This window comes from Cynocephalus volans, chromosome 14 (genome assembly GCF_027409185.1).
Source record: "Cynocephalus volans isolate mCynVol1 chromosome 14, mCynVol1.pri, whole genome shotgun sequence".
In the NCBI taxonomy this organism is placed as follows: domain Eukaryota; kingdom Metazoa; phylum Chordata; class Mammalia; order Dermoptera; family Cynocephalidae; genus Cynocephalus; species Cynocephalus volans.
Window position 1 is genome coordinate 82,667,738 of NC_084473.1, and position 266,094 is coordinate 82,933,831.

A 266,094-nucleotide genomic window follows, 5' to 3' on the forward strand; every position below is an offset into this window, starting at 1 on the left:
CTCTGTCCTCCAAATCTCTGAAAAAGTATCTTGTGGCTCACCTTAAGCAGAAACACACAGGGAAAGGAATTCTAGGAAATATAGTTCAGCCCAGCCAAGTGGGCACATTACAAAGCTACTTTGAATTTGCAGTTGCATGTCTTAAAGTTGGTAGGTAGGTAGGTACATAAGTGTTTATTATGCTATTCTCTATATTTTTTTGTATGCCTGACATGTTTGATAATAGTTAAAAATGAATTGTTAACATGTTGGATACACCTGTCTCTAATCTCCATAGCTCATACACAGTTAGGATCATAATAGATATGGCAATTGAGACTCAAGGTCACCTAGCCAGCAAGGACAGCACTGGGACCCAGGACAGCCTTCCATGATCTTTCCTCTAGACCAGGATACCTTCAACAAACATGATTTATAGGTGATGCTATGAGAGGTGGCTGCTATGGTGTACTTTTTTTTTTTTTTTTACTTAATGTTCTTATTTATTATCTGTCTCTTGTCACTGAAATGTAGGCTCCACATGTAGTGGATTGAATTATGTCCCCCCCAAAACTCACTGAAGCTTCAATTGTGTCTCCCAAGTTTCATGTATTAGAAACTTAGCCCCCACTGCGACTGTTAAGAGGGTGGGAAATCCTATTATGGTAATTGAAAGGTGGAGCCATGAAGATGTGATTGGATTGTAGGACCATGCCATAGTGAATGGATTAAAAATGGTGGTCAGGGGCGTGGTTCTGAGGGCTTTAAAAGAAGAGGAGAGTCTGTCTCTCTCTCTCTCTCTCTTTCTCTGCCTTCACCATCTTTGCATTGTGAGACCCCTGGGTCACTGTTGCTACCACCAGATGGACTTTGGACTTCCCAGCCTCAGAAACTAAGCAATAAATTTCTTTTTCTTTAAAAAATGAAATAAATCACCCAGTTTCAGGTATTTTGTTATAAGCAAAGTAAATGGACTAATACAGTCCCTGTGAGACGTTTATCATTCCTGGGGTAGAAAGGAAAACAACACCATGTGGATGTAAAGGTGTGCAAAGGGTCAGCTGTCCCATCCAAGGCTCTCTGACCACTGGGGACCCCTGGAGGCCAAGGGATATTCACCAACAGCCAACTACAGGCATAGCAAGCCCCTGGTGCTGGTTCTCTGCAAAGGGAACCCTTTTGCCCCCACCCATAGCCCAGATACCTAAACCACATCACAGCTCAGAAAAGCCTCTCAAAAGAGCTTTATTTTTCTTCATAATGTTGCACCTTTTAGTATACTACATACAGTCAATCCTCACTATTTGCAGATTCTGTATTTGCAAATTTGCCTACTTGCTAAAATTTATTTGTAACCCCAAAATCAACACATGCAGAACTTTTCTGGTCATTTGCAGGCAGTAGGATCTCCCGGTCCCTTTGCTTTTTCTCTTGTCCTGACTGAAAAACACAGAGTGTCTTGACTGCTCTGGGCCCTGGCCAGCTGAATGTTTCCCTGCAGGCTTGAACCTGAGCCAGGGCCTTGAGCATTCCAGGCACTGATAACTGTATCTAGGTCATTGCCCAAAACACTGAAAGAAGCTAGCCCCAGCCCTGAGCCAAATTCCTTAAACTCTCATATAAACTCCACACCCTGGCCCCCTTGCTATGGACATACATAGGTAGAACATCCCTTTCTCTTCTTGTCTGCCCCAGAATACACTGCAGCACTCTGTAAATTCCTCTAGTAAATGCTTTAGACTGATCACGTTGGCATTTAGTGCTTCTTTCTATGGAATCCCAACTAGCCCCATCTCAGGAAGGTTTGGGACACTCTTTCATGGGAACTCCCCGGCCACCACTTTTGGGGCAATTCCAGCTGCTGGGTCAGCAGAATGCAACACAAACACAAGCAGAGTGGCAAGAAATCTGAGTTGCCTCAAGCACACGTTAGCAGCTGAAGTTGAACAAGGTAATGTTCTTGTTTCAGTTCTCATACTGTAATCCAGTGTCCTTTCTGTGTTCTATTTCATGCCTTCTTTTTTTTTTTTTGCTGGGTTTTTGAGCTTTATGTTGGTGATTCTGCTGTTTAAAATGACCCCAAAGCCTCGTGTTGAAGTGCTGCCTAAAGTTCCCAAGTGTGAGAAGACTGTGATGTGCCTCACGGAGAAAATATGTGCACTAGAAAAGCTTCCTTCAGGCATGAGTTACAGTGCTGTTGGCTATGAGTTCAATGTTATGAATCAACGATATATATTAAACAAGGTGTCTTTAAGCAGAAACACACACTAAACAAGGTCATGTGTTGATTGGTTGATGAAAATACCTAACACAGTATTTCCCTGGAGCAGTGGTTCTGTATTCACTAATTTAGGGTTTGTAGATAATTCATAGAACATAACTACCAGGAATAAGGAAAATAGACTTTGTTCAGTTATTTGATTTACTGTCTGTTTCCCCCACTAACATGTAAGCCCACAAGAACAGAGATTTTTACCTTTTTTTCCATTTTGTTCGCTGCTATGTCCCTGGTACCTAGGGCAGTGCCTCCACAGAGCAGGCATGCGATACTTATTTGTGGAATGAGTGAGTAGAAGGGGAAGAGTGGGGCTTGGATTCACGGCACGTGCCCTCCTGCAGGTGGCTTTTAATATTGCTTCCCCCATTGCTGGCTTTCTCCCCATGACACACAGCACAACAGCATCCACCTGGTGCCTATCCTGGCTGTGCTCAGGGTCAGGAAGACCCTTCCATCATCTCCTTGGCCTCTTAGACATCTTCCAAGACCCTGTCTGCAGCAAACCTAATCAACTCCCTACTTTGCTTCTCCTGGAGTTTTGTTCACCTACAGGTGGTGGCAAAATGGCTTGTATTTGATCACACATCTTTCAATCCCAGTAGACTAGGAAGTCCTAGTAAGCCTGGCCCTGGCTTCTTCACCTGTGGTTTCTGGCTCCTTGGCTCACAGCCCTATGGCAAACATACGGCAGGTGTTCCACATAAGCTTGTTGAATGAATAAGTCAATGAGTGAATGAAAAGCACGAGACAAGCTCCCAGAACATGCTCACTTTACTAGCCCTGGATTCCTCTACCCAAATCAACCTCATTAGCTCTGTCTCTCTGTTTCTCGGATATGACGTCTGACTGGAAGTGGTAGCCACACAGGGCAAAAGACAGGATGGCCTCAGCAGCCCCGGAATGGCATCCCCCCAAGTTGGCAGCCCCACCAGAAAGAGAACTTCTATTCCGCCAGGTATACATATCACCCCCTGAGAAGAGGCTGATCGGTCTTCTCTCTCCATCCCCAGCTTCGGCCCCAACCTCTCTTTAGCTTCCTGACATAGTTCAAGTGTATCTGCAGTCTCACTGGTGACCATTTAAGGGGTTCATTTATTATTCCACAAAGCAGGGCTGGACAAATCTGAGCAGAGCTCCCTGCTCACCTCTCCTTCCCCAAGAAGGATCCCGGGATCAGGCCCAGAATCTTCTGGGAGGGCCTGGAGAGGGCTGATTTGATTTCACGGGTCATGTCTCAGTGAGAAATGCGAAGGAAGCCCATGCTTCCCTGCAACGTCTCTGTTCCAGTAGACCTTGCTGACAGGCCCTGAAAAACAAGTAGCTCTCCCTCCAAAAGTGAGAACGGAGCGGATTGTACAAGCTCAGGAAACATAAAATTTAGATTATTCCAGGAAGAAGAGTCTATCTCAGTAATAATAATAAACTGTAGCTTTTGGGACCTCAGTTTCCTTAGCCACAAAATGGTGATCTCCCACAGGGATGTTTACAAGATAAAACAAAATAAAGTGAGGAAACATATATGAAGCAGGTAACACCAGGGTGTGCAAAAAAGAAGCACTCTCTAAATTTTTGCTACTTTCCTGACACAACGACAACAAAACAGAAGATTGTTTTGTTAAAATAATAGTACCTGATATTGAATAAAAAGAATAAAAATATCCAGAATATATACATATAATATATAAAGAAATATATTTATATATAACATGTAAAGAAATAATCACTATGTATATACTTAAATAGATAATATATAAGCAATATACTTATGTAATATAAATATTACATATATAAATATCCAGTGTGTGTGTGTGTGTGTATATATATATATTTACATGTATATATATATATACTGGATATTTAATATACTTTTTACTCAATAACCAGGTACTATTATTTTTTAACAAAGCACTCTTTTGTTTTTGTATTTTAATTGATTTAGTTTAAAATAGTTACTTCGATTAAAATAGTTACTTCAAATGCAAGATCAACATTAATACTTTGAGCCGGCTGAGTGTGTGAAACTTGAAATTCTGGCTTCTACGGTTAGCTTAGTTTTTAGTTTGGTAGACTGGAGAGATTTTTTACAGTTATTTTAATTCAGAATTAATTAAAGCCTTTTCTTTTTCTCCACATGGAGAAGTGGGTTCTGTGGACGCTGGGTGAATTACTACCATGAACTCTAATTAATCCGTCCAGAGCCCGTTGCTGTGCTGAGCTCTGGCTGACTGTGGCATGGGAGGGCCGTGCTTGCGGGACACTGGGATTCAGAGGTGGGACGCTTTAAGCACAGAGCCAAGGCCACAAGAAAAGGACTAGAAAAGGCTGCTTTGTCTGTTCTTACTGTTGAGCTCATTAGAGTGGATTACCATCAGGACAACCAACCCCCAACTGACAAACTCCGTGGAGCTGCAGAGTCCTTTAGAAGTCTGTTGTGGAAGTGGGAATGCATTTCCCTATGGAAACTGTGCGGCCGGTCCCAGCCAGCACTGACGTCTGATTAACCCACAAAGCAGCCATGTGTTCCAGTCTGGGCTCTGGATTCCAGGAGCAGGGAGCCTGTGGTGTGGGAGGGAAACAGTCCTGGCGTATTCCTTCTGTTTTCCAGAGTACCAGGAGCTACCCCGGACCTGAGGGTGTTAACTGGGGCCCACGGACACTTTAACCCCAGAAAGTTTGGGTAAATGTTGGTTTATGTATGCATACGTGCACTCTTCTGGGGAGTTGGATACAGAGCTTTCATGTGACTCTCAAAAATGTCATTGACTGCCCCACTCCCCCCAAAAGGCTCAGAATACTGTCCTAGTCTATGCTCTGGGATTGTCAGGTGTGCATCTGGTTCCCTCCCACCTTCTGCTCTGCTTCTCCCTCCCCCTCCTGGCCACCTTCCTCTTGGCAGCACACCCTGCCCCTCACTGGCCCTTATTCAGAGGTGAGGATGGGCAGAGGTCAGACCTGCCTGGCCACCTGGGAATGTCCCTGGGGCTGCTCTTGCTTTTTAATATTTGGCACCATTTCCAAAAACAGGGATCTCTTTCTTCAGCTAGGTGTGGTCACATCATGATGTTTAAATGCAAATTCTCCAGCCCCTCATAGTCCAAACGTCCAGAAGTAGCATATCCCAGGGGTGGCTGACATACTTACCAGGCCCAGTAGACACAGTGCCTAAGTCCCATGATATTTTAAGGGCCCACAAAAATGTTTTAATTTCTTTTAAAATGAGAAGGAAAAAAAACAAACATAATCTAGCCTGGATTGTGTTCTTGTACCCATGCCATGGTAAAATATAATGTTTAATATATTTTGTGGACAAAGGGGCCTACAAAAAGTAGACGTGGCCAAGGCCCATGGAAGTCAAAAGAGCCCTGAGAGATAGGGCCCGAAATCTGTACTCTGACCAGCCCTGCACCATCAATGCACCATGGTTTTGCCACCCTAGTTCATGTGGCAGTGGGGGTGGGGATGGAGGAACTGAGGGGGACTGGAACCAAGGGGGTAAGGTATTAGGGGACATCTAGGAAGACAGATACAACCATACTGTGGATCATTTCAGAATCTGGCACAGTTTACTCTACAACATTCCAGGACGGAGGTAAGGAGCACCTCCGACAAGGGGAGGAGAGAAGCCTCACATTCAGGGAGCAGCAGTGGGGGTGGCAGAGTTGGGCCTGGTTATCTGGATGCCAGCCACCCTCTTGTCTCCACCGCAAGCCTTCCCCTGTGACCCATCCCCAAAGTTTAGCTCCTGGTCTCTCTACCCCTGGAGGGGTGAGTTCAGCAACAGCCTCTGCTACAACATGACCAGAGTCTTCCTCCTGGTTAGTCAGGAGTCAGCTCTGCCCCAGCCCTGCCCCAGCCTGCTTAGTGGAGAACTGTGCAGTTTGTGGGACTGCTCACATGCCACATCTACTCATGCTGTTTCTTTTTCCTGGATGGGCTGCTGTCTCTTCTGGAAAGCCTCTCTCTTGGAGCCCAGACAGGAGTAGTGCTCTTGTACATCCTCAGAGCTCCCACACTGCTCCTGCATTGGCCAATCCCCACCCATGATCATGCATTTATGATATTGATGAGTTCCTTGGGGTAGGGTCAAAATGTATTCCAAACAGGCCCATTGTATCCCCAGTGCCTGCACCTGGTAGGTGCTCAATTTGTTGAATGAAGAACTATGTGCTAAGGGTGAAGTAACTGGTTTGTTTTGTTTTGTTTTTTATGCCCTCAAATTAGGACAGCAATCTGACAAACATAAACATGTTGCTTTGGATAATGGGTGGAATAATTGAAATGGGGGTTGTCTCAGAAAACACAGGAGGCAGAGCGGCCTTCTTTATGAAACTCAGACATTCAGGCAGCATCTGGAAAACCCAGTATTTAAAAATCTTCTAAGCCAAGATGTCCTTCTTTACATTTTATCTAAATGCTGCATGCTATGGTCTAAATGTGTATTTCCCCCCAAAATTCATATGTTGAAATTCTCATCCTCAAGGTGATATAATTAGGAGATGTGGGTGTTTGCAGGGTGATTAGGTCATTAGGGCTCTGCCCTCAAAGTTGGGATTAGTGCCCTTATAAAAGGGGCCTGAAAGAGGCCCCTCACCCCTTCCACATTCTGGCTGCACATGAAGATGCAGCCAGAAGGAGCCATCTATGAACCAGGAAACAAGCTCTCAATTAACATTGAATCTGCCTTGATCTTGGACTTCCAGCTTCCGGAACTGTGAGAAATAAATTTCTGTTGTTTATAAGCTATTCAGTTTATGGTATAGATGCTCCTCAACTTACAATTTTAAACCAAAAATGCATTAAAAACTCAAACATCATAGTTTAGCCTGCCTGAAACATGCTCAGAACGTTTAAATTAGCCTACAGTTGGGCAAAATCATCTAAGATAATATTTTATAATTTTATAATAAGATGTTGCATATCTCATGTAATTTATTGAATATCGTACATTATGTCAACGTTGTGATGGTTTCACACCCTCTTAAAATCAAAAAATTTTAAGTTGAACCATTGTAAGTCGGGGACAATTTGCATTTGGCAGTAGCAGCCTAAATGGACTAAGACACTGCATTTAAATGAATTTAAACAGGTTTCCTCTATCTCTAGCTTTGGTGAACTTAAAAAATATGCCTAAACCTTATCCATCATTTTCTCAAATATTATTGGGAGGCCTTCCTGTCAGATTTGTACAGAAATATCTGAAGCCAGGGTCAAATTCGTCACACTGTGGACCTGAACCCCTTCCCCCACCCTTAAATATTAACTGACTAGCTTTTCTGCTTCTGTAATTAGCTTGCACAAGGTTTTACAAGCCCCTGCAGGTGGGACTTTCTGGTAAGGGCAGATAAAGGACTTCCCAAACCGCCCAAAGTTCACCCAGTTCCAGGAAGGGCCTAACCACACAAGGGGTGAGCTGTTGGGCAATTCCCCAGTTCCTTGTCTGTATACCACCCCACTGAAAGCCACCAATGAATTTAAAAGTCACCTCAGGTGACCAATAAGCTGTATACAACTCATCCTGTTGCCAAAGTCTGCCTACCAAACTGTATAAAAAGTGCTCGTGTTAAGAGCTCGGGGCCGCTTCTGTCCTGAAGACAGAGCGACCCCAGCATGCTGGAATAAAAAAACCTCTTGCTTGATTGCAGCAATCTCTGTCTCCCGGTCTTTGCGAGATGAGCCTTCCCAACAAGTAAGATTCGCGCTTTCGGGCCAGTCTTACAACACTATACAGTAATCCCCCCTTATCCGTGGGAGATAGATTCCAAGACCCCCAATGGATCCCTGAAACTGTGGTTAGTTACAAAGCATATGTATACTATGCACAATTTCTTTTGCCTTCTTCACAATTACATGGATAGAAGATTTGTTCATACTGAAGATCTTAGCAACCTCAGCATTTGATTTTTTTTCTTTTCTTATTACCCGAAGAACATTCACCTTTTCACTTAAAAGGAAGCACTTTATGACTTCTCTTTGGCATATCTGAATTGCCAGCATCACTACTCTTGTGCTTTGGGCCATTATGAGGTAATATAAGGGTTACCTGAACACAGGCACTGAGCTACTGTGACAGTTGATTTGATAATCGACAGAGCTACCAAGTGACTACCGGGAGGAGAACGTACACAGTGTGAATACGCTGGACAAAGGATGATTCACGTCCCTGGCAGGACAGAGGGGGACGAGCATTGTGCACAATTTAAAACTTATGAGTTTGTTTCTGGAATTTTCAATTTAATATTTTCAGATCACTGTTGACTGCAGGCAACTCAAACTGCTGTACTGGTTTTTTTTTTTCCCTACTCCATCCCTAATACCACCCCCCTACCCCCTTAGTGAATGATAGAATTAGGTCAATTCAAACATCATGTTCTAGCCTAACAAAGATGCCCCATCCGTGTTTCTTTGAATCTAGTCCTGTCTCAGCCTTGTACACTGTGTATCTCTCCCTCTCCCCGTGAGAGACCAGGGTCACACCCTGGGAACAGCAGCAACCCTGCTGGTGAGATGGGAGGACAGGGAGGTTAAATAGTGTCCTCCTCAAAATTCATGGCCACCCAGAACCTCAGAATGAGACTTTATTTGGAAACAGGGTCTTTGCAGATGTAATTAGTTCAGGCGAGGTCATACTGGGTTAGGCTGGGCCCTAAATTCAATGTCTGGTGTCCTTATGAGAATAGGAGAGGACACAGAGAGACATGCACAAGGAGGAAGACCATGTGATGACAGAGACAGAGACGGGGGCAGTGCAGCTACGAGCCAAGGATTGCTGACAGTCACCTGAAGCTGGGAGGGGGCATGGAACAGGTTGTCTCTCTGAGTCTCCAGAAGGAACCAACCATTGATTTCGGGCTTCTGGCCTCAGAGCTGAGAGGGAATAAACTTCTGTGGTTGTAAGCCACCCAGTTTGCGGTAATTTGTCATGGCAGCCCTGGCAAACTGAGATGGGAAGGCCGCCTTCAGAATCTCCCATGGAGCTGCCTGTGTTTCTCCATGTCCTCTGTGGTCAGGGTTCTTCTCACATCACCTGCAGGGCCAGGGCAGGGGGTGGATCTCAGTTGTATGAGCAAGTTGTATGGGGACATGGGTTTGTGACAGCCAGCCACAGGGCAGCCCTTGGAAAGTAGCCCTTTGCAAAGTCCAGGCATGGGCCCATGGCCAGGATGCTCACCACAACTCAGTCCCCAATCTCTGCAGCAGAGATGATGACATAGCCTGAGTGTGCAGGAAGCAAGGCTGGGTGCTTGGGGAGACACCCAGGAGGCAAAAGGCATTTGAAGGTTATGACCCAGTTCTTATTGATAATGTAATGATACAAACTACCACCTATTGAGCACTTAGCACGTGAGCCACTGTGCTAAGCACTTTACAAGCACTGTCTCATTTTACCCTCCCCCCAGGCCTTTGGATGTAAATAACATGCCCAAGGTCAGGGAGCTAGTAAATAACAAAGCAGGGCATGCAGATAAGATGTGCACATAAAAATAAAGAAAGGAAGAAACAACAGAGCTGAAGATAGCATGTGCATAGGATGTGATTTAGCAGTAGTAGCAGCAGTAGTAGCAGTGGTAGAAAAATCTGTAAAATAGAGACAAAAGTAGTTCCAACCCCATAGAGGTTTTGAAGCCTAAATGAGCTAATGTTTCAAAGGACTTTTCCTCAGGTGTCTACCAGCATAGAGTAAGTTCTCAATAAATACGAGCTATTCTCATTATTACTAAAATGGGTGGGGCAGAGAGCCAGAGCCTTCCAAGTGGAAAGCTTGTCTAAAGAAAAAGTAGATATTCATAACCAGGTATATTTTATTCTAAAGACAGTTAACATTGAACATGAAAGTGAACGGATATGAGTGGCTAAATAAACAAAAGGCATTGGGAAAGTGCTCTGTGGTCTCCTGAGCTGGAGGGTCCTTAGACTTGCTGGGGGGGCGGGTGAGAGGCAGGTGACACTGGGCCTCAGGGCCTTTCTCACCTTCTGCATCCTGAGCCAAACTGCATTGAGCTGTTTTACCCCCAGGACTTCATCATGGGATTATACTGAAGAGAGAACTATGATTCCTAACTTTGTGCCCTGTAGCCCTGTGACACTGGGCACATCTGTTCACTTCTCTGAGCCTCGGTGTCCTCTTTGTGAAATGGGGATAATACAGCATCTGTTTCCAACTGTGGTCAGGAGCATTATATTATTGAATGTGTGCCAAGAGCATAGAAGAGTGCTGACACCTGGTACTAGCCAAAGGATTCGGCTGTCCCCTTATAGAGGAAGAAACTGCTGGCCAGAAACAGGAATTGACTCCTCAAGGTTGCTAGGCTGGCTTGTAGCAAAGACAAACCAAACCAAGCTTTGACCTGTTGGGTACTAATAGACCTGCAACATAACCAGCGCCACTTAAGACAAGCCCAAGTACAAAACGGCACCGTCCACCTCCTCCCCTCCCCTCCCCGCTTCCCTTTAGGAGAAGCCTCCTGACTTAAACAGAAACCCCTTTTGCTTCCACAAAGATGCAGTTCTCCACCCCGATCCATATTAGCATAATGACCCTCCTTGATGGTATCAGCCAGCCCTCGGTGCTCTGTATAAGCTCTACCACCCCCACACCTGGTGCTGTTCCCTTTTCACTTTGAGCACAGCCCAGCAGATTTTCTTCCTTTAATAAAGCTTGAACGGTACCTGGCATCTTGGCTCACTTTCTTTCAGGTACTCTCCCATAATCCTGACCTACACTTTGTCTATGCCAGACACTGTGCTAAGGGCCTCACAAACATAACTCATTGACAATTCTAGGAGGAAAGTGTTATTATCCCCCCATTTTACAGATAAGGAAACTGAGGTCTGGAAAAGTTAAGTAATTTGCCCAAGGGCTCAGAGCTGGTTAGTGACAGAGCCAGGATGCAAACATAGGCAGCCTGGCACCAAACTATTACACTTTATCTCAATTAAGTGACATATTCATTTGTAGTCCAGTCTCGAGAGAGCTAGTAAGAGACAAAAGAGGGAGGTGGCTTGCTGGGCTGTGTGGGGGACAGGCAGGCTTGGGGCCCTGACCTTTGTTACTGGCTCTAGGGGAAGTCCAGGGAGCAGCCTACTGGGGACAGTGTCCTCCAAGACCCAGTCTCCTGGTCAAGCCCCTCTCCTTGCTGGGTCTCCTTTGCCTTTCCCTGGTGCCCTTCACCTTGATCTTCCTCAGTGCTCTGGCTTCCAAGCAATGCTAGTGTGAAGAGCAGCATAGGTTCAAACCCCAGCTCTGTTACCTGCTGTCCTTGGCAGGTTATTTAACATTCCTGCACCTCATTACCCGTCTGTAAAGCAGGGATGATTTTCTTTTATTTCCTTTGCTTTACTCTGAAGAGTATATCAAACAGTGTGGGTAAAGCAAGTGGCACACAGTACTCACTAAATTCAGTTGCTTCCTCACCCCACCCCCAGCCTACTCTGTCCCCTCCTCATCTACCCTCACCATCCCTCTAATTGCAGAACCCTGTACTGTGGCTCTTTCCTGCAAACATCCCTCCATCGGATGAGAAAATACTCAATTCAAATAGAAGTCAGTTGACCCAAACTTGATAATAGTAATTAACAGGACAGTATTATGCACCAGGCTGGTGGAGAGTGCTTTAAGTGCATTTTCTTGTTAAATCTGCACATGAATCCTGCTGTTTCCCAAGGTTTCAGAGACAGTAACTTGCCTGAGTCACACTGGGATATAGTGTCAAAGCAGGATTTGGACCCAGCCACCTAGCCCAAGCAGACAGCCCCTCCCAGTGCCTGCTCTCTGTTGTCCATTCCACTGAGAAGCCAGCCTGGGCTACATGATTTCTCCCCTGTGAGCCATGTTGCCAAGAGAAGAAGGCCCTGTTCTGCAGCCCAGAGAAGGGGACTCCTTGGGGCTGTGGCCCGGGGTGGGTGCGCCCTCTGGGGGAACTGGTGGGGAAGGCCTGAAAAAAGCAACTGCGGTGGGTAGGGAGGATGAGGGGACTTGGAAGACCCCTCTGCCTTCAGCAGGTGCTCAGCTCTTCAGGAAGGACTGCAGCTCAGTGAAGTCCCTAAGTTTTTTTTTGTTTGTTTGTTTGTTTTGTCATTTTTTCATGACCGGCACTCAGCCAGTGAGTGCACCGGTCATTCCTATATAGGATCCGAACCCGCGGCGCGGGAGCGTCGCCGCGCTCCCAGCGCAGCACTCTACCAAGTGCGCCACGGGCTCGGCCCAAAGTCCCTAAGTTAAACACAAGTTCAAACCCAGATGGATTGAACAGTTATTCCCTGTGAGGATCCAGAATGAATTGGGAACAGGTGGATGAGAATTTCAAAACAAGGGAGCTGCCCACAGGAATTGGCATTGCGGGGGACAGTCCCTGGTGCTGCTCAGCTGACATGCAGGCATCATGTTCAGTCGTGGGCTCATCAGAGGCAGCCAAGTGAGATGGAAACTGTTCGTGTCCAACTCACTGTCAAACTTGAGGGAAATGGGACAATTGGGGCCACTGATGGTCAAAAGGATTCCTGCTTTGGGTACAAAATTGAAATCAAGGAAAAACTCTGGAGTTTCTATGATTGGAATGTCTGTCAAGAATCTAAGATTCTATGACAGATTCTGCTCTAGGGCAAAGTGCACCAGGGGAGTCTGCTCACACCTGGGGTTAATCCGAGGATTACAGAAGTGCATTTGGAGGGAATATTGAGACAGACAGGGGTGGTCTAGCCTAGCAGGTCTCCAAGTGCGGTCCCTGGCCAGCAGCTTCAGCATCACCCAGGGACTTGGTAAAAATGCAAATTTGGGGTCCCCACCCCAGACCTACTGAATTAGAAACTGTACGGTGGGACCCAGGACTCTGTGTTTTAACAAGTCCTCCCAGGGACTCTGATGCAAGCTAAAGTTTGAGAACCACTTGTCTAGAGTTCATCTTAATCTGGTTGTTATTTTCTTTCATATATCTATCACATAGTATTGATTTTGTCACTGTTAATATACCAATATAGCATTCATTAATTAGGCATTTATTGTAAATCAACACAAAAATGGAAAAGACATGTTATCTTCTCAGTAGGAATTCACAAAATGATGGGAAACTCAGTTTTAACCCAGATGGCTGTGATCTGCACAAGGGATAAACAGAGTAAGGCTGCAAAAGAAGAGATTCATTTCCACTGATAAACTGGCAGAAAGAATCACTGAAACGGTGATGTGTGACTTGGATCTTGAAGGATGTGTGCGATGTCCAGCAAGCAGAGGAGGAATTTATTATTACTTAATAACGGTTCTACTATCCTTAAACTGAGGGTTTTCTTTTACACTCAACAGAGCAGAATAGTTGTTATCCTTGACCAGTCAGGTGGCCTCATTTGGTGGTGGCTCTCGATGATAACAGGAAAGGGAAAATAAATGATCCTCGTTAGTTCACAACGTCGCTAGTCATCCAAGGTCATGGCTGGGGACTGTTAACCCAGATGTCACTGGGTTTTCAGTAGAGAAGCAACATGCAAAAAGAATTTCTTGGTGACAGCAGGATTGTGTTGCTGCGTGTGGAGGTTTAAGCTCTTGAAATGGGGAGAGTGGGCTGGAGAGACAAAGACAAAGAGGAGGAGAGAAGAAATGCAGGAGGACTTGACTGAGTTTGGTGGTTCCGAGTGGAGGCTGTCGGGAAAGAGAAAGAAGCAATAGTTCACTGGTACCTATGCTTTGCCTTCTAAATTAAATGTCAGGTGTTGCAACCTGAAAACTTAATAGGAAATTTAAATCAGACTTCTGGTTATTTAAAACTGCAACAGAGCATATCTGGGGCTGGGTGAGAGCTGAGATCCAGGCTGGTTTGAGGAGTCAGGCTACACTCAGCCACTAGCAAGATCTTCTCTGCGCTCAGGGCAGGCAAGCCCCTGGATCGGTCAGGGTTCAAGCAGAAGAGAGAAACCTCACGGTAATTTGAGCAGGGAAAGTTTAATGTGAAGACCTAACTGTAATAGTGGATTGGAGTAACAAGGGATTGGCTAGCAAGAAGCAAAGAAAACTCTAAAGCATACAGGAATGACAGATAAGAGGAGCAGCTGCTATCGTTAAGCGATCGTGACCCATAGCATGGCAGAGTTGCTGAGGTACTGTACCAGAACTTGCTGGAAATCAACCCTCTAGGGTGCTGGGGAAAGCTGCTCATGAGGAAGTGTCACTGGACACACTCCACTATAAAACTGCCTCAGGGGGGTGCCAGGGTTGCTGCAGAGAAGCCTGGGACTGGAGAAGCTGTGCTGCGGCAAGAACCTGTTGAACAAGAAAGTACGCTGGAACCAAGAAGCAAAACTCTCACCTCCTGCAATGTCTCTCCAGTACCTTCTGTTGGGAAAATAGAATAGTTTGGTCAGAGCCCTCACCTCAGATACAGTTGGGTGTGGTTCAGCACATCATTTGTAAGCAAATTGTGTGTGTGTGTGTGTGTGTGTGTGTGTGTGTGTGTGTGTGTGGAGTTAGTGCAAATGTGCGCCAATGTATCTTTTTAGTTTTGTTGCTATTCTTGTGTTCTTCAGAGAGTAGTTTAGTGAAGTAGGCAGGTGGGCGTCCGCCAGCAGATGCTGCTTCGTGTGGCCATGCTTTCTAACCTATGGCTTCCAAGGACCTGTTTGCCAGTTACCTAGCTCATAGACCTGTGTGTAAAGTGTCTGGTGATGCAGCCTGGCATCTGTGGGGTCTGGTGACCCAGCCTGGCATGTGAAGGGTTTGTGACCCAGTCTGTGAATGGGCTTGAGGGGTCTGGGAGCTCCAGACCCAGCCCTAGCTTGACAATTGGCCCAGCTGGTACAGGATTACTGGCAGGTAAAAGAACTCCACAATTGGCATCATGAACAGGATTAAGAGCGCGACAATTGGCGATGTCGGCAGGATTCCGACAAGAGCCCCAGCTCCACACCTTCTTTACAAAAACTTTAGTGCCACGGGGAAATAAAAAAATATTTAAGGGTCCCAGCCTTATTTTCACAAAGCAGGTAAAAAGGGTAAATTTGGAGCTGAAAAACAATGAATTGATAACTGGCATACCCCGTAACTATCTTAGAATGTTCAGGACACTGTAAAGGGTATCCTTTGATTTGCATGAGACCCACATTACCTGTAGAAAACACCTTCAAACCTATTTGTAATTGGATACTACACAGGTCGAGGCTTGCCTGATGGATACCTGGCCATGTGTGCATCAAAGACTTTCCATACATTTATGCTGTTTGCTCTAGGATTACCTATGGTAAGCAGATGCAAACAGTTGTTCATTGCGGTGTCATTTATAAGAGAGGGAAAAAAGTGCTTAAAAGTCATAATAGGAGCATGGTTAAATAAATTACGGTGTATTTACAAAATGGAATATTATGTGGTCATTAAAAAGATATTTTAAAATAATTTTGAATGGGATGGGAATATACTCATGATGTAAAAAGGGAAAAAGGACAAAAATAATACAAAAAGGAAAAAAGGACAAAAATATGATGCATTCCCAATTATGTTAAAATAAAAACAGTGTGTGTGTGTGTGTGTGTATGTAATAAAACAGAAGGAAATCATAAAGGTGTTTATCTTTGGATGGTGATTAATTTTTTTTCCTCTTCATGCCTGTCTATATTTTCCATGTTTCTTAGACTGAGCATGTTTTACCTTTATAATTAAAAGAAAATGCAGGAATATGTGCATCTCCAGCATTCAGTAGCAGAAGGGAAGCCGACTTCACAATACCTTCTGGAAGCTTACATTCAAGATCTGATCTCCAGGAGCACAGACCTTTAGCTGCCTATTTACAGCTCTACTGCAGTGCAGGTGGATGTGGGGGTCTTTTCTGCCCAGCTCATCTCCTCTTCCTATATCTCTTGAATCTTTCCTTCCTTTGTGCAAGAGGAGAGAGAGAGAGAACAAAAACATGCAGAGGTGTGATAATAAGGTCTTCATAAAACGGTTCCTGACAGCAGACAGCAGGGCGTTCCACAGGTTATTTACAGACAGCAGAACCTCCCTCCCTCCTCCTTGGAACCTCCCTTCTGCTCTGCTAGGTATTTACCAATTCATTTGTATATGATGTTCCCTTTGAAACAATCTCTGGGATAAGATAAGATTCCTTGTCCTCAGATTTACAGTTGCTATATAGCATTCCAGAATCCTGTGTTGTTGTTGTTTCTTTTAAACAGAAGTCAGTTATGGTAAAGAAATGTGTGCTACATAAAAATAAAATCTAATATTCATATCAAATAATAAAGTACATTAATGTATAATTTTAATAGCTTCCTATGTGATTAAAAATAGCTGAATTTTCATAAGACATTTTTAATAAGTCACTGTGTGACCAACTCCTTCCTTTCAAGAGTGTGATGGAAGGCCAGAAATTTATTTATTATTAGTTTTTATTTTTTGGCAGTCAGCCAGTAAGGGGGTCCGAACCCTTGATCTTGGTGTTATCAGCAAGATCTAACCAAGTGAGCTAACTGGCCAGCCCAAGGCCGGCAATTTAATGACAGTTAATCACTGTGGAAATAATGGAAGAGGAAGAATAGTGGGGAAGCTGTGGAAATATGGTTAGTAGTTTAAAATACCTCCTACTACACACACATGTACACACGCACACAAAATAACATGAAAATTCTCTCTGGCCCACTGGAGCAGAAGACAGCTGGAGAGGAAGCAAAAGTTTAAATTAATTTAAATTTAAATACCTGCACTTAGCTATGGCTACCTTTTGGACAGCACAAACAGAGGCGTAGTAAGTTTGAAGATCTGAGAACAGAGCAGCTCTGTTCCCTCTTTCTCTCCAAAACTCTGGTATCTTGCAGGAGTGTTTCACAGTCTCTGCAGTGGGAGCCATAGAGTAAACAGTGGCTGAATGGGATGCCAGGGACACCGAGGTTCTGGGACAGCCTCACTTATCTTCCTATTGCTGTGAAGTGGCATGGGGAAACAGTCACATTTTCCTGAACCTCCCCACTCCCAGAAAGGTACAGAAGTTAGATAAAAGGAGAGAAACGATAACCTCCAGGGTCCTTTGGTCATGATGAGGGGATGCTGCAGTAGAAAGTAGTGTGAGCTCTGTGACTGTAGCCATGTGAGTACACAGACCAAAAACTGGGTGGATACTGTGGCTCTCCTTTTGTGTCCCCTCTCCAGGGTGGACACATGCAACCCCCAGCTGATGGGAGTACTGGTGGCTGGCCAGTATTCACTGGGAATTGCCCTGGCTGTGGAGAGCTGCCCCATGGGTGGGAGCAGCTCAGAGCCAGTGACTGGCTGAGGTAGGGACACAGAAGCCAGTCTAAGTTGCTTCAATTTGGGACAATTCTAAAGGGTGTTTCCAGCTCCAGAACCCCCCTGGGATCTGCTGAGACCTCAGTTGTCACCACATAACAGGCTGTCTCTCTCTGCCCAGTCCTGCCCTCCACATTCCCTTACAGGTGTGTCTCTTGCCAGCACTTTCCAATGAACCCTCTGTATGCACTTCTCCATCTCAGAACAGGAGCTCACTGTGAAATAGTCAGGGCCAGGAGTGGTCCTAGGAATCCAGTTCTAAAAAGGGATTTGGGAAATGGACCATTTGCTGGCTAGCTGGCAATAAGGACCCTATAAGTGGTGATTGAGCATATGCATGAGAAGAGAGCCTTAGAATGTTCTGGACAGATAACATTCTACTGATCAGCATTGATGTAGCATCTTGGCTTGCAATTTGGGAAGTCAGTGGAGGATTCTGAGTAGAGGAGTGATTTGGCCTCACTAATTTATAGGGAATATAGGGAAAAGAGAAACATATTAAAGACATTACAGTGATGCAATAAGCAAAAATTCAGGCTGGGGAAAATCCTGCAAGATAAACAATGTGGTTTGATGGTTTATATTAACATATCTTCAAAAGGGGAAGGCACTATAACCGAGGTTAGATGACATAAGTGTGTATATGCATGGAGCAGCTTAGGAAATTTACACAGGAAACTGACTACTATACGTGCTGGGGACCTGAGACAGGTAGCTGTGAGGCGCAGTGGGGTGGAAGATTACTTTTTAAAGTATGGTCTTTTTTATACGTTGCATTTTGGTACCATGTAACTCAACTGCCTTTTCAATAAATAAATAAATTTTTTTGTAAGATAAGCAATAGACTGGGAGTAAATAATTACAACACACAAAATTATCATTAGTATTCCCACTATACAAATATTGTCTATGAGTCAGTAAGAAAAGGATAAACAGCTAGATAGAAAATAGAAAAACAAATATCCACCTATTTATTTTTTTGGGCAGCCAGCCAGTACAGGGATCAAACCCTGGACCTTCGTGTTATCAGCACCATGTTCTAACCAGCTGAGCTAAACAGCCAGCCCCACCTATCCAATTTTTCAAAATATTTTAATAAATCCCAAGCATGTGCCAGGCACTGTTCTACATGCTGGGGATAGGATGGTGAAGTAAATAAACAAACCCCCTGAATATCAGAGGCTAGAATTCAGTGATGGGGCGAGGGGCACACATACAGGCAATTCACAGAAGCAGAGACTTGAATAGTTGTAAAAAAAAAAAAAAAAAAAAAAGGAAGACCCCTAACCTCACAGACAAATAAATACAGAATAAAACAAGAAGATACCTTTTTTACCTATCGATTGTCGAACATTTAGTAGTCCGAGAGCATCCAGGGACTGTGGGTGGGAAAATGGGCACTCCTTTACAATGCTGAATGGTGTGTAAACCAGTACAAGAGCAGAGTGTAATTCACCTCTGTGTGTCAAAACTGAAATTGTACGTACCCTTAGATTCAGCAATTACACTTTTAGGAAACTTTAGAAATAATACCAAAAGTCCAGAAAGGCATATCAAGAAGTAGTGTTTATTACAGCATTTTTTGAAATGGTGAAAATTTGAAAACAATCTAGATGCCCATCAATAGATAAATGGTTAAATAGACAAATGATTAAATGAATAAGTGACACATTTATATATACGGTACTATTTTGATGTAAAAAGAATGAGGTAAGCACATAGTTCCGACCTGGAAAAAAAAAGTTGCCAAACAGGATATATAAATATTCCCAATTTTGGTTTTGAAAAAATTCTATCTGTATGTATGTTTTTAATTTTTTATTTTGGAATAATTATAGAGTCACAGAATTTTTTAAAAAAATAGTACAAAGAGGGCCTATGTACCCTTCACCCAGCTTTCCCCAATGGTAAAATCTGACATATTTATAACAGAATATCAAAATCAGGAAATTGACCATAGTGCAATACTGTGCTGTGGAGTTTATTCGGATTTCATCAGTTTTTATATGCATTCATTTGATTGTGTGTATATACAGTTCTATGCAATTTTATCACATGTATAAATTCATGAAACTACCACAACCATTGTGATATGGAACTGTTCCATCAACACAAGAAGCTCCCTCATGCTACCCCTTCTCAAATGCCTGGTAACACTAATCTTTTCTCCATGGCTGTCGTTTTGTCATTTCAACAATGTTATGTAAATGGAATAATACAGCAGGTAGCCTTTGAGATTGGCTTTTTTCACTCATCATATTACCCTTGAGGTCCAAATTGTTGTGTGCATCAATAGTTTGTTCCTTTTTATTGCTGAGTAGCATTTCATTATATGGATGTACCATTATATGTGTGTTTTTAAAACAATGGGCCTAGGGCCGAGCCCGTGGTGCACTCGGGAGAGCACGGCGCTGGGAGCGCAGCGACGCTCCCACCGTGGGTTCGGATCCTATATAGGAATGGCCGGTGCACTCACTGGCTGAGTGCCGGTCACGAAAGTGACAAAAAAAAAAAAAAAAAAAAAAAAAAGTGCCTTTACAAGCAGTGGTAAAATTAGGAAATAATACACTACAAAATAAACTGTACATGGGGTTAACTCTGGGGGCTGGAGTTGGAGCAGTCAGGAAGAGGGATTTGTGACATCTTTTTGTCAAAAATCCAAAATTTCAAAAGTCAGCAGCTTAAGGGTAATTTTTCTTATCTTTATTTTTTTGTTTGTTTCCTGTTTTTTTATTTTAAAGAGTTAAAACACACTAAAATAAAGAAAATTAACAGCCAAAAAAAATTGAATGAGTGGCAGTTTTCATAAAATGTTGTTATATACTTATAATGTCCTTTTTATGCTGACCTCTACCTAAAGGAAAGTCAACAAAGTATACTTTGTTGCATAGCAGTTCCTACAGCTCTGGGCTCCTCCAGCCACTAGGAAACCCTGATGTATTAGTCTGTTTCTGTTGCTTATAACAAAATGCTTGGAATTGTGTAATTTACAACAAAAACAAAATTTATTGCTTTCAGTTTTTGAAGCTGGGAAGTCCAAAGTCCAGGGAACATATCTGCTGAGGGTCTTGGTGGTGGTGACAGAGACCTAGGGGTCTCACTTGGCAGAAAATGGCTGAGCAGAGAGAGACTAACCTCTCATGTGCTCTTCTTTTAAAGCCCTCAGAACCACGCCCCTGACCACCATTATTAATCCATTCATTACTGCATGGTCCTCAGAATCTAATCACCTCTTCAAGGCCCCACCTTTCAATCACCATAATAGGATTTCCCACCCTCAACAGTTACGGTGGGAATTAAGCTTCTAATATATGAACTTTGGGATCACCATGTACTGCCACCATCGCCACCTTCTACTTCATGGGAGATGTTGTTGGTGTGAATAGATCCTGAGCCCCAATAACGGATTCCCCAGCCGGCCAACCCATGCTTGAGCCTTAATTCTGGGGCTGTGATGGACATTTGGAAATTCTTTGGAGTTATACTAAGTGGAAAAAAATTTGTAAGTGAAACAGTAAAGAAGAACGAGGGAAAAAGTCGGCTGAAGAAACTTTAAAAGCAAAGAAAGGAATAAAGGAAATCTATGTCGGTTTTCCAAATATAATTTTGTGGAGGCCTCTGGTCAAGATGGTGGAATATATGTTCTCCAGCATCACTCTCCCACAAATCAACCAATTTACAACTATAAAAAAGCAATGGGGCCGCTAGAGCTCAGGGGAAGAGGAGGAGAGACCTACAGAGTGCACGAAGGTGGGAGAAGCCATGATGAGAGAAAGAAAAAACTGCTCTGTTTCAAATCCTGGCCTCTTCAAGGCTGGAGCTGCTGAGCGCATGGAGCAGGAGCTGGCAAAAGCCACAGCTGTGCCCTTAAGATGGAGTTACCTGGAGGCAGCAGGGAAGAAGAGGACCTTGGTGGCCCCCAGGCCAGCAAGACCACTAATAGGGTTCCATGGACCCACAGAGGAGCAAGGAGCCACAGCAACTGAAAAAATGGAGCCACTCAGAGGCTGGTGAGTCATCACAAGGGGCTGGCTCATGGCTCGTCCCATGGGAAGTGTTTGCAGCACTGGTGGTGGGGGAGATGGGCCCACCAGGAGAACACTGGGGCACACAGGGATAGCTGATCTGCCTCCCAATCAGTGCAGGACCACTCAGAGGAGACTGGTCAGGAATATAGAATTGCATGGGGTGCAGTTTGATGAAAAGACTCAGGCCCAGACCAGAGTTTCTATACAACCCAGGTGTACCAGATCTCACGAGACCCAGAAGTACCTATAAAGTCAACCATTAAAACCTGAGCTGCACAAAAAAACCTTCCTTAGGGAATCAGTAGCAAAGCAGCAATTTAGCTCAACCACAGAGCTCAAGTACTGGTTCCCACAAGAAGTTCCCCCATTTAAGAAGTAAGCAAAGGACAACAAATTAGTTCCAGTGTAGAGTTAGTTTAAGTGGTGGAAACAGCAAATAATCCAACACAGAACTGAAAGAAAAAACCACACCCCTCTGCTATCTGCACCCAGCCCAGCAATGACCAAGCTACCGCTGGAAGCCCACCAGTCTCCCCTGTAGGAATGAGGGGGGTGCCACAGGCCTCAACCCCGCCCCTCCTCCTTCCTCCTTCTTCCATCCCATTTCCTTCCCCTTTTCCCTCTCTCCCTCCCTCCCAACTGCTCAGCAACAACATCCTAGAATATAAAAAATATTAATAAAATAAAAAAGCAATTAAAAAACAACATATGAACTTTGAGGGCCACAATTCTATCAATCCTCAGCATTGATCACACCCTGATGTTATTTGTCCCTGAAAACACTCAGTGAAATGGGAAAAGCTGGCATTATTTTTCCCATGCACCAAATGAGGGAACCACAGCCTGGAGAGCCGTGACTAACTGGGATGTCTAATGCCTAGTCTAATGCTTTCTTCACTACATCAGGGAGGCAGAGTCAGGCTAAGTGGCCCCCAATGCAGTTGCCTTCCGCTCCTGGGCGTACAACTCAGCCACATTTCCCAGGCTGCTTGCCCCTGGGGTGGGGCCTTGTGACTGTTTCTGGACAGTGGACTGTAGACAGAGATGGTGTTGCCACCTCTAGGCCTGCAGGCCTACAATACCACCTATGGCAATCTCAATTCTCTCTTCTCCACCCTTAGTGACTTGGGTGGGTCTGTGTTGAAGAGGATAGCACTGCCAGATACATATTTATTTTTATAGTTCCATTTATAGCAATTGATATTTATGTAGGTACAATGCAAAAGTAAGGCATAGCAAGAAAAAACTAGCAAATCATTGGAAGGCATGTATGGGAAAAATCATAGAGGCAGTGCTTGCACAAGGGGTAGAAACACCACATTATAACCACCCACTTTTCTGTTTCAAACACAAGCGTAATCACTGGAGGTGAGTGTAAGAGTAAAGAGATAAAGGAGGGGGTGAATCTGGGGAGACATCATGGGAGAGCTGTCCCTGGAGCATCCTGTGGCAGCTGTAAAGGTATGTTGGGTGGGATGGGGCGAGCAGTTCAGGCTGGTCCCATTGACCCAGAACTCAACAACCACATAGTCAATGTGTGTGCCACCAGCCCCCAACATTTGAGTAAAGTCTCCTTGAGGACAGAGTACCTCTCCATGTCTGTGTCCCTATGCCTGCTGGCCTATGGCCGCGCACTCAGGAGGCCTTAAGAATGCCAGGTGCAGCCGCTCAGATGGAGGGACAGGTGAAGTCCAAGGCTTCGGTGTACTCTGAGCGCTGATGGGGCCACCCTCCCTTGGCTGCCCAGGGTGAGCCACCTGCTGGAGCCCAGGTTCAAATAGTTATGGCCTATAGAAAACTTTGGGAGGCTCTGGAGCCACCCCTTTCTCCACAGCCCCTTGGCTCCTGCTGCTCTGGTGTGCATGGGAGGGGTGGGAACAGGGACTTTTACAGAGTGGGTCAAGAGAAAAAGGTGGCAGCTGTCCTGGTGGGAGCCACTCATCTCTGCCCTCTGTGCCTGAGGTGCTCTGGCAGCTGCAGAGCAAGGAAATGAGAGAAGAGGCAGGTCGGGTTTGCTCCCCAGTCTCTCATGGCAGGGCTGGCTAGAAAGACGTAGACAGTTGTCCGGTGCAGGTAAGCGGAGCTTTGAGAGACACTCTGGGAAGCCGCTAGGGCAGCTTCTCCTAGCTCTGAATAAAGCCTTAATTCTTCACCCACGACTCCCAGGACCTTTTCCTATTACCTGGCTCATGGACCTGCATGTGGAGGGTTTGTGACCCAGTCTGGACAGTGGGATCGAGGGGTCTGTGAGCCCTAGCCCTCGCTTTACAATACCTTTGGGAGGAAGAACAGAGGTCCTAACTGGGGGCCAGGGGACACATACACAGAGGCGCATCGATGGGCAGCAGCCCGTGAAGTGAGTGAGGGCCCTCAGAGCTGAAGCGAGCCGGGTGTAGAGGGAGAGGAGCGGGAGCTGGAGGAATTCAGCGGCACCCTCACCCATCCTGAGTCTCGTGTCCTTTCCCAGTTTTCCCAGGTGGCCAAGCTGAGTGGTCCCTCCCCTCTGGACTTTCCTTGAAGCAGAGCACCAAGACAGTTTTAAGCGGGGAGGCCTGTCTGCTGTCGTGGTGCAGGCCACACTCTCACCTTTAAGAATCAGGCCCGGCCCTGCACTCACACGCAATGGAACGGGAAGGGAAGGTGGTCTGCAGGCCCGTCAGCTGCAGTCACTCGCACTCTGCTGCAGGTCCCATGAGATGGGAACCAGGTCTCAGGAAATGAGTGAGCATGAAGAGGGAGGCTGGACCCCCAGCAGGGCATTGCCCCCCTCAGCCAAGATTCCTGGGGCCCATATGTGACCTCAGAGCCAAAAGGCTGGACAATGAGGAAGACAGTAGCAACTGTGATGAAATGCAGAGTAGGGACCTTCCTCTGACTCTCAGGGCTGTATAGCAGTGTCCCGAAGAGCTGTGACACCCCAGCAGGAGAGAGGCCCAGCAGGGTCCGAGAGGGATTACGTCGGAAGGTTGAGGTCTGGGAGTCAAAATAAAGGTGATTCAACAAAAATACATTTAGCAGACTGAAATTCTTACCCATTATATCTATTTTATTTCCTATCTTACCCCTCTTAAAAGCAGATTATTATTTCTATAAGCTATAACATAATGAGGGTACTTCAAAAAGTTCATGGAAAAATAGAATTCAAAGATAATGTGAAGCTTTCCATGAACTTTTTGAAGACTCCCTCATATATATAATACATTCTATTTCTTAGAGAAGTTTTAGGCTCACAGCAAAATTGAGCAGAAAGTACAGAGATATCCCACATACCTCCTGCTTCCCCTGCTATCCTCAGTGGTAACATTTGTTACAGTCGATGAACCTACACCCAAATTCTATAGTTTACATTGACATTGTACATTCTATGGGTTTGAACAAATGTATAATGACATGTGTCCATCATTGTAGTATCATACAGAAGTTTTGCTGCCATAAAAATCCTCTATGCTCTGCCTATTCATCTCTCCTTCCCCCAACCCTGGCAACTGTTGATTTTCTTACTCTCTTCCTAGCTTTGTCTTTTCCAGAATTCCTATAGATTGAATCAGACACCCTTTTCAGCCCAGCTTCTTTCACTCATCAATATGCATTTAAATTTCCTCTGTGTTTTTTCATGGCTTGACAGCTCGTTTCTTTTTAGCTCTGAATAGTATTCCATTGTCTGGATGTACCACAGTTTATTTATCTGTTCACCTACTGAAGGACATTTTGGTTGCTTCCAAGTTCTGGCAATTATGAATAAGAGTGCCATAAACATTGCGTGCAGGTTTTTCTGTGCACATAAGTTTTCAGTTCATTTGGATAAGGACCAACTAGTGCCATTGCTGGATCACATGGTAAAAGTATGTTTAGCTTTATGAAAAACTGACAAACTGCCTCTGAAGTGGCTGTACCATTTTGCATTCTCACCAGCGGTGAACAAGAGTTCCTGTTGCTTCACAGCCTCGCCAGCATTTTGTGTTGTCAGCGTTCTGGATTTTGGTCATTCTAGTAGGTGTGCAGTAGTACCTCATTGTTTTAGTTTGCAATTCCCTCATGACATATGATGTTGAACATCTTTTCAGGTGCTTACTTGCCATCTGTATATCTTCTTTGATGAGGTGTCTATTCAGGTCTTTTCTCATTTTTTAATCAGGTTATTCATGTTCTTATTGTTGGGTTTTAAGAGTTTAAGAAATTTTCTTCCGGATCCTTCAGAGTCTTTGCTTTCCTTCTAATTCTTCCTATGCTGTTCCTTTTCCCTATGTATCATTTTGTTGTAAATCCAATGTTGGTTTTCTCTTTACTCCTCATCAAACAAGGCAAGATGGGGTCACACAGAGCATTTTGGGGTAGGTGGCTCTTGGTCCTATTCTCCACAGGGCTTGGTTTCTCTTCTCAGATCTACAGCTTGGAGCAGGTTGATTTCTTAGCTCCCTGCCCAATTCTCTCTTTCCCAAGGAAACTTTGCACTGCTGATATGGTAGCTTCCTTGTACTCCTTCTCTGTATTTCTCTAGTTCTCTGAATGAATGGAATATTCCTTGTGTGAACTACTGTGGGGTCCTTTGGGTTTTCTCCCATGGACAATTCCTTACTCCCAGAACTAACCCTCCAAGATGTGCTATACACACACTGAGTTCCTCCCACCCCCACTGCCCAGCATACACACACACAATGCTCACGCATTGCCATGTTTCCTAGAAATGGTAGCCTCTACCTCCAGAGATATGGACTGTGAGGACGGAGGGTAAGAAGGAGAAGGGAAGTGCTCACAGAAACAGAGTATGCACAAAGGTGCATGAAAAATATCCAAGGGATTCAGAGGAGCAGATTAAATGCTGGGTTTTGTTTATCCTATGCTTTGGGTATCTGAGCCAGAGGACAGAACCTGGATAGAAGAATCAAGCTTTCTTTCTTACATCCAGTGGGTAAAGCTGGTGTAAATGCCAGGAGCTGTAGCCTGGGGTTTTTTCCCTCAAAATGGCTGTTTCAGCCTCATAATCAAATGATCTGTGTACTGATTGCCTGTTGGTCTTAGTTTTCAGTGCTGCTGCAAGATCTGGTTATTTTTTTGAACTTCACGGGCATTTTTGTGAGAATTGGGGGGGCAGTGTTTTGAGGGGTACTACTGCTGCTGCTACTCGATAAGTCCCCAGTTTGATAGTTCAGTAAGAAACATTTACCAAGAAATTACACTGTGCCAATCACTGGGTTAGGTGGTGCAGGCTACATGATCACTATACAGGGGTGGGAGCATGGTCTGGGGCTGACGTGGCCATAGGACTCAGTTAGCACTTCAGCAAACCTCCTGGTTCTCTACCCCTCTCTCTTTGCCTTCACACACTTCCTCTTATGACCTCAGTCTTCCTCTGTCCCTGACACCATCTTCCTTTTCGTGCTCCTCATCATTGCAGCTCCTTGAGTCCTGGAGAAGCAAACCAACCATAATGCCACCAACGCTGCTCTCCACGCATAAACAGGGTGGTCACCTCCCTCCCCACCGAGGAGCCCTGAAGCTGGGGTTGTCTAGTACTTGAGCTATGCACCTTTCTGGAATCCAGAAAACACGAGGCGTGTTCCAAGAAATGGATTGTTGTGGTCTCTGTTTGCCTCAGGAACAATCAAAGTCCACAAGGAGGCTGTGTGGTACCAAGAGCCTGGACCCAGACTGGGTTCTGAACTCCAGATCTAGGACCAGGTGTGTGACCTAGAACCTCACTTTCCCAGCACCCCCTTCATCTGTCAAATGGTGATAATAATACCTACCTGACAGGTTTAATGGGAAACAAATGAGAAGAAATATATTACAACACAAAGCACAGTCCCTGGAACAAAATGAGAACTGAAAAATACCAGTTTTTCTTCGCCATCTTGTACATAATGCTGGATATATTCCCTGAAGAACTTGATTTTGGGCAATTTGACCTTTGAATATTTTCTATGTTTCCAGAAAATAGTACAGTTGTCCCTCAGGATCCCTGGGGGATTGGTTCCAGGACATTCCACCTTCCCCCCACAGATACCAAAACCTGCAGATGTTCAAGTCCCTGATGTAAAACGGTGTAGTATTTTCATATAACCTATGCATATCCTCCTGTATACTTTAAATCATTTCTAGATTACCTAAAATACCTAATACAATGCCTACAGATCACTTCATTTGCATGAATTCAAAGAAGTGTTCCATCACAGAAAATTCAAGTTTTGCTTTTTGAAACATTGTGGCATTTTTTTTTTCCCTGAGTATTTTCGATGTATGGTTGGTTGAATCTATGAATGAGGAACCCACAGATATGAAGGGCTGACTTTATTTTGTTTAGTGAGTGTGTGTGTGCGCTCTCCAAGTCTGCTAAAGGGAAAATGCCAAAGTAGCTTGTTTGTGTTTGTGCATATGTGATGTGAGTATGCCCATGTGCATTTGCACACCTATCTTGGAGATTCCAAAGAAAAGAATCCGTTAAATTTGACTCACATAACTATCTAATATGTTAGTTTTTAACCCATCAGTAGATTTTCATTAAGCCCTCAGTCTGTGCTTGTTCTAGATGTCACATAGAACAAGTCAATATGAGATATGGCTCTGTCTACAAGGATTTACTAGTTAAGACTCTTCAAACAAGTTTAGGCACACAGGGGAAATGTATTGGTTCACATGGAAAGTTTGTGGAAAGGATAGGAATAGACCTAACTTCAGGTTCAGCTGGATGCAGGGCTCTCTTCCTGTGCATGAGTCTCTGTTCCTTGTTAACTTTGTTTTCTTAGACTTGCTCCTCCATAAGGTAGGGAACGTGGCCGTGGGCAGTCCCAGCTTTACATCCTTACAGTGTGCAACTGGAGAAGAAATAGGACTCTCTTTTCCAAATTCTAATGAGAAATACCCCACAGAAAAGCTCTGATTGGCAAGGCTTAGGTCATGTGTCCATGGCCCAATCACCATGTCCTTGGGAATTAATGCCCCACTGGTGCCACCTACTCTCTCTGGTGGGTGCAGCGTAACAGGAATGGCAGACTTATGTGGTTGGAGGGTGGGGACAGTTTCCCAGAAGAAGGAGGTCGTTAATATGAGCAGATGATGCAAATAATTATCCACCACATGGAAGCATACTAAATTTTGCTGTGGAGAAAATATGTAAGTCAGTGAAATAATTAGTGAGCAAGTTGGTATTTTTAACAATTTATTTTGATGGTGTCAGTAACATCTTGTCTTTTTACACAGTTAGCAAAAGCTCTTTGCCTTTTGATAGTATAAACAAACAAACCACTGAACTCAAATTTCAGAAAAAATTATCTTGATCCAGTTATTTTCTGTGGTTTCACAGCTCAGTACACGTCCATGAGATGAACATTTGTCCTATTTATTTTATAGTAACCATCATTAAGGGACCTATTAAGCCATGGTTTAGGGTAAACAGAATTTAAATCATCTTTCCTGTCTACTCCACAATACACAAGGGGCTTCCTTCTTTTGTGACCACAAATGTCCATAATCGCTGGTATTAATATCCACTGACACTAACCCCACAATGTGGATCTACTAGATATAAACTGACATAATAGGCATGGAATTCATTAGTGATGCTTTCAGAGAATGGAATTAGGATCCAAGGATCTGTCCCAACTTTTGTGATATCTTGGGATACGACCAGAAATGATCCAAGGCCAAGCAGGAGGTGGGTGGAACGCTTGGACATGGATATAGACTCGATTTACTGAGGTGGAGGTGGAATGGAGAGAGAGGGCTAATGAGTAAAAAATTGTGGAGGAAAGATCAATAGGCCTCAGCAGGTGCTTGGGAAAGGGGGACAAAGTAGAGTAAGGAGCCTGAGATGACACTGAAGTAGGGTGGAGGAGCTATTCACAGAACTAGGAGCTGGGAGGTAAAGCAGGTAGGAGGAGATTTGTTATGGGAATTGGCAAATGTGATTATGGAGTCCAAGAAGTCCCAACATCTGTCATCTACAAGTGAGAGAACCAGGAAAGCCAGTGGTGTAATTCATCCTGAGCCTGACGGTCCAAGAACCAGGGGGAGACAATGGTGTAACTCTCAGTCTGAGTTCAAAGGCCTGAGAACCAAGAGTTCTGACATCCAAGGACAGGAGAAGATGGATGTCCCAGCTCAAGAGAGAGAGAGAAAATTCGCCTTCATCCACCTTTTTGTTCTGCCCTCAATGGATTGAACAATGCCACACATTGGTGAGGGCAGATCTTTCCTACCCTGCCTACTGATTCAAATGTTAATCTCTTCCAGAAACTCCCTCACAGATACACCCAGAAATAATGTTTTACCAGATATCTGGGCATCCTCTAGCCTAGTCAAGTTGACACATAAATTAACCATGCCAAGGGCGTACATTGTGCTAGGGTCAGGGATGGGCTAAGGGCTTCAGGGGGTGGGTATGCATACATGCCAGGCACTTCTGGCCCTCCAGTGGCCCAAGGGCAGCCCACTTCCCCCACCCAAGGAGGGCTAGGGTTGCCATTAGTAAAGATTCTGGGCCAGTTGTTTTGCAGAATGTCCCTCAATGCACTTATTATATTGTTTCCTCATGATCACAGTCAGGTTAAACATTTTGGGGAGAAATGCTTCACAGACAATGTGTCACTCTCAGTGCAGCACATGAGGGGTCACATCATGGAATGTGCCCCCTTATTAGCGTTGTAAAGTCATGTGGGTGGATGGGCATCTTTTTGAGAAACACATTATACAACTTGCTTTGAGACTGACATGAGGCCCCCTGGAATCTAGGCCCTGGAGAGACTTTGCTGACAACTAAGTGGCTGACAGGCCTTTTTTGAGATCCCCCGACTTAGCACAGCATTTCCCTTCCAGGAGGTTAAGGGAAGGGTTGATATGAGACTCCTTTTTTGGTGGTGGGAATAGGAGGTAATGACAGTTAGCTATGGTTTTCTGCTAAAAAAGATGTTAAAGCCAGACAGGGGCAGCCCACAGGGGCAGGAGGAACTGGGAATGGTTTGGCTCCTCTTTCTTTGCTCCTAAGTTTGCAGCTCTTCTGGAGCAGAGTTTTCTGGCCTACAGGAAAAATGAGGTTTAGAATCACTGTTCAAGAAAACTATGTTGTGAGCTGGGGCCAGGCTCATGATGAGGGACTCATGATGAGTGCTGTGCTGTGCTGCAAGTGCCAAGGCTGGCACCCCAGTCCCTCTGGCCACAGGAGAACACGCCACCCCATGGGAGTCAGGGTGTGTGCTCAGAAGGCAGTGAGCAAGACAGAGAAGAGAACAGCATCCGGGGGAAGCCTCCATCCTTCCTGACTGAGCAAGCAGGACACCTTGACTTGCCAGCAACATGAGACAGGAACAGCAGATCCTCCATCCTCATGTGTTGGGCCCCATTTCCATCCCCATAATGCCTGGCAAAATGCTAATGGAAAGTCCTGAGGCTTTCTGTGCCATGCTTCACCCAGGAGCAATAATAATGAACTACAGTGTGTATAGCCCAGTGCAGTTTCCAAAGCACTTTCCTGGGTTTTCTAATTTAATGCCCATGTCAACACTGTGATATTAAGATTATTATTACACTTTTATGGATGAGGAAACTGAGGCTCTGATAGGTGAAGTGACATGGCCATCTCCAAAGCTAAAAATTGACAGAGCTGAAATGCACAGTCCAAGTCTCTTGCTGTGTGAGGGTTTGAGTGAGATCTGGGGGTTTGTGTGGGAGGCTGAGTTCCGAGAGCAATTTTTAATTTCCTGCTTTCATTTTGATGATAATCTAAAAAGAAAACTTTAATCATTTCTAAAGGCAAATCTTCCTATTTTCAGTGAAAAATATTTGAAGTATTCATAGAATAAGACGTTCTATGCCAGTTTTTCTCACGTAAATGGATCCACAAAAAAGTCTCAGAGGTTTTGTGAGTTTTTTTTCTGTTTAAAACAGTTATAAATATTGTTCAAGACTGAGAAACACTGGATTAGACACTCTTGAAGGGATGCTCCAGCTCTATCATCTATTTTGTAGATTTACTGTGAAGCAGGAGCTGAGTGATTGATTAGATTCACTCAACATCCATTCATGTATTCTCTTGTTTAATTAACCAATATTTATTGAAAGCCTAGTACGATTCAAGGCTAAAGATGCCAGAGAACATTAGATCCTATCCCTGGCTTTGTGAGACAATGGTCCAGTGAGTGAGCAAGATGTGAGGAAAAAATTAGATTACAAAAATAAAATGGTGCAGTGCCCTGTGCATAGCAATGGAAGTGTTTACAGGGGATTGCTGATGCACAGGAGGGTGAGGAATTGGTTATGCCTCAAGAAGGAGTCATTGATGGCTGAAAGGCACAGGTATTATTATTGGAGGAATCAATGGATGAGTAATGTCAGGGCCAGGACTAGAATGAGGGGAGTGAGGTACCTGGGGGACAAAATTTGAAGGGTTCTCACTCTGGTGTCGAGCCTGCACTTGCATGACCCTGAAAGTAGGTGCCTTAATCACTCATCTTCGACCTGGCCCTGGGGAACGTAGGGGTACTTCGTCATTACCTTCCCAGATGCCCTTTATGTGGGGAGGCCATCCATCCCCCAGCTGCTGTGGAGGTAGCTGCTGACAGCTTGCAGCTGACTCTTCCTCCCTCCAGAGAATTGCTCTCAGCCAAATGGGAGCTGTCTCACTTGGGATACTATGTCCCCTGTTCACTCCCCATCCAAGGCAGCCCACTTGGGAATACGAAAAGACAGGTCCTGAGAGAGGGATTTCTGGCATTTAAATCCTCTGAAAATGGTCCCAAGGACGTACAGCAGATGAAGAAATGCTTAAGAAAAACCTACCAAAAATTCATGTGAACAGCAAGAGTCTGTCATAGCTGAGACCAGACATGTTCACTTTCCCATCTCAGCAAGGTGGAAACTATGCCTCAGGCTGATTCAGCCAAGAATTAGAGGGCGCCACCAACCCCAGCTCCTAGGTTGAGGATTATCTCCCCAAGAAGGGCAGGACATCAGCATTGAACCCAGCAACCTGTCCCAGGTAAGTGTGGCTGACTGGCGGGGACTCCTGTCTTCCACCTAGCTTCCACTCATGGGGTGGAGGCTCCACCTGGGGTGTGGTACCACTGAGAATACTGTGATGCCGACTGCCCTTGCCCCAGCTTGTAAGGCAGTGATTTCATGCCAGGAGAAGCAAACCAAGAATATCTGAGGCTACTGGCCACCTCTACCAAATGCTCAGTTCCTAAATGGGATGTCACTCCTAAATGGGATGCACCCTACATGGGATGCGCCCAGAAGAACGCATTGTCTCCACCCTCAGCTACAGAGGCATGGCTCAGATATTTTTTCCTGGGAGGAAAACCAGACCATAAAATAGGTATCGCCTAATCTCTTCTCATTGAACTGACTTTATTTGCAATGGAATGTGGAGAAGTTCGAGCCTAAGGGCACTCTCAAAAACAGTGAAGGTTGTGGTGAAAGATAGTTGGAAGGGGATTGGTGGACTCACTGAACATATAGGCTAAACTGGAGGCCATCTGGCTTTCCTGAAGAGACTGGGGAGGAAGACAGCTGGGAGGAACTTGCCTGGAATCAAAAAAAAATTTAAAATCTGACCTTGGGAACTATCTCTTTATTTTTGTATTTATTTTTTTATGGGTATTTTTTTTTTAATAATTTTTTTAATTTTTAATTTTTAAATTTATTATTAGCATATTCATTCTTACAAATCATGATATTTCTTTATGCCCTTTGCCTGGCCTATCACTTCCTTCCCCCCATCTCTAGTATCCTTAGGTTTGTTCCCTCCTTCTGAAAGGTCAATGTATTGTTGTGGTCTTCTCTTTCTTTCCTTCATTCCTTCCTTCTTCCCTACTTCCCTCCCTGCTTCCCTCCCTCCATCCCTTCCTAGCAGCCAGTTATGAGTGAGAACATGTGGTATTCCTGTTTTTTTGTCTGGCTTATTTCACTTAACGTAATTTTCTCCAGACTCATCCATGTTGCTGCAAAGGCAGAATTTCATTCTTTTTTATGGCCGAGTAGTATTCCATTGTGTATACATATCACATTTTCTTTACCCAGTTGTCCATCAATGGACATATTTTGGCTATTGTGAATAGAGCTGCAATGAACATGGGAGTGCAGGTAACCCTTCAACATGATGATTTCCATTCCTTTGGATATATACTCAGTAGTGGGATTGCTGGATCATATGGTAGCTCTATCTGTAGTTGTTTGAGAAACCTCTACACTGTTTTCCATAATGGCTGTGCTAGTTTATAGTCCCACCAACAGTGTAGAAGAGTTCCCCTTTCCCTGCAACCTTGCTGGCACTTGTTATTCTTGGTCTTTATAATAATGGCCAGTCTAACTGTGGTGAGATGATATCTCAATGTAGTTTTGATTTGCATTTCTCTGATGACTAGTGATGGTGAGCACTTTTTCATGTACCTGTTGGCCATCTGTATGTCTTCCTTTGAAAAGTGTCTATTCATCTCCTTTGCCCATTTTTTAATTGGATTATTTGTTGTTTTACTGTACAGTTGTTTGAATTCTTTGTATATTCTGGATATTAATCCCTTATCAGATGTATAGTTTGCAAATATTTTCTCCCATTCCATAGGTTGTCTTTCCACTCTGGTAATTGTTTCCTTTACTGTGCGGAAGCTTTTTAGTTTCGTTTAATCTCTCTATTTATTTTTTATTTTGTTGCTTGTGCTTTTGGGGTCTTATTCTTAAAGTCTTTGCCCAGTCCTATAACCTGGAGTTTTTCCCCTATATTTTCCTTTAGTAATTTTATGGTTTTGGGTCTTATATTCAGGTCTTTCATCCATTTTGAGTTGATTTTGGTATATGGTGAGATGTAAAGGTCCAGTTTCATTCTTCTGCATACTGATGTTCAGCACCATTTATTGAAGTGGCAGTCTTTTCTCCAATGTATGTTATTGCTGCCTTTGTCAAAGATCAGTTAGCTGTAAGTATGTGGGTTGATTCCCAGGTTTTCTATTCTGTTCCATTGATCTGAGTGTCTGTTTTTATTCCAGTACCATGATGTTTTAGTTATAATAGCTTTGTAATATACTTTGAACTGGGGTAGTGTTATGCCTCTGGCTTTATTATTATTATTATTTTTTGCTTAGGATTGCTTTGGCTAATTGGGGTGCTTTGTTGTACCATATGAATGTCTGGATTGCTTTTCTGTTTTTCCAGATTGGAGAGGATGAAGTCAAACTGTCTTTGCTTGCTGACAACATGATCTTATATAGAGAGAAACCTATAGACCCTTCCAAAAAACTCTTACAGCTGATTAACAATTTCAGTAATGTTGCAGGATACAAAATCAACACCCAAAAATCAGTAGCATTTTTATACTCCAATAACAAACTAGCAGAAAATGAAATCAAGAAAGCAAGCCCATTTACAATAATCACCCCCCCCCCCAAAAAAAAAGACCCAAACACCTAGGTATCAATTTAACCAAGGAGGTGAAAGATCTCTACAATGAGAACTACAAAACACTACCGAAAGAAATTAAAGAGGACACAAAAAGGTAGAAAGACATACCACGCTCTTGAATGGGATGAATTGACATCATGAAAATGTCCATTTTACCCCAAAGCAATCTACAGATTCAATGTAATCCCCATCAAAATAACAATGACATTTTTCACAGGAACTTCTCTTTAAAGGAGCTGAATTTTATTGGTTCAGCTTGCTGAGCAAGTTATGTCCCAGGATATATCAACTGACAGTCAGTGGAGCTTAGCTGGGTGTGGTGGGAAAGAGACAGTCAAAGGGAGCCTTGTCAAAACCACTGTCATCCGAGAGTGACTGGGTGTACCTGAGGCTGCACCTCCTAAGGAGCAACATCAACATGATATGGGCATAAATGAAACTTGAAAACTTTATGCTAAATGAAAGAAGCCAGTCGCAAAAGACTGCATATTGTATGATTCCATTTATGTGAAATATTCACAATACGGAAATGTACAGAGACAGAAAGTAGTCTAGTGGTTGCTTAGGACTTGTGGGTAAGGAACGGAGCATAGGGAGATGATAACTAAGGGTACAGCATTTCTAAAATTGATGGTGGTGATGGTTACACATGTCTGTGAATATATTGAAATGAGTGAATTGTACGGTATGTGAATCATATCTCAAAAAAAAAAATTTTTTTTAAAGTCAGCTCTGCCTTAACGTAGGACCAGAGCTGTGGTATGATTCATACTTTAGAGGTCCCGTGTGGTCAGGCTGCTCAGGCTGAGACCACATCCTTGCTCAGCTCTTTCCTCCTATGTTATCTAGCTTCTCTAACTTCCTCCCTTCTAGGAGCACATCCTCAGTAAATTACAGGCACCTGAATCCCTGTTTCAGGCTCTGCTTCCAGATAACTTGATGTGAGATGATTGGAATCAAAATCAATTCTAGGAATCAGACACTTAAGGATGGAAATTGCTAAGACATTCACTTCAGGTGAATCAGAATGGGATATACAGATGGAATGCACTGGCTCATATATCTTTGGCATTAGAAAGTACAGGGGTGTATCAGGTATCTATTGCTGTGTAACAAATCACCACTGAATCTAATGACTTAAAATGGCAATTTATTATTTTTGACAATTCTGTCATGATGATTGTCATGGCATGGGTTGATTGGGTGGTTCTTCTACTTCATATGGTTTAGGCTGGTATAGACTCATGGGTGGGCTGGGGGCTGGGCTCAGCTGGAGTTGTCAGCTGGGGTCTCTCAGTTCTTTTCCACGTGGTCTTTCCAGGTGTCTAGCTTGGGCTTCCTCAGAGCATGGGTGACTCAAGGCATCATTCCATTGAAAACAAAAGTTACAATGCCTCCTATAATCTTAGTTGGAAGCCACACAGTGTCACGTCCACTGCATTTAAAGCACTCAAAGCAAGTCCCAGGGCCAGAGAAGTGTTTTCCCATCTGAGTACGTATTTTATAGACTCCAGCTCTTCCTGGGCTCTAAAGTGTCCAGTCATACTGACATCAGCATGATTGGCAGATTGAGACATCAGGACCCAATCCCTGTCCTCTATGGTCTAATCTCTGAATGAAATGTGGATTCCCAGATCACTCCCTCTGATCCAGGCCCCCCAAAGGGGGACCCCATTTGGTGTAGCCCTTGTCACTTACACGAGGTAAGCATGGCTCTACCTGCCCTTAAATAGTCCTTCCCTGACTTCAGTCTACATAGAGGTCAGCAAACTTTTCCTATTAAAGACAAGATAGCAAGTATTTCAGGCTTTGTGAGCCATATTACCTCTGTCACAGCTACCCAACTCTGCTGTTGTAGCAGCCATAGACAGTACATAAATGAATGAGCATGGCTGTGTCCCAATTAAACTTTACTTATGGGCACTGAAATTTGAATTTCATATAATTTTTATGTGTCAAAAAATATTAATCTTCCCTTGACTTTTCTCAGCCATTTAAAAACATACAATCCGTTCTTAGTTCATGGACCATGTGTGTACCATGTATGTACCAGGAACTGGCCTAGCAATTCATGTTTTGTTCTTACAACAACCCATTTAGATTGGTACTATTATTATTCCCATTTTACAAATAAGGAAACTAAGGCATCGAGATATTGAGTAACTAACTTCCTTGTCTCAAGGGAGGCATATAATGGAGTAAAAATGGAACCATCCCATAAATCTGTTGTGAAGTCTAATGGGAATAGAAATTCATGGGCATAAACACAGAGCCTTGAAGACTTTTAAAATGAGAGAAGAGTCATTCCAAAACCCAAACGAGCTCTGGGGGAAAGTGTGAGAAGAGGAAGGTAAGAGGGCCAGGGAGACAGCAGACTTGTGGATTTTGCAGGAAGGGGTACCCAGCTTTTCACTATCTTTTTGACAACCTCAAAAGATGCTGTGTCTTTAGCAGGCATGGAGCAGTAGAGTAGCAGAGCCCAGCTCTGGTGACTGATGTCTGGATAGGCACACCCCACACCCATCTTCTGGACCAGCAGAGGGTCCCTAAACCATGACCCAACCTAACGGATGGGGACCCTGGCCAGGACTCAAGTTAGATTCTTCTGCCAGGTCGGAGACAAAACGTAAAGTGAGTTATAGGAAATAAACAAGCTTACGTTTCTTATATACCTGCATTTATGGACTGGAATTCATACCTACTCCCTTGCTGAAGATATTTTTTTAGGAGCATGAGGCAAAGAATGTGAACATCAGCACAAAAATAATCCCTGGCGCACTCCCACCACTTGCCTACATAGTTCTGGTCCTGCCTCTTTGGCTTCATTCTCACACGCTGCTTTCCAAGCCCAGTGACAGCATCCGTTAAACTGCATGCCACTCAGCTGGTGCCCAGTGAGCTAGGGGGTTACTATAAGTATTTTCTGACCCTAGAGACAGATCACAGCAAATGAACCTATAAAAGTTGGTTATAATTCATGTCTTGAGTTCTATTAACGAGTGTTGATTGCTAGAATCATAACATTTTGAAGAAACTTTCAGCCATTTTTAAATGGAAAAAGTAAAATGTTCATGTAATAGATGCATATAGGTTTTTAAAAGAAACTACCAGCAGAAAGGAGCAAGCAAAAGCAAGTAGTTCTTCCTCTCCTCCCTGGATCTATAGCCTCCCTCTCAGAGACAATACTTGTTATTGGTTTCTTGGACTTCATTATGGAAATGGTCCATACATAGACACATGTTTATAATATCTGTTTTTTATTTGTTCTTTTAATACAAACGGGATTAAGTGACACATTGTTTACACTGGTTTTTTCGTTTAATAATATTCCAGACATTCATTCCTGGCCGCCTCCTTTCTTTTTCCCTGCTGCATAGTATCCCAATAGAGTTATGTCATAATTTATTTAACCAGTCCCTTAGTCTTGTAGTGAGTAACTGTATTTAAGTCACTAAGCATGCGCACCTGCCTGAGTAGATCTGTAGGATAAAGTCTTTGAAATGGAATTGCAGAGTCAAGAGTAAGAGCTTACTAAATTTTGACAAATGTTGCCAAATTGCCCTTCCTAGAGTTCTAAGCCTCGGTTTTCCCATCTGTAAAGTAGGTTTCCATAAAAGTACCTACTTCAAAGGAATGTGTCAAGGATTCAGCTCAATAATGTATGTTCCAGTAAGGCAAGAAGAGACCATCTTCAGAGAGATGCAAAAAGGAGACTGGATCTTAAGTGAGGCAGTCTTTAGAGCAATTAATGGTTGGAAAAACCTTAGGCTAATTGACCAGGCTCAGAGTTTACCATGGAAACTTAAAGCCTCGGTCATTGGGTCATCCACATGAACACTGAAATCACCTGGGATGATAGCAGAAAAACTGCCAGGCAGGAGCCAAATTCTTCACTGAATATGGATGAGTGACAATAAGAAGGAGGGAAGGTGAGACAAGCTGGTGGAACAAGAAGGTGAGACAAGAGGAGGAAGTGTTTTTATATAAACGTTCAGGAGTCTGGATTAGAAAGAGCACTGGCCCTTCCTCTGGGTGTTGGGTGTGTGAACCATCAGGAGCAAACTCCCCACACTCAAGGTGCTTCGGTGGAAGAGGGCTGGAGTTAAGGCCAAGAGATGAAAGAGGTTGAGGCTACAGGAATACTGGCTTAGCAGAGAACAGCAGTCCCAGAGAATGCAACTCATTGATCTCAAAAGAGTTTTGAGGGCCTGACCTAGGTTTGGGAAGGCTGGGAATGGAGAGAGGATGTGGCCAGAAAGACGCTCATTTCTGGAAGGGCGATTTATAAGTATTTCTCTTACTGTTCTTTTCTGAGTCTGAGTAGTGCTGAAGAGCATGTGAAATCTATTAAGAGAAACCAGACAGACAGCTGTAGCCATAGGTGAAAAGAAATCTCCCCAGTTTATGGTGAGAGTTTTTGCTGAAGCTTTCAACCTCCCAACAACTTCCTGATAAAAATTAGTTAAACAGTAAAGAGCCAAAGTTAAGAATAGGAAGAAATAGATAAAACTATTAAGGTGAAAAGTTATTTTCTAAGGGGAAAAAGGAATAAAATGAAAAGGGGAAGAAAAAAATCATGGTTCAAATGCATCAAATGAATTCAAAACAGAAAAACCAGAAGCTTAAAACATTCAGGTGGTAAAATTAATGGCACTGTTTAAGTATCAAATTATTTTTAAAAGGAATTTAAAATCATCTAAACTATGAAAATAAATTCCAACAAAAAGTACAAAAATGACCTTTAAGAATGAATAAATTATTTACTCAAAACCAATATAACATGTTCAGATAGCAAAAGAGACTAAAAGCCTAAGAATAGAAATTATAAAATAAATAAAATTAAAAAGCGAAATAATTTAAAATGTAAAAAATTAAAAAATAAAAACAGACTGAAATAAGTAAAACCAGAAGATCAAAAATACCGAAGATAAAATAGTGACTGCTAAAGTATAGTAGGGTGAAAAAAAGAAAAAGATTTTTAAAAAAACAGCAAAAAAAATTAAAAATCAAACAAAATGTTAGGAAAATAAAATATTTTTCAAAATGCATACAAAATGAAAGTTTAAGACAACATTAAAAACAAAAGAAATATGGAAAGATTAAAAGGATAAAATTGGAAAATGGAAAGTCTTGAAAATGAACAAATAAGACAATGTAGCTTAAAATAATCTGAAGCAACATAAATCAGAATAAAAAACATACTGAGATAATATGAAAGTACAATGATAAAAATATTTCCAACTAAATCCTTAATGACACATGTGAGAAATAGTCAAGGGTGAATGTGTAAGAAGGAGTTTAGGGCCGAAGCCTCCCCAGAGGGAGGTGAAAGGAGGTCCCAGATGGGGGCAGAAAGGCAGAGAAAGGGAGGAGCCCAGCCCCCGGGGTAGCCCCTTGAAGGCTGCTCCAGGGGAAGAACAGCACTGCAATAATAAGCAGCTGGCAGCCCAAATCTGTCAAACCAACTGAGCCTGCAGGAGGCCCCTCTTGCCCCCTTGTGTGTGCCCAGTGGCAGCTGCAGCAGTCAATAATCATCTAGGAAGGGACAGGCACCTGTTTACACCAAGAGCCATGAACAGCACAGGACCATAAATGCATGCACCAGCTTTGAAGACAGACTAATTCTTCCTAGCTACACGCTCTTAAGCAAGTTTCCTAACCTTTCTAAGCCTCGAGTTTCTCATCAGAAAAGTAGGAATATTTATACCTACCTTATAAGAGTATTTTGAAAATTCCACAAGATAAAGGTTACAAATTATGCTACAAGCAATCAACAAATGATAGCCTTTATTATTAAACCGCTAGGAGGAAAAAGTCCATTTTCATTACAGCTATACAGAAAAAACCAAAATGAAACATTTTTAAAGTGTTAGGATTTTCTTGAGGGAGAAACAGAAAAGCTTCAACTGGTCTTTTTTTTGGCTAAAAACAACACAAATTTATTATCTTACAGTTCAGGAGCTCAGAAGTCCTAAAACTACAATGTCAGCAGAGCTGTGTTTCTTCTGGAGGCTCTGGAAGAGAATTCATTTTCTTACCTTTACCAGCTTCTAGAAGCCACCTGCATCCTTGGCTCGTGGCCCCTTCCTCCTCCATCTTCAAAGCCAGCCGTATAACATCTTCCATTTTGTCTCTCTCTTTCATTTCTGTCATCACATCTCCTTCTAAATCTATCCCTCTTGCCTTGCTCTTATAAGGAAACTTGTAATTTACATCAGGCCCATCTGGATAATTTCCCCATTTCAAAAATCCTTAATTTAATCACATCTGCAAAGTTGCTTTTGCCACGTAAGGTGACATATTCACGGGCTCTGGGGATTAGGACATGGACGTCTTTAGGGGCCATTATTCTGTCTACCACATCCCCTGTAAGGATTAGCCCAGCATCCATCCTGCTGTGCTTACTTTTAAGCCCTAACTCTTACTGGGGAAAATTATTCACATCTGCCTTAGAGGACCTCCTAGTGCATCAGACCTCTGCAGTAGAGGATGCTTCCCTAGACCCTTAAACTATGCAAGAGGGGCCCAGCACTCAGACAGACCTTTCTCAAAAAGTGCCAGGGGATGGAGGATGGGAGGCTCAATGGTTTCTGGTGAAAGCCAAGGGGACAGAGTGCCTTGGGCATGTTACGCATACCCTGCTCTCCAGGAAATCAGAAGAAAGCAAAACAAGAAAACCTGTTGGAAGAAGAAACTCAACCAGCTCCTACATTTTCTTAACCCCACTTAAATAGCCTCTGTGTGTGTGTGTGTGTGTGTGTGTGTGTGTGTGTGTGTGTGTGGTAAAATTCACATAACATAAAATTCACCATCTGAATAATTTTAAAGTGAGTAATTCACTGGCATTAGTGCATTCATAATGTTGTGCAACCATCACCACTGTCTAGTTCCAGAACATTTTCATTTCTCCAAAATTAAGTCTTGTAGCCATTAAGCAGTTATTCCCTATTCCCTAGTCACTCCTTGCAACCTACAGCAACCATTAATCTGCTTTTCATCTCTATGGAATGTCAAATTCTGGATATTTCATATAAATAGAATCATATAAAATGTGGCTTTTGTATCTGGCTTCTTTCACTTAGCATAATATTTTCAAGGTCCATCCATGTTGTAGCATTTATCATTGTTCCTTTCCATGGACTAATAACATTCCATTGTATGGATATACCACATTTTGTTCGTCCATTCATCAGTTGATGAACATTTGAGCTGTTTCCACCTTTTGGCTACAGTGAATAGTGCTGCTATGAACATTTGTGTACAAGTTTGTGTTTGAGTACCTATTTTCAATTCTTTTGAGTACTGTATATAATTAGAAGTGGAATTGCTGGGCCATATGGTAAACCTATGTTTAACAGGCCATCTTTTAAAAATATAACATAAATAAAACTTAAGTAAATTCAGCAAAAACCACTATCATATTCTAATATTAAGAAAGAGCTCTCAAACCAGAAGAAAAGGAAAGAGAAAAAAATATAGAAGAATAAACATGCATTAGATGGGATGCAGATTCTATTGCTATAAAAGAACCCAAAATAAGAAAAGAAGAGTTTATTTTTCGATTATTTACGAGTCATGGGGCAAGGACCCAAATTCCTTCTGTCTTCAACATTCAGCTTCTAAAATGGTTCTTCCAATTCCTACCATCACATCCACACTTAGGGTGATCAGTGCATCAGTTTTGCCCGAGACTTTCCCAATTCAGGGCAGAAAGTCTTGCATCAGGAACCAGTACAAACTGGGACAGTGGGTCACCCTATAACACTTCAGCCACAGCAGGAGGAAAAGAGGAAGTGGAGTCACACCTTCCCTTTAAAGGGAAGACCTGGAGGTGTACTGTTCCACTCAGATCCTGTTAGCCAATGTTTAGTCACATGGGCACATCTAGTTATAACGAAGGCTTGAAAATGTAATCTGGGGCTGGACAGCTATGGCCCAGCTAAATCGTGGGGATTCATTATTAAAAAAAAAAAGAAGGGGAGAATGACTATGTAGAGACAACTAACTGTTTCTGCCAATACACATGATGAAGAAAGATACCAGGACATGATGGAAATAGCGAGGGATGTATGAGAAAAAACAGTGATATGTCATAGGGTTTGTCACAACTTGGTCTGTAAGTTTGATTGTGAAGAGGTTGTTCCCTCTTGGATATTTTGATTCACTAATCGGTGGTAGTACCATATCAGACAGACAGTTAAATTTCTTAATTAATTAATTTCTCTTTCTCTCTCCCTTCCTCCCTCCCTCCCTTCCTTCCTTCTTTTCAATAAGAAACATCATTTATCAGTCAGGATCCTGGAGGCAATTGCACACTCAAGTAAAATAACTGAGAGTGGGATGAAGGGACTATATACAGGGTGAAAGAAACTACAGCGATGTGCAGTGCTCCAAGGCTAGCAGCAACGTGGAGCCACTGCCACCCCTTGCCTGAGAGGCAGGAGGAAGGATGGCTTACTGGAGCCTGGAAGGAGCAGTGCTGGTTGTAGGAGAGCACCAGACACCCAGCAGGAGCCGTGGCCTCCACGTAGTTAACCCAAGGCAGGCAGGGTAAGAAAAAGCTTGGGGGGAAAACACCCCAACATCTCTCTCCTCCAATCTCCTATCCAATAGGAGCGTCAGCTCCCTGGAGCACAGAGAAAGGGGAAGGGCAAATCTGGATCGGCAGATAAAAAATAGCCAGCAAATCAGCTTTTCATTAAAATGGCTCAACAGTACAGTTAATAAGCATGACTCAAATGACTTAATAAACATTAAGTGCAGGTAGTTACCTGTCTTTTTAAATTAGCCTTAGTATTATTGATTGTGATTTCTTTGAATTCTGGTCTCATATGGATTTGCAATTCCTGTTGGAATTCACCTTGAATCTTATTTTGAAACCTGATCCAGGATTTCTGCTTACCCACTAGACTCACATTATAGGTTTCTGTCTCTGTTTTCAGTAGAGTATTTTACTATGTTGTGAAAAGTATTTTGTTTACCCTTGCAATTTTCCCCTTGACATGGCTTATTAACTTAATTAGGAATACACTCCCTCTTCCAATAAAAACAAACAAATAAAACAACACAAACTGTCTTTTTGAGCATACATTTAGTATTCATCTGGGACTTTCGGTGCGATGTTTTAAAATACGTTTCAAGCTCCCAGCAGGTTATTGATCTTAAAAATTCTATCTTTCATTATAAAGAAGGCATATAAATCAGTAAGACAAGTGCTAACTCCCTAACTGATCAATGAACAAAGGATATGAATAAACAATTTTGAGGAAAATGGTAAGAAATATTCAGCCTCACCAGTAATCAAAGAAAAGATGATTTAAAACAACCAGATACAAATTTGTTTGCTAGCAAATTAGCAAAACAGAATTTGTAGATCTTATCTAGTACTATCAAGGGTGCCGGCAAAGAATGTGAGTTGTCCAGTTTTTTGGAAAGCATTTTGACAATATGTATCAAGACTCTTTAAAATGTTAATCCTATTTCCACAATTGAACATTCACCATGTGCTAGACCCTTTTTCTGCAGGGTTTTTGGCCAGGTTTTCTGCAGTTAACAAGACACACACATTTCTTCTCTCTTTGGTATGTGAAGAAGGTTGGAGATGCATAACAAACAGGTAGATAAATCAAGAGAATAATTTCAGGTAGTGGTAAGTTCCAGAAATAAAATAAATGTGGGGAGGGGGCAGAGAGGAGTGAAGGGTGGAGAGAGGAGGCAGTGCTGAGAGGGCTGCTTTAGACTGGCTTGTCAGGGAAGACGCCTTTGAAAAGATGAATTCTGAGTTGAGACCTGCATGAATAAGAGAAGCCAGCCTTGGGAAGACCTGGGAGAGAGAGTTCCAGACCTAACTGCCAGCCTAGTGGGTCCAGGAAGGGTCAAGGGCCTGTGTGGATGGAATAAGGAGGTGGGAGAGGAGACCGGAGAAGTGGCAGGACCAGTGCAAGAGAATGTGCATGACATGTGCCATGGTAAGGATCTGGGTCTTGTTCTGAAAACAGTGGGAAGTCATTGGAGGCATCTAAATGGGGGAGTGAGGCAAATTAGGAAGATCACTCTGCAAATCTGTACCTGCTAACTTTTAAGTATATCCATGATGTCGTGTTACAGGCCCAACACTGTACAGGAGTTTATAGCACCCTGATGGAGTAGAGGTTTGAAAAATAAGTGAGGTTGAGTTATTGAAAAAGTAATCTACCTTGTACACCTAAGTTGCTGTGTGCTGCAACTCTTGTGTTTGTATAAAGAGGCAGTGTAACATATTGCTAAGGGTGCAATCACTGCAGTCAGACTGCTCAAGTTTGAGCCCCAGAATTCCACCAACCCCACTTATTAGTGATGTGTTTTTAGGTGAAGTATCAGTCGAGTTAGGCTAGATTATGCTGCTGTAACAAATGATCCCCAAACCTCAATAGCTTACAGCAGCAAAGATGATTTCTCCCTTATGGTTTATATTTATTGAAGAGTACACTGTCTCTGTTCCCTGTTGTTTTATGGAATATTGTCGTCATTGTGGCAGAGGGAAAGGAAATGTGGAGAATCATGTGCTAGCTCTAAAAGATTCTGCCTCAAAGCAGTGGACTTCGTTTTGACCAACATATTATGGTACTCCTGAGTTCAACAGTTTGGGAATACAAAATTCTCCCATAGGAAGAGGTACTGTGAGGTCTGTGTGTGTGTGTGTATGTGTGAGGTGGGGCTTTAATGGAGGAAAGAGAAATGGAAAATTCAGGAAGAATAAAAGAGTTAAATTACTATTTCAAAATATTACACCACACACAAGAACAGAAAGCACATGCTTCTTGAAGGTCGTGCTAAGAGGATACAGAATGTGGATAAAGTATTTTGCGGTGATGTTAAAGATACCATAATTGGCACCATCAAGCTCAAATGCTCACAGAAATAGACTTGGTGGTGAACCACAGTAGTGAGCACAACCACTTAGGAAATGCCACTCACACGGAGCATCTGCAATGAAGGCCGCTGTGTGAAAGCAAGGTGGCATGTTGGCATGGGCTGTGTGGTGACTCTCCTCTGTCTCACACCTCACATCCAATCCATCAGCAAAGCCTCCAAAACACATCTGTAACCTAACTGCTACTAACATCTCCCACCTGGACCAGTAGCCTCCTAACTGAACCCCCAACTTCTGCTTTTGCCCCAAGGAGGAGCCTGGTCAAACATATGTCAGATCATGTCTCTCTTTGTCTGATAACCTTCCAGTGGTTTTCCCTGTTCACTCAGACTAAAATCCTAAGTGCTTATAGTGCCTGCAAGGACCGACACTTGCTTGTCATCTGTCTGGCTGCACTCTCCTTTACTCACTGTCCTGAAACCACTCTGGCCTCCATGGGACATGCCAGGTACACTCCTGCCTTAGGGCACTGGCTGGTCCCTCTGCTGGGAATGCTCTTTCCCCAGTTACAACATGGCTTGTTATTCTACATCCTCAGGTCTTTGCCCAGATGTCACTTTCTCACTTAGGACCCTGCTCCTGGCTTTATTTTTCTTCATAGCACTTATTATCTTCTGACATTCTGTACAATATACGAATTTATTTTTTTCCCCATCACCCTGCCAGCAAGTAAGCTCCAGGAGGGCAATAATATTTTATATATTAATTACTATATCCCCAGTGCCTAGAACAGGGCCTGGCACATAGTAGGTGCTCAGGAAATCTTCATTAAATGTTGAATGAATCCTCCACTGTAGCTGAGAAACACAGAAGTAAGCTGTAAGGGTCCTTGGACCAACTCACATCTGCACTAAACCAGCCTTCTTATCAGTCTCCTATCTCATGGATAGTAACACCATCTACCCCATGGCTCAAGCCAGAAAATAGGGAATCATCCTGGATTCCTCTTATATTTTAGTCCCTCTCTAAGCATTACCATGTCCTGATGATTGTTCCTCACTGTTTTCCAAACCCTTCGATCTCCCTTCACCCCACTGCCACTAGTCTGGATTAAGCCACCATCACATTCCCTCCCAATTAAGAAAACAATCTCGGGCCGAGCCCGTGGCGCACTTGGTAGAGTGCTGCGCTGGCAGCACGGCGACGCTCCCGCCGCGGGTTCAGATCCTATATAGGACTGACGGGTGCACTCACTGGCTGAGTGCCGGTCACGAAAAAACGACAAAAAAAAAAAAAAAAAAGAAAACAATCTCCAGAATCATCTCCCTGCTACTGCTCCCACCTCTCCCAATTTAAAATTCCGAGTGTAGTTGATCAAAGAGATCTAGAGATCTTTCAAAATGCAGATCTTCTTAAAGTTGCTTAAACCCCTTCAACCGTTGCCCCTCACTGTTTTAGTCAGTTTTGTGTTGCTATAACAGAACACCCGAGACTGGGTAATTTAAAAAGAACAGAGGTTTATTTGGCTTACGATTCAGGGACAGCTGCACCTGGCATGGGCCTCAGGCTGCTTCTATTCATGGTGGAAGGCGACAGGCCAGTGGGTACAAGCAGATCACATGGTGAGAGGAAGCAAGAGAGAGGGGAGGTGCCAGGGTCTTTTAAACAACTGGCTCTTGTGGGAACTCATAGAGGAAGATCTCACTCAGGCCCCCCTCCCCCTGGGAGAGCATTCATCCATTCATGAGAATCTGCCCCCATGACTCAAATAGCTCCCAGAACCGCCATATTGGGGATCAGATTTCCACATGAGTTTTGGTGGGGACAACACGTCCAAACTCTATCACTCACATTCAGCTTTATGTTCAAATTCCTTAACATGACTTAAAAACCTCTTTCCAGCTGGGCGCCCTAACTCTTTAGCCTGTTTTCTTTAGGTCTTTGCACATGATCTTCCTTCAGTGCAAAACTCTATTTCCCCTCTTTGCCTGGTAACAGATTTGGTGTCACTTCTTCCACAATGCTGGCATCCCGACAGAACCTTGTACTTCCCTGTCATGGCACCCACCCCCCTCTCTCTTGACTATCTCCCCACCTCACATACTCACCCCACTCTGTGAGTCCTGAGAGAGATAATGAAGGCCTGGTGCTCAGCCCAGTCTGCGAAAGGTTGCACTGGAGCTGTGTCCAAAAGGTGAGGAGGAATTAGGCAGGCTTCAGAGAAGGGACAGATATTCTGGTTCCTGGAACAGCATAAGCAAAACCATGAAATTAAGAAACAGCACTCCCCCACACAACCAGGCACAACAAGAGCACCTTGGGGCCCACCTGGGGTCCTGAGGTATGGATCTGGGGACCAGAACCCCCCCACAACTAGGCACACTGCCAGCACCAAGGAGCAGGCCAAAAACATCACCTCCATGTGGGTGGCCCACCACAGCCACCACAATAACCACGGCTGCTGCGAAAGTGGCTAGACTCCACAACCACAACGCAGATGGTCTGCCAGCTACTGGAGTGCATTGACACAAGGAGAGTCAGCAGCAGAAACCAAAGTAAAGAAGAGGATGTCTCTCTCCATAAAGCCCATTCCAGACTAACAGAAGCAGCATCTGCTCTACAATAATATTGGGGGACCTGAACACACCTCCCAGCATTGGACAGATCATCTAGGTAACAAATCAACAGAGTAACCATTATTCTTTCAGAAGGAGAGAAGAAATCTAGGGTAATTAGAGGGGGGAAGGGGAGGGAGAGGGGGACCGGGAGAGATTGGACAAGGGGCGTAAAGAATAAGTATGATTTGTAACAATATATATGCTAGTAATATTGATTTGATCAACATATGTCAACATTGGACCCCCAAAATATGTATAATCAATTATGATTCAATAAAAATTTTTTAAAAAAGAAAGAAACAGCAGAGTGGGGGTGGGAAACTACAGGTATGTTCACCTTAATCAAGATGAATAGGTACAGAGGAGAAGCAAGTGGATGGAGAAGCTCAAAAGCCATAGCAAGGATCTGTGGCTTGTTCTTTCCAGCCACTGAAAAGTTTTTGCTATGCTTGGACTGCACATCAGGCGGACCACTCTGGTGGGGTTGTATGAAGGGTAGTTTTGAGGATGACACATAGCAGGTAAGGGAATTGGTGAGGGGACTGCATTTCTATAGAGCCACATCATGTATAGCAACTATGTCCTCAAATTTGCCTTATCTTTGGTTCTAACAGCCAACACAAATGTTAAGTCAAATAATTAAGCCAATATTATACTTACGTTTTTAGAGGTGAGAAGATGTTTATAATAATTTTTCTATTAGAAAAAAAGGTGGTCTCTGAAATATTTTATTTCTCATGATACTTCCCCAACATTTCAGAGCTAGGTTTGACTTCCCTATAGCTTTCATTAAACCAGGAACTGGAACAATGAAATTCATGTTCCCCCCAATATGGAATAGATAAAACGAATTTTAATTTAGCAGAGATTTTTGGTAAGAAATGAGGGGAATGCCTTTCTTACTTTAGGCTAATAAGATGGAGTTCCAAAAGACTATCAGACTCTAAAAAAATAATGGTGAAAAGTTCTCATCCCATCCCTATTTTCTTTTTTTTTTTCGTGACCGGCGCTCAGCCAGGGAGTGCACCGGTCATCCGTATATAGGATCCGAACCCGCGGCGGCGGGAGCGTCGCCGCGCTGCTAGCGCAGCACGCTACCGAGTGCGCCACGGGCTCAGCCCAATCCCTATTTTCTTAACCCCTTGATATCACCAGTTCAACTGTGAGCCCTTGGATAGTTTAAAATGTGTGACTCTTTGTGCCTTATATACATGTTTTGTATTCCACAAAGCAAACCATTTCTTCCTTGACATATTAGGATAATTTTCTGTATTCTTAAAAGGAAAGTGCTATGATACTGATTTTTTTTTTTTTTTTTTTTTTTTGGCGGCTGGCTGATAAAGATACTTTGCTTTTTAAAATTAATTTTATAAATACTGTGATGGAATATGTAGGCACAACATACATAACTTAACAACCTCTCTTCTTTCATAATATTATCTATATCTATATTTATATCTATTTACCTACCTATCTAATGTACATTGCTTTTCTTGTCCTCATGAATAACCCTGTGTGGCATGTATTACTGAAACAACTTTAAGCCCCGCTGAGATTACATAACATGCCCAATCATCCAGTAAGTGAAGGAGCCAGGGCACAGACCAAAGCTTATGAGTCAAAGCCGTGTTTTTCCACAGTACAATTGCGTCTCCTGTATGTGTTATTCCACCAGTGCAATTAAAAACCTTCAGCAATATTGTTAACAGCACCACAAGAAAGACCCCTCCCCCACAGGAAAGATCTTAGAGGCTAAAGGGACTCTGTGGGAGATGGATCTGACAACAAAAGTAGAGTCCTGAGGGGGCAGGACCCAGAGCACAGTTGATTGTGGGTATTTTGTGATACAGATGGGAAAGCTTTGCAGAGTCTTTGAAACACCTCCCAGATCCTACTAGTACAGCCTATGCCTAAGGCAGAGCCATTAAGATGGATTTATGTTTATTTCACAGGTCATCTATTATCACTTAATTGCCTGTTTTAACATTATTTATTTTAGATCTGTAAGCTCTTAGATACTTAACCTGATAGTACTTTGACTCAGGAGCCCTGGTCTGTGCCCTGGCTCCATCATTTACTGGATGATTGGGCATGTTATCTAATCCTAGTGGAGCTTAGTTGATTAGAAGGTAGAATGCGATAAATAAAATGATATTTAAAAATTCTTCATACCAGCCAGCCACAAAAAAAAAAAAAGAAAGAAAGAAAGAAAATGTTCCTCTTAGTTTTCTTAGTACCTTTTCGGTTTTATTTTTTTCCTGCTTTAATCTCTGATCTGATATAAGGTTTGCGGGAGGGATTCAACTTTACCTTTTTTTCAGATGACTATCTGGTTTTTGCTGTGGGATCATTTGTCTTACCATTTGTAGCCACCCAGTGTCATTTGAATCTTATTTCTATATTTGGGATTACTCTCAAATTATGTGTCCTGCCACCTCAAAGTAAGATCCAAAATCAATTTCCCAGCTTCTCTTGTAGTTAGGAAGAAGGCACATGACCTAAGTAAGCTTCATCAATCAGACATGCATGTGTGAGATCTTGATTTAGAAAGAACATCACGAGAAGGCAGTTATCACCTGACTGTAGTTCCTAAAGAGGGTGATGAAGCACAGCAGAGAGACATGGAGAAGTCAGCAGCAGAAACAGCACATCCATGGTGTGAAGTGTGATGCCAGCACCAGAAGTGGTGGAATCATTCCTTTGAATGGTAGGATGGGCTAATCCAGTTTCTTTTTTTTTTTTTTTTTTTTTAAAAGATGACCGGTAAGGGGATCTTAACCCTTCCCTTGACTTGGTGTTGTGAGCACCACGCTCAGCCAGTGAGCGAACCGGCCATCCGTATATGGGATCCGAACCCGGGGCCTTGGTGTTATCAGCACCGCACTCTCCCGAGTGAGCCACGGGCCGGCCCGAGTTTCCAAAAGCTTCACCTCAAAGCCTAACTCCCTGGCCCTTCTGGAAATTTTGTAATCTATTAATATTGTTTAATAATCCTTTTCTGTTAAAGCTATCTCAATTTTATTCTATAATTGCAAATTAGAACCTGACTATTATATGTGCTGACACCATTTATTGAATAATTCATCTTTTACTATACTGATCTGAATTGCGCTTTTGGTCAACTTCTGCTTCTAAAAAGATTTACTCTCCTGCCTGAAATAAAAACAAAACAAAACAAAACAAAAAAGCAGACAAAATATGCAGAACAATAGGTTTCAGACAGATAGTGATCCCTAGAATGGGGAAACAAATGAAGTGAGCCCTATGATTGCCCCACCTTATTTACTGAGAGAGTTTTCAGGGCACAGTGCAAGGAGCAGGAACCCAGGCAGTGCCTGAGGTCTCTCTGAGTTGAATACAGTTGAGAGATTGGGGAGTCCAAGGCAGCTAGAGTTCAGAGGCAGAGGAACAGAGTGGAAGAGCTGCACAAAGAGAAAGTTCTGGATATCTGTAAAAGGTCCACCTTGAGTCATCGGCTAAATATTGATCAGAGCATGCACATAAGTAAACTACCCAAAGCTAGGGAAATACTGTCTCAATGGAATGCAATCACCAGAGCTCACATAAGGGCCAGGAATAGTTGAGGGTTGGACCAGGCAGAGTGGAAAACAACATAATTTATGGGTCGTTGACTAAGAGTCCTTTGAAGGGCAAAATAAGCCTTAGACAAATTGCCTCAATAGCATGGTAAAATTAGCCTTATTGTAAGGCTTGCTTGTCCCACTTAAAGTTCAAAAGCAAGCCTCGAAGGATTAAACTGTTTTTAAGTAACTTAAAAATATAGCAAAGCTCAGTAATGTTTGTAGGAATACAAAAATATCCAGCACACAGCAGAGTAAAATTTGTAACGCCTGGCATTTGATCAAAAGTTACCAGACACAATAATACCCATAATAAGGAGAAAAAAGTTAATTGAAACAGACCCAGAAATGTCATAAATGAAAGAATTAGTAGACAAAGGCATTAAAAGTTATTATAAATATATCCCATATGATTAAGAAGGTAGAGGAAAGTATAAACAGGCAAGGAAAATACAAAAAGCCCAAACTGAATTTCTAGAGATGATAAAACCCAATGTCTAAAATGAAGAATGCCATGGAAAGAATTAGCAACATATTAGACATTGCAGAAGGAAAAAATTAGTAAACTTGAAGACATAGCAATAAAAATTATTGAAAATAAAACACAGGATAGAAAGAATGAAAACAATTTAATAGAGCTTCAGAGAGTGGTGGGACAACTTCATATGGTCTAATATATATTCAGTAAGATTATCAGAAGAAGATGGAGATGGAAACACAAAATATTTGAAGAAACCCAAATTTTCCAAGTTATTTGAAAATATAAACCTACTGATTCAAGAAGCTTATCAATTTCAAGCAGAAGGACACGAATACAACTATGTCAATGTGTATCCTAATCAAATTGACTAAACTCACCAGCATAGCCATACTACAAGAAATGTTAAAGGAAGTCCTACAGGCAGAAGGAAAATGATACCAGATGGAAATATGGATCTCCATAAAGGAATGAAAAACACCACAAATTGTAACTACATGGGTAAACATATAAGACTTTTTTTTTCTTATTGTCGTAATATCTTTAATAGATAATTGACTTTAAACAAAAATAATAAAAACATATTTTGGATTTTATGACATATGTAAAAGTAAAATGCAGGAAAATCAAAATGTCACAAAGTACTGGTAATGGCAGAGAAAGAAGTTCAAAACTCTGTCCCTCTTCTAAAGCAATCATTAAGTCGGCAAGCTGTCAAAATCAACTTTTACAGAACTCTGGAACACGGTAAAAACTTAACAGCAACCAAGGAATGCTAAACGAAGAAAGAAGCTGCTAAATTTCAGTGAGAACATTGTAGCATTTGAAATTGCCCACCTATAATATCCAACCCTCCAGATCAGCAGCAGCCACAAAAGCAAGTCTTAATAAATTTAAAAAGACTGAAATCATACAAAAAGAAGAAAGACTCAAGTTACTAAAATCAAAAATGAAAGTAGGGATATTACTGTGAAACTCACAGAAATAAAAAGATTATAATAGAAAAATAATGAAAAGATTATAATATAATAAAAATTATAATAAAAGATTGTATTTTTATTATAATTTTATTATATTATTATATTTTATTATATTATATATTATTATATTATTTATTAAAAAGATTATAATATAAACAATTGTACACCAACTGTTGGGAAAATGGAATAGTTTGGTCAGGGCCCTCGCCTCCGGTCCAGTTGGGGGTGGGTGTGTGTGTGTGTGTGTGTGTGTGTGTGTGTGTGTGTGTGTGTGTGTGTGTGTGTGTGTGTGTGTGTGTGTGTGTGTGTGTGTGTGTGTGTGTGTGTGTGTGTGTGTGTGTGTGTGTGTGTGTGTGTGTGTGTGTGTGTGTGTGTGTGTGTAGTTAGTGCGCATGCATGCCAATGCATCTTTTTAGTTTTTGTTACTATTCTTGTGTTCTTTAGAGTGTGGGGGAGAGAGAGAGTAGAGGTAGTTTCTCGTGAAGCCGGCAGGCAGGCGTCTGCCTTGAGCGTCTGCCCAGTGCAGCCATGCTTTCCAACCTATGGCTTCAAGGACCTTTTGGCTGATTACCTAGCTCATAGACCTGCATGAAGGGGTCTGGTGACCCAGCCTGGCCTGTGTGGGGTCTGGGGACCCAACCTGGCATGTGAAGGGTTTGTGACCCAGTCTGTGAACGGGCTTGAGGGGTCTGTGGGCTCCAGACCCAGCCTTAGCTTTACAATCGGCCCAGTTGCTGTAGGATTACCGGCAGGTTAAAAGAACCCAACAACTGGCCTGGTCGCCAGCTTTACAATGGGCGTCACGAACAGGATTAAGAGCCAGACACCAACAAATTAGATAACTTAGATGAAATGGAAAAATTCCTGGAAACTCACAAACACTGAAATTGACTGAAGAGGAAATTAAACATCAGAACAGACTTATAATGAGTAAAGAGATTGAACTATACTCAAAAATCTCCCAGCAAAGAAAACCCCAGGACTAGAGGCTTCATCAGAGAATTCTACTCGATTCATTTGAGCATATTATCCCGCTTTATGCCTTTTTTCTTTCCAGGTATTCGTGCCTTATCTTTGAATGCCAAGCCTTTTAAATTTTTTCCTACCATGTGTGTGTGCCCACATTCTTCTGTGGTTATGTTTTAGTCATATAGGAGGTGCTCAGTTTATCTGGGTTCAGGTTTCAGGGAATGCCTCTAGATTTCCAGCCATTCCCTGAGGTCTCAGGTCCCTTCTCTAGGCTCTCCCCTACAGGAAAGTTACTGTTGCTAGTTAGACCTATTTTCAGCACCAACACAGAGAAAATGAGACCACAAGGGGCTAGTTTACGCAAATCCACTGGCTTGGAATGCTTGGAAGAGAAGGGTTATGTAACCCTAGTGGTTAAATGACCTTCCAGTAGAAGTGCTAGAGGGGACAGAATATTCTTCAACATGCCTGGTGCATGCAATAGGCTGACTAATGAACATGCTCCAGAACAGACCAACTGAGCATGTGCAAGACAAAATGTTACACAACTGGGAACCACCCCCTTAACTGAATATTCATGAGACAGAGAAACTACAAAAGCCAAATCCCAGCCAAAGGCAAGGTTGTTGTTGCTCTCTTTCCTGGAGACAACCCACACCTTTCTGGCTGAGGTATGTATACTTTACTTTGTATCAAACTTACTTTCAGCAAGCAGCTACTCATTCTCTTGAGCCAGCCTGCACTTTGTACTGAACTTTAAGTATGTTTTTCTTGATTTTGTGTTAGACTTGATGTGGGTCCTGCTCAGTCTCTGGAGCTATGCCACACCCTCTCTGTGGAACCTGTATTTCTTATCTGTTATGTTAAACTTGTTCTCACTCTCTACTGTGACTCTATCCTTGAATTCTTCCCTGTGGTGGAGTCAAGAACCTGGTAAGAGGACTGGGTAGGTTGAGGCTGATTATTGGGCCCCATGGACCCTACGTCCAACATCACTACTCACCTGCTAAGTCTTCCTGGTACATTTGCTGATCTCATAGATCTTATGTCTACTATACTGAAATGGATCCTGGACATAACAGACAGACAAAAAGGCAAGGAATCATATAATATGAGGAGGACTATATAGAGAAGGAGGTTGGTTCAGAATACACAGGGTTTGAGAAATCAGGAAGGAACATGCAAGCAATAGATTCAAACTGTCCAGGGTCAGCTCAATGTTTATTGAGCAACTACTACATACTAGTAACCATAGATTCAAAGAAAGATAAGGCAGAATTGAAAAAGTCAACACAGAATCTTAGAATGAGAAAGTAGGGAAGCCCAGTTCAGATGCAGGGATGGAGAAAGATTAGGGCCAAGGTTCAGTCAAAGGTGAGTTTGTCAGGGATCATGTTCATCCAGGGACTAAGAGTTTCAAATAGAGGATCAAAGTCAACCCAACTGTTATCAAAAGAGTAATCAAAGCAAACCATACAGAATTCTGCTTCTACTTCAAATGCAGAAAGCTTCAAGAGAATGTTGTTCTCACTGTAATGAGAATGACCTGAGATGAGAATGTATAGAATCATAGCTACTTTAAGCCCATTAGAGAGCCCTCAAAGAAACCTAATGTACGAAAATCCAAGAAGTAACAAGGACACAGGAAGTCTGAACAAACTGCCAACTCTTCCACAGGCCTTTCCACTGAGCTCACGAGAACGGTTAGGGTAGAAGATCTGAGAGGCTTGTTGAAGCAAGAGAATGGGAAAGCACTCTGGGTTTTACACTGAATATGAAGGAACAGTGGCCTGCCACTGGGAGAGAGACAGGTAAGCAGAGAGAGATACTCTCTAAAGAATCCCCACAAACTTCCAGGCCTTTCACTGAGTATCAGGCAGCAGCCATCTATATCTTGCAAAAGAGGCAGTAGAGCTCAGCAAGAACCCCTGAGGTGCAGTCACATGGGACTTGCTAACATCTGTGCATAGGTCAAAAGAAGGAAGACAATCATCTATGCACTCAGATCACAAGCACTGCTGAAAGTAAAGTTCTAATACCACTGGGCCAGGACTAGGAGTGAGGCAAATGAGGTGAATGAGGTACTTGCCTTGAGTACAAAAACAGGAGTGGGAAAATACTCAATAATCATGACAAGTGACATTTTAATGCAATATTTTAAAAACTCAAAATTTATACAAAAAGTCCATGCTGAGCAAAATTTTAAGACAGAAATAGTTTTACTGATGTTTCTTTCTGCCTCAGTCTTCAATATGGCTTGGAACAGCACTTACTGATTCTGTATCTTTTTATACCTCAGCAAATGCCTCATTTGCCTCACTTTAGTCTTGGCCTTGATCTGCTCTCAAATAATTCAAAATATGTGATAAACTGAATCCAACAAACACAAAGCCCAGTCTCATTCAATTACAGACTGGATTGTCCCAACCCCCCACATTAACAGCTTGACAGAAGAAGAGATATACCCTTTTCTAAGCACAAATATCATTTACCCCAAGCTTTTCTGTTATTTGGCACATATTTGTCAATAAAAATTTCGAGATGAATAAAAAAAGCAAGAAAATTAAATCCACTGTCTGTCAAGAGAGAAAACAGGCAGTAGGACCAGACACAGAGCTGACCCACATATTGGCATAATTAGACTCAATATTTTAAAATAACTATGATTAATATGTTAAAAAATCTAGTGGAAAGTGGACAACAATGCTAGCAGATGAGGAGTTTTCCTGGAGAGATGAAAACTATAACAAAGGGCCAAGTGGAAATGCTAGAAATGAAAAATAGATAAAAGAGATGAAGAATTCTTTTAAAGGCAGGTTAGACACAGGAATCAGTGAACTTGAATAAAAGTCATTAGAAATTACCCAAAGTGAAACACAAAGATGAAAAAGAGTTAAAAAATAAGAGAGAGAGAGAGGAGAGAGAGAGAGAGAAAGAAGGCATTTGAAATATGTAGAACAATATTGAATGTTTCATGTATGTGTGAATGGAGTCCCACAGGAAAAGAGAAATATAATGGGGCAGAAGACACTTGAAGAGATAATGGCTGAGAATTTTTCTAAAATTAATTAAAGACAGTAACCCACAGATCTAAGACACTTGGTAAACCTATACCAGGTCAAATACAAAGAAAACCACACCTAGGCACATTGGAGTCAAATTTCTAAATAACAAAGATAAAGAGAGTATCTTTTCTAAAAAAAATTTTGGCCATGAAACAAGTCTTAATATACTTAAAAAGACTAAGATCTTAGAAAATATGTTCTCTGATCACAATAACAGAAGGAAATTTAGAAAATTCACAAATATGTGGAAATTAAACAACACTCTCCTAAATAAACAATGTGTGAAAGGAAAAAAATCACAGGGAAATTAGAAATAAAAGTCAAAGTGCAACATATCAAATTTTATAGGATGCAGGGCTCATGCAGTGCTTAGAGGAAAATTTATACTTGTAAATACCTATATTAAAAATAAGAAAATTCTCAAATCAGTAATGTAAACTTCTACCTTAAGAAAATAGAAAAAGAAGAGCAAACTAAACCAAAAGCAAATAGAAGTAGGAAATAACAAAGATCACAACAGAAATATTGAAATAGGGAATTAAAAAATAGAGAAAATCAACAAAAACAAAAGCTGATTCTTTAAAAAGATCAACAAAATTTGCAAACCTTTAGCTAGATTGACCAAGAAAAAAAGAGAGAGGACCAAAATTACTAAAATCAGAAATAAAGCTGGGACATTATTACATTGTCATTATGGGTTTTGTGTGTGTGTGTGTGTGTGTGTGTGTTGGGAAGATTTAGTTTGTTTCTCTTTCTCATTTGCATTTTTGTTCTACTGGTGGGTTTTGTTCTCTCTTGTGTATTCATGGTAGTGATTTTTTTTTTTTCTTCAGATTCCAGATGCAGGACTTCCTTGAGGATTTCTTGGAGGGCTGGTTGTGTGCTGGTGACCTACTTCAGTTTTTGTCTGTCTGGAAAATACACTATTTCCCCCTAATTTTTGAAGGATAGCCTTACTGGGTATAGTACTCTTGGCTGGTAGTTTTTTTCTTTTAGTATTTTGAATATGTCATCCCATTTTCTTCTGGTCTGTAGGGTTTCTGTTGAGAAGTCTGCTGTTAGTCTGATAGAGGCGCCCTTATAGATGACTTGGTGCTCTTCTCTTGCTGTTTTTAAGATTTTCTCTTTGTCTTTGAGCTTTGCCAGTTTGAACTATAACATGTCTTGGAGAGGATCTTTGAGTTGAATGTTTTCAGGTTGAATCTGTTTGGGAATCTTTGAGCCTCCTGGATCTGAAGGTCCATGCCTCTCCCTACACCTTGGAAGTTTTCTGTTATTATTTCATTGAATAGGCTTTCCATGCCTTTTCCTTTATCCTCCCCTTTGGAACACATGATTCAAATGTTTATGTGTTTAAGGTTGTCTGCTAGCTCTCTTAGATTTTCTTCATTAAAAAAAATTTTTTTTTTCCTTTTTGTCTGCCTGGGTTATTTCAAAAAAACTATCTTCAAGACCAGAAATTCTTTCTTCTGCTTGTTTTAGTCTGCTCTTTAAGCAATGAGTAGTGTTTTTTATTTCATTGAGTTAATCTTTCAGTTCCAGGAGTTTTGCTACATTCTTTTTTAAAGTATTAATCTCTGTAAATTTCCTTTTTCATATCCTAGATTTTTTTCCTCGTTTCATTATGGTGTGCAGCTGAATCTTCTCATATCTCAGTGAGTTTCCTTCAGATTGTTACTTGGAATTCCTTTTCAGTCATTTGTAGGTTTTCCTTTCCAAGGGTCTGTATTTGAGAATGACTGTATTCTTTTGATGGTGTCATATTTTCTTGGGTTTTCATATTTCCAGTATCTCTACATTGATGTCTGGCCATCTGGTGGAGCAGTTGCTTCTTCTATTACTCTGGAGTGGGCTTTGAGGAGAGAGACAGCCTCTTCTTTTTATGGTCTCCACTGGTGATTATCCTTGTGTCAATGCAGTCAAGTGTCTGGCAGGCCACCTGCACAGTGGCTGTGGCTACTGCTGTGGCATCAAGCCACTTTTGCAGCAGCTGTGGCTATGGCGGTATCTGTGGTGGGCCACCTGAGCAGAAGTGGTGTTTTTGGCGTGCTCCTTGCCTGCTTCTGGGTGGGGATGCTGCCCTTGGTTTATGTTACTTATGAAAAATATTTTTCATACAATTTTGTATGTATTGTGTATATGCCCCATAGTCAAATTAATGACTTAGATGGATGTTCTAAAGCAAAGTGAATAATACAAAAATTAATAATATTCTTAGTTATAACCATAATGAGTACTGGCATTGCTGCTAAGTGACATTTTTTACTTTTCTCCTTATGTTCTCTATATTGTACTACCCAACCCCAATATTATTGAGATGCTTTTATAAAAAAATTTTTAAATCTTTTAAAAATTGTGTACATTTTTTTGTTGATAAAATCACACATGGAAACATGTAATGCAACTCAGTGGAATACATATCAAATTCTTAAGTTAGTATAACCAATAGGCAGAAATGCAGATATCAGATTATTCCCTTTATTGGTCTGTATGCCATTTAAATTATTGAATAAATTATTAATATGTTTTTAAAAGTTCATTAGGCTGAAGGGAAATTATATCAGATAGAAATCTGGTTTTGCAGGAAGAGATGCAGAAAGGGTAAAAATATTGGAAAATATAAAGGCAGAGCAGAGAAGGCAAACAAACCAAACACTTAAAATCCAAATATATTCATAGTAGCCAAAAACAGTCCAGGTATCAATAGAGCATGGACATACAAACTGTGACATATTTAGACAATTGAATACTACCCAACAACAAAAAGAAACAGACTTCTTACAGATGTAATCACATGGATGAATCTCAAAAACATGCTGAGTAAAGGAAGCTAGAAGCTACTATTTCATTTAAATTAAATTCAAAGAACAGGAAAAGCTTATTTGTGATGACAGAAATCAGAACAAAAGTTACTCTAAGATGGGGTATTGACTAGAAAAAAGTATGAAAGAACATTCAGGGGTGATGGAAATGTTCTGTATCAGGGTTTGGCAAATCTTTTCTGTAAGTGGCCAAAGAGTAAATATTTTAGGCTTTGGAGGTCATACAGTCTCTTTTGCAACTACTCAACTTAACTATTACAGCATGAAATCAGCTATAGATGAAACATAGTCAATGGGTGTGGCTGTGTTCTGATAAAATTTTCTTTAGAGACAGTCAATTTGAATTATATGTAATTTTCATGGGTCACAAAATATTATTGTTTTGGCTTTTTTTTGAAGCATTAATAAATGTAGAAGCAATTCTTCACAGACTGTAGAAAATTAGGCAGTGAGCCAGATTAGTTTGCTAACCCCTGTTCTATACCTTGATAGGAGCACGTGTTATATGGATGTATGCATTTGTAAAACTGATAAAACTGTTAAGAGCTGTGCATTTCTCTGGATGTAAATTACTCTTCAACAGAAAAAGGCTTTAAAAAACAGAACAAAACCCAGAAGCAGGGAACTTAGTGCTGATGTGTAGCTTTGTTGCTTCCTCACACAGGGCACCATTTTGTTGCTTCGCCCCCCATGGATTTGTCACCCCACTTCCCCTGGGTGATGGAGATGCAAAGGATTACTCAAAGCTCATCTCTTCTGAGCAGTGAGAGGTCCTGAAGTGGTTAACTTCCCTTGGGAACGCTCAAGCGAGAGGCTTCCCTTCCTCAGGAAATTAACCCCGAATTGGGGTCCTCTTCCTGCACTTATTTTCCAGACCAGGAAGTTACAGGAAGAGTCATAGGTGGGGTTATAGTTGAACAATATAGACTGGTAACTTTCAGTGAAACAAGTCAGATGACATTCCATTAGACAATTAAGTGATCTTACAGCAATCTCTCAGTATCTTTACATAACAATCAGTAACTAGTCTGTCCTTGAGCCAGCAACCTTGCCACAAATCTTTATCTTACACCAGAGACTTTATAGCCTAAGGAAAATTTACAGTCCTCCACAAGGTCAATATTTGAAACTGCAAGACTTTGGAAAACCAGACCCTGTGAAGTACATTTGCTTTAGAATCCTCTACACTGATGCTCTATGCTGGCTTCATTAATTGCCACAGGTGCATTGCATTAACAGAAATAGCATAGACATTTACTTTTTGATGCAAAACATTTATTCTTGTGCTATTTAAGGAAAACAGATTTAGGCAAAAAAAAAAAATCTAATTGTTTTGCAGTTGAGGAATCAATATCCAAGCAGATTTCAAATTTTCAGTTGCTTTCCTTCTTTTTTTCTTTTGGCAACTAGCTGATACAGGGATTGAACCCTGAACCTTGATGTTATCAGTTTTTAACTTTCTTAAAGGCTTTTGGAAACTTCTGATGCCCTTTGGAGTAAGAGTCAAGATGGTCAGTGGCAGGATTTTGACTGGAATGTATATGCTGGAGCTCAGATAACAACTTTTACTAATCAGTAGAAGTGATTTCTGGACATACCTAAAGGCTAAAATATATTTGTGGGCATGTCAATATCTTGCTGCCCAGTCTTCTATCTGTCTTGACCTCAGTGTGTCTTTTGACCTCATTGAGTGGTCCTCCAAGTTCAAAGTCTCTATCATTTCCAGGAGATATCTCCTGGTTCTCTTCCTTCTTCTAAGATATATCTTGGTCTCTTCAGTGCCTACCACTGGTCCCTGCTTGAATGCTTGCCTTGTGCTCCTCAGGCTCTGCTACTCCATGCCAAGCTTTCCCCCCTGTGAACAGTCTCTTTACTCTATTTGGGCTTTAACATACCACACTAGGCTTCCCCCATTCATGGATGGCCTCCTTACCCCATTTGGACTCCAGTTACCCCTTGCTTAGTTGACCTTCTGTGCATCTACCCTTCTAACCCCAATTGGGTTTTGACTCCCCATTCCATGCTAATACTCCTTACTCTTTTGAGCTCCAACATCCCATGCCAGGAAGCCTTTTCTTATGAAAACCTACCTTGCTTTGCTCCTCCTAGTGGTTTTAGGACTGGAATGTTCAGGAAGAGTAAGGGAAAGAGAAAAAGAAAGTAAAAGGGAAGGAACCTTAAAATATTTTACTGTATTTTTAAATATTTACCTTTTAGATCTACCTGGAACTTATTTTTGTGAATGTTGGTAGGAATTTGACCTTGCTATTTTTTTCTAATAGATAACCAATAGACTCTAAAGCATGTATTGAATAGCTTATTGTTTACAATCACTGGAAATATTGTTAATCATTAATTTTTCATATATACATGGGTCTCTTTCTTTATTCTCTTAACTATTTATATATTTCTACCTTGAGTTTTTCGTTCATTCATTGTTTAATTTGAGGAGAAATGACATTTTCATTTCATCAAGTCACATAAAGAGATGAAATTTTTCAAATCTCTTGTTAGACATGTCAGTAAAGTCTTACAGTTTTCTTCACACAGGTTTTGTTCATTTCATATTGTTTACTTTTAGATATTCTGTGGTTTTAATTATTATCAGTGATCTCTTTTTTCTACTATATGTTCTAAATGATGTTTGTTAAGGAGTAGGAATTCTTCTGATTTTTGTTTGTTGATCTTTTATTATACCACCTTCTTGACTCATATTAATTCTAATAATTAATGCTCTTGGCTTGTCTTCAGATTGTGTGGGTTTTAAAAAATTCCAATATTTATATCGTGTTTATTTTTCTTGTCTTATTACATTAGCAATTAACCTTTATTACAACTTAAATAGTAGTAATAACATTGGGCATCCTTATCTTGCTCCTGACTTTAGTGGAAATCCTTCTAAAATTTTACAATTACATATGATGTTTAAGTATTTTTGGTAGATATCCTTTGCCAGTTATGGAAGTTTTCTTCTATTCATAATTCATTAAGATTTTTTATAATGAATGAAAGCGAAGCTTTATCAAACATATTTTGTATATCTTACTGAGATAATCATATGTGTTTTTTCCTTTAATCTGTTAATGTAGTAGATTCATTAACAGGATTTTAAAATATACTTTAAATTTCAAAAGTAATTACATTCACCTTATAAAAATGATAGAATTACAGAGGGTGGGGAAATGGGGGCATGGGTGGTGAAAAGACACAAATTTTTAGTTAGACAGGAGAAATAAGCTCAAGAGATCTATTGCACATCATGGTGACTGTAGTTGATAATATATTGTATATTTGAAAGTTGCTAAGAGTAGATTTTAAATGTCACCACAAAAAAATAATAAGTACGTGAGGTAATGCATATTGATTGATTTAGCCATTCCACAATGTATACATATATTAAAACATCATGTTGTATACCATAAATGCATAAAACTTTTACTTGTCAATTAAAAATAAATAAATACAAAAAAGAATGACAAATATTACTAATTATCTTTGATTATTACCCCCAATTCTAGTGCATACCTCCTAATACCAGTATCCATTATTATATTTAATATAAATATTTATAGAACATATATAGTTTTGTTTTCATATGTGTATTTTTAAATAGTACCAAATGCAACTTTCTTTTTCATTCAAAATGTGTTTTGGTAATCTGTCCTTATTGGTACATCTAGATATTTTTCATTCCTTTTTAAATGCTCTGCAGATTTTCAATATACATATCACATTCCATTTATTCACTTTATTTATTCATCCCCTAATTGAAGTACATTTAGATTATTTCTAATTTTTTACAATACCTAATTATGCGGAAATGAACAGCATTGTAGATGTCTCTAGTTCATGTGTGTGTGGGTATTTTTCTAGGGTAGATATCCTATATTCTTAGGTTTCTAGTAAGTTTAAGAGTATTTTTTAAAATCATGAATGGGTATTGAATGTAAGTGCATGCTTTTAATATTAATAGTTTTCTAGGTAGTTTAGAAACACTTTTGACTATAGGTGTTTTACGTGAGTGCATACTCTTTTTAGCCTCTATTAAAATGAACATATATTTTTTCTCTTTTAACCTGTGGTGATGAATTATAGTAATTTTCTAATCTTGAAGTATCCTTATATTAATATGATAACCCTATTTAATCATGCTGATTATTTAAAGAAATATATTCCTGAATTTAATTTGCTGATATTTCATAAGAGTTTTCCATCTATGTTCACAAGTGTACTGGAACCATAGTTTTTCTTGTACTCTACTGGCTAAGGTTTGGTAATAGGGTTTTGCAAATTGGATACCTTTCCATCTTTTCTAAACTCAGGAACCATGAATACAGCACAGGAATTATATGTTCATTGAGGTTTGGTAGAACTTGTCCCTTAGCAATTGTTTTTCAAATTAATAGTTAATTACGTAATTGAATTTTCCATAGCCTTGCTTATTTTTTAAGTCTATCCAAGTTACTTATTTCTGGGATAGATGCATTTGTATCTTTTATTCAGATTAAAAATTGTCTGAATTTTCTCATACTTAGCTCACCTGGTTAGGGCATGGTGGTGATAACACCAAAGTCCAAGGTTGATCCCTGTACTGGCTAGCTGCCAAAAGCAAAACAAAACAAAACTCATAGTTCTAATAGTATTAGCTTAGGCTAATAATGATGTCAGATTATGATTATTATAGCTTAGGCTAATTTCACAGTCATAATAGTTCAGAAGTACATATTATTTTCAAGGACTTTATCCTTTATTAATTTAAATTCCTTTCTCTTTTGATGTTTTTACAGACAGCCCCCAATTTACAATGGTTTGACTTATGATTTTTTGACTTTATGATGGTGTGAGAGGTGATACACATTCACAGAAAGATGTAGCTCCCAGTCGACCACGCGATCACACACAAGGGTAAACACCTATACTCTACAGTGTACTGTGTTGCCAGATGATTTTGCCCAACTGTAAGTTAATATAAGTGTTCTGAGCACATTTAAGGGAGGCCAGGCTAAGCTATGATGTTTTATAGGTTACGTGTATTAAACACACTTTTTACTCACAATATTTTCAACCAACAATGATTTATTGGGATGTAACCCCATTGTAAGTTGAAAAGCGTCTGTACTTTCAAATATACTAATATTGCTATATTAATTTCCTTTGCTTACCATTTAATTAAATTTTTAGACCAATATTCTCAAGCTTCCTGTGTTGTATGAGTTTGCTTGTGGTCAATATTCAGCTGGATTTTGTTTTTAATCCAAACTATCTTTTTACATTTATGAGTAAAATTAACTCATTTATATTTATTGTAAAGATTGATGTTTAGACTTACTCTTCTTGTTTTATTATTGTTTTTTAATTACTATACTTTCTTCTACTCTTTTTGCTCTTCCTGTTCCTATTGCTGCTTTCTGTGGGTCTGGATAGGGTTTTTGTTTGTTTGTTTCATTTCCTCCCTTTCTAATGGTGTGCCAATTATAAATCCAGTTTAAATCTTCAGTGTTATTCTTAACTTCAAAAACTTAATTTAAGGCCACATATTCCAAACATGTATATTTAAAATCAATGCTTGGAGTTAATTTGCATCTATAATCCCTTAACTACCTTTCTGATTCCCAGTTTTTACACTTGCAAAATTGGGAGCATGAGTTTTTCACTTGTTATCTTAAGGATTAAATGTGATGCCATGTCAAAAGCCTTTATAAAAAGGTTTTCAATTCCATTTCTTCTTCATTCAACCAAGAAACTTCAGGTCCAAAGCCTTTTATCTCCTTTTATCTCCTCTGTCCTTCAAAGTCACCTTCTCTTTCATATCCCTTGCATCATTATGGCCTTCATCTACTCTTTCAATTTCTTTGTAAGTCTAAGAATTTGTTCTCATCACCCCTTTACATTAAAAAAAAAATCCCAGCCTACATTGTACTGAATGGCCTCGTTTGCTCTAGATTTAATGAACGTCACTTCCCAGTAATTCCATGCCTTTCTTCATTTATCCTTCAAAATGGCGGACTTTAGACTTCCAAGATCAGCACCACGTGCGCCTGCGCCTCCCGCGGCCATTTCACCCAGCAGCCCAAGCTCCAGCTTCTGCTCCGCAAGGCGCCTGCGCACGAGCCCCCAGAGCACTATCGCTCCTCCCTCTAGCTGAGTACGCTTGAAACCGCACGTTCCCTTCCCTTCCCTCCCCCGCTGACTCTGTGCCGCCCTCACCCTTTTCCTGTGAGATTCTTCCGCCAAGTGGAAGGCCCATCTTCGGTCGACAGCATACGCACTTGGAGAGCAATCTAGTAGGCATTTACAGACCTGGGGTTCGCCATTCAGTCTTATCTGTGCGCCACGGCAGTTTCCCTCCGGGCCCCAAAGTTGATAACCGATTTCGCGGGACTTTTTTGCATACTAGGAGGCAACAAACAGAAAGAATGGGCCTATGGCGGAGGGATCTCTCGCTCACTCTCCGTGTACTTTAACCTAATGGGGGTCGTCCGGGAGTCGGCAGGGGGAGGGGAAGGGGAGGAGACAGTCAAGGAATTGTTTTTTTCTCTCGCCCCGCCCTCGCCAGGCCGGCCAATGGAGATGGGCTGTTTCCCCCCGAGCCCCGCCCAACTCCTTTTCCTCAGCCAATGAGCAGCGGAAGCGGCTCCAAGGGGGCGGGCCCAGGAGGCTGTGCGTGTCTTGTGAGAGCTCTCGAACCAAGTCAGAGCTAGAGTCGGCGGGGCGGCTGGGGACGGCGGCTGCCGCCGGTGACTCAGGGAGGAGGGAGGCGGGGTAAGAGCGCTGCGGCCTCGACTGCGGGGAGAGGAGGAAGAAAGGTGAAGGCTCCAAACCCGCGGCCCCGCCGCTCTAGCGCCACGGCGCAGGCCCGGGCGAGGGGCTCCGGGGGGCCGGGGGCCGGGAAGCGGGGTGCCGGGGCGGGGCGGCGGGGCAAGTGCGGGCTCGCCCGCCCTCCCCCGCGGGGCCGCTCAGGCGGGGACCCGGCCGCCTAGGACAGGCCCTCTGCATTGGGGGCCTTTTCTTTTTCGGGCTGAGGGGCGAACACTTTAAAATCCGCTAGAGTCCCAGCGAATTCTCCCCTCACTCCCGCTGCGTTTCGGCTTGAGGTTTTGGAAAAGCGAAACTTGGGACAGCGAGGGTCACGCGGCGCTTGGGCCCGTATTTGCGTTGGGGGACGGAGTCGGGGGTCGGGGAGGGGTCGGGTGCGGGGTCCGCCTCGGGTCGCGCCCTCGGCGTAGGGTTAGGACCCCTCCACCCGCCCTAGCCCCCGCCATCCTATCCCGGTCCCCTGTCTCCGGCCGCCCCCACCGCATTTTGTTTTTGTGTTTTTGCAGGGAGGAGCCCTTCCTGCAGGCGTGGAAACCATGGTGCTCACGCTTGGAGAAAGTTGGCCGGTATTGGTGGGGAAGCGATTCCTCAGTCTGTCCGCAGCTGACGGCGGCGACGGTGGCCACGACAGCTGGGACGTGGAGCGCGTCGCCGAGTGGCCCTGGCTGTCCGGGACCATTCGAGCTGTCTCCCACACCGACGTTACCAAGAAGGATCTGAAGGTAAAACCAGCTCCTGGGCCTCGGCAGCCGGACGTTTCTCAGTTACCTTGGTAACGCGACAGTCGGCCCCCTCCCTCCCTTTTCTGAAAACGGAGGCCAGAAAGTTGGCCTCTGATCTGAAAATGCAGAAAACTAGACCTTGAAAAGTCTTTGAAATGGCTGTGTGGAGCCGAGATGTGTTTGGCCTGGAGTTCTTGGCCGCCTGCGTTTAATAATGGGCTTAGGATTGTTCAGACACGCTTGATTAATGCCGGCGCTGTGCCCCACGAGGACTCTGATTATTTCTCCAAAGGGAGGAGTATTGTTGATATTAGATTGGGCAAGTGGATGATGTTTGGGATCATTAAGAATTGAGGGTTAGTGCTTGGGAGTGCTTAGAGTGGGGGTTTTTTTGTTTTTATTTTTTTCCCCTAATTTCTCCCATCAATTAAAAAAAAAAAACTTTCAGACTTGTTAAACATGAAGTGTGAGTGTAGAGGGAGGAGCTTAGGTCTGTTTGGCATATTAGAGTGGGAATTTGTCCGTATATGGTGGGTCATGGCAAGAGTGGGTTCTTGGTTGTCTATGATGAGTCTGTGGGTGGTGTGGGATATGACCATGTATGGAGGTTTGGGGGTGGAGCTGCCCAATATATGCTGTATTGAAGGAATGGCTTCAGAAATGAAATACTGCACTTGGGTGTTTGGGCGGGTAGGGGGAAAGAGAAATGGGAACAAGTGCGGCCAGTGATTTTTTTTTTTTTAAATCAGAATGATATTTGGTACTCTTTTCTGTTGGATCTTTTCAAAGAGAGATGAATTCTGATTGTACTCCCTAATAGAAATATTGGTGCTAAAGGATTGTCGGGGAACACCCAGTGAGGAAGTCATTGTATCAACAAAGACTCCTTTGTGCAAAAATAACTGAAAAAAGATTCCTAACAAAGACTCCAAAGTGATGATAACTTGAAGGAAGCTTGTCAGAACAGAAGGTATTTCCACCCTGGGTAGTGGATGTGTTTCAGTGTCTTCACTTGGTCATCATTGCTTTTTCTTGAAAACTATGCCCAAATAGAGGAAGCAGGTTTTATCATTGGCAGTTGGATATGTGTTGATTTCTGAAACACTGTTCATTTGAACAGTTTCAGGGTGACAGTGCATGCCCAAACCGGCATTAGTTTTAAAAGCGTTGTGGGAAAGGGAAATGTAGTTATATATTTTAAAAGCTCTACTGTGTGCCTTGTCTTTATATTGAAAGGGGTGACTGACCAAAGAGCATTTAACGACATGCCAAACATCATGCCAAGTACTTTACAGCCCTTGCTCCTATTTAATCCTTATAGCAGTTGTTTGGGGGTACTAATATTGCCACCATTTTACAGATGAAAACACTGTTCTTCAGAGAGATAAAGTATCGTTCTTGCCCAGGGTTACATACCTAGGAATTGACATAGCCTGTATTCTAACCCAGGAAGTTTTGTACTCCAGAGGCTACTACCTTAAACACCTTGCCCAGTGATCAAGAGTTATGCCGTAAAAAGTCTCTTGTCATACGCTGTGAGGTTTGGTTTTTCCCCTCTGTTCCACTCATTCTACCAGATCAGGTTTTGATGTTCATAGAGATGATGTATTGTGGTGCAGGAGAGCCAACCTATTTGCTGTTTAGGCTAATAACCTTTCTACATAAAATGGGCTTTGTATAGTAGATACTGTGTTTGTTGTGTTTTATTTCACCTGCTAAGTAAATTTTTTTTTAGTGTACTTATTTTTATCTGTTATGAATGGAAACATTTTATTTAAACTTTGCAGTCTTTAGTTCTTTGGCAGATGAGGAGAGACTATCCCTTCCCTTCCCTGGTGGTGATTGAGGACCTGTTGGGTTAAGCAGACAATCTAAAAGGTCCTTTACATGTATTTTTTTTAATCTTCATCACCCCTTCCCCATTCCCCACTACTCCCATACTTTGAGGAGATGGTGGTATCTTCATTTTCTGAATGAAGAAATATTTTTAGGAAAAGGAGTCTTGTCCAGATTTGCATATTTAGCTACTAAGTGATGGAGGGAGGATTTGAATCCAGCTTTGACTGTGTGTCTTCTCCACTGCACTAAAATGCCTAATCTGGAGACACCTGGGATTTCAACTCAAGAACGGTTTTGGCTATGTTGGATTTTTGCCTTACCTGCAGATTTCACAGCTTAGCCCTCATGTAAGGCACAAATCTGTATTTCTTTTCTAATCATGATTTATCACTATATTCCTTAGTTGAGTATCAGGTGAAATAATTGGCTTAAAGTTAGGGGCACTGTTGTATTTAACAAAAACTAGGATCGTGAAACACTAGAACCAAATTGTGCTTGGTGAGATGCAGGCAGGAATCAAGTAACTAATACCATGCTTACACCTGGGCTTTGGGGCATTGAGCTTTCTTTGGCGGGGAGGGTACTGGGAGCTGAGGTGAATATGAATAAAACTTTAAGTAGTATGTAACTGTTCTCCTTGTATTAGTACAAATATAAGTCTGTCTAGGCTGGCTGGCTTAGTTGTGGATGATATTGAGGCCAAAGCTTGTTACTTTGTTTTACCTAGAGAGAGACTAACAAATTCACTTAGATGACAAAAAGACAATACTTTTAGTAGTTGATTACAAAGAAGTTAAGGTGAAGACATAACAATAGGTAATAATGATTAGGCTATTGTGTGGCAAGGACTTCATTTATTCCTCACAAATGTCATAGATGGTAAACTGCATTTTTTAGTGTCAGAAATTGAGGCTTAAAGAAGTTAAGTAACTTGCCCGAGTTTGTCTGCAAGCCTTAAACATTAGGCTTTAATATTCAGGTAGAGAGAGGTTAGAGCAGTTTATTATTTTGCTTAGCCTAGCACCTACACCACTGTTTGGTACGTAGTTTGTGCTCAAATATTTGAATGAATAAATGAAGAAATCATAAAATTACTATCTCTTATGGAGAAACAGTTTAGAAGTAATCTCTGATGGGGCAGTGGCATTCCCTTCATCTGGAATAACAACAGATCTTAATTAGATGTGATTATAAGGACCTTTGTAATTTTATTTTTGTCTGGCTCTTTCTACTTGAATGTGAAGCAAGTTGCTTTCTAACTGGCTTTGTTCACAGAATTATTCATGTTGGGAATGCCCTCCTTCCCTGACTTGTCTATCTAGGACTTTCTCTTCCTTTAAACCTACCTTTTCCTTGGGTGTTCTGCCACTTGTTAGTCCTTAGGTGTGTCTTTAGCAGATAAGTATGTAGTTCTCGTTATCTGTCTGTACTATTTCCTGCTAATGTCAGCAGTTGGCTGTCTTGACCAATGCTTAGACTTTTTTCTTTGCATACAATTGGAAATTGAATATTGGTGGATTTTGCTGCCAGTCAAGCCATGTAAAATGAGGAACTCCTAGCACAGTGTAATAAAAACTGTTTACCCCTTATAACTGAATGCTAGACTCTGGGGTTTTAGACGAGCATTTTATTTAGGTGTAAGAAGGCATAAATAGAAGCATAATGAATTCAGTTAACTAGTTGGAGTAGTGAAATAAATGGTATTCTGCATTGTAGTGCTGGGCACAGAGTAGATGTGTAATTAAAAACTTCTTGACTAAAAAGACCATGCCATTCTGTGTGTGTGCCATTCTACTTTTAAACTTGAAATATTTTCCTTGGCCTTTCCTATGGTTTTCATAATCATATACTCAGGTGAGGTGATGAGTATATGCTACGAATGGGAAGTTTTGAGATTAGCTTGATCAGATATAATATTAATTCATATATCATAAAAAGATTTTATGTTGAGAAAAAATTAGCTTGAAGTAATTTATTTGAAATATTCAACGTCTGGTCAAGATATTTGCTAGTCTATTAAGGGCATGTTTACAAAATGCCCTATTAAAAAAAAATAACAAATTTGGAAATTATAGGTAGTGAATCTTAATTAATTGACTTCTTTTTGGCCTTTTGGGTCAGACATAAGTAACATCTCTGTGGGCAGGAGCATGGGAGAAGAACACAATTTGGAATGGAAACTAGTTATATCTGTCAGCTTGCATGAGCTTGGTCAAGTTACTTTAGTTCCCCCTGAATTTGAATGCCTTTTTGTAGAAATATCTGCATAAGAGGCTTCTCTGAAGGGATGTTTTTAGAGAACCTCAGACCTCAAGACACAAATGAAAGATGTCATACATGGTTTTAATAGGAAACTTTTGAAAGAATGTTGAAGAACGCTCAGCTTGTTGGTTTCATTATATATATTTTCAAAGTCATCTTTTTTCAAACCAAAGTTCATGTGATTTTTTAAGCAACATAACCTAATATTTGAAAGTCATAAACTTAAATTGTTTCTAAATTGTTTAGAGTTATCTTAAACTTTAGATAGTGAGCTGATAAGAATTGTGATGTTGCTTAAGTTTTGGGAAACCACTTAAGATCTTAATCCTTCACTTTTTTTTTTTGCTGAGTAGATATTAATCATGTTGAAGATCCTCTCTCCCTAAATCCTAACTTAAGAAGCGATACCATTATAAATTAAGATTTGAATTATCATAGAGGTCTTAAGACTACCTAGTTGCCTTGACAGATACAATATAGACTTTTAAAATCTACCTAACAATCCAATGAGAGGTAGATGTTACTACTTTCATTTCGAAACTGGTAAAACAAGATTCATAGAGCTTAGACTTAAGCAAGGGTGCAGTTTAATTGGTTGCCTTTTTAATCTTATACGAGGGTACTTCGATAAGTGTGTGGAAAAATAGAATTAAAATATAATATGAATCATTCCATAAACTTTTTGAAGTACCCTTGTATATTTTATTTTATGCATGTAAAATCATTCTAAAAAGGCTTCAATATAATTGGCATTCAAATCCAGATTTCTCTGATTCTGAAATTTGTGTATGTTCATTCCTCTTATGCCACATTGCTGATAGATGGGAATATTCTGTCACTTAAAACTAAGATTTGAGGTTAATGTCAATATAGGGCAGAAAGACTAGACCATTTAGGGGAGATGTCAGAGGATCTGGATTCTGTGGCTAGCAAACAGAAAGGAAGATGGACAGTCTCTGCACACTCTGAAGGACCATTTGATTGGTTACAGTGACAGAATATTTATAACCAGAAAGTGTATATGGCACCTTGCCACATGGGTGTTCACATATTTATATTTATTCTGATTTGAAAAGTATTCAGTAATAACTGCAAGGTTAAAAGCCAAGAAGATATGTAGCTTCCTAGGTGAAGTTGCCTGGGAAATTTGGGATGCACATTTTGTTGTTGAGGGAGAAAGGGTAATGTGGGTCTTAAATTTCATTGATTTTAAAGAGATATTCTGTAGGCTAGAGAAGTTCAGGATTGGGGCTAGTGGTGTATCTGGCATAGCCATATGGAACTTACTGTTTTCTAAGTGGATGAGAAACAGAAGGTAGGCACCTAATTCTGAGAGAAATTTATTCTAACAAGTATTTTAGTACTGATTAGGGACTGTGTACCAGTGGTAGGGTAAGCAAAAGCAGATACAGACTTTGACTTATTAGAATTTATATGTCAGTCAGTTAAGCACAAATAAATAATGCAAAATGTATGTAAGTGCTAGGCAGGAAAAGTACAAAGCTTTGAGTAAAGTTAATAAGGGGACCTGTCTTTGCAGAGAGAGGTTCTTGGGTAAGGGAAGTCTTCTTTGAGGAAAGGATTTTTGAATTGGGTTCTGACAGATGTATTAGTTAACTGAAGATTGAAAAGGGATATTTGAGTGATGTCTATGTAATTATAAATAGATTGGATAGATGATAGATGTAATAACTAATTCTTTGGAAAACCAAATGAGGGGCCTCTTTAGTAAGAGGAGGAATTTTATTTTATTACTGTAATTATTTTGGAATTTTAAATCAAAGAAAAACAGTGATTTTTACACCAAGTATTGAGGGAGTTTATTGTAATCATTAAAATACAAAAAACATTAAAGAAGATCTAAAATAAGGGGTAATATTTTCATAGTTAGTTAAGGAAGTGGGGTGGAGGGTGGTGTGTGTGCTTTGGTACATTTATATGACCTTTAAGTTTTTGTAAACACTTCTTACTTCTGGGTCACTGCCAGAGACCCACTTTTGGACTGAATTTTATGTCTTAAAATATTTATAGATGTTGTAAAGTTTGCAGCCTTAGAGTTAAAAGTTATTTTGGAAACAGAAAACATCATAATTCCTTGTGATTATATTTCAAAAATAGTTTAATTTGCATATAAGAAGCTAGAGGTAGTTCTGAAAATCCCTAGGGTCATTTATTAATTACTTATTTCTATATTTAGTAAATGACAAAGTAGTCATAGACTCCACATTCTGAGGTAAATTTCCCAGCTTATTCATCTGAAAGGGATCTTGAGGATATGTGCCATATATTGGCCTTGTGCTAAATTCTACTGACACCAGAGAAATTCAATAGCGGGTGGTGGATTGTGGTGATGGGGGGTCATCTTAAGCCCAGGTACAATGTCAACAGAGAATTACAGTACAATGGGATAAGTACTTCTTTTGATTTCAAATTTGTGTCCTCCAATTCTGAAAGCTCAGGTGTCTAACATGTGCAAAAATCTTCTCAGTGGGGGTCTTTGGTTTTTGGGCTTCTTTCCAAGGGGTTACTTTGGGAGCTGAGACTGGCCTGAGGAGCCTGTGATTTTTGCATCCCAAAGTAATTTGGGAGCCAAGGCATGATCTGTGTCTGGTTATTTTTACTGTGATCTGTGAAGGGAAGTAAGGGAGCTGAAAGGAGAGATAGCACATCTAGATAAAAAATTTAAATAGAATAATAGGGTATATTTCAACTTGGGGATTTATAATGTTTACTTTTGTTAATCTGCTTTTTTCAATTGTGTTTGTCTAGGTGTGTGTGGAGTTTGATGGGGAATCTTGGAGGAAGAGAAGATGGATAGAAGTCTACAGCCTTCTGAGGAGAGCATTTTTGGTAGAGCATAACTTGGTTTTGGCTGAACGAAAGTCACCTGAAATTTCTGAACGAATTGTTCAGTGGCCTGCAATAGTGAGTAAAACTCAGGCTTATTGAGCTTACAAGGATAGGGCATTTCATCATTATGGGTGAAAGGAGGAAATATATATGTATACATAATGCCTATATTTGGCCCTCTGAGAAATAATAGTCCAGATGGGTCACAATGTGAAAGAGTCAGAAGAGCACCCAGGATCTCCTGCCAGCCCTGTTAGGAGCTCTGTGACTCTGGGCCAGTCCTTTGTCTTTCTTGGGCCTCATTTTCTTCATTTGAAAAATGGGAAGGTTAAGGAGTTAAGTGGATTTCTGCAGAGGCCTGTCTAGTAGGTAATAGGGAAAAAGACTAGAATTGAAAATGCACTACAAAAAAAGAAAGAAAAAAAAATGGGAATGGAGGTAATGGGAATTTCTGGGACAGAGGTCGGACATCAGCAGTGATATACAAACAAATAGATCCATTTGTTTGTCCCTTACAGTGTTCTAAGAAAATTTGAATCAGTTGCCTTCTATTAAAAATGTAGGTTACATCTAAAAACACCCAGATTTCCAGTGTCTCTTGAAAAAACTGCAGGATATGGCAACACTGGGGCCTTGTGGCAGTTCCTTATGGCATCAAGAGGCTAGTGCTGAATAGTTAGTAGCTGTTGCCTTGTCTCCTGTAAGGGTTTCCAGTCTTGGTCTCATGATCTTCAAGGTTCTCTCTGGCTCATAATTTTTTTTGACTGTAAAGATATTATAGTATATGATTGTGCCACATCCACATTGTAAGGCTGGTGTAGTTAGAGAAGTAGTGTGTTCACTGTGTCTTGGAGAGGATAATTCAGGCTGTATGGAACATGAGCTGGGGCTTGAAGGAGGAAGGGTCAGATTTGCATATTTGGAAAGGCCTGGAGGATGACTGAAGGATGACCAACTTTTGCAGGGCCTTATATGCAGTGCTAGCCAAGTTAAGATTTTGCTCGTTGAGTAAGAAGAGCTGCTAGAGATTTTTGAGTGATATAGGATTGTGGTTAAAGTTGTATTTTGCTCTTTGTATTTTTTTTTCCCACCTGTTAAGAATCTGCTGATAACGCCTTGTCTCACCCCGGAAATGTACATGCACACTTTTTTTGCTTAAATTTTAGGGAAACCGTGGATGTGTGGACCCAGATCTATATGTTAATGACTTCCAAACGTGTATCTGGTTTAAATTATAAGGTTGTAGTAAAAATTGTGTGCTCTTGTGATTTCATAAATAGTTTTTATGAATTACATTAAGTAAATAAACAATGACTTTATCATTTTCTGCATGTGCGTGGAAAATTTCCAGTTCTTATTTTTGAAATTATGCTGACAGCAGTTATGATACCAAAATGTTTTCTTTTGTTTTGTTTTAGATGTACAAACCTCTGTTGGACAAGGCTGGTTTGGGATCTATAACTTCTATTCGCTTTCTAGGGGATCAACAAAGAGTATTTCTTCCTAAGGACCTTTTGAAGCCTATACAGGTAAAACTCAGAAACAATATTAAACCATGAAATGGAAATACAAACTCCCTTAATATGAGAAGTAAAGTATTGATGTTGATTGCTCTAATTCATATACCTAACAGAAAAGAACCCATCCCATCAGCAATTAGTTGTTACACATTGGCCCTCAGTGTTAGCACTGTCCATTTGAGGTTGAAAGGATAAGGGTACTACAGTGTATATGAAAACTCCTAGGTGATACAAACATAATTTTTAAAAGATGGCTATTGTTTATGTGTGTATATATGTATACATACATACACACATATATATGCATACATACTTGTATATACGACCAATCCTTATTTTTTGTGGATTCTGTGTTTATGAATTCACCTGCTTGCTAAAATGTGTAAATCAATACTTGTGGTTCATGGTCGTTTGCAGACTTGGGCAGAACAGCAGACAATTTGAGTTACTTGAGGTCAAATTAGGTGATGTTGTTCTTCTGGTTTCAGCTCTCACCCAGTAAACAAGTGTCCTTTTTGCTGTCTATTTAGTGCTGCCTTTTTTAGTAATTTTACTGTTTAAAATGGCCCCCTAAAGTAGTGCTGAAGTGCTGTCTGGTGTTCATAAGTGCAAGAAGTCTGTGATGTATCTTAAGAAGTAAATGCATGTGTAAGATTAGCTTTGCTCAGTAATCAGTTATACTTCTGTAGGTTCAAGGCTGTGAGTTCAAGGTTAATGAATCAGCAATGTGTATTAAATAATGTCTTTCAACAGAAACACACATAAAACAAGGTTATGTATTCACTGGTTAATGAAAATGTGACTGTGTTATAACACCCAGGTCAAGGATTTGGGTCTCCATAGTGGCCACCTACCAAAAAAAAGGAAGGAAAGAAAATGTGACCAGAGGCTCACAGGAACCTACTCGTGTATTTCCCCTAGGAGCAATGGTTCAGTATTTGCTAATTCAGTATTTTGGGCAACTTTATAGAACATAACTACTGTGAATAATGAGAACTGACTCTGTGTGTGTGTATATATGAGGGTACTTCAAAAAAATAGGATTAAAAGATATGTAATCTTTCTATGAAATTTTGAAGTACCCTCGTATGTATGTATGTGTGCGTATATATAAATATTCTTTCCAGTTAGGTTGCAAAATTCCCACCTTTTTATTCACAACATTCAGGCTCCTGGGTCTTGGCTCATATGTGATTATTTTTTATGAAAATTTGGAAGGGAGAGGAAGAACACACAGATTAATTTGTCTCCACAGATCACTGCCCTAGGAGTAATGCTGGTTTTATATAATGTTCATCTTTTAAATGTCACTTATGAAGCTTAATCATCCCCTTTCCCATTTCTGTTTTGTGACTTCAGACCTAACTTGTTTCTGAGGGATGTAGCAGTATTAAACCTGTGTATTTGCTAAAAGGCAGTTTAGAGTCAATGGTCATTCGATTGCTGAGCCTATAGGAGGGTACTTCAAAAAGTTTGTTGTAAAATATAATTAAAAGATAATATGAATTGGGTTGGCTGGTTAGCTCAGCTGGTTATAGCATGGTGTTATAAATAATACCAGTGTCAAAGATTCAGATCCCTGCACTGGCCCGTTGCCAAGGAAAAAAAAAAGATGATATAACTTTTTCCATGAAAGTTTTGAAGTACCCTCATACTGGAAAGCTCAAAGCCCTGGCTTTCTCTGCTTCAGTCTCACTTTTACTTCCATATTCTGGAAGTGAGTGAAAACGAGGTTTATAATCTGAACCTTACTTTGTAATGTTTAAGTAAATAGAACAGATGAAAAATCTTTTCACTTATGCTAGTTTCAGATGCAAGTGACCTTCATATGTTAGTAGGCATCTTGATATTTTTCCTTTCTTAAAAGGAAGAATGACTTGCTCGTAAGGACCAAGGAACATACGAGGGATTGTGGATATTTTGCTTTACTGAGCCATAGAGTAGTTTTTACTTCCTGGTTTTCTGAATTTACATTTTTCATGTGTCCAAGCTTTTCACTTAAGGTAGAACTCTTAGTTTTGTTTCTTGAGATTGAAAAAGAAGTCTAGATCAGTAAGTGTTTAAATGTTTTCAGGGAGATGCATAGTGGGCTCACACAATATCAGTGTGAATATTGTTATTAATGTAATGTTAATATAGTCAGTTGAGGGGGACATTTACTAATGATAATAGAGGGGCTGGCCGGTCGGTTAAAGAGCAGCTTTATAACCCAAGGTCATGGGTTTAGATCCCCATACTGGCCAGTTGCCAAGAAAAACCCACAAAACTAATGATAATAGTGGTCAGCGTTTAGCTCTTCAGGGTATTATCTTGTAGCTATGGATGATCACATCGTGCTTCTATTGTATGCAGTTTCATGTTGAGACATGTGATTACCTCAGTAGGATGCTTGCTCTAAATAATGCACAGAATACCTGAAAATCATTTGGCATATGCAGAAATTGGAGTTGAAACTTAAGGTCTGCCTTTAGATTGAATTTGACTCAGTTATCTGTGGGTAAGGACAAAGACAAGATATCTGTCACTTTTGATGAGCCGTAAAACTCTGTGAGGCAGACTATAGAGTTATCTACCTTACTGAAGGGCCCTTCCTGGCTCTCTCCATTAATAATACTGTTTCATCTTGTAGTAGCACTCGGAGACTACCCTTACATTTTTAAAAATTGCAGTAGCAATAAATGCATGAGAGAAAAAGAAAAACCCACACATGACTCACTCTGATAATTAATGTTGAGCTCTTATGGAGACTCTGGTTTTGTCTAATGTTATTTGGCCAGATAAATGCATTTTTCCAAAATGGCTCCTCTGTCTAAGAGACTAGTTATCCTTCCCAGTGAGAGAGATGGATGAACCATTCTTGGCCAGTATGTATCCATTTGCAGTGGAAGAAAAGCATGAAGGCTTGATATTAGAAGGGCTTCTGTATTTAGCACTGTTTCTTTGCCCTGCTAGAATTTGGGTTTGGCAGATTATTATTATTGACAGTTTCTGTATACATTTATCATAACTGGGTGTGCATACAAAGCCAGAAGACTATGGAATAGTGCCAAGAATGGAGCGGCTACTAATTGAATGTTTCAGAATTGGCTTACTCTGAGGCCTTAGGCTATTCATTCAGATTTTCTGTTTGTCTCTTCCACCTCTCTTACCTTTTGTAAAGAAGAATGCATCTGGAATACTAGTTAGGTTAAATGAATCTGTGCAATGAGTTGTTAGTTAAAAACATCAATTTCATGAATTGGCAATGTATGTCATCTCTATGTATCTCATCTGGATGTCTTTTGCCCTCTAGGTTTGGATCTGTGATTTCCCCATTTCCAGTATTGGGGATACAGAGTGTTTTTTGCTTGGATTGACCAGCTTAGTTTGTTTGCCTATTATTTCCCCATAGCCAAAGTTATGTCATGTTTAAAATTATGTTTTGAGCCAGCATTTCTCATGCTCCTGGCTTGGGGTGAGACTTCAGTCTGCATTATTTGATGGTTTCTGACTTTTTGACCTGTCCAGTTCACTAGAGTTGCAGTGATTGGTGCAATCAACTAGCTAGTTGATGCTACTTTAACTCATCTAATTGAACCAATTGAAGTATCCAATAAAATTTAAACAACTGTTCTTATTTCTGACCTTAAAATGTAATGATACTTTGTGTTTTAGGATGTAAACCATCTTCGACTTTCTCTTATGGATAATCAGAACGTCAGCAAAGAATTTCAAGCTTTGATTGTGAAACATTTAGATGAAAGCCATCTTTTACAAGGTATGTGGGTTATTTATCTGTGGGTGGCAGTACATGAGTTGACCAATGATTAACTAGGATTAGAAGGTAACAAGCTAGGTTTAGCCCTTCTCACTCATTCTCACATTGAAAATTCTTATTTTTTTCTAAAAAAATTTTTAAGTAATTATGAAATTTAAAAATTAAAAAAAATTTTTTTCATTGTTGCTTTCCCTATGCAACTAGATGACAAATGGACTTAATATATTCTAAAGCCTCTGAAATTTAGAAAGTTCAGGATTATGTGAAACTGTAAAAGTAAAGTAGATATTAGAAAAGCTCAGCTGTATTTGACATGGAATTTGATATGTTTGGAATTTCGGTCTTATAAAGTTGATAAGGCATAAGTTTGGTAATCCTTACCTTCCCAGTTACTGTTATTAAGTTTTTTGGTCAGTTTCATAATCATAAGTTTTTTTTAATCTGACTTAGCAGTTCTCCTGGGGTTCCTGAATTTGGTTCCTCTAAAAATCCACCCAGGACAATGAGTTAGATCTTAATGAATTGTTTGCTGCTACTTGGTCTGATACAGCATAGTAAATATATTGCCAATCTAAGATAAATCCCATAGGAAATTGGAGCTTTAAAATAAAGTTTTAATTTTCTCCTAGCTTTGCTGAAATGTCTGTCATCTTATGTTTATAGCAATTTTTTACTGTTTACTTTTATCTACTGCAATTTTAAAAAATACTTAGGAAAAGATTGCCCTGGATGATGATGCTATTGGGAGATAATGCAAATTGTTCTAAGAACTTTTTTTTTTTTTAAGGTGACAAAAACTTAGTTGGTTCAGAAGTCAAAATTTATAGCTTGGACCCATCTACTCAGTGGTTTTCAGCAACCGTTGTAAATGGAAACCCAACATCAAAAACTCTTCAAGTCAACTGTGAGGAGGTAAAGAAAATGATAAGTGTGTGTAAGATAACTTGACAGGGCAAGATAACTATACAGAGGATTTCTGATCTTCTAGCAGCTAAACAGCTTTATTATTTTATAATACAATATTAAAGCCAAAATAAAAATAATCACAATTAAAAAGAATTATTTGGAAGAAGCCCTGATGTTATATTAATGGAGCTGATTTTCATTCAGCATGTTCCAGTGTTTTTAATTTCCCATTATCTTTGTTTATTTTTAAGATTCCAGCACTGAAAATTGTCGATCCATCACTGATTCATGTTGAAGTTGTACATGATAACTTTGTGACATGTGGTAAGATACATTGTTTGATTAAAATCTTCTTTATCTTCCTTCCCCTCTTTCTCTTCACATTACGAAAAACAGGAAAGCCAACTTACCTATTTTTAAATATTTTAGGCAATTCTACAAGAATTGGAGGTATAAAACGCAAGTCTTCTGAGAATAATGGAAGCCTGGTTGCCAAACAAGCAAAATCTTGCTCTGAGGTAACTTTGATTTATTTTTGCCACTCGGATAAAGCTATCCTTAATCCTGACATTGCATGGCTGATTTTCTTGGGAGTTATAGAGCTGTCTTGTGTGCTATTCTTGGCTAGTTCCAGATCTTGGCCATAATTTCTACACTCAAGCAGATGGAGATAATATAAGTTTCTGGTTCACTATTTTTTATGTAAAAAAAATTTATTTTTGCTATCTGTTGGAAATTCTCAATAGACTTGACAATTTCACAATATGGACGTGTTTTTGAAGGTAAATTGAGTTGTATGTGTCAAATTGGCAGAATGCTTGGCAGGAGAAGATGGGAGTAACCTTAGAATTCTGAGTAGATTGAGTATTGAAATGTAGGACCTTTGCCTCCTCGATAATAAGGAAGTTTGATTGGTCGATTATAATTGGGAAAACAAAACATACTTGTTTTTCAAAGGAGGTGGTGGGTTTGCCATTACTAACTTCTGCCCAGAAAAGCGTAGGCTTCTATGAATGCCACTCCGGGTTCAAGTACCAGATTTAATTCTGTTCTGAAATAGTTACAATTTGGACCAAGAAACTTAAGACTGTTTCGTTTTTAGGTAAGTTTAATCATTAGGACTGATTATAGTACAAATAACTTTCATGACTTAGGTATCCAGATGTACTTGTGTTACATGGATAGTTTCCTGTATTATTATAATGATCAAAAACACCTTTATGATGTTCTTGTCCAGGCTGGAGTTTAGAATTTTAAAATTGGCCAAGCTGATATTGTTAAGATTGTTGGCAGCATTTGAGAGGGAACCTTGAGGTCTGGGAGAGCAAGGCAAGGGAAAACATCATGGGGAGTGGGCCAGGATCAATGAATGAATCTAGGGTTCTGAATCAAAGGCATACAAGACTACGGCATTGACTAGAACCGAAGCATGCACTGTGGTAGGATGGTTGATTGGCTTTCTAAGTCTTCTGCTTATGTGCAGGCAACAGGAACTTTGATACATCACCAAAAGCTTTGTAAACCAAGGTATCTAAAACCTCTGTATTCTTTCCAAGGGTATAGGCTTAACCTCTTGGGTGGTGGCTCAGGTTGTTCAGCAGAGAATGAAGAGGTATATTAGTTATTACTGCCTTTCATTTTGCCTTAAAGTTTACAGGTTAGTTTCTAATATATCCACCCAAGAAACCAGAAATACTGATAACTCGGTATGTACTGGATACTTGGTCATGGACATTGAGAAGTATTTGGAGTCCGTGACCACAAAGGGCTCCCACAGGCTCCAAGGGAGTGCTCTAAGCAGGAGCTATACAGGTGCATCAGTAGCAGCCTGGGCAGAAGCTGTCAGAATGACAGAACATGTCTCATTTGCTGAAGGGCAAGCGTTTCATTGTGGCTGGACCATAGGAGGCATGGGAAGAGAGGGAGGGGCAGGGTCAGAGGTGGAAAGGAAGTTTGGGTTTTATCCTGTGGATTAGGGTGGGGAGTGTTGTGGTGTTAAGGGGTTTTAAGTTCAGGAGATTGACTTGAGCTTTATAGATGATGAATGAGGGAAGAAGGTGAAAAAGAAGGAAGGGACTGGTTAGGTTAGTGGGATTGTTCACCATAAACAGACCTGAAATGAGGCAGTAACCGAGGAGGTGGAGGGCTATTTAGGAGTAGCATTAATTGGATATGGTGGAAGACTAGGTGTTAGGACTGAGGAAGTAGGGGGATCTACTTAATGAAGTAAGTAAACAAATGAAATGTCTGCTTTGTAGAGCATGACAGTTCTAGCTTAGAAAACTCAAGTGACATGGTCATGCAGTCATTTAAGATATTGTATTAGTCTCTCAGTATAGAAAGGGGTTGAGCTGGGGAAGAAGGGAAGGAATAGTAAGGTACTGGAGAAGCAATGTAGTAAGGAGTGTAAAGAGGATGTCAAGCAAGTTATGATTATTGCATCTGAGAGTTAAGCTCTGAGAGGATATTGTCAAGTAACCCACAGTAGTAGAAGCTGAGAGAGAGGCAGGGTAAACAGTAATCTCTCAGGTTCTGACACTGGAGAAATAGTTAGTAATCTAGGATTGAGATAGTAAAGGCCAGTTTGGAGAAGTTGGTTGCGTGTTAGAGCTGCAAGATATTGTGTTGAAAAGGGGAACAGGGAATAGGAATGGTGTATGCTGTTGGACACTGGAGGAATCAACTTGGGATGCGGGCAGAACTGAGGTCAGTGGGGACCTCCTATGGGGGAAGGTGCCAATTCTTCAAAGTGTCAAGTTTATCAGTGATGGGAAAGGTGACTGAGCAAGTAAATTCATAAATTTCAAGGAGGTGCCTGTAAAATGTGATAACATATACATATATGAAGTGATCCTCTCTGTCTGACTTAAATACCCTTACAGTGCGGGGAACATGACTTTTTTTTTTTTATCTTTCTCAGCATGTTGATCACACCCTCTGTTGGTCAGTAAATTTGTGTGCTATTGAAATGATTGTTGGGCACAATAGAAACTATTAAAAAAAATAAGCCTGAACTTTTGCCTGGTGATAAGTTCCTTTACTTCTGCATCTAAAATGAGAAACTAAATTTGATATTTTAAAAATGTCTGTTTTCAAAGAAAAAAACAAAACTAAAAAGGTGTCTGTTTTCATCTCTTAAGCTTTACAGCAGTCATTTTCTCGTTTCTTATTTGAAAAGAAGTTGGAGGTGCTAGATTTTTTACTGGGTATTAAAAGTTTCAGGAAGTCTTTTTTTGATTATTAAAGTTATTCTCATTTAAAAAAAAATTTTTTTGGTTGTCTACGGCCATACCACCCTGAACGGGCCCAATCTTGTCTAAAAATTTTTGGTTAACCTAGAAAGTATGTTAAAGAAACATTGTAGTCATACTTCTCAGAGACAATGGAATACTCTCCTCCTGTCTCTCTTTTTTTCTGAATATCATGGAGACCTATTTTTTTTTTTTTTTGGTTTTGTTTTTTAAACTAAAAATCATATTCTTTTGCAGACTCTTTGATTCCCTTACAGTATATTGTGAGTATTTTTCCATATTTCTTTTTCATCCTGGGTGATTCTTATAATTAGGCAAATTTTGGAAACACTGGCCTGGCCTAGATTTCAAGAGGGCTGGAGAGGTAAAGGAAGCTGTGGGGAAAGGGGGTTCATTTAAATGTGTGAGTGAAAGGTGAGTACTGTAGTATACTTGGAATTATGCTCGTTGTGTCTGCACTTCCCAGAGCTGTGTGACAGGCACAGAGTTTACTTTTAGGGTGGTCTATGGAAGACAGGAGTTTGAGATTAGGTAGGCTAGACTCTTGACTGCCTGGATGAATACTTTTGGTTAAGATGAACCTGTTTGCCAGTGATATCTGGCTCCTTGAAGGTCTTCTCTGCCGAGCAGACTATTCCTCAGAGTTACAATGTTGCTTGGTTAATTGGGAGTCTGCTGAGAAGTGTGAGCCAGCAGTGTCCTTTTTAGAATACTATCATACACTCAATTATATTATCTCCGTCTGCTGGCAGGGAGGAACTATTGCCATGACTGGTATAGAAGACCTTCAGGGAAAACTCTTCAGGTAAGAAGAAACTTTGACCCTTTGTTGAGTCAGAGGCCAGTGCAGAGATGTGCACATGAAGATGGGTTTGGGAACCGGAGTCCTATCTCTGTTGAGTTAAACCTTAGGAAAGTTGTAGAGGGATATACTCAGTTTCTTAAAGGAAAAGCATCCTAAGTTATGCTCATTCTAACACATGGTGACAGAACAGAGACAAAATGTTTTTTAAATTACTTTTATTTATGGGGTCTACATATTTATGGGGTCTAGAGTTGACTATCAGTATTTGTGTACAGTATGTGATGATCAAGTCAATATTATTAGCATGTTCATCATTACAAATCGTAATTACTTTTTGTGTTCCTTATCTAATAACTCCCTACCCCTCCTCCCCCTTTCTTACCTAGAACAGAGAAAATCTTTACAATATTTTTCTGATTTATAAGACAGCTGATCTCTAAAATTGACTTTACTGTGTGCCAGGCACTATGGTAATGTACAGCCCTATAAAAGTGTGCTCGGAAGTGTCGGAGACTGAATTCAAACCAAGGTCTCACACCAAAATCCAATACTCTTAATCATGGTGATATTGTTGCTGCTCCTGTCCAAACCCTTTCCTTGGTGTGGTGAATCTCCATTGCGTAAACAACAGATTCCTCCTTCCTTCCTTACCTCTAGCTCTCCATTACCTCCTTCCAACAAATATTTATTGAATATTTAATTTGTGCTAGACACTGATCTACAGTGGTGAGCATTACTGCTTGTCTCTTCAGGTAACTCATGACTTATTTAAAGCTATTTTAAAATATTAAGTGCTAGCAGCATTCATTCATTCATTCATAGGTTCATTCCACCAGACTTATTTATTGAGCATCTGCTGTGTATTTGGCTTTATGAGGTATAACAGTGGATACAAGAGCAGGGCCTCTGCCCATGAGGAGTGTATGTTCCATTGTGAGGAGACTGACAATAAATAAGTAAAAGGTACTTTATTAGTGTGATAAATGCTGTGAAAGATGTAACATAGGAATATAATAGTCAGGGGTGGCTTATGGGACACTGCTTTGGAACGAGTGATCAAAGATTCTAAAGAGGTGACATTTGAGCAGACGAGGGTGAAGGGATGGAACCAGCCAGCCACTGAGAACTGTGTAGGCAGAGGGAATAGCAAGAACAAAGGCCCAGGCAAGAAGGGGCTTAGAATGTTTGAAGACCAGAAAGGAAGCCAATGTAATTGGAGTACTGGGGGCCACTGCGGAGAGTGGAATGAGATGAGTGGAGGGGGCTGGCAGTGTACTAGACTACATGGGACTCTTGTAGGCAGTGGGTGCCATGATCTTATTTGGTTTATATTTTATAAAGATTGCTCTGTGGTAGAATAAATTTCAGGTAGGCAGCAGCAGATCTGGCAAGAATGCAAGAAAGTCATGCCAGTTAGGAGACATTTAGTTTAGGGGGAAGACAGTGGTGGTGGTGGCATGGGAAGAAATGGATAGATTCACTAAATACTTTGGAAATAGAGACAGAATTTATTGGTTGATTGATTGGATATGGGAAATGAGAGAGATGGAGGGTTTTTCGACTTGATAGCTTGTTGGATATTGTATAGAGTAAAAAATTATGCATAGATTTGCAATCTAAATTTCCTAAATAAACATCAAGGGTTTGGATCCCCATACCAGCCAGCTGCCAAAAATAAGAAAATTTTCTTAAGTATGTTGCTCTTAGGAAACTAATTTAAGGAAAAGTGCCTCAACTCTAAACATACTCAAAATAAGGAAGGTGATAAATATAAGGAAAGATGCTTGGTAAAAGTGAGCCTTGAATAAGCATTTTGAAGTGATTTGGCAATTAAATTTGGGAGACTAACCTTTCAATAGGAGATTATGAGAGAATTGTAAAATATTACAGGACAAGGGACTTTAGGAATAAACTAATTTCCTCATTTAAAGGGTTAGGAAATTGAGGCCCAGAGAGGTAAAGTTGGCTCTCCGAAGGGTATCCTTAGAATAGCCAAAGCCCCTGCTCCAAAACAACAAATACATACTTTCTAGAAAACATAAGCAGATTACATATAAATACATTCAGATTTATAAGGTTTTAAAAACTTACTAAGGGAAGTTCCACCTCAAATTTTGGAAGCTAATTACTAGAAGCTAGAGAAACTTTGAAGATTCTTGAAGATTAGGTTTGGTGCTAAGGTAAATATAAAGGTGATTGTGATGAGAAAGAGATGACTGAGAAAGGTGTAGATGACTGAAAGTGTAAGCACATGTGAAGAGGCTGTAGAAGATGGGCGAATTGATTTTACTTGGTTTAGCCATAGACCGTTTAGGTGTCTTGAGTTGGGTTTCTCTTTTACTTCTTTTTCCATGGTGGGAAGTTTATTTTTGTGGATAGAATAAACTGGCAAGAAGTGGATCTGATATTTCTGTTTTTCTGAAGATAAAATTACATGCAAAGGGAAGAGAGATGCATGTCCCAACTTTGTCCCACAGGCCTGTCATGACTTGATATTTTTTGCAGCTTGGGATGACCTTTGTGACTTGATGAGCCACATAAGAGCAAGAACCATGTCCTCAACCTTTATTGCATTGCAAAGGCTTATCTTGGTACCCAGTAGGCCTCACTCCCTACAAGAGTCCTATGTGGTCTGGTCTCCTGCCAATCTACGCAGTAAGTGCGTGGTGGGCACTCAAGTCATATCAAAATGAATGCATGTGAAGCTGCCACCATTTGAGACTAATCACTTAAAAGCTCACAACCTAAGCATTGCATTATTAAAGTAACTGCCATATGTCTGTGTTTTCTGGCGTAATGAATCAGAAATCTGAAAAAGATCAGCTTGTGATCTTTTATAAAAAAACTTAAGTTTATAAAAAGCTGGAGTGATTTATTTACTGCCTTCAGATGAGTCCTTAATTTTGTGATTTATCACTTGTTTTACTGTCCTGTTCTTTTTATTTGGCAATGGTATTGTGCTTGTTTAGTGTTAAAACAAGCAAAAATCTTGAATTTTGCTAGAACTTTGTAATTTCTCAAGTAGGGACTTTCCTTTTAATATCTGTTGGTTTGGTATCTTTTAGGCCTCTCCCAGTATGTGTCCTGTACAGTCTGTTCCCACGACAGTTTTTAAGGAGATACTTCTTGGCTGTACTGCAGCAACTCCACCTAGTAAGGACCCAAGACAACAAAGTACTCCCCAAGCTGCCAACTCTCCACCTAACTTTGGAGCAAAAATTCCTCAAGGGTAAGTAGTGATTTGTTGAAGATATTTAGTCATCTTGATAAAAAAAAATTACTTTAGTCATGGTTCATTCTTTCTATCTTAGGTTGTCCACAGAGATTTTTCATTGGAATTTTCCAAAAGGAAAGATTGATGAGCTGTCTTCAGAGGTGGAAAGTGTAGAAAGCACCCAGAACAACATAGAAAACAGTATAGAAGTAAAGGGGGTGTGAGAAAAGATAAGCTTTCTTGACTTGATGATATAGTGAGAAGATCAATTGAAATACTACAGACATTTGTAGAGTTGGTGTCTGCTTTCAAGGAAAAAGGAACGAATTGCTTGTATATGGGAGACTGAGGTCAATGGGAGTGTGGAGAAGAGGGAAACATAGTCACAGTGCGGGATTCCCATAAGCCTAGCCATGAATTGACCCCAAGTATAGATGAGAAATGTGGTGGTAGAGAAGATTCTAAGAATAATAGAAATGAGGGAAGTAATAGCTGTAGGTGATATTGTTACTAATTTATAGGTGAAGAAATGAATAAAAAATGTGAAGTTAACCAGAGGTTTCAAGTGGGTACAAGGTTAATAGAGAAGGGGGTTTTAAGGGAAGGATCTCTGTTGGCAGGGAGTGGTGGCCTGTATAGGCAGTTGATAAAGACTTAAGGTATGGATGGTCAGAGAGACTGGTGTAGAAAAGTAGATTTGGGAAACTGCTGCAGAAAGGTGGGAGAGTGGCTGAGCACGGTGGTTCACTGGGAGAAAAGTGGGTAGCCTGGGATGGAGCGTGGAGGGTGGCCACATAGCAGTCAGAAGGCAGAGTAGTCTTCAGAATGGGGAGAGAGAATAGTAGGAAGTTCAGCGACACCCAAGCAAAGAGTTCTGAGAAATTCTTCTCCAGGATGAAATCCTTTGTTAGAGGATGGAAAAAAGAAGTATAATAGAAAAAAAGGACCTTGTGTTTTGCTGGGGAAAGAACTGGAAGATGAATTTCAGAGAAACAGAAGTTCTTCAGGGATATCCCTAGTGAGATGTGAAGGGAAAATCCTGAATTGTTCTGTGAACAATCAAGTAATCAGTCAGTTATTCTATTTGTTTTGGGTTCTGATCACTGTGAAATTATTCACTGTTAAGGGTAGTTACATATTCTTAGCAGAGTAGGGTTTTGTGCTGCTGGTGGTTTGTTAGCTTTTAATTTACATTTTATCTGAATATCTTTGAGGGGATTTCTAACATTTATAATATATATACATATTTAAAAATTTTTGTCTTGACATATTCACCTACTATGAGATAAAATTTCCAAGTCTTTTGGCAAGCAGCAAGAATTCTAGTTTTATCTTTCAAATTCAAACATTATCTTCATCATATAAGAAAGGAGAGTTTGGCAGAGGTTTCTCTGAAATTAAAAAAAAAAAAAACGCTCAGAATCGGCACTGCACAGAGTTAGTTTTAACACTTGAAAACTGTTGAGCTTCTTATCTGCTGAGTATATTTTTTGGTTCCATATATTTGTTTTGAGGGAAATCTGAGGGGTAAGGTTCATTGTGCTGTAAGTAGTAGAACAAACTGAAATAGTTAAAGAATTATAAGAACATGCAGATAGAATTCAGGGTTGTATTTTTCTGAACGTTTAAGGTATATTTGCAGAGCCATTGACTGATCGCTTTTTTTTTTTGGCAGCTGGCCAGTGCGGAGATCCAAACCCCTGACCTTGTTGTTATCAGCACCATGCTCTACCAGTTGAGCTAACTGGGCAGCCCTTGTTTGATTACTGTTAATTTCACAGAGACCTACCCTAAATTAAGCAGTTTTCTTTTCCCTTTCATACTGGTTGTTTTGGGGGGAACCACCCACTTGATTTTGGAAAGTAAGGGAGAAATAAAAGAGGCCTGGATTCTAGTTTTCCATATTATCTTTTTCAGATGTCATAAGCAGAGTTTACCAGAAGAACTTTCTTCCTGTCTAAATTCAAAGCCTGAAATACTGAAAACAAAACCAGATGTTGTCTGTAAAGCAGGGTTGCTCTCTTCAAAGTCCTCGCAGATTGGAACTGGAGACTTGAAAATTCTGAGTGAGCCAAAAGGTAGCTGTATCCAGCCTAAGACAAACACTGATCAGGAAAATAGATTGGAATCTGTTTCACAACCATTGACTGGCCCTCTTAAGGACTGCTTATCTACACAGGCTTCTTCTAAGGCAGAGTTGGAAATTGCCAATACTGGTGAACTGCAGAAGCACCTAGAACATGCACCTTCCACATCTGATGTCCTTTCAAATAAGCCAGAAGTGAAGGCAGGTGTCAGTAGTGATAGCTTTAATAGTTGTGCAGAAAAAAAGGTAGAACCTTCGACTTTAGGTTGCCAGTCACAGAATTTAAAGGAATCTTCAGTAAAAGTTGATACTGAAAGCTGTTGTACAAGAAGCAACAATAAAATCCAGAATGGTGAGTGTTTTTAAATATCTTTATTGGTTGAAGATAGAGACGGTAGATTTATTTGTGGGTGCATGAAAAGGTTCATGGAAAAATGGAATTAGAAGGTAATATGAATCTTTCCATGAACTTTTTGAAGATCCCTGGTATGTATATGTTTCTTACCCTATGAGAAAATATATGAAAATGACTTTGTAGAAAAAGTTTATGTAATGATCTTTTGTAGAAATGTTTAAAGACGAAAGTATAATCCCCAAATCTCCGAAATTATTACTGTTAATATTTTAGTGTACTTGGTTCCATGTATGTAAAAATACAGATAAGCTGTATTACAGAAATGGGTTCATGCCAATGATTTTACCCTGTGAATTAGTGTAGGTATCTATCAACATTTTTTTTTTTTTTTTTTTTTTTGTCGTTTTCGTGGCCGGCACTCAGCCAGTGAGTGCACCGGTCATTCCTATATAGGATCCGAACCCATGGTGGGAGGGTTGCTGCGCTCCCAGCGCCACACTCTACCGAGTGCGCCACGGGCTCGGCCCATCTATCAACATTTTAAAGCTGCAAGGATTCCATTACAGATGCTCAGAACCAGAAGTGTTTTGGATTTCAGATTTTTTTCAGTTTTTGGAATATTTGCATATATATAATGAGATATCTTCAAGATGGGACCCATGTCTAAACACAAAATTCATTTATGTTTCATATACACTTTATACACATACCCGAAAGTAGTAGTATACAGTATTTTTTAATAGTTTTGTTCATGAAACAAAGTTTGATGCACAAAAAAAGTTTGATGGTACATTGAACCATCAGAAAGCAAAGGTGTCACTAGAGAGCAGCCACCCACGTGGACAGTCTGTGGTTGTTTGGCATCACTGTCATTCCTGACTCTGAATTTATATGCTGCTGATAAGTAATCATTTTCTTATACTTATTTGCACATGAGTACTTAACAATAAAAGACACACCATTAATACAGTGAAAAAATAATGTGTCAGGTATGGAATTTTCTGTTTGTGGTGACATGTCTGTGCTCAAGTTTTGAATTTTGAAGGATTTTGGATTTTCAGATTAGGGATGCTTAACCTGTATATGCGTTTACTGTATAACTTTCAACTAGTTCCTGTTAAGTGGGTGTTTCCCAATTTTTGGTTGTATGAAAGTATTTTTGAAGCAAAATCTAAAGTGATCAGCTGATTATCTTCAGCCTATCACTGCCCTTTCTGTAACATCCAGGTTGGAGTGAAGGAGGTTATGCTTTATGCTCACACAGGTATCTCAGATCTGAAATTAAAAAGATAGAGAATTGCATCATCACCTTTGGAAAAGTGACTTGGTTAAAGATGTTAAGGACAGTGCTGAAACACCAGGCAGAGTCTCTTGGCTTATGCGGAGGGCCTGCTGCACCCACCATTTAAAACTAAATACTCTTACGGGAAAAATGGTACACTGCACTTCATACTACTTATGTTAAGTTTGAGGGTGCATTTCAATGATGGCAGTTATCAGAAGCTCTGTTATTAGAATTAGAAGAATGAAATGGCATCAGTATGTCAAAAGGTTCAGAGCTATTACAATTAAAAGGTACCTTTTGAAAATTGCAGCTATGTGGGAAAATTAGTATGGATTTTGTTAACTTAAAAAAAAAACTTTTTAAAGAAGCTTCTCATTTGGCTCAGTAAAAAATGAATATATCTACTCTAGCTCTTTACGTTAGGCCTCTGTGCAACTAGAGAGCAAAATGAGTGGATTTGACTTACAGGTCTTTTTAGTACAGAGTTGGAGGAATAGAAAGGGAACTTTCTTTGCCTGGTGGTACTTCTAACCCAGCTTCATCATTCTTGAGGCTTAAGTTAATATGGCTGTTAGTATGCATAAAATTAATTGCATATGATTATACTGTTGCTCAGGAGTTATGTAACTTGCAAAAGAAAGTGAATATTCATAACCATATCCCTTTTCTATTTCTTTGTTCTTTTTGAGTCAACAGCCCCCAAACTCAGCCAGTTTTTGAAGCAAGTTATTTTAATATTATGTGAAGAAACAGTAAAGATTCTAGTTTGGTAAGCACATGATAGGTACACAGTGAGTTTAGGAATCCAGCTTTGTCTGGATTATATGTTACCGTATATTGTGCAGTTATTCCCCATCTAACATGATTTTTAAAAGAAATGAAAAATGTAGTCATATCCTGGACTAGCACATCCTGCTATTGACTGACTTTTGGCTGAGGAGTGAGAGAGTGATCAGAAGCGTACTAGGATCTCTGAGCTGTGTCTAGCTTGTGGGTACAGAAAGATTTGATGGAAAGCTGTTCTGCTCCCCTTGCTCCACTTGGTGGCTAGAAAACAAAAGCAAACTGGATTGCAACAGCTGCCTTTTTTCTGTTTTAGATAGATGTGTGGCTCCCTAGAAGCAGGCATTGCCTCTTCTTCTGGCTCTGCTCTGAATTGAGAGAATCATTGATGGGATCAACTATTGCTGTCCTCACCAAAGAGTTAGATTTAAACAGTTCAATTTGCTTGTTTTTAGATATTTCCTCTTTTAAGCCAGGGCAGAACAGATAATATAATCTTTGGACTCTGTGCTAGTAGTCTGTGGAAACTTGGTCCAACTCAAAGGATGATGTCTTTCAATATCTGAGTAATTAAAATTCCATCCTTGATCTACTAATCTCTTTATTTTCTCTCCTTTCTTACTTCACCTTCTCTTTCACTATAACTGAATAAGAATGTTTAAGGGATCAAGGATTGACAGCATCGTTTAGCATTTTACAGTGTGCTCTAGTCCTGCTTTAAAAGAGAGGTAAGATTAGATCACCTCTAAGGTAATTGTTGAAGATGTTTATTTTATTTAAAACCTTCTTTGGTTTGGGATCCTTCTTCCAATTTTTTTTTTTTTTCTTCCAAGACTGGCCTCTCCCACCCATCTCTCAACTGGTTCCCCAGAAGTTGTTTTTTTGGTTTGTTTTTGTTTTTTGTTTGTTTGCCTAAGAACCTACTTCCCTCTTCTCATCTCCCTTGGACCCTGAGAAAAGGTCTTTTCTGTCTGTTTTCTAAGAAATATTCCTTAAGGTTCTTGACTTATAAATGGATTCCTTTCTGTGTTATTTAGGCTGACACAGTGATTGCTCTTGCCTGTTACATCCCTTCTTTTTCTCTCTTTTTCTTCAGAAACCATGTTAACATTTCCTTCCAAGTTCTCATGCCCATTACAAGTTAAAACTTAAAACCTGCATTTACATAGAAGCGTAATCCTGTTTTTAGCCAATGCTCATAATCCTGAGTAGAGCATATATATGAAGGAAGTTGAAGACATATCAAGAATCAAGTGACATCTCTTGGAGGCATTTAGAAGATAGTTCTTACTTCATAGACCAAGGGACTGTATAGGAAAGCTGTTTGGTTTTTAGTATATTTAGAAGAGGTAGCTTTTGCAGAGAATTTAGAAAATACATGTTTTTTGAATATGGAAGTGACAGAACCATGAAGTCGGCCTTCTGTTGAGATGAACGTGTCTCTCTGCATTGCTGATGTTATAATGAATTTGAGTTAAGTAACTGATTTGCACAAGTACTCCTAAAACATTTATTTTACCTAGGGTTGTGAATAGAATTATACACTAACTTGGAATTGTGAGTTTGGCTGTTTGATTTGGGGTTTTAAGTTGCCAGTTGGATTCACAAAATGAGAATTGTTTTATAAACTTTCCTAGTTGTTCAGATAGTTGTCTTCTGTTTAGCCATATTTAGAAATTACAGTTGAACCAGGAATGGAGAAGAGGAGTTCTCTCTTTGGGAAAATTGGCCTTTCGAGTAGAATTCAGTTAGATATTGATGTGATGTTCAAAAATTTGAGGTCCTTTTTCCTTAATCTTCTGTTTTCCTAGCCCCATCCCGGAAGTCGGTTTTGACAGACCCAGCTAAACTCAGGAAGCTGCAGCAGAGTGGTGAGGCCTTTGTACAGGATGATTCCTGTGTGAACATTGTCGCCCAACTGCCCAAGTGCCGGGAGTGTCGCTTGGACAGTCTCCGCAAGGACAAAGAGCAGCAGAAGGACTCGCCTGTGTTTTGTCGCTTCTTTCACTTCAGGAGGTAAGGCATTTTGGGAAAAGCTCAGATGATTTGGACCCTATAGCATATTTTTTTTCCCTCTTCTATCAATAGTAAATCTAGAACCCAAAATGTAGAGATTATATTTTTAATCTGTGGGTTTGGGAATCTACATATCATTGCATATCATTTCCTTTTTATTCTCCTTTTCATTTTTTTTTTTAAACCAAATAAGCTTAAAAATACAAACTTCTATTTCTAAAAGTAACCATCATAGAAAAATGCTGAAGGTTCTGAGAAACTACTACAAACAACTACTGTGAACTTTTCACTGCATTTTTAGTGTTTGTATAGTCATAAAATATATTTAGGCATACCTTGTTGGTATGCTGCATATACTGTTTGAATCTTACTTTCCCGAAACATAGTGAGAACCTCTTGATCCCGTTGACCTTTTTTCTGCAAATACTTTTGAATTTCTGTGTAAGAATTCATTCGAGTAGTGTTTGCTAATTTATTTAACCAATTCCCTTGTTGGTATTAAGATTATTTAGTATTTTTTGCCACTAGAAACAATGCAGAAATGATCATCTCCTTGTTCACATCTCTGATTATTTACTTTGGAAGGATTACTAGAAGTGGCATTACTGAGTCAGAAGGTATGTGTGTGTTTTAGGCTTTGATAACACATGTTCTGCCAAATTGCCCTCCAGGAAGGTTGCACCTGCATCCGTGCCCATTGGCAAGGTTTGAGCCTGCCTGTCTCTGTACCTTTGCCAGCAGGGAAGTGGCATATATTTTTTAAAATCTTAAATTCATTTTCTTTAAATTCTTCTATACTGAGTGAAGAAAAGGGCAGCCCTATTTTCTGTTTTGTTACCTTATAAATAGTGTTGTTTCGGGTATAGATGAACTTTAGATATCTGGATTTCTAAGAAAGCAAATTGTATATCTAGTTTCAGATTCAACTAGTTCTGGTCATAAACAGGAGTGTTAACTTTAATTTCATCCTGTTTTCTCCTACAGAAAACTGGGAAGGACTTTGTTGATTTAAGTAGCACTTTATAGTATGGAAATAAGAATTACAAGATGGAAATCAATTTTGTGTGTGTGTGTATACATATTTATACACTTTTTTTCCCCTGCTTTGCCTAGGTTACAGTTCAACAAACATGGTGTGTTGCGGGTGGAAGGCTTCTTAACACCAAACAAGTATGACAGTGAAGCAATTAGCTTGTGGTTACCTTTAACCAGAAACGTCATGGGGACTGATTTGGACACAGCAAAGTATATCCTGGCCAACATTGGAGACCACTTCTGTCAAATGGTGATTTCTGAAAAGGAAGCTATGTCAACTATTGAGCCACACAGTAAGAGCATCTCTTAGGGGGTAGGAGTTTTGAGTCCAACTTGATTTTTGTTCCTAAGTGACATCTAAGTCCCAGTTGCATGGGCTTCATTTTCACACAGAAGTTTAGATGACTTTGGTATAATGAAGTTGCATTTTTTCTTTTGTAACAGGTTTCATCAGTCAGCCACCTGTCCATGGGAAATTATTTTGGGAAAATTATCAAAGGAATGGAACTCGTTTTTTGTTAGGAAAGGTGAAGGTGAGGTGGTCGTAGAATTTGTATAGCCTCACCAGCAGTTCCTGATAAGACCTCAGATTGGTATATTTTAAGTCAAAGGGGTTTTTTTTGTTTTTTTCCCCCCATACACCAATACAAAGGGTCTTATCAAGAGCACATTTCAAAGAAAGTAAAAATGGACAGACTGTACCCTAGACCTACTGAATCAGAGTCAGCAGGTCTGCGTTCTTGGCATGAGAATGGGAACAAGCTCAAATGAAATGATTCTGTTAGTCTCAGGTTTGAAGGGAATACTTGAAAGTTCTGGCTTGGTGTGTGCCTATGTCCTTAATTCTTTGGGAGCACTCCTACACTGATCTGGCAGCTCAGTAAACCACAGGAACCATTTGGAGACACATTAGAGTCAGACCTCCTTTGTGACATCTCAAGGTAGGATGTCTGGGAGCACAGCACACCTCTTGTTATCTTTGAGCCTCAGTAGAAATGAGATATCCAGTCAGAAGTACCACGGGGCATTTGTCTTGTAAGTCTCATGTTTTCTTCCGTCATTTTATCTTTCCCAAATGGCTGCAAGTTAAAAGTGAAGCCTTTCCATTCCTCTGGTGTGTATCTTTTCAGGCTTTACATAACCAAATATGTTTGAATGCAAGCATTCATACCAGTCTTAATTAACAATTTTGGTTGTAGCTACCAAAACTAACTGAAGCTAGCATATGCACAAAAATAACTTAGTGGATAGGTATGGATGCTATTACATCTCAGAGTCCAGGGAACTAGGAACCTAGAGCATGCCCAGCAGCAAGAATCCAGAGTGGTGTGGGGCAGTGGGGATCCTGAGCTCCTGGGGCAACCAGAGTCATACTTGAAGGGAAGAGCAGCTTTAGAATTATTCCATTCTGCTGGGGTAGTAGAAACTCATATAAGTTAGGAATCTTATTAAACTTTTTTCCCTGTAATCTATTTAGGACAAGTGATACTAGTTTTTCATCTTCAGTAGAGATACACAATTTCCTTATTAAATACATTTAAGTGAAAGTAGGTTTAAAGAAAAATTCTCAAGTGTTCTAGTGGTGGTACATAAATGACTGCGGTGTAGAAACACTTCTTTGGAATATATTAGCAGCATCACTGTTTTAAGCAAGTGATGTTTTTTCTTTGCTAAAGTTGAGTCATCTGAAAATGTATTTTTTTCATACAGAAAAAGGCACATGGGTTGTCTTTTAAGAGTGTAATTAAGAAACTCTTTCCTCCTTGAAGATTTAAATGTGATTAACCTTTTGTCATTACCTTTTTGATTATCCTGTTCCTCTTTCTTTTCTCTGTGACAAGCTGGTCAGATTGGAGAGAGAAACTCACCATGAGTGTTACTGAAAGATGCCACCATACCCAGAGGGGTTCCTCTCTGATTCTGAGATTAGGAGACAGATCTCTACCACTGTACTTTTATTCTATTTAGTGACAAATTATCATTGAATAGGTGGTTAAGAGATCTAAGAATACTTCCTAATAAAAACAGTCTAATCCAGGTGACCAAGGTGAAGTTCATAAGATCTCATTTGTAAAGCCTAAAGATCTATGTATTGTGTCCTGGGCTAATACATCAGAATGAAATGGCAGAATTTCACTCAGAAATTGGATTAATGTGGTGCAAAATGAAGTTTGGTCCTTTGGGTTGTGTTCATTCTGAAGAGAGGAGGAATTAACTACAGATTGGATTAGGAAAAATATGTTCTCCAAAGAACAAGAATAGAATGCAGCAGTATTGTTTCAGGAAAGACTCACTAAAAGGAGTCTTCTAGATATTTGGCTTTTCTGTGACTCACAAAAATGTCCTCCCTTTGCTCATTCCTTGAAGCTTTTTGATACCTGATTTGGTCACCTGATTTGGTACTCGTCTATGCTGGGGGGAGAGGTCTGGCGGCCTGTCCAGTCCTGGAAGGTCCCTCCCTCCAGTTATCAGGTCTTGGCCACTAGAATGGAAAATGCTGCTTTCCTCCCCAAAAGAATGGAGTGCTCCCAAAGAATGGAAAGTCCTGGATTATGCTTCAGTCTGCTGCATGTTTAGTTAGTTTCAGTCAGTCCTGAGTGTCTGCATCACTCCTGCCACTGGCAAAATGAGTTTTTGACTCTACATGGTGAAGGAACTGACCTTGGACTATTGTGTCCCCCCTGAGTTAATGTGCTATTCTCTCCATGACCCCTAAGCACACTGGGTTTGTGTTTTGTTTTTTGAAGTTGGCTGGTATGGGCATCTGACCCTTGACCTTGGTATTGTAACACCGTGCTCTAACCAACTGAGCTAACTGGCAAGCCCTCTGGAGTTTTTAGTGGGCGGTCTGAGTGGATTCAGGGCATTTCTGAGTAACCTGATGCTCTGTACTGATTGTTGGGTTTGTGTATCTGAGTAAATTTTTTTTCCTTTGGAGAGAGCCTGACCCATGCTGCCTTTAGATCTCGAAGGGACTTATGACTTAAAAGGTTAAGAACTACTGCTGGGTGATTCCTGTGCATGAGCTCCAACATGTGTAACTACTGCTGCACAGCCTGAACAGGGTTCTGCTCAAATAGAGTTTACTCTCCTAGGGGGAGGTAAAACTGTGCCAGAATATGTACAGTGTGAAGTTATGAGTCGGAAGTACAAATATCAGTTAATGGACATGCTGAGGGAATTTGGGAGAGCTTCATGGGGGTGGGGCAGCATTTTGTATGAAGGCTGAACAGAGTCAACGGGAACCCTAGTCACAGGGAGGGATGATAACTCCCCCTGCCACTTCATGTTTGATTTCAGAAGCTTCTCTTCACCAAAGCTAAGTGACTTACTGACTTTTGCAGGACAGGTTGCTTGGAAGCGAGCTGTCAAAGGCGTTCGAGAAATGTGTGATGTGTGCGACACCACTATCTTCAACCTACACTGGGTGTGTCCTCGGTGTGGGTTTGGAGTGTGTGTAGATTGCTACCGGATGAAGAAGAAGAATTGCCAACAGGGTGAGAACTAACTCGATTCTCCTCCAGGCCCCTTGCACACTTAAATTAAACCTGTCTTGATTTGTGGTTGATGGATTTCTGAAGCTTTTGGTGCTGGAGTCCATGAAGAACAGTTGCTATCAATTCTTTGTAGGTGCTGCCTACAAGACTTTCTCCTGGATAAGATGTGTGAAGAGTCAGATACATGAACCAGAGAACTTAATGCCTACACAGATCATTCCTGGAAAAGGTATTTCATGTGATGCTGTGATTTTCTTTTCCTGTGTCTTGCTTAACTCATAAGAGCTGGTAGTTTGGTTTTATTTGGTGTAGTGTAATTTCTTGCTCATTTTATTTTAGTGTACTGTAAATTGTCCAGAGTGTATTAAGTAATGCCCCCAACACTTTTTGAGTAAGGTCTTGTGGGTAGTTTTGTAGAAGAAAAGAAAGTGGTGCACTTGGGGAAGGTCTGGAGGGATGGAAAGGAGGGAGTGGCAGCACGTGCTACTGAGAAAAGGAGTCCTGGGGAAGAAGTGTCAGCTTCTGCTCTGTCATGTGAAGGTGAAAGTACCTAAAACCCTTGTTCAGATGTTTGCCTCTGCCCTTTTTTTTTTTTTTAGCCCTCTATGATGTTGGAGACATTGTTCATTCTGTAAGAGCAAAATGGGGAATAAAGGCAAATTGTCCCTGTTCAAACAGGCAATTCAAACTCTTTTCAAAGCCAGCCTCAAAGGAAGACCTAAAACAGGTATTGCTGCTTATGCTAGATTCACCACCCTTGTGATTGTTGTCTGTTTTACAAATAAACCGAGGATTTCTATAGTGTAATTAAAATAACATGGGGACAGCTGTTAGTGGAAAGCGAATTCATGTGCTTCACGTAATAGTTCCATTCTCACTTTTCACATGACTTTTGTGGACTTCATCTGTGGCTTCTTTTTCTACATTTTTGTTTCTTGAAAAAGCAAAAATCTCTTCTAGAATAGGCTGTCTAATGAGTTGCTGTAGAATTTATATGGGTTTTTAAATACTTCTCATGTGTTTTGCAGAATTAAAATTAATCAGGTAGGCTTTAAAAATCCTTTAAATTACTAAATTTTTTTTTTTTTTTTGTCTTTTTTGTGACCGGCCGCACCATGCTCAGCCAGTGAGCGCACCGCGCCGGCCTTCCTACATAGGATCCGAACCTGCGGCGGGAGCGCTGCTGCGCTCCCAGGGCCGCACTTTCCCGAGTGCGCCACAGGGTCGGCCCTAAATTACTAAATACATTTACCTATAATGTATATGAAGAGTTGAAGGAAACAATGGTGAAATGAGTGTTTATGTACCTATCACTCAGTATAAAACATGTACGTTTCCTTGGTTCTTACATGCCTCTTCCTGGTGACATCGCCCATCCCTACCGTCACATCTACCCTCTGCATTCCCTTTCTTTCCCTCGCCCAAGTGATCATTATTCCACATTGTGATTCTTTTACATTTTAAGAAAGCTGTGGTGTCAAAGGCAGCATGGGGTGTGAATTTTGGGATCAGAACTGAATTTGAATTCTTTTTCTTCCGCTTTCTAGTTGTGTTAGTTTGGCTCAAATGAGCTGATTTATATGTACTTCAGCTTCCTCATTAGTAATATAAGAATAAAAAATACCGATGATTGGGCATCACAGAATTACATCACATATAAAGGGAGGGCCTGGATCATAACAGGAATTTGAATATTTTTTGTCCCTTTTCTCTTATGTATGTATCAGCTTACCAGCTAGCTGAGTTGTTAAGGCAGCTTTTTAAGTAGCAGAATAATAAGTGCTGTGCTCTCTCCAGTTTATATTTGAGTTCCTTAAAGAGCTCCTCATCACAGTTTAAAGCTAAATTGAAAGAGCATTTTCCCTTTCTTTGCATCCTGTTTCCTTCCAACATCACAACTTTACCTTTCCTGTTTGCCTCATTTATTCATTCGACAACCATTTTGTCATTTTTTCGTGACCGGCACTCAGCCAGTGAGTGCACTGGTCATTCTTATATAGGATCCGAACCCGCGGCGGGAGCGCCGCCGCGCTCCCAGCGCAGCACTCTACCGAGTGCGCCACGGGCTCGGCCCTCGACAACCATTTTGAATGAATAAACCCAGCTATTTTGGATTCTGGGGAGAGTTCACAGGGAAAACAGGCACAAACTAGTCATTTTAAAGCAACATGGCACATGGCATGATAGGGATATTATGTACAAGCGTGGGCTGGGTGGAGAAGGGGTAGTGGGGGAAATAGCTAGCTGTATTTAATTTGTTAACATGTCTTATGTTTTCACTAATAGTACGTAGAAGCCAAAAATTAAAATCTCTCCTACCTTGTTCTGCTCTGTTATTGCACGATTACTGCAGATGCGCTGATATCTGGGGTTATTTATTAGGTGGTTTGTTTTGGATATTTATCTCTTACTGGTGGGCTGTTAGGGGAGAAGGGAAGAAAAGGAAAATGTCATTCTTCAGCTTATGTAAAATTAAAATCCTCCTTTTATGCTTAATACAGACTTCCTTAGCTGGAGAAAAACCAACTCTTGGTGCGGTGCTCCAGCAGAACCCCTCAGTGTTGGAGCCAGCCGCTGTGGGTGGGGAAGCAGCATCCAAGCCAGCCGGCAGCATGAAGCCTGCCTCTCCAGCCAGCACATCTCCTTTAAACTGGCTGGCAGACCTAACCTGCGGGAATGTCAACAAGGAAAACAAGGGTGAGTGCTTCCTGCTTTCCTCTTTAGTTCCGAGTACTTTAGCCCATTCATGGAGGGTCTTGGCAGCCTCAGCTGCTGTGAGTTGTGGTTAGAAGTCGTGTGTAAGGGAAAGCGGTTGCCTGTTGTCATCCTGGAACCTGCCACATATAAAAGGGTTTTTGAAAAGCTGCACCAAAGAGGAAAACTTTTGCTGCTGATAGAATTCTAGTTGAGGTTGAGATTGTGTTTGGCAAGAATGAAGTGGGCTGAGACTTGTTTTAGTAAGTGATTTTTTTTACCTTTCTCTCCTTACTGTATATAGTTCCTGTTTTGTCTAAATTGGAATGTGCTGACTTCAGTTTTATTTTTGTTGTCTGTGCTGGGTCTCAGGATGCTTGATGTTAGTATAAAGAACACGGGCTTTGGAATCCGGTAGACTTAAATTAGAATTTAGGCAATTCCGCTTTCTGGCTATGTTATAAGAGAGAAAAGTTGCAGATCAATTTCTTTCATGGAAGGATCCCAAACAAAATTTTAGTAGTTAAATTTGACACCATAAATAAAGGTATTATATAGCATGACCAAGCAGGAATTTTCCCGAAATGTACATGTAGTTTAACATTCAAAACTTCAGAACTTTAGGAGAAAAATCATGTGACAAGATGCAGAAAAACATTTAGTAAAATTCAGTACATATTTGATTTTTAAAAAACCCTTAAGAATAGAAAGGAATGCCCTTAGTCAAGAGTTTTAACAGAATGACAACAAACATTATAAATGATTGAATTTTTTAAAAAAATTGGTTTAGTGTTTTTTAACACTTTTTCTTTGTGTTCAGTAATGAGAATAGGATATCTGTTATCACTATTTTATTAAGCATTGTACTAGAATCTTGGCCAGTGCAGTAAGACAAAAAAGAAAGAAAGGAAAGAAAAGATGTAAGGAAGAGATGTTTGTCAATATTTGGAGGCAATACATGTGAAAAATCCAAAAGAATCTTAAGTTTTTAAACATATCTGTCAAGATTCCTAGATACAAGGTCAGTTTACAAAGATCAATTTTATTTTGTGTATAAACAAAGAAATAGGAAAAGGAAGTTTAAAAAGTATAATTTATCATAGTATCACTTGGATATCAGACATTTATTGTTTTAACAACAGTTGGGGTTCCTAATAATATCTTTAGTATGTATCCCCTTAAGTTTTTTGGTTCCAATAAATGAAAACCAAGTTTTAAAGCAGTTCTATTAATAGAATACTAATAAGAGATTTGACTTTCAGAATGGCTTTTTATCTGGATGTTTTTGGTTTTATTTTAGATAAACAACCAACGATGCCAGTTTTAAAGAATGAAATCAAATGCCTTCCACCCCTCCCCCCTTTGAGCAAATCCAGCACAGTCCTCCACACCTTTAATAGCACAATTTTGACACCCGTAAGCAACAACAGTTCTGGTTTCCTCCGAAATCTTTTGAATTCCTCTACAGGAAAGGTATGTGCTTGTTTTATTATTTGTACTCCACCTTGTAAAGCTCAGTAGAGACAGAACACAAGGAGACTAGAGAAATTAAAATTAAAAGTAGAAAGGAGGATGTGAATCACATGCTTACCTTTGTGAGTACAGAAGGCTGAGTCATTGGCAGATGACTCGGATATAGCACTGGGCTGGGCCACTTACTCCTTTTATGGTTTTTCCTGTACCCATTTCTATAAATTGTGATGTAAGTGGGAATAGGGGACTTGTCTTTTTGCTTTGGAGATTCTGGCTTGGACTCTTCTGGATATGTAATGTATGGGTATACTCATCCTACCATTATAGGAGTAGGTTTTTTTTTTTTTTTTTTTATAGTAGAGAACGGCATATTTAATACTTGTGTTCTTTCTCAACTCCAGACAGAAAATGGACTCAAGAATACACCAAAAATCCTTGATGACATCTTTGCCTCTTTGGTGCAAAATAAGACTTCCTCTGATTTACCTAAGAGGCCTCAAGGACTGACGATCAAGCCCAGTATTCTGGGCTTTGACACTCCTCACTATTGGCTGTGTGATAATCGCTTGCTGTGCTTGCAAGATCCCAACAACAAGAGCAACTGGAATGTGTTTAGGGAGTGCTGGAAACAAGGGCAGGTAATATGGGGCCTCTGTTCCCCCAACCCAATTCAGATCCCTCTTCTCTGTTACTTTGGCAGACTTCTGACAACCCCACCCAAGCTTCCCACTCATGATAGATGGCAGTTCTGTTACCTATTTTTATACTTAATTGTTTAGAGTGAATATCATTAGGTTAGGGTATAGCTGTCTCATGTTTTTGTTTATTTATTTATTATTTTTTGGCAGCTGGCTGGTACGGGGATCCAAACCCTTGACCTTGGTGTTAAAACACCGCGCTTTAACCAACTGAGCTAACCAGCCAGCCTCAGTCTTATTTTTTATAGCGGGCATTGATGAGCTGTCTTTTCTAGTCAGATTTTGATTGCTTTCAGCCAGTCATCATTGGATTTTTTATGAGAGTGTCCAGGTTTAGTGATTCTTGTGTGCTAAACCTAAATAGGAGAAGTGGGAGTGTAGCTAAGAGGCTGATGGAGTTCAGGGGATTATAAAAAATATGGCAAAAAGTCATGCATCCCTCTTCTATGAATTAAATCTTCAGCTGAAGGCAGTTCTAAGTGGGCCAGAGCCATATGGTATGATCTTGGAATTTGGTGTGTGGTCTCCCAAGGCGCCTGCTTTAAAGGGCAGCCTTGTTGGCTCTTAAGTGCTGGGTGATAAGTTTAGGAGATACATGACTTTGTAGACCTACTCCCATGCTTTCTTGTTTGGGTTCTGTTTTCTAGATCTTTGGCTTCACTTTTTGGTCAATTGGGGTCCTCTCTAAAGGAACATGTTGCTCTTTGACAAGAATTTGGGGGAATTGCCAAATAGAAAAATGAGAGTATTTAAAAACTAAAAATGTTTTGTAGCCCTGTGTACTAATAGGATTTGTTCATTTTTATCATATGTACAGATGATGCAAAATGACAGGCCAAATACAGTCAACAGCAAGTTTTGATTGGATAATATAATATCATATGTAAATTGTTTTACATAAAAAAAAAAATTAAACATCTTGCCAATACTTTAAAGTCAGGCTATTTCACATAAAGATTAGGATTTAATGGCTTGTCTCAGACAACCAAAAGACTTGGCAACCTCAGGTCCATAGTCCCACCTGGCAACAACAGGCTAGAGGTCAGAAGTATCACCCTCTTTGGACTGGACTCTTCTGCCATTCCTTGTCTCCTTCACATCCCCTTCCTGGCCCTTGGCACAGGAATTAATATTCCCTGAGTAATGAGAAGGGTGATCCTTTTTCCTGGAAGCTTATTAACCTAGTTCAAGAGCAAGGGATGTGTAGTAGATGAATGGTGAAAGTCAGCTGTCACCTCACCGTCTGAGACTGAGGACCAGCTACACAGAAACAAACCAGCAGCTGTTCAAGACGGACTGCCCACAGATGCGGGGACAGAGCTGAGGGACTTGAGACTAAAGTGTTTCTTTTCTTCTAGCCAGTGATGGTGTCGGGAGTGCATCATAAATTGAATGCTGAACTTTGGAAACCTGAATCCTTTAGGAAAGAGTTTGGTGAACAGGAAGTTGACCTAGTTAATTGTAGGACCAATGAAATCATCACAGGAGCCACAGTAGGAGACTTCTGGGATGGATTTGAAGATGTTCCAAGTATGTATTAAAAATCTTTTAAGGGGGTTTAGGATGTGAAAGCAGGGGCATGGAATAGGAGTCTGAGGCTGGTCAGTGGCAGCAGCAGCATTCTTCAGGGTTTCGGAGTCTGTCTCCTCCTCTCATTTGTTGTTGCAAGGTTTGTGCTTTTGAACTGAGGCACCTGCAAGTGGTAATAGTTCTGACGATTATAAGAACATAGTTCTGAGTAAACCCTATGCGTGCCATCCAGAGGATGGGGGGGCGGCAGTGGTTGGTTCTACTTGTCCTTGGACAGAACATCAAACAGGCTCAGTCTTTGAGGAAAACAAGTCACTTCTATTTTGTAATGGCCTCAGAAAACTGGGTTTACTAAACATCTGTGGCCTTTGATTGTTAAAGCGCATTGCTCTTGGTTAGTTGAGGAGCTGCTCACCTCCTCTAGAACATTGTATAGAAGGGGGGCAGACTGGATCTGAGAGGCACAACTGTTGAAACACCATATGCATGTAATGGGCAGAAGCGAGTGGCTGAATCTCAAAGAACCAGTAGGACCCTACTATAAATTCATCTGTTGGTGATCTTTATTTTGCTGCATATTGCTGTCTCCTGGGCACAAATGGATTTCTTAGTGCTGTAGAAATAAAATGGTTGTCAATTAGCAGGATAGGGGTATTAAAGAAAATATTTGTATACTAAATATATCAGGTTATAAAAATTTTTCAGAGATAAAAGTATTTTGTGTTGTTGAGGCATAAAAATACTGATTTGTTGTCTATTTTGGTTTGTTTTTGAATTATGAATAGCAACAATTCATTTATTGTGGTTACCTTAAACAGATCGTTTGAAAAATGAAAAAGAGCCAATGGTATTGAAACTTAAGGACTGGCCACCAGGAGAAGATTTTAGAGATATGATGCCTTCCAGGTATGACTATGAAGGTCGGGAGAGATGATTCTGTCCTTGACCTGATAGGATGAGTTCTTTTTTGAGGTAATGAGAAAGCAGTTTTCAGGGAAATATGAATGTTCCATAGTTTTACTGGTACTATTTTTCATTTCTAGTCTATAGTCTTTGGAAATGTGTATTTTTTTAAAATCAGATGAAGTTTTTGACTTTGAGTTCTGGCTGACTGATCAAAGCTCCACACATCTTCCATGGTAGTGTTCTGCTGGAGAAGAGGCTGACTTAGACTTACTAGGCTGATTAAGAGGCAGCCGTGCAAGCAGATGTGTCAGGGTTCATGTTAGATAGTTACATCATTGAGTCCGATAAGATATCTGACTTGGTACATCCCTTTTCCTGATTTGAGCTGGAAACCTTGGAAAGGATCCTTACATCTAATGAATAATATCCAAGTGTCACTTCTGATCAGGAATTTATTGCTCAGCTCTTTTGTCTGAAATATTCCAAATCATTTTGAGACATTATATGGTAGAGGAGAGAAAGATGTATTTGTTCATAACTGCTATAATTCTGATTTTAAATGTTATTAGTGACAGCTGTCTCTGTCTTCACCATCACAGGTATATTTGCTTGTTCCTTTTGGTATAGAAGGAACAAAATAAATCACACAATAATGAATTAGAAAGGCAAGCTTATTTTACAAATTCCTAGTTCTCTTGTCCTAGGTTTGATGATCTGATGGCCAACATTCCACTACCCGAGTACACAAGGCGAGATGGCAAACTGAACTTGGCCTCTAGGCTGCCAAACTATTTTGTTCGGCCGGATCTGGGTCCCAAGATGTATAATGCTTATGGTAAGGGGGAAATGGCTAACTTTAAAAAATTATAACAAATAACACAAGTCAAAATGTTTGGAAAATTGATTTTTGGGAATGGAAAGCAATAATAGTCCTCATACTTAACATGGCAACAGCCTTCATTTTTGCATGTTTCCTTTCAATCCTTGGCCACGTGTATGTGTATTTCCTTTTCTTAATTGCAGCTGTAGGGCATATTTTTGTATTTTTGTCCTTTCTATACTTAATTTTGTTTTGTAAAATCTTTACATGTTGCTTAGTAGTCTTTAGTATGATCATTTTTAATGGTTCTATGGTATATCATTGAATGAATATAATTTTATTAATCATTTCAATGTTGATGGACATTATTAGTCTGCTAGCATTCCTCCTGTTTTAATATCTGCTATGCTTAAATGCAAAGTTCTGTGTTGATGGGTAGAAGTTAGTTACTTAAGTTAGCATTGAATTGGGTTTTTATTGTTTGGACATGACTCAGTAAACTGTCCAACAAAGAGGATAAAGATTGGTTTCTACATTTACCAGAGTCTTCTTTCATTATTATTACTATGACCTCTACTAGTTTTACTTTGGGTCTTTAATTAGGGCTGGATTAAAGTTGGTCAGTTTGAAGGAATTGTTTATCACTTTATTGTTAAATGAAGCTCCAGTTGCTTGAATCCTTCAGTGAATTTCATTACTCTTTTATACTATTTGGCCCCCATTTTTCCTGCCCTCTTGGCAATTACTTCTTTGATTTTATTCCTTCCTTTCATAATTACTTCCATGTCATCTTTCAACTTTGGTTTCTTACACCTAAGGGTGATAAACTTTCTCAAAAAGGAGAGTCTGTTGGTGTCTTTGCCATGTTCTTCTGTTGTGGTTGAGTCAGCCTACAGAACCACCAGGAGTGTAGTTGGGGAACATTCTGAGAGGGGAGTGTTTCTGTTTGGAAGCTTTGAATAGTTGTCCTGTCCATGATAGTTCTGTCAGGGTAGGTTGAGAAGTGGTGTGTGGGCGAGAGGACTTGGCAAGCAGAAGTCCTCTTGCCTATTCCTTTGCTTCTCGGGTCTCAGTGAGCTGTCCATATGCTGTGGGTCTGCAGCATGTTCCCTAGCCAGGTGCCCTTCCTTCGAGCCCTTCAGAGCCTGATCAGAGCAGCCAGATGGTCAGGATCTCGGGCACACTCTGTTTACAGTGGGGGGTTACAATAAACTTAGGTATATGAAAGCATTTTTCCACTAAAGTAAATGGTGTACTGTTGCATAGTGATTACATATGCTTTATAGAAATCATGAAGCTTTATAGGGTAGAAGTGGATATCTGAGAAATTTTCAAAACAAATTGCCTGCTTGGTTTAGATAGCTTGGCAGCAGGTCTTTGCCCTCTTCACTAATAGATAGATGGCAGTGTTACTGTAGAAAAGCTTCTCCTTGGACAAAATTGTTCCCATCCAGAAGTAAGCATTTTAGAGGTTGAAAATATTGAAAATGGGCTTTTCAAGATGGCGGCGGCTGGCGCGGAGTAGCTGAGGTGGAAAAGGTGGCCACTGGGCCTCAGGCAGCTGAGAATCTTGTGGACCTTCCTCTCGCCATCTCTTAAGGGAGGACTGCTGCTGCTGACCGGTCGTGGGGGGTGACCGCCACTTTGCCCCCGGCAGGAAAGGCTGCCTCATTTACAGACAACAGCTTTGAAGTGTGGAGCAGGAAAAGAACTGTTCCTTAGCTGCAAAAGCGAGTCTCGAAACAGGGAACACGGCGCCAGGGCTGCTGTGGATGCAGCCAGGATCCCAGAGGCTGGGGCCGTGCTGAAGGCGGCCAGCTGCCCTATTCAGGATTCGAGGTTTCAGGCCGGCATTAAAGAAGATTCCTGGGAGCACCCGAGCCGCGCCGCGACTGAACAGCCCGAGGCGGCAGCGGCCGAGAACTGGGAAAGGCGGCAAACCAGAGACAAAGAGCGAGCACCCGACCTGGCACAGCACTGTGAGTGATCCCTGGCACAGCTCTGTTCGGGGGGTGGATGCCCACGTGGCTCCCGCCTGCACCACCAGGCCACTCACCGCCTGGTGCTGCCTCCATTTTCCCAGGTGCGGGCAGCTCCGCCCTGCTCGGCCATCACTGAGCCCTCCCACTTGCTTGGCCTGGCGCGGGGGCCTCCGCTCCCACTCCCTCCGCGGTTCTCTGGCGGGGCTGGTGGAGGGGGTGTCCCGGGCCAGTGTCGGGACGGCAAGGAAGTACGGGCGGGCCGACTGTCACTCCACCATACCCTGGACTCCGGCCCCAGGTAAACTCCCTGTTACTGGGAGGCAGATACCATCTCTGCGGCCACCAGTTTGGAAAAAAGCCTAACGAATGTCTGGTTGGGAATAGTGTGGTAGGAGAGTTCCCAGGTCCGCTTGAACCTGCCGGAGACCAGGCTGCAGGTGGGCGCTAGACTCGGTTTATACTGGGGGGATACAAAGGTGAACAAGACCCGAGAAAGATCTACATAGTGCTACAAAGGCACCCAGAGAGACCAGTCGTCTGTGCCCAGCAGAAACCTGGTAGACTTCCTGGGCGAGGCGGTGCCGAGCGGGTCTTGAAGGCCCAGCTGATAGACAAGGGGTGCAGAAGACACACCCCAGCCCAGCACAGTGCGCACAGAGTGGGGAGACGTGCGGCCAGGGCGGGGGAGACTCGACAGAAACCACACACCCGGTGGGGTCGCCACTGCACGATATAACAGCCTGGGCCAGAGCACACGGAACAGGGAGAAGTCCTGCACAGGAAGTGAAAGCTCAACAGAGATCACACACCCTGTGGTACGTGATCCACCAGCCCAACAGAGTCCAAGCTGACCAGAAAGGTGGCTCCCCGGAGAAGCCCAAGACCCGAGACAACCACACACACAAGGCACTAGAGGCCAACTGAGCAGTCACGGAGGGAGCCATACGAAATTGGCAACCACAGCAACATCCTAGTTAGTCATTAGTCTCAAACCGGTGAACTGTGAAACCCCCGGCCACAATGAATAAACACCAAAAAAAAGATACCAGAAATACAAAAAATCAAGAAAGTACACCACCAAAAGTTAATAAATCTCAAACTCTAGATCCTATAGAACTAGAAGCCCTTGAAATGACTGACAAGGAATTTCGAGTGATAATTCTGAGGAAACTGAATGAGATACAAGAAAACTCAGCTAGATATCATGATGAAATGAGGAAAAGTATACAGGATCTGAAAGAGGAAATGTACAAGGAAATCAATGTCCTGAAAAAAGATGTAGCAGAACTTGCTGAACTGAAGAAGTTATTCAACGAAATAAAAAAAACAACGGAGAGTTTAACCAGCAGGCTTGTCGAAGTTGAAGAGAGAACCTCTGAACTTGAAGATGGGCTGTTTGAAATAACACAAGCAGACAAAAAGAAAGAAAAAAGAATCAAGGACATTGAAGAAAATCTGAGAGAGATATCAGACAACCATAAGCGATCAAATATCCGAGTCATGGGTATTCCAGAAGGGGAGGAAAATGGAGATTGCATTGAAAACATATTCAACAAAATAGTGGCAGAAAACTTCCCAGGTATAGGAAAAATCACAGATCTTCAGATCCAGGAAGCTCAACGATCTCCAAATGTATTCAACCCAAAAAGACCTTCTCCAAGACATGTCATAGTCAAATTGGCAAAACTCAGAGATAAAGAGAGAATCTTAAAAGCTGCAAGAGAGAAGCGTCAAATCACCTATAAGGGAGCCCCAATCAGGTTAACATCAGACCTTTCATCACAAATCCTAAAAGCTAGAAAGGAATGGGATGATATTTTCAAAATACTAAAAGACAAAGATTGCCAGCCAAGAATACTCTACCCTGCATGGCTATCCTTCCGAAATGAGGGGCAAATAGTATATTTCTCAGACAAACAAAAACTGCGGGAGTTCACTACCACAAGACCACCCTTACAAGAAATCCTCAAGGGAGTACTGGGTTTGGTTCGTGAAAAATAACTACCACTGCCATAAAAAGCCAAGAAAAATCTAAACCCGCTAGTATAATAAAAATGGCATTCATGAAGAGAAAACAAGCTAACAAAAACACTATCTACAACCTAAGGAACCAACAAACACAGAAAACAAACAGTAAATCAGAAAGCAAGGAACAAAAGACACCTAAGACAACCAAACAACCAATAAAATGCTAGGAATAAATCAACACCTTTCAATAACAACTCTTAATGTAAAAGGCTTAAATTCCCCAATTAAAAGACACAGACTGGCCGACTGGATCAAAAAGCAGGACCCAACTATATGCTGCCTACAAGAGACCCACCTCACCCATAAAGATTCACATAGACTAAGAGTGAAAGGATGGAAAAAGATTTACCAAGCAAACAGAAAAGAAAAACGAGCTGGAGTAGCTATTCTTATATCTGACAAAATAGACTTTAAACTAAAAACCATAAAAAGAGACAATGAGGGACACTACTTAATGATAAAAGGACTGATCCATCAAGAAGACATAACAATCATAAATATGTATGCACCCAATGTTGGAGCAGCCAGATTTATAAAACAAACTCTATTAGACCTAAAGAAGGAAATAGACACTAATACCATAATAGCAGGGGACCTGAAACACCCCACTGTCAATATTAGACAGATCATCTAGGCAAAGAATCAGTAGAGAAACACAAGATCTAAACAATACTCTAGACCAATTGGAATTGGCAGATATCTACAGAACATTCCACCCAACAACCTCAGAATATTCATTCTTCTCAACAGCACATGGATCATTCTCCAGGATAGATCACATATTAGGTCACAAATCAAGTCTCAATAAATTCAAAAAAATTGGAATTATCCCATGTATCTTCTCAGACCACAATGGATTAAAACTAGAAATTAATAACAAACGAAACTCTGGAAACTATACAAACACATGGAAATTAAACAGCATTCTACTTAATGACGTATGGGTCCAAGAAGAAATCAAGCAGGAAATCAAAAAATTTATTGAATCTAATGAAAACAATGATACATCATACCAAAACCTGTGGGATACTGCAAAAGCAGTATTGAGGGGAAAATTTATTGCATTAAACGCTCACTTCAGAAGAATAGAAAGATGGCAAGTGAACAACCTAACACTTCACCTTAAAGAACTAGAAAAACAAGAACAATCCAAACCTAAAGTTAGCAGACGGAAAGAAATCATTAAGATCAGAGCAGAAGTTAATGAAATTGAAAACCAAAAAACAATTCAAAAGATCAACGAATCAAAAAGTTGGTTTTTTGAAAAGATAAATAAAATTGACAAACCATTAGCATGGCTAACTAAAAAGAGAAGAGAGAAGACTCAAATAACAAAAATTAGAAATGAAAAAGGCGATATTACAACTGATTCATCTGAAATACAAGGAATCATTTGAGACTACTATAAACAACTATATGCCAACAAATTTGAAAATCTGGCGGAAATGGATAAATTTCTGGACACACACAAGCTCCCAAAACTGAACCGTGAAGACGTAGAAAATTTGAACAGACCAATAACAATAAAGGAGATTGAAGCTGTTATCAGAAGGCTCCCAACAAAGAAAAGCCCAGGACCAGATGGATTCACAGCAGAATTTTACCAAACATTCAAACAGGAATTGACACCGATTCTTTACAAACTATTCCAAAAGATTGAAACGGATGCAAATCTCCCAAACTCATTCTATGAAGCAAACATCATCCTGATACCAAAACCAGGTAAAGATATAACCAAAAAAGAAAACTACAGGCCGATATCCTTGATGCATATAGATGCAAAAATCCTCACTAAATTACTAGCAAACAGAATACAGCAACACATACGTAAAATTATTCATCACAATCAAGTGGGATTCATCCCAGGGATGCAAGGTTGGTTCAACATACGCAAATCAATAAATGTGATACACCATATTAATAAACTCAAACACAAGGACCATATGATCATCTCTATAGATGCTGAAAAAGCATTTGATAAAGTTCAGCACTCATTCATGACAAAGACCCTCTATAAGTTAGGTATAGAGGGAAAGTATCTCAACATAATTAAAGCCATATATGCCAAACCCACAGCCAATATCATCCTGAATGGGGAAAAGCTGAAAGCTTTTCCTTTAAGAACAGGAACTAGACAAGGATGCCCACTCTCACCACTCCTATTCAACATAGTGTTGGAAGTACTAGCCAGAGCAATCAGAGAAGAGAAGGAAATAAAGGGCATCCAGATTGGAAAAGATGAAGTCAAACTGTCCCTGTTTGCAGATGACATGATCCTATATATCGAACAGCCTAAAACCTCTACAAAAAAACTGCTGGAATTGATAAATGATTTCAGCACAGTAGCAGGATACAAAATCAACACACAAAAATCAGTAGCATTTCTTTTCTCTAATAGTGAACATGCAGAAAGAGAAATCAAGAAAGCCTGCCCATTTACAATAGCCACCAAAAAAATAAAATACTTAGGAATTGAGTTAACCAAGGAGGTGAAAAATCTCTATAATGAGAACTACAAACCACTGCTGAGAGAAATTAGAGAGGATACAAGAAGATGGAAAGATATCCCATGCTCTTGGATTGGAAGAATCAACATAGTGAAAATGTCCATACTACCCAAAGTGATATACAAATTCAATGCAATCCCCATCAAAATTCCAAAGACATTTTTCTCAGAAATGGAAAAAACTATCCAGACATTTATATGGAACAATAAAAGACCACGAATAGCCAAAGCAATGCTGAGCAAAAAAAATAAAGCTGGAGGCATAACACTACCTGACTTTAAGCTATACTACAAAGCTATAATAACCAAAACAGTATGGTACTGGCATAAAAACAGACACACTGACCAATGAAATAGAATAGAGAATCCAGAAATCAACCCACACACTTACTGTCAGCTGATCTTTGACAAAGGCACCAAGCCTATTCAGTGGCGAAGGGACTGCCTCTTCAGCAAATGGTGCTGGGATAACTGGATATCCATATGCAGGAGAATGAAACTAGATCCATACCTCTCACCGTATACTAAAATCAACTCAAAATGGATTAAGGATTTAAATATACACCCTGAAACAATTAAACTTCTTAAAGAAAACATAGGAGAAACACTTCAGGAAATAGGACTGGGCACAGACTTCATGAATACGACCCCAAAAGCATGGGCAACCAAAGGAAAAATAAACAAATGGGATTATATCAAACTAAAAAGCTTCTGCACAGCAAAAGAAACAATTAAAAGAGTTAAAAGACAACCAACAGAGTGGGAGAAAATATTTGCAAAATATATATCTGACAAAGGATTAATATCCAGAATATATAAGGAATTCAAACAACTGTACAAGAAGAAAACAAGCAACCCAATTAAAAAATGGGCAAAAGAGCTAAGTAGGCATTTCTCTAAGGAAGATATACAAATGGCTAACAGACATATGAAAAAATGCTCAACATCACTCAGCATCCGGGAAATGCAAATCAAAACCACATTGAGATACCATCTAACCCCAGTTAGGATGGCTAAAATCCAAAAGACTATGAACGATAAATGCTGGCGAGGCTGCGGAGAAAAAGGAACTCTCATACATTGTTGGTGGGACTGCAAAATGGTGCAGCCTCTATGGAAAATGGTATGGAGGTTCCTCAAACAATTGCAGATAGATCTACCATACGACCCAGCTATCCCACTGTTGGGAATATACCCAGAGGAATGGAAATCATCAAGTCGAAGGTATACCTGTTTCCCATGTTTATCGCAGCACTCTTTACAATAGCGAAGAGTTGGAACCAGCCCAAATGCCCATCATTGGATGAGTGGATACGGAAAATGTGGTACATGTACACAATGGAATACTACTCAGCTATAAAAACGAATGAAATACTGCCATTTGCAACAACATGGATGGACCTTGAGAGAATTATATTAAGTGAAACAAGTCAGGCACAGAAAGAGAAATACCACATGTTCTCACTTATTGGTGGGAGCTAAAAATTAATATATAAATTCACACACACACACACACACACACACACACACAAACGGGGGGGGGAAGAAGATATAACAACTACAATTATTTGAAGTTGATACGACAAGCAAACAGAAAGGACATTGTTGGAGGGGAGGGGGGGAGGGAGAAGGGAGGGAGGTTTTGGTGATGGGGAGCAATAATCAGCCACAATGTATATTGACAAAATAAAATTAAAAAAAAGAAAAAGAAAAAAAAAAAAAAGAAAATATTGAAAATGTATTCACCTTTGTTATATAAAAGCAGTCATTTCTCAAAGGTTTGGGTAATTGAACTGTGACTCCTCAGTCAGACAAAGTAGAGTGAAAAGGCTCTTGGAAGAGATCAGAGCGTCCGGCCTCTCTCCAACTCCAGGAATACCCCCAGTTTTATGAGTGGGGACCGGGACTTCAGGACAATAGAAGAAGAGACATTGACCTACCTGCTCAGAATCTCAAGGGGCATTAGTGGCAGGTCTGAGAATAGAACGTGGATCTCCTGATTTCTGAGGTAGAACTAATCTCTCTGTCTTTCCTCTACCCCAGTGCCCTAACACCCAGCGGCCCTTACTATTTCAGCATGTGTTTCTTTTCGTAAATGTCTGTGGTGTCTTGTTCAGGATTTTCTGTTTCCTGGGAATTCTTTCCCTGTGACCATTATGTTTTTGTAATCTCGGTTCCATGTAAGTTCAGGCTCCCTCAGTTCAGAGTCTAGTTTTACCAGTGTGCAATAGCAGTGTGGCTGGGATCACATGGACTTTGGGCCAGTGGCTGGGTAGATGTTTCCATCCTCGTTTTGCACAAGTCTTCATTTTACTCATTGTGGCACTGACCAAACCCGCAAGCAGTCAGCCCTGACAAGGCTTTGAGACCTGTTGCCCTTCCCTCACTCTTCCTCTTAGTTCCACCCCCTTCCTCTTGCCCTTAGTCTTAATCACCATCCTGAAGTTGGTTTTGATCATTCCCTTATATTTATAATGTTATCATGTATATTTGTACTCATGTACAATTTCTTTGTTTTTAACCTGCTTTTGAGCTTTATATAGAATCAGACTTTTTGATAGTCATCCATTCTATCTTATATAACTAAGTTTATTTCATTCATTTTATTTCTATGTTAATTGCCTTTTTCCTTAAATTTTACTTTTTCACTTTTTACTATGTAAATATTTTCCAAACACACTGAAAACTCGAGAGTCTAGTACAGTGACTCCCATATACTCTCCCCCAGTTAAAACAGCTATCCTCGTTTTGCCATAGTTGTTTCCTTAGCTCTGCCCGTTATATTTTTCTTTCACCATTTTAAAGCACATCTCATGTATCTTATGATTTTACCCTAACACCAAATGCTTTACCTACTCATAGGGCTATTCCTTCAGCAAGTTGGAAAAGAGGAAAATACAACAGGGTTCTAAGGCCCTTGTTCAGGTTGGAATGGTGAGGCACCCACTCGTAGGCATAGCCCCACTTAAACTGCAGCCCAGTCAGGCCAGAGATAAAGTCCTCTTCCAGACAGTATGAGGCCTTTTCAGAGGCTGGCAGGTTAGAAAACGGCCTCTGCTTACCAACTACACACCATGCTTCCTTCTGCTGCCCAGTTCAAGAAGCAAAGTCCTAGAGTCAGGATGGGCCATCCAAGGTGACTACAGGGCTTGGTGAGCTTCAGGGTGGTTGCTGAGCAAAGTGAGCCTCATCCTGTGGGTAAGGAATTAGAGCCCAGACTATGAAGATCAAAGAGGACCTCTCGCTCGGGCTCACCCGTTTTATAGTTGAGAGAACCAAGGAACACATTGGGTGGTGTTTCCTCTTACACTGAGTGTGGCCATTTGCGTTCCCAGTTTTATGTGTATGTGAGTGGGGACTTTCCATTAGACTCCCCATCTTGAGTGGACCTTGGGATTTATTTGTCCCTTGCCCCTTAGCCACCTAGGATGTGGCAACCAACACTTGAGTGTACCTGGTTAAACCAATGTCCTTTAGGCAAATCTTAGCTTCAGGAGTCCACTTTACCACTTCAGTTTCCTGCTATTTTTAGCTTCCAAGTGTTCTTTTCTTGCCCACACTTTGATTCATTAAAAAAAAATTTTTTTTCAATAATTTTATCCAGAATTTTTAGTTCTCAGCAGGAGGGTCTGTCAGGGAACTACTTTGCCTATTACCAGAAACAGAAATCTTAGAATTAAGAGTTATTTTTTATTTTTATAATTAAATATTTGATGGGATTATTTTCTTTCGGAGTTGATAGGATAAAAGAATTTAATATTAAATATTGTTATCTTACTTTTCATGATTGGAGAGGAAGCCTTTAAATTTTGTGATCACGTGTCTCCCAGGGAGTGGAAAAGACTGTGGCAGGCTTTGTTGTTTTCAGTAAATATAAGGAACTTTCTTTTTTCTTTTTTTTTTTAACAGGATTAATCACTCCAGAAGATCGGAAATATGGAACAACAAATCTTCACTTAGATGTATCAGATGCAGCTAATGTCATGGTCTATGTGGGAATTCCCAAAGGACAGTGTGAGCAAGAAGAAGGTAGGCTGCTAAGCACAGAAGTAGGGCTTACTCTGTGACGTATGGCCTGTGGGCTGATGTTTGCTTTCTCTCTCCCTAGAAGTCCTTAAAACCATCCAAGATGGAGATTCTGATGATCTCACAATAAAGCGATTTATTGAAGGAAAAGAGAAGCCAGGTGCTCTCTGGCACATTTATGCTGCTAAGGACACAGAGAAGATAAGGGAATTCCTTAAAAAGGTGTGCTCCTTAAATCTGTGGCATGTGAGGAGAGACACAGAGAATAGCAGTATTGTAAATTACATGTCATGAACTGACTGGCTTGCTAGGGGAATTGTCACAACGAGATCTGTACATGTCAGATTGGAGAGACTGACAGTGGTTGCTAAAGAACAAGGATTCTAAATGATTAGGGTCATACTTTTAAAAAGAGGAGGCTTTGTCTTTTACCTTATGTCTGTGTTTTATACTATAAGCACATTTGGAGATTTTTCTTCTCTGCCTTCAGGTTAGTTCATCTGGCCATCTCCTAGCATCTATTTGCTTTTATTGCCTTGAAAATCTGAATGCTTCAAAAGTTCATGTATCAATCCTTGGCCTTGAGTGGCCATGTTCTGAGTGTTTCTGAGGTCCCTGTTGGTTTTATCCATCTTCAGTGAGAGGCTCTACTTGTGGTCATTATCAAGGGATGAGTGGAAGATTCTAGGTTTCCACTGTAGTTGGCAGATTGTTCAGCAAGAGCTCTGTGTAGAAGTTCTAGACAACTGGAAAGATGGGGTGTATTCAGTTTTAAATTTGTTGGGCACTGAGGCTGCTGGTTGCAATCCAGGTATCTTTGGCTGATATTCTTTGGTCGTTCATGAGGTGTGGATATGAACACTCCTAGCCCTTTGCCTGGCACCAAGTAGGTCATTAATGAAAGTTATTTGAATCAAAGTGTTTCTGTCTAAGGATCATTTGACTCTTTCTGAAAACCCACTTGTCTGTGTTTTGCCAGATTCTGCATCTAGAATAAACAAGTTTAATCTGTAGCTATCTTTGGGACTGTTTCATAACTCAGATTGTTAAGTGAATACACGTTTTTAATAACTGCAGAACAAGTTTATTTCTAAGGAACTTGAGCCTATTTATATTTCAAAGTCTAGACTAAAGTATTGTCCAAATACAGTATTTTCAAAAATAATGCAGACTGCCAGTCATGGTTTGTAGGAAATGACAGCAGGGAAGCTGCATTTTCTTTGTCATTCTTCTGTCAGTTCATTCAATTAATGTTTTTGTACTGCTTGTCTTTTTCTGCCAATGGGGACACTTAAGTTGAAGAAGTCCTGGCATTTACTGACTGCCAACATTGTTCAGGGGGAAAAATGCCCTCAGTAGGCCTTAGCATGTTGCTCAGTTGCATAATATTTTGAATGTATTCTAGGTATCAGAAGAGCAAGGTCAAGAAAACCCAGCAGACCATGATCCTATTCATGATCAGAGCTGGTATTTAGACCGATCACTAAGAAAGCGTCTTCATCAAGAGTATGGAGTTCAGGGCTGGGCTATTGTACAGTTTCTTGGAGATGTGGTATTTATCCCAGCAGGAGCTCCACATCAGGCAAGAACCATTATTATTTTTTTTATTATTCCTTTTAAACTATGAACTTTTGAGTTTGTTACTGATGTGGCTTGTTTTTTTCCAGGTTCATAACTTATATAGCTGTATCAAAGTGGCTGAAGATTTTGTTTCTCCAGAGCATGTTAAACACTGCTTCTGGCTTACTCAGGAATTCCGTTATCTGTCACAGACTCACACCAATCATGAAGACAAATTACAGGTAAAAATAGTATTGATTCCTGATATTCTCTGGTTCTGGCTTCATTGCCCCTTATTGATCTTGTAAAGAGAGTCAGTGAATGTGGCCATGTCACACTCTGTACAGTGAGTTGATGGCTTTTGATCTAGTTGCACTATCTACTTAAGTGGAGGAGGAACAAACTTAGAGGAAATCTCACCTTTGATACTGTTTAGACTCTGTAAGAGGCTGTGCCCAAAGAGAAAGGCTTTAGTACTGAAAATAGATCTGACTTCTGATCCTGGCTCAGCTACCAGTCAAGGGTCTCGACCTTTAGTTCTGCAGTGTTCTCATCAACCTTAGGTACAGCAGAACTGAGTCTCTGGGATCTAGAATCGAAAGGGGTCTGGGGAGGTAGTATTTTGAAAAGGCTCTCCATAGTGAATTATGTAACATGAGAATTAGGGAAATATGTAAACTCTGAAAAATACCAGACATATACATTGGACTTTGCCTCTCCCTGCACTCACCAGGGGTAGGGCCATGGGGCATCAAAGCCTGTATACAAGGGGAGAAATGAGCTTTTCAGTTCTTCAAAAGAGGCATGGGTTTAAAATGTGTATGAAATACTGGTCTGAAGGATCCTAGGGGCCTTTCCAGTATTGGTATTTTATATTGAATATTTAGCTTTAGATTCTGAGAGAAGGTAATAATATTGGTAGAGAGAGAGAGAGGTATTCTTAGTGAGAGATTTTAGATTTAATCGTAAAATGACCATATTTTCTCCCATTCTCTTAGGTGAAGAATGTTATCTACCATGCAGTGAAAGATGCAGTTGCTATGCTGAAAGCCAGTGAATCCAGTTTTGGCAAACCTTAATCCCTGCACATTGGCAGTGAATTACTGGCAGCTGTTCAAACTCTTCAGGCAAGATTCCTGTGGACTTTGAGATTCATGTTACCTCATCCTCTTTTTTAAACTGTATCTGACTTGGAAGCGTACTTTAATGTATATTTCTAGTGTTTACAGACACTAAATGTGTATATGTAGTAACTATTTACAAAACGTGCATCCTTAAACTGTGACTTCTCACCTAGTACAGAACTTTTACCAGGCTATAAAAACAAAACCTCTTATCAGCTCTGGAACGATATGTGCAGTTATTCCCTAGCTGTTTGTTTGGACAGCTTAGTCAAATGGGTTTATAACTATTAGGAATCACTGCACAGTTTATTTGGGTGGTATTTTGTCTCTGTCTCAGTACTTGCTCCCCCACCCCTTAGGGTCCAGAAGAGCAGTGGAGGAAGTGACAGCTGATGATGCAGTTCTTACTGTATTGCATAGGACTGGCATTATATAGCAGAAATCAACTACTGTACAATTCTTGGGGTTAACCATCTTTAGTTAAATGGAATTTTAATTTAAATGAAGCTTTGCTAATTTTGAGTGTTAAGCATTTTGCATTAAAATATTCATATAATAATTTGGTCTAGTTTATTGGCATTGTCCTCTGATTGTGGATTCAGCACACCTTTTATAAAATGCTGGTGTAAGAGATTGCTCCAGGAACTCTTCTTAAAAGCAAATAAGATGCTATAGTGATTTCTTAATGATTATTACAGTGCTAACATGGAAATTCTCCCCAGCCAGGTGGAAACCCAGTCACACATTTGCAAAGAAACACCACCTATTCATTAAGTTTAGACATGGGAATTAACCAAAAAACCAAATAGTGACTAGTTAAATGATTCTTAAAAGGTAAGAGATCAAAATTCTTTATCTCCCTTCTGGCCCTTCATAATATGAGTGTTTACAAAGGAAAATGAAGTTATTAGAAATTTTAGAACAGCAGTAGTACCTAAGGTATTCATCTCTGTGAAGGAAGAAAATTCAAAAAGCAGCTGCCTTTTTATAGCCAACTAATTCTCTTAGGCTGTTAAAGCTGTAGTCAAGGAATTCAATTGAAATCAAGTAGTACAGACAAAGGCCTTAGAGCCTGGGTTTTAACCTGTGGGCTGAGTAGGAAGTCGAAGATCTCCTTAAAGCCAAAATCTTTAATTGGATGAGTTTTCAAAAACATTAACATTTCCTGAAAGGAATAAGTAGAAATGGCTGCCTATTTCAGTGGGAAAAGTTTTCCCTGTGAATTTTTTAGAAGCAACTTTATTCATGTTTGGGTCTAGAATTTACACTGAAGCCACCTTCAAGCCAGGCTTCAAAAGAGTTCTATAGATAGTTCTAAGGACTGTTATTCATAATCAAATTCATTGTAACAACAAACATAAAAACAAAAAGCCGCTATAAGCAAGAGTCAGCAAGAATCTTCATATAATTGTCATATTTGACCTGCAAAGTTTGCAGATTCTGGAATGATTCGATACTTATTCTGAAATGTTTAATATGTTTAAAGAAATGAGAGTATAGCAGATATGTCTAAGGGATTGCCAGAAAGGACCAGACAGATTTCCATAGAACTTATGGAAATGAAACATCGTTAAAATTAGAAATTCAGTATATGAGAAAAACATCAGGAAAAAGTTCTATGAACTGGATGATTAGAAAAAATACATGGAATATAGGATTGAATTATAGGAAACTATAAAGAGATGTTAACTTATGAGGAAGACCCAGAAAAATAAAGGTTTCATCAGTGACTGTAAGAATTTGGGTGTGAAGGAGGTTGATACTCAGAGATGACAGAATTTTCCAGTGCTTATGATACTTGATCAGATTGAGGAAGCCCAGACCATGAAGAATAAGTTTTAAAATCCACAGCTGTGTGGTATGTAGTAATAAGCTTAAAGAATACTAGAAACAGGGCTGGCTGGTGGCTCACTTTGGGGAGCATGGTGCTGCTAACACCAAGGTCAAGGGTTCAGATCTCCATACCAGCCAGCTGCCAAAAAGAATACTAGAAACAAATAGGTTCTCAAAAGCAGCTGCGGGGGGCGGGCAGGTGGGAAACCATGATCTTCAAAGAAGTGACAGACTGACAGGTGACTTCCCAACAGCAACAGTGGAAATCAAGAAAGTACAGCCATTCTTAATGTGCTGGACAACATTCCTGAAAACAGAAGTCTAGGTCTAGCAAAATTATTTTTCCTTTTCTTTATATTTTCAGACAGAAACCAGAGTTTATTTTCAAACCTTGCTGAAGGAACTTCTAAGGACATCCTTAGGAAAGAAAACTCCACATCATGCAAGAAAAAATGATATATAAAAATTTAAGCAAACGTGGTATAATACTAAGTATTTCTAGAAGTTTAGAGAATTTCCCCCAAAAAGTTAAAAATAGAGTTACTATATGTTCAAGCAATTTCAACTCCTAGATGTATGAGGGGACATTAAAACATTTGTGGAAAATAGAATTAAAAGATAATAAAACTTTATTTCTCAACATAAGCTCCACCAAGTTTTATAAGTGATGACACCAGCCATTTAATCCATCCCTGAGGAACCGAGGGACCTAAGAATTTAACCATGTCAATGCAATCTTTTTTTGCATTATTAACTAAAGAAAAATGGTGCCCTTGAAAGATAATTTTATATCGGGAAACAAAAGGAAGTCAGAAGGAGCCAAATCAGCACTGTAAGGTGGATATCTAATGGTGTCCAATCAAAACTCTCAAAATTTCCCTTGAGTGACGAGAGGAGTGAGCAGGAGCATTGTTGTGGAGGACTCTGGTGAAGCTTTTCTGGGTGTTTTTTTGCTAAGACTTTGGCTTTCTCTAAACACTCTCATAATTAAAGCAGATGTTACTGTTCTTTGGCCCCCCCAGAAAGTCCACAAACAAAATGCCTTGAGCATGCCAAAAACTGTTCCTATAACCTTTGCTCTTGATTAGCCCACTTTTGATTTGACTGGACCACTTCCACCTCTTGGTAGCCATGGATTTGAATGTGTTTTGTCTTCAAAATTGTACTGGTAAAGCCATGTTTCATCTTATGTTACAATTCTTCGAAGAAATGCTTTAGGATCTTGATCCCATTTGTTTAAAATTTCCATTGAAAGCTCTACTCTTGTCTGCAGCTGATATGAGCACAACAGTTTTGGCACCCATCCAGCAGTAAGTTTGCTCAACTTTATTTTTTCAGTTAGAATTGTGTAAGCTGAACCATTTGAAAAGTATATGCTGTTGGCTATTGTTTCTGCTGATAATCATCAGTCCTCTTCAGTTAAAGCATGAACAAGATTAATTTTTTCCTTGCAGATGATCTGCCACTGCAGGCTTTGTCTTCAACATCGTCTTGTCCCTTCTTAAAAAGCAAGTTACCCATTTATAAACTACTGATTTCTTTGGGGCACGTGTCCATTGACAAATGAATGTGTGGTATGTACATACAATGGAGTATCATTCACCCTTAAAAAGGAAGGAAATTCTGACACATGCTATAACGTAGGTGAATCTTGAAAACATACTAAATGAAAGGAGCCAGACATAAAAGAACAAATATTGTATTATTCCACTTAGATTCCTAGTCAAATTTATAGAGACAAAAAGTAGAATGATGGTTACCAGGGGCTGGGAGGCAGGAGGACTGGAAAGTTGTTATTTCATGAGTACAGAGTTTCTGTATTGTATGTGAAAAAGTTCCAGAAATGGATAGTCATGATGGTTGCAGAGCACTGTGAATGTACTTAATACCACTAAATTGTACACTGAAAATGGTTTAAATGGTAAATTTTATTTTATGTATATTTTACTACAATAAAAAAATAACACCCAAGTAGGAAAAGCCTTTGGAGTTGAACGAGGAAATGACATTTTGAAAATAATTAATTAAAGAAGCACAAAAGTAGGAACAAAAAACACAGGACTTTTCTAAATATTCCAATTACAAGATACAGATCGTCTGACTGGATTAAATAAAAGAGATAGTGTGACCATGGGTTAAAAATAAAAGTGTAGAAAAAGTCATACCATGCAAACTAATACAGAGCAAAGTTATGGCTATATTAATATGAGACAATTTGCCTTTAAATCATATAGGAAAAAAAAGATGAGTTATAAACCAAAAATACAATACTGGCTATTATATTTACCTATGTAATTACCCTTACTGTGTTCTTTAGTTTGTATGGCTTTTAAATTACTGCGTGTCATTTCATTTCAGCCTTTAGGACTCACTTTAGCATTTATTGTAGGGCAGGTTTTCTAGTAATGAACTCCCTTACCTTTGTTTTTCAAGAAATATCTTAATTTCTCCTTTATTCTTGAGGGATGGTTTTGCTGGATATAGAATTCCTCATCAAGTTTTCTTCTTTGAGCACCTTAAATATGTTATCCTATTGCCTTTCTGCCTCGATGGATTCTGATGAAAAATTGTGTTTTTATTAAGAATCACTTGTACATGACAAGCCATGTCTCTTGCTGCTTTAAAGATTATCTTAGTCTTTTTCTTCCAACAGTGGATCCTTTTGAGTTTGTTTGAAATTCAGTGAGCTGCTTGGATGTTGGATTCATGTCTTTCAGATTTAGGAGGTCTTCAGCCATTACTTATTAACTTTATTTCTGTCCCTCTTGCTTCTTCTGGAACTGCCATAATGAGCTTGATGGTCTTCCACAAGTCCCTTAGGCTTTGTTAGCTTTTCTTCATTCTTTTTTCTTTCTTCTCAGACTGGATTTTTCCAATTGTTCTATTTTCAAATTTGCAGATTCTTCCTTCTGCCCACTCAAATCTGCTATTGAACCTCTCTAGTGTATTTTTCATTTCAATTATTTTACATTTCAGCTCCAGAATGTTTATGTGGTTACATTTTATAATTTCTATATCTTTATTAATATTGTCAATATCAGGTCTATGGCCTAGAACTACATTTCTGAAATGGTTCGGCGGCTGGGGGATGTTAATTCTGATGTCTTAAAAGAAAACTGTCTTGGTCAATTACATTTGGAAAAAGTATATGAAAGGCTCTGAAAAGTTAAAAAGAAACCTGTTTTATGTTTTATTTCAACCAAATATCTCCCAAGTTTATCTACTGTAAGTTGAGCATTTGAAGAGTAACTGTCACTAGGGTAGGACAAGAAAAATGTTTTCATTCTTGAAAACTCTGAAAACTGATTTTTTACAGTTGTTCCCATAACCACAGTTATAGGGTTGGGGTGAGCCACAGAGCAGGCGTGGCTAGTACTATTTAGGAACAAATATGAGTCATAACCCCTTCTTTCCAGGGCTTCCAAGACAAGCACCTGGAAATATACAAAACAGGGTGCCTCAGTCATGTGAGCTGTACAACTAAGTGCTCAGGAAGGTATCTTTGATAGAAGAGACAGGGAGAGTCAGGAGGGGCAGGGAAGGTCAGGTCAGTTTACAACCTGCCAGAGTGAACTGCTGGGTGACCACCTCAAGCTAGAAAGTGATTTTTTTTTTTTTTTTTTTTTTTTTTTGTCATCTTTTAGTGACCGGCACTCAGCCAGTGAGTGCACCGGTCAGTCCTATATAGGATCCGAACCCACGGCGGGAGCGTCGCCGCGCTGCCAGCGCAGCACTCTACCAAGTGCGCCACGGGCTCGGCCCTAGAAAGTGATTTTTAAAGAGTAAAGCTATGTTTAAAAAAAACAAAACAAAACAGGATGGTGGTGCAGAAGGACAGTTTGAGTGCCCTTGGAATGAATGGTTTATTAGTGCACCAAGTAGAACCTGTGTGGGGAGGGGAAGGTAGGAGCTAGTGTTCCTATTGCTGCATCCTAGTTGGGGGACCCAGTGAAGGTGGAAAACTTTTATTGCAGGTCGTACAGCCATTATTTGCCCTCTGTGGACCCTTCCAGGGCTAAGACAGTATCTGACTGACTCTGTCATCAATGATGCCCAACAGAGCCTATGAGGGAAAAAAGAATTCAGAACATGATAATGAGCCAACAATGCTCTTTCCTTAGCCTGAAGACAGGAAAGGAAAAAAAAATCACCTCTTCAAAAATTAAAACAAACTAACCCTGTTCAGATCATTTTACTTGAATGGCTGGAAGAGAGGTTGTCATTATCTATTCTGGCTGTCCAGCCATCCACCTGGATAAAGTCTGATTATCCATTTAAGAACAAAAATGCTCAGGGATTATGAGTATCTTGTAATTCCAATATCATTCTGTGAATAAACTAGCTGGATTGATGTGATCATAAAACAATAGCCTCTCATTGTCAGTGTCAGGTCTTTGCAATTTCTGTGAATTCAATGCAATGTCAACAAATCAATCACTGGAACAGAACAGGGAGCCCAGAAATAGATCCACACATACATAGTCAACTCATCTTTGACAAAGGAGCAAATGCAATCCAATGGAGAAAGGACAGTCTTTTTCAACAGACGGTGATAGACAACCAAACATCCACATTTAAAAAATCTAGACAGACCTTAACATTCTTCATAAAAATTAACTCAAAATGGACCACAGACCTAAAGGTAAAACGCAAAACTGTAACTCTGGGGATATAATATAGGAGAAAATCTAGACGACCTTTAGGTTGGTAATGCCTTTTAAAAATTGATTTTCAATATAATTGATTCTTAGTTGGATTTTATTAAAAGAAAAACATGCTCTGCAAAAGAGGTTGAGAATGAGAAGACAAACCACAGACTGGGGTAAACTATTTACAAAAGACACCTCTAACAAAAGACTGTGATAAAAAATACACAAAGAACACTTAAGATTCAATAATCAGAAAAAACCTAATTAAAAAATGGGTGAAAGACCTGAACAGACACCTCACCAAAGAAGATGGACGAGTACAGACAACAAATAAGCATATGAAAAGATATTCAACATGTCTTTAGGGAGTCACAGGTTAACACAACAATGAGGTACCACTACATACTTATTAGAATAGCCAGAATTCAGATCCCTGACACCACCAAATGCTGGCAAGGATGTGAAGCAACAGAGCTCTTGTTCATTTGCTGGTGGGAATGTAAAATGGTTCAGCCACTTTGGAAAAACAGTTCTCTCACAAAACCAGACATGCTTACCATATAATCCAGCAATTGAACTCCTTGGTATTTACCCAAATGAATTAAATGCCTACGTCCACATGAAAACCTGCACAGGGATGTTTACAGCAGACTTATTCATAATTGCTGAAACTTGGAAGTAACCAACATGTCTTTCAGTAGGTAAATAAACTACATAGCGGCAATGGAAGATTATTCAACACTGAAAAGAATATCAAGCCGTGAAAAGACATGAAGAAAACTTAAATGCATATTGCTAAGGGAAGTCAATCTGAAAAGGCTACATACTGTGTGATTCCAACTACAGAACATTCTAGAAAAGGCAAAACTAGAGAGACACGAAAAAGACCAGTGGTTGCCAGGGGTTCGAGAGAGGAAGGGGTGAATAGGTGGAGCACAGAGGATTTTTAGGGTAGTGAAACTATTCTGTATGAAACTATAAATGATGAAAACATCATTACACATTTGTCCAAACTCAGAATGTATACTACCAAGACTGAACCCTGATGTAAACTATGGACTTGGGGTGACAACGATGTGTTAATGTAGGTTGGTCAGTTGTAACAAATGTCCCACTCTGGTGAGGAACATCAATAGCAGTGGAGGCTGTGCACATGTGGGGAGACAGAGGGTATATGGAAACTGTACTTCTGCTGTGAACCCTAAAACTGCTCTAAAAAACAAGATTATTTAAAAAGAAAACACCCACATCCTAAAGACAAAATCAAGAGTAATAGGAGGGCCCTCTGGATTCAAGATTGCTCTTTGGTATGTTGAGAGTCTTTTTTTTTTTTTTTTTTTTTCCCTACCTGGCTAGTTTCATGAACAAAGGACTTGAACCAGAGCAATCTGGGTTTGAACCCCAGCTCTGCCACGTGTCAAGCTGAGCTGTTCCTTATTTGTAAAGACTGAATGAGATCATGTCAAAGAGCTTTGTAAACTATTACACACATACAAAGTACTACTGCTGAGTTATTTATAAATGTATCCTAAGAATACCCCAAATGTGTGAGAGTTCTTTATGATGCATGACCACACCTTGCAGGAGATCACCGGTCAGCTCCTGGCGTTGAGAAAGCACTGATGCGTAGGCCCATGTCCCATGCACAAGACAACAAGCTCAAAGCAGGTACAGGCAATGAGGGGTGAAAGAGATGTAATCCTACGGCAATCTGTTCTGACTACAACTTGCAATGGGAAAGAGGGGACAAAAGCTGCAAACACCCCCTTGTACACTCCCCAGGACATAATACTGCTATCCAGCCAACAGGACAAGGCACACAATTCCCAAGCATTGTTTTGGTTAAATAGATGATACAATGCAGTGCAGGCTGTGGAGCAGCATCCTCAGAGCAGAAGCTACTTCTGCTGAGCTTCCGAGTCCCATAAGGGTGGCTGTAGTACCTCTCTCTTTCAAGGTCAACATATGAAACAATCCTGGACCGCAACACCTCAGAAGTTCATTGCACATGACAATCTACAATAGAACCAAATGTTAAAGCAGAAATTTATTAAAATCCATTTATATAGTGTTTTACAACCAAAAAAATGTAGAGTCCTTAACATTCAGGCAGTCAACTCTATTATCAGAAGAGCTTCATGAGAAGATGGATTTCTTTGCCCTCCCCCCAAAAAGATACTTCTGTTTTTACTCCTGAAAACGATGCATTTAATTACACCACCTTCATAAGAACAATTCCTTTGAGATCCCAAAACCTCTGCAGAGAGTGAAGAGATAATAGCAGAGAACCTTCTCTAAAATGCAGTGCCTCACGACAGAGCTGTAGTAGTGCAAGAGATACATAAAATGGTGGCTCTCCAGAGGAGTGTGCGTACACCCAGCAGGAGGGCCGTGAGGAGAGCCTGCGGGCCCAGCTGAGTGGCCCCTAGCTGCGGAGTGTGGCCAGCCGGGACTGCATGGCCTCTAGGGCCTCTTCCTCCTCCTCATCCTCTGAGGCGGCCATCGCTCCTGGAGGTTCAGGCTCTGGAAGGGCGTCGGTTACTTTACTGGGTGCTTTACCCAAGGCCCCTGAAAAGCAAGACAGCAAACAGATTTAACAACACAGTAGCTTAAGGAAGTGGTCACTCAGTCTTCCCTGGCTTTCATTCCTGGATCACTCTGACAAGATGGTGAAACAAGCTGTTCTGGTGGGGCTTTGCTCACTGTGACAGAGGTGCCAACAGCAACTTGTAACGATACCACAGTTGTCATTATAAAGATTTTTACGAATCTTGGTTCTGAGGCTCCTAATCTAAATTCCTAAACACTGCTGAAAACTTAATTTTAAATCTTCTAAGTAACACTAAATTGTTTCTACATCTTCACAAAATGTTTTCTTGAAGTAACTGTGCTTCTTTCCCCAGAAACTTAAACGAACAAATAAAAATTAAATCCCACCAATTATTTTTATTAAATATACACTTAGAAAATCCAGAAGTAAAAATAAAGCTTAAAAACTAATTAACCATCACTCAGATAACTATTTTTATTTACCCCCCTTCCAGGCTTCTATAAAAATGTTTTTCACACAGAAGTGTGTATTTCAGTAACAAGGCTTTTTTCACATAATATTTTATGAACATCTTTCCATGTCACAAATATATTTCTACATCATTTATCACAACTATAAGTAGTATTCCATTAAAACAGACATCACACAACTGATTCAACCAATATTATTAGGCTTTCAGCTTGTTTCATACATTTTAATATTATAAATAATGCTGCTACAGACATCCTTGAGTTAAATCTTTCAGCACACCCTTAATTATTTCAGTAGAGTAAACTCCCAGAGCTAGGCCAAGGGCTTTTGATAGCTATTGCCAAATTGCTTTCAAGAAAGTCTACACCAATTTAAATTCTCAACAGTAATATATGAGAGCAATATTGCTCCTTACCATTATGAAAATGCTAGAAGCTTAAAAAATTCTTTATAGATATTGGTGTTACTTTGCAAGAAATAACTTGCATATTCTAAAATTTAAAAATGGTCCCTCCACCCAGAAGCAGGCAAGATAATAATGCCCGGGGTCCTAGGCAGGAGCTGAGGGCAGCTCCTCCAGCCTGGAAGCAGGCAAGAGAGCACGCTGAACACACAACTTCTGTATGGGTAGCCCACCACAGCCACCGCGACAGCCATGACTGCTGCAAAAGTGACTTGATGGCACAGCAGTAGCCACAGCCACTGTGCAGGTGGCCTTCCAGACACTCAACTACACTGTCACAAGGAGAGTCACCAGTGGAGACCAGAAAAAGAAAAGGATGTCTCTCTCCTCAAAGTGCACTCCAGATAATAGAAGAAGCAACTTCTCTACCAGATGACCAGACATCAACATAGAGATACCAGAATACAAAAATCCAAGAAAATATGATACCACCAAAAGAATATGGTCATTCTCAAATACCAGACTCTATTGAGCAGGAAACCCATGCGATGAATGAAAAGGAATTCCAAGCAACAATCTTAAGGAAACTCACTGAGATATGAGAAGACTCAGACAACATAATGAAAAGAGGAAAAAAAAAAAATACAGGATATGATGGAGGAAATTTACAGAGATGAATACCTTAAAAAAGAATGTAGCAGAACTCATAGAACTGAAAGATTCACTCAGTGAAATAAACACAACTGATAGCTTAAAGAGCAGACTAAAACAAGCAGAAGAAAGAATTTCTGATCTTGAAGACAGTCTTTGAAGTAACCCAGCAGACAAAAAGAAAAAAAAAAAAGGAAAAAAGAATTTTAAAAAATGAAGAGAATCTAGGAGAGCTAGCAGACAAACTTAAGTGTACAAACATTGAAATGATGGATATTCCAGAAGGGGAGGAGAAAGAAAAAGGCATGACAAACCTATTCAATGTAATAACAACAGAAACTTCCCAGATATATAGGGAGAGACATGGATCTTCAAATCCAGGAGGCTCAAAGATCCCCAAAAAGATTCAATCAAAAAGATTCAACTCAAAGACTCTCTTAGACACATTATACTAAGACTGGTAAAGCTCAAAGACAAAGACAGAATCTTAAAAGCAGCAAGAGAAAAATGTCAAGACACCTATAAGGGAGCCCCTATCAGACTAACAGCAGACTTCTCACAGAAACTCTACAGGCCAGAAGAAAATGGGATGATATATTCAAAATACTAAAAGAAAAAAATTGCCAGCCAAGAATACTATTCCCAGCAGGCTATCCTTCAGAAATAAGGGGGAAAAAGTATATTTCCCAGACAGACAAAAACAGTGGGAGTTTACCACCATAAAACCAGCCCTACAAGAATTCCTCAAGGAAGTTCTCCATCTGGAATCCAAAAAACAATAATCACTACCATGAATACACAAGAAAGAACAAAACCCACTGGCAGAACAAAAATGCATACAAGAAAGAGAAAGAAATTAAATCTTACCACCACAAAAAAACATAATGACAATGTAATAATACCCCTGCTTTATTTCTGATTTTAGTAATTTAAGTCTTTTTTTTTGTCTTGGTCAGTCTAGCTAAAGGTTTGCAAATTTTGTTGATCTTTTTAAAGAATCAAATTTTGGTTTTGTTGATTTTCTCTATTGTTTTTTAATTCCCTATTTCATATATTTCTATTGTAATCGTTATTTCCTACTTATATTTGCTTTGGTTTAGTTTGCTCTTCTTTTTCTATTAAGGTAGAAGTTTGCATTACTGATTTGCGAATTTTCTTATTTTTGATATAGGTGTTTACAAGTATAAATTTTCCTCTAAGCACTGCATGAGCCCTGCATCCTATAAAACTTTGTTATGTTGCACTTTGATTTTTATCTCAAAGTATTCTCTAATTTCCCTGTTTTTTTACCCATTGTTTATTTAGAAGAGTGTTGTTTAATGTCCATACATTTGTGAATTTTCTAAATTTCCTTGTTATTGTGGTCAGAGAACATATTTTCTAGATCTTAGTCTTTTTAAATGTATTAAGACTTGTTGCCCAAAATTTAAAAAATAAAATTAAAAAATGTAGAAGGGAGTTATAGCCTAAAAAAAAAGCTACTAGCTAATTTAGTGAATGCAGGAAGAATGGCCATAAAAGAAGAGAAAGAAGATGAATCTCGAGGTCATACCTGCTGTGATTTCAAACAGAATTTTGTCAATTTCCATTTCTGCTGCTTCTTCCATTTCTTCCTGATCGTCCATACTTTCAAAAGTGTCCTCTAACATCTCTTCTATGATCCCAGCCTAAACACAGAATAAACATGTCACGTCCCTCAACTGTTAAATCTGTTTCCATCAGACACCCCTAGACACCATCTAGTTGGAGCACTAGTCTCTCCAAGTCCAGTCCACTCTCTTAGGGCTGACACATAAGACAGTTGGCCAAAGGGAAACTGAATACTGTCTTCTCTGCAGTAAGGCCAAGAGCCAAAGGGAATTGGCTTTCCAAATTCAGCACTAAGGTTGGGAGGGCCACTACTGGCAATCAGCAGAGCCTCTGATAGTGACCCACACTATAATGGCAGCACTTGGGGAATGACTTGCTGACAGATGAGCGTATGCCCTGAGTTATTTTGGGAAACATCTGCTCTAACATTGTAAATATAATATGTGAATGCAGGGGTTGAAACACGGTATAAAAACTGGTTGGAGCCATGTAGACACCGTGATAACAAATGGCAAGGGCACAGCGGGAATCCAGAAAAGGCCTGGGAGAGTGCTCTAGCATGTCCAGATTATAGCTGCGGTCATAGCTAGTCTGGTGGCTCTCTGACACTGGCCCAACACAACAAGGCCCAACAGTCTTCCTGCTCAGCAGTGTTCTCGACTCCCAGATAAGGACCTACTAAGTGTTCTTTGTTACTGATGCAAAAGGTCAGAATAGCACCTCCAACATCAAAAAGGGGGTTGCTGACATCTCTGGGCAGAAATGGTAGAAAGGGGCTGGTATTTAAGTACTTTCTATTTGGTTCTCAGTCTCTTCTTCTTTAGTTTAAAACAGGGATGGGCAAACTACAGGCTACAAGGCTAAATTTGGTCTGATGCCTAGTTTTGTAAATAAAGTTTAATTGGAACATAGTCACACTCATTTGTTTATGTATTATCTATGGCTGCTTTTATGCTATGAGCAGAATGGAGTAGTTACAACAGAGGTGTGTGGTCCACAAAGCATAAAATATATTATCAACCATTTTACAGAAAAAATTTGCCAGTCCCTGGTCTAGAACAACCTTCCTTACTGGCTTCACTAACATTTCTCTGGAGCAGACAGTGGAAACAGAGTTTCTTTCCACCTCCTTGCTCATGTTGGAGCCTTCAAACTCTATCTCCTTGAACCCTAAATGGTTGCTCCCTAGATCCCCCACTCTCCCTAGAACTCTGTGTATACTTTTGCTTCTTCCAAGGAACACTCTGACAATCTGACCCAACCTCTGTCATGCTCAGCTCAAACGGTTTCAACGAGTGTTAACAGCTGCTCTTTTGTCCTCAAAATCCCTTCTGTCTAGTAGCTTCAGTCTGTCCATTCCCAGCCACCACTATCCCTAGCACCCTGCCACTTGCTGAGAGTGACTCTCAGTGGTTTGGAAGGGGGAAGCAGGGCTGGCCCAGGTGACCTTCATCATCTCTTTGGACAGCTCCCGCATGGTGGCCTGGATTTCTGGGATCTTCACAAGACTTTGCATGGCCTTCATCACTTCCGTGCTCTTCTGCAGGGAACCAGCCACTCGCAGGACCGCTTTGAAAGTGAAAGGGTACAGTCAGGATTATTCAACAGGATGGAGTGAAGAGAGACAGCCAAATTACAAGCCATTCTAATAAAAGAGAGCAGTAGCAGGTGGACTCCCAAAGTTATTTATGTACCTTTACAATAAACTACTATGCTAGGTGACCAAGAGACTGACTTTTCTAAATTGTGTGCTACCTGGGCTACTACTGGTGTGAATTATTTGAGCACGGACACCAGCTGGCTGATCTGGAGAGTGGCCTGAAGGCCTGCAGCTGACCTTCAGGGAAGGAAGCTAGCTGGAAATAAATGTGACGAGTCCAGAACAAGTCTAAAATGGGAGGAATAGCACTGGGCCTTCTAAAGTCCATCCTGGAAAACAGAAGGCAGTAGAGCTTCCCATCCACCAGCCTATGGATGGTATCTGCTCTATGAGGAAGCTGTTGCTGGTCCTCAGGAAAATGAGAGAAAAGGGGATAAGATACAGCAAGTACATGTGTGTGTCAGTGTCAGGTGGTTACAGTTCCTTGCTAGGGAAAAACCTTCTGTAATCTGAGATCGTGTGCATTCTACTGTCTTCCTTACAAGAAATCGTGGTAACTGTAGTTGATCATTTTCCCCCCTAATGTCTGTAACAAGTCAAAATAAAGTTGGCAACCCTCCAGATCTGTTTTGGAATTTCAAGAGACTTAAAGTTCTGAGAATTACACATCAAGCTATTCACTAATACTGGCACACAGACTTCCTCCAGTGCTGCAGTGCCTGGCTAGGCCAGGAGTCACTACACATTTACCTCCAGCGGAATCCAGACCCTAAGAAGGTTTCACATCCAAGGGAAAACTTCAGTGACCAGGGAAATGCCTGTCCAACATATATCGCATTTTGTGATTAAGGAAGTTTGCTGGTTGTAGAGAATACCTCATTTCTCTTAACATTGGAATAGGAAAGTAAAAATTTATTAACATCAGTGTAATTATAGAGGAAGTGTCAAGAATTTGTGTGGCTGAAATAAGAAAATGCATATGCCATTATAATGGTATCAAAAAATTCTAAAATGTTAGTTACTATTGATTATTGTACAAATGTAGGTGATAAGAAGAAAAAGGGTAAAAATAAAGCAAATTCCATATGGTTCTGTTTGAATTATAAAGTCTGACGTCTACACGTGCCTGTTTTGTCCCTACATGTATCCTGAATCTGTAACCCACAGAGGGTGCCTGAACATATGTGTCCATTAAACTTGTTTGAGCTAAATTAGTAAAAAGATGGGAGACATGGGGAAAAAAGTGACTAGAAGTGCTAAGTTAAACACCACATCATTTGTGTTTTGAAATGGCATATATCTGATTGTTAGAAGGAACAAGAGTCAATGTAGTAAAAAGAGGAAGCAAAAATGAACTTAGAAAGAAAACTTATTACAAAAAGATTTAATTTGATAACCAATCAAAAGAGATTGGGAAAGTGGATTTTTAAAAGGCCAACCTAAACGTATGTTGTACACTTGAAACTCAAAACAAAGGAGGTTGCTATGGTTTGAATGTGTCCTCTCCAAAATTCAGGGGTTGCCAATGTGATAGTATTAAGAGGTAGGGCCTTTTGGAGGTGATTAGGCCACAAGAACTCCACCCTCGTGAATGGAATTATGTGCCCTTATAAAAGAAAAGGACTTGATGAAGGGAGTTTGTCCTCTCTTGCCTTTCTGCCTTTCACTTTGTGAGGACATAGCAGTTCTACACTCTGGGGATGCAGCCCTCACCACACAACCAAATCTGCTGGCACGTTGATCTTGGACTTCCCAGCCTCCACAACTGTGCGAAAGAAATTTGTATTCTTTATAAAGTACCCAGTCTCAGGTATTCTGTTATAGCAGCATAAAACACAGACAGAGGTGTATATATATATATAAATGAAAAACAAGACTGGATGAAAATGTATATCCTATGTTGCAAAAGGAAAAAACAAGGTATGGCAGATAACAATTATTTCACAATAAAAACAGTCACACCTTCAAGTGAATGAGAAGACAAGCCACAAGCTGCATGCTGGAGCCCTGTCCCACCCCCAAGGGCCTTTCAGCAGGTCTCCCTGTGATTCAGGTTCTCTCCAACTCCAGGGCCTCTCCACGGGTCGTCCCTCCATGTGGAGTGTTGGCCCCACTGTCAGCTCTACACAGTGGAGACCTGATGGACAGATTTCTTTTTGAGGCGGGGGATGGCTGGTTGGTATGGGGATCCGAACCCTTGACCTTGGTTTATAACACCACGCTCTAATCAACTAAGCTAACCGGCCAGCCCTTTGATGGATAGATTTAAAAAAATATATGGAATGCTTCAGGAATTTGTATTCATCTTGTGCAGGGACCATGCTAATCTCAGTATCATTCCGATTTTAGTACATGAGCATAAGAGAGCACTAGATTTCTTTTTTTATTTGGAGAGGGATTATTTTATTCCCAGTGCCTAAATATGTTGAATAAACCAAGAAATGAATTTAGAAAAGAACAGGGAAAACTATCATATTAAAATTGGGGGAAAATGTTAAATATATTAGCATCTTGATAGCAAACAACATTGAGATGGCATTATAAAGACTCAAGTGCTACTACACAGAATGACATATTTAGTACTGGACCAGAAATATGTTTTTTTTCTTTTTATTGGCCCTAAAAATTCCAGAACTTTTCTTTATAACACTGTGCTCTAACCAACTGAGTAACCAGCCAGCCAAGAACTTTTCTTTACAAAAATAAGCAAACTGTAACTGATTTCACATGGCAAAAGCGGGGAGGAGGGATCACAAGTAGAAATTACTTCTAATGTTTTAAGTTACAGACATAGAACCACCATATACTGGTGATAAAAACAGAGCAAGTGATGTAGGAAAAGAAACTAAAAACCAGGAAGAAACATAAAAGAACTAAAAAGATTCATTTTTTAACATTTTATTGTGAAGAATTTTGAAATATATAAAAACAGAAATGTCATTTCACCAAAGAGGACATAAGGATGGCAAATAAGCACACGAATCACTACTTATTGGGGAAATGCAAACTAAAATCACAATCAGCACCACACACACCTGTCAGAATGGCTAAAATAAAAAATAGTGACAACACCACATGTTGGAGAGGATGTAGAAAAACTGGATTGCTCATACATTAAATTAGCTGGTGGGAATTCAAAATGGTACAGCTTCTCTGGACAACAGTTTCATATATGCATCCATAAAATCCAGCAATTATTCTACTGGGCATTTATCCAGAGAAATGAAGATTTATGTTCATGCAAAACCTGTACACTTTTATAGCAGCTTTATTCTTAACAGCCAATAACTGGAAGCAACCCAGAAGCCCTACAGTGGATGAATGATTAAACAAAATGTGGTATATCCACACCATGGACTATTACTCAGCCATAAAAAGGAACAATACATGCAAAAACCTGGGATAATTTCTAGAGAATTACGTTGAGTGAAAAAAGCCAATCCCTACAGGTTACACATTATATGATTCCATTTATATTATACTCTTGAAATGACAAAATTATAGAAATGGAGAGCAGATTAGTGGTCACCAGAGAAAGAGAGGGTGGAGATGGGAGGGAAGTTGGTGTGGCTATAAAAGAGCAACGTGAGGGATCCTTGTATCGATGGAAACATTCTATAGCTTGACTGCATCAATGTCAATACCCTGGTTGTGATAACGTATGATAGTTCTGCAAAATGTTATCATGGGAAAACTGGCTGAAGGGCACACAGAATATCTGTGTTGTTTCTTATAACTGCATGTATGTGAGTCTACAATTTTCTAAAAATAAAAACCTTAATTAAAAAGAAGTCTTAGAAAAAAGCACATAAGAGCTGGCAGGTTTGCTCAGTTACTATGGTGCTGATAACCAAGGGTTTGGTCAAAACATACAAATAGAACATAAAAATAGAACATATAAAGAAAAAGCAACATTATATTTCCATACCTACCAGAGATACAAATGAAGAAAAAGATTATACACATAAAAACAATTTCTGGTATAAATATTACTATATTATTTTATAATAACAACAACCAAAGACAAAAACAAAGTAGCTAAATACTAAAGTTTCATAATCGGATGCAAAAAAAAAATGGAAATATTCTGAAAAGAATCTGTACACTAATATTGGAAGCAACAAAAACACAGAACTTTACCTATCACAGGCCCTTATGGGAGTTATAGTTAAATTTTAAAAATAAGAAAAAACAAAAATTATATTAGAAATGGCATCAATAGCAAAATGCTGCTCACTGGTAGCAAGGGCCCAGGGGAGAAACACATTTGCAAACTAGAATGACAGTGTGGGTGTTAAAAGAAAACTCAGAATTGGCAGTGACAACCAGAATAAATAAGACTTTAAAGAAAATACAGAATCTTATAATGACATTTCATGCTAAAAGCAAATGAAAGCTCAGAGAAGTTACATTAAAAACATTCCAGCCTCAAGGGCTGGCCCGTGGCTCACTCGGGAGAGTGTGGTGCTGATAACACCAAGGCCACAAGTTCGGATCCCTATATAGGGACGGCCGGTTAGCTCACTGGGTGAGCATCGTGCTGACAACACCAAGTCAAGGGTTAAGATCCCCTTACCGGTCATCTTTAAAAAAAAAAAACCCCTAAACCAACAAACAAAAACATTCCAGCCTCAACAATAAAAATCTCCTGAGAGTAAAATACTTCTTTCTTATAATAAGGTTAAAAAAAGAAAAACAGTTAAAAGAAAAATTATTTCCAAAGATACATCTCACATGTATGAAATGAAGAACAGAAAGGTAAAAATTAAAAGGAAAAGAAGATAATACAAACATTCTATAATATGGAGGACCAAAACCAAAGGGAATTACAGTCATAAAAATATACTGCAACCATGTACATCTGGGAAATGTTCAAAATTTAATGTCAAGTTTATTTATAATTTATATGCTACGACTTGAAAAAATAATTTAAAGTGGTTTATTAAAAAAACATATATGGCAGGTACAATAAAAAATAGAAAAGCTCAAAAGGGTTAGCTGATTCCACACACACGGCTGGAGTTTCTCAACAACTGCGCTACTGATAGTATGGGCTGGAGAATTTTGTTGTTGTAAGTGACTTGTTTTACGCATTCTAGGACGTTTAACAGCATCCCTGGCTTATACCCACTAAAAGCCAGTAGCAACACCTCCCCTACCTGCAGTTGTAACAAGTAAAAAACATCTCTAAACACCGTCAAATGTCCCCTGAGGGTCAAAATGTCTCCTGCTGGGAATCACTGACCTAGGCTAATAATTGAGCTACTGCAGCTGAGATTAAGTTTAGCTTTAAGCTCTCAACAGGTAAAGCACAGAAGTTAATGTTTTGAGTTGTAGGACACTTACTGGTAGAGGCACACTGTTTCAATGGGAAAGATCATTTTTTTTCCAGCACTAGGTTCTAAGACAAATTTCTTCCCTGGCTTTTTATATTAAGGAATATTAAAGTATCAGCTGTACCAGTAATTGTATAGAAGTTATAGAAATATTTTTCATATGGCTGTTTCTTATCCATTGTAAAAAAAAAAAAAAAAAAAAGCAAAGGAATAACTATGCAATACCAGTAAAGGCATGTCTGTGGGAAGTCAAACTGGGCAGGGTGGGGGAGGGGCTGTTTTCTGATGACCCAGCTTGCTTCAGGGATAGGACTTAAAAATTCTAGAGGGAAAGCTGTCTCGCGCCACTCTCACTTAAGGCCAATGATGTGTTCTTATACTATATTTACAGAGCATAACAACTAAAATTAAATATGAAACAAATGTCAACAATTTAAGGAGGCAAATGTTTCTCCCCCCTTTAAAAAATTTAATTTAATGTTGTATTTTGTTTGTACAGGGGAAAAATATTTCGTTTTAAAAAAGACAACTGTGTGGATCAGTTAGCCCACATGGTTAGAGCGTGGTGCTGATAACACCAAGGTCAAGGGTTTGGATCCCCGTACCAGCCAGCCGCCAAAACCCCCCCGCCAAAAATCCCACAATTGAGCACTGTAGAAGTTTTTGTAAAAGTTTTGATGGAAAAAGCTTAAAACCATTGAATAAAAACCACCATGGACAATACATAACACATATGTATTTATTTTAGAAGGTTACTTATTTTTCAGCAAGCCTTAAAGAAACTGAATTTTAATTTTGTGAATGCTAAGCACAGTTAAACATGAAACGCCAAATAAAAGGAAAGGTCTACTCCTATTTGTTAAAGTCTCAGACTTGCAGACCTGTGGGGGAGGGGGGAGGGAGTGTGTGAGTGTGTGTGTGTGTGTGTGTGTGTGTGTGTGTGTGTACAACGATATAATGTTAGACTAAAAAAAGTAAACTGCAACACAATTCGGATGGTACTTTAACAGTAGTTTACTGGTGGATAAGGGGGCTGAGGCCAAGACGAGGAAATTGGTGAACATTTACCTTTTATTTTATATATTTTGGTAGTATTTCATAAACAATTAGCCCATATCACTTTTAAGGTAAAAATACTAAAAAACTATGAAAAATGTGTTTTGATTCAACAAGTCAGTTTAAATTTCAAAAATGTTATGTTTCACCCCAAAGATCACCTTGCAAACTTACTTTTAAGTATTCCAGTCAAAGCATGGAAACAAAACAAAAAAGGCCAAAGGTAGCTATGCAGATGTCCTACCCTGCCTGGCCCTCCCTTTTTGTTGCCTTTCCTGTCCTTCTAGACACTCTGTCCCCACCATCCAACAGCACAGAGCTCTGCTGCAGTGGCTGCCACTCAGGACCCCCACCCATGGCTCAGCACCCAGGCCTGCACTGCCTTTTTTTAAATAGTAAAATATACATGCCATTTATTATTTTAACCAAAAATATACATAACATAAAATTTACGAACTTAACCATTTGTAAGTGTACAGTTAAGTGGCATTAGGTACATCCACCATTCATACTGCTGTGTGATCACCACCGCCCTCCATCTCCAGAACCTTTCTCATCTTACCAAACTGAAATTTCCATTTCCTCCCTTCCCCTTCCCAACCATCATTCTACTTTCTGTCTCTAAATGTTTTTTGTTGTTGACCGGTAAGGGGATCGCAACCCTCGGCACGGTGTGGTCCGCACCACGCTCAGCCAGTGAGTGCACCCACCATCCCTACATAGGATCCGAACCCGCAGCCTCGGAGCTACCAGTGCCACACTCTCCCGAGTGAGCCACGGGGCTGGCCCCTTTCTGTCTCTAAATTTGACGACTATAGGTCCTCATATAAGTGGAATCATAAAGTATTTGTACTTTTTCAATGTGCTTACTTCACTTAGCATAATGTCTTCAAGGTTCATCCATGTTGCAGCATATGTCAGAATTTCCTTCCCTTTTAAGGCTGAACTTATGCACATACGTTTTGTTTATCCACCCATCTGTCGATGAACGTGTGGGTTGCTGCCACCTTTTGACTACCAAGAATAATGCTGCTGTGAACATGGGTGAACACCTCCTTAAATCTCTGCTTTCAATTCTTTTGGGTATAAGAAGAGTCTTCAAAAAGTTCATGGAAAGATTTGTATTTTCTTTTAACTCTATTTTTCCACAACCTTTTAAAAGTACCCTCATATATCCAGAAGTGAAATTGCTGGATCATGTGGTAATTCTATTTCCTGCCCCACCTTTGAACCTCTCCCTGCACCCTCTCCCCAATCAAAACATACTCATCATCTGCCTTATTCTCCAGAGTTGCCATCAGAAAGCTGTCACTTGCAAAACATCTAATCATGACAACGTATTAATAGCTGACAAGGCCTAACATATTACCCCTCCCAGGAGCATCTTCATTTTAATAAAGGGAACATCTTAAGGAAAAGGAATGACTTTGTCAAATGGTGGCTTTTCAAAGCAGCAACAGGTTGTGGGTGGGATTGAGGACATCAGGAGAAAGACGGACAAAAGCCTCTCAAGAACTGTTTTATATTATTTCTAGTTCTCACTTTTCACTCCCAGAATGTAGACTCCTCTCTGCTGCCCCATCCTGGGTTCTAGCCTGTTCCCTCTCTGCTGTACGAGGGCACTTCAGAATGTTCAATGAGAAATAGGATTAAAAGATGATAAGAATCTTTCCTTGAACTCTCTGAAGTACCCTTGTATTCAGTATCCCAACAAGCGACACTCCATTCTACACCCTCTTCAACCCTCTGCGGGGCTCCCTTCCGCCAGCATTGTGCTTAGGTGCTGGGGTGCAGGGCAACCTCATGGAGCTTGTCAGGTCAGCTCGAAGTGGAGTCTCCTTTCTCAGGCCTGCTCCTCTCCTTGTGTTTCCAGTGTCATTTAATGGCCACGCAGTCCTTCCAGGCTCAAGGACTCAGGCATCCCAGGCTTGTTTGTACCTTCACTAAATCTCATTTATTCTGCATCCAGAACAATTCTTCACAGTGTCCTGTCTTCCATTCCATTCCCACTAGACTAACCTATTCAGCCCCTTCCCCCCACCGGCCACTACCTCAGGCCTCTCTGCCTCTAATCCCACTGCATCAGCCCTGCCCTGCACCTGCAGTCCGTGCTTACAATGAGCCAAAGCTCTCCTCTGTCTATGACATGAAGCGAAAAGTCAGCCTAACTCTCAGAACTCTGTCTCCCACTCACCTCTCCAGCTTTACCTCCCACTACTCCCCAGAATGCACTCCTGTCAAACTGTTTCCTGAACATGGTCTGCAATATTTCACCCGTGCCTTTGTGCACCTAGCCTCGCTACTCAGATGCCTCCCTGATTCTCCTCAAAACCCTTTTCCTCTGAACTCCCACTGCACTTTATCTGCACCAGCGCCACGGTACTTCTCACTCTGAACTTGTCTTTAAGAACCCTTGCTCTCCTAACAGCTGTAAAAACTGTCTTCTTCCCCTCCCTGCTCATCCTCTCCAGCCCTCCCTCCCCCCTGCTCAGGACCCCAACCTCCCAGACCTCCTTCAGTGTTGTGAATGCGCAGTTTTTTGACCCCACGGCTTTTACCCCCCCACACACTCCTCCCCCTCCACACACCCCCACACACTTAATAGCTCATCTTCCTTCAGATTTCATCAGTACCTGAAAGGAACCACCCATGATTCTGCATTTCTTTTACAAGTCTCCTAGTGCATAGCACAGTTTGCAATTATAAATACCCATTTATTTATTACATTATTTATTTTTATTAAATTTATTTGATTATTTGCTTTTCACCCCATCCCTAGAGGGCAGTGACTGCATCTGTAATGTTCACAATTTTAACCACAGTGCCCAGCAGTATGCCTGGCACAGAATTAAGGGCTAAATATTTATTAAATGAATTAACATTCTGCTCTTTGTAGCTCAGTCTAACTGCATGAAAAGACTGGGGAATGTACTCATGAAGCCTACACTTAATCCAGCCTGCCCTACCCTCTTTCCTTCCTCTCTTCTTCCTGTCTCTCTCCTCCCTGTCTCCCCCTAGACTAACTTTCGTTTTGTTTTGGGTTTTTTGGCATCTGGCCAGTACAGGGATCAAACCCTGGACCCTGGACCTTGGTATGATCAACATCGTGCTTTAACCAACTGAGCTAACTAACTGGTCAGCACCCCACCTCCTCAAATTTCTTGAAAAAAATCAGAGGAAAAAAAATTTGTTTAATAAATTAATTTTTTAAAAAAGAGGAGAGGAATAGGGAAGAAGAGGACGACTGGGAGGAGTTCTGAGAAACCATGCAAGGAACACAAGAAAATTTCAAAAAGAAGACCATCATTAATAAGGGACAATATTACATCAATGAAATAAGAACAGAGAGAGATTTTTTTTAAAAGCATCTGAGAACTCTTTCCTGAAAATTAAAATTAAGGTAGCCAAAATAAAGAATTTAAGGGAAGAAATGGAGAATAAAGTTGAAGAAATTTCTCAGAAAGTAGAGCACAAAGAAAGTTGATGATGATAATATTTAGAACCCATGTTATAGGGCAATTACCACGTGCCAGGCAATGAATTAAGCTTCACAACCACCCTTGAGGAACGTACTATTATTATCCTCAAAATGGAAAATGGGAAAGATGAGAAAATTAAAGGGTCAGAGTCTGGGAAATCTAACAATTGACTAAAACCGCTGGCTTTCAGAAATAAACAGAAAATAGAGTGGAGAGGAAATGCACATTCATACACCCAAGAACTGAAGGACGCAAGTCCCCAAAGTGAAGAGTCCACCAAGGAACTGAAGGATAGAAGACATCTTTTAGAAATCCATGTGGAAATATTTACAGATGAAATTATATGATGTTTTGAATTCCTAAGGGGAGATACAGAAGTGCCTGCAGACACAGATGAAGTAAAACCAGCCAAGAGTTGACAATTATTTAAGCTGGGTGACAGGTATGTACAGGTAGGGTACATTAGACTATTCACTCTACTTTTGCATATGCTTAAAATTTTCCTTAAGAAGTTAAAAGAAAACAATGCAGGAGGATTTAAATAATATTGAAGTACATATGAGAATAAAAAGTAAAAATTTTCCTTCCTTTCAATCCAACGTCTCTCCTCAGAAGTAACCCTGTTAACAGTTTAGAGTATATCTTTTCAGACCTCTGTTTACCCATTTTTCATTTATTTACACAATTACACAAACACATACTCTATTTACAGAGTGGGATCATACTATACGAGGGTAATTCAAAAAGTCCACGGAAAAATAGAATTAGAAGATAATATGAATCTTTCCACGAACTTTTTGAAGTGCCCTCATATATACTGTTCTACAACTTGCTTTTGTATTAAATAATGCATCATTAACATCTTCTGACCAACTGAAGGCTATGCCCAAATGTGAATATACCATAATTTACTGATTTAATCCTCTACTCAGAAAAAACAAAATGTCAACGGCTCCCCTATTATCAATAGCTTTCCCTGGTTGGCTTTAATTATCTGTATTTTACTAATTAGATAAAAATTCTTGATGCTTATAACTGTACAATTACAAAACTAATGCAAAAACAAAATTAAATATAACAAACTTCAAGATCAATAAAATTCATATTGATGATATAAATTTCATGTGATACTTTGCTGAAACTAACACACCACTTGTAGTGTAGATAATGCTGCAGGCAAAATACTTGAGAAGCCTGAATCTATATATTGCCTGTGTGTCTGGCTGGTGACTCCTTTCCCACTTTTCTCCATCAAGACTATTGAAAATCCTTGCATCAGATGGGACTCACATGGCAAAGCCTTTCACACAGTAAATTGGGTTTTGCTCTTTTCACATTAAACTGCCACAATTAAATATGGCACCAAACCTTGTGAACAAAAATACAAACAAGGGGATTAAAATCCTATGAAGGTAGCCAATTATAACATAACCCAGAGTATACACATATGAAATCTTTAAATGGTACAAAAAGTAAAAAAAAATTTAATTCACATGGAAAACTCAGGCCCAAGAATGGCATAATGAAAATTCTTATAAATGCAGTTGTACCTGAGGGCCCATTTCTATATGAAAGGTGGTGTATATTTAAATTTTGATGTTGCCAAAATGTCCTCTAAAAAATTTACACCAGTTAACAATTACACCAAAATGTATAAAGTGAACCCTGGCCAATTTGACAGGAGAAATGTGATTATTTCATGTTAAAGTAGATTTTGGACATTATTAGTGGGACTAAGTATCCTTTCATATACTCACTCTTTTTCTTCTTTAAATTATCTAAATATTTTATGAATTTGCAAAAGTTGTTTGAATAATACGCTATCAGCCCTTTGCTTACTGCAACTGCTTAACCACTTTTTCTTTTTGTGGTGAGTTTTTTGCATTCAGAAATTTTAAATGTTTTATGTTGTCAAATGTATCAAACCTTTTCCTTGAAATTTTCTAAAAGGGCTTCAGCTTCATATTTTAAAAACATTTTCTCATTTCAACTTTATATAGTGAACCATATTTTCTCCTAATACTTTAAAAATTTTTTTTAAATTTATTTTTATTAGCATATTTATTATTACAAATCATATTTATTCTTTATGCCCCTTATCCAATCTCTCCCCTTCCCCCTCCCTCTCCCCCTCTAGTAACCACAGATTTGTTCTCTCCATCTGACAGATTAACTGTTCGTCTGTTGGTTTGCTGCACAGATGATCTGTCCAGTACTGAGACAGGTGTGATCAAATCCTCCCCTACTACTGTAAAGCAGAGGCTGCTTCTATTACTCTGAAGTGTGCTTTGTGGAGTGAGAGGATCTTTTTTTTTTTTTTTTTTTTGGTCTCTGCTGGTGCCTCTCCTTGTGTCAATGAAGTTGAGAGTCTGGCGTGCCATCTACATGGTGTCTGTGACTGCTGCTATAGAGACTAGCTGCTTTTGCAGCATCCATGGCAACTGTGGTGGCTATGGAGGGCTACGTGCATGGAAATTGTGTTTTTGGTTTGCTCTTTACCTGGGTGCGTCTGGGTTCAGCTTCTCCTGGCTCCACACCTCAGGCCCCATGGCGGCAGCTTGCCTAGTTGTGGTTGGGTTTGGCTTCCCCAGCTCCATGCCTCATTCTAAGATGTTGTAGTAGAGCAGTTGTGGGAGGGGGAGAGGGAAAGGGGAAGGGAAAAAGAATGGGAGGAGGAGGAAGTGGGCGGTGTGTGACTGAGGCCCATGGCTCCCCCCTCATTCCGGCAGGGGAGAAAAGGGGGCTTCCGGTGGTGGCTCAGTGGTCATCACTGGGTTGGTTGCAGATGTTGGGGGGGCATGGCTAAAGCCCTCAGCCCCCTACTACCCTGGCTCAGGAGCCCAGGGCACGTCTGGGGATGACCTGGTGGTCATTGCTGGGCTGGGTGCAGTCATCGGCAGGGAGGGAGGGAGGGAGAGGTGTAGCTGAGGACCAAGGCCCTCCCGACTCCCTGGCTTGGGAGCTCAGGGGGGCTTCCAGTCCTTCTAGGTTTTATAGGTGCTCTTTGGTGGTATTAAACCTTTACTGGTTAAAATCAAACGTTGTGTCTGATCTGTGGGTATTTTGTTTTTTCTTTCAGTTCTGTGTTGGATTATTCACTGTTCCCACCACTTAAACTCTGCACTACAACTAATCTCTTGTCCTTCAGTTACTTCTAAAATGGGGGAACTTCCTCAGGGAACCAGAACTTGAGCCCAAAATCTGCTTTGCTGCTGATTCTCTTGGGAAAGCTTTTTGTGCAGCTCAGGTTTTAATTGTTGGGCTTGTAATCACTTCCGCGTCTCGTGAGGTCTGGTACACCTGGGTTGTGTAGAAATGCTGGTCTGGGCCTGAGTCTTATCAGTAAACTGCACTCACCGCAGTTCTATATTCCTGACCAGTCTCCACTGAGTGGGCCTGTGCTGATTGAAGGGCAGATCAGCTGTCCATGCTGTGCCTCAATCGTCCCCCAGTGGGCCATCTCTTCTACTGCCCACACTCCAAACACCTCCCATGGGACGGGCCACATACTGGTCCCTTTCGAAGACTCATCGGCCTCTGAGTGGCTCCCTTCTTCAGCTGTCTGTGGCTTCTTGTTCCCATGTGGGTCCACAGGAACCCTGCTAGTTGTCTTGCTGGGCTAGGGGCCACCAAGCCCTCCTCTCCCCTGCCACCTCCAAGCAACTTCATATGAAGGGCACAGCTGCAGCTACAGCTGCGGCTTATGCCAGCTTTTGCTCCGTGTGCTCACCAGTACCAGCCTTAAAGCAGCCAGGGCTTGAAATGGTGGGAGCGATCCTTTCCTTCTCTCATCATGGCTTCTCCCACCTTCATGAACTCCACAGGTCTTTCCTCCTCTTCCCCTGAGCTCTAGCAGCCCCAGCTTTGTTGTGGTTTTTTAATAGTTGTAAATTGATTGATTTGTGGGAGAGAGTGACGCTGGGGACCTTCTATCCCACCAGCTTGACCAGAAGGTTCCTAGTACATTATTGGATTTATTTTGTTCACATTTAATTTTTGGTCCACTTGGAAATTATTTTGGGAAAAGAAAAAGTAGAGTTTTCTAAATAAAGTAAACTCAAATTTGAGACCATAATTAATTTTCATATTTTCCAAATCAAAATTCAAGATACAGAGTTTTCTGTGCTATTTCCTAGTGTAAGAGGCTGTTAGACACCAAAATATGAGAATTTCTAGGAGATGGCAATGCTTCATGTGGACTACAGGAGAAAATATATAATATATGAAAATCAGGAGCATATAGTACTGAAGTAAGTTGAAAATAGAAAAAAAGACTATAAAGAACTTAACTGAGCTGGAGAGAGCTGAGCTGCCAGGTGTCAGAGTAGTAGATAAAGATACCAAACCAAAATGAAAGAAACAGGCGCGCCTTTAATCACTTACTACAATAGTGTGAGCAAAAGCCAGGTGAGGGTCAGACATGTCATCCCAGACAGGGCCCTGAAACAAAAGGCTTCTTGCCATTTTATGGACCAGGGGCCAGGAAGGAAGATGAGAGAGAAGTGCTAGGACTTGAAAAGTACTGAGTACTCAGAGTGGAGAAGTGTCTTCAAGGTTTCCCACCCACCCATAAAGACGTCCTTGCAGAGCTACCTAGGAAAGGCTGCCGCCAAGTGCCCTCCTTGCTGCACCTCCCTCCACAACCCAATAAAGAGGCCTCCGAAAGGAAGCATCTGGGCTAGGAATGCAACATACTTATGGGCACAGCTGGCCAGGGGACCTGAAACCTTGACAGAGACTCCTTTAAAGACTGCAATGCACTAGTTGTGCAGCAAGACTACTATAGGGAAGGCAGGCTTCCCATGAGGCCTGCCAGGTAATGCTTTTGTAATTGCATATGGTTGGGCCTGAAAGATCACATGTAAGGTTTTGGCCAAGAGGTGGGCTCCTCAAAGACAGTGTCCTTGAAGAATCTTAGCCTCTAGACATTCAACATAAACAAAATAGGCTAAAATTCTAACAAAGATTAAATATCTTAATAGAGACTCCTCTACCATTCTAGATGATTAAGAAGTTTAACAAATGCTAAAAACACCTGTCCCTAGCCCTCAAGGCAAAATGTTTCTTGTTTTCTGTTTTTTTAAAATCAAAAACAGTAACATAAAAACCTAAGAGATATATATATATACACATAGCTGTAAGAAATAACATTTTTATTTTTCTCCCTCTTCACATTGTAATACATTGACATATACCAGAATGTAATGAGGGGAAGATACAGAAAATGCCTATTAACAACTGCTAAAGAAATAAAAATACAGTCTTAGTAATCGAATATTCAAGCTGGCAGCTCTCTGAAAGGTGCGATTCAGTCAGGCAAGGGGAATTGGTACAATAAGTTACATAACTTTACATTTTGCCACTCAGAATATTAAAAAGATGTATACTCAATGGTTAAGATTTAATAAAATAATTTGTACTGCTTCATCAAAAATTCTTAAGCAAAACTGACTTTTTTCTTCTTAATTGTGAGTGCATGGCCATGAAGAACACATTAACTCCCAGAACATTTGGACACCACCGCCTCAACTGGCACTACGGTTCCAACAGTTTTCCTACCATTGCTTTTGCACAATGTCAGCATAGCAACAAAGGCAAAAAACATCTCAGTATTTTTAGGAAAACAGCTTTGACCTGTGGATCCCTCTGAAGGGGTCTTGGGACTCAGGTGTCTCATGAACTATTCACTGAAAATCACTGTTCTAGACAGAATATGTACAAAATCAATGCATTCCGAGAGCCTAATGAGTTTTGACACCACAGGGAGAAAAGAGACCCACATACAAACATATTATTCAAGACTGCACTCCCCACAGTAAACACAGGAACAAGTCATACTACAGCCAAGAAATCTGTCAAATCAGCTGCAAAGTTCATGAAAAATACAAGGGGAGAGAAAGCTGAATAATCTAATGACAAAATTTCTTTGTTAAATCATTCTGCTACACATTTAATACTATCAAGGGTATATTTTATGGAAGAGCAATTACCATCACCTGAATGTGCTGGCAGATTTATTCTTTTCAGGAATATTAACTGAGCCAGACACTGTTTTTGAAGCTGGAGATATATTAGTGGACTAGATAGACAAGGTCTCTGGTTCTAGGAGGAGGAAACAGACAACATATAAATTAAAAATAACAGACTAATTTCAGATACAGTTGTGCATCCCTTAACAACAGGTATATGTTCTGAGAAATGTGTAGTTAAGATGCTACTCTGCTGTGCGAACATCACAGAGTGCACTTACACAAACCTAGATGGTATGGTCTTCTACACACCTTTGTTATAGCCTGTTGCTCCTAGGCTATGAACCTGTACAGCATGTTGCTGTACAGAATACTGTAGGCAACTGTAACACAATGGTAAGTATTTGTGTACCTAAACACACCTAAACATAGGGCCGGCCCGTGGCTCACTCGGGAGAGTACGGAGCTGTTAATACCAAGGCCATGGGTTCAGATCCTATATAGTGATGGCCAGTTAGCTCACTTGGGAGAGCGTGGTGCTGACAATACCAAGTCAAGGGTTAAGATCCCCTTATTGGTCATCTTTTTAAAAAAAATAAAAAAATAAACATACCTAAACATAGAAAAGGTGCCACAATTTACATAAGTAGAAAATATGAGGCTTTACTTTGAAGGCAGAGTGACAGGACTATGAAGGAAAGGCAGGAAATTAAGAATGAATCCCAGGTTTTTGGCTTGAGGAAACTGGGTAGATGGAAGTTCCATTTACAGAGATGAGGAAGATTAGAAGAGGAGCTAGGGGTGGGGAAAGGAAATCAAGATTTCTGTACGGACATATTAATCAATACGTCCCATTAAGACATCTGAGTGGAGATGCCAACTACATACTTAGGGATAAAGTCAGGCATGAAGATAAAAATTTGGAAATCAATGGCATTTAAAGGCATGGGGTTAGAAGAGATCAACTAGGGGGAGGGAGTGAAGATAGAAATAGCAGAGGATCTAGAACAGAGCCCTAGAGAGCATTAACATTCAGAGAACAAATAGCAGATATGTTGTTTCCAGCTGCGGTAAGACCACAAACATATCTGAAACAAACAACATAATATATTGTTACGCAAGTACAAAGAATAAGCTCTTATGTGCATAAAATGAGAGCTTTTGTCATGTTTACTACTGAAAGTGTGTGATACAAGAAAGATTTTTTTTTTCACTTACAGTAATGAGTACTTGTAATGATTCTAACTGCTTGAAAAGGTATTTGGAATCAGTACACAGGAAAAAAGGGTGAATAGAAGACAGTGTTCAAGTTCAGGAACTCCAAGAGGAATAGTAAAACAAATAACACTTCTCAAAAATTAAAAAGTCTGACAATATCAAGGGTTTGTGAAAAGGTATGGACAAAAGAACTCTCATCCACTGCTTGTGGAAATATAAATTAGTAAAGCACTTTTGGAGAGCAATTTTGTAATTCTAGCATAACTTAAACCCAGCTATTTTTTTTTAACCAGCAATTCTACTTCTGAGTACCGTATATAACCATCCTAAACTTTTATACATAGCAAAAATTGAAAACAACCTAAATGTCTATCAACAGGGGAACAGAAAAATAAAATGTGATATATCCACATGATGAAATGCCATCCAGTAGTTAAAATCAAGGGACTTTCTTGGCGTACAGAGCACACAGATGTCCAGCAGGGGAGATAGAAGCTCCGTAGAGTCCACACACCATGGTGGGGGCCGCTGCCGCACAATCCAGCAGCAGGTAGGCTTCACCACCGCCACCCAGCTCCATCCCAAGCCCGGCCTAGCGCACACAGAGCAGGGAGACATCCAGCAGGGGAAGGGGAAGCTCCCCAGAGACCACATGCTCTGCAGTGCCTCCACGCAGCCCGGCAGCCCGGCCCAGAGCGCACAGAACAGGGAGAAGTCCAGCATATGAGGTGGAAGCTCAGCAGAGATGACACACCCTGCAGTACTGCCCCGTGATCCAGCAGCCCGGCGGTGTCCAAGCTGACCAGAGAGGTGGCTCCCCGGAGAGGCCCAAGACCCGAGGCAACCACACACGCAACGCACTAGTGGCCAACTGAGCAGTCACTGAGGTAGCCATACCAAATTGGCAACCACAGCAACATCTTAGTCAGTCAGTAGTGTTAAACCTGTGGACTGTGAAACCCCCTGCCACAATGAATAAACATCAAAGAAAAGATACTAGAAATGTGAAAAATCAAGAAAGTACACCACCAAAGAATAATAACTCTCAAACTCTAGATCCTATAGAACAAGAAGCCCTTGAAATGTCTGACAAGGAATTTCGAGTGATAATTCGAAGGAAACTGAATGAGATACAAGAAAACTCAGCTAGACATCATGATGAAACAAGAAAAAGTATACAGGACCTGAAAGAAGAAATGTACAAAGAAATCAATGCCCTGAAAAAAAATGTAGCAGAACTTGCCGAACTGAAGAAGTTATTCAGCGAAATAAAAAACACAATGGAGAGTTTAACCAGCAGGCTTGGGGAAGTTGAAGAGAGAGCCTCTGAACTTGAAGATGAGCTGTTTGAAATAACACAAGCAGACAAAAAAAAGAAAAGAAAAGAAAAAAGAATCAAACGCACTGAAGGAAATCTGAGAGAGATATCAGACAACCTTAAGCGCTCAACTATCCAAGTCATGGGTATTCCAGAAGGGGAGGAAAAAGGAGATAGCATTGAAAACATATTCAACAAAATAGTGGCAGAAAACTTCCCAGGTATAGGAAAAATCACACATCTTCAGATCCAGGAAGCTCAACGATCTCCAAATGTATTCAACCCAAAAAGACCTTCTCCAAGACATGTTATAGTCAAATTGGTAAAACTCAAAGACAAAGAGAGAGTCTTAAAAGCTGCAAGAGAGAAGCGTCAAATCACCTATAAGGGAGCCCCAATCAGGCTAACATCAGACTTTTCATCACAAACCCTAAAAGCCAGAAAGGAATGGGGTGATATATTCAAAATACTAAAACACAGAGATTGCCAGCCAAGAATACTCTACCTGGCAAGGCTATCCTTCTGAAATGAAGGCCAAATAGTATATTTCTCAGACAAACAAAAACTGCGGGAGTTCACCACCACACGACCACCCTTACAAGAAATTCTCAAGGGCGTACTGGGTTTGGTTCCTGAAAAATAACTACTACTGCCATAAAAACCCAAGAAAAATCAAAACCCACTAGTATAATAAAAATGGCATTCATGAAGAGAAAACAAACAAACAAAAAGTCTATCTACAACCCAAGGAACCAACAAACACAGAAAACAAACAGTAAATCAGAAAGTAACGAACAAAAGACACCTAAAACAACCAAACAATAATCAATAAAATGCTAGGAATAAATCAACACTTTTCAAAAACAACTCTTAATGTAAAAGGCTTAAATTCCCCAATCAAAAGATACAGACCAGCTGACTGGATTAAAAAGGAGGACCCAACTATATGCTGCCTTCAAGAGACCCACCTCACCCATAAAGACTCACATAGACTAAAAGTGAAAGGATGGAAAAAGATTTACCATGCAAACAGAAATGAAAAACAAGCTGGAGTAGCTAATCTTATATCAGATAAAATAGACTTTAAACTAAAAACCATAAAAAGAGACAATGAGGGACACTACGTAATGATAAAAGGATTGATCCATCAAGAAGACATAACAATCATAAATATATATGCACCCAATGTTGGAGCAGCCAGATTTATAAAACAAACTCTATTAGACCTAAAGAAGGAAATAGACACTAATACCATAATAGTAGGGGACCTGAACACCCCACTGTCAATATTGGACAGATCATCTAGGCAAAGAATCAGCAGAGAAACACAAGATCTAAACAATACTCTAGACCAATTGGACTTGGCAGATATCTACAGAACATTCCATCCAACAACCTCAGAATAGTCATTCTTCTCATCAGCACATGGATCTTACTCCAGGATAGATCACATATTAGGTCATAAATCAAGTCTCAACAAATTCAAAAAAATTGGAATTATCCCATGTATTATCTCAGATCACAATGGATTAAAATTAGAAATCAATAACAAACAAAATTCTGGAAACTATACAAACACATGGAAACTAAACAGCATTCTACTTAATGACATATGGGTCCAAGAAGAAATCAAGCAGGAAATCAAAAAATTTATTGAAACTAATGAAAATAATGATACGTCATACCAAAACCTGTGGGATACTGCAAAAGCAGTATTAAGGGGAAAATTTTTTGCATTAAATGCTCACCTCAAAAGAATGGAAAGATGGCAAGTGAACAACCTAACACTTCACCTTAAAGAACTAGAAAAACAAGAACAATCCAAACCTAAGGTTAGCAGACAGAAAGAAATCATTAAAATCAGAGCAGAACTTAATGAAATTGAAACCCAAAAAACAATACAAAAGATCAATGAATCAAAAAGTTGATTTTTTGAAAAGATAAATAAAATTGACAAACCATTAATATGGCTAACAAAAAAAAAGGAGAGAGCAGATTCAAATAACAAAAATTAGAAATGAAAAAGGTGATATTACAACTGATTCATCTGAAATACAAGGAATCACTCGAGACTACTATAAACAACTATACACCAACAAATTTGAAAATCTGGAGGAAATGGATAAATTTCTGGACACACACAAGCTCCCAAAACTGAGCCATGAAGACGTAGAAAATCTGAACAATTAACAATAAAGGAGATTGAAGCTGTTATCAGAAGGCTCCCAACAAAGAAAAGCCCAGGACCAGATGGATTCACAGCAGAATTTTACCAAACATTCAAAGAGGAATTGACACCGATTCTTTACAAACTATTCCAAAACACTGAAACAGACGCAAACCTCCCAAACTCATTCTATGAAGCAAACATCATCCTGATACCAAAACCAGGTAAAGATACAACCAAAAAAGAAAACTATAGGCCAATATCCTTGATGAATATAGATGCAAAAATCCTCACTAAAATACTAGCAAACAGAATACAGCAATACATATGTAAAATTATTCACCACGATCAAGTGGGATTCATTCCAGGGATGCAACATACGCAAATCAATAAATGTGATACACCATATTAATAAAATCAAACACAAGGACCATATGATCATCTCTATAGATGCTGAAAAAGCATTTGATAAAATTCAACACTCATTCATGACAAAGACCCTCTATAAGTTAGGTATAGATGGAAAGTATCTCAACATAATTAAAGCCATATATGATAAACCTACTGCCAATATCATCCTGAATGGGGAAAAGCTGAAAGCTTTTCCTTTAAGAACAGGAACTAGACAAGGATGCTCACTCTCACCACTCCTATTCAACATAGTATTGGAAGTACTAGCCAGAGCAATAAGAGAAGAGAAGGAAATAAAGGGCATCCAGATTGGAAAAGATGAAGTCAAACTGTCCCTGTTTGCAGATGACATGAACCTATATATCGAACAGCCTAAAACCTCTATAAAAAACCTCTTGGAGGTGATAAATGATTTCAGCACAGTAGCAGGATACAAAATCAACACACAAAAATCAGTAGCATTTCTATTCTCCAATAGTGAACATGCAGAACGAGAAATCAAGAAAGCCTGCCCATTTACAATAGCCACCAAAAAAATAAAATACTTAGGAATTGAGTTAACCAAGGAGGTGAAAAATCTCTATAATGAGAACTACAAACCACTGCAGAGAGAAATTAGAGAGGATACGAGAAGATGGAAAGATATTCCATGCTCTTGGATTGGAAGAATCAACATAGTGAAAATGTCCATACTACCCAAAGTGATATACAAATTCAACGCAATCCCCATCAAAATTCCAAAGACATTTTTCTCAGAAATGGAAAAAACTATTCAGACATTTATATGGAACAATAAAAGACCACGAATAGCCAAAGCAATGCTCAGCAAAAAAAATAAAGCTGGAGGCATAACACTACCTGACTTTAAGCTATACTACAAAGCTATAATAACCAAAACAGTATGGTACTGGCATAAAAACAGACACACTGACCAATGGAATAGAATAGAGAATCCAGAAATCAACCCACACACTTACTGCCATCTGATCTTTGACAAAGGCACCAAGCCTATTCACTGGCGAAGGGACTGCCTCTTCAGCAAATGGTGCTGGGATAACTGGATATCCATATGCAGGAGAATGAAACTAGACCCATACCTCTCACCGTATACTAAAATCAACTCAAAATGGATTAAGGATTTAAATATACACCCTGAAACAATAAAACTTCTTAAAGAAAACATAGGAGAAACACTTCAGGAAATAGGACTGGGCACAGACTTCATGAATACGACCCCAAAAGCATGGGCAACCAAAGGAAAAATAAACAAATGGGATTATATCAAACTAAAAAGCTTCTGCACAGCAAAAGAAACAATTAACAGAGTTAAAAGACAACCAACAGAGTGGGAGAAAATATTTGCAAAATATACATCTGACAAAGGATTAATATCCAGAATATATAAGGAACTCAAACAACTTTACAAGAAGAAAACAAGCAACCCAATTAAAAAATGGGCAAAAGAGCTAAGTAGGCATTTCTCTAAGGAAGATATACAAATGGCCAACAGACATATGAAAAAATGCTCAACATCACTCAGCATCCGGGAAATGTAAATCAAAACTACACTGAGATACCATCTCACCCCATTTAGGATGGCTAAAATCCAAAAGACTCTGAACGATAAATGCTGGCAACGTTGCAGAGAAAAAGGAACTTCCATACATTGTTGGTGGGACTGCAAAATGGTGCAGCCTCTATGGAAAATGGTATGGAGGTTCCTCAAACAATTGCAGATAGATCTACCATATGACCCAGCTATCCCACTGCTGGGAATATACCCAGAGGAATGGAAATCATGACGTCGAAGGTATACCTGTTCCCCACTGTTCATTGCAGCTCTCTTTACAATAGCCAAGAGTTGGAACCAGCCCAAATGTCCATCATCGGATGAGTGGATACGGAAAATGTGGTATATCTACACAATGGAATACTATTCAGCTATAAAAAAGAATGAAATACTGCCATTTGCAACGACATGGATGGACCTTGAGAGAATTATATTAAGTGAAACAAGTCAGGCACAGAAAGAGAAATACCACATGTTCTCACTTATTGGTGGGAGATAAAAATAACTAAATAAATTCAGACACACACACACACACACACACACACACACACACACACACACACACACACACACACACACACACACACACACACACACACACACACACACACACACACACACACACACACACACACACACACACACACACACACACACACAGCCGGGGGGAAGAAGAAGACATAACAATTACAATTCCTTGAAGTTGACACGACAAGCATACAGAAAGGACATTGTTGGGTGGGAGGGGGGAGAGGGAGGAGGGAGGGAGGTTTCGGTTAATGGGCCACAATAATCAACCACATTGTATATCGACAAAATAAAATTTAAAAAAGTAATAAATAAATAAAATAATTAAAATAAAATGTCTTTTAATGTTATTACTTTTTTAAGATAGAGACCTTTTATTGCTTTATATAATCACCTCTATACTTCTGTGTTTCGGGTTTCATTTAGAAAGGTCTTCCCTTCCCACTGAGTGTAAAACTATTCGACCTGATTTCCTTCCAGTGCATTCATTTTGTTTGGGCTTTTATAGTTTATCATAATCCATTTGAAATTTAGTTTAACAAAAGATAAGCAGGTCCATCTCTCATTTCTTCAAAAGGAAATCTCTCAAGACCTTCAAAATTCCTCCACCTACCCTCAATCTCCTTCCATCTCAGCCAAGATTGTCAAAAACTCAAAGATTGTCCCGGACCTTGGGCACTTGCTTTCCAACTGTGGCCTCTGAAACTGCAAGTTCTCTCATTAGGAAAGGCCGCTTTAAAAAAAAAAAAAAAAAAAAGATGACCAGTAAGGGAGTCTTTAAACAAAAAAAAATAGGGACTTTCTCTACATTTATCATTATGGGTATATTTTTAAAACACAATGATAAAAGAGGAAAAATGATGCAGAACGATACATATGGTATGATACCATTTATACAAATTTTAAGATTCATGATAATGAATCTGAGGAGGTTAGGAGAGAAGGGAATGGAATTGGGAAGGGGTATTAAAGGAGCTTCAACTTTAGTAATAATGTTTCATTTTGTTTATAATATAAAAGCAGACAAATATAACAAAATGTTACATTTTATTTTATTTAATAAATGCTTATTACCTGGATGAAAGGGACATAAGCATTTATTAATTTATACTCTGTACTTTTATTTCCACAATTGGGGGAAAAAAGAGGCTGTGCACACACTTCTTTATTCATAGGGGAAAAAAGGCAAAATAAGCAATATGTTTCCTGATGTTGATTCAGTATAGGAAATAGTGAAAAATTTTAAAATAAGCTTATCATGGTCATCTGAACATCTGTCTTTTCAGCACACTGCAGGAACAATAGGGAATAAACATGAAACTTTCAAAGCTGGCTGTAAAAGTCAACAGTATTTACTTGAGCTTTCAAAATAACAGACAAGATTAAACTATTTCTTCATGGCACTGAATACTCGGCTTGATCAAAAGGCATATCTAGGTGATATACGCAGCATTGAAAGAGACTAAATTCATCACTTCAGGGCTGAAATAACAGTTTCTAAAAGTGAAGATAATCCTGATGGGTTTAAAAGAAGATGTGGTACAAACAGTTTGTTACATTTTTTTTACTCTGTCCCTAGCCCATGATTATTTTCTTCGATATCTGGAGAAAGAAACTGATGATACATTCATTATTAGGCATATTTAAGACCCATCCAAATGTTAAAACTGAACGTGAAGAAATGCCTTCAGAGCCAAATACAACCAAATAAAGGAACTCACTTGGCACCCTCCTCTAAACTGAAACAGTCTAACATTTGAGTGTGATGTGATGTACTCACACCAAGTATTTGACAGAGTTGGAAATATTCTTTAGTAAAAAATTTCTCCAAAATTTGAGTCCATATTTAATCTAAATATCTGACAGTTACTTGCTGCTATTACCAAAAAACTATAATCCTGAGTTAGGACTTCCTAATTTAACAGAAATTAAGTAAGAAAAGAAATGAAGTGGATGTAAAATTTAACCTCTGTCTCAAGCTGTCAGTGGCCCGGAGACAGACACCTGTGAAAAACTACAAACAGTATTTTACTGGACACTGAAAGGAAACAGGGCTAGCCAGTTAGGTCAGTTGGTTAGAGAGTGTGGTGCCGGTAACACCAAAATAATGTTTATTTTTTATTTTAAATATTATGAATTTTTAAGTCATCTAAACTTGAAAGTTCACCTGCATGCTAAATACTCATTATGGGATCTGCAGACTACTAAAATGTGAGGAAGTAGTAGGCAGATAAAGATGAGACAGAAAAGAGGTGGATGACAGCCAAAGCCAAACTTAGCTTATTTTAAAATTTTGCCTGGGGCTGCTCTGGGCCTAGGACTAAGTGAGGAAACTCTTTTCTTCTTCATCCTCCCACCAAACACAGAGGCTGGTCTCTTACTCCTACAATACAGTTCTCAGGTCACTTGGTGACACTCTTCAATGTATTCTAACTTCTAAACAAAGCAGATCTATATGCAGATGCTTGTCATTACTTCAAAAATACTAGCAAAAAGAAATCAACAATGAAATGAACAATAAAATAGTAATAACAGTAATAATTATATTTTGCATTTATTCAACACTCCAACTAAGACAGTATAAAGAATAAAAAAAAGAGCTGAATCTGTTCTTCCTATCCAAGTAAACCGGTGTTGATAATAACAACATCAGCATTATGAGGTGACTGTAAGCTAACTGCTGCCTTACCAAGCTGGTTCTTCATGCCCATGAGCACCGAGTTCATGTGTGCTTTGGATGCATAGAGCTTGCTCACAGCCTTCCTTGACCTGATCATCTCCTTGGCCAGAACCACACAAACATCCTTCTGGCCCTTCTTGGCAGCATCTTTCACAGACCGTTTCACTTTTTCTTCTTCCCTTTGGATATCTACATTTGGAACATAATAAAGAACACCAAAAATCAAGGGTAAACCAGATACACTGGCATTCACATCTGTTCTTACTATGATCTAAATGTGTGTATTAAATAGGAAAATATATAGGAGGATATAAATAAAATCAAAATAATCAGTGTGGCAGATATTCATCATTTCCAGAAACAACACTAAAGTAGTGTAAAAGTAAAAAAAGAAAAAATATAATACTATTATACTTGAATTTCAAAATGCTTTTTGTGAGTCCATCCTAACATTTGTTGGTACTGATCTAAAAACTTAAAAATCAGTGTAAATACATTCCAGAACTTGCTCTATCAATAAGTAGTATTCCGACAATTATGAGAGTATCATTTCTGTACAGTTACTAATGATTTATAAAAACCTACAACTTAAGGAAAGCCTGATCATTAAAGGTCTCATATCAGCAAGAGCTAGAGATAATATACATCTGTATTATATGTTTTATGATCGGTAGGATTTTTTTCCAATTTCACCTTCACCTTTGAATGCTATTTTGCTGGATATAGAAGTCTAGAATAATGTGGGGTTTTTTCCTTTCATCCTATCAAAAATGTTCTAGTTTGCATTGTTTCTGATAAGAATTTTGAAATTATTTTTATCATTATTTCCTGTATTTAATACGTGACTTTTCTTGGGTTGTTTTATCTCTTTGCTTTCAGTAATTTGATTAAGCTATGCCTGAGTGTGGTTTTCTTTGTGTTTATCCTATTTGGAGATGAGTTCCTTGGATCGGTTCTCATAGTTTTCATCAGACTTGGAAAACATTCAGCTATTATTTCATCTGATCCCTTCCTGACTCCTCTCCTCTGAGGCTCAAATTACACTCCCTGACAAAATAAAACTTAACACTCTTTAAAGGAAGACTATAAAATTCAGACACTCAACAGTTAAACATTCACAGTGGCCAGCATCCAATGAAAAATTACTGTGAAGAAACAGGAAAATGTGATCCAAAACCAGGAGAAAAGTCCAAGCAATAGAAATAGACCCAGGAAAAACAGAGATGACTGAATAGTAGACAAGGATTTTTAAAAACTATTATAAATGTGTTGAGGAATTTAAAGGAAAACATAGGGGCTGGATGGTTAGGTGTGACCTCATTAAGGTATGATCCTTTTGGGGGCTCTACTGAGTGTCCCAGAGGATAACAAAGTCTCTTCACTGTGTCTGATCAGAACTCAACCATCTCTGAACCCTTAGCTCTGCGAATTGTTCTGCTTGTATCTTCCTGGTAGTTGTTCTGTTCCCAGTATTTGTTCTTTGCCCACCCTCTTGAAATTGTATTCTAAGTAAGCATAACTTAGTATCAGGCCAAAGATTCAAAAGGATCCTATGCAGATATTTGAGGTTGTTTTTTCATTTGTTTGGTGGCTAGCTGGTATGGGGTAGAGTTCTTTCTGAGTATTTCCTTCCTCTCTGATACTCTGCCCCAGAAACTCTAGCCACTTCAACTTCCCTGAACCCCAATATTTGTCTCAACTCAGTGAGACCACAATGTTCTGCTTGGAATCCCTTTCACAGGCTACAATCCAGATATCTCCAGGCAGAGAGACAGGGCCATATTAGGGCTCTCTCTCTGCTCCCCTTCTCTCAGTGATCACAATCCTGTACTGCCAGCTGTCCAAATCTGAAAACAGCTGTTTCACAGATTTTCTCCACTTTTTTTCTTTCTTGCTTTGTCCAATTTTTTTTTTTTTTTTTAAAGATGACCAGTAAGGGGATCTTAACCCTTGACTTGGTGTTATCAGCACCACACTCTCCCAAGTGAGCCACGGGCCGGCCCTCAAATTTTTTATTTACAATGGGAGTACAATTGCAAGTCCAACATCAATTACTCCATCATGGCTGGGAATAGAATTCCTCTCCCCAATTCTTTTTTAAGGTAGTGATATTGAGATACCTTTAAGAGATTAATTCTTCTCCAATCACAGAAGTGTTAAAAATCTTAAAAGTTTTAGCCATTACCATCCTTTTATAAATCACCTTAATTTTAAGTGGTACTCCAAAAAAAGAAAAAAAAAAAAAAATCAGCCTTATTTAGAAATAGATATTACTCAATCTACAGTTATACTAAGAGTAGTGATAATGGAATTCCATTTCTACTTAGGCACAATTTGCTTAATTTGAATTCCATAAGAGACATTTCTTTATATGTAGCAACAGGTTTCTTTTGCTTACAAAATATAAAGTTTCTTTTAATTCGTTATGTCTTTTTTAATAATTATTATAGAATTAGAAAGCAAAATTAGGACAGCTATAAATAATTATTATAGAAATAAACTATGTCTTACAATATATAGATGCAGTTTACTTTTATGAACTGAAGCAAAATATAGCAATTAGAGAATAGAAGACATAAAATGATAATTTACCTCTTATTTGCCTGTCAACAACTCTCATTTCCTTTCTTATCTTCAACGACCATTCATTGACCTGGGAAAAGTTTTAGAAAAGGAATTACAAGAGATGTCAATACTCCTAGTTCAACCAATTATAAAAAATTTTGTATTAATTCTACAATTGTTTCAGACACAAAAAATAAAGCCATTTTCAAAGAAAGGGCTTTAGGGCCCAATTCTATTTTTTTTTTTTTCTTTTTCATCTTTTTTATTCACAGTGCACAGAAATTCCAAGCTATTCAAAGATTTTTAGCTGAAGGCAGGCAGTAAGAAGCACTTTACATAAAAACTTCAGAGGGAATATGGCACCCTGAAAGTATACAAAGATTGTTTAAGAGGTGAATAGGCACAGATAATTTTACGGGCATCAGAAGATTTTTACCTTTTATACATAATCATTTCAAAAACTACCTTTCCTGTGTCATAAGAATGCATCTTTTCCTTCTCCTCTTTAACAATAATCCCTTTTCCACTTTACAAAAGAAAGATACTCACCTAACCCATGTTTCTTATTACCATGGTATATTTCCCTGACAGGCAAAAACCTCTGAAGTGCTAAACACAGGGCTGACTGGAAATACTGGTGTAAGGTGTTGAGAAAGTAGTAAATGATTCTAATGATTACCAAATTTTTATGCAAGTAAACTGTTTTCCAATTCTTTACTTTTCAAAAAAACTGAAAGAAAACCTGAATTGTCAGATTAATCATTAAAAGTAAATTTTATACTAAATCACTATGTGCTTTTTGGCATATGACTCAGAAGTTCAAAGAACTGACACTGCATTACACAACTCCTTCCATTACCATCTACTTATTCATATTAACAAGGCATCTCAGCACTTGAGTCGATAAAAACATAAAATAGAAATAGAATTGATGCTGAACCCTGTAGCATTTATCCATGTAGCATTCATCCAGACACATGAACTAAATGGCATTTAAAAAATCCATACCATTACAAGATGTATTTCCAAAAAATTTCACTTTTAATGTTTAATATTTAACAAAATCTGTAAAATATTTATTATGCAACAATAATTGTAATAACTCCACTATCAGGTCATACAATTTTTAACATTCTAATGTTACTTTTATGCATATTTTTTGAAGTGAAATTCATGTAACACATCATCATTTGAAAGTGCACAATTCAGTGCATTTACAATATTGTGCTAGGACCAACTCTCTCTATGCTAAAAACTTTAACACTACAGAAGAATATGCTACACCTTTTAAATAATTTCTTCCTATCTCCCGTCCTCCAATTTCCTGGCAACCACTAATTTGCTTTGTCTTTATAGAATTGCTTATTCTGAATATTTCATATAAGAAATCATATGATGTGTGACCTTTTGTTTCTGTTTAAGGTTTATCCATGTTGTAGTATGCATCAATACTTTAGTCCTTTTTATGGCTGAATAATATTCCATTGTATGTATATACCACATTTTATTTATCCATTCATCTGTTGATGGACATTTGAGTTGTTTCCACCTTTTGGCTACTGTGAATAGTGCTGCCATGAAGAGTCAGGTACAAGTATTTGCTTGAGTACCTGTTTTCAATTCTTTTAGGTACATACTCATATACCTGGGACTGCAATTGCTAGGATATACGGTAATTCTATGTTTTTGAGGATCTGCCAAACTGTTTTCACAGTGTACCATTTTATATTTCCACCAGCAATGAGCTATGTTTTCCACATCTCACCAGCACTTGATATTTTCCAGTTTTTTTTTTTATTATAATCAGTCTGCTGGGTGTGAAGTGGTATCTCATTACGGCGTTGATCTGCATTTTCTTACTGACCAGCGAAGTTGGACATCTTTTCACATGCTTGTTGGCTATTTGCTCATCCCCCTTCAGAGAAATGTCTATTCATGTCTTCTGCTCACTTTTTAATTGGGTTCTTTGTCTTTTTGTTGTCAAGTTATATGAGTTCTTTATATATTCTGATAGTAGACCCTTATGAGATACATGATTTGCAAATATTTTCTCCCACTCTGTAGGTTGTCTTTTCACTTTCGTGATGTCCTTTGATGTATGTAAGCTTTTAACTTTGATAAAATCCAATTTATCTAAAGAACGTGTTTTCTGAAGTCATTCTTAAAGTTTCACCTTACATGTTACTTCAGGGAGGGCTTCCCTGATCCCCAGAATTGGTTAAAACCCCTTGCAGTATAATTAAACAGAACCCTATGCCCCCCTCTTTTGTAAAGCTCATTATAATTACCTGTAAGTTGACTGTAAAAAAAAAAAAAAACCTTTTCTAACTTACCAAGCCTTTGCATAATGCCTGGCACTAAGCAGATGCTCAATAAATACCTGTTGAATTTAATTGCATGGAATATGAAATGTGAAGAAGGGACAAAAATTTTCAGCCATAAGTAATACTTATGAAACAAAAATCTCCAGAAACTTCCTGTGTATAGTTTTAAATATCAAAGGTAAAAGTTTCATAAAATCTGTCAAAAGAAAAATTCTTTTTTTTTTCGGCTGGCTTGTACAGGGATCTGAAACCTTGACCTTGGTGTTATAACACTGTGTTCTAACCAACAGGGCTATCCGGCCAGCCCTAAGAAAAATCCTTTTAAACTTACAAAATCAAAGAGACTTTGCAAACAAAAACCTTACCTAAAAGAAATGGGAAGAATCAAAATTATCTAGTCATGTCTCAGACCAGTACTTCTCAACCTGAACTACACATAAAAGTCACCCAGGAAACTTAAAAAATACTAACTTAACTGGGCCAGGGGCAGAGCCCAAATAACAGGTAGCATTTAAAAATCTTTCCAGGTGATTCTCATGTTTTGTTAGGGTTAAGAAATATAAGTACAGGTCTCGTACACTTCAAGACAAAGAGCTCAAGAAATTGTACCAAACATGTCTCCTAACCGTAAAGATCACTACAATAAACAAAAGGGACCAGCCAGCTGTGAAAAAAATACAACAATAAATAAACAGAAGGAAATTTAAAACAAATAAAGAGGAAATTCAACAAACATTTATTTAATGCCAATAGGACTTTAATAATAAATGAAAAGCATTTATAGTTGGTAAGTAAAAGAGAACATAAGAAATACAATAGAGAAAAATCAATTAGTAAATTAGATAATATGTTGTGAAGACCATAAAGAACCTCTAGAAAGAATTTCACACTATCAAGATATAACCTTTATTCCAACTCACTCAGAGAGTCTACAATATGCCAGGTAAACAAGGTAATGAAAACCAAAACCACTGAGAACAGGGCATTTTCCATAAATAGTGCTGAGACAAATGGTAAACCAAATGGAAAACAAAATAATCAAATCCCTGTTCCATCCTTCACTGAAATTCAGGTATACTGAAGACATAAGTACATAATGCAAAACTCTGCTACTTTAAGACAGTATAGGAATATGTATATTATTTCAGTTTAGGGAAGGATTTCTTAAGACACGAAAAGCAATAACCATAAAGGAAAAGACTGATATCTTTATCTATATATTGAAATTAAGAATTTTTATTCATCACTGGGCTTCATAAAGAGTAAAATGTCACAAATTGGGAGAAGATACTTGTAACCATATAAATGATAATAGGTAAAAGGTATTTATAAAGACTCTACATCCAGGACATATAAAGACTTGTATCCAAATATATAAAGATCTATGAGTAAACGTCTTTTTTAAAAAAATTGAATTCTGAACATTATCTATGAAAATCTGCAGGATAATTTAAGTCTCTGGATGATGTCATCTTCTTACAGAGAAGACTTACATTTGCTTCTGGCAAACATCTAGCTTAAGTGCATTGGCAAATGGTTTTTAATTAATCTTAATAAATCCAATCAGAGATAGAGATTATTTAACATTGGGCTTCAGTCTTTGTGAAAGCCAGTCTATTTTCAGCTCACTGTCACTGCTAAGGTTTATCCTTTTGGAGTCCCAACCAAAAGCCCTAGATTTTTACCAGAGTCCCTTATCCTTGGTGTGTCATGAACTCCAATTTTTATACTCTCCAACCACAGGGTCTGTCAAAAGCTTTACCCAAATTCTCAGTTTCTCAGCCATTGCATTGAGACACAGGATCTTTCAAAAGGAGAACTGATGCTACTAGAAGTGGGAAGGGGTAGGGGGGAGGAACTGGTAAAGAATGAATAGCAATGACAGTGTAGTGTATATTGTTGAATATAATAATTATTCTGATTTGAGCATCATATATTACACGCAGGTATTGATAGTCAACTCTGTACCCCACAGATATGTACAATCAACAATGTTACAATGAAAATTTTTTTAAAAACATTTTTTTTAAAAAGGAAGAAAATAGAGGATCTCTTTAGGGTAGGGGGAAAGTAGTCCTAAATGACTGGGCTCATGTAATTGACCTTCCCTCTTCTGTAGGATCTTGATTTTGCAATTTCTCTCTGTGTTGGTAGTTTTCAGTGATTTCAAAAAGCTATACTTTTTTTTTTTTTTAGCTCTTCTAGTTATTTTTGGCAGAAAGGTTGTTTCAAATAACTTAGTCTATAATCACTGCATAACTTTTTAAAGAATATATATCCTAGTTCTGTTCCATAAAAAGGCCTAGAAGCAGGGACATTCCAGTAGTGAGAAGCATCATGAGCACCCAAATTTTGGTTTCTAAATATCATCCTCACTAAAAGAAACCAGTATTCCTTAAAGAAATGGCTGATAATATACAAATCACACTAGGATGTATATATTAGAAAACAAGGAAGCACTCAGAGACTAATAAGCTTATGTTAAAAGGATATAGGAACTGGCTTGAATAGCTCCCACTGACCAAATTTATAAGTATTTAAGCATTGAACAGAATAATGTTAGAATTGACTGTAACACACTAAACATAAAAATCCTTGAATCCAAAATGGTGCTGAGGCAGGGGGAAAGGAAAGGGGGATGGACAGAAAGCACTTAACACCACTAGAAGTTACAATAATACCAATTCCTTATTCTAAATATTGGTGATTAAAGAAAAAGCATCAAGCACTTATCCTGCCTTTTCAGTAGAAACAGTATGTTCAGGTAACTAAATAACCCCAGCTAATGAGGGAAAGATCATTACAGAAAACTGACAGCTAACAAATGAGGAAAAAATGATAGAATTAGAAAAACCACCATTCTGAAAACCCTCATAGAATAGTTGATTCAGAAAAGGGACACTAATCAATGCTAACATATTTAAGTGAAAGGTTAATGAGGAACTGGACATTCACATGGCTCCAAAGTACTCACCCCCTCAGATTACTAACTAGCAGCAAAAGGAAAAACCTAACAACATAGCCAAGTGATCAAAGTTATTAGCATGATTAATAATGAGACAACTATACATATATGGCTCCTGATGTGATATACTATGAAGTGCACAGATTATCTGTGAGGCATTCTTGCTAAAATTGTTAAACCTAAATCTAATCAAGCTTAGATCCAACTTCCAATTCATAGAAAATGCAAGGGAGAGAGGAAAAAGATAACCATAAGACACAATTAGACAAATCCAGAATGAGGAACATTCTACAAGACAAATGGACTACTCTTACAAAAAAGTCTTTACTCTTACAATGTTATAAGTAAAAGGCAGGGGATTATTACTACTTTTTTTTTTTGCAGCTGGCTGGCACAGGGATCTGAACTGTTCACTTTGTTCAAATAACAATCAAATTCAAAGAAAGCATGGTCCTTCACTAGATCCTGACCTTAAAAAATTATAAAAGGCATACTGGGAACACTTGAGGAAATATAAATATGGACTAGATATTTGATATTAAGGAATTTTTGTTAGGTATCCAGGAGAATTTCCTTATTTTCTAGAGATGCAATTTGAAATGTTGTGGAATAAGGTGTTATGATGTCTGTAATATACTTCAAAATAATTAAGCCAAAAAAAAAAAAATGTGTATGTACACCAAATAACAGGAAAATGCTACCAACATTTGAATTTAAGTAATATGTGGGTTTTCATTACGCTATTTGCTATGATATGTGTCCCCAAAAGTTCATATGTCAAAATCCTGACACCCAAGGTGATGACATGAGGAGGTGGAGCCTTTGAGAGATGATCAGTTTTCTTAAAAACAGAATTAATGCCATAAATAGGCCCAAGAGAGCGTGTTTACCCCCTCCACCATTTGAGGACACAGCAAGAAGGTGCCATCTCTGACCCAGAAAGTAGGTCCTCACCAGACAGTGAATCTGCCAGTGCCTTGACCTTGGACTTCCCAGCTTCCAGAACTGTGGAAAATAAATTTGTTGTTTATAAGATACCCAGTTTACAATATTTTGTTATAGCAGCCTATATTAGTCTGTTTCTGTTGCTTACAACAAAATACATGGAACTGGGTAACCTGTAAGAAAATGAAATGTATTGCTTACAGTTCTGGAGGCTGGGAAGTCCAAAGTCCAGGGAACACATCTGGGTGAGAATTTTCCTCAGTGGTGGCTTCAGTGACACAGGGTATCACATTGTGAGATGGCAGAAGCAGAGAGAAAGAGAGAGAGACACTCATGTGCTCTCCTTTTAAGGCCCCCAGAACCACACCCATGACCACCATTATTAATCCATTCACTAGGTTATGGTCCTCAGAATCTAATCACCTCTTCAAGGCCCCACCTTTCAGTTATCATAATGGGATTTCCCACCCTCTCAAAACTGTCACAGTGGGGGCCAAGTTTCTAATGCCTTGAACTTTGGGGGACATAACTTAAGCTTTAATGAGTTTGGGGGGACATTCCATCCATAGCACAGCCCACATAATGGATTAAGACACTATTCCTTCTACTTTTTTTTTCCCCTTATATAGGGGATCTTAACCCTTGGCTTGGTGTTGTCAGCACCATGCTCAGCCAGTGAGCAAACTGGCCATCCTTATATAGGATCCGAACCCATGGCCTTGGTGTTATCAGCACCACACTCTCCCGAGTGAGCCACAGGCTGTCACCCTTCTACTTTTCTGAAAGCTTAAAATTTTTCATAATAAAATTTTAAAGTATTTGGCATTCTGTAGGTGTTCTATTTTAAGAAGAAATTAAACTCTTTATGACAAAGTCTTTATAACATAATTGGAGAAGATAAAACTTTTAAAAGATGCTCAACTTTGCTAGTAATCAGGAAAATGCCAGATATTCATTCTATTCCTGTTAGACTGGCAAAAGTAAAAAATTCAGTCAATAACAAGTGTTAGAGAAGATGTAAAGACAGGGAACTCTCATATATAAATGGTGGATATATAAATCAGTACAACTCTTTTGGAGACCAATTTGACAGTATTTTTACATGTATCAGTATGAATAAATTTCATTTTCAAAATATACAAAACAATACTGGGCAGGAAGAAATCATACTAAATTTAGGACGATTGTTACTCTCTGTGGGGATGTAAGGAAATGGGATAAAGAGTAAGCACATATATGAGCAAGCATGTATATTTGTTTCCTGAGGCAGCCATAAAAAATTATCACAAACTGCATGGCTTAAAACAGCAGAAATTTATTTTCTCACAGTTCTAAAGGCCAGAAATCCAAACTCAGTATCACTGGGCCAAAATCAAGGTAGCAGGAGGGCCATTTCCTCTAGAAGATCTAGGAGAGAATCCACTTCTTGCCTCTTCCAAATCTTTGTGGATACCAGCGTTCCTTGGCTTGTGGGCACATCACTCCAATCTTCAAGGCCATCGTCTTCAACTGTCTCTGCTCCAACCTCATCTCACCTTCTCCTCTATGTGTCAAATCTTCCCCTGACTCTCTCTTATATGGATACAGGTGATAGCACTTAGGGCCCACCCAAATAACCCAGGATAATGTCCCCATCTGAAGACCCTTCATTTATTCACAACTGCAAAGACCCTTTTTCCAAAAAAGGTAACATATATTCCAGGGATATCTTTGGGGGGCCATTTTTCAGCCTACCACAATGGGTATGTTACCCTATGTTCTTTATTTAGTTAAAAATATTAAATAATTATTTACATTTTTAAGAGAGAAATTAAAGGACTGGAAAAGATATAACAAGCAAATCCTAAAAAAAAGAAAGCAGAAATATATAAAATCAATTTTAAGTGAAAAAGAAAACACTGAATCCAGAAAACATTTTTATAATAGTAATTTTGACTAGATAATACATTTTAATGGTACAAAACTCAAAATATATAGAACAGTATATAGCGAAAAGTAAGTTTTCCTCCTACTTTTGACCCTCAGCTACCTAGCTCCTCTCCCTGGTGGCAATCTTTGTAAACTACGACTTTCTGTATCCTTTAAAACAATCTAAAATATACATAGAACAGGGGCGGCCTGTGGCTCACTTGGGAGAGTGTGGTGCTGATAACACCAAGGCCACGGGTTCGGATCCCATATAGGGATGACCGGTTAGCTCACTTGGGAGAGCGTGGTGCTGACAACACCAAGTCAAGGGTTAAGATCCCCTTACCAGTCATCTTAAAAAATAATAATAATAAAATAAAATATACATAGAACTAGAAATTAGCTAAAAGCAACAAATATATGTAATCTCAGGTCAAAATCTGCCTATTCTGATCACTGTCAACTGAGTATAGATCAGCTCAATTAAGCTGTATTTCAATTGTCCAAGCATTTTCTCTCACCATCTGTACTTCTGTCAATCAAGCAAGTACTTGATGGGCACTTTACTCTTACTAAGGGAGTTCAGCATTGGGCTGGCTTTGTGAATGATACAGAATAAACAAGAACATGATCCTTGCTCTCAAGAAGATTAAGGTTTTTTTTTTTTTTTTTTTTTTTTAAAGATGACCGGTAAGGGGATCTTAACCCTTGACTTGGTGTTGTCAGCACCACGCTCAGCCAGTGAGTGAACCAGCCATCCCTATATGGGATCCGAACCCGGGGCCTTGGTGTTATCAGCACCACACTCTCCCGAGTGAGCCACGGGCCGGCCCGAAGATTAAGGTTTTGCTGAGGACACTAACTAGAAGAGAAAAATAGTCTCCTATGATAACCATGTCTCTAGTGTCTTCTCTGATCTGAATTCTGCCCAAACTGAGCTCTTTGGCTCCTTCTCCACCATCACCATTCCCATCAACCCTACCCTTTTTCTGAATTCTCTCCATGTCAGTTCATGGCATTGCCATTCAGGGAGATGAACAGTTTTGACTGGGGGTGAGGTTATACAGAAACATAACAATCATCTTTGCACTCTCATTCCACAAGCAGTAGCTGAGCAAATTCTGACTATATATCCTAAATATTTCTAAAACATCCTATCCTCTCCAGTCCCATTGCAAGTCTTAGTTAAGACCCATATCATTCCTTACTTGGGCCACTACTAGCCTCCCTACCTAAGTCTCTTCCCTCCAATTCATGCTCTAAACCACTGTTCTGAATGCTCCCCAACCTTAGCAGGCATGAAACAAAGGCCTCTGCTAATCTGTCCTCTAACCACCTCTTCAGTTTTACATCTTACCACTACCATCACTCCTCCTGCATCCCACTCAGAACAGTATTTCATCCTCCAACCATTCTGAATTTTTTCCTGGCTCCTCCAACCTATGTTCCATACTTCTACACCTTGCACATGCAGTTCTCTCTGCTAGGAATGCCTCCCCTTTCCTAATCCTATACCTATCTGTCCACCTAGCTAATGCCTCTTATGACAAGACCCAAATTCCTCCCCCCGACCAGCTCCCCTTCCTCGCTCTGAACAGTTAATCTGTCCCTCCACTGTGACATCACAGACCTTGTACATACTTATATTATTGCTCTTATCTCCCTAAAGTTTATTTGTTCATATGTCAGTCTCCCCCACTAAACTTTGTATTCTTTGAAGTCATCATCCAGTGCCTTATTTTTGAAATCTGGTTCCAACCCAATGCATACCAAAATATCCTAATAAATGTTTGTTGTATGAACTAAGTGAAGGAAGCTTTATCTTTTTCTCCATCTCCCTTTCTCAATTTCTTCCCTCTTCTGACAGTATCCCCCAATCATGAGTCATCACCCGGTCTAAGGACATAAGTTAGTCATATGATTTAAGAATTCTGATACCACAAAGATGACCACTCTACCCAAAGGTTAAATCAGTTAAGTCCCTAAGCAGACAGCACAATTTTCCAGCAGAACCTCAAGTCCAAGAGAAGAATCTCTTGCAAGCAAGATCTCATGTCTTTCTGATTAATTGTTGTTGGTTTCTTTTTGGTTTGGGGTTTTTGCTTGTTTGTTTGTTTGTTTGTTTTTGGTCTTTTTAGTCATTCTCTCATAGGTTTCTAAAAGGATTACAAGGCACCTTTATCCTCAGCAGGCCCAGTCTAGTCTTAACTTGGACCCTTTAGCATAGAACAGGTTTCACCACTAAGCTGTCTCCATCAAAGTGTGTGAGATGTCCAGGGGCAAAGACTTTAGTCTGTAGAGGCTCCTTATATAGCTAATGTTTCCCTGGAATATTCCTTGAAGCATTGCTCATCTTAGGACTAGTTGACCTTAAACCTTACTTAACCTTATTATGATACCCATCATTCAAACAACATTTATTTAGCACCTACTTTATGCTGCATACTATACTAGAGCTCTGGAAACATCACCCATAATGTATCTTACTTGCCTGAACTGACCTGTCACCACAGCCTAAATGGTACCATGTTTGACAACCACGATAGTAGGGCATGACTGTACCTGGCTCCTAGTTATCCTGTGCCAGGACCTGGACCCACATATGCCTGCCTGCATCTTCCAGCCCCCAGTGGAAGGAATACTGTAAATTTATCTCAAGAGTTGCCCAGCTGAGACTAGAGCATTTAATCAATTCCCTCTTTCTCTAACCCCTATTCCCTTTCTGTCAACATTATCTTGTTTTTTTTTTAACTTCCTTTAACATCTATGAAATTAAACATTTTATTTCTTTCTCCCTCCTAAAAAAAAAAAAGTCAAACATTACTTGTGTTTTTATTCATATATGGCTCTCGATACTTTCTCTGTGTGTCTGCAGCTCTACAGAGAAAAAAAGTATTTCCCATTTGTTATGGTTAATTTTAGGTGTCAACTTGACTGAGTTGAGGGATACACAAATAGCTGGCAAAGCATTATTTCTGGGTATGTCTGTGACAGTGTTTCCAGAAGAGACTGGCATTTGAAACAGTGGGCTGAGATGATCAGCCCTCACCCAGTGTGGGTGGGCACCATCCAATCAGTTGAAGGCCCGGATAAAACAAAAAAGCAGAGGAAAGGCAAATTCTTGCTCTTTCTCTTCTGGAGCTGAGACAACCTTCTTCTACCTTAGGACATCAGAACTCCAGATTATCCAGTCTTTGGACTGTGGGACTTAAACCAGCAGCCTCCAGGTTCTCTCAGGCCTTCATCCCTAGACAGATATACACCACTGGCTCCACTGGTTCTCAGGTCTTTGGACTTGGACTGAGCTACACCACCAGCTTCTCTGGTTCACTAGCTTGCAGATGGCCTATTGTGGGGCTTCTCAGCCTCCATACTGGTGAGAGTCAATTCCTATAATAAATTCTTTCTCATATATCTACATATCTATATATCCTACTGGTTCTGTTTCTCTGGAGAACCTTGACTACTACACCATCCCTGCTTTATTGGCACTTTCTTCTATTACAGATTCAATGCTAAATAACTGGGGCACGTGACAAAACACTTTCTTTAGTCACAAGTCACAAGGTGTAAGAGAAAGCCCAGCACTTGGTGCGAACTGAACCTAAGCAAACAGAAAACACTCTTCTGTCAAACTAAAACAATGATATAATCAGAACTGAAAGGGCACCCTGGAGTAGTGAGAAGGAAAAACGAAGAAAATCTGGGGCAGGGTATCTTCCACATCACATAAAGTGGATCATCTAACACTGTAAATCCTACTAAATAGTCAAGAACCAATTTATATGCAGGAAGTGTGTGGAAAACATGATATTCAAGGGCCAAATCTTTTCTGATCATTCCCAGCTTGGGGTGAGCACTCCAACCTCTGAACTCCTTCAAAATATATGTGGTACCAAATCCAGACTTGTTCTTGAAATGCTTATCTCACTTGCTAGAAGTTAAATTCTTTGGTTTCTTATTTCATGTTTATAATTCCATTTATAAGCATACATGGTATAATCTACTAGATATAACCTCTGGTTTTGTAATTTACAAACTGTATGACCTTGGGCAAATCAAATACTCTATGCCTCAGTTCTACACTTGTAAAGTGGGGATAATAACAGTATCTACCCCCTAATGTTAACAGTCCCTAAACAGTGCTTAGCATAATACCTACTTCACTACATTTGAGGTAGCAGTGGTAGTCAGGGCTAGTTCTTTATATACTCTTTAGCCTTGCTACTCAAGTGCAGACTAGCAGCATCAGCATCACCTGGGAGCTTGTTAGAACTCTTGGGCCCTACCCCACACCTACTGAATCAGATTTTGAATTCTGACAAGATCCCTAGTGATTAGTGTGCACAATAATGCTTCATAAGCACTGCTCTACAACACCCAGACTTGCTCATAATGGAAAAAAAAAAAAACATAAAGTCTTTTACTTAATAAATGTTCTTACCTGTTTAGCTCTGACAGGCATATTTTAAAAACCAATCTCATGTATCAACCCTGCCATTTTCTGGTGTTAATTAGCTTTCCTTAGGTAAGGTGCCCTACTGGAAGAGTATCCTGATATCATGTTCTTAGCAATTATATTTATCATTTGAAAATAGTCTAAGTGCTATACAAAGTAATACATACACTAGAGATCAGTTTAAACAGCAATGAGACCATTTCTCCAGAATCTTACCTCAATTTATAAATGGCAAAGCTAAGGTCAAATACTAAAGGTAAATAATCCCTCCCCACCATCAAAAGCATACTTCTACAATAACAAACATCTTAGAATATACACATGCCATAAAATGTGCATCTACATAATGTTCTACAATTTGCAAAGTAATATTACATACTCTTATCTCTTTAAGCTTCACAATTTTTATTTTACTAGTGAGCAAAACTGAGTAAGTTTGTCTGATGAAAATAACACTTATTGAATGCCTATTGTTCTAGGGACTTTCACTAACAAAAAACAATTAACTTTAACACACATTTTATGTACTAGGAACTGCATGATGCATGAGACTGGTTTTAAAAACATGACTGTCAGAGATGAACAGGTAAGATCATTTATTAAGGATTTTAGGTTTTTCCCATTTTGAACAAGTCTGGGTGTAGTAGAGCAGTGCTTCTCAAGCATTAATATACATACTAATCACTAGGGATCTTGTCAGAATTCAAAATCTGATTCAGCAAGTGTGGAATAGGGCCCGAGGTTTCTGACAAGCTCCCAGGTGATGCTAATGCTGCTGGTCTGCACTTGAGTAGCAAAGCTGTGCTGTATATAACGAATTAGTCCTACATACCGCTAATAACTTCACATCTTTTAATCTTCAATTACTCTGAAGTGATACTATTGTCATTCTTACTCGACGGACGAGAAGACTAAGGCACAGAGGAGTTAACTTTCTCGAGATCAGAGAGCTGACATGTGGGGAATTAGGATTCAAGCTGAAGCAGACTGACTCTGCGGGGCATTTTCAATCCCATGTTTTCCCGATATTATCTCAATTAACTGGCAGACCCAGAGTTCGAAGCCGGCTCCACAGCATTCTCCTAGGTCGAGTCCCTGCTATAACTAATGTGCGTCTGGAGTCAACATAAGGTTGAAGGGCAGGGGAAAGAGCAAACAGAACCTCCCTCGTAATACAGCAGGGTGGACAGGGAAGGGGCGCAGGGGTGCGGACCACTGGGCGGTCATGCCCCGGTCCCCCAGGAACAGAGATCCGGGCAGAAGCAGGTCCGCCGGGTGGTCCACAAACGGGCGTGCGGGGCGGGGCCTGCGCTGGGAACAGTTCCGGGCGGGCCGTACCAACGCGGGCAGGGGGAGGGGTTTACAAAGGCCAGGATCGCACCGCCACCTCCGCGCCCTGTGGCGAGGTTGAGGAACTTTTAGTCCACCTCTCGGCTTCCTGGTGGAGAGCCGAGGTACGAGGAGCTCTCTCCCCACAGCCAACCCCTCAGAAACTCTTCCTCCGACCCCTCGGTCAAGTGGGAGGCCCCGGAAATGGGGGCCGGGCGGTACCTGGCCAGCCGGGGGAAGAGTGTCCAGTCGCCTACCAACTCCACGATGACCCCAGCAAATCCACCCACTCATTTACCGCCGCCGTAGCCCTTACCAGCTCTTTGGGCGGCTTCTCCTGGGTTTTTCCAAACAGCCCCATGGCGATTGAACTCGTCTAGCCCCTTCCGGCTTTCCGTTCCCTGCGCCACGGCAGGTCACCGGCAACCGCCTGGGCGGGGTCGGCCGGGAGGAAGGGAGCCCCGGCGCCCAGAGAAGGGAGCGGCGGCAGTGGGGGCGGTGCGCATGCTCTGCACGCATGCGCAGAATTGAGTCGGGCGGAGCTCTTAGGTCAGAAAGACTGACGGCCTTGCGCACGTTCTGGGAGGTAACGTGGTGTGTGTGCTCTGTAATTGGTCTGTGAGATACGAATTTATTGATTTCACTTGATGATTACAGCTGCTCCTGACACTTCACCTGAACCTGAATGTTGTTGCACAGAAGTCTGTATCTCCACCCAGACATTTACATTTACAGCTGCTTCCTCTTTTTTTCATTGGTTATGCATATTCATGGGGTGCGAAGCTGACCGTCACCACCTGGGCCCAAGATGTGATGATCAGATCAGTACTATCAGCATGCTCATTACCACAAATTGCAATTATTCCCCCTGTCCCCTACCCAACTTTGTGTCGAGTAGTCACCTCCCAGGCAGTAAGCCAGAAATGACTTCTTCCTCCCACCAGACCAACTCCTCCCCTCTGTTGACAACACCGTCACTTGGTCACTAAAACCTGGGCATTGTCTACTCTTCCTTTTGCCAAATCCCAACAATTCTAATTTTTCAATATGTCTGAATTTCAGACCGCTTCTTTCCATTCCAGCGGTCACAGTTCTTGTTAAGGCCATCGCCATTTCCAACTGTGAGTTTGACATTTGTTCATATGCGTATCATCCTACATCCCGCACAAAACGTGACCTTAATTAGATTCTCAAAGGAATCTGACTAAAGAGAAACTGATGGTTGTTGTCATTACCTTACCTGATGATGGTGAAGGGACCATTCATTTATTGCCTCAGCCCAATACACCAGTCTCAGGTGGGAATGTAATATGATACAACCACTTTGAAAACATTTTTGGCAATTTCTTAAAGTGCTAAACATATAACTGTCTTATGACCCAGCCATTCCACCCCTAGCTATTTGCCCAAGAAGGAAAAAGTTATCCTTACATGGATACTTGTAACAGATGTTCACAGCAGCTTTATTTGTAATAGCCAAAAACTGGACATAATCCAAATGTCCATCAACAGGTGAGTGGATAAACCAATTGTGGTAGATCTATACAGAAGAATAATACTCAGCAATTTAAAAAGAACAGACTATTGATACATGCAACAACGTGGATGAATCTCAAAATAATTATGCTGAGTGAAAGAAGCCAGAAAAAAAGTACATACTGTATGATTACCTTTATGTAACATTCCAGAAAATGTGAACTAATCTGTGGACTAATCTGTAGTGACAAAGTAGATCGGTGGTTGCAAAGGTACGGGGGGGGGGGGGGTCAGAACGAGGCAGGAAGAAGGAATTGTAAAGAGATGCAAGGAAGTTCTGGGAGGTTGATGGATATTGTCTTGATTGTGGTGATGATTTCGCAGATGTATTCAATGTCAAATGTAATCAAATTGGACACTTTAAATATGTGCAGTTTATTTTATGTTAATCATACTTCAATAAAGTTATTTTTTAAAATAGCAGTACATGTTCATTGTAAAAAGTGAAAACCCCCAATCTCACTTCTTCAGGAGAAAAGGTCTCAAAGTATTCACACCAACTATTAAATATAAAATGTATGAGTCTTGGGCCGGCCCGTGGCTCACTCGGGAGAGTGTGGTGCTGAGAACACCAAGGCCCCGGGTTCGGATCCCATATACGGATGGCCGGTTCGCTCACTGGCTGAGCGTGGTGCTCACAACACCAAGCCAAGGGTTAAGATCCCCTTACCGGTCATCTTTAAAAAAAAAAAAAAAAAAAAATGTATGAGTCTTTTAAGAACTTTTCCTTTGGAGATTATACTTTTATATATTTTTACTTAACTAGGATCAGATTATACATATTGTTCTGCAATCTCCTTTTAAAAAATTTTTACATAGATTTTCATCAGTGTCAATACCTATAGTTATAGAATTCCATAGTAGGAATGCATCATAATTTAACCATTTCTCTATTATATGACATTAAGTTGTTTCCAGTTTTTCCCTATTAAATAATCCTGCAAATATAGACACAGTTAAACATTTAAAACATACTACCAATAACCTCCGTACAGATTGTACTATTTTGAACTCCTACCAGTAGTGTATAAAAAGCATATTATCCTCTAAATCCTTGCTAACAATGAATGATCAATTTTTAAAAGTTTTGTCAATCCGAGAATATAAAATATTGTTTTAAATTTTCGTTTCCCTGATTACTAGTCTGGATGAGCATCTTCTTGTATACAAATATTTGTTGGCTATCTGAATTTCTTCTGTGAGTTGCCTCTCCATAACCTTTGCCCATTTTCCATTGAATTGCCTCCTTCCCTCCCTCCCTTCTTTCCTTCCTTCCTTCCATTTTTAATGTGAAGGAGTTCTTTGAAAGTGTGGAAATTTTTTAAAAGTCTCCTTTACTACATACCTCTAACTTTTTTCAAGAATGAAGTATAAGCCAGCAATTTTTTAAGAGCAGGAAACTGGACTGTCAATAAGTCAGCAATATTTATTGAATGCCTACTATGTGTCAGGCATTCTATAGGCTTTAAGAAAATGACAGTGAACAAAAAAGAACCTCATACAATCTGATGAGAAGGACGGGTATTAAACAATAGCGATAAATAGTGAATTTCTACAAATGTGCGAAATCCCAACTATATGAAGAACATGGTGATCAGTGAATCTTCCCTGGGCAGATAAAATACAAGCTGAGATCTGAAGGATGGTCTAGCAGAGAGATGAGTATCCAGAGCAAAAGAAATAACATGTGCCAAAGAGCCTTCCCAGTTTCTTCCCAGTTCTAAAGTGGATCATCAAAGGCAGAGAGGCCTAATAGGGTGTGGAGGAACATTTGATCTGGCACATAGCCTCTCAGTGAGATTCAGAGACCATAGGTATTGACAGAGCTCTATAAATACATCAGTGCAGTTCCTCCTCAGCAACTGGAAGGACACCGTGCATCTTCCTTTCACACATTTTCTAGGCTCCACCCACAGAGCAACATGTACTCTCCACTTATGTCCTGATTTTGCCATGGCATCGGACAAAGCACTCCCCGCTAACTGCAGCTGCAGTTATAATTTGTCCTTCCTACATGGGCCTCAGGACACAAGCCACAGATCCTCCCACCTGCTAAGGCTCACACATCTTAGGGGGTGGGAAGAGCTAAGTGAGCAGGCATTCTATCTAGCTCTTCGCTCTTGCCAAACACAGCAAGTGTTTAACAGGATCACACTCCCTTGCCATATGTTCACATAGACGTTTGTTCACACACATTTTCAAAGGCTTTATTTGCATTCTCCTCCTGATCCTTGAAAAATATTATAAATAGATGCATATCCTTGACTTGAGAGGTACTTCGATGCCTATGCTTTAAATCCTTCCCTGAATTTGAAATGAAAAATAGAAAGGACTGTTTTTCCTCCACTTCTCGGTTTACTCTTGCTCATTTCACTGAGATATCCAATCTCAGGGAACTTCCTAGCTCACAATTGTTCCCCATTTGCCAGGTAGATTGTTAAATGCTTTGAGCAAGAAAATTCCTGGCAGGAATTTTTGCTTAGTAAAACCAACATTTACCTTATTTTTTATAACAGGTAGACTCTGGATATGTTGAATATAAACCAATCTTTGGAAATTAAATTTCCTCCCATTGCTTATGTAATAATTTTGTTGTGGATTTATATTTATTTCTGACTAATCTACAGAACCAAGGTGCTCCTAAACCACAGCTTATGACTTGACATAAGGCAAAGACAGACCTTGAATCATCTTCTGCCCATTTCCAACCTTCCTTCATCAACCTTACAATGACCCCGGCATTAGTTTCCTAGGACTGCTGTAACAAAGTACTACAAACTGGGTGGCTTCAAACAACAGAAATTTATTCCCCCAAAGCGATGAACCAAAATTGACATGCTGTAAAGCTGGGAGCTTTCAAAATCTCGTCTTCAGTGAAAAAATGGGCTATGAAAAAGACATCTATCTGCTGGCAAAGGGAGCCACCAAGGAAATGTTTGTTTTAGGCTGCAGCTCTGGTGATAAAATAAAAATAGAAGGCTTCCTTAAGAAACCATAGCCATGAGGCTGCCCTCATGTGAGTTCAAGTTTATACTGTTTCCATAGTGTTTGAGATTTCAACCTTAGTTATTCATTTAAATTCTTCCTAAATTGGTTGATAACATCACAAGTACCCGGCAGAAGCAATGTAAGCCCTTTTTGAAGAAATGTACCCAAAATCCAGGCACTGTAGTAGTTCTGCACATTAAGATCAACAAAAATTAAAAATATACAAGGAGATAAACATTTGTGGCAAAGAGTAAAATTTTAAAATATTATAGTTATACTCAAAAGCACATTAGATATTAGAATTCTCACATGTAAAGTATAAAATGTTATGCTTAACATGTTGACAGAAATCAAGGAGTGATTTGAAAGAAAGAGGAGACCATAAAAAAATGACCAGATAAATTTGGGAAAAAAATAATTTCTAGAAATGAAAAATATAATTATTGAAATAAAAATCTTAGTCACTGAATAAACCACAATGAATAAATTTAAAAACTTAGTCTCTGAATAAACCCCAATGAATAAATGAAGCAGCAGATTACACATAACTCAAGAAAGAATAAATGAATCAGAAGATAGATCTAGGTTATTCAAAATAGTAATAACGCTTTGGAGAGACACTAAAATGCAAAAATATAAGAAAGAAGATGAGATACAGATGTTAGAATATGGGTATATTTTACATATTTAATTGAAGTTCCCAAAAGATTGAAATGAGAAAAGAGGAGAGACAAGATTTTTGAGGAGTAATGGTATATTAGTCAGGGCTCTCCAGAGAGACAGAATCAATAGGATATGTTACAATTATATGAGAGAGGATTTATTAGGGGAATTAGCTCACCCAATTGTGAAGAGAATTCCCATGATTGGCCGTCTGCAAACTGGATGCTAGTAGCATGGCTTAGTCCGAGTCCAAAGATCTCAAAATCAGGGAAGCCAATGGTGTCCTTGCTGTAAGTCCTGGAACCCAAAAGCTGAGGAGTCTTGAGATCTGATGTCCATGGACAGGAGAGAAGAGTGTATCCCAGCTCCAAAGGACAGAGAGAGAGCTTTGCCTTTTTGATCTTTTTTGTTCTCTCCAGGCCCCCAGCGGATTGGATATTCCCGCCCATATTGAGGGTGGGTCTTTCCCACCCAGTCCACTCAGCCTCTCATGCTACTGTCTTCTGGAAACACCCTTGTGGGCACACCTAAAAAGATAGCTTTACCAAGTTTCTCAGCATTCCTTAATCTAGTCAAGTTGACACCTAGAATTAACCTTCAAAAATGGCTAAGATTTTTCCCAAATTTATAAAAGATAATAATCTTAGAGACTGACATCACCAACATGGTGGAATAGATAATCCCCAGCGTTGCTGCCCCCCAACAACAGCACAATGTACAACTATTAAAAAGCAAAAACTGCCATCTAGAGATTGCTGGATCTTGGGGGAAGAGGAGAAAATATCTGCAGAGTCCATGAAGCCAAGACAGGCCACAGCTAGGGGGAAGAGGTAACACTCTGACCATTCCAAGCCCCAGCTGCTTCCTGGCTGGCACAGCAGATTGCAAGGAGAACCTACTACCACAGGGAACAGCTACCAGGACATGGCAAAGCTGCAGCAGTGTCCTTTGTGTGAAGCTACTTGGAATCTGCAGGAGAAAAGGATGCCTCACAGTGCACTATCCCATATCCCAGGCCAGTAAAGTTGCTTGCAAGCCTCCCCTGGGTCCACACAGGAGGGAGGGGCTGCAGCCTAGGAGAGAAAGAAACCACCCAGAGGTCAGTGAGTCATTGTGGGGGACTTTTGCACAGCCTGCCCTGCAGGAAATGTTTGGAGTACCAGGGAAGGAGGGACATTGACCCAGCAGGGAAGCATTGGGGTGCAGTGATAGCAACTGGTCTGCCCTTTGTTTGGCATGGGTACCACACAGTGGAGACTAGTCAAGGCAATAGAACTGCAAGAGAGTTTCCTACAAGGAGTACAGGCTGTGGGAAAACCTTAGGTCCAGGTTGGAATTCACGCACAGACCAGTTGAGTGTGTAGATATCCCACATGACCCAGAAGTGACTAAAAAGCCAACAATTAAATGCGTTTCTGATAGAAAGTCTTCCCCAGTTTGAGAAACAGTGGCAATGCAGCAATTTAGCTCAGGCAGAGTTCAAGTCCTGATTACCATAGAAAGTCTGCCCCAATCCAGAAATTAACCACAGGACAGCAAATTAGTTCCAGTGTAGTAATTAAATGGTGGTAGTTGTTATTAATCCATCACAAAACTTTAAAAAAAAAAAAAACCCAAAAAACCCCACAGACCACAGACAATGTTCTGACATTAACCAGTAAAGGTCTAACACCACCAAAGAACACCTATACAGCCTGAAAGAGGTAGGCATCTTCTGAAATGATTAGGCTCAAAGATCAAGAAGGAAAAGAGAAATATGACACCACCAAAGGAAATGAACAAAGCACCAGAAATGGACCCAGAGGAATGGCAGATTTATAAAATGTCTGACAGAGAATTCAGAATAATCCTCATAAATATGTGCAGGAAGTCAAGGAAAATACAAACAGAAAATTAAATGATATTTGGAAAACAGTCCAGGAGAAGAATGAGAAATTGTATGAAGAAATAAGGTCAAATTTAAAAACTCAAATAGAAATTCTAGAAATAAAGAATTCATTATATGAATTGAAAAACTCAATAGAAAGCTCCAACAGCAGACTTGATCATCCAGAGGAAGGAATCAGTGAGCTTGAAAGCAGAACATATGAAATTATCCAATCAGAAAAGCAAAAAGAAAGAAGAAGAAAAAATGAAACAGAATTGGAGCAACTATGGGACTCTCTCAAGTGAAATAAGCTCTGTATAATTGGTATCTGGAAGGAGATGAAAAAGGAGGATACCTAGAAAGCATATTAAAGGAAGTAATGGCTGAAAATTTCCCAAGTGGAGATAGATGACAGCATCCAGGCATGGGAATCCCAGAGGTCATCAATCAAATTCAGTCCAAAGAGAAACACCCCAAGGCACATCGTAACCAAATTATCAAAAACCAAAGACAAAGAAAAAATACTGAAAACAGGAATAGAAAAGAAACACATAACATTCAATGGAGCCCCAATACAGCTGTCAGTGGATTTCTCAGTAGAAATCTTACAGGCCAGGAGAGAGTGGGATGATATACTCAAAGTGCTGAAGGAAAAAGACTATCAACCAAGAATTCCATATCCAGCAAAACTTACCTTCAAATATGAATGAGAAATAGTCTTTCCCAGACAAACAGAAACTAAGGGAATTCATCAACACTAGACCTGCCTTGCAGGAAATATGAAAGGGAGTTCTTCAGGCTGAAAGAAGGCAATGATAATGTGTAACAGATTTGAAGGCACAAAACTCACTAGAAAATTAAGTACACAGACAATCTCAGAATACTTCAATGATGTAATAAACCATTTATATCCTTACTATGAGTACTAAGGGACATACCCAACAAGATAATAACAGATTCAACAACTGTATAAGGGATAGGTAATATTAAAAGATGTAACTTGAGGGCTCACCAGTTAACTCAGTTGGTCAAAACGTGGTGTTATAACATCAAGGGTGTTAGATCAAGGGTTCAGATCCCTGTACCAGCCAAACACCCCCCAAAAACAATAAAAAATGTGTGTGCTTTGGGGGTGGATGATATCAACACATAGAGTTATAGAGTTGACTTTGGTTTTTTCTTTTTTCTTAGCTATCAAAGTTAAGTTGCTGTTAGTTTAAAATAATCTGTTATAACTATAATTTTTTTTTTGTAAGCCTCATGGTAACCATAACACAAAAACTTATGAAAAGTACCAAAAATGTATAGCAAGAAATCAAAATATACTACTAGCAGAAAACACTTAACCACAAAGAAAGACAATAAGACTGGAAAAAAAGGGAAAATGAATCTCCAAAACAACCACAACAAAAGTAACAAAATGGTAGTAACAATTCCCTATATATCAATAATAACACTAAATGTAAATATATTAAATTCTCCAATTAAAAGACAAAGAGTGGCTGAATGGATTATAAAACAAGAACCAACAGTATGCTGCCTACAGAAAGTCACTTCACCTATAAAGACACACATCAACTGAAACTGAAGTGATTGAAAAAGAAATTTTATTGATAACATCAAATAGAAACCAAAAAACAAAAAAAAAGAGTAAGAGCAGGTATAGTTATATCAGATAAAATAGACTTCAAGCCAAGGAAAGTAAAAAAAGATAAGGAAGGTTATTATATAGTGATAAAGAGGTCAGTTCAACAAGGTGATATAACAATTCTAAATATATATGCACCCAATACCAGAGCACCCAGACATATAAAGCAACTACTATTAGACCTAATGGGAGAGATAGACTTCAACACAATAATAGCAGGGAACTTTTTGTTTTTAATAGTAGGGGACTTTAATACTCCACTTTTAGGAAAGAATCAATCATCAAGACATAAAATTAACCAAGAAACATCAGAGTTAATTTCTAAGTCAATTGGATCTAATGAAAACTTATAGAACATTTTATCCAACATCTGGAGAATACACATTCCTCTCAGCAGCACACGAAACATTCTCTAGAATGGACCATATGTTAAGTCACAAAACAGGTCTCAACAAATTTTAAAAAACTGAAATCATATCAACTATTTTGTCTGACCACAACAAAATAAAACTAGAAATTAATAACAGAAGGGACATTTGAAACTGCACAAATAAATGGAAATTAAACAACATGTTTCTAAACAACAAATGGGTCAAAGAAGAAATCAAAAAGGAAATTTAAAAATTCCTGGAGATAAATGACAATGAAAACACAACATACTCGAACCTATGGGATACAGCAAAAGCAGTTTTAAAAGGGAAGTTTATAAATGGCTACATTATAAAAGAAGAAAGACTTTGAATAAACAATCTAACGTTATACCTCAATGAACTCAAGAAACAAGAACAAACTGAACCCCACATCAGTAGAAGAAAAGAAATAACAAAGAATGGAGCAGAAATAAATAAACTAGAGATTGAAAAAACAATAAAAAGATCAATGAAACAGAGTTGGTTTTTTTTAAAAGATAAGCAAAATCAATAAACCTATAACTAGACTGAAGAAGAAAAAAGAGAAAAGACTCAAATAATTAAAATCAGAAATGAAAAAAGAGACATTAAAACTGATACCACAGAAATACAAAGGATCATAAGAGACTATTATGAACAACTATACACCAACAAACTGGAAAACTTAGAAGAAATGGATAAATTCCTGGACATATACAACTTACTAAGTTTGAATCATGAAGAACTAGAAAACCTAAATAGACCAATAATAGTAATGAGATTGAAGCAATAATAGAAAGTCTCCCAACAAAGAAAACCCCAGGACCAGATGGCTTCACTGCTGAATTCTACCAAACATTTAAAGAACTAACATCAATTCTTCTCAAACTCTTCCAAAAAATTGAAGAGGGGAGAGAATACTTCCAAATTCATTGTACAAGGCCAGCATTACCCTAATACCATAATCAGAAAAAGACACAACAAAAAAAGAAAACTACAGAGCAATATCCATAATGAACACAGATGTGAAGATCTTCAGTAAAATACCAGCAAACAGAATTCAACAACACATTAAAAAGATCATTCAGCCTGATCAAATGGGATTCATCCCTGGGATGCAAGGATGGCTCAACATATGCAAATCAATAAATGTGATCCATCATATAGCAGAATGAAGGAAAAAACCATATGATCATTTAAAGAGATGCAGAAAAAGCATTTGATAATATCCAACATCCCTTCATGATAAAAACATTCAACAAATTAGGTATTGAAAGAATGTATCTCAACACAATAAATGCCATGTACAACAAACCCACAGCTAATATACAGAATGGACAAAATCTGAAGACTTTTCCCCTGAAATCTGGAAAAGACAAGGATGCCGACTTTCCATACTCCTATTCAACATTGTATTGGAAGTTTTAGTCAATGCAATAAGGCAAGAGAAAGCAATAAATTTCATCCAAATTGGAAAGGAGTAAGTCAAACTATCCCTATTTGCCAATGATGTGATCATATACATAGAAAACCCTGAAGACTCTGCCAAAAATTACTATAAATGAATTCAGTGAAGTGGCAGAATACAAAATCAATACACAAAAATCAATAGTGATCCTATATGCTAATAACAAAATATCTGAGGAAGAAATCAAAAAAGTAATCCTGTTCACAATAGCTACAAAAAAATGAAATACCTAGGAGTAAATTTAACCAAGGAGGTGAAAGACATTTACAATGAAAGTTATAAAACAGTGGTGAAATCAATTGAAGACACAAATAACTGGAAAGTATCCCCATGTTTATGGGTTGGAAGAATTAAAATTATCAGAATGACCACAATACCCAAAGCAATCTACAGATTCAATGTGCTTCCTATCAAAATACCAATGACATTCTTCACAGAAATAGAAAAAAATGATCTTAAAATTTGTATGAAACCAGGCTGGCCAGTTAGCTCAGTTGGTTATAGCATGGTGTTGATAACACCAAGGGTTTGATCCCTATACCAGCCAGTCGCCACTCCTCTTCCCACCAAAAAAGACAGGAAATAAAAAATGCTAGCAAGGATAAAGAGAAAAGGGAACTCCTACATCATTGATGGGAATGTAAATTAGTACAGCCATTGTGGAAAACAGTGTGGAGGTTTCTCAGAGTACTACTGGGTATATACCAAAGGAAATGAAATCAACATATCAAAGAGACACCTGCACCCTCATGTTCATTGCAACACTATTTATAATAGCCAGGAGATGGAGTAACCTAACTGCCCATCAATGGATGAACAGATAAAAAACTGTGGTACATATACACAATGGAATACTACTCAGCTATTTAAAAAAAAGAAAAAAGAAAAAAATACTCTCATTTACGGCAACATGGATGGAACTGGAGACCATCATGTTAAGAGAAGTAAGTCAGGCACAGGAAAACAAAAAACATTATGATCTCATTCATATGTGATAAAAATTTTTAAAAAAATAAAAGTGGTTTTCATAGAAGTAGAGAGTAGAATAATGGTTACCAGAGGCTGGGAGGAGAGGGAAGGAAGGGGTAGATAGATGAATACAAATCTATGCTAGCTACCCTAAGTGAATATTGATTCATAGAATATGCATATATTGAAACACTCTGTACTCCACAAACATGTACAAATAAACATTTTAAAAGTACTATTATTTTGGAAATATTGGATAATACAAGCTGAGAAATAAAAGTGATATATATATAAATGTATATATATATATAAGATATTAATCTTAAGATTCAGGAAGTACATCAATCTCAGACAGTTTAAATAAAAACAGCTCCACATTATAGTGGCACTACAGAACATCAAAGACACAGAGAAGATCTTAAAAGTAACCAGAGAGAAAAGACAGGCACATAAAAGAGGAGAACAATCAGATTGGCAGCACCTTTCTCAGTAGCAACAATGAAAGCTGAAAGAATATAAGCATCTTCAATATGCTGAGGAGGAACAAAAAACTGGTTAACTTATGGTCATATACTTTGCTAAATTATCATCCGCAAGGGCTGGCCCATGACTCATTTGGGAGAGTGTGGTGCTGATAACACCAAGGCCAAGGGTTCAGATCCCTATATAGGGATGGCTGGGTAGCTCAGTTGGGAGAGCGTGGTGCTGACAACACCAAGTCAAGGGTTAAGATCCCCTTGCTGGTCATCTTTAAAAAAAAAAATTATCATCCCCAAATGAGGGCAAAATAGAGACACCTTTGGGGAGGGGGAATAATAGACCAAAAAAACTCCACATATGAAAAGACCAATACTAAACAAAATTCTAAAGAATGTACATCAGAAACAGTAACAATGATCTAAGAAGAAAGCCCTTAGATACAATAAGAAATTATGACAAATAATTTAGTGAATTTATGGTTAATTTGAAAAAGTTGATTATATAAATGATAAAAATAATAATGCTTAATGTGGGGAGTTTAAAAAGATAAAACCAAAACATTCCGCTATGATCATATGAGAAAATGGGCAAAAAGTCTTTGGAGTTAAAATAATCATGGACCCTAATTTTTGGGAGGAAAGGGTAAAGACATGGAATAATTTCAGATTTTACGTTTGTTAGAATTTTAAGGATAACCACTAAAATAAAAGCAGTACTTCCAAAATAGTAGAGGAAAAATGGAATTAAGACTATTAATCTAAATAAGATGGGAAGGAAGACATAAAAAAGTCAGGAAGTAGAAAGCACAAAAGACAATAGCAGAATTAAATTATATTAAAGACACACCAAAAAAAAAAAAAAGGACACACCAGTATTCATAATGAAATGGAATAAATGTATCAGTTAAAAGATAGAGATTTTCAGAGTGGATTTTTTTTTTATATCTAGTTCAATGACAAAATAAAACAAACAAAAAATATTTTGGAAATGTAAGAACATATTTCCAGATAACCATAAGTCACAGAAGAAATCTTAATAAAAATTGGGGAGCCTGGATATCCAACACACCTGATAGGAGCAAGGCAACCCTGAGGTAGTGTCAGAGAAGACCTAGTGGAGACCCAGAGCTTTCACCATCACCCAGTGATAATGTGAGAACCCCCACCACAGTATCTGTGGAGAGCACGTGGAGAACTGGAACTCCCACCTCTGCTCAGCATTAGAGAGGAAACTCTCCTGGATCTCACCGAAGGCTGAGTAGGAAACTTGGACTTATACTTCTGTCTGGAAGTAGGAATGTAGCACCCTTACTTTTTGTACCAAGGCACTGTTAGAGAAAGCCAACAGAAACAGAAGTTTTAAATAACATGCAGAATCTCAGAGCATAATATGAAAATGTCCAGGTTTCAAATAAAAATCACTCATTAAACAAAGAACCAGGAAGATTTTTTTTTTTTTTTTTGGTTGACAGTATTTATTAGTCATAGTCTTGGGGGGTAAACATGTGGAGAGACTTTAACATTTAATTAGGTTTTTCTCTATACTTCAAATAATAGAACAAGTCAGTTTCTCTTTAACGGAGCCCTATTTACAGAGGGAAAAAATGAAATGCTTTTGAAAATTAGTTTTCCTCTGTGCTGTGAAGCCCAGAGTTTTGATGAAGTTTCATGCAGGTTTTCTTTTTTTTAAAGTTTATTTATTAATATTATTTTTTTACACTCTGTGATATTGTTGCAGAGCTGTTAGGGGGAGGGGGAAAGGAAGGGAGAAGGAAATAGGGTGGGAGGAGGAAGAAGGAGGGGTGGGGTTGAGGCCTGTGGCACCTCCCTCATTCCTGCAGGGGAGACCAGGGGGCTTCCAGTGGTGGCTTGGTCATTGCTCCGCTGGGGGCAGATGTCAGGGGGGTGGTGGCTGAAGTCCTCGCCCCCCCCACCATCCCAGCTCAGGAGCTTGGGACATTTCCTACAGCAGCTCAGTGGTTGTTGCTGGGCTGGTTGTGGGTGTAGGGGGTACATGGCTGAGGCCCAAGGACCCCCACTGCCCTGGCTTGGGAGAGCCTGTGGAATTTCCAGGAAGATTTTTAACTCAATGAAAAGAGACAATCAATAGATGCTTTTACAGTGTTGAATAGTATCTCCCCAAAATTCATGTCCATCTGGAACCTGTGAATGTGACCTTATTTGGAAAGAGGGACTTTGAGGATAAATCAAGATAAGATAAAGTCATACAGGATTGGGGTGGGCCCTAAATCCAGTATGACTAGTGTCTTTAAGAGCAAGACACACAGGGGAGAAAGCCAAGTAGAGACAGAGACAGAGATCAAAGTGATGCATCCATAAGCCAAGGAACAACAAAGATTGTCTATAACTACCAGAAGCTAGGAAGAAGCAAGGAAAAATTCTTCCCTAGAGCCTTCAGAGAGATCATGCCGACACCTTGATTTCAAATTTCTAGCCCCAAAGAAATACGAGAATAAATTTCTGTTGTTTTAAGCCACTGAGTGTATCTTAATTTGTTACTAGATGGCAAGACTACAATGACAGAGATATAAGAATTATCTAACAAAGATTTTTTAAATTTATTTTTTAATTAACAAAAATAAAAATTTTAAATATTTATGGCGTCACCATGATGTTTTGAAATATGTATACATGGTGGAATGTCTAGATTAAGCTAATTAACATATGCATTACTGCACATAAGTATCTACTCTCTTAGTATCTACTATCTTGTAAAAAAATTAAATAAATAGATAAATAAATAAAACCTACTCTCAGATATTTTCAAGTATAAATATATTGTTTTAAAAACAGTTACCATCTTATGCAACAGATCTCTTGAACTTATTCCTCCTGTGTAACTAACATTTTGTACCCTTTGACCAGTGTCTTCCCAATCCTCCTCCACTTCCCACCCCAAACCCCTGATAACCACCATTCTATTCTCTGCTTCTATGAGTTTGACATTTTTTTAGATTCCACATATAGGTAAGATCATGCTGTATTTGACTTTATGTGCTGGACTTATTTCACTAAACATAATGTCCTCCAGGTTCATTCATCTTGTCAGAAATGTCAGGATTTCCGGGCCGAGCCCGTGGCGCACTTGGTAGAGTGCTGCGCTGGCAGTGCGGCGACGCTCCCGCCCCGGGTTCGGATCCTATATAGGACTGACCGGTGCACTCACTGGCTGAGTGCCGGTCACGAAAAAACGACAAAAAAAAAAAAAAAAAAAAGAAATGTCAGGATTTCCTTATTCTTTAAGGCTGAACAGTATTCCAGTGTGTGTGTGTGTGTGTGTGTATACCACATTTTTTTCTTTCTTTTTTAATCTACCATACTTTCTTTATCCAGTCATACATTGGGTTGATTCCATATCTAGGTTATTGTGAATAATACTGCAGTGAACGTGAGAGTGCAGATATCACTTTTACATACTGACTGCAATTCCTCTGAAAATTCACCCAGTAGTGGTATTGCTGGATCAAATAGTAGTTTTATTTTTAATTTTTTTGAGGAGACTCCATATTGTTTTCCACAATGGCTATACTCTAACAATAATTTTTAATTAGCTATGGTAAAAAAAAATGCTTTGACAAGTAATTAAAAGCATGCTTGAAACAAATGAAATAAATAGAAAGTCTCAGCAAAGAAAAGAAAGATATGAAGAAAAACCAAATGTAAATTTTAAAATTTAAAAATACAATAACAAAAATAAAAAACTTAGTGGATGGATTCAACAAAAGGTTGGAGAAGACAGATTGAAAAATCAGTGAAATGGAAGATAGAACAACAGAAATTACCCAATCTGAACAGCAGAGAGAAAATAGCCTTAAAAAAAAAAAAAATCCAGGGCCGAGCCTGTGGCGCACTCGGGAGAGTGTGGCGCTGGGAGTGCAGCGATGCTCCTGCCGCGGGTTTGGATCCTGTATAGGAATGACCAGTGCACTCACTGGCTGAGTGCCGGTCATGAAAACGACAAAAAAAAAAAAAAAAAATCCAGAGCCACAGAGATCTGTGTGACTATAACAAAAGATATAACATTAGTTTTGCCAGAGTCCTGGAATGAGAAAAGAAAGGAGACAGGGCTGAAAAAGTACTTGAAAGCAGTAAGAAAAAATGACACCTTACCTACACAGGAAAAGCAATTTAATTGACAGTGGATTTCTCATCAGAAACTGTGGAGGACAGCAGGAAGTGACATGATATTTTTTAAATGCTAGAAGAAAAAAACTGTGAGCCCAGAATTCTATATCCAGAGAAAATATCCTTCAGGAATGAAGGGTGTGATGGTTGATTTTAGGTGTCATCTTGACTGGATTAAGGGATACCTAAATAAGTGGTAAAGCATTATTTCTGGGTTTGCCTTTGAGGGTGTTTCTGGAGGAGATTGACATGTGAGTTAGTGGAATGAGAGGAGAAGATCTGCCCTCAAAGTGGGTGGGCCCCTTCCAATCAGCTGGAGGCCTGGATAGAACAAAAAGTCAGAGGAAGGGTGAATTTGCTCTCTCTCTCTCCTAAAACTGAGACACACTTCTTCTCCAGCCTTTGGACACCAGAACTCCAGGTTCTCTGGGATTTGCACTAGTGCTCCCCCTTCCTGGATTTTCAGCCTTCAGCCTCAAACTGAGAGTTACACCATTGGCTTCCCCGGTTTTGAGGCTTTAAGGTTTGGGCTGAGTCATGCCACCAGCTTTCCTGGGTCTCTAGCTTGCAGATGGCCTATTGTGGGACCTCTCACCCTCCATAATCACATGAGCCAATTCCCCTAATAAGTCCTCTCTCTTCTCTCTTTCTCTCTCTTTCCTACTGGTTCTATATCTCTGGGGAATCTTGACTAATTAATACAAAGGAGAAATTAAGCCAATCTCTGATGAAGGAAAATTAAGAGAATTTTTCACCAGAAGACTGGGTAGTCTCTAAGATGAAAGTTCTCTAATCAGGAAAGAAATTATGAAAGAAGGAACCCAGGAACATCAGGAAGGAAGAAAGAACATAGTAGACAAAAGTATGGATAACTACAAAAGATTTTTACTTTCCTCTTGAATTTTCTAAAGTGTGTTTGACAGCCACAGCAAAAATTATAATACTTTCTAATATGGTTCTAAATGCGTACCCAAAAATAATTAAGACAATTATACTGTAAATGGGGGGAAGAAAAAGGGACATAAAGGGAGATAAGTTTTCTATAGTTCACTTGAACTGGTAAAATGATCACCAGAAGACTGTGATAAGTTAGTTCTCACCAGTAGACTGTGTTAAGTTTTTTATATATAATGTAATACCTGCAGCAACTACTAAAAACCTCTACAAAGAAATACATGTAAAAATACCATAGACATTAGCCATCAGGGAAATGCAAATCAAAACCACAGTGAGATACCACTGTACACACACTAGGATGGCTATCATAATTTTTAAAAAGACAGATAATAACAAGTGTTAGCCAAGAACTGGAGAAATTTGAACCCTCATACACTGCTGGTAGGAATGAAAAATGGTGCAGTGACTTTGGAAAACCATTTGGTAGTTTCTCACTTGAAGTAATGATTCATGCTACAAAATGAATGACAAATTGAAAACATTACCCTAAGTAAAAAAAAGCGTAGGAAAGATACATATTGTATTATTCCATTTATATGAAATACCTGGCATAGGCATATCTATATATAGAGAGAAAGTACATTAGTGGTTTCCAGGGGCTGGGGGGAAGGCAGAATGGACTGCTAAAGGTATGGGGTTTCTTTCTGGAGTGACAAAAATGTTATGGAATTAAATAGTGGTAATGGTCGCACAACTTTGTAAATATACTAAAAGTCATTGAACTGTATGTATAACATGAGTGAATTGTATAGTATGTAAATCATCTTTCAATAAAGCTGTTATAAAATGCTACAGATATGTAAAAATGGAATTCTAAAAAAATGTTCAAGTAACCCACAAGAGTACAGGAAAACAGATAGGATAAATAGAAAACAAAATATAAAAAGGCAGACTTAGCCCTAACATATCAATAATTATATTAAATGTAAATGGTCTAAATACAACAATTAAAAGAAATTGGCAGAGTAGATTAAAAAACATGACCCAACTATATATGTCTGCACTAAACTTACTTCAAATATAATGATATAGGAAGGTTGAAAGTAAGAGGATAGAAAAAGATATATCATGCATTAAACAAAGGAAAGCAGGAGGGCTATGTTAATATCAGATAAAGCAGATTTCAGAAGAAGGAAAATCACCAGAGACAAAGAGGCACAGTACATCATCATGATAAAAGTGTCAATCTACCAAGGTTTAGCAATCCCAAATGTGCATACACTAACAACAGAACTGCAAAATATGGAAATAAGATTGAGAGAACTAAAAGGAAGAAACAAACAAATCCATAATTATAGTTGGACACCTTGACACACCTCTCTCAACAATTGATATGACAAATAGACATAAAATAAGCAAGGATGTTGAAGAAAATCATTATCTATCAGAATCTACTGACATTTATGGAACACTCCACCCATCAACTACAGAACACACATTCTTCTCAAGTGCCTACAGAACATATACGAAGACAGACCATATCCTGGACCAAAAAGCAAATATTAAGAAATTTAAAAGAGTTGAAATCATACTGAGTATGATCTCTGGCCACAATAGAATCAAACTAGAAATTAATAACAGAAAAATCCCTCCCAAACACTTGAAAACTAAACAGCACACTTCTAAGTAATCAATGGATCTAAAAGCAATTCTCAAGAGAAATTTTTAAAAATACATTGAACTGAATGAAAATGAAAATACAAATACCAATGTTTGTGGGATACAGCTAAAGCAGCGTTGAGAGGGAAACTTATAGCACTAAAATGCATACATTAGAAAAGAGAAAATGTTTCAGATCAGTAATCTAAGTTTTCACCTCAAGAACATAAAAGAAGAGCAAAATCAACCTGAAGCAAGCAGAAGAAAAGAGATAAAGATAAGAGCAGAAATCAATAAAATTAAAAACAGACAAACAAGAGAACATTAATGAAACAAAGAACTGGTTCTTTGAAAAGACAAGTTGACAAACCTCTAGAAAGACTGACAACAAATAAAAGAAAGAGGACGCAAATTACCAATATCAGGAATGAATGAAAATATCACTATAGACCCTGCAGACACTAAAGGGATAATAAGGGATGAAATGGATTAATTTCCCCCCCAAACACAAAATACCACGAGTGACCAATATGAAATATATAATACAAAATAGATATTGATAATAATATAATAGATGGTATTTAATTAAGAAAATTGAATTTATAATTTTTATTTAGTTTAATCTATTTTATTTATTTATTATTATTTTTAATTTATTGAATTCATAATTTTAAAACTCCCCAAAAAGAAATCTCCATGCCCAGATGGTTATACTGGAGAATCCTTCCCAATGTTTAAAGAAGAATTAGCACCAACTATACAAAATCTCTTCCAGAAAATAGAAAGTATTGAACACTTCCCAATTCATTTTATGAAGTTATTATTTATTATCCTGATATTAAAGCCAGATGAAAACAGTATAAAATAAGAAAAGTAGAGACTAACATCCCTCATCAATATACATATAAAAGTTCTTAAAATACAAAGAAAATGCAGCAATATATAAAAAGAATTATACACCATAACCAATATACACTGTGGTTTATTCCAGTGATGTAACCTGATTAAATATTTTTTATTTATTATTTAATTTTATTTTTTATTATTTAAAAATTTTATTGAATCAAAATTGATTACACATATTTTTGGGGTTCAACATTGAGATATGTTGATCAAATCAATATTACTAGCATATATCTTTTTACAAATTGTAATGATTCTTTATGCCCCTTGTCTAATCTCTCCCCATCCCCCTTTCCCTCCCCCTCCCCCCTCTAATTACTCTAGATTTCTTCTCTCCTTCTAAAAGAATAATGGTTACTCTACTGATTTGTTGCCTAGATGATCTGTCCAATGTGATTAAATATTTTTAAAAAATAAGTGTAATCCACCATATTCATGGCTAAAGGAGAAAACCACACAACCATATCAACTGTGCAGAAAAAGAACTTGACAGAATCCAATACCATTCATAGTCAAAACAAAACAAAAAATTCTCTCAGAAAAACAGAAACAGAGAGTAACTTCCTCAACTTGACAAAGATCATCTACCAAAAACCTTCAGCTAACATTAAGCTCAATTGTGAAAGACTGAATGCTTTCCCATAAGATTTAGATATCCACTTTCACCACTCAACATAATTCTGGAAGTTCTAGCCACTGCCTTAAGGGAAGAAAATATAATAAAAGATATACAGATCAGAAAGGAAGCTATTAAACTGTTGTTATTTGAAGATGACATGATTGTCCCTGCAGAAATCCCAAGAAACTTACCAAAAAACTCCTACAACTAAAAGTGAATTCTGCAAGGTCACAGAATAAAGATAAATTTACGAAAATGACTTTACATACCATTTCTATATACTAGCAATGAACACTCCAAAATTAAAAATACAAAACCATTTACAATCACTGAAAAATGAAATACTTAGGTATAAATCTAACAAAACATTTACAGAACTTGCATGCTGAAAATCAGACAACACTAATGAAAGAAACCAAGGATCTAAATAAAATGGGGATACATACTATGTTCATGAGTTGGAAAGTGCAACATATTAATGACATCAGTTCTCCCTGAGTTGATATACAGTTTTAACATAATTGCTACCAAAAAAGGCCAATATGCAAAAATATATTGTGTTTTTATCTACAAGCAACAATTAGAAAATGAAATTTGGAAAACATTATTATTTACAATAGCATAAAAAAATAAAACACTGGAGAATAAATTGAATGAAAGACAAAACTCTTTTATAGGCAACCATAAAACACTGGTGATACAAATCAAAGATGATCTAAAACAAAAAATAAAAACCAAAAAAAAGGAGAGATATACCATGTTCATGGGTTGGAAGATGCAATATTGTAAAGATAACAACTTACCCCAAAACTGATCTATAGATTTAATGCAATCAAAATTAAAACCCCAGGGCTGGCCTCATGGCTCACTTGAGAGAGTCCGGCGCTGTTAGCACCGAGGCTGCCGGTTCAGATCCTATATAGGGATGGCCGGTGCGCTCACTGGCTGAGCGTGGTGCAGACGACACTGTGCCGAGGGTTGCAATCCCCTTATTGGTCAAAAAAATAAATAAATAATAATAAAAATAAAACCTCAGAAGGGCTTTTTATGGTAGATTCTAATAAGCTAATTTGCAAATTTTACATGAAAATACAAAATACAAATGTTGGAAGTTTTATCTAATATCAACAGTATTTTTAAATTCTATTAACTAAAATATTGTGATGTTGGTGTGAAATTATTATAGAGATCAATGGAACAAAATAGAGAATCCAGTAGCAGAAAATACATAAACACTGTCACCTGATTTACAACAAATGCCATTACAATTCAGTGGGAGAAATGATATTCTTTCAATTGAGTTTTGCTAGGTCAATTTAGATATCCATAATTTAAAAAAAGAACTTAAATCCCTACTTCACACCACACACAAAAATTAATTTGAGATGGATCACAGACTGAAATTTTTTTGGTGGAGTCAGGGGGAAGCTAGGTGGTACAGAGATCTGAACCCTGCATTCTAACCAACTGAGCTAACCAGCCAGCCCCTATGCAGACTGAAATTTGATAAATAAAAAAGCAAAGGTTCTAGAATAAAACATAGAAAAAATATTTTCATGACTTTGAGGTAGGCAAAGATGACTTAAATAGGACACAAATTTTAATTAGCTATAAAAGAAAAAACACTGTTAAGTTAGACTTCTTGAACATTAATATGTGCTATTCATCAAAAGGCACCATTAAAAGTAAAAAGGGAGGGCTGGCTAGTTAGCTCAGTTGGTTAGAGCATGGTGTTGTAACACCAAAGTCAAGAGTTTGGATCCCCAGACCAGCCAGCTGCCAAAAAGAGTAAAAACAGAAACCACAGACTGTTAAATATGTCCAACAAAATACTCATATCCACAAATTAACAACAAAAGACTCACCACAATTTTTAAAATGAGCAAAATACTTAAATAGGCACTTCACAAAAGAGGATGTTCAAATTGCTAATGAGGGTATGCAAGGATAATCTACATCATTATTCAAACGAGAAATAAAAATTAAAACCATAATGAAATACCACTACATTTCCACAAGAATTGTTAATATTAAAAGCACTGACAATATCAAGTGTCAGAAAATGATACTGAACAACAGGGATTCTCATACACTGCTGATTAGAGTGTATATTGGTACAACCTGTGTAGAAAATTCTTTAGCAGTATCTACCAAAGCTAAACATATATATAAACCTCATGATAGAACAATTTCATCTTTTGTTATATACTCAACATAAATATGTGCTTATGTCCACTGAAAGTCATGTACAATAATATTCAAAGTAGCTTTATTCATAACAGTAAAAACTGGAAGCAACCTAAATGCCCATCAGCAACAAAATTAATACATAAATTGTAGGATATTCATACAATATAACTACACAGCAATATTAATTTTTTTTAAAAGTACTATGGATACACCCAACATTATGCCTGAATCTCATTGGGACCACTGTGCTTTGCTTGGACTTGAGCTCTCTGTACTGTAGTCAGGAAATTGCTCTGTACAGAGAGCTGGATAATGTGGGGCTTAGCCTGTTAGTTTCCCTTCTCTCGGGAATCTCTGTCTTGTACTGCCTGTTATCCATAGCCTAAAAACAATTGCCTTATATATTTTTGCCTGGTTTTATAGTTATTTATAGCAAGAGTATTATTCCAGTACCAGTTCATTATGGCCAGGAGTAGAAATCCTGAGTGAAGAGGTAGACTGAACTGCACCTAGGAAAATTGAATGTGGGGGTTGAGAGAGGAATGTTGACTAGCTGACTGCAGTAGCCTTTACTTGGATTGGGATGATAGCACAGGATACTTATGTAGAAAGATGATTAGCAAATTTTGGATATTATGTGAGTGGAATGCTATAATAGTAAGAGGCTCGGCTGCTATAACAGAGACCCCAAAATGCAATGATGTAAAAAAATAGAAGTTTATTTCTGTTTTGGGGAATAGTCCAGTAATCTCCATAATAGTGTAACTCTGCCCTGTGAGGTCATGTGGAAGCACCTAGGTTGGTGAGGCAACTCTATCCACCAGTCACATTTAACATTCAGGGTTGCATAAGTTGGAAGTAGAGAAGAGAAAGTGATAACACACACACCCAATGTTATAAGTCAAGACCTGGAAGTAGTGTATATCACTTTTGTTTATGTTCCATTGGCAAAAATTAGTCACATTGGCCACACCTACCTACAGTGTGGCTGAGAAAAGTATTGATAGCTGGGTATTTGTTCAGCTAACACCCTAGTATACTGATCAGGAATAAGGAAAGGATGTCCCTTCCCACCACTGCTTTCAATATTATACTGTAAGTCATAGCTAATGCAATAAGACAAGAAAAGGAAATGAAAAGTATACTGATGGGGAAGAAAGAAATAAAACTGTCTTTGTTCACAGATGACATGATTGTCTATGTAGAAAATCCAAAAGAATCAACAACAAAAAGCCTCCTGGAACTGATAAATGATTATTGAAAGGTTGCAGGACACAGGTTAAAATATAAAAGTCAATTGATTTCTTATATACCAGCAATGAACATGTAGAATTTGAAATTAAAAGCACAATGCTACTTACGTTAGCAACCTCCCCCAAAATAATATACTTAGGTGTGAATCTGACAAAATAAGTATAAGATCTATATAAGGAAAATCACAAAACTCTGATTAAAAAAATCAAAGAAGAAATAAATAAATGGAGAGATATTTCACATTTGTGGATAGGAAGACCAATATTGTCAAGATATCAGTTCTCCCTAACTTGGTCTATATATTCAATGCAATTTCAGTCAAAAACCCATGAAGTTATTGTGTGTATCAACAAACTAAGTCTAAAGTTTATATGGAGGGGCAAAAGTCCCAGAATAGCTAACACACTATTGAAAGAAAAGAACAAAGTTGGAGGACTGATACAACACAACTTCAAGACTTATTATAAAGCTACAGTAATAATACCACAATTAAGATAGTATGGAAATAAGCTCTCCTGGTGTACAGTCAACCCAGAACAGTATAGTCAATAATGTTTTGCTGCATATAACCAAATGACTAGAAGATAGGGATCAAATGCGCACATCACAAAGAAATGATTAAGTTTTGCAATGATGAATAGGCTAATTTCCCTGAATAGATCAACACATATTATATACATGCATTGAAATATAACTCTGTATCCCATAAATATGTACAATCAATACATTTCAATAAAAATTTTAAAAATAAATAAAATACACACTGGATTTTGAATCCAGTATATATGGAGAACAGTATGTAAAATATCTCACTAATAATTTTTATATTGATTACACATTGAAATGATAATATTTTTCATATGTTGTACTAAATAAAATGCATTATTCAAATTTTAAAAAAGACAGTGTGGTATTGGCAAAAGAATAGACAAATAGACTAATGGAACAGAATAGACAGCCTAGAAATAGCCTCACATAAATATAGTCAACTGATCTTTGAGAAAGGAGCAAAGTCAATACAATGGAGAAAAGATAGTCTTTTCAACTAATAGTGCTGGGACAACTGGACATCCACATGTGAAAAAAAAAGAATCTGTGCACAGACTTTACATCCTATACAAAAATTAACTCAAAAATTAACTAAATGTAAAATACTTAATAACACTCCTAGGAGATAACATCTGAGAAAATCTTTGGTGATGATACAACACCAAAGAGATGATGCATCAAAGAAAGAATTGAGAAGCTGGATTTAGTTAAAAGTAAAAACAAATGCTCTGCAAAAGACACTGTCAAAAAAATAAAAAGTTGAGCCATAGAAAATGGAAGAAAATATTTGCAATAGACTCATCTGATAAAAGACTGTTATCTAAAATACACAAAAAACTCTTAAAACTCAACAATACGAAAACAAACAACCTGATTAAAAATAGTCCAAAGACCTTAACAAACACCTTACAAAGAAGATATACAGATAAGCATATGAAAAGATGCTCCACATCATATGTCATCAGGGAAACATAAATTAAAACGATGAGATACCACTTCACACCTATGAGAATGGTCAAAATCTAGAACCCCGATGACTCTCAATGCTGGTGAGGATGTGGAGCAACAAGAACTCTCATTCATTGCTGGTGGGAATGCAAAATGGAAGCCACTTTGTTAGCTTCTACAAAATTAAATATACTATTACCATATGAGCCAGTAACGGCACTACTTGGTATTTATTCAAAGGAGTTGAAAATGAAAACCTGCACATGGATGTTTACAGTGGCTTATTCGTTAAGTGCCACAACTCGGAGCAACCAAGATGTGCTTCAGGAGGTGAACAGATAAACAAACTGTGGTATATCCAGACAATGAAATGTTATTTAGTGCTAAAAAGAAATAAACTATCAAGCCATGAAAAGACATACAGGAAATTTAAATGCATATTACCAAGTGAAAGAAGCTAGTCTGAAAAGGCTACATACTGTATGATTCCAACTATATGACATTCTGGAAAAGACAAAACTATGGATACAGTAAAAAGATCAGTGGCTGCCAGTGGTTGGGGGGGGAGGGAAGAACAGGAGGAGCATAGAGATTTTTAGGGCAGTGAAAGTATTCTGTATGATACTATAATGGTGGATATATGTCATCACCCATATTTGTCAAAACCCATAGATTATATAACACCAAGAGTGAACTATGGACTTTGGGTGATAATAATGTGTCTATGTAGGTTCATTATTTTTAACAAATGTACCACTCTGTGGGAGATGTTGATATTGAGGGAAGCTATGCATGTAGAGGAGTAGGGGTATATGAAAAATCTTTACTTTTTGCTCTATTTTTATCTGAACCTAACTGCTCTAAAAAATAAAGTCTAATAAAAAAAAACATTTAAAAAGTCTAGCATAATGGAAGAATGGGAGAATGGCTTGGAGCAGGGGAAGACAATCAGCACTCTGCTTTGGACGCTGTGTGTCATCGAGGTGAGATGCCCAGAACTTAGTCTATATAGGGATCTGGTATTGAACACCCCCTAGGGATGTAGATTCAGAAGCCATCAGCATGTAAGTGGGAGTCAAGGACATGAGTATTGATGAAATCACTCAGATGAATTGAACACTGGAACAGAATTCTGGGGAAACAGTAAGTTTGAAGGAGCAGGAGAGGAGGAAAATTCCAGGAAGGAAATTACAAAGTATCAGAGAAGTAGGTAAAAACCAGGTAGAATAGTACCACAAAAGCTTAAGGAAAAGGAATTTCAAGGAGGGAATGTCAACAGAGTCACCATACCCAGAGCGCTTGGGTAATATAAATATGAAAATGAATTCATTAGATATAATTATTGATTCAATCAGATTTAGTCCAATCACTATATAAAGAATAAATAAATGACTGCTGAATGAAGTAATAAAGGATAAATAATGAAAACCAAAGGACAGATTAGATCAATAGAAGAGGGCGATTTTTAGTGGGATTTAGATGAAACAAGACTGGCAATGAGTTTATAATTGTTGAAGCTGGGTACCTAGGGATTAATTATTTTAATCCCTCTACTTTTGTATATGCTTGAAATTTTCCAAGGAAAAAAACATTTTAAAAAACCTTATTTCCCCCCAAAAGGAAAGCCATAGACTGAGAGAGAATATTTGCAATAAATTTATCTGACAAAGGACTCATATCCAGAATATATAAATAATTCCTATAATTCAATAAGAAAATAACAGACAGATACCTAATAGAAAAATGGGCAAAAGATTTTAACAAGCACTTCATGAATGAGGTTATTTAAATGGGCAATAAATGTGTGGCAATGGTCTTAGCCTCATTAGTCATCAGAGAAATGCAAATTAAAATTACAAAGAGATATCTCTATAAACCCACCAGAAATGCTAACATAAAAAAAAATCTAACATAAAATAAAAATAAGTAACATCAAATGTTAGCAAGGATATGGAACATTGGAGCTCTCATCTACTGCTAGAGAGGATGCAAAGTGGTACAACCACTTTAGAAAACTATCAGTGTCTACCAAAATTGAACACAGAAATTTCTTGATAACCCAGAAATTCCACCCTCAACAGAAATGTGAACATATGTAAACAAAAGTCAAACACAATAGCAGTACTATTTGTAAATGCCAAGAACTGGAAATAAGCTAAATGTCCATCTCAATTGAATGGATAATTAAATTATGGAATATTCATACAATATAATTCTACATAGCAATGAAAATAAACTACTGCTACACACAATAGAGATGAACCTCAGAACACAATTTTACATATTATTATTTCAGAAATATTATTTCTGGAATATTATTTCAGAAAACACTAGTACTGCATTTAGACTGGAAAAATTCTCAGGTCAACATGCAGCTTTTAGTTAACACCACATACTCTTTGACTAAAAATTCCAAGCTGTTTGAAAAAACTTGAGCAGCAGGCCCCTGCTGAGGTGAGCCCAGATCCATGCAGTGCTGGAGGCTCATTCTATGGCCACAGATTTTGGAACAGGACCAAAGGTGGTATAATATAGCCACTACCACACTTACTGTCATGCAAGGACAATTCACCACCACAGTAGCAGACAGAGCCACTCTACAGGTAACCCACTGCTCACTTGACTACACTGATATAAGAATAGTCACCAATAAAGCCTGCAAATAGAGGAAGAAATCTTTATCCTCATAGCCAACCTCAGAGTAATAGAAGAAGCAAATCCTCTACCAGATGACCAAACATCAATGAAAAAATACTGGAACTACAAACAACCAAGAGGATATCATACCACCAAAGGAACACAGCAATACTCAAATTTCAGACTCCATGGAACAGGGAATCCTTGAAGTGTCTGAAAAAGAATTCCGAGCAATGATCTTAAGAAAACTCAAAGAGATAAAAGAAGACTCAATTAGAGAACACAATGCAACAAGAAAAAATATCCGGAATATGAAGGAGGAAACTTACAAAGAGATTAATATCTTTAAAAAAGAGTGTAGCAGAACTCCTAGAAATGAAAGATTCACTCAACGAAATAAAAAACACAACAGAGAGCTTGAGCAGCAGGGTAGAGCAAGCAGAAAAAAGAATTTCAGATCTCAAAGATGGTCTTTTTGAAATAACCAGGCAGACAAAACAAAGGAAAAAAGAATTAAAAATACTGAGGAAAATCTAAGAGAGATAGCAGACAACCTCAAGCACTCTAACATCCAAATTGTGGGTATTCCAGAAGGGGAAGAGAAAGGAAAAGGTATTGAAAACCTATTCAAGGAAATAGTAACAGAAAACTTCCCAGGCAGAGGGAGAGATACAGACCTTCAGATCCAGGAAGTTCAAAGTTCCCCAAACAAATTCAGCCCAGAAAGATCCTCCCCAAGACATATTATAGTTAAATTCACAAAGCTCAAAGACAAAGAGAATTCTAAAAGCAGCAAGAGAAAAGTGTCAAGTCACCTATAGGGGAGCCCCCATAAGACTAACAGCAGACTTCTCAACTGAAACCCTACAGGCCAGAAGAAAGTGGAATGATATATTCAAAATACTAAAATAAAAAAACTGCCAGCCAAGAATTCTTTACCCAGCAAGGCTCTCCTTCAGAAATGAGGGAGAAATAGTATATTTCCCAGACAAACAAAAGTTGTGGGAGTTCACCACCACATGACCAGCCCTGCAAGAAATTCTCAAGGGAGTCCTTCATCTGGAATCTAAATAATGATGACCACCATCACAAATACACAAGAAAGAGCAAAACTCACCATTAAAACAAAAATGCCAGCAAGAAAGAGAAAGAAGCTAAATCATGCCACCTTAAATTTCCAACTAACATTGAAGAAGAGAAATAAAAGAGAAAGTAATGATCAAAAGATATTTAAATCATCTAAACAAAAAGCAGTTAAACAACAAGAATTAAACAATATCTGTCAATAACTACCCTAAATGTGAATGGATTAAACTTCCCATCCAAAAGATACATACTGAATGATTGGATTAAAAAGCTACACCCAAGTATATGCTGTCTTCAAGAGACCAATCCCACCCACAGAGACACACACAGACTAAAAGCAAAAGGATGGAAAAAGATATACCATGCAAATGGAAACCCAAAACGAGCAGAAGTAGCTATTCTTACATCAGACAAAATAGACTTTAAACCAAAAAACATAAAAAGAGACAAAGAAGGCCACTATGTAATGATAAAAGATCTATACAGCTAGAGGACATATCATAAATATATATGCACCCAATACTGGAGCACCCAGGTATATAAAGCAAACACTCTTAGACCTAAAGAAAGAAACAAGCCCTAATATGTTAATAATGGGTGACCTGAACTCCCCTCTCTCAGTATGGGACAGATATTCCAGGCAACAAATCAATAAAGAGGCACAGGATTCAGTTTACACCTTAGACCAACTGGACCTGGCAGATATATACAGAACATTTCACCCAACAACTAAAGAATATACTTTCTTTTCATCAGCTCATGGAACATTCTCCAGGATAGACCACATATTAGGTCACAAATCTAGTCTCAGCAAATAAAAAAAAAATTGAAATCATTCCAAGTACCTTTTCAGACCATAATGGACTAAAACCAGAAATTAATAATAAGCAAAACTCTGGAATCTATACGAATACATGGAAACTAAACAATAGGCTCCTGAATGACCAATGGATCCAAGAAGAAATTAAACAGGAAATCAAAAACTTTCTTGAAACTAATGAAAATAAAGATACATTATACCAAAACCTGTGGGATACTGCAAAAGCAGTACTAAGAGGCAAATTTATTGCAATAAGTACTTACATCAAAGGAATGGAAAGACTTCAAATAAACGACCTAACACTATGCCTCAAAGAACTTGAAAAACAACAACAATCCAATCCTAAAAGTAGTAGACAGAAAGAAATAATTAAGATCAGAGCAGAACTAAATGAAATAGAGACCCCCCCCAAAGAAAAACCATAGAAAGGATCAACGAAACAAAAACAAAAACAAAAAAAAAAAAAGAGAGAGAGAGAGAAGACCCAAATAACAAAAATCAGAAATGAAAAGGGAGACATTATGACCAATATCACAGAAATACAAAGAATCATTAGAGCCTATTATAAACAACTGTATGACAACAAATATGAAAATCTGGGAGATATGGATAAGTTTCTAGACACACACAAACTACCCAGACAAACCAAGAAGAGATAGAAGACCTGAACAGACCAATAGAAAGCAACGAGATTGAAGCAGTAATCCACAATCTTCCAACAAAGAAGAGTCCAGGTCCAGATGGCTTTACAGTTTGAATTCTATCAAACTTTTAAAGAGGTATTAATACCAATTCTCCTCAAACTATTCAAAAAAATGGAAACAGACGTGACTCTCCCAGCTCATTCTATGAGACTAACATAACTCTGATACTAAAACCAGATAAAGACAGACACAAAAAAGAAAATTACAGGCCAATATCCTTGAAGAACATAGATGCAAAAATCTTCAACAAAATATTAGCAATCAGAATACAGCAACACATTAAAAGAATTATACACCTTAATCAAGCGGGATTCATCCCAGGGATGCAAGAATGGTTCAACATATGAAAGTTAATGAATGTGGTACATCACATCAACAGACTCAAGGACAAAAACCATATGATTATCTCAACAGATGCTGAAAAAGCATTTGACAAAATGCAACATCCCTTCATGATAGAGACTCTCAACAAACTAGGTACAGAAGGAAAGTATCTCAACACAATAAAAGCCATCTACGACAAGCCCACTGCTAATATCATTCTGAATGGGGAAAACTGAGGGCTTTTCCCTTAAGAACAGGAACAAGACAAGGATGCCCACTCTCACCATTTGTATTTAACATAGTACTGGAGGTACTAGCGAGAACAATCAGGCAAGAGAAAGAAAAGGCATCCAGATTGGAAAAGGTGAAGTCAAACTGTCCCTATTTGCAGATGACATGATACTATATATAGAAAAACCTAAAGGCTCTATCAAAAAACTTCTAGAGCTCATTAATAACTTCAGTAACGTTGCAGGATACAAAACAAATGCCCCCAAATCAATTGCACTTATATACTCAAATAATGAACTAAAGAAAGGGAAGTAAAGAAAGTAAACCCATTTACAATAGTCATGAAAAAAAAAAAAAACCTAGAGATCAATTTAACCAGGAGGTGAAAGGTCTCTACAATGAGAACTACAAACCACTACTGAAAGAAATTAAAGAAGACACAAAACGATGGAAAGATATTCCATGCTCTTGGATTGGAAGAATTAACATTGTGAAAATGTCTATACTACTCAAAGCTATTTACAGAGTCAATGCAATACCCATGAAAATACCAATGACATTCAAAACAGAAATGGAAAAAAACCAATCTTAACATTCATATGGAACAACAAAAGACCCAGAATAGCCAAAGCAATCCTGAGCAAAAAAAAAAAAAAAAAAAAGAATAAAGCTGGAGGCATAACACCACTTGACTTCAAATTATACTACAAAGCTATAGTAACCAAAACAGCATGGTGCTGGCATAAAAATAGACACTCAGACCAGTGGAGCAGAATTGAGAACCCAGAAATCATCCCTCAGGCTTACAGCCACCTGATATTGGACAAAGGCAACAAAACTCTACACTGGAGAAAAGACTTCCTCTTCAATAAGTGGTGCTGGGAAAATTGGATATCCATACGTAGAAGAATGAAACTAGATACGCACCTCTCACCAAATACTAAAATCAACTCAAAATGGATTAAAGACTTGAGTATAAGACCTGAAACTGTAAAATTACTAAGGGAAAATATAGGGGAAACACCTCAGAAACTAGGTCTGGGCACAGGCTTTATGAACATGAGACTGAAAGGACAAGCAACAAAAGAAAAAATGAACAATGGGACTATATCAAACTGAAAAGCTTCTGCATAGCATAGGAAACAATCAACAGAGTGGGAGAAAATGTTTGCTAACTATGCATCTGACAAGGGATTAATATCCATAATATACAAGGAGCTCAAGCAATTACACAGTAAAAAAACAAATAACCCAATTAAAAAATGGGCAAAGGAGCTGAATAGACATTTTTCAAAGGATGACATACAAATGGCCAACTGGTACGTGAAAAAATGCTCAACATCACTAGTCATCAGGGAAATGAAAATTAAAACCACATTGAGATATCACCTCACCCCAGTTAGACTGGCTATAATCAAAAAGATGGTGAATAACAAATGCTCGTGAGGGTATGAAGAGAAGGTAATGCTCCTGCACTGTTGGTGAGACTGTAAATTAGTACAACCACCATGGGAAACAGTATGGAGGCTTCTCAAACAACTACAGATAAATCTTCCATACCATCCAGCAATCCTACTTCTGGGTATATACCCAGAGGAATGGAAATCGTCATGTTGAAGGATGCCTGCACCCCCATGTTCATCACATCTCTGTTTACAATAGCCAATATATGGAACCAAACTAAATGTTCATCGGTGGATGACTGGATAAGGAAAATGTGGTATATATACACCATGAATACTACTCTGCCATAAAAAAGAATGAAATTCTCCCATTTGCAACACCATGGATGAGCTTGGAGAAACTTCTGTTGAGTGAAATAAACAAAGCACAGAGGGATAAATACCACACGTACTCACTCATAAGTGGGATCTAAGAGAGAAGAAGGAAGGAAAGAAAGACTACAGTGGTGTGTTGGACTTGCAGAGGGAGAGAACATACCTAGGGATACAAAGTGGAGTGGGGGAAGGGGGAGAGGGAGGGAGGTTGGGGATAATTGGGTGGGGGACATGGAGTACAATCGCCATTTGTGGTAATGGGCATGCTTCCAGTATGGATCTGGCCTTCACATCTAGGGCACAAGAGTGGATAATCAGCTTTGTATCTCATGAATATTCATAACCAATTAAAAAATAAAAATAAAAATAAATTTGTAAAAAAAAAGGAAAAACTTGAGGTCTCTACCAGATTCCGTATAAAACATATATTTTCCCAGAATGAGTTTATTAGATATATACCTGCTTAGAATTAAAGGAATGCAACTGAATAGATTATTGCAGGCTTTTCTAGTCTTCAGAAAACATTGTTAATAGTAAAGGGCCCTTTCTCTAATTTCTGTATAGCCAAATCTGTGCATTTTGTGCTGCAAACTGCCTTTTTCTTTCGTGGTACTTCTCATCCTTTCCATAGCCATGAAAAATACAGCAGAGTGTGTAAATCTGCCTTTGTTCAGTAACAGCAGGGAATACTCTTGGCTTTAGCAGAAGAAAATTGCTCTCATATCTCCTGTTCCCTTTTTTGGAGATGTTCAGGGTAATGGAATGAGTTTGGCGCTGAACTCATGATAATGGTTTTTAACACCACGCAGTTCACATGTGTCTCTCTAAATAAAAATCCTGGTCAAATACGTGTAATTTTGGTGAATGATGGAAATATATTTCAGAGCAAGTAGGTTATAGGAGGACTAGCTTTTTCAAAAGATGAACTTCTGGCTCATCCTCCTTCCCAAAGGTGGTGACAGGGGAAGTGTCCAACAAAGAGGCCAGATATGGGCTTTCAGTACCTGCTGTTGCTGTGTTGCCAGCTAACTGCACGTTTTCCTGTGGCTCCTGGCAGGGGGAATGTTTACAGATTTTTGCAAATGTAGCATGCCTTTTGTTAGATAATGAGTGTGCCAATTTATAAGAGACATCAAGAAACTAAATTAAGGCAGAAGATTGGACTGAATGACCTTCAAATTGCTTTTGATACTCAGATTCCATTATTTCAAACAGGAAGACTTTTAAGAAACACATTCGTTTTTATTCTTTTTTTTTTTTTTTTTTGTCATCAAACAAAACTAGGTGCTTTTAAAGCAAAGCAATACACATCAAAATTGGTCACAGTCCATGTCCACTATTAATAAATAATTTGAACAATGCTGTTTTAAAAGCCCAAGATAGTCTGTTTGGCATTTTAAGAAGTGTCTCCTACCCAAATCTCTGGCAACAAAGCTGGGAGTCAGCTTGAGGAATTTTGTTCCAGAAACCTGCTGCTTTGGCCACTTGGCTCAGGAACTAAGTACAAATAAATAAAGAGCACTTAAGCAATAGAAACAAAAGCTGCCCTGAAAATATCAGAGACTTCTAACTCCCTTTTTGCTGTACCTGAAAAACCCTACTACGTTTTTGTGAAAGGACCTCACAAAACTCCAAACAAGTGACTGATGTGGGAACATGTCACCAGACTGCTTTATAAACAAATAAACGGAATTCTCAGAGTACATTCCCAAATGAAAAGAGCTTGCAGAACTTTGTAACAGTAGTGCCAATGACTAAATATACACTGTATATGAAAATCATTTTTATATTATACAACTGATGACATTGTCAATGCCTAACAGTTACTCCAGTTTTGCCATAAACCATGCCATCAGTTAACCTTGAATCAGGCAAGATTTCTGTCCTTCTCACATCACCTCTCAAAATGAGTTTTTCAACAAAGAGAAACTTTTCACTGTCAAAACATTTCCAAGTTAACTATTTCGAATTTTACACAATGAATCTTCCTGACTTCTTGTGCAGATGGTACTAGTAAAGTGTTTTTCTGGGTGACACAGAGTAATTGTTGGCAAGACAGTGACATCTTCTCAAGACATCGTTTGCTACTGTACTACCTGGCCATGAACTAGTTTTTTTTTTTTTTTTCCCCTTCTTCTTCATACCTTCTATCCTTTACTATCAAAGTGCTATAACTATGACTTGTCTGGCCTGCCTCTAGCAGGCTCCTCCCCTACACCATAGCTTCTATACGTGTAGCTCCTGTTCTACAGACTGGGAAGCTAGGTCACCAAACTCCTTCAAATTCTATGCAAAGTAAAAATAAGTTCTCAAGGAGCATCTGTATGGCTCTTCATTCACTTGTTGACGCTTATGAATACAAAAACGTGAGTGCCTAACTGACGTCTCTTTGGGTGATTCTCTATTTCTAAGCTTAATTTTGTTCTTCATTATTAGATAAATATACTATAAATTCAGTTAGGTATCCTCTCTGTCAATACTAAGAGTGTACTTTAAAACACCTACTGTAAATGAGAGTATTCAAGCACCATTTGTTTAATATTTAATGTAAAGAGCCTATTATCTCATTATGCACATAAACGAAGAGACCTTGACAATAACAAGTATGCAATTTAGCACCAGCACGAAGGATAATATGTCTGACAAAAGAAAAGGCAGCTTCCTATGGTTGTCTTTTCCAAAAATGCACTTATTTCCAAGAGAGTGAAAATATGGTAGGAAAAGCCCTGAACAAGATAGAAAGATAGGATCTTATCTAGAGATTACAAAGAGGCCACAAGCAGCTTGAATTGGCTGACACAATCTTTTTTTTAAAAAAAATTAAAGATGGAGCATACACATTGTTGCCCCCCCTTAACTCCTTACTCAAACTCTTTCCCTGGGCCTGAAAGACATGCAAATTTGAAAGCTGTGTCCTCGTCACATCTTTAACTATCTTGGTTGTCCCGAGTTCCTGATCAACTATTAAGTGGGAATTCCTTCTACTCTACCTGTTGCACAGGGATATTATGAAGTGAAATGATCTACTATATATAAAACATTATTAACTTCTGGTGAGAAGATAGCATAAAAAATTAAGCCAAGAGAAAGTTTAAATTGATCAATCGTTAATCAATAAACTTAATTACTGACAACAGAACAAGAAGAGAATGGTCTAAACATAGAAGATTTAAAAATATCTTTTTAACAATTAAATTTCAATTTTTTCCTCTTCAAATTTTTAATCAGAACCAATAGCGAAAAGGACCCAACACTTCATCTCTTTCTACCTTATGTCTCTTTGGTAAAGTTTTAAGGAATAGTAAAATGACCAAAGAGAAAAACGTGAGAGAGCAAGGAGAAAGGTTACATGAATAATCTGCCAGGCTACCAAACAACATAAAGAATAGACAAAAAGATGTGACTACGAAAAAAAAAAAATCAAGATTTTTGTCTTGGAGCAGGCCATAAATGTTGATATCTTTGTCACTACTAATAAGCACTAAAAATATAATCTTTTGTGTTTTCCACCTATACTAGATAAGTAGTAAAAAGTTTGGTAAAGGGCAAAATTAAAATAGATTCTTAAAATTCAAGCCAACAATTATGCACTGAATATCTACTCTGGATCTAATATGTTAAAAGATATGAGTAGATTACAGCATTACTGTTGACCTCAGCGAGCTTATTATCTTCAAAGAAAGAAAAGACTTACATAAAAAATTATTAGAAAAGACAGTAGAAAAACTCCTGAACAGAACAAATCATGTGTCCTATTATTGTTACAGTTAACCATAGAGTTCAGTAACCACAAAGCCCACATACCTGGAATCTGTAGTTCCTCAAATGCAATAGGTTGTTCTAAGAATTAAAACTTTCTTTTTAAACACAGTTAAAGTTTAGAGTCTGTCAACCTCGAATACTTCCTTCAATTCTCCACCTCCAGGAAAATCTGACAAAAGCATTATTTGCTGTGCTTAACAATTAATGGATGAGTCAAGCTCACCTGGAGACCTGAACCTCTGGCAATTATTTTCCCCCTGACCTCAATGTAGTATTTTTATTGCATGTCTAACGTTCAAAATGTATTGTCTATTTTATGCCATGCACTGAGGACAAATAAAACACTGTTCTTACCATAAAGGAGCTCATCTGAAAAGACACATGCAAGGTTTTAATTCAATGCAGTAAGTATGACAGGCATGTACAAGGTATCACCGGTATACAGGTCACAGCGTGCTCCATTGTTGGTGATGCTAAGTTTGATCACTTGATTATGGTGACATTTACCTGAGTGTCTATTGTATAGATATCTTTGACCCTTTATAAGCCTGATGAGGAAGGAAAGGAGGGTAAAGAAGGTGCAGAATTTCTAGAGAAAGTAGGATCTACCCAGGGAAAGCAGAGAGGAAGAGGTGAGAATACCAGGTAGAGGGGATAGCAAAGCACCAAGCTGCGAAAAGCTGGAACATGGGCCTGGGACACAGCAGTATGAAGCGTCATGATGGGTCTAAGGTAGGCCAGGAGCAGATTATGAAGGGCCTTGAAAACCAGTGTTAAGGAGACTGGTTTAGTTTCCAGGGTAGTGGTCTCCAAAGTATGGTTTACCCTGGAATGCTTGAGAATTTTTAATTACCTTTTAAAATTTCTACCCTTTTCTGTACATTTTATAATAATACACATATACACACATATATGAAGGTACTTCAAAAAGTTCATGGAAAGATTTGTATTATCTTTCATCGTTCCATGAACTTTTTGAAGTACCCTCTTGTGTGTGTGTGTATATATATGTGTGTGTGTATACACACACACACATATATATACATATATAGATGATGTTAACTGAAATCGGGACCTTAACAGGATTGGGAGTAGGGAGAGAGGATGAAAAGCTGTTTTAGACATACTAAGTCCTTAAAAGCATCTAAGACGAGCTATCCAGCAGATAACTGTATACAAAACTGACAACTGGGAGGGGTCTTTGCTTGGACATGTAGATTTGGGGACATCCACTAAAAACATGACAGAAAAGAATGGACCAATGGAAGAACCCTGGGAAACACTAATATTTACATATGATTACTTTTTCAAAAGGAAAATTAGAGCACAAGGACTAGCACTTGCACTGTTACATATTTTTAAGCTTCCAGATATTAACAAAGGAACTTGTTAACTGCTAGACCTTACTATTTCCATTAGTCTGAAAACCAGGCACAATGCACCATGGAGGAAAAAAAAGTTTTTATTAGTAACCTAGCAGCAATTCAGAATGAGATAATTTTGTTTTGGGGGGCAGTCAATTAAAGATTTTAAAAGTCCACCATGAAACTTGGGCACTGTGAAGAAATGGCTGATCACAAGGCTGGACCAGGGAAAACAAAGTGAACCTGGAACACCTTGTGTCAAAAAGCAAAGTGCTTCCAAATTAAAGGAACATGTCAATAGGACATAAGAGCTGGCTTAGAAAGACTCCCACTAGCCAAATTTGGGACACTTTGAGCATCAAAAGGAATAATGAATTTTAACACATAGAATACAAAAAGAATCTGTGAGTCACAGTGATATTCAAAGTGTGAAGAGAAATGGAAAGCTCTTCACAAAAAAATGGCAGCTAACAAATGTAATACGAAGGATGGAATTAGAAAATCCCCATGTTGCAACTCCTATTTAATAACTGATTGATGCAAAGAATCATCAATGAATGTTTAAACCATTGCATTTAAAGATTATTGAGGAACAGTATATTTAATGTCTCACAGGTTCCTTCTTAATTATAAAAGTGAAAAGTATCTTATAATAGAAAGATAAGGCAGATATCACTTTAACAAATTTAGCATCACCAATAACGGAATGACATCATGTGCTGCCTGATGTCATACAAATGGGAAGTACATATCATCTAGGCAATATTCTTGAACTTAAATCTAATCATGAAAGAAACACTCAGACAAATCCAGCATGTAAAGCATTCTATAAGCCAAGTGGCCCGTACTCTTCAAAAATGTTAGTATCAGAAAAGGAGAATTGCTCTAGAGAGAAGGACGAAAGAAAGGAGACTGAAAGAAACTTAGGTCTGAGTTCACAATAAAAACAAAACAAAAACATATAAAGGATATTTATATTTGGGAGCCATTAGGGAGTACAGATTATATATTAGATATTACTGAATCAGTGTTAAATTTCCTGGGTGTGACAATGGTATTGTGGTTATGTAAGAGAATGTCCTTATTCTTAGGAGATGTGTGATACAAGATAACCGAAATTTAATTTTCAAAGAGATCAGCAAAAATGAAAGAGACAAAAAAAAGAAAAAAGATGACTACACACATAGAGGAGATAAAGCAAATACAACAAAATGTGAACATATGGTGAATTAGATAAAGAGAAATGGATGCTCATTGTACTATATTTACAACTTTTCTGTTGTTTTAAAAATTTTCAAAATAAAAAGTTAAGAAAAAAAATCTATGTGTGGCTAATATGCTGTAGTTGCTTTTGTTTAGATGAATGTGCCAAATACTAATAAATTACTTAATACTTAAAAAAAAGCCCACCATGAAATTCTTTTCCATCAAAGCTAACCAAGCTAAAAGGTGGACTAACATCACCTCTGGCCAGTGTCAGCAACATAATTTCTTCTCTTTTTTTCCCCACAGGAGTTAAGAATCTTGTTTGACTTACCTGTAAAATCAACAAATCAGCAAAACACCTACAACATTCAGCTACCTTATCAAAAACAATTTAACACTGGAAAATCTGTAATCTTCTGGTTTTAAAATAATTTATTTCATAGGTCTGTTTTAATTTCATGTTTCAAAGCATACATTATTTAACCAAGAGGTGCTGGACAGAGATTGTAAAAAGGGAAGAAACATTTAGGATAAGAAACCAGCTCAATTCCATTACAATTTGATCCTACCTTATAAAGTCTTGCTAGGATAAATTTCTATTATACTTCTTTTGTGCTTACAAAAAACATTAACTTCTGAATTTCCAATATTGTAAATAAAAATTTTTATAATTAAGTATGCATTCAATTGACACATGAGGCAACCAAATAAATTCTGTCATCAACATTAGCATAATGTGTATTTCCTGTCACGGCACTAACATTAAACTAAACTTCAAACCACAAAAACATTGTGACTAACATTAAAAAGGCAAGCTGTAAGGTACTCAAAGCTTATAAAGGACAAATTGCACATGGTTAAGATGGAACATCATTTGACAAGGGCTGGTGTTGTGCATATGGCTGCTTTTTTTTATAAGAAGGCCACCGGCAAACAGGGCAACAGTGTCGGCCCCCAGCCAACCACATCACAATGCAATTCTGGTGAAACACATGACCACAAGGCAACCCCATTAGCAAACATCCATTTTCAAAATTCTCTAGGCAAACAACACATTCAGTACAGTGCAGCATGTCAGCAGGCCAAGCTAACCAATCAGGTTCCATATCTTCATTAGTATTATACGATCCAAATGACCTCCCCTTCTTTTCATATGGGCTGGTCTGACAATATCTATTGGCACATGAACAAGCCTCAGCATCACAGTGACTTGCTCCTCCTGGAGAATTGTGAACTATGCTTTGTTTATCTTCAAATACTTCCTTCTCACTGCTAAAAGTATCTGTGTTCTCACTGTCTGAGTCATTTTCAATATCTTGAGAACCCTCCGACATTTCCTCTTCAGACTGGACTCCAAGACATTTAAACCGCCACATTGGTAAGTTTTTTATATAATCAGTTGGTATCAGAGGGTGAAGCCAAAGGTCAGGGAAAGCTAACCGTTCTAAGAATAAGTCGGGGTCTTCGTCCCAATCAGATTCTACAGGAAAGTTCTGAAAAGAAGCAATCGGGTGGAAGAGGTAGCTGGTGTACCAGTCCCACAGACTTGATAACCATTCTAAGTTATTGGCATTGACTTCATCGTTGTTGTTGTTACGCCGTCTCTTCTTCTCAAAGTAATCAATTAGTAAGCCATGTCCAAGGTATGTACTGAGAAACAGGGCCGGGTGAGAAGAATAAAACATCCAGTCTGCCCTCACCCATGACGCCAGTGTGGTTGTATTGGAATATCTCAACAATTTTAAGCTATATTCATAAAAGCTATCTAAGTAAGGTAGCTGTAAAAAGCCCAACACAGGTAGCCAGGAAATAATTAACAGAGAATTATATGTCCCTAAAGTGCTTATGAGAACCACAAATCGCTTTATGGTAGCTCCTTGTGTAATAAATAAGTCCATCCAAGCCATAAGATTAACTAGAACCAAGCTCAAAACAAACAGATCATTCACTTCAGGTTGTAATGAGCGCAAAAATGAATCCATGGCCTGAAGGGATATAAATTCACCTGTGTGGTTTCCATATCTGTAAATTCCTTCAGGAGTTCTAAGTATGTATGATGGCATGTTATATATACCAATATCTGTCATATAACTCTTGTTGTCCCAATTTTCCACATTAACAAAAATAAACTCAACTCTTCCAGTAAACTTTATACTTAGTGCAGAAAAGAAAGCTGGGGGTTGGTCAAGGTTTGCAAATAGGTATATTTTTACCCAATACTGATCACTTTTATTCCATTCTTCTTTCAAACGTTCAGCATTATAAATGGTTTTAATCCGAGAAGCTGCATGAGCAGTTATCCACTTAAAAATGTGCTCTACTTCAATCTTGCGTCCACTGTATTCTTTAAGCATAACTTTCCCTTTAGAAGTACTTGTTTGTGGAACAGACATAATGAGTGTGGATCTTACCCAGCCTCTTCTCCTGCAGTATCTGTAAGAGAGTAAACTGTGAATAAACAGCTAGGCTGCTGTGCAAACCATTTATCCTCCCCTGATGAACTTCTTTAGTATTTCTCTCCCCCAAACCAAATAACCTCCAAATAATCAAAAAATGGTACCAATACTTGGCAGTTGTGCAAAAGGAAAAAGCAAGTTCTTTTTATGTAGTTGGTTTCATATTTCTTTCTTCCTTTATTTTTTTTTTCCCAAAGGTGTATTTTGAAAAGCTTTGAGTCAAGGGAATCAGGAAATACGTCAGCATTTCTTATGTACCTACTATTGCATTATGTGCTGATAAGATCCAAAAGATTAACAGGAAAATAATTTCTGCCCACAAGAAATCTAAAATCCTATTAAAGAGACAAAACAGAAATACAAAACTATATATATTTTATTGCTTAATAATGCAAATGAAGCACAAAGAAAGGGAATATCATTGGGAGTTTGAGCTAGTAAAAGTTTCATGAAAGGTTTGGGAATTGAACTAGGTCTTGAAGAATGGTTAGAATTCAGATGGATGGACAAGAGAGAAGTAAATAGATTATTCTACACACTGAGTCCCTGATTTGGTGTAAGCTCTTTCAAAGAAGGAGCCATGCTGTACCCATTTATTTACTCAAGCACATACCACAATGCCTGACCCACACAGGCGCTCTTACAAAGTAACCGTACAAAAGCTAGAAAAGACCAACTGCAAGCCTGTTTTTTGTATTCTCTTATCCCTTCAACGAAGACCACAAAGAGGAGTATTTAACAAAGGAAACAAAGACAAAGCATTCCGAGTAAGAGATTCACTCCAAAAATGATTCCCATTCTGCAGCAGAGTGAATATAAAGTCATTTGGTTGGATTTATCCAATAGGGTCACGACTCTACTCCTTTTGGAAATGGACAGATTCTTGAAATAAAATTTCTGATATCCATTTTGCCCTAAAGAACTAGGTGACAAATGAAAAGATGAAAACTGAAAACAACTGTTGTATTACAGTGGAGTATAAGTGAAAATATTTTCTTTTTTTTTTTTTAAAGTTCTTTTTTTCTCCCAAAAACCTGCCTTATGGAATTTTATATGTAAAATTTACTTCAATAAAGTTGTAAAAAAGAAAATCTACCATGTGGATACATTTTGTTCAGTACAAATTTCCAAATGGATAGTAATAAACATTTAATTTCTTATTTTTCTACTCAGAATATTGATATGAAAATCATAGATGTTATGCTTTACTTAGTAAGCATGGATTATATTTCATTAAATTAAACAAGCATATTACACATTCATGTGATCAGATTAAGAAAGAGCAGTCTTGACATATGTGGTATATGGTATTATGATGATGACCAGTTTTATCTCAAAAATTTTGTGATATAATTTAAGATGAGTGAAGACAACATGTTACGTCTTACAGACTATCTGCGTAACTCTGAATCACAGGCCATGACTCCTAGCTTCTTGTTGAGTTGATTCTCTTCCTTAACATAGATTCCATTAATATCAATATCATTAATATCAATGTTGTTTTAACGGAAATGGTTTGAAAAGTATATATTCTTACAAAAAAGTATTTTCTATCCCTTAACACTGTATTTGTCCAATGCAAAATAATTCATTGACATAAATTCTATTTTTACCCTCACCAAAAAAAAGCAAGTCACACCATATAGATAATTGCCTTATTTACATCTTAAATATCTTTAAGTACCTTTACTGTTTTAATTACACATGATACCTGCCATGACACATTTCTACCCTTGGTCATTCTTTTTATCCTCCTATAACTACCCTGGCTTCTGATTTGTCATAAATTAAATAAGTCTTTCTGACAGAAAACCTTATTCTGTAAAGTGGATAAGATCTTAGTGTACATACTTCTTCATGTAAGAAAACAAACATTTTGTGTGCTTTCTTTTTAGTTCAGAGCTGAGTAATATTTAAGGTTTATCATTCTAGATTTTTTTTTTTTTTTGGCAGCTGGCCAGTATGGGGATCCGAACCCTTGACATTGGTGTTAGTTACAACAGTGTGCTCTAACCAACTGAGCTAACTGGCTAGCCCCCATAGAGTTTGAGAGTACCCAAAAGAAGAAAATTCCATATCTCATCATTATATCTTTCAAATTAAATCACATTTCCAGACTTGAAAAAAATCTGTGTTTTGTAAGTATTATTGTAAGGCTACTGCAATAGTACTACCATAGTACTACAAGGCTATTTATCTAAACACTGGTCTAAAGAAATCCAGAACACAAATATAATAAACCATATTAATTTTAAAATTCCACTGCTAAACAGAAATGAAGACTAATGTATATATTTCTTTTTAAGAATAATGTTGTATTACCTTACATCAATATAAAAACTTTTACTGCCAATTAAAAAAAAAACTATTTAAAAGGTCTGAATAAATTAAATGACAATACCATGAAAATATACTCTAGTTCTTAAAGCTTTTGAGTTCTCAGAGAATTTTAAGACTGAAAATGATAGAAAACTTGGCTAGTGAGTATTGGTATTCCAGTTTCTAGTGCGGCATACTATATTTAAAAAGAAACCTTGCTATTTCTGTTTATATAATGCGGTTTCTTCAGATGAGGTCGCTGGCCTCCTTGGCTTTCCTGGGGCTCTCTCCATTCCCTCCTTCTCTTCCCCTTCCCTGCTTATTCCATCCACCCCCAACCCTGATACTCCAACCATTAGCTTTCCTAGCCCGTTTATCGCTCAGCTCCTGCAACTCCCATGTCCTCCATCTCCTTTTTACTACTACGCACCCTCTTCAACTCTTTGTAGATACACACAGAAATACCACCTCACCTCCTACTTTAAAAAAAAAAAAAAAGAACAGATCATGGACCTGGCAGGCAGGAAAAGCCCCCTGAAATAGATCTCCTGGTTGGAGAACAAGAGGAGGTAGAGCCAGGCAAGGCCACCTGGGCTGGGTATACATGGAAAGAAATTAAAACTGCTACAGCTGGACAGGGTCAGAAGCTGCCCAGAATGGTGGTCCTGAATCTTCTCAGGAGAGCTAAACAGGTCAGGAAGGCACAGCTGTACAACAGGACCAACGTTATCACAGGAGGCTGCCCCAGAGGCCACCCAGATAAGGGACTGCAGTCAAAGAAAGCAGTACAGATAGCAGAGTTCAGAGTTTTGGCATTTTTAAAAATTTGAGATCCAGATGATGACTCAATTACTCAATATATGATTAAAACACTTCCTGAATAACTATTCTCTAATCAGTTACACCCTTCATTAAAATTCTGAAAACGCTTTTCTCTGTCTCTGTATTTTATTCTTCTGTACCTCCATAGCTATCAAAAAAAAAAAAAAAAAAAAAAAAATGACCCTGACTAAATACAGCTTCTATGGCAAGAACAGTTCATATTCCAGTTGGAAGATTTTCCACATGAGGAGACATGAACACAACAATATAGAAACTGTTACAAGTTACTGTGCATCAAAATTATCTCTATGATGAAACTAAAGATGAGAAGTGCTTCTTTAATGAAAAATTATAGCTGCAATCAACAAAAAAGCAAAGAGTTACTTAAAAAAAGATGCCTTTAATCATAAATAAGAGGTAGCATTATTTGAAAATGAATATAAATAATTTAGAGGAAAATATCTGGAGGTACCTTATATGTAGTCTTCACCTAGTATGGAATCAGAAATAGCTTTTCAGAAGAAAAGCTAGTATGGAATCAGAAATAGCTTTTCAGAAGAAAAGCTAGAAAAATTTTGTGCCAAAATCTACTGGACTGAATTAGGACACTTTTGATGCATTTTATTCTATAAGATTACACTAAAAAAACAACTATTCTTTCAATTAAAAAAAACCTACTATTTCTTTCAGTTTTTCATGTTTAATAGATTGTCTTCATTTTATGTTGTGCTTAGTTTATTTTTTGTGTATTAATGTTATCTAACAACTTATATTAGACTGCAATGTTTAACCTTTATATTTTTAAAAATTTGCTTTTACTTGCTATCTTCCACTATATTTATAAACTACAGTGTGTGAAAATTAATTCTGAATATTTTTCAATAAAATACTGATATTAATATTGACTTTTGGGATTATCTAAAAAAAATATCAAAATATCAGCACTATCAATTTGTTCTGGTGTTGCAATCATCAGTCAGGGGAGAAAGATTTTGCACTTAGACTGTGTTTGGGACTGATGAAATCAGACCAAATGTTAAGGCCTTTGGTAAACAGAGGATGGAAATAAGAATGATTTCCTTTTCATAAGAACATTAAGACTTAGGCTGTCTTGGACATTTCAACAACAGACACTAGGATGGGAGCAAGATTCTGTGGTAGATAAGAATGGGAGCTTTGTGGGTAGATAAGGAGATGAAATGTGAGTTAAGGGATACAGGAATTTCCCTTCCTATCTCAGACTTTTAGGAGAGCTACTACCATAGATCTCACCCTATTACTAGTGGGCAAAACAAGGCTTGTGAGAAGAGAGGTAAATGCAGGGCAAAGGGAAAGGAGTTGTAGCAATGGTTTAGGAGGGTTTTCTAGTACCAATGGGTTGTCCACTATTGCCAACACATATAAAGGGCATAGGTAAGTCAGGCATATCTACCTACATTAAAAACTACCTAATATTGTGGGTTTTTCTACATATATATCATATGCCTCCTTCTCAGCACAAAACAAAACATGCTGTACATGCTAATCTTTTATTAAATATTAATCAAATAGATAATTAAGTGAATGAATGACTATAAGTTATAACTTGGTGGCATTGGAAATGGAAATAAAAAGCATTTCAGAGAAATAATGTTATACTAAAACAAGAAATAATGTAACAGACAGAATACTGAAGATGACCAAAAAAAGATACTTCTGAGGATTCCTGTTTGAGAAAATGGAAAACAAAACAAAACAGGAAAGGTAGAAGGAGAACATAGTTGATTAAAGAAAAAGAGGATGAATCTTAATTTTGAACACTATATAGTTTTAGGGAAAAACAATGTATCTAGTGATAGCTGTAGAGCACATAGAAATGAGCAGAGAAATGCAAACTAGAGGTCAGAATTACAAAAAAAGATGCAGATTAGCAAAGAGATGTCACCTAAAGCCATGAATGTGCTGAGATCTCTTCGGAAAAGAAAATCAAAACAAAAAGTACTGAAGAATATTCTTGAGAAATACCCCCAATAGAGAGATCACAGAAAAACCAGAGACAGAGAGAACGGAGGGAGATCTCAAAGAGAAAGTCAGCAACTGCCAGTTTACCAAAAACTATTCATCAAGCACCTGTGTAACTAACAGTGTGCTAAACATTGTAATTAGCTTTCAGTTCAAGCAGACTTCTAATATCACTGTCTTTATTAAACAAGAAAGACCCTGATCAGCACTCAAATTCTAAGAATTGCCTAATCAACTTACCTGGGATCACTGGAACAGTTAAAAGTGCCTGTACGTATTCCAAATCTTGACACCTTTTTTACCATTTTCTCCCAGTGAATTTTACCCACCAAGGGACTTCTGTCATTTGCTATGACCTATTTCCCAAAAAAGAAAAAAGGAAACTTTAATTACCTAAAACAGAGTCAAATCAACCACTTATAATCTAATATATGAATTATAAAATAATTTTACTTTTTTGGAAAAGATTTTTTTCCCCAGTTTTTTGGGGTACTTTTTTTGGCAGCCAGGCGGTACGGGGATCCGAACCGTTGACCTTGATGTCATAAGGCTGCGCTCTAACCAACTGGGCTATCCAGCTAGCCCCCCAGTTCTTGTTTACTATATCATCATATTATCACTTTAATTCTTATAGAAGCAATAACTGTCCACCTGAAAAAGACTTAAAACACTGAATACAGTACATTAAACTCCCACACTCTGTGGCATTTACATAAAGGGGAAGTCAAAACCATATTAAAAAGCTAAACATATTCTTTACCATGTGGCCTCTTAATTCTCTAGAATTAAGTTACACAGAAAGAAAATGGCCCTTAAAGTCATTTCTCTTTGCTCTGAAAAGAAAAATGTAAACAATAATCCAAATAAAGCTTACTAAAAATTATCATGTGTGAGTTTGACGAGTTCAAATTTCACTTTTTTCAAAGTATAATTACGGAGCCAAGAGTCAACCACATGTTTTCTATTAAACTATGCCTTGACTAAATCAACTACTTCTATGGCTTCTTTCTTAACAATCATAAAAGGTTCTAACATATAAAAACAATTACCATAATTAATTTTACATTGTTGAAATTCTACTTCAAATTTGCAAATAGCTTCAAACACAATTAGTATTAGGAGAGGAAAAAGATTTTTAAAAAAAGAAAGAAAAAAAATCCTAAATTAACCTTCAAAATATGTAATGACTCTCTTACTTATATATGTCAGCCTTTCTATTCGTAATTAACATGTTTTCCGTTTGTCTCTTAATCTTCCTGCCTTGAAATAAGACAGAATTTCAATGAAGATACCAGTAAAAAACAAAAAATATTAAAACAAAAACACTAAATGGGAATTTAAAGGAAAGCCAAGAACGTCTAAAGTCATCATAAAATCATCTGTTTGATTTATTAAGTCCAGGCTATATGTACCAAGTTTATTTTCATAAACGCTATATAACTGATACTATTCAATTCAAAATTACAACACAATACTCTGGGGGCCTCTAATCTTTCTGGGAGGAAGACCATTTTCATGTTGACAAAGCCTCCAGGAAGTGAAGTTCCAGGTGGGTATGTAAAAGGCATGCTAGCAGTCAACTCCCTGGGAGAGGCAAGAGGTGGTTCAGCTCCTCGTCTGTGGCCTCCCTGCTGGAAATTCTAAGAAATGTCAGAGAGCAACAGGAATGAAGACAGCACATGGTGATAACAAGTGAACTGAAGTTCACGTTATGTGCCAACAGTGGTCCAGTAACTCCCTGCAATATACCACAGATACTACCATCCTCATACTTACAGAGATACATGTGGGTACTTGAAAAAATTCATGGAAAAATTGAGTTACAAGATAATATGTTTCTTTCTATGAACTTTTTGAAGAATCCTTGCACATGCATATGTTATATCTTGTAACATAACTTTGATGCTTAATAAATACACATACACACAATTTAGGGCATTAAGCAAAGAGTTTTGATAGTACTTTTTAATGAAAATAAATGGTCTTATTGACGTAGATAGGAGTTCTTATTCCAACACTCAGATGGCTGAAGTAAATAAGAGGAGGGCAATTTGAAGACACGATCTTAGTAAGATGAAAACTCTTTTTGAGGAGGTTCACACCAGTTATATTACCCAATCAGTCCCTAGCTTTCACATTTTTCCCTAGTCCAAAAGTGCTTTATAAGTTTTACCTGAGAATCAGGAGATCAAGAAAGGCAGACTTTTTTTCTTTTCTTTTTCTTTTGCTACCACTCAATAATCAATATGGTAGTTCTTCTTTCAGTCAAGTAATCAAAGAAATCTTGAACTTTTTTTTCAGATTCCTTAGAAGGATTAAGAAATGTTTGTGCAATCATATCACCATACGCCCTGCTCTTTGCCCTCTCTTTTTGTTGTTGTTCATATCATGTTGTTTATTTTGTTGCTCAAATTCATTCCAGTTTGGTTTGCCCTCTTCACACATTTTTCCACTTCTTGATCAAGGTTGCAAACAACCCAAACATTTCAGGTCTTTGTTTATAATAACACTGTCTCAAGGAGTTAAAAGCTTGCCTCTGTCAATGTAAGTATGGCCCTAAGTGTAAGGGCATCATTTAGTGAAGATCTTGTTTACTGCACCGGTGTCTTTAGTACTTATGATAAGAGCTCCAGTACTAGGAAATAAGAATGTCTCTGTTCCTAGGCAGAGACAGCAAAAGTGAATGAAGAGAGTTGGAAACATTCCTGGGGCAGGTACATGACAATGTTCAACCCCACGCCCTTATTTATTCAGCAAGCTGTTCTACCATCTGCTTTTGAAGAGTTTAAGGATCCTGAAAGAGCTACATGAGCATGTAAAGGCCCTAGGCACTTCATGAAAGCATTTTATATAACTCTATAGCTGTATCTATGCACTTAGAAATTGTTTTGTCCCGGGCCCGCCCCATGGCTCACTCGGGAGAGTGCGGAACTGGATGTGCCGAGGCTGCAGGTTCGGATCCTATATAGGGATGTCTGGTTCGCTCACTGACTGAGTGTGGTGCAGACAACACCTTGCCGGGGGTTGCAATCCCCTTACTGGTCAAAAAAAAAAAAAAAAAAGAAATTGCTTTGTCCAATGCCCTATATAGTTACATTATTCAACTAAAGGTTTACTATAAATTAAATCTGGTGGAGGTTGAATTAATGCCCAATATAAAAATATTAATATTTTCACAAAATAACTCATCTGGTTGATGACACGGTACAACAAAATACTCTAAGCCTATTACTACTGTGTCACACAGGTAGGAGTCCTCAATTTCCAATTTATAGTTCATATCCTAAAAATTTGCACGATGATCCTAATTGCTGGTCTCATTAAAAGAGGAGATATATTCCTCGGCAGTTCAGGAGGAGGTTGCATTCTCTGGGGGAATATTTTCAGACCAGAAAAAAACTGGACGAAAGTACAGCCTGACTTCCAGGTCTGGAACAGACTTAGCAATACAGGCTAAAGTGAAGCAATCTTTCCATTGCCCTTCCCAGGGTATGTCTCTCTAACTGGCATCTCTACACCTGCTCACCATTGTATTCCTTGCAGCTAACGCAGTGCCTCACTCATCTGGATGCTCATTAAATATTTAAGTTGAACTAAACTATTGCAGCTTTTTACAGTTTAGTAACTCATTCTTCTACTTCTGATTACACAGACTGTCTAAAGGAAAGACTCCGAGTTTTTTATTTCTATCATAATGAAAGTCACTTCCCCAGCAACCTGTCATCTGGAATGTTTTCTGGACAAATGTTAGCATAAATAGTACCTTGCTATGCAATTGCATGTCAATGTTCTTGACCCCAGTCAGACATAAAGCATCCAATTCAGAGCATTAAAAAGTACACGTTTGCTTACTTTCTAGAGGTGAGTTTATTACAGATCAGAACATTCAGCATATTCCTTTTAATAGTGTTAATCCCCACACAACATCCAGGCTTAATTAACCAATGTAACTTCTTGAAACAACAGGAGTACTGTGTTATGATATTTTCTGTGTTTCTCAACATTTCATTATAACAGGAGTTTCTACTTTCAAAATCATAGACCAACCTAAGTATATATATATGCAAACTGTATAAGAAATCATTAAAAGTGAGAATGAGTGACTGACAAAAACTCAATGGCATTTTAATTTTTTTTTTTTTTTTTGGTATTTATACTAGCTTACTTCAAGCATAAACACAAATAAAAATTTTTCACCAATAAAAAATACTGATTTGCCACATGTTTTACCTCCAGAGTAGTGTCAAGTTAGAATCTCCCTAAATGAAACTGATGTCTAGGAACAAAGACAAACAAGTTTAAAAGCAGCCATTAGCTCTTTTCAGACAAACAGGAAATACATTAACATAATACCTCAGTAAATATTGACCCAAAGCTTTCTGTTAAATCATATGATGTTTTTCACTGCTACCTGAATTCCAGTGACTTTAAATTCCTTATGATGTGACACTGCCAGTAGGGAACAAATATATCTTTCTTTGAACTATGACGAAAGTCAAAACAGAGAAATAGAAATGTTAAGAGGAGGATAAATCCATAAAAATATTTTTCACTTCAGAAGCCTATCCACTGTGCCATCTGACTCTCTGACCAAGAGTCTTCTGAAAGAAAAGTAACCATCTTCTATTTCTGATTCCAAGAAGACTGGGTGGCGGGAGAACCAAAGAATCCATGAAACCAGAAAATAAATAGCTAATGAAAGATATGAACTTATGTTAGGAACAAAGATAGATAACTCAGGATGTCAGAAAGAACTGTTAGGATAAAAGAGGACTTGGTTCTTTATGTATTACATAATGTATTATCGGTAAAGGTATCACACATACTTTACTACCTTTTAAACTAAAATTAGTTCTGTTCACCTCAATTACAAAGAACATAGAATAGATAAGGAAAAGCCTGACAATCTGAAAAGGATTGAATTAGTGGGATCAATGCATCTTATCTATGAAAACACTCTTCACGGCCTTTAAAAAAAAATGACAGAAAGAGCAAACAAATTAGTCAGCTTCTTTTAAAATAAACAGAAAAGAAAAATAATTCAAATGGTTACAAGTTGAATTCTTGAAAATTATCTTTTACAAGAGATTGAGTAAATATCACCTGAGCTGAAAGAATGGCAAGCAACTGAGAGAATACTTTTCTCTTTTGTTTCTAGCAGATATTTTCAATTTTAAATAGAGCTAAAAAACAAAACAAAACCCAATGCTCTTTTAAGAGCTTAAACCACGGTGTCAAGGACAGGGTTTCAATCTCACTTTTCTCAGCTGTCCTGCCAGAGATCGTTCTCCCAGACCAAGCCAGCCATTTGACAGATGTAAGCCACTGGCCCCATGGAACACAAGCCAGATAGTGGTGATCAGTGCAAACCCTGAGCGTCACTGGAAAAGTGTGTCCTACTGTATCATTTCCATACACAGAAAACCAAATAAATACATTCCATTTTTCTTAGGAGTCATTTTTCAACTATTGATACCTATGAGGTTTAAAAAAATGTTTTCAGAGAAAAATAATTTAAGGACTAGAATTTACAATGCTAACACTCACTACCATTATTTGTTTTTCACTTTATTCAAGAGTCACCTTATCAGAGAACTCCTTGCCACTCTTTGTCTCCTTAGCCTGCTTATTTTTCTTCTTAGCACTTTCTACTAACTCATATATTAGATATTTATTTGGTGTCTGCTTCTCCCAACTAGAAAATGAGCTGCCTGAGAGCAAGGACTTAGCCTGGTGTGTTCCTGAGAGCAAGAACAGGGCCTGGCACACATGTATCTGCTGAATACACTGATGAATTCTGTCACATGTTAAGGGAATTTAGATTAATCTATGGATATCTTTAATAGGACATTAAAAAATAGTAGATCATTTATAAGCCAAGAATATATTCTTAACTAGTAAACTAGTACGTATGTGTTGTCTATTGGCAGCATTATATATACCCAAAGAATTTCCAGACTTTTGATGTGGCTCTTCCAAGTTTCGAAGGTTCTCAGCATCTCCACCGTTCATTTCCACGGGATCAGTCAGCGTGGGTGACAAACAGACACTAAACACAGGGCAATGGGACTGGCTACTTAACTCAATCTCAGTTAACAAATCTAAAATTATCAAAACCAGTAAAGCTTCCTTGATTAGACTATTAGAAATAGGACCGGCCCCGTGGCTCACTCGGGAGAGTGCGGTGCTGATAACACCAAGGCCCCGGGTTCGGATCCCATATAGGGATGGCCGGTTTGCTCACTGGCTGAGCGTGGTGATGACAACACCAAGTCAAGGGTTAAGATCTCCTTACTGGTCATCTTTTTAAAAAAAAAAAAAAAAAAAGACTATTAGAAATAAACACAAGGGAGAAACATGGAATAATAATTTACTTATAAATCAAAGCTTTAAAGAAGCTACAGCTTATTTTTCAATACCAATTAACTAACACAGAAATAAACCAGAATTTGAATTGATAATATATAGAGTGCTCCTATATCCTCCCAGATTCTCCTTTTGCTGAACATAGAAACTACTACATTAGATTAATCTTGAGGGTAAAAGGTCAAATGCAATAGGAAGGTTACAATACAGAAAAGGCCATGGATATCCAACACAATTTCAGAAAGGATGCCCAAACCTCACCCTTTAGCACAGTGGATTATAGTATTATTCCATCCTCTCTAGATGCGTATGTATTTATTTGAGGCCATGTGCAATAGAAAACCTACCTATTCACAATCGTACTGCCATTCAGTGGTAGTACCAGAAGTGCAACTAAGGTCTCTGAACTCAAAGCTTTTTCTACCATATATTGCAGTCTTTGTTCTCAGAAAAAAATATGGAGAAAAAGCCATTTTAATTTTCATACCTTGAATCAAACTTTGCCAGCCCCAGTATGAAACGATAAGAGCACTGGACAGGAAATCAGGGTACCTGGGATTTGATCTCAGTTCAATATTACAAACTAGTCCCATGACTTCAGGCAAGCTACTTCACTTCTCAGAGCCTCAGAAAGAGCTAGTCTGATATGATTTCCAAGATTCAGACATTCACAGGCTGCATTCATAATTTTAGCCACATTCATGCTGTTAATTTACTTGATATGTTACCTTAAGTGAACTCACATTTTAAAAATTTAAACAATTTAGGCTTGTCCTCAGCAATATTTATGAAATTACATGTTCAATATAATATAGTTTCCTAGTTTACATTAAAATACACAAACGATAACGTGTGCTCACTCATTTACCACAAACCACACTTTGGGAAGCATAAAAGATGATTTTTAAGGTCTTTAGTAGCTCTAAAATTCTAATATGCTGCTAATTAAGTCTCACGGTTTTCATATAAAAGCTAGAGTTAAAAATTATAATCTCATAATGATAAGCAAAGTAATGAGCCTCCTCATTCCCCACAACAGCTCCTCCACTGTAGTCACAAAGTTGGCTATTTCTCTAATAGAAGGAGTCCTTTACTTTTTCTTTAGGGTTCTTCCTTTAGATACAAAAATTGTTTGGGCTACTAAGTTCAAAACTGGAGTTAATAAAAACTGAGGAAGCAGTGCAAATCACTAAATAAAAGAAATATATATGTGTGTTTCTCACTTCAGTGAAGATCCAACAACTAAAATGGATTTGCTTCTGCTGATTCTAAACAAAAAAGTTGACCCTCTTTCCTCAGCTTTCTTTCCCACTCTTCAATTTTCATTTTCCTTAGTCTGTAAAACCTCTTTAAGAGGATACTGGAGCCTCCTATAAGAATTGAAAATTCCTAAGGAGCATGACACAGGTATGCAGAAGTGTCACTGGCTTGTACACACTATTTTAGTAAAAAGAATTTCTCTTTTAAGGTTATCAAATTATCAAGAACTATCACTGCTTCTGATACCTGAACCAGCCAGATGCCATCTTTTGTGTCTTCTACAAGCTCATAGAAGTGCATTTCACCACTGAAATTGGTACTAGATACAGATTCAGATGCTTCTTCTTCCTTGAGAGCAGAATAGAGCTCACCCTCCATCAAGTCACCTGAAGAAAGGAAAAAAAAAACACTATAAGATTTCAAAAATTCCATGTTCCCAACACCGATGATTAATTCCATTTTATACTATTAAGGTTCATGTCATTGTTCTTTACTGTACTCTACAGAAAAGAACAGTAGAACCGAATACACCCATTTAAGATTCATACACTCAATAAATATGTAATGCGAACCTACCATGTGTCAGGCAAAAGTGAACAAAACAGACAAAAATCCATCTCTTACAGAAAAGAATTTACATTCTAGAGGGGTCATCACATAATTATTAGGAAACTACTGAATTTGTATCAGTCCAAAAAGCCATCACAATATTTAGTTTTGTGCACATGTCCAGACTTCATATAATTTTTAAACAGTGTGGTTTACATGCTTCTGACTTAAAAGATTTAGAAATGGGTTCACAGAATCCGCCATTAACCCTGTTTAAAATAGCAACAGGGTTTATATGACTTGATGGTTAGAACATTACCTATTAGAACAAACTCCATATTCATACATAAATTTGCAGTGTAAATTTAGAGCTTGTACCAGCAAACAAAAACGAAAGGAAAACACTAATATCAAATTATTTTAACTTTTGCCTTAAATATTAAACAGTGAGAAATCAGTACTGCACCACTATAGCAGCAAAACCATTCTCAACGAATAGTTAAGTTTTAAAGTTAAATTGCCATACCAAGACTTCTCTGATATAAAACGTGTGATCTGAGTCATATTTTTGTGGGCTATGTATATTGTTTAGATTATATGTGGACTCCTTGTACATTCAATGTGACACATTTTTAGGACTAAAGGCAATAATAAATAAAAGTCAAAAGAAAAAAAATGTGTGATCAAATTATTCCACCATAAAAAATTGATTTGGCTTTGGCAGTTAAGACATTTCTCATTTCTTAACTTTACTTTTAACATCTTTTACTTTAGTTAACTCCCTTTCTTTCCCTGAGGTAGAAATAAAAGTCACCATAAACCAGCCAGTAAACAAGACGAAAGAATAACACAAGATTTCATATTTTCTCTAAAGAAAAATTTATTTCTTTTTGCAAAGAAGGTTTTGCAGAGAAGGTTCTCCTCCTCTACCCTAGTAGTGAGGTATGAGTTTTAGAACCCTTAACCTACAAGTAAGCAAGTGTTAAACTGCTGGGGAATTCGTATTCTTGTTTATCACACTGCATGGCTACAGGTTACTAAATAAGGAAAAAAAATTGTAAAAGATAAAGCTGACAGACATACTTGAAACAACAAAAAAAGATAACCATCAGTTTCAACTGTTTTCTACAGCAACCCAGAATGCCTTTCTCAAATTACATTTCCCTTTCAGAAAGCACAGTATATATAAACAAAGATATACTTTGTCTGCCAGTGAAAAAAAATTAACCATACTTCTCACCCAACCTACCCCAAACCGACAGTTACTGAAAATACTTTAAGACGTTAAATATTCTCTTAGGCTACTTCCATTCCTCCACCTACTGTGATGCAGCAGTGCCTGTGACACAAGACAAAAGAGAGTGTACATCCAAGATACAAAATTTTTAAAAAGAATACTGATAGAAATATAAATTCAAAACAAACAAGTCAGGGCCGGCCTGTGGCTCACTCAGGAGAGTGTGGAGCTGATAACACCAAGGCCATGGGTTCAGATCCCATATATGGCTGGTTAGCTCATTGGGAGAGCGTGGTGCTGACAACACCAAGTCAAGGGTTAAGATACACTTACCGGTCATCTTTAAAAAAAAAAAAAAAAAAAAAAACCAAGGTAGTCATTCACACAAAATATCCACCACATTTTCACCAAAGTAGGAAAAGCTACAACTGTTCAGTGCACACTTTAAACTCATAATTTAACATTTAAAATCTTAGGCCCAAATGCCTCTTTGAAATTAAGTATTCCAATGATGTTTTCCCCTCTGGGTAGCTAGCTATTACTACTGTGACAAATATTGCTGCTTACAGATAACATCTTGAAGTTTTTCTTTTATATTTCACATCTTAAGAATTTCAACTGACAAATAATCCTTTCCAGTTTGCAACTGATTGACATCCCCAAATTTTGAGAAAATCACTCAACTTAGTAAACAATTCTAAGAAGCTACCTGTGAAACTGTCATTTTAAAGTAACCTTAGAAAGACCCACCAACACCTCCACAAATAATTTCAGCCCCTTTCTCAAAACTGTGATTCACATATTTTATTGTAGAAAACCTGGACAAAGAAAATCTGGGCAGCTCTCCGAGCAGTCTGTTTAACTCTTCCAGGGAACGCCTTATTCTAGGGAAGAGCCAGGTATGAGGAGGTCGCCCTCTCTCCCAGGCGGAAGGGACCCCGGGGGGCAGTTGGAGGACTGATACTCGCCTGACTTTTCCACCAGTTCCCGGACATCCTTCTTCTCGGGCAACCCCGAGTAGCCCAGCCCCCGGCACTCCAGAATGGTCTTCAGCTTCTTGAAGCTTAGCGCCACCGGATCCACCAGCTGGGTGGCAAAGATGCCAGTTTCATACCACACAATGGCCTCAAAAAACCTGGCCAGGACGAACAAGACCAGAAAATAGAGCAGCAAGAAAAACAGCTTCAGCCACATCTTCCCCGGTGCCTCCTCTCTTTCCAGAGAGCTCGGAAGGTGGGACAGAGGAGAGTCGAGGGCGGGGAATGGGGATTCACGGCTGCCCGGCCGAGGGCACCGTCACTGGCGGGCCATCCCCGCGAAGAGGCAGGTGGATCGGGGTCTCCACGCGGGGGTGAGGAAGAGACGACGAGGGCAGAGTCGCCGAGCCTCGCGCCGGGCCTTCAGTCAAGAGGGGAGAAAAATGAAGGGGAAACACTCACCCCCCCATCCATTAAACAGGAAAGGCGAGGGGCGCGAGGAGAGCCCGCGGGGAAGAACAAAATGAGGGACGTTTCCCGGCCGGGGGCAGCGACCCAGGTGGCGGGGTCGGCCTCCAGAACCGTAAAACCTCAAGGAGGAGGGGGAGAGGCCAAAAATTAATTCAGATCCACAAAGCGGGGGTCCTGGCGGCAGGCCGGGGCCCGAGGGTCGGTGGGGCCGGGAGGCGGTTGGGACCGGCCGGGCTCCCCAGCGGCGGGTCAGGAGGGCGCGGCGCTCGGCCCGGCCAGGCCTGGGACCCAGCGCGCCCGGCGCGGGGAGGAGCGGCCGCCGCAGCGCCGCGCCCAGCGCCCAGGCCCCAGGCCGCGCCGACCGCCCAAGCTCCGCGAGAAGCGCGGCGGGCGCGACGGCGGCTCCAGGTTCGCCCGAGCCGGCAGGCGGGCGGGCAAGCACCGCGGCCCGGCCCAGGAGGGGGCGTCTCGGTCTCCGCAGAGGGAAATCGGGCGCGCGGGCGACGGTCCCGGAGGAAAAAAAGCAAAAATAGGCCCTGAGACGGCTCCCTCGGGCGGCTATCGGGCCGCCTCCTGGCCACGCAACGTCCACCCCTCTCGGATGGGCGGCGCGGGTCGTGGCCGCCGTCCCCGACAACCCCGCCAGCTCTCGAAGCCGCAGCCGTCGCCCCTGCAGTACTAGACCGGCTGCGGCCACCGCCGAAGCCGAGACATAACAACTGACGTCGGCGGCGGGGCGGGGCCGGGGCGGGGCCTCGAGGGCAGCGCCCGCAGGGGCTGGGGGTGGGGACCAGGCGGTGCCGCAGGGCGAGGGGGCGGCCAAGGGAGGCGAAGGCGAAAACGTGCGGAGCCGCTGCCTGGGCTTAGCTTCCAAGCAGCTGCAGAAGTTACCTCTCCAGTGTCTTCTCCGCTCTCTCCCCTTTTGCCCTGCAGGTATTTAGTTATTGATTTTGTCTGAGGATGGACTTTGGACTGGCACTTTGTGTATTTTTTTTTGTAAAATGAGGACAGTTAATTATCCTCCTAAAATCGGTTAAAAAAAAAAAAAAAAAAAGGGACCGGCCGGTTAGCTCAGTTGGTTAGAGCGCAGTGTTTTAACATTCGGATCCCCGTTCTGGCCAGCCGCCAAAAAAAAAAAAAAAAAAAAATCGGTGAAAATAGAAGTGTGTACGTTTCTGCTGAGTCCTGGCGAACTGGGAAAATTTTGGCACAGTTGATTTGAGGTGGTAGAAGGTGAAACCCAGAAAACAAATGTTTTTCCACCTCTACATGAGAGTATGGGTTGCGCACATGTATGTGTGTTGGAGGTTTTGCCAAAAGGGCAGTTAGAACTGGGCCCGGTTGTCGCTGCCTGTTATGATCGTTCCCGCCTTTCAGTCTCAGAGGTGTCTTTAAAAGCCAGGTGTGGAAACCCGGAGTTCCGAGAACAAAGGTCCTTGAGTGTTGTTATGCCCAGGTGCAAAGTTCTGTGTGCGTTAGTTCCTGACCCACCCTGAGGGTGGGCACCACCAGCAAGAGGAAATCATATAAGATGGATAACATGGACAAGTGTGCAGTGTGAGTCTGTTTATTTAACCCCAGCCAAGCATACTTTTTATGTCAATCTCTATGCCAGTCTTGAAAGAGGAAGGAGTTGGATTCATAAACTGAACAAGCCCCCTTGGTCACGAAGGAAAAAACCCAGGAGTTACAAAAGAAGCATTAACCATTTGGGCAAAACTGTTAACTGTCCTAAACTAGGGGTGAGAGTTGCAGAGAGAAAGGGAGTGTGATTCTCACTCTTTGAGCAAATGAGGAGTGGAAAGCAAAGAATGGACCCTGAGAATGTAGACTCGCAATGATACCCCTTTAAAATAAAGTGAACAAAGGCATTTCAGTGCCAAGCTAGTAGAGGAGGAGTTAGAAGGGGACAGGCCCAGGGGGCAGAGGGAAAGAATCAGAGGAGGCGGTGTAGGAATGGACAGCCAACTCTTGGACTCTCCTCTTCTGTCATAACTAGTTTCAATGTGGCTTTGTTTCCATGGCTGGCAGATCAGTGTGGGAGACTGTATTAAACAGTTCATGCTAACAAGCTTGGTACTGAAATTTCAGAATCTTTGGGCATATCACGGTTGGGCAATACTCCTGTCCAAACCTTGACATGTAATGTGATGTCCCTTACCTCAAAGTTATGTACTCACTAGTGAGGAGAGACTGACCCAAGCGCAAATAATATGAAAGAGGGATGGGAGGAGGAAGTTATGGTGTGAGCTGAGGATGGAACCAGCCAGGCCGGGCCAAATTGGAAAAGATATTAGAGTGTAGGAGGGACCAGCAAGAAGGGATTAAAAAATTCTTTTGACATTTCTTGTTTCTTTCAACTGCTGCCGCATCCCAATCCCCTTGCTGTGTTCTCTTTATGTTTTAACCCTTAGGAAAGATAAAAGCACTGACGAAAGAACACACGAATCTGCTGGATATGGGAGTATAGACACTCACAGCCTCTATTGGTGGCAGTGTACAATCTTTCAGGAGGGCAATTTACAATGTGAGTTAGAAGCCCCCGTAAAATACATGCTTTTTGGCACAGTAATCACTTTTTGGGGAACTTATCCTGGGGAAATAATTGAACGTGGGCACAAAGGTGAGCACAAAGAAAAAAACCCCCAAATATCTAGCAATAGAAAATCGGTCAGATGCAGTAATCCAAATGATGAACTATTAGACAGCCACTAAAAGAATGTAGACATATTGTTACGGACAAGGAACCATGTCCAAAATACAGTGTTTGGTGAAAAAAGCAGATCACTGAGAAGTTTGCAGGATATGATCCTATTTTTGTATTTGTATTAGGAAAAGGCAGAGATTTACACAGTAAAATGTTAACTGTATTCATGTTTAAGTGATGGGATTCAGATTACTTAAATTTTTTTCTTTTGTGCTTTATTTTTATTTTAATATTTTGCTGAAATAATCATGCATTATTATTGTAATCTTGAAATGTGTTTAAGAAAATAAAACAACCACTGCTTCTCTGGTCTGGAGGTTTAGCAGCAACGATTAATCCTCTGGGACTCCAAGGGTGATGGGGGTTGGAGGTGTGTACTGTCCTCCCATTAGGGTGATTTCAATTTCCACTAAGCCTAGCTGAGCAGACTAATTAGAATTTCTGTTCAAAGATCGGGCTGACAAAAGGATGTTTGAATTATTCATTGTTTTCTGTAATCTGTTTTTCTAATAGCTAGGCTATTAATCTGGGTTCTTGGTTTTACATCTCAGATTCTATTCATTTGGCTTAAATGCCTTATCATTTGTAGCAAGAACATGGGAACCATAATTAGAAGGGCTGATCCTGTGCGAACTCCTGTCTATTAGCTGTGTCACCTTGTTAGGCAGTTACAAAACCTCGCTGAACCTCATTTTTATCATCTGTAAAATGGGATAGGATGTTTACCCTATGAAGCTGTCATAAGGATTATATGAAATAGTGAATGTTAAAAGTGCTTTGAAACAGACCTATTGATTGTATTTAATTTAAAATGAAGAATTAATTTTAGGGAAAAAGAAAAAGTCTCTGGCTGAGCTTGATGAAACAGGGTTATTTTATTTAGGGTCCAAAATCCCTCTCTTTTTATTTTACACATACATGTATAAATATAAGCATGTGTAACAATTTAAAGCTTCATCCAAACTGGGACAATTTTGAAAGTGAAAGTGGCAGTGGTAATAAAATTATGCTGGACTAAAGAAGGATAGACTGGGACTGTACCAGACAGACCCTACCTGTAAAAAACATATCCCCTGCTTATCTCTGATTTCTGTTCCTCAGAGGCAACTGCTTTCAATGCTTTTAGCATTTTTTCATCTTTACTTCTGTATTTCTAAAGAATAGGTTTCTACTGGTTTTCTTGATTTTTGCATTTTAGACATTATCTATTGATTTCTTACTATGGAGGATAAGGAATATCTCTTTTACACCCTCCATTCATATACCATTTTCCTCCCCTCATTCTAAACATGATTATATTATATATTCATTTTTATATTAATATGCCCATATAAATCTTGTTCATGGCTGAACCACATCATTTATATTTCCCTTCTTGTGCAGTTGTTCATTTCCTCTGGAGTTAATAATTAACCCAAATTTTGGTTTGTACTATTTTCTTTTGCCCTGTCCACTTATTCATCCCAGCCTCCGTCTGAAAAATAAAACTACTCAATCAGCCGTTCTATCGGCTCCATATTTTATTGGAAATAAACCCTGTCCTTGGTCCTCTTGCTCCAGGCTAGCCTGGTTATACCCCAGACCCATCCCACAGCTTCATCCCAGGACTTCCCTTTCTTCTCTTCCATGTTGGATTTTCTGTTGTTCTTTGTTGTTGTTTTTATCCTATGGTTGCCCTTTGTTCTTTCGCTTCTTTATTTGCGAGGAACACATCCCATTCTACAGTCGCTTATTAAGAAAATGAGCATGGAGGTAAACTTTGGAAACTTTACACATCTAAAAACTTCTTTATTCTCCCTCAATTTTTTTTTTCCTTAAACTTAGAGAAGACTGGCAAGAATATTACAAAAACCTCCTTCATACCCTTATCAATTCACCAATTGTTAACATTTTGCCATATGTGCTGTATTGTGTTTTTTCTCTAGATCATATATGCATATCTTTTTCTTGAACCATTTCTTGAACCATTTGAGAGTTAGTTGCAATTATCCCCCAGTTTGAAAGATAGTTTGGCCAAGTATAGAATTCTAAATTGGAAATAATGTCCCCTCAGAAGTTTAAGAGCATTGATCCGTTATCTTTGGGCTTCTGTGGTTGCTGTTGGAAGGCTGGCGTCATTCTGATTCCTGCCTTCTAAAAAGTGACTTGTTTGTTCTATCTGTAAGCTTTTCGAATCCTCCTTTCATCCTTAGTATTCTGAACATTTACAATGTACCTTAGTGCAAGGCAAGTTTCCTTCCCTTCATTGTGTTGAGTGCCTTTCAAAATGGCAACTCATGACCTTCAGTTCTGGGAAATTCTTTGATAATTTCCTCAGTACATTTTCTCACGTTTCTGGAATCCTATTAGTGAGATGTGGGAACTCCTAAATTGATATTATAATTTTATGGTCTTTTTTCCTCCAGTTTTCCTCCCTTTGCCATTCATTCTGCTTTCTGGGAGATGTCTTCAACTTTCTCTTCCACCCCTTTTATTAAATTCTTAATTTTGTCTATCCCACTTTTAATTTCCAAAGGTTCTTTCTTGTCACCAGGATATGCCTTTTCTATAGCATTTTATTCTTTTTGTTTTATGTATGCAATATATTCTCATATCTCTTTGAAGATATTAATTATTGTAGTTTTCCCCCTAAGGTTTTATTTTGCCCTTTGCCTCTTCTGTCTGGGTTCATTTTCCTATTTGTTTATTTTGACTCCCTCTAATTGCTTGGTAATTCTCGACTCTCTCTTTGTTCATACGTTCATAAATGTGAGGCACTGGAAAGCTCATTGGCATGGAAGTTCTCTGAGAGTGAGTGGGGCTCATTGTTGGGTGAAGGGGCAGAGCTCACCCATTTCACTGGGAGGATCTATAAGTCCTGTCTCCAACTTGTTTGCTTTCTGGAGAGAGGAATCCTGCCTAGAAAGTTCAAGTTTGGTTGCCAGCATTCTGGGATTGAGTGGGAGAAACGGCTGGGGATATCAAGTCTTAGCCATTAGGCTTGTGATAAATACCACGATTTTCAGTAGGGTGTCTCATCTCCCTCTTTTAGTTAGCTGTGAGATATGTCTGGTATTTTCAAGTCCAGAGCCCATCTGTTCACTTCAGAGGATAAACGGCATCATCTTCTGGGGTAGAGGAGAGGCAAGTACCTGGCTGCATAGGGCCCAAATGAACCTTATGAGACTTTAAGCAAATCCTCTAGATTTCTGTCCCACCCTCCACTCTGGTCTTCCAAAGTGGTATACTTCCAGTTTCTGAACTTTTCCTGGGTTCTGTGGCACCAGCTGTTTAGTGTGGCAGAGGTAGTGCCATGGGCCCACCACACCATTGCCTCTTCCCAGGAGTCTAGACAGACCATAGCTTTTGACCTTTCTTGTAGTTAGCTTGGATAAATGACTGAATTGTGGCCAACAGGAGGTGAGTGGGAGTGAGGCCTGGCCCTCAGAAACAGCCGCTAGCCCTCTCCAAATTAGGTGGCCAGGGAGGGGTGTGGACACAGACAACAGTCCTGAGACCTTTGCAGGGTAGCAGGCCCTAAAAACTAGAGGATGAAAGAGTCGGGTCCTGGGGCCCCATGGATTTGTTCTCATCTTCAGCTGTTTTTGTTTTGTTTTGTTTTTACAGAGCTCTCTGCATCCAAGACATGATCAATTCCAGAGAGTCAGAGGAGCGAGGATGGGGCTCTCAGGAACCTGAGAACGGTAGGCAGGGATCACAGGAAAAAGAATCCCAACACCTGCTACTTTGCTTTCTGATGGGGCAAGGAGAGTAGCAGATAAAGACAAAGGAAAGAACCCCATTTTATTCACTTTACTCTCAACCCCATCATCAAGAACACATTTTGGTAAAAAAAAAAAAAAATGGCTAGAAATCGGAGTCCTGTGTAGATGGGCTGGGTGTTTATCATCTTATGTCTGGCTGATATACGCAGCTAAGCAGAGATTTGATGCAGGTAAGGGAGTGATTTTAAATCTGTTCCCTGCATATAAACATATTTGATAATTCCCATTTCTGGGACATAAATGTTAATTTCTTTGTAACTAATAATAGAAAGGATGACAAAAGTAGCCCTTGACTTCAAGAAGCTCACCTTTTAGCAGTTAACCCTGGGAGCTCTTTGCCAGTTACTGCACTGTTATGAGTGATGCCAGGCGGTGCATACATAGCACCCTGTGAAGCCTATGACCCCCCTGGATTCTCCCCTCTCTGCTCCTTTTCCTCCCACACTTCTCACTGCTGCACAAGCCCACTTCCCAGGTAATCTCCTAAACAATTTAAAGTTAATTGAAAATTTGTATAATCAATTTCGTTATTTTTTTTTATTTTTTATTTTTTTATAAAAGATGACCGGTAAGGGGATCTTAACCCTTGACTTGGTGTTGTCAGCACCACGCTCACCCAGTGAGCTAACCGGCCATCCCTATATGGGATCCGAACCCGGGGCCTTAGTGTTATTAGCACCGCACTCACCCGAGTGAGCCACGGCCCGGCCCCTAATCAATTTCGTTATAACCAGACTGATTTACATTTTGAAAGCTTACTATTGGACAGCATATAATTATATAATTTATAGTTGATTTGAATATAACACTTATGGGCATTAAAAAAGGAGTTAAGATTGAGCCCTTAGGCACATAGCTGCCTCCTACATTGTTGCTGTGAGAAAATCTGACTTGCCCTGGAATGCCTTCTCCAGGCACATGCCCTGCTGTGATTGTGAGCACTGTCTGTCCTGTTCTTCCTGTGTGCAGATGACCCTGTTGACTGACTACCGCCACAGATTGGGACCAAGTTGCTTTTCCCAGTGCATTAAGGCCATTATCTGTAGGAATAAGCAATGCCTCAATTCTGTATTCAGAGACCTATTTGGCACTCAAGCTGGTATCTTCGAGGATGACCGTCTTTTCCCAGCGAGATACCTGCAGAAAATGGCTTTCGATAAAGCTAGAAAGGAATGCACCCCAGGGCAACTCTCTTTGTATGTTGCCATCCACATAATAAACAGCCCTTCTCCCCAAGCCAGCCCACCAGCCAGTTTTTTGTGTAGATTCTTGGAAGATAAGGCTGCTGAAAGGAGGAACGCACAGTGTGAAACAGAAGGTTACAGAACTTCAGTTATGGGAGGCACACCATTTATCTCAAATTTTTAAGTTCTTGTTTCCCTCCCCAGTTCTTTAAATCACCCCTTCCCATGCACAGCCAAGAAATTATATCAGCCAGCCCGTGGCTCCCTTGGGAGAGCGTGGTACTGACAACACCAAGTCAAGGGTGAAGATCCCCTTACTGGTCATCTAAAAAAAAAAAGAAATTATATCAGTGGTTGGTAGCTTCATCTGCAGGTAAGTCACCTGGACTGTCTTCTTCCAACAGCAGGAACAGCAAGGAGTAGAACTCCCCGAATAAACACTTTGAGGCAAAGGTAAATAAGGGTGGAATGAGCAAATAAGAAGTCACCTTTCCTCTGGAGTAAACTGTTCCCTCCTCTGATTGCCTGAAGCTACAATGACACATCATCTGACCACAGAACAGCAGGACTGGCTACATTATTTTCCCTCCCAGAAAAAATGATAATGCAGGCCCTTGTTCAGACAGCTGGAAAAAAGTGCTGTTACGGTACTAAAACATAAAGCTTTTCTTTTCTTTTGCGGTGTCTCTTGTCCTGTCATGGTATTTTGCTATTTAATGTAGCTCTCCCCTGGTCCAGTGATACTAGCAGGGCGAGTGAAGGTTCTTCCTCCAGCCTCAGGCCAACTCTAGGCTGTGTGGTACCTGCCAATCCACAGCAAATGGTTGGCCCAGAAGGGATTGCAACCTCACAGCCAGGACAAGCTTAATACCTTGATTGGGGGTGGGCCAGAAGCTGCCTGGGGCAAGTCGCTGTCAAACAGTTGGGGTGCTGCCAGATCCTGCCGGAAAGTGCCCTGGGGTGCATGTGCCTAGCCCCAAGTCTGTCCGAGCTTGAACCCAGGTCCCCACTGGGACGGAGGGTGACAGCAGACCATGGACCTCCCCCCACCCCCACCGCAGACCCAACTCAGTTGCCAGCCTGGGTGGGATTGGGGGGGGCAGGGGTCACAGTGGGGAGAGCAGACATGGAGGGTGGGAGGCTGGACAGAACCCCAGGCACCAGGCGATGGAGAACAGGATACCAAGGACCCATCCCAGGGAGGTGGGAGCTGGCAGCAGAGAGAACCTGGTGTGAGCTCATGGCACATGCCCCAATGTCCATCACACCTCCCTCACAAAAGACAAATTCAAAGATAAATTTATTAAGAATGTCAAGGTGGCAGCCACAGCTGACTGAAATCCAAGTGCACAAGGCCCTTCTGCACATGGCCCTTCTGTGCAACTGCACTGTCATGAAGCCAGTCCTCTGGAATGGAATTACTGAAATCTATTGCCCAGAATTGAAATCCATTGCCAGAATGAATTGCCCAGAAAATTCATTATGTGTGCGTTTGTATGTGTGTTTTTATCACATTTGTGGCATTTCTCATACACTGCCCTGTATGTAGTTTAATATCTGTGCTACGCTCTGCCCTTCCTGTGTGCCATCTATGTGGCCCAGCTTCTGCTCTTACTGACTAGTCTGGCACATGATAGCCTCTCTCTAAGCCTTATCTGTAAAATAGAAATAGTAACAATGATCTTGTAAGAGTGTTGTATTCGTCCGTTTCTGTTGCTTATAACAAAATACCTGAAACTGGGTAATTTATAAAGAAACAAAATTTATTTCTTAGTTTCAGATGCTGGGAAGTCCATGGACCAAGGGGTCACGTCTGGTGAGGGCCTTCTTGGTAGAGACTCTCCACAGTAACAGAGATGAGAAAATGGCATGAGCACGGGAGAGCTAACTTTCTCACTTGCTCTCCCTATAAATCCATCAGAACCATGCCTATTTACTCCATGGCTGGATCAGTCCATTCAAGAGGGCACAGTCCTCACAGTCTAATCACCTCTTAAAGGTCCCACCTTTCAAATACCATCATTGGATGTCCCACACCCTTAGCACTGTTACAATAAGGGGTCAAGTTTCAATGAGTTTTGGGGGGATGTTCAATCCACAGCAAGTGTTGTAAGGACTAAATGAAGTAAAGCTTAGAAAGCACTGAGCCCAATGCCTGGCACATGTTTCATACAAACGAATGTGTGTATATATACGTATTTTCCACATACTCTGATACCCAGTGCATCCCTTTTGTGACACATAGGGGCAGTACCACTGTAAATAGGAGGTACTTAATAAGAATTTTGTAGACATAAGAACAATTAGTATAAACATGTTTTTAAGTGTCAATCTGGCTAATGGATGTTTTAGGTGAAATGTAATGCAAATATAACACTATTATTTAAAGAGAATCTAGAAAAACCTTTTGCAAAAATTCAAACCCGTTATGGTAGACTAAATCAGAAAGTAAGCTTAATTTAATTAAGTATCTGATGAAAATGAAGAAAGTCCTGAAAAGCCTGATAAATTTCAGAATGAAAATTAGGTCTTTTAAGCAAAGATAAAAAAAAAAAAAAATTGGAATTGGTTAACATGGAGAAGAGAAGGGTAAAGAGAGAACTTTATTTTATTTATTTATTTATTTTTTAAAAGATGACTGGTAAGGGGATCTTAACCCTTGACTTGGTGTTGTGAGCACCACGCTCAGCCAGTGAGCGAACCGGCCATCCATATATGGGATCCGAACCCGGGGCCTTGGTGTTCTCAGCACCACACTCTCCCGAGTGAGCCACGGGCCGGCCCAAAGAGAGAACTTTAAAATAGCAGTATTGCTCTCAATTAAAAGGGGGGATTAAAGTATATATTTTGTTACTAAGTAATATGCGTTTATTGTAGAAAACTTAGAAAATACATATAAGCAGAAAGAAGAAAATTTAAAATATGCACAATCCCACTACTGTCTCATAACAAACAAGTACATATCAATTGATTATCAAGCTGTAAATATAGGTTAATAGTGGCATTAATACTGGGCATTTTCACTTTTTAATTTGCCAATTTTATGACTGAAATGGTATCTCTGCTATTTTGATTTAAATTACTTCTTAGAATAACAAATTACTTCTTTCCTCATATGTTTATTGTTTATATATATTTTTCTTTTGTGAATTGCCTGTGTTCTCTTAGACCATTTTTTATTAGGATGTTTGTTTTTCTTTTTAAAAATTAGAAATATTTAAAAGTACATATAAAAAAGTATAGAAAAAGCAGCAGGCACATTATTTCTATGTGTGTTTCAGAAAGAAGGCCTGCTAGGGGTGCAGTAGGGGCTATATTAACAACACTCTTCCATGTTGCTAGAAAAAGAGGCCTTTTTCCTTTTTTCCTGTTTGCCTTTTTCCCATACTCATGTGCAAGACTTCCTGTACCTTAAGAATGCTAACCCATTCATGTGCTATAGAGCTTTTGCTTCAATATTTCTGACCAGTTAATCAAAGTAAATGCTAAGAAAGAACAAAAAGAAATTAGTTTAAATTAAAAAAAAATTTTTACTTGGACACTAAGAATAATTTCTTGACCATGAAGAGAATCAATCCAGGAAAAGGAATTTATCAGTGCAAGGTCTATCTCTGATCCACACCACCTCTCTTCTGTGGTTGCTCATACTTTCTTCCTAGTTTATTTTCTTTTTAAATTTATTTTGTTAGATTCAAATAAACACTAATTTCTAAAATTAGTAGGGAAAGATTTGGATTACTTCGTTAATCTGATTTAACTTGTGTTCCTCCCCATCACAAGAAAAACAGCCAAATCTTTGCAGGACTTTTAAGTAAGGGCTGTTAGGCTACTGTTGTTTGGCAGTTCTACAAACGAATGTAAATTCTATTATGTAACAAGTGGGGCATGTGTTCTATTTATTAAAAAAACAGCCTGTTTGCTGCTTAGTATGGTAGTCATTAGGAAGATACACAAATATTCAACTCTTTCCTTCCAACTATGTAATAAGAATGTACTTTCCTGCCCCTTTGAAATTAGGTGTGGACATGTGACTTTCACTGGCCAGTGAAACATGAGAGGAAGTGACATTTTCACTTCTGGGCTGAAGTTAAAAAAATTATTTTTTTTATATAAACGTGCAATTTATTGTATGTCAATTATATGTCAATAAAAATATATATGTACACATACATATGTACTAAAAATTACATGTATGAGGGGACTTCTAAAAGTTCATGGAAAAATGTAATTAAAACATAAAAATAGAAAATATACTTTTTTTTCAACATAAGCCCCATCAAGTTCAAGACACTTTGTAAACAAAGATACCAGACATAGTCCTTCTGCTAAAGAACTGAGAGTCCTGAGAATCTAACTATGTCAATGCAGTCTTTTTTACATTATTAACTGAAGAAAAATGGTGCCCTTGAAAGATCTTTTAAGATTAGGAAACAAAAAGAAGTCAGAAGGAACCAGGACTGTAAGGTGGATGCCTAATGATTTCCCATCAAAACTCTCACAAATTGCCCTTGTTTGATGTGAGGACTAAGCAGGACCATTGTTATGATGGAGAAGGACTCTCTGGTGAAGCTTTCCTGGGTCTTTTTCTGCTAAAGCATTGGCTAGCTTTCTGAAAACATTCTCATTATCAGCAGATGTTATTGTTCTTTGGCCCTCCAGGGAGACACAAGCAAAATAACTTGAACATCCCCCCAAATTGTTGCCCTGACCTTTGCTCTTGACTGGCCTGCTTTTGCTTTGACTGGACCACTTCCACCTCTTGGTAGCCATGGCTTTGACTGTGCTTTGTCTTTAGGATCATATTGGTAAAGCCATGTTTCATCGCCTGTTACAATTCTTCAAAGAGATGCTTCAGGATCTCAATCTCACGTATTTAAAATATCCATTGAAAGCTCTGCTCTTGTCTGCAGCTGATCTGGGCACAACAGTTTTGGCATTCATTGAAAGTTTGCTCAACTGTAATTTTTCAGTCAGAATTGTGTAAGCTGAACCAATTCAGATGTCTGTGGTGCTGGCTATTGTTTCTGTTGTTAATCTTCAGTCCTCTTCAATTAGGACATGGATAAGATTAATTCTTTCCTCACAAACTGATGTGGATGGTCTGCCACTGTGGGTTCATCTTCAACATCATCTTGTCCCTTCTTAAAATGAGTTATCCATTTGTAAATGATTTCCTTGGGGCATTGTCCCCATAAACTTTTTGTAAAGCATCAGTAATTTCACCTTTCATACACCAAAGCTTCACCATAAATTTGATGTTTGTTCTTGCTTCAATTTTAGCAGAATTCATGTTGATCCGACAGGGGCTCTTTTCAAACTGTTATCTTATTTTTCACAGGGCCTCAAACTAGAACCTGTTCAGACACGTTATAACAAGTTATTATGAGTTTATTCTGGTGCAAAAAAATTTTGAAATTCGTTCATAATTTTTTCATAATACACATTTTCTATGAACTTTTAAAGACATCTCATAAAGTTTACAATATATAAACTTTACAATAAACTACACATTTAAAGTGTAAAATTTTTACATGTGTGTACACTTGTGACATCATCACTGCAATCAAGATAGAGAACATACCCATCACCCCCAAAAGTTTTCTCTTATACCTTTGTAATCCCTCCCTCTTACACCACCGCATCCCCCATCTCCAACCAACCACTGATCTGCTTTCTGTCACTGTAGATTGCATTTTCTACAGTTTTATATAAATTTAATCATATAGTATATACTCTTTTTTGGCTGGCTTCTTTCACTCAGTCAGCATAATAATTTTAAGATACATCCATGTTGTTATATGTAGCAATTTTTTTTTTTTTATTGCTGAGTAGTATCCCATTCTATGTGTATTAGTCCATTTTGTGTTGCTATAACAGAAATACCTGAGACTGGGTAATCTATAAAGAACAGAGGTTTATTTGGCTTGCAATTCTGGGACAGCTGCATCGGACACAGGCCTCAGGCTGCTTCTACTCATGGCAGAAAGTGGCAGCAGCTGGCAGGTACAAGCAGATCACATGGTGCAAGGAAGCAAGAGAGCGAGAGAGAAGATGCCAGGGTCTTTTAAACAACCAGCTCTCATGGATGGAAACTAATAGAGTGAGAGCTCACTCATTACTTCCCCACCTAGGGAGAGCATTAATCCATTCATGAGGGATCTGCCCCCATGACTCAAACTGTGACACTGGGGATCAGATTTCTACATGAGTTCTGGGAGGACAATACATCCAAACTCCATCACTATTGGTATACCATAGTTTGTTTATCCATTCACCTGTTGATGGATGGTTGAGCTGTTTCCAGTTTTTGTCTATTACAAATAAATCTTTTGTGAACATTTTTATGCAAGCCATTCTATGGTTATAAATTTATTTTTCTCCTGAGTAAATACCTAGGAGTGGAATGGGTAGATAATATGATCATTGTATGTTCAACTTCTTCAGAAACTACCAAATTATTTTCCAAACTAGTTTTAATGTCTACATTGTCACAGAAGTTCACAAAAGTTCCAGTTCCTCTACATTCTTATCCACCCTTGGTGTGGTCAATCTTTTAAATTTTAGCCATTCTAATAGGTGTGTAGTATCATCTTGTTGTGGACTTAATTTTCATTTTCCTAATGAAATGATATTAAACATTTTTTGGTGTTTAACATGTATCTTAAATTGTCTATTCAAATCTTTTGCTCAGTTTTTTATTGCTTTATTCATCTGAGTGTTGAGTTTTGAGGGTATGTATTCTGGATACAAGTCCTTTATCCGATGTATTTCTTTGCAAAGATTTTCTCCCAGTCTGTCTTTTCTTGTTGTTATCTAAAGAGTGTCTTTTAAAGAGTAGAAATGTTTTATTTTAATAAGGTTAATATTAATCAATTTGTTCTTTTAAGGATTGTGATTTTGGTGTTGTATCTAAAAGATAGCTGCCTAGTTCAAGGTCATAAAGCCTTTCTCCTATGTTTTCTTCTACAATTTTCACAGATTTATGCTTTTAAATTTAGGCCTTTGGTCCATTTTGAGTTAACTTTTGCATGTGGTTTAAGATATGGACCCAAGTTCATTTTTTCCATGTGCATATGTAATTGTTCCAATACCATTTATGAGTAGGCTATTCTTACTCTATTTTATTACCTTTGCACCTTTGTCAAAAATCAGTTGTCTATATATGTGTGGGTTTGTTTCTGGACTTTCTATTCTGTTCCATTGAACCATTTTTCTATCTTTATACTGAGATAGGTGGTGCTCAGTTTCCCTGGATTCAGGTTTCAGGATACAGCTCTGGGTTTCTAGTCACTCCCCAAGGTCTCAGGCCCCTCTTCTAAGCCCTCCCCTAGAGGAGAGTTGCTGTTGCCAGTTGCACCTATTTTCAGTACCAACCCAGGGAGACTGAGACCACAAGGGGCAGATGTATGCAAATCCAGTGGCTAAGCATGCTCAGTAGAAGGGAGTAATATAACTGTAGTAGCTGACCATGCTTGGTAAAAGGAATTTATACAGGCTTACACAATCCCAGTGACCAAGCATGCTCAGTGGAAGGGAATTTACCCTTTGAATGACCTTCCACTGGAGGCACAAAAGAGCACAGAATATTCTTAAGCATGTTGAGTGCATGTGATAGAATATGATCAGTGATGCACTAAAAGGAGATCAACTGAACATGTGCAAGACTACATTACATAACTTAAAACCACCCTCCCTTAATTAAATATTCTTTAGACAGCATTAAAATGTATCAGATAGCAAAGCTGTAAAAGTTGAATCCTGGCAGAAGGCAGGGCTGTTGCTCACTTCTCTTGGGGCCAACCCACACTTTGCTGGTGAAGTGTGTATGCTTTACTTTTGTGTTACACTTACTTCTAATGGGCAGCTGCTCACTCTCTTGAGCCAGCCTACACATTGTACTGAACTCTAAGTGTGTATTTCTTACTTTTGTATTAAACTTGGTGCAGGCCCTGCTCAGTCTCTGGAACTAGGCCACACTTTTCTCTGTGAAGTCTGTTCCTTATTTTGTTTCATTAAACGTGCTTTCACTTTCTACTGTGACTCCACTCTTGAATTCTTTCCTGTGGCAGAGTCAAGAACCTGCTAGACTATGCGGTAGGTTAAGGCCAGCTATTGGGCCTCCCCAGACCCTCCCCTCTGGTATCATCACCATACTGTCTTTGTTAGTGTAGCTTGCTAATAATTCTTGAAACTAGGTAGCATTGTCCCAACTTTGTCTTTTTCAGAGTTGTTTGCCTATTCTAGGCTCTTTGCATTTTCATAGGAATTGTGCAATCAACTTGTCAATTTCTACAAAAAAATCCTTCTGGGATTTTGATTGGGATTGCATTGAATCTATAGATCAATTTAAGAACAATCAACACCTTTAACAATATTAAGGCTTCTGCTCCACAAACAAGGCATATCTCTTTATTTGTTTAAGTCTTCTTTAATTTCTTGTTAGCAATATTTTGTAGTTTTTGTGTACAGGTCTTTTGCTTAGTTTGTCAAATTTATTTCCAAGTACAAGGGTATATATGAACACATCAACATTTATTTCTATGCTTATCTATTTGCATATATGTTAAAAATCAACAGTTCATTCTGAAACCTCTGATGCCAATTCAACACTATCAAGTTTATTCTGTCTTCCCCCTCTTCCTTTTTTGTCTCTCTTTTGACAGTGAGAAACCTGGCTGTCATCCACAATATATTTATTTATTTTCTTAATCTTAGAATACTCACAAAGTAGTTTTAGAATTGTTAACCCATATCCTTGTGAAAAACAAATTGATTAATTAGAATATAACATTTATGTACAGTTCTTTTTGCTGTCTGCCTTACAGTATTTGGTCAAAACGTTCTTTCCCAAAGTTTCTTAGGTTAGTTCTTTCTTTCCCAGTACCTTCAGTGTCATTATGTTATTCATTTATAACACAATTAGACTGATTTGTTACCACTTGTATCCATTTTGGGTTTCTCCCACACTTGTGGCTGATTTGTATTATGTATTTATTTTAAAAATTGAGATATAACCCAACCATAAAATTCACCATTTTAAAGTATACAGTTCAGGGGTTATTAGTATTTTCACAAGGTTGTGCAACCATCACCACTAATTCCAGAACATTTTTATCTCAAAAAGAATGCCATACCCATTTACAGTCATTCCCCATTCCCCTCCTCCACCACACCCCCAGCCCCTGGTGACCACTAGTCTGCTTTCTGTCTCTATTGTTTTGTCTATCTGGACATGTCATATAAACAATATCATACAGTACCTAGCTTCTTTCACCTAGCATAATGTTTTTAAGGTTCTTCATGGTGTAGCTTATATCAGTATTTCATTCCTTTTTATGGCTAAAAAAAAAAAAAATTCCATTGTATGGATATACCACATTTTGTTTAATGTTTTTTTATTTGCTTTTATTTAAAAACTTTTTTTAGATGATCTCTGACTTAATGATGGTTCAACTTACAATTTTTCAACTTTATGATGGTGCAAAAAGTGATATGCATTCAGTAGAAAACATACTTTGAATATCCATACAAACATTCTGTTTTTCACTTTCAGTACAGTATTAAATGAATTGCATGAAATATTCAACACTTTATTGTTGCACTCTTTGTCCTCACATGGATTTGTCACCTCTCTTCCCTTGGGTGACAGAGATGCAAAGGATTACTCAAAGCCCATTTCCTCTGAGCAGTGAGACACCCCGAAGGGGTTAACTTCCCAGAACCCTCAAGAGAGAGGCATTCCTCCTTTGGGAAATTAACACTGAACTGGGGTTCTGTCTCAGTATTTATTCTCCAAACCAGAAAGTTACAGAAAAGCAACATAGGTGGAGTTATGGCTAAGTACAGTTTAACAACAGAGGCTGGTAACATCAGTGAGATAACAAAGTGACATTCCGTAATGCAATTTGCAAAAGGTTAAGTCAATCCATCAACAAAAGCTTGTTCTTAGGAAACATTTTCTTTCCCTACAGCAACTTCCTCAGTACATTTACATAACCATTAAGTAAGATTAACCTGCACCAAGGACATCTACCCTTTGAGCCAGCAATTTTGCTGTGTTACAATTCTTATCTTCAACAGAGACTTTAGCCTGGGGAAAGTTTCCTGTCTTTTGCAAGGTTAACATTTCTATATGTAATTTTAAGAAGTTAGGCTAAACCTGAAAGTACAGGGCTTTGGAAACTAGGCCCTGTGGAATACATTTGCTTTATAAATGTCAGTGTACTCCACACTTTATTATAAAGTAGGTTTTGTGTTAGATGATTTTGCCTAACTGCAGGCTAGTTTAAGTGTTCTGAGCATGTTTAAGGTGGGCTAGGCTAAGCTATGACGTTTGGTAGATTAGGTGTAGGAAATGCGTTTTTGACTTACGATAGGTTTATCAGGACGTACTCTCATCATAAACTAAGGAGCTGTATTTATTTTTGAGTGTGTGAAATCTTAACAGAATTCTGAAAGTCAAAACTATACAAAAAGCTATACTCAGAGAAGTGTAGCTTTCCCCCAATCCCATACCCTCTTCCTCCTCCTCCATTCTTTCCAATCTATTCCGACCCATTCCCTGCAGTTAGTAAATCTCCTTTAGAAACTAAAGCTTCCCCTTACTTTAGCTTACCCTTACTTCATTCCTTTTTGAAAAAATGAGGAGACCATTTATAGTTTCTCGTGATCCCTTCCTTTTCGCATCAAAGGTAGCCCACTCTCAATTCTTTTCTCGGACTTTGGAAAACAAGATTTCTAAATTTGTGAGCTGTGAGAAGAAAACTATAACTTGGTGTCAACCAAAGGGAAATGACTATCTTATTTCTCAGGAAGCCCTCACAGCCAACCGAAGCTGTAATTGTCTAGTTGCCAGTTTAGTTCAAATTGACAAATATTGGTTGAGCACTGATTGTAAATGCTCAAGCCCTTGCTATTTCATGGGTTACATAAATAAGGAAAGCAGAGTGCCTGATCTCAAGGAGCTTGCAATCTAGGCATGAACTACAGAGACCAGGGAAGACATGGTAGCTTCAAAAAGGGGATTAAATGAAGAGCAATGCAGACTCATATAAGAGAAAAAGCAGGATAGGCACCACTGAGGAGGTGGCACTTGAGAAGGGTCTTAGACAAAAAGGGTTCAAGCTTACAGGTGGAGATGGGTGAGAGGGTAGGAGGGGGGCTCCTCCGGGCCGAGGAAACAGCATAAGCTTAGAGTGCATGCTTGGGGAACTTCACTTTGATTGGAGTTTAGGGGTTTAGTGGGAGATAAAGCCAAAAGGATAGCTTGGGGCATATTTTATAGGACCCTGAAGTCTTTATATTTAGTTGGTTAGGCTTTTGGCTGCTGTTGACATTTTCTGAGCAGAGTCCTTTCCCTTCACCTTCTACCTTCAAGTCCTGGCAGGACTACATTCACCACTGATCTCTGGAAAATGTCAAGTGGTTGGTTCCCACTGCACTTAGAATAAAATAAAAACTTCTTATCAGGCTCTGCATGGTCTGTCTTCTGACGGCCTCCTCTCCTACCATTTTTTAACTTTGCTCAGTACATCCTGCCTCCATCAGCCTCCTCTCACTTCTTGAACACAACGAGGGTCTTCCCATTTAGGGCCTTTGCTCTTGCTGTCCCCTCTGCCTTGAACACTTCCCAGCTCTTTGTATGCTGTGAAAGGCAGGGTCTAAGATGGCACCAATCATCCCTGCCTCTTGGTATTCACACCTTTGTATAATCCCTTCCCCTTGAGTGTGGGTTTGGATTGAGAGACCCACTTTTGTGAACAGAATGCAGTAAAGATGATTGGTTACAAAAGGAAGGTGGCCCCTATTGGGGTGTACTTTCTCTCTAACTCTCTTGCTGCCCGGCTCTGAGGGAAGCCAGATGCCTGCTGGGAGCTGCCCTGTGGAGAGGCCCAGGTGGCAAGGAATTGATGTCTCTGGCCAGCAGCTAGCGAGGACCTGGGGCCTGCCAACAGCCACGTGGATGAAGCTGGAAGCCCACCCTGCTCCAGAAGAGCATTGAGTTGACTGCAGACTCAGCTAAGACATGGAATTTAGCCTCATGAGAGACCCTGAGCCAGAGACACCCAGCCGAGCCCTACCCAGATCACTGACCTACAGAAACTGTGAAATAATAAATGCTTGTTTTATGCTGCTACCTTGTGGGATAACTTGTAATGCAGCCATGGGTAACTAATACACATGGTTGGCTCACTCAGCCTTCATAGCTCAGCTCAAGTGTTACCTCCTGAGAGGCCTTTCCTAAGCATGTGGCTGAGGTAACTTTCTCCCTGCCCTGCCTCTTCTCCAACTTACTTTCTAATATAGTGAGAGCCCTGTTTTTTTTCTTTCATAGCACTTATTACCATTTTTAATTCATTTACAGTGTGTTGTCTGACACACCACATCTAGAATGTAAACTCCTAAAGAGGAGGACTGCTGCCTGACTCCTTCACTGCTCTGTCCCCAACACCTACAACGATACCTGGCTCAAGTACTTGTTGAATAAATGAAAGGGAATAATGGCTCTGAATTATTTGCTCCAGAAGTTTCCTGGTGTTCAGCAGAGCCAAATCCTATGAACTGAACCTAATCTGTGCTTTGATAGGAACCTTGACAGCCAACAAGGCCTGGGGCTGTTTTCAAGTTTAGAACAAAGTTTGCTCTTATCAGAGGCACAAAGCTAGCAAGCAGCAGAGCCGGAATTCAAACTGAAGTCTGAGTTCAAAGCCCATGCTACCGCAAAAAATAAAAAATGAAAATATTTAGAACCAAACAGAAGACAGGAGACATTAATCAAGGTGATGGGTGAGGAAGTGGAATAGTTTATCTAAAAACCATGGACTAGTCCATGGATGACTGAAGTGAAAGACAACATGGGGCCTTCGGCTTACTTAGGAACCTCCTGTGTATAGAAAGGATCAGATAGGGAGCAGCCGACCGTGAGTGGGCACGTGGTGGTAGAAGCACCCACACTACCTTGGTGCTTGCTACCAGCCCCCCACCCCAGCTGGCTTTGCAAGTATCTGACCCTCTCCCATGGGACTGTGGGCCCTGCAGTAGATTTGTGTGAGCCTCGCAGATCCCACTGCTCCAACAACTCAAGATGTAATACCTCGCAGGGACTACAAGATGTAGTATATTTGTAATACATTATAAGATGATTAAAGTTACCATACTACTGTCCTTCCCCTCACTAGTCCCCTCTGCTCTCAGTCTCCCCAGCAACAGCAAGAGCGAAACTTAACAAGAATGCTATGTTTCTGACCAGGGCTCCTGCAGGGCTTAGTGTTCATATCCCAGCTCTCCCATGTTCCACCCACCAAATGCTAGTGGTGGGACCTTGAGCAGGACACCTCTGTGCCCTTCAGAAGCTCTCTGCCTCACCTATTGCTTTGGCCACTGATATGATGACCAGTTCCATGCAAACCTAGACTGTGTAGCCTGACAGTGTCTAAGCCGCATGTCTCTTGATTTCTGTCTAGGGGCTTTTCTGACATGCTGTGCAGTTTGTCTACAGGACTCCACTTAGCTCTCACTCATATGCAGCTTGAACGTATGGCACTTAATACACTGTGTAGCAAAGTTCGACCAGTCGGGTGGGGACTGGGATAGCTGATGGATAAATGTGTCTTTGGTCTTCCTCAGATGAACAATTCTCAGAAGATCCCACAGGATCAAGCAACCAGTCTTCTGCTGGCAACTCAATACACATACTTGTGTTGGTTTTCTTTCCTTCCTATTCATTCCCTCTGTCCCCCATTCTTGCCCCTGGAATCATTTTCCCAATTAAACTACTCACTCAGAAGCTTTTGTCCTGGGCTTTGCTTTCAGGGAAGCAGAGATTATTTAGTCTCTCTGCCTCTCAGGTAACCATCTGTAAAATTGCGAGTATTTGTGTCTATTTCACAAAGCTGGTGTGAGTGTCAAGTCATAATCCACACAAAGCTTGTAGGAGACTGTTTGGTACACAACAAGCACTTTATGAGTTCCAGCTATTGCTGTTGTTAAATAGAAGGGAGCCTCCAAATGTAGACAGAGAACACAACCTGTTCCGAGCTTTGAGAAGAATTAATCACAATTTAGAGCATCCTTACTCTTTCTTCCTCCAGCTTTCAGCTGGACATTTAAATGTTTTCAATTATTCTACGGGAAGCAAATGAAAGAAAGAAGGACCTAGAGGTGCTCTACAGAGACAATTGTCACGGATGAAGTCAATGACAAAAACGTTGGGAAAATATTTTTCCCAAATTTAAGAGCCTGGAGATTATCAATATAAAACAGAATTTATTTAAAGATCACATGTGCATGTAACTCTGAGATGTCTTATGTGGGGGAAAATTCTCAAATGGGGGTGCCTGGCTGATGTCTGAAACTATTTTAAGCCCTTTGTGAGTTGAGTGTGTGTTTTCCATACACTACGGCTGATCTTGGTTTAGCCACCTCAGGTAGTCAATGGTGTCTTGTACTAGATAGCCACAGAAAACTACCCCAAATGCTTCGCCAGGTGTAGACAAAATTCTAAATATCAGAATCGACACTGACTTTTGATTCTCCTTCATAGGCCACATGAAATGCAACAGCCAATTACACAGGGCCTTTCCACGAAATGTCTCCCACGCTTGACCTCCAGTTCCCATTCACCTTTTACTCTGCCACACTTAGTATTTCTCCAAACCATTTCCTTGGAATACCTGTTCTCTATCCTCCATCCGTCCAGTTCAGAACCATTCTTAAATTTTCAGCTCCTTTTTTTTTCTCCTTCTCCTCTCCCCAAAGCCACCTCAGATCCCTGTCTTGCAGCTTCTCCTGCCTCCGGCATCTCAGCTAATGTTATCACCTGCTAGTAGATAACCTCTTCTGCAGCTGCTCCCTGGCCTGGAATATACTTTCTCCCTCTACTGAGGGAGGCCAGAGTGACCCATTAAGTCACAAGAGCTGCCTCAGCCCATGCTGACAGTCCCCTCTTCTAAACCCCATCCTAGCTAAGTTTATACCTTTGGTTCTGAGGTACCACTTATATATCCTTAAACACGTAGTTACACAATTGTATGTATATGGCCTGTTCCTCGTAATATGCTTGTCCCAACCTCCTGAGTGGAGAGAGTTTGAAGGTCATGACACAGAGAAGGGGAGCCCAGCCAGGGGCCAGCAGTCTCCCTGAACAGAGGAGGTGAAGCTCAGAGTATGTGAAGACCGAGGGAGCTAGCACTTGCAGGACAGAGTACCAGAGAGGTGTGTTTTAAGAGTGATTATTACAGAGATTTTCAGAGGGTTCCTTGAGTATTCAGCTGAGTATTGATCAGCACACGTGTGTCAGGGAACTACCCAAGACCAGGTAAAGAACCACCCAAAAGAATTAGAGGTAATAGTGACTGGCGTTCATACAGGGTTGGGAATGGTGCCTCTTCCAGCTAGCGAGACAGAAAAAGTTCATTATTTACAGGGCATTGTCTAGTATACAAAGAAGGGTGTTGCCTCAGTAAGGGAAATAATTAGCTCTGAACTGAGCACTGGTCTGGTCCCACCTGAAAGCAAGGTCCAAAGTATTAAATTGTTACCAAGTAACTTAACTGCATGCCAGAAAAAAGCTCAAGAATATCTATAGGAGTTAAAAATATCCACCTCCCAACAAGGTAAAATTTACAGCGTTTGGCATCCAATCAAAGATGATCAGACCCTCAGAAATGAAGAACTTAGATATAGAAAATAGATTAGTGGTTTCTAGGGTCTGGGGAAGAGCGGAGAATAGAGAGTGACTACTAACGGGTATGGAGCTGGAAGGGGTGATAAATGTTCTGGAATGAGATAGTGGTGATAATTGCACCATCTTGTAAATACACTAAACACCACTGAATTTTACACTTTAAAAAGGTGAATTTTATGGTACGTAAATTATATCTCCATTTAAAAAAACTAAAAAAGAAAAAAACATAAGAATATTTTTAGACATAGAAAAGATGAAAGAATTTGTCATGAGCCAACCTGCATTACCAGAAATGTTAAAGAAAATCCTTCAAGCAGAAGGAAAAATAATACCAGATAGAAATATAGATCTATGCAAAGAAATGAAGAACATTGGAAACAGTACTTATATGGTAAATATATAATTTTTTATTATTATTTAAATATCTCTAAAAGACATTTTACTTTTTAAATGAAAATAAGGAAAATAAGGATGAAATAATAACAAAAATGCATTATGGGGTTTATACCACATTTATCAGTAAAATGTATGAGAACATCAGCATAAAGAAGGAGAAGCAGCAACACTACATGTTCTACAGATCTTAAAAGGGTAATAAGAGAATATTGTAAACATCTTTATGCCAATAAATTTAACAACGTAAATTTCCACAAATGACACAAACTATTCAAGAAGAAATAGATGTCAAATAGCTCTATATCTATTTAAAGAATTGGATTTGTAGTTTAAAACCATCCCACAAAGAAAACTCCAGGCCCAAATAACTTCACTGGTAAATTTTACCAAACATTTAAGAAATAGATAATATCAGGATTACACAAACTTTTCCTTGATATCAAAACCAAACAAATTTTACAGGAGAAGAAAACCACAGAGCAATATCCCTATGAACATAGGTGCAAAAATTCTAAACAAAGTCTTAGCAAATCAAATCCAAAAATGAATAAAAAGTGCAATGCATCATGAACACCTGGGGTTTATCCCAAGAATGCAAAATTGGGTTTAACATTTGAAGATCAATGTTATTTGTCGTATTAACGAACTAAAAAAGAAAAGCCATGTGATCATCTCAACAGATGCAAAAGGATTTCTGATAAACAAAGAAACTTTCAGCAAATGAGAAATAGAAAGGAATTTCCTCAACCTGATGAAGGGCATCCCAAAAACCCACAGTTACCATTACACTTAATGTTGAAATACTGAATGATTTTCCTTTCTATTCATAATGTTGAGGTTCAATAATGATGAGATTCAGACAGTGCAATAAGAAAAAGAAAAAAAGGCATCCAAATTGGATAGGAAGAAGTAAAATGGTCTTATATGAGATGGAATGATAATCTATGTATGAAATCCAATAGACTCTCCCAATTCTATTGTGGGTTTAGAAAAAGTGAGTTTAGTAGAGTTATAATATGCAAGATCAACATACAAAAATCAATCCTATATACTAGCAATCAGAAATTGAAATAAAAGTTATCATTTACAATAACATAAAAAAATATGTAAATCTGACAAAAGATATGAAAGACCTATACATTGAAAACTACAAAACATTGTTGAGAGAAATCAAAGAAACTTTTAAATAGAGAGATATATACTGTACTAATGGGTCAGAAGACTTATCAGTGTTAAGATGTTCATTTCTCCCAAAATTGATTTATGGATTTAATGCAATCTTAATAAGAACCCAAGCAGACTTTTTTTGTAGTAAAAATACAAAGGATCTGAGATAGTAAAAACCCTTTGAAAAAATAAGACAAAGTTGGAGAACTAACAGTATCTGATTTCAAAAATTATTGCAAAACTACAGTAAATCAAGACAATGTAGAATTGGCACAAAATTAGAAAAATATATCAGTGGAACACAATAGAAAGTCCAGCAATAAACTCATCCATACATGGACAACTGATTTTTTACAAAGGTACAGGGCAATTTAGTGGAGAAAGAATAGTTTTGTCATCAAGAGGTGCTAGGACAATTGGACATTGGATATGCAAACAAACTACTTCAATTCATACCTGTGCCATATGCAAAAATTTACTCAAAATAGAACTTAGATCTAAAACTATAAAACTTCTAGAAGAAAATGTAGTAGGTAATCTTTGTGACTTTGGATAAGATAAAGATATCTCAGCTGTGTTACCAAAAGCACAACTCATAAAAAACCTCAAATTAATAAATTGGATTTAATCAAAATTACATTTCTACTCTTTGGAAGATACTGTTGAGAGAATGAAAAGAGAAGCCACAGACTGAGAGAAAATATTTTCAAATTGTATATCTAATACAAGAAGTTTTAGATCCAGGATATATAAAAACTCTCAAAAGTCAATAATAAGCCAAGAACAACCCATGCAAAAGTTGGCAAAAGATTTGAATAGAGACTTAATTAAAGAAGATACATGGTTGGCAAATAAACACATAAAAAGGTGTTTGACGTCATTAGCCACTAGCAAAATACAAATTAAAACCATAGTGAGGGGCAGGCCCGTGGCTCACTTGGGAGAGCGTGGTGCTGACAACACCAAGTCAAGGGTTAAGATCCCCTTACTGGTCATCTTTAAAAACAACCAAAAAACAAAAAAACACAATGAGATACTATTGCATACTCACTAGAACGGCTAACGTTAAAAACTTACCATTCCAAGTGTTAGAAACAATGTAGAGGACATAGAACTCTCACAAACTGCTGGTGGGAATGTAAAATGGTAAGCTTATGTTGGAAAAACCATTTGGCAGGTTTTTTATTATTATTTATTTATTTATATATCTTATTTTTTTAATTTTAAAAATTTTTATTGAATCAGAATTGATTATACATATTGTTGGGGTTCAATATTGAGATATGTTGATCAAATCAATACGACTAGTATATATATTGTTACAAGTCGTAATTATTCTTCATGCCCCTTGTCCAATCCCTCCCCATCCCTTTTTCCCTCCCCCTACCCCCCTCTAATTAGCCTAGATTTCTTTTCTCCCTCTGAAAGAATAATGGCTACTCTGTTGATTTGCTGCCCAAATGATGTGTCCAATGCTGAGAGGTGTGATCAGGTCCCCCAGTACTATCATAGAGCAGATGTCTCTTCCATCACTATGAAACGGGCTCTGTGGAGAGAGACGTCCTCTTCTTTATCTCTGCTGGTGACTCTCCTTGTGTCATTGCACTCCAGTGGCTGGCGGACCATCTCCGTGGTGGTTGTGGCGTCTAGCCGCCTTCACAGCAGCCGTGGTTATCATGGTCGCTGTGGTGGGCCACCCACATGGAGGAGATGATTTTGGTATGCTCCTTGGCGCTGGCGGTGTGCCTGGTTGTGGAACGGGGGTCCGGTCCCTGGCTCCATACCCCAGGACACCGGGTGGGCCCTGAGGCTCTGGCGAGGTGTGCCTGGTTGCTTGAGGGGGTTCCGGTCCCCTTCTCCATACCCTGGGACCCTGAGCGGGCCTTGAGGTGCTGGCGCCGTGTGCCTGGTTGCGGGAACTGTTTGGCAGGTTTTTTTTAAAAAAAGTTAAACATATGCCTGTCATGTGACCCAGCCATTTCACTCCTAGGTATCTTCTCAAGAGAAGAGAAAGCATATATCCATGCAAAGACTTGTACGTGCATATGTACAGCAGCTTAATTTGTGATGGCCGTGTATCACTTATCTAAAATTCACAACTGTCGGGCTGGCCCGTGGCTCACTCGGGAGAGTGCGGTGCTGATAACACCAAGGCCCCGGGTTCGGATCCCATATACGGATGGCCGGTTCGCTCACTGGCTGAGCGTGGTGCTGACAACACCAAGTCAAGGGTTAAGATCCCCTTACCGGTCATCTTTAAAAAAAATAAAAAAATAAAAAATAAAAAATAAAAAATAAAATAAAATTCACAACTGTCCTGTGAGGTGAGTACCCTCATTATCCCCATTTTCCAAGGTATTCTTGGCAAGTGGGAAAGAGAAATGCCGGGTTAGCCACAGAGGTTAACAACAGGACCTGCTTCAAAGTGGGTTGTGAAGTTCAAATAGAATAATGTATATAAAGTATACATTTGTGTGTGGTGCCTAACATATCGTATCGTATGTACCCAATAATGTGACTGACAATGATGATAATGATTTTACAGTAGGGCAGTCATCATCTGAAAACCATGCAGACAAAGGCTAGAATTGAGAAGATCCAGGAGAGGTGGGATTCTTTGCCATATTTTGCCGTATGTCTTAGAGAAGTTAAATTCTATATTTAAACTATAAAAAATATATTAAAAATACACTTATAAAAATGGGATTCTTTGCTGTATTTTGCCATATGTCTTAGAGGAGTTAAATTCTATATTTAAAATATAAAAATTATATAAAAAATACAGTTTATAAAAAATATAAAAGTGCTCTCTATGAGCACTTTTTGTAAGGAAACAGTACTAATTTTAATAAAATACTACTGAAGTCTGGAGGCAGGGAGTGAGTTATGCAGATTTCATTCCTTTAGGAAACAGGCAAATCTGTTGAATTAGGGCCAAACTATACATCAGGGCCTTCGGCTGAGAGACCTGTATTTCCTGATGCTTCTACAGTCGTTTGAGCAGAGGTGGTCAGGGTGTTAAATGAGAGGTCCCGTTTTTTAAAGACATATCTCTTTTTGTCAGAAGGGCAGACTCACTCACAGTGAACACTCTTACTCTAGCTAGCCTGGGAGAAGCAGATGACTGCTTATCAGAATAGGCAGAATATTAAATCTTCACATAAAGTTATTTTCTCTTCAGCAATCAAAGCATCGTTTATTGTTGTCATTTGATTGCACAGTAATTTGTGAACTTCACAGAAAAATAGAAAAACACGGGCAAGCAGGAAGAGAATATAGAAGTTTCCATAGCCACATCAGGCGGGATAGGATGAGACATCTATCAATGCCTTAGTGGATATTCTTCCAGAACTTTTTTAATGCTCTTTTAAAAAAGAAATAAAAATGGGATAATACTCATAGCCCATGTACATACTGGTTTGTAAATTCCTTATTTCACCTGGCAATATTTTCTAAAATATTTTTCATTTCAGTTGATATATTTCTGCAACATCATTAATCTTTGTATGGGTATACTAATCCCCTAATTTTGGACATTTCCAATTATTTGAGATTCCAACAGGGCTTTGCTGACCATCTTTGATTCTACCACATGATTCTACAAACTATTATGACTGTTAATTTCCTTAGGAGAAGTTCTCTCAAAGAGGAATTGCCTAGTCAAAGAGTAGGAAGATTTTAAAGGTTTTTTTTGATACATTTTACAGTTGCCCTTCAAAGAGGTTGTACAACTCTCACTGTCAGTGCACATGCTGCTAATTTAAGAAAAACTCCTTACAGGAAGATTGTGATGAAATCATGTGTTATTGGTGTGTCCCTTTTTATCTGTGAGCAGCCAAAAATGATGCAAGTAGGGTTGCTTTGTACATTTAAATTGGGATTAGGATACGCAGTTCAGGGTAATCAGGGCAAGGCAGATGGATTTCTCCAGAGTTGGGGAGCATGGAACATTAACCAATGGATAAAAATAGAAGAAACAGAAGAAAAGAAAAGCCTGCCCGAGGAACATTGAAGTTATCAATAGTGTTTTTTCTCCTGTTGATTTTGTAAAATTGCTTTGATCAATATATTTTTTAAGAAGAACAAAGAGGCTTCAGGGAGGTCCTTCTAAGGCTGGAGGGTGAATTTGCTACGAGGTAGCTTACAGGGTCAGAAGCCAGAGGAATAGAGGACCTCAAGAGGTCTGGATTGAAAATCTAAGCATTCATTATTAGCAACTTGTGCTCATATAGCACTTTACAGTTCACACAGCACTTTTTATGGTGTGATGGGAGGTACTAGGAGACTGGTCATGGATGGTATTGGGGGTGGGGAGATTCTGCAGCAGCACTGTACTAACCACTCCTGATTTCTTGTGACTTAAGGGATAGATACTAGTCACTTTTTCAACTACTGTAGCCAGCTGTCTTTTACATGCAGGCAAACACAATCCTAATTTATACAAATGATAAGATAATTTATAAAATTCCTAAAGAAGAGGGTGTTATTGGATTTTCTGTAACCTTCATAGAGTAAACCTATCAGAAAAAGTGTAGTGTTAGAAAGCATCAGAAAACATAGAAGTGCTGGTATAGTATGCTAGGGACAGGGCAGTGGGCAATGGTCACTGGCCCGGGGAGAACATGCATAGTGAGGAAGAGAAAAGGGCCAAGGAAAAAAGCCAGGGAAGGCCGAATCTTGGAGTAGGGATAGGGCTAGAGAAGTAGAAAAAAAAAAAAAAAAAAAGGAATGGCAAGACACCCAGGAAGTGACCAGCAGTGGGGTCACTGGCTGGAGAAGGGAAGGAACAGGGAGGCTACATATGCTGTGTTAACCTATTTGAAGTCTTCTAATGGAAAAGGGATTACACTTGTTTTATATAATATAAGTATGTAACAAGTATTTATATAACATGAGAGGTAAAAAAAAAAACCCAGTAAGTGAAGACACAGGTAGGGGATTCTGTTTTAATTCAACATAGAGTAGCAGTTAATGTCTTTGTCAGAATGCCTCTGACTCGGGGCCGGCCTGTGGCTCACTCGGGAGAGTGCGGTGCTGATAACACCAAGGCCACGGGTTCGGATCCCATATAGGGATGGCCGGTTTGCTCACTGGCTGAGCGTGGTGCTGACAACACCAAGTCAAGGGATAAGATCCCCTTACCGGCCATCTTTAAAAAAAAATAAATAAATAAAATAAATAAATAAAAATAAAAAAAAAAGAATGCCTCTGACTCCCAGCCGCTTCTGTTCATACCCCGGCTCTTGGTTATAGGAAGGGGCAAGGACCCAGGTTGAGCTAATATTATTCCATCCCTCTGGTCACAGTGGCTGGTCCAGGGATAGGCATATGGCTCCAGCCAGGACAATCAGAATCCTAATCCAAACTTAGTTTCTAAGTAGACTGGTTTTCTTTTCTTCCCTTTGGTTGCTGAGCTTTTTGGCTGTAGGCCTAGAATTGTTTGAGGGCATGCTCCCTGCTGGACAGGGAGAGTCCACCTGCAGGAGAAGGCTTTCAGCAGAAGTTTTTTATTTTTTAAAAAATTTTTTAATTAATTAATTAATTATTTATTTTTGTCCGTTTTGTGACCGGTAAGGGGATCGCAACCCTTGGCTTGGTGTCGCCCACACCGTGCTCAGCCAGTGAGCGTACCAGCCAGCCCTATATAGGATCCGAACCCGCAGCGGGAGCGCCGCTGCACTCCCAAGCGCTGCACTCTCCCGAATGCACCACGGGGCCGGCCCTAGAAGTTTTTATTACATGAGTTAGTTATGAGGTGATTGATTAATTAGCACACATGATTGGTTAATATGCCAATTGCTGTTGTTGTATCCCCATCCAGAACCAGCTAGTAGAGCAGGAAGAACAGTTGAAAGCAATACCAGGTGCAGTGTCTGGGTGACTTCATGCTCTGTTCATCAAAGCAGTGGTGATAAAGTTGATAAGAACGTGTCCAGGTTGTGCTAACCATAAGGGTGGCGGAGATAGTAAAAGAAGGACCATCACTCTTAAGGAAGAGCTGTACATAATGTAGAAATAAAAGACAATTATAAACCTAGAAAGCCTTAGATTCAGACTAAGGTAATATTAAATGGTGGGAAGTGTTGGAATAATAGGACATAGGTCACTAAATGATATACTTTTCAGTAAGAACAGGAAGAATCCTATAGGAGACTAAAGAGGTTAGGGAAAGGTCTTATTTAAATTCAAATCTATAAGATTACCCACATGAAATGCCAGTTTTTAGGTCAAAACTGTCAAATAATAGCAATTTTATGTGATTCTCCCTAATACATATGCTGTGTCTTTTGTTGTGTCGAATAAGAAGCAAGACACTTTCTGAGATATTAAATGGCTAATTATACCTTACAAAGTTCCTGTATAATTTCCCAGGAAGTTACATAATCGTTAACCAGTGATAAAGGGAATGCTCCAGGAAGATGTATTTGCAAAGGGTATTGAAGACTGCATGAATTAGTGATGGAGATGGAATAGAAAAGTATACCAAACCAAGGACAGCAGCGTAAGCAAAAGCATGAACAGAACAGAACAGAATAAGTACAGTATACTACCATTTGAGTAAGAAAGGGAAACAAAGTGCATATTATTTACTTGTATAAATGTTTCAGATTTCTTAATACTCACAAGGAACTAGTATCAGTGGTTGACTGTTTGGAGTGGTGTGGAATCTAGGTGGATGGGGCACAGGAGTGGAAGTGAGATTTGCTTCTAGGACTAGAGTTTAAGGCCTAAGAGAGGATAAGGCAGACAGCGGCGCTGGATCATGCAGAACGTTGAATTCTTTACTACAGGGCTTATACTTTAGTTTCTTGGTAATGGAGAGACACTGCAGAATTTTAAACATAAGATTGACATAATAATGTCTTCATGGAAGGGGTGAGAATTTGTTTTGCAACACTCAAGTGCAAGAAATGCTACATTCCTTTGTGTTCCAAAATCATATCGAATTTGCTTCAGCCCCCATTTGCCAGAGTTGGTGAAAAAAGACCCAGTTTCACTGGACATGGTGGGTGTGGAGGAGTTTTTCCTACCCACC

At 39.1% G+C, this 266,094-nt stretch overlaps 3 protein-coding genes and 1 pseudogene across 4 annotated transcripts; 1 reads left to right on the forward strand and 3 right to left on the reverse strand.

Moving 5' to 3' along the window:
* The first annotated feature begins 67,009 nt into the window (after positions 1-67,009).
* KDM3A (lysine demethylase 3A) lies at positions 67,010-121,197 on the forward strand. 2 transcript variants are annotated; one of them, XM_063078619.1, is made up of 26 exons: positions 67,010-67,054; positions 67,615-67,830; positions 74,701-74,856; positions 76,200-76,310; positions 79,956-80,058; positions 80,846-80,970; positions 81,216-81,288; positions 81,394-81,482; positions 88,086-88,249; positions 90,152-90,672; positions 94,555-94,759; positions 95,873-96,087; positions 99,139-99,291; positions 99,425-99,520; positions 99,891-100,018; positions 101,793-101,988; positions 103,286-103,458; positions 103,860-104,096; positions 105,515-105,686; positions 106,505-106,592; positions 107,297-107,427; positions 117,838-117,957; positions 118,037-118,176; positions 119,360-119,536; positions 119,622-119,756; positions 120,513-121,197. In XM_063078619.1, exons 2-26 carry the CDS (start codon positions 67,645-67,647, stop codon positions 120,591-120,593), a joined length of 3,975 nt encoding a protein of 1,324 aa, XP_062934689.1. In that variant the 5' UTR covers positions 67,010-67,054; positions 67,615-67,644; the 3' UTR covers positions 120,594-121,197. The 2 variants fall into 2 exon arrangements, with proteins under 2 accessions (XP_062934689.1, XP_062934688.1); XM_063078618.1 differs by having other exon boundaries at positions 67,034-67,098.
* Positions 121,198-129,149: 7,952 nt separating this feature from the next.
* On the reverse strand, positions 129,150-177,111 carry CHMP3 (charged multivesicular body protein 3). Its single transcript, XM_063078450.1, has 6 exons — positions 176,930-177,111; positions 162,711-162,771; positions 160,128-160,307; positions 134,234-134,355; positions 132,749-132,863; positions 129,150-129,688 (listed from the first exon to the last, which is right to left on the reverse strand). The coding sequence occupies exons 1-6, from the start codon at positions 176,972-176,974 to the stop codon at positions 129,546-129,548; spliced, it is 666 nt and encodes a 221-aa protein (XP_062934520.1). The 5' UTR covers positions 176,975-177,111; the 3' UTR covers positions 129,150-129,545.
* On the reverse strand, positions 136,658-136,756 carry LOC134363456 (U6 spliceosomal RNA; annotated as a pseudogene).
* A 39,029-nt stretch (positions 177,112-216,140) lies between the features above and the next one.
* Positions 216,141-234,439, reverse strand: RNF103 (ring finger protein 103). The gene is made up of 4 exons (XM_063078449.1): positions 233,676-234,439; positions 231,168-231,307; positions 223,536-223,651; positions 216,141-218,130 (listed from the first exon to the last, which is right to left on the reverse strand). Exons 1-4 carry the CDS (start codon positions 233,899-233,901, stop codon positions 216,555-216,557), a joined length of 2,058 nt encoding a protein of 685 aa, XP_062934519.1. The 5' UTR covers positions 233,902-234,439; the 3' UTR covers positions 216,141-216,554.
* Between the last annotated feature and the right edge of the window lie 31,655 nt (positions 234,440-266,094).

Coding starts and splice junctions, on each gene's coding strand:
- KDM3A (XM_063078619.1), top strand. CDS start 67,645: ATGGTGCTCACGCTTGGAGAAAGTTGGCCGGTATTGGTGGGGAAGCGA. Junction 81,483..88,085: donor AAGCAAAATCTTGCTCTGAG/GTAACTTTGATT, acceptor GGTATCTTTTAG/GCCTCTCCCAGTATGTGTCC. Junction 96,088..99,138: donor GTCAACTATTGAGCCACACA/GTAAGAGCATCT, acceptor TGACTTTTGCAG/GACAGGTTGCTTGGAAGCGA.
- CHMP3 (XM_063078450.1), bottom strand. CDS start 176,974: ATGGGGCTGTTTGGAAAAACCCAGGAGAAGCCGCCCAAAGAGCTG. Junction 162,772..176,929: donor AGAAGCCGCCCAAAGAGCTG/GTAAGGGCTACG, acceptor AACTTTTCCCAG/GTCAATGAATGGTCGTTGAA. Junction 132,864..134,233: donor TGTCCAAAGAGATGATGAAG/GTCACCTGGGCC, acceptor TTCTGTGTTTAG/GCTGGGATCATAGAAGAGAT.
- RNF103 (XM_063078449.1), bottom strand. CDS start 233,901: ATGTGGCTGAAGCTGTTTTTCTTGCTGCTCTATTTTCTGGTCTTGTTC. Junction 231,308..233,675: donor GGAACTGGTGGAAAAGTCAG/GCGAGTATCAGT, acceptor TCCTTTCTTCAG/GTGACTTGATGGAGGGTGAG. Junction 218,131..223,535: donor AACTGTTCCAGTGATCCCAG/GTAAGTTGATTA, acceptor ACTCTCTTACAG/ATACTGCAGGAGAAGAGGCT.